Source organism: Castor canadensis, chromosome 9, assembly GCF_047511655.1.
Source record: "Castor canadensis chromosome 9, mCasCan1.hap1v2, whole genome shotgun sequence".
Classification (NCBI taxonomy): Eukaryota; Metazoa; Chordata; class Mammalia; order Rodentia; family Castoridae; genus Castor; species Castor canadensis.
In genome coordinates, this window is record NC_133394.1 from 98065603 (window position 1) to 98323245 (window position 257643).

At 35.5% G+C, this 257643-nt stretch overlaps 4 protein-coding genes, 1 long non-coding RNA gene, 4 other non-coding genes and 2 pseudogenes across 9 annotated transcripts; 4 read left to right on the plus strand and 7 right to left on the minus strand.

The window, feature by feature from the left end:
- The first annotated feature begins 34572 nt into the window (after nucleotides 1–34572).
- On the plus strand, nucleotides 34573–220994 carry LOC141410961 (uncharacterized). The gene is made up of 6 exons (XR_012435789.1): nucleotides 34573–36587; nucleotides 62730–62850; nucleotides 66962–67053; nucleotides 188202–188341; nucleotides 209261–209445; nucleotides 214310–220994. It is a non-coding gene; the product is annotated as an uncharacterized lncRNA (long non-coding RNA).
- Cabs1 (calcium binding protein, spermatid associated 1) lies at nucleotides 59710–60897 on the minus strand. Its single transcript, XM_020152313.1, has one exon. The coding sequence runs from the start codon at nucleotides 60895–60897 to the stop codon at nucleotides 59710–59712; it is 1188 nt and encodes a 395-aa protein (XP_020007902.1).
- Nucleotides 72733–73826, minus strand: LOC141411034 (uncharacterized; annotated as a pseudogene).
- On the minus strand, nucleotides 90464–90593 carry LOC141411232 (small nucleolar RNA SNORA31). Its single transcript, XR_012436047.1, has one exon. It is a non-coding gene; the product is annotated as a small nucleolar RNA SNORA31 (small nucleolar RNA).
- LOC141411222 (small nucleolar RNA SNORA72) lies at nucleotides 94794–94917 on the plus strand. The gene has a single exon (XR_012436038.1). It is a non-coding gene; the product is annotated as a small nucleolar RNA SNORA72 (small nucleolar RNA).
- Nucleotides 98383–98476, plus strand: LOC141411204 (U6 spliceosomal RNA; annotated as a pseudogene).
- Csn3 (casein kappa) lies at nucleotides 124888–130757 on the minus strand. The gene is made up of 5 exons (XM_074042061.1): nucleotides 130577–130757; nucleotides 128129–128190; nucleotides 127656–127685; nucleotides 126510–126542; nucleotides 124888–125395 (listed from the first exon to the last, which is right to left on the minus strand). The coding sequence occupies exons 2-5, from the start codon at nucleotides 128180–128182 to the stop codon at nucleotides 124904–124906; spliced, it is 609 nt and encodes a 202-aa protein (XP_073898162.1). The 5' UTR covers nucleotides 128183–128190; nucleotides 130577–130757; the 3' UTR covers nucleotides 124888–124903.
- On the minus strand, nucleotides 183414–190678 carry Odam (odontogenic, ameloblast associated). Its single transcript, XM_020151673.2, has 11 exons — nucleotides 190629–190678; nucleotides 189851–189916; nucleotides 189726–189767; nucleotides 189146–189193; nucleotides 188241–188474; nucleotides 187776–187823; nucleotides 185833–185937; nucleotides 185124–185171; nucleotides 184273–184341; nucleotides 183690–183851; nucleotides 183414–183464 (listed from the first exon to the last, which is right to left on the minus strand). Exons 2-11 carry the CDS (start codon nucleotides 189899–189901, stop codon nucleotides 183435–183437), a joined length of 837 nt encoding a protein of 278 aa, XP_020007262.1. The 5' UTR covers nucleotides 189902–189916; nucleotides 190629–190678; the 3' UTR covers nucleotides 183414–183434.
- Nucleotides 219769–219871, plus strand: LOC141411163 (U6 spliceosomal RNA). Its single transcript, XR_012436003.1, has one exon. It is a non-coding gene; the product is annotated as a U6 spliceosomal RNA (small nuclear RNA).
- A 4949-nt stretch (nucleotides 220995–225943) lies between the features above and the next one.
- On the minus strand, nucleotides 225944–226099 carry LOC141411070 (U1 spliceosomal RNA). Its single transcript, XR_012435929.1, has one exon. It is a non-coding gene; the product is annotated as a U1 spliceosomal RNA (small nuclear RNA).
- Nucleotides 226100–245282: 19183 nt separating this feature from the next.
- On the minus strand, nucleotides 245283–253533 carry Prr27 (proline rich 27). Its single transcript, XM_074041132.1, has 4 exons — nucleotides 253483–253533; nucleotides 250885–250908; nucleotides 248331–249486; nucleotides 245283–245368 (listed from the first exon to the last, which is right to left on the minus strand). Exons 1-3 carry the CDS (start codon nucleotides 253531–253533, stop codon nucleotides 248335–248337), a joined length of 1227 nt encoding a protein of 408 aa, XP_073897233.1. The 3' UTR covers nucleotides 245283–245368; nucleotides 248331–248334.
- Nucleotides 253534–257643: the final 4110 nt, after the last annotated feature.

Sequence of the window (257643 nt, forward strand, 5' to 3'; positions counted from 1 at the left end):
ACTCTAGTGATAATTACTTTGGAAGGAAATAACTTATTTGTGTATACTGTTGGTATGATTACCTTAAATTTGTTAAACTTATAGATTTCTGCCTGATATTGTCATTGTGACTGGGCTATTGTAAAAAACAAGTTATTTGTATAATTATTGCATTATTATTATTATTGTATAACAATTATCTAAAGGGAAAAGAATTATTCATTGTGTATCTTTTCTTTAGCATCAATCTACTTATGTGGTATTGTTCTGATACGGTTTTATTACAAGTGATTCTCAAAAGCCAATTATTGTCAGTGTGTGAATTAGGAAAAAGAGGTTTTGTCTTTAATTTGGTGCTAATTTTAAACAATATACCAGTTCATAGCAACTGAATTCTGTGAAAGCAAATTTCAACTACATCATGCTGAAAGGGTTGTTTTGTGGTCAATGTTGTGTTTCTTATTTATACTAACACTTAAAAGTGGTATAGGAAAAGAGGTTCACAGAGTCTACATTGTATGTGCACTAGTAAAATTGCTTTTAATAGTATGCAATCTTAAAAGCAAAGTAAAAATAAAAAAGAAATCCAACTCAAGCATGAAAAACTATAAATCTATATTGAAATCTTTAAGACTTTTCTACTCATGACTGACTCTTGAGACCATCAATGTATATCAACAGAAAACTCAATAATTGTGAAATTAGGTGGAGGTAGAAATTAGGCTCTGTGCAATTAGGATAGGCCTTAAACTTTTTTTTCAGAAATAAAAAAAAATGGCAGGCTTTACTGCTAACAACATTTTTTTCCTTAAAATGTACATGGTATTTTTATTTTCTATTAAAAGCCATGAGAATGATGTGCTTGAGAATATGAACAAAATTTAGAATTCTAAAGTCAAAATCCTTATATTTACATTTCTAAGTACTTACCTTGTTAGGAGATTCTCCTTTGGAACAATCAAAGTATTAATCTAACTCTTTCCAGATACTCAGTGTAGCCACAATTCAAAAATTCAAGAAGGAAAAGAGCTTTTATAGAAGAACCTCCTTTCTTAAATACTGCTCTCTCAATTCCTACTGGAGTTAGGAGAAAAATTGAGAAAAGGTAAATATCTATATTGATAATGTTCATTGAAACAGAGATAATAGTTGCAGTTGTCAGTGTGTCAGCTTCCTACACAGGACTGTGATCTAATCAATATCTAGCAAGCCCACTATCATTGGGAAGCATGTAGGCTGCTAGAGTACAGTGATTTCAAACTTGGAAGTACATTATAATTATGTTGGGAAAATTTAAAAATTCCAGTTCTTAAGCTCTGTTCCAGACTAATTTATCAGAAATTATGGCTTGGGAAGTCAGGAAAAAGAACTTTTAGAATCACTCCAAAATGAGACTTTGCTTAAGAACTACTGATATAAAATGGTGTGAATCTCGATTTTCCACATCTAAACGTATGTAGGAAGGGTTGGCTTATTTGGGCAGAAGTTTATTTGGGAAGAAGGATTTTGGGAAGAATTTAAAAAAGAACCAATTGAAATAAATGCTTCATCTCAATTTGGAAATAACAGGACAGATTTAGTCATGGGAGAAGAATTAGGTAACAGACCCCTTCTTGGTTTGTTAATTTAAATTTCTTTCCTAGATGTGTAATTTTATTGAATGGTTCTGTAAACCTGTATTTGGGCCACTTAAAGGATTAAATATATGGGAATTACTTATTTTTTCTGTAGCTAATGAGTAACTATACTATTTAAAGATAATAAAGCATGCCAGTATATATTAGGTTTTGTAAGTATGTGGTGTTAACATCATTATCTGAATAAGATTAATGAATACAACATACACTAGAGAAGATAATAGTTAAGAAAAACTACATGATTTATTTTTAATTTATGGCTAAAATCTATAGTAAATTATACAGTGTTATGTTTAAAACAAATCCAAGTACTAGAGATAAAACCATATGCAATAAAATCTACTGAATTTGGAGAAAATTACCTTTTGTTATATTTATTTTATTTTTCTAATAGCTATAATTTGTTGAGCCCCACCATGTCCTGCACTGTGTGTTAGTAACTTCAGCTAGATTTAGTTCACACAATCCTCACAGCAATCCTTTGCATTTCATATTAGTATTGCCAGACTACTGATTAGATATTGAACCTTAGAGGAATCAAGTAATTTGTTCTAGTTCACATAAATAACTAAGATAGGGATTGATCTTAAATTTGTCATATTTCAGAGCTTGATTTTTTTCCCATTGAGCACCTTTGTCTTCCCAATCCAATTGACATAATAAATATACTTTAAAAACTAATCAATATACTTTTAGAAACAATACTTGGAGCTTATATATAACCCATTAGTAATCTATTAAATCAATTTAGGGAGTAGCAAGTATAACCTAAAGAATGGGTAGAGCAGAATAAAAAACATTAGATTGTATTGTATGTATTTTTTCATGAAATAGCTATGCTTTTATATTGGAGTATATAGAGCTATTATGTAAAATATATGTCTTCTGTGAGTTTTCAGTCAATAAAATGTGAACCAGGAGGCAGAGATCAGGAGGTTCATAGCTCAAAGCAATCCCGGGCAAATAGTTTGTGAGACCCTATCTTGAAAAAACCCTTCATAAAAAGAGCCCATGAGTGGCTGAAGGTGTAGGCCCTGAGTTCAAACACCAATACTGAAAAAAAAGTGTGAATTTTTTGTTATAAGACAATTCAGTCATTGTGTGTCAGATTTAGATCAGATAAACTGAGTTGAAATGCCTTAAGTAGCTGTATTTCATATAGCCAGCACTTAATCACATTGTGTTTCAACATTGTCATCTACAAAATAAGGTGGCAATAGTTCTACATCATAGAATTGTTGTAGTGTTTAAATGAAATAAAATAGAAAAATTTGATCCATGTTATTAGTAAATGTTATCTCTCAATGGAAATTCTTTTCTTCACTTAATTTTTAAAATATGATATGATGAATCTTTAATAAGTAAGGGATAAAACATTTATTTTTTGAGTTATGTATTTATGTATTTATTTATTTATCTTATTGTTGTACTGGGGATACAGAAATTTGCAAAAGTCCTTACAATATATCATAATGAAATTCACCCCTCCCTCATTCTCCTTTGTCTCCACTCCCATTCCTGAGGTGGTTTCAGCAGGTCTCATTTCCCATTTACATACATGAGTACATAACATTTCCACCATATTCACCTCCTGCACTGTTTTCTTATATCCTCTCCCCTCCCACTGGTACCAATCCCCCAGACAGGACCTGTTTTGTTTTCCTGTTCCCAAAGCATATTTGTTTTAAAGGTGACTTAAAAGTTCTTGGTGGTAATGGGGGAACTGAGTTGGAATTGATCTTAAACTGCCAAGCTTTATTTTTTTTGAGACGGAAACTAGTTAGGTATCCCAGGCTGGCCTAGAACTCTTGAACTCTTGATCCTCCTGCCTCCACCTTCCAAATGCTGGGATTAATAGTGTGGGGTCCACCATGCTTGGCCTTAAACTGCCTTTTTTTTTTTTTTGCCTTGTAGTAGCATTGCTAATGACAAGTTGAGAACTAGAACTCATGTATAACTTGTAGTTTGCTGATTATGCTTTGCACAGTTCTGTTGCTGTACTTTTATATGACCCAGAAAAATCTCCTAATACTGGGTATGTCCTGAACTGTTCTTTCTCTAGTAGCATGCTCATTTTGTGAAAAAGATAAATAACTTTTCTTCCTGCTTGGTGCTGAAAATTGTTTTGATGTCCAGATATATTTTTAGCAAGTGACTTATAGTTGTAATGGATCATTGGTTGTGAAGGACTTAAGGATGAACATTGTCAAAATTGAAATAATTTCTGCATGAGTCATAGCTAATAAAAGATTAGAGTGTCAAAAGCAGGCAGAGCAAAATCATTACTCGAGAGACATTTTAATTAAAAGATCTTGACTATTGTGTTCTTACATAAAACTTAAATTGCCTTTTGTTGTGGGAAATTCAAGTTGTTGGTGAAATTTCATTATTATTGTGAATAAGATTATTTAAATAATTGATTTTTCCTAATTCATCTGTGTGTAGCAGTAGGAAAGTCAGTGATTCATGTTTGCTCTGTTGTTTTATAAGCTCTGTCTCTTTTTTCATGTCTGTTTTTCATTATATAATTAGAGGCTGTTTTCAAATAAATTTAAAATTGTTTTATTGTTGAGTTGATCTTTTTATATTATGAAATGTGCCTTGTTATTTCCAGTAACATCTCTCATCTTAAATCTGCTTTGTCTACTGATACTATAGCACACCAGCTTCCTTTTGGATAATGTTTATGTGGTATACTTTTCCTGTTCTTTCTGTCATTCTGTGTATTTGTATTTAAGGTCATTCTCTTGTGGGCAATATGCAGTTTTAAAAAATGAAGTCTGATTATCTATACTTTATTAGCGAATCTAGTCTGTTTACATTAAATATAAGGTACTGATATTTTGTGTTTGATTTATCCTCTTAATTTGTGTTTTATGTGTCTTAACTTACATTATCATTTTTCTTTTTTTTCCTTTTTTAGGATTATTAAGGCAATTTCTTATTATTTCATTTACCTTCTGTTTATCTATTAGCAAAAATTCTTTCATTATTATTATTTTGGTATTATCCTACAGATGAAAACATGCATCCTTGATGTATTAAAATCTTTTTTGTGAAACTGGGGTTTGAACTCAGGGCTTAGTGATTATAAAGCAGGTGCTCATAAATAGGCACTCTACAGCTTGAACCAGACCTTCGGTCCATTTTGCTTTGGTTATTATTTATTTTTTGGCAGTACTGGGGTTTGAACTCATAACCTCATGCTTGCTAGTCTGGCACTGTACCACTTGAGTCACATTAAATGTGACTTCATTATTTTGGAGATGGGATCTCCCAAACTATTTTCCTGAGATGGCCTCTGAATCGTGATCCTCCTACTCTCATCCTCCCAAGTAGGTAGAATTACAGGCATGAGCCACTGCTACCTGGTGGCTAAAATCTGTTTTAAGTTAGTATTTTCATCACTTTCCAGAAAACTCAAGGTCTTGACAATTTAGCTAAGTTTAATCACTTTCAGTTTTATGTTATTATTATAATGAATTCTAATTCTATATATACTAAACTGTACAGGATATTTTTAATATTTAATAAGGAGTATTACTTACTCAGATTTACCCATGTGGTTATATTTTTTGGTTCTTTTCATTTCTTCCTACCTTTCATATTCTTTCTGCTGGATATCTCCCTTTTGTATTTTTCTTATTGTGAGTCATAATAAATTTTCTAAATTTATTTTGTCTGAAAAGATTTTTTTATTTTATTTCATTTTGGGGACATATTATTCCTGGATTTATAACTAGGTTTCCAGTTACTTTTAGAACTTTAAAAATGTCAGTTCATGTTTCTTAGGGCTTTTTGGATTTTGGAGACATATATCTCACAATCAAGTGAGCTTACCCCTGATTTCAATTTCTTGAGTAACACATACAGCTTCCAATTATGAGTGGAGACCTGTGCAAGTTGATGCTCTATAACAAGGCCAGCTTGTAGTATAAACTGCTGTTTAGCTTGGGCTTGTGCATAGCAGATACAATGTTAAAGTATCTATGACAAACATGGGTACTGGATGCATCCTCTGACAGATAGTGATGGAACAATTGTAAGACTAAGAGTCCTGTAGCAAATTCATTCCCTATTCTGCAAATAACCAATGACTTTGGAGAAACATCTCCAAAATATGAAAGAGACTTGCTTGCACTAAATAGACACATCCGCTGGATTTTGCCTTTTTATTCATATGCATCTGCTATTCATGGAATTATAGTATGCTGTATTCACTGCCAGTATTCTATCAAAGCATCTTTCTGATCAACACTCATTGTATGGCAAAAAAAATGTGGCAATGAGCTCATGCACATGGAGTACACTCTTCTTACAACATACCCTACCACCCAGAAGCAATTAGTCTAAATAGAACAGTGGAATGGCCTACTGATGCCAGTTGAGATTTTACATCCTTTAAGATGGGCTTTTGTCTTACAAAATATAATATATGCTTTGAATTAGTGACCAGAATACACACCATCTTTCCCATGACTAGAATCCACAGGTACAGGGAAAAGGTTCTTCATCTATTAGAACTAATAGACTACTTACAGAATTTTTCTTCCTAGCCATGCATCTTTGAGCTTTCTGGCTTGTAGGTCTTAATTCACAAGGGAAGAATGTATCTATTAGGACATTTTGATCTATTCATACTATTGAGCAAAGAGTTAAGGAGGTTACTGCAGAAAAATAGGAAGAGAGAGGACCGTTTCTGGAATCTAGGGGATTCTTTGGGGGCACGACCTAATAGATACTTGTCCAATAGTAAAAGTTAAGGGGAAACAACCAAGACAATACAGGAGCACGAAGACTTAGATACTTTAGGACTAAGGATTTGTGTTAATTTGTTAGGAAAAGAACCCTAGTCAGTATTAAACTTGGTTTCTATATTTTTCCCAGTACCTATAGAAATAGTCTCATTATATCAATCTGAAGAGGCCAGAGTCAGCCTTGTAGCATTCCTCCCCATTGGACCACATCTTGAACGAAAAGGATCCTCTTTCTGTACTCAGAGACTGCAGAATAAGCCAAGGAATTCTCTTTTTTTGGTCTACTGGAGATTGAACTCAGGACCTTACCAAGTGCTGTACCACTTCAGTGGAGTTCTTTTTGCTTTTGCTTTTACACTGTTCTATGAAAGCAGGCAGGCTTGTGTGTGTGTGTGTGTGTGTGTGTGTGTGTGTGTGTGGTACTGAGGTTTGAATTCAGAACCTTGTGCTTTTTAGGCAAGTACTCTACCACTTGAATTATATCCCAAGCCCTTTATGCTTTTCCAGATAGAGTCTCGTACTTTTTTCCTGGAGCTTGTCTTGGACGATGTTCCTCTTACCTTTACTTCTCACATAGCAGGGATTATATGCATGTGCCACATGCCCAGCCTCTAGTTTCTGGGTTCTAATAATTCCAACCTCTTTTTCACTCAGTCATATCTCTCTACAGTTGCTTTCTCCATGATATTTTAGTGTTCTCATCTTTTCAGTTACCCAGTGAATAATTCTTAGTTCATAGCTATTACTATTTGATGTTAAATTATTTTTACTAAATAACTAGCTTTCATGGACAGAAAGACAAATGCTGCATTTTCTTTCTCATGTATGTAAGATTAAAAAGTTAGTTATTTTTTTGACAGTGCTGGGGATTGAATTTAAGGCCCAAACACTCTTGTTACTTGAGTCATACACCCATTTCATTTGGTAAAATTTAGCACATATAAAGTGTAAGGAAGTCAAGGAATTGAAGTCTAGCTGTGTTTTCAAAAAGAAAGAAATTGATTTTCTTTTCACACCCCAGAGTTCATGTTATAATCTGATTTCCTTTGACAATTAAAGTCTTTTTCTCGCTTTAGGGAATTCTCCAAGAGATTTGAGATTCTTTCAAAATTACACTTTAGAATAAATATTTCTATAAGAGAATCTTTGACCTATATTAATGTAGAATTTTTTTGATACTTGGTGATTTCTTAATTCCTTTATCTAATACCATTCCTCAACTGCGGCGTGGGGTCCGTGGCATGTGGGAGATATTCTGAAACTGCCTCCAGCTTGGTATTGCTCCATCCATATTGTTTGTAACTGGGAGTGATGATGACATCACAGTAGACATAACCCTCAGAAGGCTGTCATTATGAAGTGAGCATGACAAAACAGTACTTGCAGCAAATGAAATAGTAGTACCTAATAGCAAACTAGGTGAGATCATTTTTTATAGTTGTGAATAGACTCATCAAGATCCTATATGTAGTTAACTGACATGTGGTAATGGAATAAAAAGAATTGGCATACATGGTGTCTTCCTTATACTATCATTTCATTACAGCTTAGTGTAATTTTATTTTCATCTGCAAGATGACTGAGTATTTAATTTCTATATCTATAACAATAATCTATACTTTTGTAGTAGGGTGGCTCAGCATGAGTGAACAAAACTGGCTTAATTGTGGTAAATGGCAGTAATGTGTAGCCTGTGCAGACAGCATAGCTTTGTGATCTTCCTCAGTAGTGTTTGTTGACTGAGGAGTGAGGGCAGATAAAATAGGTATGGGAATTTCTGATAATGTAAAAATCAATTTGGGAATGCTACCAGTTGTAGGTATTGTATAAAGACTATAGATATCCATTATGGATCTGCCTGAGTTGAAATTCAGGCTACATCTTTAATGAGATGCTTGTTCTTAGCCAAGTTATTTTAGCTCTCTGAATCTCATCTAAAGAAAGATATTAGCGTTTGCATGGTAGAACAGTTGATATATCCATATCTAATATTTACCTTTCTATTCATATTTTTGTATCTATATTTTACATAGCTTCAAGAATAGAAAAGACTTACAGTAGTTGATAGTTCTTATTAAATGATATAGTCAATTTATCCTTTTACTATTACCTAAAAATATTTACTGAGTGTCACCCTTAACTATGTATTTTTAAGCATTTGGGTAAAAGACAGAAAATAGAAGCAAATGAACTCCAAATAGTAATTACAGACTGAAATAGGTGTACTTCAAGATCACAGTGAGGGTGAAGAGGATATTTAATAGAGAAATGGGGAAGGCAATTTAGAATGATAGGAAGATTGACCAGAGAGCAGGGTTTTAGAGTGTCAGTTTTGAAATGAAGGGATTTTATGGAATGTTTATATCTAAAAATACTGGTTTAAATAATGCTGAAGAAGTCATGAAAGGTGATGTGACCACAAACTCTAAAACTAGAAATTAAGGGTGTGAAATATGGGAGCTCACAAGTGGAGGATGTGACTGGAAGAGGCACAGGAATAAGTCAAGGTAGGGCTTAAAATTCACTGAGTTTTTCAGGTTGGTTTGTGACTTCAGTGAGGAAATAGAGGTGATAAGTGACTGCTGAAAGAGGAGGAATTAGCCAGGTGTGGTGACTAAACTCTTTATACTTGTGAGCCTGACACAAGAAGGATTATAGTTTTAGGTTAGCTTGGGCAAAAAGTTTGTGAGATCCCATATTAACCAATGGCTGGGCATGATGGAGTGCACCTGCCATCCCAATTTATGCAGGAGGCTGAGATCAGAAGGATCATATTTCCAGGTGAGCCTGGGCAAAGAAGTTGATGAGACCCCTATCTCAATGAAAAAAAGCTAGGTATGGCGGCTCTTACCTGTCATCCTAGCTTTGGCAGAAAGTGTAAAATAGGATTGTGATGTAGGCAGCCTGGGAAAAACCAACACCCTGTCTTGGCAATAATCATTGCTAAAAGGGCTGGAGGTTTGTCCCAAGTGGTAGAGTGCCTGCTTAGCAAATGTAAGATGAGACCCTGAATTCAAACCCCAGAACCACCACCAAAAAAAAAAAAAAAAAAAAAAAGGAGGAAATAAACAGGAACAATAGAAAAAATGTGCCTGAGGGCAGCAGGCAAAATATCCTAGAGACATCAGTTATAATGAGGGGGAAACATGTTTTCTTCATTGCCCCTTTGTCTCTTTCGATGACTTCAACTTCCCTTTAAATGATTTATATGATGACAGTACCTCTCAATTCCTTGACTTCCTTACTTTCTACATTTAAATTTCAAAATCCAAAGTTATTTTCTTTCATTACAGCCACTCCCATAGTAATCCCTTAGACATTGCCTCCAAGTCTCAATTTGAAATATTAAACTCTTGTCTACTTCATCCTGTATCTTTTATTAACTAACCAGGGGTTAGAAATTTATCATAAAAATTGATAACTGTTTTTGACTAGAGTCAGAGGTGAGGTAGCAGAAGAATTAGGAAGGGGAGATGTATAGGAGAAATGAATGAGTCTCAAAACAGACCTCCAACTACACCTTACAAAAAGGAACCTAGCCCTACCAATGCCGTGATTTCAGCTTGTGAGACTCTTAGCCCCAGAACTAGCTGAGTCAGGCTGTGATAGGGCTTCTGACCTCGGAATTGTGAGATAATAAATTTGTGCTGCAATAAGCTGCTAAATTTGTGAAAATATATTATTCCAGTGATACAAAAGTAACACAGAAGTTAAACAGGGACTTCAGTCTTAATACGTCTAATGCAGAACTTACTGTTTCAAACCCTATACCTTGATTCTTCCCCAGCATTTCCTCTCTTACTAAATGATACCACTGTTTACATAGTTGCGACACCTGGGTCTCAAAAAAAGAAAAGAAAAGAAAAGAAAAGAAAACAAAACAAAAACAGAGGCTGTTTCAAGAGCCCTGAGAGAGACAATGGATTAGTCTGGGATGGGATCAAAGGAGATTGGGAGTAGTGGTCATATAGAATACAACCTTAAAAAAAATCCAAAAGGTCTTAATAAAGTGTTTGACCAGAGGTTTGAAGCAAATGAAAACTTAGAAATAACTCTGAAAATGTTGACCTAAGCAATTCTGTAAATAGTGTTGTCACTTTGTTTTGTATAAAACAACCAATAACCACTATTCAGTATCTTTGTACACCTTATTAGTTTCAAAATATTTCTGGCTTCTTAAGTTTCATTTATGTATATCTACTTTTAATAATATCACACTAGAATGTGAGATCAGTGACCTTGACTGCTTTCATTGTTGCTGTCTGCTCAGCCATTAGAGCAGTCCTTGTATCATGGTAAAAAAAAAAAAACTCAGAAAGTTTTCTGTGTGAAAAAGACAGCAATAAGCCCATATAAAGAAAGAATTGGATATCTTTGAGAAGTTTTAATTGTGTACAGTAAGGTAGGAAGTTAAATGTTATGATGAAAAATGTAGTTTTATATTGTAACAGTCAAAAATAGAGAGATAAAGTTCTTGTTATGTAATGAGCCCACTTGCTAAGTAGTCACAATACTTTTGCTTCATACTTCCACTAGTAGAAGCAATAGAAACTTGGAAAATGTCTCAGCCATTAGCTTTTTATTATTGGTGTCCGAACCTCCCTTTTGTCTTTTCTTTAGCTTGGAAAATATTTGCTTCATATCAAGTTCCACTATATGCCTTATAGCTATAATGAGGGATTGATCTGAGGATCCCCATGGATACTACACTATGTAGGTGCCCTCATCCTTCATATAAAATGATGCAGAAGTTGCATTTAACCTATGCATATTCTTCTGTATACAGTAAGACATTTCTAGATTACTTATAATTCTTATGGCAGTAGAAATGTTGTGTAAATATGTGCTATCCTGGCTATTTAGGGAATAATGGCAGAAAAGGTCTGTATATGTTCATATAGGTGAAATATGTTTTTCTGAATATTTTGATCCAAAATTGATTGAATCCATGCATATTGAGGGTCAAATGTAATGTACTCATGAATTTTCAGGGAGCATTCTGTGTGGAGAGCTAGGATTATTTAGGTTTTTTTGGCACTGGAGTTGAACTCTGGGCTTCACGCTTTCAAAGCAGGAACTCTTATCACTTGAGCCATTCTGCCAGTCCTAGGATTATAGTTAATACCTATTAACATGTTAGTCTGTGCTTTGTAATTGATTGATGGATGACTCTCAAGAGGGCGTGTTGTTGCCTACACTTCTAACTTCATCACCCTAACCTATAGGCCCAGCTATCTCATTATATTTTCTCCCAGTTATCTCTTTGGCCTCATGGTATGAGGCTATGTTTCTGGCATCATTAATTTTCTTTTTTTTTTTTAATTTTTTTTCATTTTTCTTTTATTATTCATATGTGCATACAAGGCTTGGTTCATTTCTCCCCCCTGCCCCCACCCCCTCCCTTACCACCCACTACACCCCCTCCCTCTCCCCCCCCTCAATACCCAGCAGAAACTATTTTGCCCTTATTTCTAATTTTGTTGTAGAGAGAGTATAAGCAATAATAGGAAGGAACAAGGGTTTTTGCTGGTTGAGATAAGGATAGCTATACAGGGCATTGACTCACATTGATTTCCTGTGTGTGGGTGTTACCTTCTAGGTTAATTCTTTTTGATCTAACCTTTTCTCTAGTACCTGTTCCCCTTTTCCTATTGGCCTCAGTTGCTTTAAGGTATCTGCTTTAGTTTCTCTGCATTAAGGGCAACAAATGCTAGCTAGTTTTTTAGGTGTCTTACCTATCCTCACCCCTCCCTTGTGTGCTTTCGCTTTTATCATGTGCTCATAGTCCAATCCCCTTGTTGTGTTTGCCCTTGATCTAATGTCCACATATGAGGGAGAACATATGATTTTTGGTTTTTTGAGCCAGGCTAACCTCACTCAGAATGATGTTCTCCAATTCCATCCATTTACCAGTGAATGATAACATTTCGTTCTTCTTCATGGCTGCATAAAATTCCATTGTGTATAGATACCACATTTTCTTAATCCATTCGTCAGTCCTGGGGCATCTTGGCTGTTTCCATAACTCGGCTATTGTGAATAGTGCTGCAATAAACATGGATGGGCAGGTGCCTCTGGAGTAACAGTCTTTTGGGTATATCCCCAAGAGTGGTATTGCTGGATCAAATGGTAGATCGATGTCCAGCTTTTTAAGTAGCCTCCAAATTTTTTTCCAGAGTGGTTGTACTAGTCTACATTCCCACCAACAGTGTAAGAGGGTTCCTTTTTCCCCGCATCCTCGCCAACACCTGTTGTTGGTGGTGTTGCTGATGATGGCTATTCTAACGGGTGAGGTGGAATCTTAGTGTGGTTTTAATTTGCATTTCCTTTATTGCTAGAGATGGTGAGCATTTTTTCATGTGTTTTCTGGCCATTTGAATTTCTTCTTTTGAGAAAGTTCTGTTTAGTTCACATGCCCATTTCTTTATTGGTTCATTAGTTTTGGGAGAATTTAGTTTTTTAAGTTCCCTGTATATTCTGGTTATCAGTCCTTTGTCTGATGTATAGTTGGCAAATATTTTCTCCCCTCTGTGGGTGTTCTCTTCAGCTTAGAGACCATTTCTTTTGATGAACAGAAGCTTTTTAGTTTTATGAGGTCCCATTTATCTATGCTATCTCTTAGTTGCTGTGCTGCTGGGGTTTCATTGAGAAAGTTCTTACCTATACCTACTAACTCCAGAGTATTTCCTACTCTTTCTTGTATCAACTTAAGAGTTTGGGGTCTGATATTAAGATCCTTGATCCATTTTGAGTTAATCTTGGTATAGGGTGATATACATGGATCTAGTTTCAGTTTTTTGCAGACTGCTAACCAGTTTTCCCAGCAGTTTTTGTTGAAGAGGCTGCTATTTCTCCATCGTATATTTTTAGCTCCTTTGTCAAAGATAAGTTGCTTATAGTTGTGTGGCTTCATATATGGATCCTCTATTCTGTTCCACTGGTCTTCATGTCTGTTTTTGTGCCAGTACCATGCTGTTTTTATTGTTATTGCTTTGTAATATAGTTTGAAGTCAGGTATTGTGATACCTCCTGCATTGTTCTTTTGACTGAGTATTGCCTTGGCTATTCGTGGCCTCTTGTGTTTCCATATAAATTTAACAGTAGATTTTTCAATCTCTTTAATGAATGTCATTGGAATTTTGGTGGCAATTGCATTAAACATGTAGATTACTTTGGGGAGTATCGACATTTTTACTATGTTGATTCTACCAATCCATGAGCATGGGAGATCTCTCCACTTTCTATAGTCTTCCTCAATCTCTTTCTTCAGAAGTGTATAGTTTTCCTTGTGGAGGTCTTTCACATCTTTTGTTAGGTTTTCACCTAGGTTTTTGATTTTGTTTGAGGCTATTGTATATGGAATTGTTTTCATACATTCTTTTTCCATTGGCATCATTAATTTTCGTTTGGATAACACAACCGGAGACAAATTGATGGTTCTCATGACCACAGTGGCGGTTTCATAGTGTTCTTGACTCTTTATTTTCATTTTGTTTGTATAATATTTGTAGGGGTTGTTTCTCAATGTCTTTTAAGGCTATTACTCCAAAACACTCAGAGCTTTTGGAACATCTCATCTTTGTCTCCAAATGGAAATCATTGTGTCCAAAAATCTCCAAGTTGTAGTACTGGACTTTGGATTTTGGCAAGTAGGAGACTGGGGTGGCTATATTGGCACCTGCTGCTGTAGTTGTTTGTATTTGGAGAGCAGGAGTAGGGAGAGGAGGAAAAATTGGAGGATATACGGGAAACAATGGAGGTGCAGGTGCATAAGGTCTTAGTTGGGGAGGTGGATATGGATAACTTGGGCCATAACGGGGAAAGGGAGGATGTTGTGGAATTTTTGCTGATCCATAAGGAAAAGACAGTGGTTGAAGTCCTTTGTGAAAAGGAGAAAGTGGTGATGGAGGAAGCAGATGATATGGTCCCCTGATGCCTCTCTGACTTTCACCAGGCTGTGAGAGAAAGGAAATAAACAATTTTAAATTTGATATTTCAAAGTCAAGCATCAGGGCGTAAACTTTCTGAGGTAGGTAAAATTTTAAGATGGTCTCCAAGATTCCTGAATCATACTGGCACCTGTTTACCTGATCTTGAAAACAAGTTCTATAATGTTAGAGGGAGAAGCAGCCAGAGATTTGAAGTTTCAGCAAATGGTTTATCAGCCTAGAGTCAAGGTACCCTGTACTGGAAAAAAAGAGATGGAAGCAAATGGCAGATGGCCTATAGAAGCTGAGATCAATCTCTGGCTCATGCATGGCCAGCAAGAAAGTAGACCTCCATCCTGCAATCAAGGGACTGAATGCTTCCAACAATCATGAAAACTTAAAGGAAGACCCTGATATGCAGAATGGACAACACTCTGGCGACAGCTTTTCAGCCTCATGAGACCCCTGAGAAGAGAACCCAATGCAGCTAAGCTTAGAGTTATGACCAAAGAAACTATGAGAAAATAAATCAGTCTTTAAAAGATACTGATTTGTAGTAATTTGTTGTTCAGGAATAGAAAACTGTTACAAGTTTCTAAGTCATGAAGTCTGAAAGTCAGTATCAAAGGAAAGTTTCTTTCTTCTTTACAAATATCGAGGCTTTTAAAGAAAGCTGGGATAGTATTGAATGGGAAGAAAATATTTTATGGGTAAAAATCCTGTGCTTATCTTATAGTAGAATCTGTCATTGAAATCAATTTCAAATGGATGTAAATGCCCTTATATGATGGGAAAATGTCTCCTTATGTCTTATTCACGATTTCAGGGTTGCTCCAGGCGTTAAACCCTAATAAGTTGAAAAATACATTATTTGTTGCATACTTTGAGGAATATGTTAATAGAGTCACTGTGAGGGTAAAAATATGCCTTATGTTATTCTACCCTACAGTCTGAGTAGCTATAATACAAAGCAGTACAAATATAATTCAAAGGGATGAGAAATAGTAATTTCTGGAGTTTACATACCAGGGTTTGAGTTCTGCCTCTGCCATGTACTTCCACCATGATGACTTTTCTCCCTTCCCATTGTACTGGCTATGCAACCATAAAGCCATAGATATTTAGGTAGATACCTTTTCTTTACAAGTGTTTTCTCAGGGATTTGGCTCTTCAATTTTTCTTTTACTTTTTGTGCATGCAATGTAACTTCCTATAACTGCCTGTAACTTCCTGTAGCATTTTATTTAGAAAAAACTGTCACTTTTGTTCAATCACCTTTCTCCCCTTCAGCCTTACAGTTTTATACTCTGCTGCCTGAATTATAAGTTTAACCACTTCTCAACTTTCTCCTGCTTCTTCTCTAAGTTTTCTTTTACCTGTATTACTGTAATGACCTTTTGATTTGACATCCTGATTTTATTCTTGCCTCCCATTAAGGAGGATTTTTTTGAAAAGAAAATATCAACTTACATTGTCCCCCTACTTTAAAAAAGTTCACATTGAAATACCCTTACACCGGTTGCTATTACTTTTTTTCTCTTTCTTTTGTAGTAGAGCTCTGTGAAAGGGTAGTCTAGATTTGCAAACTTTGTTTCTCACTTCCCCTTCTCTCTTCAGTCTGGCTCCTGCCCCTAAAATGCTAGTATAATGCATTTATTGGTGTTGCCATTGAAATAAACAAAAAAAAAAAAATGCTGATACTTCTGTGGGACCAGGACTCACATTTGTCCTCTCTAACTTAGTGATAGCTCATTGATTCATTGGATTATGGGGGCTCATTTGACCCAAGAGTTGCCATTTCCAAGACTGGTCATAATATATGAAAATTTCAGGACTTGATTTTTAATGGTCAAGGAAAATCCTTAGCAGAGGGAGACACTTCATATCATTTTCATTGCTGACACAATTAAAGAATTACCCAGAAGTGCCCTTGCCTTCTAAGGACATGCTGATATTGACCTGAATTTTATGTAGTGAAAAATCTTCATAGGAACACTTGTTCTTTTCCTAGTGTCTTAATTACTCACAGTGATTAGCACCTTTTTCACAACTGACCAAAGATAATGAGTTAAAAAATGATGAAAATATTGTGTTAAGAAAAAAACCTGTCCTCTCAAAGGGTATAATTGGAGATAATCTACAGTCTTTGGGAGCAATCAAGCTAAAATGCTGATACTAGGGATTTAAATTTACTTGCACTTTAACATGATTAATGATAGACCCTCTACAAAATGAGCTTTGAGGATTAATGGGATAATGTATATATAGCATTTGGAAAATTACCTATAACAAAGAAAATACTCAAGAGATGATAGGCTGGATACTACTCTGCCTACATACAAATAGCATTCTACCTTAATTTATTTTCAGTAATTAGTTGTCATCATGAATCTCATGTAATTAAATTGTGAAAGGACTCATTTCTACCTATACTCCTTATGTTAAACTGTTTGTTATATTATAGGAAAGTTTTCTTTTTTCAAATTTACTTTGTAAAAATTTTGATTGTTTAGATAATCCAACTTTGATATTTTAAAATAATAAAATAGTTTTCTCTTGTATTTTGAGGAGATAAAAATGTTGGAAATCAGATTTAAGACCAGGTCAGGAAGACCTACTTGAGTACCCACAATTATAAATATCATATAATGGATATTTTACACCTGAGATAGCCCATCATGTGGACCTACTAAATTAAATTAGATTTTAAACTTAAAGTACTAGAACAATGATTCATTAATGATTGAAGGCTATTATATATTAGGAAAGGTAGATAATGTAAAAAGAAATCTCAAGTAAAAGTTAATGGGAAGAATATGTAGCTCTGTGATAGTGATTAATTATACTTACTGAGAAACATTCTACAAAAGCCCAAAGGCCCAAGATCGATGACAATGGTTTCATCCTTATGGTATCCCTGAAAATAAGCACAATGTTATTTTAGTCTCAAATCTGTTTTCCAAAATCAGTGTATGGTACATCAAAGACCAGGGCTGAAAAAAAATGTTGGCCAAGTATTTCTCCTTTCAATTGTTTCAAAATTTAATGTGTTTAAGTGTTGGATAGCCTGAGTTCTGGGAAAGCAACTCTATGTATTGTGCAGATTCATCAATGTTGATAGTCAACACTGGCCATAGGTTGAGTGTGTAGGCTGAACAAGGCAAGCCTTGAAAGAATCTTAGGCATAAAATTTCACTGGATATTTAATTATATGTAAATATACTATTTCTTTAAGCATTATTATTTCCTGAGATCTATTTTTATAAGTTTAAAAAAAAGCAAAACTAATAATAAATACATAGTTTAGAACAATTCTTTCTTTTTGAGTACGTCTAAGAATATTCTATCATTATAAAGTTTAAAGAACTTTAAGGTACATCAGGAGAAAAGTGGATTGTGTACTTGGGTAGACTAATTCTCTCATGTGCTCAAAATGAACACTTTACTCTGACATACAGAATTTTTCAAAATTTAATACACTGTATGACTTACAATTTCATGGAAGACACTTATCCTTTTGGTGCTGAAAAGCAATGTTCTATAAAAAGCACATTAAAATGCTATCTTTAAAAGATGAAAAAAATTTAATATCAAAGTAAAAGTTCTTTGGTTCATATTTCTAAGTACTTACCATTGTGAGAGGATCCTTCTTGGTGCTGATTAATCTGCTGGTCAAAATGACTTTTGTCAGTTACTTTATAAATGATGGCAAATGAAAGTGAGAAAGGATGAGAAATCTCAGTTCTTATGTATGTTGCAATAGATTTCTACTGGCAATAAAAGAAAGGCTAGTTGGAAGAGAAAATAACTTCTGGGTGATGTTTTACAAACAAAGGTCAGAAAGTCACCATTGCCAATTTGACAGCTTTTCTTTTTCCATTTTTGAGGAGAATCAGTCAGTTGGTATTTGGGGTTTTTTGAGGAAACATATACAATGAATCATAATATCCTTTTGTTTCAGGAAAATAAACTGGGACCTGTGGTGCACCATTTCCTCTTTATTTCTTTTAAAGCCACAAATCGTTCTGTTCCAAATAGTTTCAATAGGTTATCTTTTGTTATGTGTTACTCTCATTAAGCTCCTATTATATTTAAAAAGCTACTTTGTGTGAGAGGTAGAAATATTTTTAAATTGAATTCTTATATGATCTGCAGAGCATTGGGGAACAAAAATGAGAATTAAAAATGGAAGTAACTACTAAATGGATGCTGCTAAATACTATTCCTTACGCTAGTACTATGGCCAGGAATATACAGAATACCTAAATTTTTGGCTTGTCCATTTGTATCACTGTGCTGTATCTTCTGTATTTAGTTTTTCTATTTTTTAGTTGAAATAATGAAATTGTATTACCATTTCATACTAGGATGTTTCTACCTATCTGATCCTATGTATTCTCACATTTATATAACATTGGCTTAATTGCAAAAATGTTTTTGAAGGATGAACAACTTGAGTTAAGATTTTGTTGTATGTTTTGGAAATATCATAAAAGATTCTTTAACTGTTTGTGTGTGTGTGTGTGTGTGTGTGATTGTCTTAAGATATTTAGATTATTTAAAAGACCCTCATGTGGGTATATTTTAGGAGTTCCATTTTGTCAGTGAAAAACAGATCAGTTGTGTTCTAAAAAGTTATGTGACATTTGCCATTATTAACTTGAAGAATTTAAACAAAAGTATGACCTGTAAAGCTCTTGGTTGTGGAGGAGTTCTACAGAATAATATTTACTTAATCCTATTGGACAGTCACAGCCTTGTATTTTTGATAAATTTAGGCTTTGAATTTTTTCTGCACTAGATGGTTCCTCTAATCTCTAGCTTTTATAAGTTGTATAATAATACTAGCTATTCTTTATTTAACTTTCACCATATTTGACTTCCATTATCATCTCTGTTTACACATAGATACTTGTTAGTTGAGTGTGACTTGACCCTAAATCTGCTCACTTCAAGTCTGAGTCCTTAATCAGTGTTCCATGTTGCTTCCCAAATGTAAATAATCTCCATTAACTTCACCAACATTGTATGTAGTATCCTACAGCAACCAAATGAATATTTATAGTCAGAATCTCCAGGAGATGGTTAATGTGAGGGGCAATCCCCCTCCATGCCTCGGAAGACATGGGATACTGACGGACTCAGATGGGCTGAGCCGAAGCCTTGATTTCTACCATTACCGGTGCTCGATGTTTCGCCAGCCCCACACCTGTTATTTCTGCCCAAGCCTGGGGGAATGTTTGAATCCAATAAGTCATTTCAGGGGACCACTCAATAGGTTTTGGGGGGGGTCCCGCAAGGAGAACAAGCAATGTTCATCCTCGAGAGACACAGTCAAGACTTGGAGGGGCTGTCCTCATCCATCCATCTCTTTGATTCCATCCGGCTCAAAGTGAATGTGATCCCTCACCTTAGTTAGCAGATCGCGCCCCAGAAGGGCATTCAGGAATGACCAAAAAGGAATGGGTCACCTGATGCCGGCCCAAATCCACCTGACGCTTGCTAGTCCATTGATATGCCTTGGATTCAGTGGCTCCTTGCATGAGACTAATTTTCTGAGACAGTGGCCCAGTAGGTTTATTTAGAACTGAATATTGAGCCCCTGTGTCCACCATGCATCTCATGGGCTTCCCCTCCACATATATGGTTACCCAAGACTCAGGGAGGGGTTCTGAGTCCCGTCCCCTCTAGTCATTGTCCAGTTCAGTTAACAGGACCCGGGTGTCATTGTTGGGCCTGCTATTTGGCCTCAAGCAGTCCTGGAGCTTGGGACATTCTCTCTTCCAGTGTCCATATTCCTTACAATAGGCATACTGTCCCTGGCCTAACTGGGGCTGATCTCTTCGGGGTTGAGGGGGGGCCAGTCCATCCAGAGCCCGGTCCAGCCAAACCTTGGAACCCTGCTAGCAATATTTTAGCCATTTCCTTCTGCTGTTTCTTGTTTTCCTTACTCTGGTGTTCCCTGTCCTCCCTCCGAATCCTTTCTTGTAGTTCCTGATTTTCTTTCCTGATTCTATCCTCTCGCTCTTCCAGGGTTTCTCGGGTGTTAAAAACTTTTTTGGCTACTTTCATCAGATCCCGGATAGTCATTTCCCCAAGTCCTTCCTGCTTATATAGTTTCTTCCTAATATCAGGGGCGGCCTGATTTATGAAGGACATTATCACGGCTGACTGATTCACCTCCGCTAGTGGATCTAGGGGGGTATACTGTCTGTATGCATCGTAAAGGTGCTCAAGGAATGTGGCCAGGCTTTCATTCTCCCTCTGCACTACCATCTTTACCTTAGCCAGATTGCTAGGGTGGCAAGCTGCCGCCCGGAGGCCTGCCATAAGAGTCTGGCGGTAGACCCGGAGATGCTCCCTACCTTCTGTGTTCCCATAGTCCCAATCGGGTCTGTTTAAGGGAAAACAGTGATCAATCAGGTTTGGCAGGGTAGTCGGTCGTCCTTCGTCGCCGGGGACATTCTTTCTGGCTTCAGTGAGAATCCACTCCCGTTCCTCAGTGGTGAATAGAGTCTTAAGGAGCTGCTGACAGTCATCCCATGTAGGACTGTGAGTATGTAAAATGGACTCGAACAGATCGGTCAGGCCTCTAGGATCCTCAGAAAAAGGAGGATTCTGGGCTTTCCAGTTGTACAGGTCACTACTTGAAAAGGGCCAATACTGATAGATGCGTCCCCCATCGGGACCAGCACTGCCCAGAGCTCACACCGGGAGAATGGGGGGTGGTGAAAGTGGAGGAGGGCTCCTCCTCTGGAATTTCTTCTTGCTGCCTACGGGGCCTGAGTCCCCTCGCCGGTCCAGAGTCCGGGGCAGGGGGTGCAGATGGGGAGGCTGATGAATGGGGAGGTTCGGGGGGGCAGCTGCCTGTGGCTGGAGCCGTGCAGCAGCGGCATATGGTGGGTGGCTTGCCTCAAAATCTAAGTCTATCAAGGACGGATGGGAAGTCGGTTCTTCCTGCAGAATAGGCTTCTTAGGGTAATTAACAGGAGTGGGGGTGTTCCCCAACATGGCCAGTATCGTGGGCCAGTCTGTAGGTGCCTCATGGGTAAACGGCCGCAGCCAAGAGGGGGGGTCCTCTACTAAAGTCTGCCACATAAGGATGTAGGGATATTGATCAGGGTGCCCATGAAGACCAGGTTTATTAATGACATTTCAGACCTTCTTAATTGTGTCCAAGGAGAAGGTACCCTGAGGGGGCCAGCCTACATTAAAGGTTGGCCATTCCACTGAGCAAAGGGCATCAAACTTACCTTTCTTAATTTCCATGCCATAATTGTGTCCCTTAGTGTGGATTTCTGAAAAATGACTCAGAAGAAGGGTCTTAGGAGTTACCTGGGCCTGTCCCATGATGATCAGAAGAGATGGACAGATGAAACAACAAAGAAGAAAAGAGGCAATTCCAGCAGACAAACAAATTCACACACGACTCTCCAACATACACAAGTATCGGCTGGTCAACCAGACTACTCTCACAGGCGCACTTCCATTCACACCAGACTCAGGATCCTTACCCAAAGACCGCTCAAACAGCATCCACTGAGGACGCCGGTGTGGTTCCCGACTGTCGGGGATGTCTCCCACAACTTCCAATAGTGAAGCCTCCAGGGCTGTGACCCTTTCCTTCCACTCAATGAGAATTCTCAACCAAATTCAGATGGGGACTCTAAGTCCCTCCAAACGGAGGTGGCCAATCCTCCTTCCACAGTCTTTCCCAATTAAACCTCAGTATCGGAGGCCATTTGTTCCTCTCAGGGAAGGGCCGATCTCGCTGGGGCCTCCAGCTGTTAGGGTACGAGGCCGACCACCTTCTGAGAGGACAAAGGACACTCGAGACAAAGGAAGTCACAAGGCGAGGTTTATTTCTAGCCAGCTAGGGTCCGAGCATCTGCCTGAGCAGCAGGTTTCAACAAGGACCCTGAGAGAAAAATTTAAGCAGGTCTTATACTCTTTAAAGCATCAATCATCATCACATAGGAATTCCTCATGCCCCTGGGGTCACATTTTCCTGATCTTGCCCACATCTTGATCTTGCCCACATCCTGGTGGTGGGGTAATATTATTTATTGGGAACTGGGGAAACACCAGAGGCTTATCAGGTTACAAGGAATGTGTTCTCCCATAAATTAGGGGCTAGTAGTGGAATAGAAACCTAAGGTTTAGATAAGAACAGCAGGGGAGTCCTGCTTTGGAAAGTTTATTTACAAGTGGAGACAAAGAAAGGCAGCAATGGGTGCTTATGTCTGCATGGTGCCTTTCATCTAAGTCCCGAACTTTTGCATGGCTCTAATGAGCAATTCCTCACAGCTCTATCCGAGGTTACAGCTTTTAATTGACAGTTTACCATGGTTTACAACCCTGTTTCAAGGCTATCTTCATCTTCACGAGGTTACCCAAGGGTCATGCCAGTTATAGTTGATTTCTAGGTTAGGTGGGCTGCAAGTTAAAGTACCCCAACATTATGCCAAATATCAGTGAATAATTCTATTTCTGAGTTAACATTGAAAAATTTAAAAAAGCCTTTTCTTCTCTGACAGTAATTTGGTTTGGTGAAATATCAATATTTCTTTCTTGTTTGATGCCAACACATTTATCAGGCAAGTGTTTTAAATGAAGGTGTGATCTAAATTGAAATGGATCATTGGCTCTGAAGGATTTAAAAGGAACACTGGCAAAATACAAGAATGATTTGAGTGGGTTGTGATGAGCCAAGAATTAGAGCCAGACAAGCAAACAGAAGCACATGTCTGTTAAGAAGTAGAAGCAGTCAGTCAAAATAGTCTTTAATTAATTCATAGCTTTAATTCTGGACCTAATATTTTCTAGAAGAATATCTAAAAGAGCAAGTCTCTTGTCACAAGAAATTTAAAGTGATAATACAGTCACATTAAAACTAGTACAGAGATTTTAATGGCAGATGACAAATAATTTATTGATATAATTAGATTTGCAGACTTGAGCCCAGAAATGCAGTAGCACCTTTGAAGTGTGCTTGTGCTTGCCCTGTGGTCTGAGAGTTTTATGTCCTGAAATATAGAATAATAACTGTTACTTTGGACTGGGTTAATATCCTCAAATATTTTTTATGTTGTAGACTTTATGGGCTGCTTTAAAATTATGTAGCAATATTTATTTTATAGGATAAAATCCCATTGGACCTCAATAGAATATTTATTCTATTTGATTGAAGATGTCTGACATAATGAGGTGTGATTAACAGTAGAACTTGAACACTGAAGAAAAGCTATAGCTTCGACTTCAGGAGCATGGATACTGACAAAGACCCACACCACAGAGTTCAAAACTTTTTGGACATTAGCTATAAATTTTTCCCTGAGTTTCCAAGTAGACAAAAGAAAAATGAAATATAGATGTAGATAAAAATTCACGATGATTATAAAACATAATCGTGATAATTGCTTAAGAGAAGTAGCTTTCCTTTTTTCTGAGAGCCACAGAAATTTCCATTTTATTTTCAAGCAGGAATTGTATTATTTTATATAAATGCAAAAGTGGTCCTCAGAGTATAACCTGTATGTCCCTAGCCTATGAATGTAGACAAGTACATAATTGCCCTCTAATCAAAATTTAGCTAGATTGATATTTCTTTTTTTAAAATTTTTATTTTATTCATATGTGCATATAATGTTTGGGTTATTTCTCCCCACTTACCCCCGCCCCTTACCCCCCCAGTGCCTTCCTTACTCCCCCTTACCCGTTTCTACCAGGCAGAAACTATTCTGCCCTTACCTCTAATTTTGTTGAAGAGAGAGTATAAGCAATAATAGGAAGGAACAAGGGTTTTTGGTAGTTGAGATAAGGATAGCTATACAGGGAGTTGACTCGCATTGATTTCCTGTGCATGTGTGTTACCTTCTAGGTTAATTCTTCTTGATCTAACCTTTTCTCTACTTCCTGGTCCCCTTCTCCAGTTGGCCTCAGTTGCTTTAAAGTATCTGCTTTAGCTTGTCTGCATTGAGGGCAACAAATGCTATCTAGTTTTTTGGGTGTCTTATCTATCCTCATACCTTCCTTGTGTGCTCTCGCTTTATCATGTGATCAAAGTCCAGTCCCTTTGTTGTGTTTGCCCTTGATCAAATGTCTGCATATGAGGGAGAACATACGATTTTTGGTCTTTTGGGCCAGGCTAACCTCACTCAGAATGATGTTCTCCAATTCCATTTACCTGCATATGATAACATGTCATTCTTCTTCATGGCTTCATGAAATTCCATTGTGTATAAATACCACATTTTCTTAATCCATTCATCAGTGGTGGGGCATCTTGGCTGTTTCCATAACTTGGCTATTGTGAATAGTGCTGCAATAAACATGGATGTGCAGGTACCTCTAGAGTAACCTGTGTCATTCTTTTCGATATATCCGAAGAGTGGTATTGTTGGATCACATGGTAGATCAATGTTTAGATTTTTAAGTAGCCTCCAAAACTTTTCCAGAGTGGTTGTACTAGTTTACATTCTCACCAGCAGTGTAAGAGGGTTCCTTTTTCCCCCATCCTTGCCAACACCTGTTGTTAGTGATGTTGCTAATAATGGCTATTCTAACAGGGGTGAGGTGGAATCTTAGTGTGGTTTTAATTTGCATTTCCTTTATTGCTAGAGATGGTGAGCATTTTTTCATGTGTTTTTGGCCATTTCAGTTTCTTCTTTTGAGAAAATTCTGTTTAGTTCACTTGCCCATTTCTTTATTGGTTCATTCATTTTGGGAGAATTTAGTTTTTTGAGTTCCCTATATATTCTGGTTATCAGTCCTTTGTCTGATGTGTACCTGGCAAGTATTTTCTCCTACTCTGTGGGTGTTCTCTTCAGTTTAGAGACCATTTCTTTTGCTGAGCAGAAGCTTTTTAGTTTTATGAAGTCCCATTTGTCTATGCTATCTCTTAATTGCTGAGTTGCTGGGGTTCCATTGAGAAAGTTCTTGCCTACACCTATTAATTCCATAGTATTTCCTACTCTTTTCTGTACCAACTTTAGAGTTTGGGGTCTGATATCATAAAATTCTTGATCCATTTTGAGTTGATCTTCGTATAGGGTGATATACATGGATCTAGTTTCAGTTTTTTGCAGACTGCTAACCAGTTTTCCCAGCAGTTTTTGTTGAAGAGGCTGTCTTTTCTCTATCGTGTATTTTTAGCGACTTTGTCAAAGACAAGTTGGTTATAGTTGTGTGGCTTCATATCCAGATCCTCTATTCTGTTCCACTGGTCTTCATGTATGTTTTTGTGCCAATTCCATGCTGTTTTTATTGTTATTGCTTTGTTACACAGTTTGAAGTTGGGTGTCATGATACCTCCAGCATTGTTCTTTTGACTGAGTATTGCGCTGGCTATTCGTGGCCTCTTGAATTTCTATATATTTAATGGGAGATTTTTCAATCTCTTTAATGAATGTCATTGGGATTTTGATGGGAATTGCATTAAACATGTATATTACTTTTGGGAGTATAGACATTTTTACTATATTGATTCTACGAATCCATGAGCATGGGAGATCTCTCCACTTTCTATAGTCTTCTTCAGTCTCTTTCTTCAGAAGTTTATAGTTTTTCTTGGAGAGGACATTCACATCCTTTGTTAAGTTTACACCTATGTATTTTATTTTTTTTGAGGCTATTGTAAATGGAATTGTTTTCATATATTCTTTCTCAGTTTGTTCATTATTAGTGTATAGAAATGCTAATGATTTTTCTATGTTGATTTTATATCCTGGCACTTTGCTATAGGTGTTGATGGTGTCTAGGAACTTTTGAGTAGAGTTTTTTGGGTCTTTAAGGCATAGGATCATATTGTCTGCAAATAGTGATATTTTGACAGTTTCTTTACCTATTTGTATTCCTTTTATTCCTTCTTCTTGCCTAATTGCTCTGGCTAGGAATTCCAGTACTATGTTGAATAGGAGTGGAGATACTGGGCATCCTTGCTGGTTCCTGATTTTAGAGGGAATGGTTTCAGTTTTTCTGTGTTAAGTATAATGCTGGCTATATGTTTGTCATATATGGCTTTTATAATGTTGAGGTACTTTCCTTCTACTCCTACATTTCTTAGAGCTTTTATGAAATTCTGTTGGATTTTATCAAAGGGTTTTTCTGCATCTATTGAGATGATCAAGTTGTTTTTTGTCTTTGCTTCTGTTAATGTGGTTTATTACGTTTATTGATTTTCGTATGTTGAATCACCCCTGCATCCCTGGGATCAAGCCTACTTGGTCGTGGTGAATGATCTTTTTGATGTGTTGTTGAATTCGGTTTGCTGTTATTTTATTGAGGATTTTTGCATCAATGTTCATTAAGGAGATTGGCCTATAGTTCTCCTTTTTGGAGATGTCTTTGCCTGGTTTTGGATAAGTGTAATACTTCATAAAATATGTTAGGCAGTTTTCCTTCCCTTTCTTTTTCATGGAACAGCTTAAGGAGAGTTGGTATCAGTTCTTCTTAAAATATCTGATAGAATTCAACAGAGAATCCATCAGGTCCTGGACTTTTCTTTTTAGGGAGACTCTTAATTGCTCCTTCAATTTTATTTTGTTTTATAGATCTATTCAGGTGATTGATATCCTCTTGGTTCAGTTTTGGATGATCATATGTATCTAGAAATCTGTCCATTTCTTTAAGATTTTCAAGTTTATTTGAATATAGGTTCTCAAAGTAGTCTCTGATGATTTCCTGGACTTCCATGGTGTTTGTTGTTATCTCCCCTTTGCATTCTTGATTTTACTAATTTGGGTTTTTTCTCTCCTCATTTTAGTCAGGTTTGCCAGAGTTTATTGATCTTGTTTATTTTTTCAAAGAACCAACTTTTTGTTTCATTAATTCTTTGTATGGTTTTTTTGGTTTCTAGTTCATTGATTTTAGCTCTTAATTTTATTATTTCTATTCTTCTATTTGTTTTGGGATTTGCTTCTTCTTGGTTTTCTAGGAATTTGAGATGTATCATTAGGTTATTGATTTGGGATCTCTCAGGCTTTTTAATATATGCACTCATGGTATTAGCTTTTCTCTCAGGACTGCCTTTCCTGTGTCCCATAAGTTCCAGAAGGTTGTGTTTCCATTTTCATTGACTTTCAGGAACTTTATAATTTCCTCTTTTATTTCATCAATGACCCATTGTTCCTTTGCAATGAGTTATTCAGTTTCCAGCTGTTTCCATGTTTTTTGTCTTTATTTTTGTTGTTGAGTTCTAGTTTTATTGCATTGTGATCAGATAGAATGCATGCTATAATTTCTATTTTCTTATATTTGCTGAGGCTTGCTTTGTGCCCTAGGATATGATCTATTTTGCAGAAGTTTCCTGGGGCTGCTGAGAAGAATGTATATTGTACAGAAGTTGGTTGAAATGTTATGTTGACATCAACTAGGTCCATTTGATTTATGGTATATTTTAGATCTAGGATTTCTTTAGTGATTTCTTGTTTGGATGACCTATCTATTGATGGTAATGGTTTGTTAAAGTCTCCCACGACCACTGTGTTGTTGTTAATATATACTTTCAGGTCCTTTAGGGTATGTTTGATGAAATTGGGTGCATAGACATTGGGTACATATTGGTTGATAATTGTTATTTTCTTTTGGTCTATTTCCCCTTTTATTACTATGGAATGTCCTTCTTTATCTCATTTGATCAATGTAGGTTTGACGTCTACTTTGTCAGAAATAAGTATTGCTATTCCTGCCTGTTTTTGGGGGACCATTGGCTTGGTAAATCTTCTTCCAGCCTTTCATCCGAAGCCTATGGTTATTTTTGTCAGTGAATTGGGTCTCCTGTAAACAACAAATTGTTGGCTCTTCCTTTTTAATCCAGTTCGTCAAACAGTGACTTGACGCGGGAATTACGTCCATCAACATAAAGTTTTAGTACTGATATGTATGTAGTGATTCCTGTCATTTAGTTGTCTTAGTTGTTTGAAGGTTTGATTTTGTGTACCTAAACTGAGGTTACTCTCTTCTTTTCTGGTTTTCTTTTCTTGTAGTTTGGTGCTGCCTGCCCTTTCATGGTTATGTTGGATTTCACTTTCTGTGTGCAGAGTCCCTTCAGGAATATTTTGTAGTGGTGGCTTTGTGGTCACATATTGTTTTAGTTTCTTTTTATCATGGAAGACTTTTATTGCTCCATCTATTTTGAATGATAGTTTTGCTGGATAGAGTATCCTAGGGTTGAAGTTATTTTCATTCCATGCCCAGAAGATCTCACCCCAAGCTATTCTCGCTTTTAATGTTTCTGTTGAGAAATCTGCTGTGATTTTGATGGGTTTACCTTTGTATGTTATTTGTTTTTTCTCCCTTTCAGACTTCAATATTCTTTCTCACGTCTCTATACTTGTTGTTTTAATGATAATATGCCGTGGAGTAGTTCTATTTTGGTCAGGTCTGCTTGGTGTTCTGGAGGCGTCTTGCATCTGTATTGGAATAGATTTCTCTAGATTTGGGAAATTTTCTGTAATTATTTTGTTTAATGTATTACGCATTCCCTTTGCTTGCTCCTCTTCTCCTTCTTCAGTGCCCATGATTCTCAGGTTTGGTCTTTTGATGGAGTCAGTGAGTTCTTGCATTTTCTTTTCTGAGGTCTTGAGTTGTTTAACTAATAGTTCTTTGGTTTTTCCTTTAATTACCATTTCATCTTCGAGTTCTGAGATTCTGTCTTCTGTTTGTGCTATTCTGCTGGATTGGCCTTTCATTTTGTTTTGCATTTCTATTTCGTTCTTTTTTCTGAGGTTTTCCATATCCTGAGTCTCTTCTTCTTTAATGTTGTGTATTTTCGTCCTGAGTTCATTTATCTCTTTATTAATCGTGTTCTTTGTTTCACTTTGGTGTTTATACAGTGCTTCTATGGTTTCTTTTATTTCTTCTTTTGCTTTTTCAAATTCTGTATTTTTGTTGTCTTGGAATTTCTTGAGTGTCACCTGTACATTTTGATTTATCATATCCAGTATCATCTCTATAAAATTCTCATTGATTACTTACAGGATTTCTTCTTTCAGATTATTCTTTTGGGCTTATTGTGGTTTTTGGCATAGTTTATCTTCGTTTTGTTGAAGTCTGTGTCTGAATATCTGTTTTCTTCATTTCCCTCTGGTTCCTGTACTAATTTATTGCTGGGGAGAAACTGGTTTTCCCGTTTTTTCCATCTTCCCTTCATTGCCCTTGGTATTGTTACTGTCCTTGTACTGTGTGCAATTAAGTATTTTCTAGCTTGTAGTAATAACAATGGTGATATTTAGAATGGAAGGGTGAGCGGAGAGGGAAAGCAAAGAAGACAAAGAAAAAGGGAAAAACAAAGAAACAAACAAAGAACAACAACCAAAATAATAGTGTCAAAGAAATAAACAGGGAGAGATAATGTACTAATGAACAATAAGCTAAGCAGGCATTAGGGAGAGACAAAGTATCACAAGTTCAAATGCAATACAGTTTCAGTAAATCATTCAACATGCAGGTGTAGTTTAGTTGTCTCATCAAAGGAAGAGAAAAAGAAAAATGAGAGGAAAAAAAAAGGGTCTGGAGACAGTTCTGTGAATATCTATCTGAGGCTGTGGCTCACCTGCCCGCTGCTGTCAGTCAGCTGTTGCTGGAGGCTTTATTGATTGCAGATCTCAGGAGTGAGCTTAACATTCACCTAGCCCCACTGGCTTTGATTTTTTAGAGTTCTCCTTGGCATGACCACCACTGATACAGGCTTTCCCCTCTCCAAGTACACTGGGGGAGTTGGAGCTACACCTGGCTTTTCTGGCCAGCTTGTTTATTTACAGTTCATGTGGGAAGTGTCCCTTACCCCCTTTCCAATTGAGTTTTCCTCACACAGCCACTTTTACAAGCTTTCCCACTCCAAGGTTGCTGGGTGGAGGCCACCACTCCTGCCTTCTCCGGCCAGCTTGTTTATTTACAGTTCCATTAAGGATTTCCCCTCCCCCCTTCTTTGGCATGCATCGTGCCCACCCTCTTTGCTACGTGTCTTTTTTTGTTGTTGTTTATTATTCAGTTTTTTTTCTCTTTTTTCCCTGGGTGGGGGTCAGTCTGTCCAGGGGGCTATGCTGATCTGGCCCAGGGTTGTCTGTGGAGTACCGTGTGCTGCTTAGCTCACCTGGTGGTCTTTGTCTCTCAAGCTGGTAGGAAATGGCATCTGGTGGTGCGGGAGCCCTCCTGGTTTCTCCATTTACTATGGGGTGGGGATGGTATGTGCTGGCTGGGGGTGAATTTTAAAATTTAAAAATTTAAAATTTTAAAATTTAAAATTTCAGAATTTTACCTCTTCTCAGTAGTTTTTCCTGTAAGGTGTACCTACAGCGTTTCTCCATGATTTTATTTTAGGAAGCACGCTTTCTTCTTCCTCCCTCTAGTCGCCATCTTGAATCCTCTCTCTGTATGTTTTTTCACAGAATCTAAAGCTATGATGGTGGCAGGGATTGGGTTGGGCTTTACGTGCTTTGTGACTGCCCAGGGTCACTGGTGTAGCAGTAACTGGCCATGGAAACTAAGAAGGCTGCAGGGTACAGAGACAATTTCAGAAGATGGGCGGGTTCAGGTTGTGTCCTTGTTTTCCCTTTCCCAGGTCACTCCCCGCACTTTGGAACACCTAGATTGATATTTGTAATCACATAAACAAACACATTGAGTTCTCCTTTTAAGATTTGGCTTGGGGTATATTTCTGGATTTAACTTAATTTTTAGAATATATTGATTAATTGTAATGATTTAAGATATTTTGAAGGACTATAATCAGCACGTATTTTTGATGGACTGGATAGAAAGGATGAAGGAGAGAGAAATTTTGAGGTGATGTCCATCAGCATAGAGCTCAGGAAAAATTTGGTAATTGAACCATTATGGTTGAATTCTACTGAAGCATGCAGATATACCTCGATAGCAATTTCAGGATGAAATGAGCCAAAAACAGTGCAGTGGAAGATGAACTGTACATAGTCAACATTGAACCCAGAATGGAGGACATAGTATGGTAAATAGCAGAAAACTATAACTTGGGTAAACTGAAGATTGAGAGATTAGAACAGTTAGAATTTCTATGAAAAATGAATAGGAATCATCAGGGATGTTTCAAGTTTTGGTGGATGTGTTTGAGTCTAGAATTCTGTTACATGGGGAATGTTTGTATGTGTGAAACTGGAGAGGGAAACTTAAAAAAAGTTAGAATAGTCATGCAGTTCTCAGAGCCTTGTTTAGATTGGATGTCTTGAATTTTAGTGGTCTTTCTCTAAATGAGTGTGTGCGTTTGTGTGTGTGTATGTGTTTTAGTGGCACTAGGAAGATTTTGTATACACTCAGAGGAAGTACTTATTTCTATTGAACAAAGATTTGGATCTCACCATGTTGATTAGCTATTAGGAAAAAAGAAATTAAGAGTACTGTTAGGGTAGTACTTGAATTGATGAATCATAAAATTCAAGTTGTAGAGAAAAGAATATTAAGGAGAGATCTGGGTAAATAGTAGGTGGTGACGGAACTGGGTATCAATAAGATAAAACTGTTATCGTAAGAATACTGTAGTGATATATCAGGAGTGTGAGAATAATGTTATGTCCTGATATATGACTTTACAGATGGGATATATTTGTGTGATGATAGAAGGTCCAGGTAATTTAAATAAAGGGAAGTAAGATTATTTAAGATAAAGAGATAAAGAGAAGTATAAGGGTTTTTTTTGAACAAAAGAGCAGAGGTTTATTAAACAGTGAGGAAAAGAGCCAATATGGGAGTGGGCCTCAGAAGGACTGAGCCTGAGAAATATAACTTTTAATGGACTATGACATTTTCCAGAATGATGGTGTCACTTGAGACAGATAGTGTCAATAAAAAGTTCTTCTAATAACAATGAAGTGTAAAGGAAGAGTGACCAGCATAGGCTTCATTTAAGTTGGGGCTCTTTTGTAGAAGATTAGAAGAGTAATGGGCCCTGTTTTAGTTGGCTTTGTTGTAGTAACAACAACACAATCTTCAGTGATTTAAAAAACAAACATTTATTCCTCTCATACCATATGTTGATAGAGGTTAGCACATTTCTGTAATTTGATTATGTTTTCTTATTGCAGGTCTCAGTTGAAGTAACTTCCTATTCAGGATGTATAGCTTTTGAGCATAAAAGGAAAATATCAAGAGGATGTAAGTGATAGAATTCCTGCTTTCAACTCACCTACTGTGATTTCAGTGGTTATAGCAAGTCATATTTCCATGGTCAAAGAGAGTCACATCTCTGTGGCTGAAAATGATGTGGGAAAATATATTATGCCTAGAGGATGGGAGGTTCTGTAAGTCATAAAGCAATGAGTATGGCAATGAGAGAAAATGTAAAAAATTTTCTCTTTATAAATAATAAATAATTGGGATCCCTAGTGCCACCTATTGCAGGTGGGACACAGCAGCTAAGGGGAAAATCTATCTTGTTCACTTAGATGAAGGGTTGAGGAAAAGTCAATGGCCTTCACTTAAGAAGGTCTTATTTATTTCTTGGTGGTACTGGAATTTGAACTCAGGGCTTCAAGCTTGTGTGCTTGCTGGGCAGGTGCTCTACTATGTGAGCCATGCTCCCAGCTCAGGTCTTATTTATTTCATATAAAGAAACAATTTTTTGAAACTCTTAATTCTTTCTACTTTCTCTAGGTTACAGTTTAATTTTTATTATCTTTCAAAAATGAATCATTCAATTTCTCATTTTAACTAGATATAATTGCTAATAAAATTAGACTTTTAGCTGGACACAGTGGTGGTGATGCCAGCCTCACCTAAATATTGAGACCCTGTCTCAAAAAAACCCCCAAAAAGTTAGCCTCTTGATTTCAATGCCTTTTGAAGCCATCAATCTGTCTCTTTTGGACCCTTTAATATAAAACATTTTGCTATTCATTGTATTTTTTATAATTTGGACACTTAAGATTTGTTAAATTTTAATTTTTTATTGTTATTCTGGGTTTGGTTACATTGTGGCATTTACAATAGTTCTTACAATGTATCAAATATATGGTACTCGAATTTACCCCCTCCACCAATCTCCTTTGCCTCCCACCACCATTGGTGGAATAATTTCAACAGAGATCATTTTTCCTTCTACATACCTGTGTACACAATATTTGCACATATTTATCCTCCTTCACCATTTCCTCTCCCCCTCCCCCTCCTACTGGTACCAACCCCTTCCTCCCCAGGCAGGATCTGTTCTGCCCTCCCATTCTCTGATTTTGTAGAAGAAGGAGGAGAAGGAGAGTAAGAAGAAAATGATACTTTTGTTGTTTAAGATAGCTACACTGGGAGTTTCCTTGTGGCACTTCCATGTATATATGTTTTATAGCCCAATTTGATTCATCGCCTTGATTTTTTCATCTTTCTACCTTAGGGCCTTTCTTATGGTGGTTTCAACCAGTTTAAAAATTCTATATGCATTCTTGTGTAGGGAGTACATCAACCATATTCACCTTCTTAACTTCCTTCCTTTACCCTCCCCATCTCATGTGACCTCCCTTAGTGTGACTTGTTTTTCTTAGAATTGCTGTATTTATATTAGGTCTATATTCCACATATGAGAGAAAACATGTGACTTTTGGCCTTCTGCACCTGACCGACTTAACTTATGGTGATGCTATCCAGTTCCACCCATTCTGCAAACAAAATTTCATTCTTTTTTTTGTGGCTAAATAAAATTCCATTGTATGTAAATACCACATTTTCTTGATCCATTCATCAGTAGTGGGGCATCTTGGCTGTTTCCAGAGCTTAGCTATTATAAATAATGCTAAAATAAGCATGAGTGTATAGGTGCCTTTCTTGTAACCTGACTTATATTCCTCGGGTATATCCCAGGAGTGGAATTGCTGGACCATATGACAGTCTATTTTTAAGTATTTGAGGAGTTTCCATACTATTTTCCATTGAGGTTGTACTAATTTTCATACCCACTAGCAGTGTATGGGGATTCCTTTTGTCCCCACATCCTTGCCAGCATTTGTTGTTGTTTGTGTTCTTGATGATAGCCTTTCTAACAGGAGTGAGGTGGAATCTTTTTTATTCTTATTATAATTATAATTTTATTTTATTGTTTTTGCATTTACTTACATGTGTATACATTATTTGGGCCACTTCCCCTGCCCCCTGCTTCCCTCCTGCACCCTCTCTCCACCTCTGTACAGAACCTGTTCTGCCCTTTTGTTCTATAATTTTGTAGAAGAAAAAAAATAAAAGATAATAAGAAAAGCATGGATTTTTGCTAGTTTGAGATAAAGGGAGGTTCCTTGTGTTGTTTCCATGCACATGTGTATTACAACCCCAATTGGTTCATCTCTACCAGAAATGAGGTAGAATCTTAATGGTTTTGATTTGCATTCCCTTTATGGCCAGGAATGGTGAGAATTTCTTCATGTGTTTTCAGCCATTTGGACTTCTTCTTTTGCAAAAACTCTGTTCAGTTCTTTTGCCCATTTCTTCATTGGGTCATTGATATTTTAGGAGGTTAGGTTTTTGAGCTCCCTATATATTCTGGTTATCATTCCCTTGTCAGATGTATAGCTAGCAAAGATTTTCTCCCATTCTGTGGCTGTCTCTTCAATTTAAAGACCATTTCTTTTGTTGTGCAGAAGCTTTTTAATTTCATGGAGTCTCATTTGTTAATCCTTTCTCTTAGTTTCTAAAGCTTTTGAGTTTTTTTGAGGAAGTCATTGTCTGGGCCTACTAATTCCAGTGTATTCCCTGCTCTTCCCTATACTAACTTCAAAGTTTTAGGTCTTATATATTAAGGTCCTGGATCCACTTTGAACTGATACTAATACAGGGTGTCAGACATGGATCTAGTTGTCTCAGCAACATTTTTTGAAGAGGCTGTCTTTTCTCCATTGTGTGTTTTTGGTGCCTTAGTCAAAAATCAGATGGGCATAGCTGCATGGATTCATATCTGGGAGTTCTATTCTGTTCTATTGGTTTTCATATCTGTTTTTGTGCCAGTCCACCTCGCTGTTTTCATTGTTATGACTCTGTAGTATAGTTTGAAGTTGTATATTGTGGTACCTCCAGTGTTGCTATTTTTGCTCAGTATTGCCTTGGCTATTTGTGGTCTTCTGTGCTTCCAAATGAACTTTAGAGTTGAATTTTCAATCACTGTGATGAATGTCATTGGAATTTTGATGGAATTGTGTTGAACATGTAGATTGTGTTTGGTAACTAGCCATTTTCACTATGTTGATTCTACCAGTCTATGAACATGAGAGATCTATCCATCTTTTGTAGTTTTCTTCAATTTCTTTCTTCAGTGGTTTGTAGTTTTCCTTGTAGAGGTCTTTCACATCCTTTGTTAAGTTTATTCCTAGGTATTTTTGTTTTTTGAGGCTATTATAAATGGAATTATTTTCCTATATTCTTTCTCAATCTGTTCATTTATAAATAAAATCCTGCTACTTTGCTAAAGCTTTTTATGGTGCCTAGGAGTTTTTTGGTGCAGTCTTTTAGGTCTTTTAGGTATAGGATTATGTCATCTGAAAATAAGGATAGTTTGGCTACTTCCTTTGCAATTTGTATTCCTTTTATTTCTTCTTCCTGTCTTATTGCTCTAAGAATTCCAAGACTATGTTGAATAGAAGTGGAGAGAGTGAGCACTCTTGTCTCATTCCTGAAGTATTAGGATTCTTATTTCCAAACATTTTATCACTCATTTGCTCCTCATAGTTCTTATTTTTCTCCTTACTCTTTTCTTTAAAGAGTTTAGCATTCTTAAACCTAGAGGTTTTTATAAGTTTTAGTTCTCTCACCTCTGAATGCTCCTTTTCTATCTGCTCCCTCTTTCTTCAGGTATAAGCATGAGTTTAACTGTCTCTACCTTTAGCTGTTCTTCCTTTCCTCTTTCTTTCTTTGTATTGAGAGGTGAAAAACAGGGGCTACACCAACCAGGTGCTTATCACCACTATTCACTTACCTGTTGTGTCTTGGGCCTGTTGATTAATCTCTATGTGGTTCAGTTTTCTTATGTCTAGAGTATCAATAATAAAAGGTATTACAGAGTTGTTCTGAGTATTAAATAAATTGTCAAGCTCACAGGACAAAATTTGGCCCAGTACTGCCAAAAAAAAAAAAAAAAAAAAGAAGAGGAAACAAAAAGAGTTTGGTGCATGTAAACAAGGTATATTTTACCTTTATCAATTTTCCTTTTTTAAATAAAATTAAATTCTTATTCTTGTCTTATGATTATAACTCCCCTTTCTGTTCTACAGATGCATTTTTATTGATATGTCTTATATTCATGGTAGACTTCTGTTTCTTGGTATTAGGAGCAACTTGACAGTGTGGTATGTATTTTATATTCCCAGAATTTCAGTTGTGGCATGTTTTGTACACTTAAATGTTTAGAGGGTGCCATGTGTTCTTTTGATTCCATGCATTTGATGTATGTTTACATAGTAGTAGTCCTCCTACTCTTTTTATGCCTGTTGAAATCATTTCCTTATTTTAAAAAATAATTTCCTTAGTAAAATTTCATACTGCATTTTCAGGATTCATTTTTATGACCCTATTAATTTTCATCTTGAAAGTAATAGTTATTTGCATTCTTGACTTTTTCCTCATATTTCACTAGGATTAGATTGTGTCTTATTAGCTATTTGGAGTTGCTTTCAATTTTTCCATACCAAGGTGTTGTGATTATCTCCTTCTCCTGTAATCATCCATGACAGTCTTTACATGAGTGTTTGCTCTCTTTAAAGGGAAATGAATATCTGCCTCCCCTGTTTACTCATTATTGTTTGTCTTTACATGTAACATTTCCTATAAATTCCTTTATGTAGTTATTTAAAATTGTGCCTTGTTTCCATCTATCTTTGCCAATTGAACCTTGTAGGACTAACAAATGATCTATATCCAGATGAATTTTACTAAATCATTTGAATGAATTAATTTTTCAACTACATATTAATCTAATCTATCTTTGGGTGAAATGCTTCATAGAAGCTTTAAGTAATCTCTGGAGAAAATACCACTTTAGATGAAGAAGTAGTGTTTGACATCTTCATAAAGATTATTTATATCTGAGGGAAATCAACACTTTTCTTCCTATGTTTCTTTTTTTTATTTATTCATTTATTCATATGTGCATACATTGTTTGGGCCATTTCTCCCCCCTGCCCTATCCTATGTTTGTTGAATATATGTCTTACTAGACTATGATCTCTTTGAGGGTAGGGTTGCATTTGTACCTCCTTAATAAAGCTTCTGTCATGGTTGTCATACCCTCCACATCTTACAGGTTCTACAATTAGGGGTAATGCAATTGTGTATTGAAAATATTCAGAAAAAATTGTGTCTGTACCGAATGTGTACAGACTTTTCTTGTCATTATCTCCAAACAATACAACAACTATTTACATAGCACTTACATTGTATTAGGTACTATAATTAATCGAGAGATGATTTAAAATATGTGTTCAGGTTATATGTACATACGTTATTTTATTTTTGTGTTTTTAAGGCATGGTTGTGCTACATAACACAACCTGGCAACTCATTCCGTAGTCCAGGTGGGCCTTGAACTCATGATCCTCTTTACCTCATCCTTCTGGGTGCTGGGATTACAGGTGTGTACCACCATGTCCCATAATATGCTACTTTATGTAAGAGATTTGAGTAGCTATGGTTTTTGTATCTGTGGGAGGCACTGGAACCAACACTCCCTGAATACAGAGGGAAAAATGTATGCCTACATATAATTATGATTCATATAATGTTTATATAAAATGCACATATAATTACAATTTACATAAAATTTATGTCATTTATATGAATCATAATTATTTTATATACAACAGAATTATATGAAATTTCATATAAAATATAATTATATATATATATAATTATTTGGTTATGACTAAACACTTTAGTGTTCTATATCAAAAGGAAAGTAATTGAAAAGCTATATAATTTTTTTGGACACAGAGTTTGTGTGTTATAGAACCATCTTATGGGATGAAGATGCTGATAATAGTGCTGTCATTGTATAATAATGAGATCAATACACATGTGATCAAATGCATAAATCAAGTTATCTTTGACAGTTTTTACAGAGTAGCAAGACTAAAGAAGAAATGTTAAGAATCTGCATTCTTATATTTTTGTGCCTCTTCCTATATTTTTCTTTAGATATAGTGGTGAGAGAAGGTGATTTTAAATATATCAATATTCTTTTTTTCAGGATCTGTAAAGACAAAGCAAAACAAAACAAACATCATAAGCCATAATTAAAAGTACAGAAGTTCTTCCCTTTCCAATTGTTTTAAAATAGTTAAATATAGAGTAGGACATTTGGAGTTGGAACATAGGAGATGAATGGATGTGAGTTTGGAGACTGGTATGCCATTTATGATTTCATGATTTTTGGAAAGTCACATAAATTTTAATTGCTTCAGTCTGCTCAACTTGAAAATGTAGTCAATGACACCTGCTTTGCAAGGTTGCTATTATTAAAAAGAGTGCTTAGTGCATCAATAACATCTGCACTATCATCAGTATTCAGCAATAGGCATCTATCATTGTAGTTTTGTATTTTGTAGTTGGGCTAATTCCCATTTACATTCGTAATTAAGAGCCCCTGTACTCAAAAACAGGAATAAGTATTGTCCTGCTTCTCTAACACTCTTTCTGAAGGATCATGTTATAACATGATATGTGTGTTTCAGCAATGGTTTTAGAAAGAAAACTGTTCTATGGGTTGTGATTTTGCTTATATATTTATTCTCAAGAATAACTGAATTATTTTCTAAACTTTTCATCCTTTTTTTTATTGTCTTCTTAAAGTTGTTAAGTGCTAAAAGAGTGAGAAAGACTTCCTCTTATGTAAAATGCATATTTCATTGAATTTAACAAACTTTTAAGTGTAAACTAACTTTTATTTACTAAGGTTCTAATTAAAAGTAAGCTCTTCAGTTATGTTGAAACTCTTCTAGGAATGGGGGGAGGGGAGGATAAAGAAGAGTAATGTATGGGATGAATTCAACTATAATATATTGTAAGAACTTTTGTAAATATCACAATGTACCCCCAGGACAACAAAATATGATTATAAAAAGTAGTAAAAAAAAGTACGCTTTTGAGGAAAATAAAACATTTTAGTATTGGGAACAAAAAGTTGAAACACATATACATTTGGTAAACTTTTTAATAATTCCTTTTGTAAAAATTTATCAGCATTAGATTTGTAGATATGACCTAAACAACTAAGAGAGCCCAAATTACAATCTTAAAATAAAAAAGGAATAAGAGCTTCTAATCCATATGGTAGATTTATAAGTTATTTGTTTATTTTTCTCTTTGTGCCAAGAAAACACTGGTCTTATTTAAATATATCTCAAACTCACTCATCTAGTTAGAAGATATTTTGGAAATTTTTTTTACCTCGATTTGCCTTTGTCTTCTTACAGTTCAGTATGTTTGTAATCTCAGACAGTTGTAGAATTTATTTTGATGACTGGCCAGCAGGGTTAGTGTCAGCCACAGCAGCTTGAGTAGTGTCATTCACAACAGCTGTGATGGTAGTGTCAGCCACAGCATCTGTGGTAGTGTCTGCTGCAGCATCCATGGTCGTATCAGTCACAGCAGCTGGGGTAGTCTCAGCTTCAGCAGCTAGGGCAGTCTCAGCTTCAGCAGCTGGGGTAGTGTCTGGGGTAGTGTCAGCTTCGGCAACTGGGGTAGTGTCAGCTTCAGCAGCTGGGGTAGTCTCAGCTTCAGCAGCTGGGGTAGTGACAGCTTCAGCAGCTGGGGTAGTGCCAGCCACAGTAGCTGGGGTAGTGTCAGCCTCAGCAGCTGAGGTAGTGTCAGCTTCAGTAGCTGGGGTCGTGTCAGCTTCAGCAGCTGGGGTAATGCCAGCCACAGTAGCTGGGGTAGTGTCAGCCTCAGCAGCTGAGGTAGTGTCAGCTTCAGCAGCTGGGGTAGTCTCAGCTTCAGCAGCTGGGGTAGTGACAGCTTCAGCAGCTGGGGTAGTGCCAGCCACAGTAGCTGGGGTAGTGTCAGCCTCAGCAGCTGAGGTAGTGTCAGCTTCAGTAGCTGGGGTCGTGTCAGCTTCAGCAGCTGGGGTAGTGCCAGCCACAGTAGCTGCAGTAGTCTCAGCTGCCACAATATTGGAGGTGGCCTCAGGTTGGAAGGTTCTGGGAGCTGTGGTGTTGGAAGTGGAACTTGTAATGTTGCTGATAGAAACGGTGGAAGTAGTTGTGGTTGCAGCCACAGTTGTAGGAGCAGAAGTGTCTAGTGGTGCTTGAGAACTAGCGTTTACATTCTCAGGGAGTGATGCAGGTCTGGGTGATTTACAATGTGGGTAGTGGGGGTGGTTGGGGTGATGAGGTGGGTGAGGGTGGGATGCATGGCTGGGGACTTTGGGACCATGAAGAAATACAGGATTTGTTAACTGTCCAGATGGTTTGCTGTTTGGTTGTGTCTTTCCAGGATTTCCTGGTTTAGATGGCTTAAAATTCTTTCCAGAATTATGCCTAGACTTCAGAGAAAGAATACAAAAAACATCTGTTTTCACAAGGATGGAATACAGAAACTAGAGTCAGACTTTAAATAAGTATCTATATTAGCATTTAAATTTATGGAATTCTAACTTCATTCTATAGATAAGTTGACAGAGTAATGTGCCCGTTTCATAAATGGTTTTGTATGATATAGGAAGTAAACTATATCTCTGCTGTTCTTAAAGCCTGATAATGTTATTAAAGATTTTCCAAAACTGTGTTCCACAATAAATGCTCTGTTGAAAAGATTTTGGCGGTCAAATAGCTATGGAAAGGTTTTGAATAAAACAAAACATGGCTCTTTATTGCAGGACTTAATTGCTAATGCAATTTGTGAATAAATATTTACTATATCCAAAGCGATATTTCCTAAATTTACGTCACCATGGAAATTTCATATGCACATGCTCTGTGAAAACCTCATTTCAGAAATCCCACAAACTTTTTTATTTAATTGATTTCATTTGCACAGAATTTTGACATGGCATTCTCCTAGGATTTCAAATTAGTCCCTAGTTTCACTTTTATCTTTACCAGCAGATGCTAATCCTTGGGATTCTAAATATGATGTTCCACCTTTCTCTCCACAAGCATTAGTTGTTGTCTGTTTTTTTGTCTTACATCTCCCTCATGGTAATATCTTTCAGACTAGGTTTGGAATATTGGAGGAAGAAACTTTCAATCCTCCGGGTTTGGTCCTCCCATGTCTTGTGAGACTAGCAGTCCTCAGTGTGTCCACAAGATTAGAAGAGGTCCTACTCCAATAAATTTTTACTGGAAAACCCAAGAGTCACTCTCAATATTTAGGATAAGTTTTAATTTTACTAAAGAACTGCTTAAACATTCTAACTATTTTGTTTTCTCTTATCTGGATCCTTTTTAAGATTTTTATTACTTAGTGTATGTGAAATCCCAAATGTATTTCACAATACATTTACCCTTGGGAAAAACAAAAATGTACAATCTTATAAATTGAGATTGGTTCATGGAAAAAAAAGATATAAATTAGTATTCTGCAGCTGCTTGCCTCTCTACTCCCAACCCCAACACTTCCATAGATGTTGCTAGGAAAACTCACTCCAGGGATACAATGGGATGATCATAGTTTGAGACAAATTGAATGTGCATAGATTGATGCAGGTTTTATTGAATGAGGGCTCTTTCTCAGGCTAATGACTTTACTAGAAAGTTATTTACCTTAAGCCATATAATTCATTACTGGCTTAAATTAGTAATCTTTTAAGTCAGGTATCTGACCATTCTTCAGGTGATGGAATTGAAGATATGGAGGAAAAAAATATAGAAGTTGCCAAAATTGTCATAAACTGACAAGATTGGTTTGGAAATGTTTTTCTTCTAAATTGTAGAATATTTTGGGTCATCAAACCTGAAAATACCTTTTCACAGCATTAGAAGCAGGATAACTTTTTTGTTTCTAAGGATTTACTTAGAGCAATTGACTGGGATGGGGGAAACAGAGGGAAAAAAGTGTTAACAGTATGCTATCATAGATATATTTTTAGATAATGCATCCTAATGGGCACCTCACCTCCATGCTGGCCCAGATGACTTCTGTAAGAATTAGAAATGGCAGAGAGTTGACATAGGGATTTGTGATGAAAAATCCAAATGATTTTGAGCTTGCTTTCTTTATTCGTTGAACATCATTGATTTTTAAGAAAAGAAACCAGTGTTTGAATTTTGTAGGGTCATATGAAATGTCCCCTATTTAAAAAGACACTAATATTTTTAAGAAGATTTATACATTGAACAAAGAAATATATAGATTTTGGTGCTGAAGGCTGGGTAAGCTTTGTTTTTCATGTGCTATGATATCGACTCCCATTACAGATAAACACATGTTTGAGAGGCAGGCAACTAGAGGTAAAATTTTGGGTCTTACAGAGCAATTTTGTAAGAATATCTGAACTTTGATATTTATGTGACTCTTTGGCCTTTAATATTTTCTTTGGTTGAAAATAATAAAAATATTTGTACCTTAATAACTTTTGATTATGACTGAAAATATGAAAAGAAAATGAGAAATATAATAAAACTTACATTGAGAATTTTTTTCTTACGTGCATCACCAGACTAAAATGAGATAGAAAACACAAATATAAAATTAGATCCAGAGAATTTTGAGAAAAATATTGATTACAAATCATTTATGAAGGCAAAATGTGATTTGGTTAGATGAATAGAACAGAATATAATCTTGAAGTTTCTGGTGTCATCAAATGAGAGAACTTTTAACAGTTTGAAGAGTAGAGACTGTTCATGAAATAAAGACAATCTGTTTTCTGGGGTCTTTCAAGCAGAAGAGTTCCTATTCTTTCACGTTCACAGAAGTGTGTTGGGCACTTGTCTTCAGTTTCTCGGTAGTACTGGACTTGACTTCCTTTTATTATGACTACCATTCACTCAGGTGCTAGGCCTGGAGATTGTTATAGAACCAACATCTTTATGAAGTTGGTATAAGGAAAAACCAATCTGCCTTTTGTGGGAGAGAAAAATGAGTGGTCCAAAGAAACTCTGGAATAGGATTTTTTCACAGGATAAGAGATACTCTTTGTTGCATTTTTAGCATGGGGCAACATTGAAAGGGGCATTCCTATAGTCAGCAATGCTTATAAGACAGTGGTTGTTCACGAGGTGACATGAGATTGTGTTTGCAACAATAACGCCTAGATGATGTCCCTTTCAACTTTTAGCTAATGTAACGAAGGTACAGGCATTAGATAAACACATCTAAAAGTATTGTAGGATACCAAGTCTTCCTGTTCATGATTGGAAATTCATATCATGCCTAAATTTTCTTAATTTATTTATTTGATTCTTATGAAATTCTTCATGGGTTGCAAGATTATTTTATAGTGTTCCTCATCATCAGTTTTCTGCTTCACACATTTTTCTTTTTGGATAGACTACCAAGTACTAAATTTTAATCTACAAGTGCTACCTCAAAGGTAGAATGTGAATTCTACCTCTAATTTAAATTCTAATTTTAAAATTATGATACTACAATGTCCTATTTATGTAGGTTTGGAATTTTAGAGACTACTAAGGTATTGGGAAAAAGAAAAAAATCAGATTGTATTGCAAAGTCAACAGAAAATCATAAAGAAGTTTAAATTAAGATATTAGGCAGAAATAAAATTAAAACAGGGTTTGTGTAGAAAAACTGCAATGAAATAAAACAATGAATTGAGTATATACTTTGTGATTAAGAACTAAACAAGAAAATAAATATATGTAATATATTTTATGTTTACCGAGAAGCAAGCAATTAAGGTCAAGAAGACAACAAACAAAATCAGAGCCTTCATTTTTTCTTAGGGTCTCCTAGAAAAAAGCAATAAGAGATGCTTTGTTGGTGATGAGATGATAAAAGAAATACAATTTTATTTTGCTGAATATTAACCAGGAGAAAAGCATGTATGCCTATTATGGCATATATGAGATCTATGACATGAAAGAAACCTATCAAATTTATAAGAAAAAATATCAAGAGTCCAAGAGATATGAGAAAAGTTTAAGAGTAGTGGATTCCAACAATAATAAAGATAAAATATAAACAAAAGTTACTGTTCCATTGTCAAAACCACATACAAAAATAAACATTAGAGCTACTGTTTTGCAATTATTGAAGAGTTATTTGGGAAGGCAGGTCCAAACTACGATTGAAAGCATTGTGAAGCTGACCTCCTGTACAAACATTGGTTCTATTAAATTTTTGTGAAAATCTCTATGATAATATAAAAAAAAGATGAAAATGTTCATACCTTAAACCTCAGTCTTGAATATTATCCTTAATAAATTAACCAATAGGAAAAAACTAATAGTTTATTCTAGTGTTGCTTATAATTAAAGACATAGTGATAGTTGTGTAGACTTAGAAATTTGAAAAATGTTTGTTATAAAGAAAAATAAAATGTTTAAATAGCATACTGTTTAAATTATCCAAATACATGAAATGAAAAAGCAAGCAACAGTGAAAGTAGATGTGGTAAGTTGTGTATTTATTTGTGAATTTTCTGTTGCAAATAAATTATACTATTTTGTGGGCTTTGTAATTTAAACACATAAAAGAAACCAAGAAATTCCATTAAAATGATCTTCTGGCTCTGATTTCGACCTGATATGAAAATTAACAGCAAAGTTTAAATGTTCACTTATACCTTGAAATAGAGCATTGGAAATATGAAATATTTATGGGAATTTTTATCATCACTATTGTTTTTATTATCTTCAAGTAGCTCTAAGAAAATATTCATCCCTGCTAGAGTTTTTATTTTCTTTTGCTATGATTTGTGTAAGATCTCTTATCTAAACAAAAAATTATTTTTGTTTTCAGTTTAATTTATTGTGTGCATTTTAAAGTGAAAGTTAAAACATACAAACCACAGAAGCTTCATAGTACTGATAGTATCCAAAGTTTAGAAACCTATAACTCTGTAATTATAGTTCTTTAAAGTCTATTATAAAATATACTTTCTTTTTAAAAAATGTTTATTATCAGTATATAATAGTTATACAGAAGGTTTCATTGTGACATTCTCATGTAACATCTATTATAAACTGGTTTGGTTCATCCCGTCCATTATTCTTCCTCTTCCTCCAACCCCTTCTTAAAATGACTTCCACAGGTTTCAATGTTCCATATTCATACATGTATATGATGTACCTCAACCATGTTTATCCTGCTTTGCCCTCTTTATTTACCCTCCCCCTCCTATTCTTACCCTCCCCTTAACATGACCTGTTTTACATTCTTGTCTTTCATTGTTTAAGTGTCTGCTCATTGTTGGGGGGCAGTTGCCCTGGTGTTTACCTATAAATATATTATACTTTTATTAATCTACCACCTCTAAAAATATACTTTCCTCATAATTTTGTAATCACAAACGATACTTAATGAATCAATTCTGTTGTTCTAACATTTACTTAACTAATTATTTTCCCAAAGAAGGCAATTTTTTTTGTTCTAACATTTACTTAACTAATTATTTTCCCAAAGAAGACAAGTGGCTAAGGGGATATTTAATCTTTAAGTTGATACATTAAAAGTGGGCTGGTAATGTGACTCCAGCGGATAAAGTACTTGTTCAGCAATGCACGAGGCCCTGAGCTTAAACCCCCCCAGTACTACAAAACAAACAAACAAATAAACCACCCCCCAAAAAACCAAAAAATCTCCCAAACAAAAAAGTAATAAACCCCCATAAACCTCCATTTAAAAAACATTAAAGGCATGATAGAAGCAATGTAATTGATGAAGAATGGTTATTATTAACAGTGACTTTATTTTATAGGGTATCTCTGCAACTATAAGGAAAACTAATTGACTAATAGTCACAAAATCTGAGCTGCAAATACTGGTCACATGATGAAACATATAAGAGAATAATTTTTAACATAAAGTTTTTAGGTTTTTTTGGACAAATGGCCAGATTTCAAAGCTCTAAGAATAAGAATAGAAAACCAAATTAATAAAGGCACCTCTATATGTGAAGCAGTCATAATCTCAAATAAGATATTAGGCACATTTCCATGAATTTTTGCCCTTCCCTTTGTATTAGTAAAGAGAAGCAATCAACTAATGCAAAGCAAACCCAGTGAATTCTTGTGTAACTTAGTAAAACTGATTTTTATGCCACTGAGAATGTTTTCATTTTTATAGGTATACAACTAAAATATGTTTTAATATTGGTGAAGGATCATTTTAAAGCTGCCTGGAATCCAAGAGGATAAGCTATTTTAATTTTTACTAAAATTACTACCATTTTACTAAAAAGATGAATAAAACTTCTAGGTTGAGAACTTGTTAAAGCATTCCTGTCTTTTTCTATTGATGGTATTTCCTTTTAGATCCATTGGCTATTAGAACTCAGTAGAAAACAGAGTTTGAGATTTTAACAGACCTTCAACCAATTAGAAACTTTAGAGAAGAAAATTGGTTTTTAAGACTTTGGAATAAAAAAAATGATACCGCAATACAGGGATCCTCTTGTCCAGCAATGTCAGCCCTTCCTCACCTTCTGAAGTCTGAAAGCTCTAAAGAGTACAGGAGATCATACCTTATGAAGGATTTTTTTTCTCTTCTTTATCCCTTCTAGTTTGCTAAGTAAGCAAAATATTATTATTATTATTATTTTAGCCTCAGCTTCTGGGCTAATCCGAACTATTTCCTGAAACATACAAAAGGAGTGGTATAATCTTCAAAAGTTGACATTTGTCCTTTTCATTTTTCTCAAAAACTTCATTGTTAATTATGTGTGCATCAGAAAAAGTGAAGGTTTATTGCTTATAATTTAAATGTGATAGTTTGAGATAATTTCTTCCCTTCATTTGAGATATTTTCTTAACATTTTACTGTGAGATAATATTTATTTCAACTTGACTACAAACATGGGGCTCAATGGATATTTTCATAACTGTTACTTACAATACACTGCTCTAAGGTGGCAGAAGATACTAGCAGTTACTTCTTTTGTGTTCATCTTAAGCTTTTTAAGATAACTACTTCATTTCTGGAAGTTAATTTTTAATAATATAAAATAACAAACATTAGCATTTATGTGGCATTGTGTTATTTTCTTGTTATAAAATGAGAAAAAGATGACTAATGAACCATTTTGACCCTCCTTGCCCTATGCCTTTTTGTCAATAAGTTCATAATCATTCTTTGTTACAGAGGAATTTTATATCATCTTGCTCACAAGAAATGTGCCAGTTGTGAACAATACAAAATGTGAACACTTAGTAGTTTGGCATTTGCTTTGATGTCAGTAAACTTTCCATAAAAATGTTGTTCAAACCAGAAAGATAGGAAAATAATTGTGTTAAGCCTATCAGTGGGTAATCAGATTTGCAATGCTTTTCCTTCACCTTAGATGCTAATAATGGTATATCTGCTTGGCTTTAATTTACACTATGTTGACTTAAAGTACAGATGAAGACATCCAAACTTTTTATCCAAAAGGTGAATTGGAGGGCACTAGAAACAATGTCATCTTGGCTGTTGACTTTTCGATTTATTTGTGTCTTTAAAACTTGTTTGAATCTCTAACTAGAATGAGAGCGACTAAAATGCAATGTAGACTCAGATCTGTGTGCTTTCATATAGATGGTAATTGTGTGTATGAAGAGACTGGGACTTGAGAAACTAAGTGACTTGATCATAGTTTCAAGATCCAGCATTTGAACCCAGGTTTGTTTGTCTTCACAGCTTTTTCTTTCACAAGATATTTTAAGTATGTTTAACTTCTGTTGAGAGAATTTCTGATTAATTATTATAGTGAATAAACTATACACAGAGAGTCTACAACGTTTTTTGTATCTTGAGAAGCTAGTAGGTTTTATTAATTCCAGTGAAATCAGCTCATGACATAGGAGCCACTAGCTATGTGAAATTTTAACTCTAAATTTCTACACATGGTCTGTGTTTAATTTTATTTGTCAAGTTGGCTAGAGTACAGTGCCTCACTGTTTGGTCAAATACTAGTCAAGATGTTATTGGGAAGGTAGCTTTTGTTTTTTAGGTGTGATTAACATGCATAGTCAATTGACTTTAAGAAGATTGCCCTTGGTAATGTAAGTGGGTCTCATCTAATTGGTTGAGGGTATAAGGACAAAGACTAAATTTCCTGGGAAAAAGGAAATTGTGTCCTAGGACTGCAACATATAACTCTGAGTTTTCTTCTTTGCATACCCTGCTGATTTCAGACTCAAAACTGCAGCATCAACTCGATTATTTTTCTGATTTTCTTTATCTTTTTTTGAGACAGGGTCTATGTAGCCCAGGGTGATCTCAAACTCATGATCTTCCTGCTTCAACTTCCCAAGTGCTGGAAATAGAGCCATGTACCATTACACCTGGAGATATTTCATATTTCCTTACACAATTTGACTATCACTAACAATTTTATGTATCTGTTACCATTTTTCCTCATAACCATTGTGACCCAGACTTCCTTCAAAATTATTGAGCATACCTAGTACTTTTTATGTTTCTGGGTGTTTGGTCTTCCCATTCCCTCAGTCTGCATCCTGCAATCCCCTTCTTGCCTGGTAAATTTATATTCGTGCCTATGTGTGTGTGTTTTATCTTTTTATTTTTATTTTTAAAATTTTTATGGTTCTGCTGGGTAGGGGTACATTGTGGCATTTACAAAAGTTCTTACAATATATCAAATTTATCATAGTATGTATATGTTCTTATCATCCTTCCTCTGAGAGCATTTGTAGCATAAACAAAACCTCAGTTTCTGGTTCATTTTATCTATTCACTTAACAGATATTTATTGGGTATCTACTGTGTGCCAAGCTGTCAGCAATAAACAATGAACAAGAAGGATATGATCTCTTTTCTTTTGACTTGGATTATCAGATAGCTCTCTCTATTCTGGTTTATGCCTATTATTTTATTAATAGTGCCTCATTTCAGACTCAAAAGTGTTTTGATTTTGATGATAAGTTGTCAGATCATTCTAATTATCATGGGCATGCTTGTGTGCATCTGTCACCCAACTGTGTGGGAGGCATAAATAGGAAGGCAGTACAGGCTGACTAACTAAAAATATAGGACCCTGTTTTAAAAAATTAAACAAAAAGAGTTGGGGGTGTGAGCCAAGAAGTAGAGCACCTGGCTAGCAAGTGTGAGGCCCTGAGTTCTAATCTCAGTATCACAAAAACAAAACCTAAGCAGGTGTTGTGGACTGAATTCTCTATTTTTCCTCTCCCTGCCTCACCCAGTTATCTAGAGTCCTAACCTCTGGAGCCTGTAAATGTGACACTAGATTTGGAAGTGAAATCTTTTCATAGATAATCAAATAAAGTTGAGGTCATAGAGGATTATGGTTGGCCTAATTAAATGAGTGATATCCTTATAAATGGACACATTTGAATACAGAGACCCAGAGAACATCTGGTTACAGTGAAGTCAGAGATTGGAGTGATACATTTGCAAGCCAAGAAAGACCAGGCAGCCATTGAAACTAAGAATAGTTAAAGATAACCCCAGAGCCTTTGCTGATGTCACAGCCCCGATGAAACCTTGATTTTATATTTATAGCTTCCAGAACTATGAAAGAACTTCTGTTGTTTAAAGCCAATTTGTGGTGCTTTGTTATAGTAGCCTGAGAAGTTAATGTTACAAGAAATTGAAAAACAATAAGAGTATAAATAAAGCAAATATAGTGTACCATGAGCAATATGATAAGAGAACACTGGGGCCTTTTGGATGGAGTGTTCAGGGAAGATATAACTGGGAGAGTAAAATTTACTGAGTTTTAAAGGGTGAGTACCAGAATGCTTTAGGAAGAGCATAGCATATTCAACAATCCTGAGAAAAGATATAGCTAGATATTCTAAAGAAAGCAAAAGGAAATGTACATAGTTGGGATTTTAGAGCAGAAAAATACAGTTCCCTGTTGTGGAGAACCTGGTAAATGTCATGAAGACTTTGGACTCCTAAAAATTTTTTTATTCATTTATTCACATGTGCATACATTGTTTGGGTCATTTTTCCTCCCTGTCCCCCACCCCCACTCTCTCCCTTCCAACCTGTTCTGCCCTTACCTCTAATTTTGTTGAAGAGAAGACATAAGCATAATAAGAAAGACAAAGCATTTTTGCTAGTTGAGATAAGGGTAGCTATACAGAGAGATTCCTAGCATTGCTTCCATGTACAAATGTGTTACAACCCAAGTTGATTCATCTCTAACTGATCTTTACACTAATTCCCGATCCCCTTCTTGTGTTGACCTCTGTTGCTTTAAGGTTACTGTATTAGTTCCTCTGGAGTGGGGACATCAAACACTTTCATGTTTTGGGTTTTCTACCTATCCCCATACCTCCCATATATGCTCTCCCCTTGTCATGTGACCCAAGTCCAACAACATTGCTGCATTTGCCCTAGATCTAAAGTACGCATATGAGGGAAACATACAATTTTTGGTCTTCTGAGTCTGACTAACCTCGCTCAGGATGATGTTCTCCAGTATCATCCATTTACTTGCAAATGATAAGATTTCATTCTTCTTTATGGCTGAGTAAAATTCCATTGTATACAAATACCACACTTTCTTGATCCATTTGTCAGTAGTAGGGCATCTTGGTTGTTTCCATAACTTGGCTATTGTGAATAGTGCTGCAATAAACATGGGTGTGAAGTTGCCTTTGGAGTAACCTGAGTTGCATTCCTTTGGTTATATCCCCAGGAGTGGGATTGCTGGATCATATGGCAGATCTATGTTTAGATTTTTAACTAGCCTCCACATTTTTTTGCTGAGTGGTCACTCTAGCTTACATTCCCACCAGCAGTGTATGAGGTTCCTTCTTCTCCACATCCTCACCAATACCTGTTGTTGCTGGTGTTTTTGACGATGGCTATTCTAATCGGGTGAGGTAGAATCTTAGTGTGGTTTTGATTTACATTTTCTTTATGGCTAGAGATGGTGAGCATTTTTTCATGTGTTTTTTTGGCCATTTGAATTTCTTCTTTTGAGAGAATTCTGTTTAGTTCAATTGCCTATTTCTTAATTGGCTCATTGATTTTGGGAGAGTCTAGTTTCTTAAGTTCCCTGTATATTCTGGTTATCAGAACTTTGATGTATAGCTGGCAAATATTTTCTCCCACTCTGTGGGTGGTCTTTTCAGTTTAGAGACCATTTCTTTTGTTGTGCAGAACCTTTTTAATTTTATGAAGTTACATTTATCCATTCTTTCTATAAGCTGCTGTGCTTCTGGGGTTCTATTGAAGAAGTCCTTGCCTATACCTATTAGTTCTAAAGTGTTTCCTACTCATTCCTGTACTAACTTCAGAGTTTCAGATCTGATATTAAGGTCCTTGATCCATTTTGAGTTGCTAGTTACTAGTACAGGTTGATAAACATCAATCTAGTTTCAGTTTCTTGTAGATGGATAACCACTTTTCCTAGCAACATTTGTTGAAGAGGCTGTCTTTTCTCCATCATATACTTTTTGGTCCTTTTGTCAAAAATAAGGTGAGTAAAGTTGTGTGGATTCATATCTGGGTCCTCTATTCTGTTTCACTGGTCTTCATGTCTGTTTTTTTGCCAGTACCATGCTGTTTTTATTGCTACTGCTTTGTAATATAGTTTGAAGTCGGATATTGTGATACCTCCAGCATTGCTCTTTTTGCTGAGTATTGCCTTGGCTATTTGCAGTCTCTTGTGTTTCCAAATGAACTTTACAGTAGATTTTTGAATCTCTGTGATGAAATTCATTGGGATTTTGTGGAAATTGCATTAAACATGTAGATTGCTTTTGGTAGTATAGCCATTTTTACTATGTTGATTCTACCAATCCATGAGCACGGGAGATCTTTCCATCTTCTGTAGTGTTCCTCGATCTCTTTCTTCAGGGGCTTGTATTTCTCCTTGTAGAGGTCATTTATGTCCTTCATTAAGTTTACTCCTAGGTATTTGATTTTTTTTGAGGCTATTGTGAATGGAATTGTTTCCATATATTCCTTCTCAGTTTGTTCGTTGTTGGTGTATAGAAAAGCTAAAGATTTTTGTAGGTTGATTTTGTGTCTTACCACCTTGCTATAGCTGTTGATGGTGTCTAGGAGCTTATGAGTAGAGTTTTTTGGGTCTTTAAGGTATAGGATCACATCATCTGCAAGTAGGTATATTTTGACAGTTTCTTTACCTATTTGTATTCCTTTTATTTCTTCTTCTTGACTAATTGCTCTGGCTAGGAATTCCAGTACTATGTTGAATAGGAGTGGAGATAGTGGGCATCCTTGTCTGGTTCCTGATTTTAGAGGGAATGGTTTCAGTTTTTCTCCATTAAGTATAATGCTGGCTGTAGGTTTGTCATATATAGCTTTTATAATAATGTTGAGGTACTTTCCTTGTGTACCTAGTTTTCTTAGAGCTTTTCTCATGAAATGGTGTTGGATCTTATCAAAGGCTTTTTCTGCATCTATTGAGATGATCAAGTGTTTTTTGTCTTTTCTTCTGTTAATGTGGTTTATTACATTTATTGATTTTCGTATGTTGAACCACCCCTGCATCCCTGGGATGAAGCCTACTTGGTCGTGGTGAATAATCGTTTTGATGTGTTGTTGAATTTGGTTTGCCATTATTTTATTGAGGATTTTTACACCAATTTTCATTAAGGAGATTGGCGGTACTGTGAAGCTCACCTGGTCTGTGTCTTCCCAAGCCGTCTGGGCGCCAGCGACTGGTGGCCCAGGGGCCCTCCTTGTTTCTCTGTTTAACGTGAAGTGGAGATTCTCTGCACTGGCTGGAGGTGTGGAGGGGTCAAAGTTATGCCTTTTCTCAGTGATTATGCCTGCAAAGTGTGTCTCCGGCGTCTCTCCAAGATTTCACTATAGGAGGCTCGCTTTCTGCTTCCTCCCTCTAGCCGCCATCTTGGAATCCCCCAGAAGTTTTTAATATTCTGGACTTTTCTTTTTTGGGAGACTCTTTATTGCTGCTTCAATTTCATTTTGTGTTACAGATCTATTCACGTGATTCATATCCTCTTGGTTCAATTTTAGATGGTGATAAGTATCTAGAAATCTGTCCATTTCTTCAAGAATTTCAAATTTATTAGATATAAATTCTCAAAGTAGACTTTGATGATTACCTTGATTTCCATGGCAATTATTGTTATCTCCCTTTTGCATTTCTGATTTTACTGATTTGGGTTTTTTTTCTCTTCATTTTAGTCAGGTTTGCCAGGGTTCTGTCAATTTTATTTATTTTTTCAAAGAACCAGGTTTTTGTGTCATTGATTCTTTGTATGTTTTTTTTGTTTGTTTGTTTCTATTTAATTGATATCAGCCCTTACTTTTATTATTTCTCTCCTTCTGCTTGTTTTGGGATTTTCTTGTTCTTTTTTTTTCTAGGAGTTTGAGATTTATAAGTAGGTCATTGATTTGAGATATTTCTGACCTTTTAATATATGCACTCATGGAAATAAACTTTCCTCTTAAGACTGCCTTTGCTGTGTCCCACAGGTTCTGGTAAGTCATGTTTTAATTTTCATTAACTTGTAGGTACTTTTAAATTTCCTCTTTTATTTCATGAATGACCTATTGATCATTGAGCAATGTGTTGTTCAACTTCCCATTGTTTGCATGTTTTTTAACTGTTGTTTTTGTTGTTGAGTTCTAGTTTTATTGCATTGTGATCAGATAGGATGCATGGGATTATTTCCATTTCCTTATATTTGCTGAGGCTTGCTTTGTGCCCTAAGATCTGATCAATTTTGGAGAAGGTTCCATGAGCTGCTGAGAAGAATGTATATTGTGGAGAAGTTAAATGAAATATTCTGTAGACATTGGCTAGGTCCATTTGATCTATGGTGTGATTTAGTCCTAGAATTTCTTTAGTGATTTTTTTGTTTGGATGACCTATCTGTGATAGGTTGGTATTAAAGTGTCCCACTATCACTGTGTTGGAGTCTGTATATGTTTTTAGATCCCTCAGAGTATGTTTGATGAAACTGGGTGCATTGACGTCGGGTATATATAGGTTGATAATTGCTATTTCTTTTTGGTGTATTTCCTCTTTTATTAGTATGGAGTATCCTTCTTTATCTCATTTGATCAATGTAAGTTTGAAGGCTATTTTGTCTGAGATAAGTATTGCTACCCCTGTCTGTTTTCAGGAGCCATTGTCTTGGGAAATCTTCTTCCAGCCTTTCACCCTCAGCCATTGCTTGTTTCTATTGATGAGGTTGTTCTCCTGTAGGCAGCAGATTCTTGGATGTTCCTTTTTAATCAAGTTTACTAATCTGTGTTTTTTGATGGAGGAATTAAGTCTGTTAACATTTAGTGTTAGTATTCATAGGTATGTGGTGATTCCTGTCATTTAGCTGTCTTTGTTGTTTAAGGGTTTGATTGTGTGCAGCTGAATCATTGTCACTCTCTACTCTTGCCTTTTCTTCTCCTGTGGTTTGGTGCTGCCTGTCCTTTCATGGTTTTGTTTGCTTTCACTTTCTGTGTGCAGAATTCCTTGAAGAATCTTTTGTAGTGGTGGCTTGGTGGTCATATATTTTTTCAGTTTCTGCTTATCGAGGAAGGCTTTTATTGCTCCATCTATTTTGAATGATAGTTTTGCTGGGCAGAGTATCCTAGGGTCAAAGTTATTTTCATTCAGTGCTCGGAATACTTCACTCCATGCCCTTCTTGCTTTTATGGTTTCCATTGAGAAGTCTGCTGTGAGTTTGATGGGTTTACCTTTGTATGTTATTTGTTTTTTCTCTCTTACAGCCTTCAATATTCTTTCTCTATTCTCTGTGCTTGTTGTTTAATGATAATATGTCATGGGGTAGTTCTATTTTGGACAAGTCTGTTTGGTGTTCTGGAGGCTTCCTGTACCTGTATGGGAGTAGTTTTCTCTAGATTTGGAAAATTTTCTGTTATTATTTTGTTGACTATATTACAAATTCCTTTTGCTTGCACCTCTTCTCCTTCTTCAATGCCCATGATTCTCAGGTTTGGCCTTCTGATGAAGCCGGTGAGTTCTTGCATATTCCTTTCATAGGTCTTGAGTTGTCTAATAGTTATTCAGTTTTTCCTATAATTACCATTTCATCTTCACATTCTGAGATTATGTCTTCTGCTTTTTCTAGTCTGCTGGAGTAGCCTTCCATTTTATTTTGTATTTCTGTTTCTTTTTCCTGTGGTTTTCCATTTCATGGGTCACTTCCTCTTTAATATTGTCAATTTTCATCCTTAATTTGTCTCTCTATTTATGGTGTTCTCTGTTTCACTTTGGTGTTTATTTAGGGCTTATATAATTTAATTTACTTGTTTTTGTGTGTTTTCATATTCTTTATTTTTTTGTCTTGGAATTTCTTGAGTGCCTCTTGCATGTTTTGGTTGACCATATCTTGTAACATCTCTATGAAATTCTCATTGATTACTTGCAGAATTTCTTCTTTCAGAGTGTTCTTGTGGACTTTGTTGGGTCCCTTGGTATAGTTTATCTTTGTTTTGTTAGAGTCTGGATCTGTGTATCCGTTTTCTTCATTTCTGTCTGAATCCTGTACTAATTTATTTTGGGGGGTAGAATGGTTTCCATCCCTTTTTTGTCTTCCCATCTTTCCACTTGGTACTGTTTCTGTCCCTGGTCTATGTGTAATTTAGTATTAGCTAACTTACAATAGTAAAACTAGCAAAACTAAGAGAGGGAGAAAAAAGAAAAAGAAAAAGTAAGAGAAAAAAATGGAGAACCAAAGAAATCAACAGGTATAGATGGTGGACAATCAAACAACAAACAAGACAAACAAACAGTGAAAGAACGAGAAAAAAAATAGAACAAAGAGAAAAAAAATCCCCAGTTCAGGAACATTAGGATTTCAGTCTTAGTAGTTCTGGTGTTACTCCTTTAGCATCCAGTCCTGTTTATCTGCATCTCCTAGGCAGGTGTGGAGCCAGAGTCTGGTGGTGCTGGAGCCCTTTTGCGGCAGGCAGTGTCCTGGTGGGCCTGCATGGTGGTGACCAGTGTGCCGATGGGCCAGCCGGCGGGTGGCAGCCTGGCAGTGGCAGCTTGGGGGTGGTGGCCTGCCTATTCTTTCAGTGTACTGTGATGTAGAGAAGCCTTCCATGGGCTAGGGGTTCAGGGCATCAAAGTTTCAGCTCTCCCTGGTTCTTTACCTCAACCAAGTGTGTCTCCAGCATCTCAGCAAGGTCCCTGATTCCCGGAGATCACATAATCTGCGTCTGTGTCTCAATCACCATTTTGGGTCCTCCTGGACTTATTTTAAAAATAAATGTGAAGTCCATTTATTAACATGGAAATGGAAGTGATATAATCAATTTGTGATATAAAATATTACTCTTGTTTGGTAGAGCTTGGGATAAAGAAATGGCTGTAGGAATTGAGGCAAATAAATTCCTGTGATATTTAGAACACAGAGATATTTAGTGTAGCAAAAAGAGACATTGCATTTTCTGGGTATGGGGAGTATGAGAAAGAAAAAGGAGAGAGCTTGAGAGAGGAAGAGAGAGAGAGAGAGAGAGAGAGAGAGAGAGAGAGAGAGATATTTGGTTTGGACATGTCTGTATATGATTCTTTTACTGCAATGGAAAATACTAGAAGAGGAGAAGTTTGAGGGAATGACAATTTCAATTTTGACTTGTTATGTATGAGTTGCATGTGAGAAAGCCTAAGGACATACAAGTAGTGTAAAAAAAGAGTGCAGACACAAAATTTAATTCATATATCCTTTATTTCCTCCTAATCTGCAACAGGTAGATTTGGGGGAAGCACATATACCACAAATATACTGGCCCTAATTCCCAGTCTTCTTAGCACCTTGATATCACAAATATACTTTAATTCATCTTCATAAAGATCTTGTTTAGCACTTTAAACAGGTGCAGAGGAAATCTCTCTAGGACAACTTTCTTCTTTGTGGTCAGGAATTCCTTATGACATAGAAGAGAGTTTTATGTCACAAGGTAAATTTATCTGTGGGGAAAGGATGAATGTGGATATGAACAGGGGTTGCATTTTTAGAGAGGAAGTTTGGACAGAGATAACGTCTGTCAGAGGGAATTGTAACTAGGATTATCTTATGACACAGTTGTATATTTTATCAAATAAACACTATAGATGTTCCTCACCTTACAATGGGCTTATATCTCAATAAGCCAATCATAAATTAAGATACTATAAGTCAATAACTTATTTAACACATTTAATCTACCTAATTTAGCAGTACTCACAGTTTAGCAACACAGAGTACTATTAAGGATCAGTTGTTTACTCTCGTGAGTATGTGTACTTGTGGGAGCTGTGGCACACTACCACTGTCCATCAGTGCAAGAGAGTATCATCCTGAATATATCACAATTCTTTTAATTTTCTACCAAAATTCAAAATGTGTGGTGTGGCTTCTACTGAATGCATTGTGTTTCCAAACAATTGTAAAGTTGAGAAAGCATACATAGAATCATCATTAAAGTGGGGACTATCTGCAAAGTAATATAGGTGGTGTAATTGAAGAACATATATAGTGGGATAAAAATAGATCATCATGTTTAGAGGTGAGTATTGAAGAAAGGGATTTTATCACCTGAGAGGATTCTAGGGATATGGAGCATGAGAAACAGAGTTACATATATTGCCAAACTGCCTTTTAACCTTACAGAAAGGTTGGAGAAATTTGGAAGGTTTGAAAATTAGCCTATACTGAATATTTTAAATGGTAATTGTTAATTATCAAATATCTAAAATGGCATAGATTTATTTCTTTGAATATGACTATACAATATTTTTCATGTGTCTGTTGATAACTTATACTCCATGAATTGTTTATTTCAACTGCCCACTTAAGATGGTTCCCCTGTAGGAACTATTTGAAGAGGAAGGATCTTTTCTGTACTGTACATCATGCAAGTTTATCCGAATTTTGTTTTTTGCTTTTTGTTTATTTTTAGACCTAGTTTTAACTATTCATGGTGTCAAATCTATGAATTGTTTTTTGCCTTTTCTTGTATGCTTAGATAGATTTATTAGCCCCACTGGGATAGATATACAGATATGTTTCTTTCTAAGCTTTTGTAAAGTTTTATTCTTTGCATTAAAGTCTTTACATGAAGAATATATAGAATGGTCTTAAGCAGTATTCTAACTCAACTTTTCCCAAACACTTCATTATTTGAGCAAGAGTAACTATGCTATCCCATGGTTTTGAAGTCTACTTTATCTTAATACTAAAGGTTTTGTGTTGTAAAGTGTTTCTGCATTTTAACATACTACCATAATTATTCTAGCCCACAGTCTGTTGAATGTTGCAAATCCCTATGTTTCCTTATACATAATGTTACTATTTTCTCAGGGATTTTTTTTTTTTGTAGTATTGGGGTTTGATCAATCAGTGTCTTGACTGTGTTTTATTTCTTTTTTAATAGATTAAAACTCTGAGTCTATGAAATAATTCTGTCTCTGATTAAAGTTATTCTTTAAACAGTGGTTTGTAATTTTACTTATATCTTTCTTAAAAGTTATGTGCCACTAGAATATCGAACACACTCACACACAGCAGATCAGCTGCTGTCAAAAGATTTATTCAAGAAAAATCAGCAAAGTGAAAACAGACCCATTTTAAAAGTCTGTGTCAGAAAAGAGTGAAGATGTATGTCCTTGAATTACTAACCAAGAGCCTAAGAAGAGTGCGATATTTAGCGTCTTAAGACCTGAAAAAAAATGACAAAAATTCAGGATACAAATCTTAACAGAAAGAAAATTAAATTGATTTATATATTTATGTACAGCATTTTCAAACAAGTGAACGTATTTATAAAATAAAATTTTTTAAGTTAGCATCCAATATAAAAGAAGAATACCTTATTTCTTATCTTTCATGTGGGTCTAAACAATGATAGAATAGCTTTAATTCCTACATCAGTGAGGGTTTCAAATATATTTTTTAATAGAAGAGAATCACTGGTGGGATACTAACAAAGAAAACTTTACCATAAGCATTTCAGAAGACCTACAGTTACTTTTATATGTTAATTTGATTCTCTTCATATTCTTAATTCTCACTAAAATATAATATTGAAGATTATAAAATGGCAAACATCATTGAATGTTGCAGCAGCTATACTTCTTCATTGTTCTCTTTATATTTCAGAAGGCTGGCATGGAATATTTTACATTGTGATAAGTAATTGTTAGGTAACTCAAACTTTGTGATACTGTGGAAACCCTGATAATACTGTTTTGAAATTTTTCCATAAACATAATCTGCTGCATGACCTCTCCTCATAAGCATCTTTATTTTCTAAGTTTAATACTTGCCTTAAATGTCCACATTCTTTCATTTTCTTAAGATTTTTGCTTGCTGATAAACTTCTTAAATGTTAAGACTTGCTAAGTGATTGCACAATTCTACATTAACATTCCTTTTGCTGCTTTTAAATCATGAAATCATCTGGATCTTCTTTCAGTAGTTTAAAGATACCCGTTTCAGCTGCAGAGGTGTCTTCCTTGGAGTTAGGGGTATCCAATACAGGAGTGCTTTCAGGAAATGGCTCAATGATCTCGGTTACAGTTCCCATTCTATTATTTTCAGACAAATATTCTGTTGTGTTAATAGCTGATTCTCCTGTGAAGTTTACAGCTGCTGTTGGAGGGACAATGAAGTCATATCTGGATTCAACAGCAGTAAGCAAAATGGAATGAGACTCTGCTTCATTTGCAGTATCTCTCTCCACCCAAACATTGACACCATCGGTAGATTCTTCATCAGTTAGAGTATCTTCTGGGTTATCTTTGTCTTTTTCAGTGGAGGTAGTGAGTTCAAACACAGTGATAAACTTTTCCTCATCAGAATCAGTTAATTCAGTCACAGTTTTGAGGTCATCCTCTGAAACAATGAGGTCAGTTTCAGTTATGTTCTCTTCTGCAAGGGCAGTTATGTCTGGAAGGGTGGTGAAGTTCTTTTCAGTAGAGGGAGAGATTTCAGCTTCAGAAGTAAAGGAGTCAGTGACCTGGGCATCCCCATCAGCAGGAACATTGGATTTGATCGAAGAATTATAATTGTTAACATCAGCTTCATCTGTTTTAGCTGGAAGGGCAGGGGTGTCGGCAACATGGGTAGTGCTGTCTTCTAGTTTGCCAGAGACTTCAGTAGTCAATGAGATATCTTCATTGCCTGTGTCAATGGTAGCCAAGAGTATATCTTCTTTTGCCACATTAGTGGGAAAGTCTATTAAAGAAACAGTGCCAACCGGGGATGAAATATTCCCAATTTTCACTGGAATGAAATTTTCAGTAATTGATTCCTTAGCTACAGTGTTTGGAGTGCTGGTCAGAGAAGTAATTTCTTTCTCCAGATGAGTTGTTGACTTAATATGGGTCTCAACATCATCTTCTGATTTAAGTCTTTCTTTTGTAGGGGGAAGCTTGTTGCCAGTAGTTGAAAAATCACTTTCTAGTGAAAAGTCATTTACAGAAGTAACGTGATCTCCTTCAGAAGTAATAGTTGTTTCTGATCTAGGAATAGTGTTGTCAGCCCCAAAGAACATGGTTGCTTCAGTTGGTGTTTTGCTGCTTTCTCTTGGAGGATGAGAATACATTTTAGGCAAACCGTCTTCAGCCATGGGGTGAAGTGGCACTAAGCACTCTCACAGGTCTTTCTTCTGGGCTTAGTGGCATCCCTAGGCAGGAGAGTAATGTTTATGACAGCAATTCAAGCATTGGTCATCATGGTGATTGTTGCATCAACAACAGGGGCAATGTCACTGGCTGACCTTGGAGGCTGTTTCTTTGCTGTAATTGGACCTCTACTTGCAAAAGTATTGATATTAGATGAAAAGACAATGGGGTTCTCTCTGATTATAAAATAAAAACTCACACCAAAATATTTTCATTACAGGGAACTTAGGGTTTACCATGTTTCCTGGTATGGAGCTAGTGTCACTTGAAACAGACATAGCGAAGCCTGATGAGTATTTTGTAGGTTTAGTGGTCACTAATAGAAACCCTAAAATCCACAAGATTATCAGCATCAGTTTAGAGTCACCTATCTTCTAAGTAAGTGACTGTGCCTTTTTTGAGGTAAAGCCATCTTTCCTTGAGATTCATGGTATTTAAATGTTTAAAAAGTTAATGGCAGTTTTGGCAGTGAGTGTAGCTGAAGAAGGTAATTAGGTTGCTTTTCGTCAGAGAGGGAAGTCTTACTTTTTCAGTAGGAATTATAAAAAAAACAAGTCATTGGTCTGTCCTAACAGACCGGGTTAGGGTTAGAATTCAGTTAATTTTTAAGAAACTGTGAATGTATCAAGTTTTGTAGGTTTAGTGTTATAGGAATGTTTTTCTGAAGACAGCATTGTTTTAGCCCTGAAAGACATTTCTGATGGAGAATTGGTATTATGTGTCAAAATTTACCTAGTAGCAAGAATTGGTATGAAGCTGACCAGTGGCTCAGGCCTATAATCCTAGCTATTCAAGAGGTAGAGATAAGGAGGATGGTATTTCGAAGCCAGCTTGGGAAATAGTCCACAAGACCCTGTCTCAAAAATACCCAACACTAAAAAAGGCTGGCGGAATAGTTCAATTGGTAGAACACCTGCATAGCAATGGTGAGTCCAAGTTCATACCCCTGTACCACCAAAAAAGAAAAGAATCAGGGTGTGAAATAGCTATTAGATCTAGGGATTATATTTGCAACTTCAGAGGGAGTTTGTCTTTTATAGTTATGTCAGTTATATTAGGCATTATCATTGTGCTATCAACTTTAAGATTTAGGTAATTAGGTGAAAGGGGAATTAAGTCTAGTGTTAGTTAATGCTTTAAAGCTGATTTTTTTCCAATGCTGTTAGAAAAATTCCCAATGGAATTTTAAGAATCAGGCACAACTAAATGTGAGAAAGGTCAGCAGCATTAGCTGGAGTAGTAGTTTCTATCTTAAGGACAAAAACATTTCTTAATTAGATTTGAATGCATCCTAAAGCTTATGGCTTCCTCTCATAGCTGACTGGCCTGGCATAGATACATTATCATTCTCTGTAGCAATATCAGAGTAAATTATAAGATGGACGCTTTTGATTTTAAAGATAGGAGTAGCTTTTCTAGAAATGTTTTTGCTTCAAAAAGATTCACTGTTGAAGGTTCCATGTCTTTTTTATTTTTTTGAAACAGGGTCTTGTTTTATAGCTCAGGTTGGTCTTGACTCTGGATCCTTCTTCCTTAGTCTCCTGAGAACAGAGTACAGGCTGATGCCCCTGCATTCACCTCCAGTGTCTTTTGTGATATAGGGAATGCTGTCAGCATCAAGGACAGGGAAGGATGTCTCAAGTGAGAAAAAGCATAAGTTCTTTGTTTCTAAATATACTGTCAGTTCCAGGAGCAGTAGAAGTCACAGGGTAAAGTCATCCTCTGAATTAGCTAATGTAATGGGAAGATTCTTTTAACCTGTTGTTTTTTTTTTTAGAGGATTAATGTTTGTGGAGCTTGATTCAGTATAAGAAGCAAAAGACATGCATTGCACAGAAGATTTGATGTCCTTTTTGGAAAAATTTCCTTGTATAAAGAAAGGAAAAATGGATGAAGAGGTAAGCTGTATGGTTGCTGAAAGCAATCTGCAGGACCTGATATTTGTGATGTTGAGCAGAATTAAAATCATGTGCAAAAACATTCAATTTTATGAGCATGTAATTTCCAGTTAGCTGTGTTGGATGAAATGATTGTATTATCTTCATTGATACTAATTTGTCAAGCAGTCTTTAATTTTAAGGATTCCTTTGGTAGTCATACCAACTCTGCACTTACCAGTGTCACTGTGGAGCGGAATTACATTGATTGCAGTATAATAGTGCAATCAGAAATGTTATACCATTATCTGTGTTTTCTAAATCATTGACCTTAAGGATACTTCAGGTTGAGTGTTTGTCATCCATCAAAGGATGAAAAGAATATGATGGAAATTCTGGTTGGATTGCATGAATTTTAACAGTTTTGAGGTTGAAATTGGAGTGATTTGCTTCAGGGAACATAGTACAATCCTTTGACCTATAGATCATTGTTATCAAAGATATAAAGATGGAGATTAAAGACAGAGAATTGGATTCCATAGATAAACTTTATTATATTTGAATAGATGTTTCTTCCATTGTTGGAGTGTCTATCACACTAATCAGCACATTTTGTCTTTTCTCAGGAAGGTATTAAAATTATATCTATTGATATATCCTAGAGTACACGTCTCTTACGTGCTATAAATTTTGAGGCTTTTGGCTCAGTGATTATGCTTTCTTAATTTTAAGCAATAACTTCTTCAGACTCATGATAAAAAAGCTTTTTGCTCTCATAAGGTGAAAAAGTAGAATCTGCTAGCAAAAATGGAAATATTCTCAATAAGTTCCCAGGAATGCACATTTATAGTTTTCAAGCATATCTGATTAAAAAAATACATCATCAGAAACAAACTTTTAAAAATATTGACATCATAATGATATATATTGAGACTTTGTGTGGAGTTATACATTGATATTCATCAGAAGAAATGTTATGGGCAATTTTAAAAGAAATCAACTTCCAGACAAGTATCTCTCCCATGGACACTACGATTTCTGTTTTGAAAGAGCATATATACCTTCAGCATTTATAAATTTATTAGAGAAAATAGTTATTAATTGAAGTGATTATAATTATTTAGAATCACCATTGAAGCTTTATTCTCATTATCTTCATTCACAAAGTTATTCCTATCTTCAGAAAGTGAGAGAAGCAGTCATATTTTGAGAATTGTTTATGTCAATATCCACATTTTTGTCTTCTTTTCCTTCAGTTATTGGAATACTGGATGCTTGACTATGATGTTCTGTGGGGTCACTATTCCTTTGTTTCCAAGAAAGATAGTATTTATAGTAGAGTCAGTCATGACATTCATATCTACTTTGTCATTTATAGATATCCTCAAGGATATCTTTTGAGATAATTGCCTTTATCTGGAACTGAGGGATATCAGCCGTAAAAAATTTGTTTTCTTTAACTTCCTTGTTAATTTGTGATACAAAAGAAATTTCTTGAAAGCTAGGTAATATTTTTCTCTCAACAATGGGCTCATGAATAACATTCCTACTTTCTGAATCTTGAAGTTCAGTGTTTGTTGCTCTGAGATTGGCTATATTCACTGTCACTGAGAATTTTCTTCTGCCAGGGAAATAATCTCTGGGTATGGTAAAGATTTTTCATTAGGAGGGACAATGGAAATTAATTCTGTGGGGAAATTTGTGTCTCCAGTTGTGTTATTGGTTTCAGGAGGAAGAGAGCTAGCTGAGAGAGAATCTTTGGTCTTGGGAAAGTTTGAATATGTTGCTTTAGAGATGTTGTTATCATTCTTATTGACTGACTTATCACCAGCAATCAGATTTTTATTCATGAGATGTGGGTTTAAGTCAGCATGTTGTAGAGGGTTTGTTTCCATTTGGATAGCTGTATCATTTCCTATTATATTTACATCTGTAAGGTTATTCACTTCAAATTCAGTAGCTGTGACTTTTGCTGCAGAACTTTTAGTTATTTCTTTTGTGTAATAGAAATTTGAATCACTACAGTCACTAGGGAAAAAAGTAGAAAACTTGGTAATTGTTTCCTTGAAAATGCCACCTACCTTTTCTGTAATGTTTTCTACAAAATCAGTTATTTCATCTTCAGTAGCTATCTCTCTCTCTATATAAAATCTTTGTGCCCAAATATATTCCCTTTTGAAGTGCTTGCTATGTTTTCCTCAGAGCTAATGGTGCCAAGAAAAATGCCAACTTGATCAGATGGAATAATTTCTTCCTTAGATAGAATGTTATAATCAAGTATTCTTGTGGAACCTTTTGCCATAGTAGAAACAAGAAGTTCAGAATGTTTGGGAGAACCTATGGATGTGAAATCAGAAGGAGGAAGAAATGACCACTTTTGTAGGATATATGATCCAGTTGGAATATTTTTGCCAAATCCCCCAATATTAGCAACTTTATCATGAGAGGCAGAGCTTTGATAATTAGGTATAGATAATTCTGGAAGAGTTAATACAGAATCAGCCGGAAAAATTACTCTCAAATTGGGAGGTGCTTGAGATTCAAAAGAAATAGTATCAAACTTAACAGTAAAAGAATCACTCACTGTATAGCAATCCTTATCTCAACTAGCAAAAACCCTTGGTCCTTCCTATTATTGCTGATACTCTCTCTTCAACAAAATTAGAGATAAGGGCAAAATAGTTTCTGCCTGGGTAGCGAGGGTGTGGGGAGGGGGAGAAGGAGGGGGCAGGGTAGGTAAGGGAGAAGGTGGAGTGGAAGAGGGGAGAAATGACCCAAACATTGTATGCTCATATGAATAAAAGAAAAAAAAAAGAATCATCATTCAATGGACTCGTGTCTTCTGGAAATAAATTTATTTCAGAAATACAGAATTCCTCATTGATATTTTCATGGTTGGAGAGTGGATTGGGCTTAGTTGATGAAAAAACAGTTTTGTCCATAGCTGGAATGAGAACTTTTGCATTTTTATGTGGCCTAGTTCAAGTTTAGCCACTGGATCTCCTTGATCAGAAAGATTAACTATTTTCTTAATCTTGTAAACATTATCTTGAGACTTTTCTATAGGAGATAAGGCTTTTATCATTGCTCTTTGAGATTAGTAATATGTTTTGTCCATCTCAGTCTTATAATTGTCAGGGGTATTTGTATTTAGAGAGAAAAATAAATCAACTTCACCGTCTGCGGAAGCATCAAAAAGAGTGGATATTATTGGAAAAGATTCCAAGCTAAGGGATAGCAATGAATGTCAGCTTGAGTTATTATAACTTGCCTCTCTGGATCATTACCTCCATTAATGGCACCAACATATTCAGTTACTCTGTCAAACACTTCTGATCTAGTTACTGAAGATTTAGAAAATGAGTTATTTCTCTTTAGGCTAGAGGTTTCAGAATTTTCAGCTAAGGAATTAGGAATAGACACTGCAGATATAAGTAGAGATTGGAGTCCTCTAAATTTAATATTGTCTTCTGCAGGTAACATAGGCTCACATTCAGTGGAAAGAATAATAGCAGCTGCCACAGGAATAGTTACCTTATTTACAGATGATGAAAAGATTGAAGCACCATTTGCCTCTTTGGTATCTTTACTAATTAAGGGAAGACCATGATCAGGAATGACATTGCACTCAGGCAAAGGAGTAACGTGGTTGTGTAAATAGGGTATATCTGCCAAGTTTGGTTTTTGTTCATTGGCGTCAAATCTGGTTGATATGGTGGCTTTTGCCATACTTGGGGAAACATTATTATAAAAAGGAGATGAAATATTTTTCTTTAGCTGGTCTATGTATTCTATAGGGATGGTGATCATAGCAGGATCAGTGGAATCTTCTGTGAACATCTTGCTTTCTTCTACTGTTGAGATCAGTTCAGAACAAGTGGGGATTCCATTCTTTTACTTTTAGGGAGGAGGAGGAGGATGTTTTCTCTGATTAGAGGAACATTCTCCATAATTGTTTTTATGAAACTCAGGTAAAAAAAAAAAAACAATTTTGATCAGTTAGAGAATAACTCATGACCCTGGGAGCCTTTTTATTTAAATTACTGGTAGAACTTTGGAGAACAATAGCATCATTTTCTGTATTAGGATTGATTTTTCTCTTTGAGGACCAGCCTTTGTTGTTTTTTCCTAGTATTTATATCAGTTGGAGCTCTGTGAGATTGATGTTCAGAGACTGCAGAACTGGCATGGGATACATGGAACTAAAATATATTGGAGTCACTGGTGAGTGTGTTTTTTTCCATAAAAGGGCCATTTCCTTCCTCTACTAGTGTAAATACATAGTTATCTGCAACATATTCAAAGTCACGGTCAACAGGCATAATAGTTACTATATACTGTTTGGATTATTTTCACCTGAATTACTTCAGTGGCTATATCTTTGTTTATAAAAGTTCTATCCCTAAATGTACAATTATAAGTAATGTTTTTCATGTCTTTTGTTGGAATAACAGTAATAATGACTTTGTCAGGTACAGTATTTCTTTCTCTGGCATAATATTATGCTAACTTCCATGTCTTTTTTCATTTTATTGACTGGATCAAGTTCAGAATATTTAGATGGACTCATGAATGCTGTAAATTCAGAAGGAAGAAGGGTTGATTTCCATTGTAGGCCATGTGTTACAGTGGATATTCTTGTGATGGTCCCTTCAATTGTAGTGACTTCAGGAGAAGTGCTTTGATCATTAGACCTAGTTGCTTCTTGGAGAGTTAATGTGGAATCAGCTGAAGAGATTCCTTTTAAATAGGAAAGTTCCTCAGGTATAGTAGAAGAGGCACCAAATTTAATAGCTAAAGAATTACTTTTTAATGTACTTGTATCTTTGGGAAAATTTTTTTCTTCAAAAATATGGTCTTCCTTTTCCACCTGATTGCCATTCCTGGACAAAGTATTAAGATCAGTTACTGAGGGGATGATTTCCTCTATAGCTAGACTGAGAACTGTTGCATTTGTAATGTAACATAAATAAAATTCAGTAACTGGATCATCTTGATCATGAATATTAGTTTTCTTTCTTCAAAGATCTCCTTTTGAGAGATTTTTATAGGAGAAAATGACTTTGTGATCATTATCTGAGGTTTAGAATATATTTGATCTGTCTCAGTTTTAGAAATGTCAGTTGTTTCTATGTTTATAGAGTGCACTGAATCAAATTAATTATTTTATGGCATTGTCTGAAAAAGCAATAAAACAGAAGGGAAAATTGGTTGAGTTTGAGGAATAGGACTTCATATCATTTTTATTTTTCATGGAGACATCACCACCATTAACAGAATTAGTGTATTCAATCATCATCTCAAATGTGTCTGACCATGCAATTGGAGAATAATTTAAGAAGTTGTCAGTGGGCCACAGATTTCAGGATTTTCAATTGAGACATTTGAAATGAGATGGGATTTTCAGGGATTTATAGAGCTAGAGATCCTTTATATCTAGTATTATCTTTTCCAGGCACCATAGAACCATCACCTTCATAACTAATCTCAGTAGAGAGAACGATATCTTCCACAGTACAGATTGCATTCATAGATGAGAATGAGATAGAAACCATATTGTTTAAAACTTCAGTATCTTCATTGATAATGGAAAGTTCATCATCAGAGATGACATTGAACTCAGCTAAAGGAGTAATGCTGTCCCATGAGTGTGACATCTCTTCCATATTAATTTCCCCTTTAGTATGGTTTATTCTTAGTGATAAAATATTTTCTGCTTTATTTTGGATTTCAGGGTTATAAGGGGCAGATGAAGTTACTTTATTGTAGTCTTAGCTTTTATTTTTACATGGAGAGTTGATCATAATAGGATCAGTGGTTTTATCTGAGAACATCCTTCTCTCTACTATAGTCAATATTATTTCTGGATATGAAACAAGGGTGTCTTCCATCCTTTTGTCTTTAGGGAGAATGAGGATGGTATAATCATCTCTTACAATGTCCCTTTCCAGAGTTGTTTTATCCAGAGGCTTGTGAATATTCTTACTGGTGTGAATTAGGGATCTCAGGGTCTTAGAACTTAAATTGTTAATGGAACTTTGGGGAACAATAGCATCAAGGTCAGAATTGGTGTGTTCCTCTCCAAATATCAAATCTTGCAGTATTTCTTTAGTTTTGATTTTAGTTGGGGCTCCTTGAGATACATATTCAGAGGCATCAGTTCTGGAGTAGAATGGTTGAGGTCCAACTATTTTGGAATCATAGGTTAAAGCAGTTTTTTTAATATGAGGGTTATATTTTTTGTGCTGTGGCTCAAGAACATACTCCTTTATGATATACTCAAGAACTTTGTCATTAAGCACAGTGCCAATTATATTCTCATTATTTGGAATATTTTCACCTTCTAGAGTAATGTTTGAAATGATTTCTGTAAAGGGAGCTACCTCATATTCAGTGATAATATCTTTCTCTGCAAAGTTTTTATGGACAAAATTTTTACTAAAAATACTGTTCAACATGCCTTTTGTTGAAGTGTTGATGTGAGGTGAAATGATAACCTTGTGAAGAGGAATGATTTCTTTCCTCAAATTGAATATTATTAATCTTTGTTATAGCTTCTTTTTTCATTTTGGCTGGTGGATAGAGTTCATAATATTTCAATGCACTCACAAGTGTTGTAAAATCAGGAGAGTGAATTGATTTCCATATCAGGTCATGTGATCCAGATGGAAAGTTATAAAGCAGACTTCTGTGCTTATGTCGTCTTCTGAGGGAATACAGTTGTTATCTTTAGGTTTGGAATCCACTGTAAAGATTTGTTTTAAATTGGGAAGAGTTTGAAGTCCAGTAGAAATACTAAATTTATCAGTGAAAGAATTGTGTTTCAAAGTACTTGACTCTCTTAAAACAAAATTGCCTACTTCAGAAATATTGTCTTCCTCTTCCTCATTCCCTTCACGTTCTTGGGGGAAAAGTCACTGATATCATCCATCCTGTAAGTTGTCTTCATAGGTGAGGAAGAGGTGAATGCTTTAGGGTTTTAATTTCAAAATCTTCATAAGCAAAGGGAAATTTATTGTCAAGTTTGACATTTATGGCAGCTGAAGGAACAATGATATTTTGTGAATTATAATCCTCTGATTAGAAAGCTTTGTTTTCATTATACTATGACTGGGTGACATGGTAGCTTTGGCTTCCCTCGGGACATTAAAAATGGTGGATGAGATGCCTTTTCTATAGAGCTGTTCTCTGTTTATTATGGGAGTTGAGCTCATCGTGAGATCAGTGATTTTATCTGGTGATGTCCTGCTTTCTCTCATGGATACCATTGATTCTGGAACAGGAGCATGGATATGCTCAGTCCATTTGCCTTCAGGAAATGGACTGAGCAAAAGGAACTTATTGACTGTTCCTTTCCAGAGTTAACTCATTTGAAAACTTGGGAGAAAAATTTTCATGTCCAGTTGTTAGGGAGTGAGTAGTCATGCTTCTGGGTGACTTACTATAGAAGTTGGCAGGATGATCTTGGAGGAAAGGATTATTATTGTCAGAATCAGGGTTTCTTTCTTTTGAGATCAGCACTTGGTAGTTTTGTTTAGATTTGGGATTTATAGGATTTTCTTTCAATGGATTTTCAGAGTCATGTGCAGTGGAGAAGATAATAGGAGATCTAAATCCTCCATAGATTTCACCTTGAATGAAAGTAAGATTTTTTGGTGTAGGGCTCATTCCTTCTTCTCCAGCAAAAAAGGTATTTTCCCTCTACATAGTCAAGAATACTGTCATTAAGACCAATGTTTGTTAGATCCATATTATTTGTATTGTTCTCCCCTGCCAGAAAAACTATGTCTGACTCTGCTAAGAAGTACTTTATAAAAGAAACTACTTCATACTGAATTGCATGATCCTTTTCTGCAGAAGCTATATATCCTTTCCCATTTATAATGTTACTTATGTCTTCATTAAAGATAATATTATCAGGAAATGATTTTATTGTCAGGTAGTACAATTATACCATTAGATATAACAGAGTCATCAGTCATTTCCATTTTTCCCTTTTCTATAAGGAGTGCTGGATTAAGTTCGGAGGTACTGTTTATAATAAAATGAGGAGGAATAGTAGATTCAGGGGTAGAAGATATAAAGTACTATAAATGTTTGTGAAAGACTGCTGCTCTAAGTTACCAATTGAAAATGAATCCTTAGCCCCAACTTTTGTCACCTTTGTTGTGCCTATTGTGGACTCAGTGTAAAATGTTTCTTTTGAATTTTCAGGGGCTTTCTGTTCAGGCTTAAAAATGAAAGGAGTAGCTTTTGTTATATCTATCTCCCTTAAATTCACTAGAATACTGGCTTTAGAAGTGTAGGATTCCTCTTCTAACATATCCTTATCTTTACTGAAGAATGTATTAGTCTCAGTTCCTGAGGTAGCAGTTTCCTTTGCAGATGGAATGACAACTGTTTGTTTTACATGGGTGACTTACATCAGAGTCAAAGGGATCTCTTTTTTTGTGGATTACAGGTTGAAGTACTATATTAGGCAATAAAGTCATAATGTCAGTTTTATCACCAGTGCCTCTATTTTCAGCTGTGTATGTGTCAGTAACTATATTTATGGGTTTATCTGAGAAATTAGCAGAATCTGCCAGAGGAACAGTTAAGACCTTGGAGAGGGGCTGAATGGCACTTTGCTCATTAATTATTTTCCAGTTTTGTTCAATGATAGTAGAGTGTTCACTCATTGGCTCTGATATCTCTAATACTACTGCTGAATCAGATAAAATAATCATCATTTGTAGTTAACAGGAACTTTTGTTCTCAGTATATTTTGATTGGGAATTAATAGAGATTTTAATTTTATGACTAGTACATCATCTATGGTAGTATCACTATTTTCATTGCTTTCCTTGAGTTCAAAGGAAGAGGCATTAGGTGAAATGATGGTGGCATTTGGTGTCATTTTTGTGGTATTAACCAGATTAAGAGAAACTATTACATTTGTTTATAACAAATCCTTGGTAACTTTCCCAGGATTTTTATTGTCTTTCATTGGAATACTAAAATCTGATGCTGTAAAGGTAGTTTCTCTTTTAGGGGAAAAGATATATCCTTTTGGGACATTTTCTTTCATCATTGCATAAAGAATATCATCACCAAAGCATTCATCATTATCAGAAACAATATTGCTATTTCTTTGAACATTAGGATTAAATTTTCCAAGCAGAGATTTTGAGACTTCAGCTTCAAGATTTTCAAGTTCAAGTTGGTCTGTCTTGGCTTTGGTTATCCTTCTGAATCTCATGGTGTTGTGTGCATCAGAACTAGTAGAATATCCTTTAGCTACCAAATTGTTTCCTTTAGTAGCATTGTCTCTTCCAATAGGTATAGCATAAATGTAATCCCTGACATTTTCTTGAAGTACATCTTCCTCCTCTTCTATAAAACTCCTCTTTTTGGAGCTCTGCTTCATAACTCAAAGTTATATCTTCCTTCAAAGAGTTTTCTGATTCATATTTTGAGATATAAGACATGGTTGCAACATCTCCTTATGGAGCAATGGTCACAACTACTTTCAAAGCTTGTGGGGTAGCCTTATTCGGATAAGTTTAGATATTATGATATTAGCCAAGGATGATTTTTTTAACAGGGTTTGTTGCTTGAGAATGATTGAAAGGTTCAACAGTCTTCATAAAAGTAGAGGCAGTCAATACAGTGTAATCATCTCTAGATGATTACTAGATGGAAGATCTCTAGATACACTGAGATCTTCCATGGAAATGGTAAGCCATCTCCCAGTTTATTAGGTTTATTGTTAAGAGTACTAACTTCAGTCATGGTGACAAGGTCTTTCTTTATTGGTAAGATGGCAGCTATTGAAGTCAAGTCTGTTATAACTTCAGTGTTTTTGTCCTCGTAGAAAACACTACCTGCTCCAATAGTAATGCCAAGAAGGATATTTGTTATTCAGTTCCCACCTGTTTTTCCTTTATTGGCCAGTCTGTTACCATTGCTTGAAGTGATGTCAGTAGGTGTTTGACAGCCATCTCTGTAATCAATAAGGTCTCCATTGTCCATTGGGGAGGGTGACAGTTTATTTTTGATAGTGTTCCAGGCAATATTTGGGTTCTTCTCAGGGAGAGCAAGTGAATTATCAGCAATAACATTGTAGTATACGTTAGGAAATGTAGAGTAATCACTTTTTCAGTTTGGGAGATAGAATTTCCAGGTGGAGGGAACACAATGCCACTTGCTGTTTCTACATTCTGTTTCACATCTGTACTCTCATCCAAACTATTAACAATTGTTTTGGTGGTCATTAGATTAAAATGTATTTATAATTTGTAGGATTAGTGGCATCATATAGAGCATCAATATTTTCTTTACCAGGAATTGTAAGCTTTCTGTCATTTATTGTTAATTTAGCAGTAGGTATAATACTAAATTGGAAAAGAGAATTTGTGGTATCACAAACCCATTCCTTTCCAAGTCATTATGTCCTAATTTAAAGTACTTGAAATTATGTGCAGGTAGAATCCTTCTTTTATCTGAAAAACAATGTCTTCCTCCACTAAAAACTCTGCTTCCATGTGAGGAGTTGATTCTTCTTTACTAGCCATTTCTTTATTAAATAAACTTTTAAACTGATTTCTTAGACTAAGAATACCAGCTATTACTGCAGGCAAGGAGGTAATGGCTGCAGTGGGTCTTCTTTCTGGCATGGTGGCCTCATTAATCATTAGTTCAGAGCTGTCCATTATACTCATGGTTCCTATACCTCCACTGGCAATGGTATTGTGTTCATCAATGGGAGAGGTGAAATCAGCAGTAAGAAAAGCACACTCCAGTGAAATGTTCAGAGGGTCTACTAATACTTGATTGTATATAATGGAATCATTAGTGAGATGAGGAATTTCATCTACAGAATCTGACATCTTCATCCAAGCACCAGTCAAAGAGTCATCCTTAATTAACAAAGAAGTTTGAGCTTCATTATTTTGAGTATTGGGTATTTGTTTAGACCATTCAGCTTCTGATGGAAGACTGTGTCCTTTCTTCATAGGAGAATCTATTTCAGAGTTAGAACCTGCAACACTATCAGCATTGTTGTCAATAGTAGAGATTAATGACTTCATTCACAAAGTCAGTAGATTGACTCGAAGAGGGAGTACTAAACTTTGAAGCTGAGGCCATGCCAGATATATTGTTTTTACTAACATGAACAGACCCAACAGTAGCAGGGTGAGTGATAGAATCTTTAGAGGTGATATTGTTTTGGAAACTGTCTGCTTTAACCACAGTGGTGCTAGGTTTTTCAAAGTTCATTTTGGTTTTACAATTATTTGAAGCAATTATACTGGGAGTTCTATGGTCATCTCTGTTGCTAGTGAGGATTTTGTGGTCCCTTGTAAAGGGCTTTATTTTATATTTGAATAGATTGACTATGGAGCTGTCTGAAGGGAGAGAGATTTTATTTTCTACTGTTTGGGCAAAGTTGGCACCAGGATTAAGAGAATATGCTTTTCTTCTAGTTTCTGCTGTGGATGTGTCCAAACAAATGAAGATAACTTCATTGTCTTGGTCCATAGTTGTAATTTCTTCAACCATTGGAGTAATATTCTGCATTCCATCGGTGCTAACAGATTTTAAATTGTCCCTTTCAGTCTGGAGATTTATATTGGCAGGGATATTAGAATAATTGTTAATTATTGACTCATCTACATTATATCCAGTTGGTTCAGCAGTGTTTTTATGATTAGACACAAAGTTTTCCACTTGAACAGTATGTCTTCCTTCTGTTATTGTATCTTTCTTTGGAGGCCAAAGCATTTTAAAGTTAATTTTAGTATTTGTAATTGGCTCTATATGAGTATGGCTAACATAACGGTTTGTAGAAGTGGTTCCATTTGTTTTGGAAATAATTAAGTCCCTTAAACGTATTTTACTTTCAGCTCCATCTATCATTGTTTCTCCATCAGTAGAATTATACAAAACATTATTGCTTTTATTGCACAGTCCATCATTAAGAAAATAATTTGTAGAATTAATGAGATGAATACTAGAAATATCTTTACCAGTTTCAGTGGCAATCATAATAGATTTTTTATCTGCCCTATCATAAATATTCAGAATATGAGTAAATTTAAAGCCATTGCTGTTTTTTGCAGTGAAAATGGTAGGTATTTGAACACTAACCATAGTTCTACCATCATTCTTTATGTCTATGGCACCAGTTACAAAAAGAGTTATCTTTCTTTGTAAGGTGAGGCTCATTACTCACAGTTTTGCTATATATTTCTAGGTAAGCAGAATCAATAACAGTTATGTTTTCATCTTCTAGATCAGGCAAATCAAACAGAGTTATATAATCTTCTTCTAGAGTGTCCATGATACCAATTTTTGCTGTATTGCCTTTCTGCCATAAGGGCTGTGGTGTCAATAAAGAATGTGCTCTCTGGTCTTGCTTCCTCATAAGCAGTAGTACCAGTTACAAGAAGGTTGACTGTATTTGATATGGCAGTGGTACCATCATCTGGCAAGGCAGTGAACTCCTCCATAGCATTTTGTATATATGTAGCAGGATTAGAGGCAAAGAATGATTTCAATATGCCAGTGGACAGGAAAAAGTGTTCAGGATTCTGAGCTGTTTCACTCTGTCTGATAGTGAGGAATAGCAGTGGAATCAGACTTGTACCAGTAGTTTGTTATGGATACAGGTGCTGAGATGATACTTTCCCTAGAAATAGTCATCCTTTTCCATATTATTTGGGAATTGGATAAAAAGCTGGAAATTCTTATATTAACAGGAGGTATATCCTTCATTTTATCAGAAAAATAAGAAGCTTTGCTTTTTGGAGGCTCTGCCTCAGTAAAATTGTCTTTTATCCCCTCAACATAAGCAAAGCCTGCTGAAGTCTGTTTAGATGATAAGTTACTTGCTGCATCATTCCTAAGTGGGGGAAAATTATATGAGCTACCTTGAACAGCCTCTGAGTTGTTCCTCTCTGAAAGAGACCCAGAGATCTTTGTTACTCCATCTATAGACCCAGAATAGCTATATGAATCTTTTGTAAGTGAAGTTTTTTCTGCTCTGAGGATGGATGAGCATTGATTTGCTGTATGACTGGATAAAGGTGGATTTGCAGAAAAATGTAGATTTGTCTAAGTGTGTATTTCCTGACTCCCAGTGTACTAAATGGAAAGAAGTACAACATTTTTGTGAGATTCTCCTTGCAGATATTTTACTAAAAATCTCAAGTAAATACTCAGAATTAAATTGATCAAATATAGCAACACTCTGCATGTCTCTGCTCTCTTCTTATTCTTGCTTATTGAATTAATTAAGAATTCTACAATATCACTGTGAAAAAGAAAACTGATATGTTAAGGTTAAGTGCCCCCTGTGAATACAAATTTGAGTGTCCCATGGCAAACTTTAGTAAGAAATCTCTTACCATGTAAAAAAGTATGGAAAGATCCTTTCAAATTCCTTACTACCCTGCATTGTATCCTCTGTTATTTTTAGTTTTTAAATATATGGTTAATTTTAAAAGAAGGAAAATTATATAAAGAAATAGAATATAAAAAATACAATTATGCTTCATTTAGAAAACTGTTCTTTCTTGCATTAAATATAAACCAATAATCTACATTCATTTTTGCCTCTGTCTAATTTTTAGTTCCTTAAGAATACCGTTATCAAGAATACTGAAATTTATTGGGATATAAATCACAAAATTCACAATGGTCACAGTTAGGACTAGACCCTGCATCTTGTCTTGCTATTAATTCCCCGCAAATAAGGTAGATTGTTTTGTATTACATTAACCCAATGAGCAACTATAAATGACAGTTTAAAAAATATCAAATAATTTATATGTTACCATTACTGATGTTATCTAAGATTCCAACTTAATAGATAAAATAGAAAATACCCAGGCATTTCTAGTGCATTTTTAGAAATGACAATATGTGGATGGAGCACTGTTTCCTCAGGCTAATTGCATTTTGATCAGTGAGAATAAGAATAATTCTGGCTGTTTCTGTTGCTTAAAGAGTATCAAGCAGTAAACAATATAACTTGCAATAAATATCAATGCATTCTAGACAAAGTACTTCAGTGAGGACTTTAATCATATAAACTCACCCTTATTTTTATGTTAATAATTATTACCAATTTGCTGAATTTTCCTAGAGACCATTTGTACAAAGTCAATGAATCTATATTCAGTCATAGTTCAAATTTCACCCTATGCAAGAGGGTTGTAAGAAAAAGTGTTGTAGGTGTTTGAAAAAAGAATGCCTCCAAATATTCTGAATTATTCAGTCTTCACCTTGTAATAAAGGGCCTTTCCTTCTAGCTGCCTTGTAGTTTTAATTCTTCATCAAATCAGACTTATTCAGAAATGTATGAAGATGAAATCCAGGCTAGAGAAATCCTAAATATAACTCAGAAACACGGGGTCCTTGATCTTCCACTTTTATGATAGTGAGTAAGAGAAAAAAGCTTCACGTTTAAGGAATCGTTTCTGGGTTAATCCCAAAACAAAAGAAAGGAGGAATGTGTATTGTCTTTTGGGCATGCATCTTTCAGGCACAGAGCGAACCTATTAGCTTATCTTCAAATTGTAAGAGGCAAGGCTCATATTTTAAATATGAAGCTTTAAAAAATTAACTCTCTGGCTTCTAGTGCTATTTTCCTTTAAAAAATTCCCTTCTTTTTCAGTAGCATTTTATCTTGTATTGTCATTTACTAGTTTATGCAAGGCACAATGATGTTTTGTTGAGTATCTGAAAAATATGTTTATAGTATAGGAGAAGAAATTTAAAAAAAAATCCCATGACCTATAACAATATATTTTTTTCCTACAAGGTTTATATAAACACTCTGCCCATCTCTGAAGGCATTCTCTTCCATCAGTAAACTTGATACTGGTCGATACAGCTATTATTCCCAGTTTCTGTAGCTAATTATCTATTTACATGAAATTAACCAAAATACATCACCTCTAATGTGTCACTTGTTGGAGATATTCATTAGTATATACTCCAAAACCCATAAAAATTTGAACTTATTATTGACTTTCAGCTGTTTTTAGTTAAGGCACAGCGCAATGACACTTTTATTAAACAATATAGAGGCTCAGTCTGAAGTTCATTTGGCTTGCTATTCCTTCCCACCCCCAAGTACCCCCAAATTTACTTACTGGTAATTACAACTTTTTAAAACCCATTATTTCTTTCACATAATTTAACCTAAGATTCAATAATTTTGAAGCATGGGACTTACTAGATATAAAGACAAATAAAGTAAAACTTCTTGTCATTAATTTTTTTTCAGGCTTCCTCAATTTTTCCCATCCCCTGTCTTATCTTAATACTTTTCTGTAGCTGACATTCTTTTATTACACATTGGAACAAATATCAAATCTCCACAGTTATGTCCAACACTATCCCTAAAGTGTTCTTTCAGAGTATTGATGTACAAAGCGTCTGTGTACATAATAATTACCTTTAGATCAAAAGCAGTATGTCATGAGTTGAACAATTATAATGTTATCACTTTACGAGCTTGGAAATACCTTTCCTATGACATTAAATATTGCTCTTCAAGGGAATTGAAGTAATTGTTTGGAAAGCTAATGCAGTACAATATACTTAAGGATGGAAAACTCATTCAATAAGAGATGATATGTGTAGGTCTTTTTGTTTTAAGTAAGCTGCCACCCTCAGATGCAGAATCCCTTGATGGTACTGGTTCATCTTTACAAGAGCTAAGATAGCTAAGATTTCTGCTTTATGATTTTCAAAGTTGAATCTGGCACAATAAAATCTTTGTGTGTTAAGAAACTTCATCTTGAAATTCTTTAAAAAAAAAATCCAAGAAGTTTTAAATCATTGTTTCCTTTCATTGAGGTGAATAGTTCATTTATTTTTTCACAGGCTTTTCAGTTTATGGTATACTCACTATTTCCAGAAATTGTCTTTAATGCTCATGTAGTCTAAAGCCAGTACATTTTCATATACTAAAGTAATCATGTTGCAGGAGGAGCTATAAATTAGGAAACAGGTTATAGTGTCTCTATCTAGCTGTAATTCTTACAAGTTCACAGGCGTAACCCTAATTGATTTTCATGGAATGTTTGTTTTCTTTTATTAAATTTCTAAGCTTATCAGTATCATCTAGCTAATGGGTAAGAATGCCTATAAATTCAACAATATTAATTGAGTCTCTGTCAAAGGCACTTGTGGAAATAGAGAATTAGAAGATACAACATTCATCCTCAAAGCATTTACAATTTATTCTAGGAGCAAAGGAGTGCACATGATCACCACATTCACTTATTCATTCAAGTATCAATTGAGTGCCTACTAACTTTAAGGTTTAGCTCCAGGACCTGAGTAACATGACTGGGAACAAGCTAAACAAAACATGACCAACAAATTACATAATCAAAAGACTATATTTTTTTGGCTTCCAAAAGAGGGGAAATAATGATAATAATTGGGAATATTCTTGGCTTTGAAATTTGAGTAAGTTTAGAGAGCTGAAGTTAGGTTAGGCAGAACTAGCTGAGTATAATAAAAATCACGAACAATTGCACAGAAATAGGAATTTTTAGGACTGATTGAGTAAAGAGGAGGGAATGTCTGATTCTGCAGTCAAGAATAAGACTAGCAGAGATCCCTTTTCTGCCCCAATGCTAATAATTTAAAAAATTATTTATTTTTACTGATTTTGTACTAAGTTTTTAATCTTACAAGGACCTAATATCCATCCATTCTACTAACTTTTCTTTCTTCCTTACTCTGTGTGTCTTTACTTTCTTCTTTACCCAGCTTACATTGCTTTTGCTTTATTGTACTTGTTTGAGAAAACATCAATGTAGACTAAATGTAACTCTCCATCCTCTGTGCTTCTGCATTCAGAGAAAATCATACTTGGTCATAATTTCAATGTGCCTGTTATTGCTGACTGGTAATTATAATAAAGTTCTTTAACTTACTCAATTTCTTGGTGTTCTTATAATAGCTTATCTCCATTCAAGTTTCCAAGACCTCTTGCTCATCCTCCCTGTCAGCTGGTGACCTGGTCTTTTATTTTATGAAAAAATAAATAGACAAAACCAAGAGAGAATACTCACAAGCTCTGCCAACATATTTCCATGTCTCTATATAATTAGAATGTATACTTTATTTCTTGCTTCTAATTACTACATAAGAATTCTCCAAATTTTGGCCTAAAAATAATTCCTCCCCTTTAGACTACTCCTTTGCATATTCAGAGCCTTTTTTTCCAGTAACCCTAATTCTTCTGCATGATTAATACTGTTTATTGGCTTATTATCAACACACAGGTATACTTCTCATAAACCTGAAAGCAAAACATAAAAATGAGCTTCATTTCTGTTAACTTCATTTTCCCCTCTAGTTACTGTCCCATGTTTTTCTGTTTTTATAATAAAATCACTCAAAAAATTGTCTTCAGTTCCTCCTTACTCTTTTCAGCCTACCTCAAAAGACTTTTTCCTCTACCACTCTATCTAAACTGCTCTAGTTGTTTACTTCTTTGAATTGTGTAAGCCTTCATGTTGCAGAACCAAACTGTCCAAATGATCTTATTATTTATCAGTGCATTTGATACAGTTGATCACACCTTTTTAATAAAAACATTTTATTAGCATATATTAGTTATATAGTTGTAGGGATTTCATCATGACATTTCCATACATGCTTACAATATACCTTCACTAAATTCACTCCCTCCATCATTCTCCCTCATCTCCTTTTCTTAAAACAATTTCAACCAGTTTCATTGTTCTATTTTCATACATGTATATAAAGTACATAGACAATATTCACCTTCCTTTGCCATCTCCATTTATCCTCCCCCTCCCACTGGTACCCATTCTTGAACAGGACCTTGTTTACATTCCTGTCCTTAATTTTTAATAAATATATATTCATTGTTCAAAGGGGTTTTGCCATGGTATTTCCCACATGCCTATATTGTACTTTAATCAGATTAACCTCTCTATCACTCTCTCTTTCTCTATCCTTCTTACTCCCTGTTATTCAATATCCCATCTTCATATACAGATGAAATGTATTTTGATGTTATTCATTCTCTATCATTCTTTTTTCCTCTCTTTCCTCCCCCCTCATCCCCTCATACAATCCCATTATTACAAACATGTTCCATATGTATACACGTGTGTATATGACTATGCACATATTTATGTCTACATTTATCTTTTGGGTTTAGTGTCCACATATGAGGGAAAACATGCAACCTTTGTCCTGAACCTGGAATACTTAATTTAACATAATGATCTCTAGTTGCATCCATTTACCTGCAAACAACATCATTTCATTTTTCTCTATGGCTGCATATATAATACATTTTGTTCATTTAGCAATTGTAGGACATGTGGGCTACATCCACAGGATGGCTATTGTGAATAATTTTATAATAGATATGAGTGTGCAAGTGTCTCTGTCGTGTCCTGACTTACATTCCTTTGGATATATGCCTGGGAGTGGTATCTCTGGATCATACAGTAGTTCTGTTTTTAGTTTTTGGGGAACTACCATACTGCTTTCCATAGTAATTGCACTAATTTACACTTCCACCAACAGTGGAGTAAATAAAGGCTCCTTTGCCTCTGCTTCCTTGTCAGCATTTAATTTTTGTGTTTTTGATGATAGCTCTTCTGATTAGAGTGAAGTAAAATCTCAGTGTTGTTTTTATTTGCATTTTGTTTATGGCCAGGGATGTTGAGCATTTCTTCATGTACTTATTGGCCATTTGTACTTCTTTTGAGAATTGTCTCTTTAGTTCATTTGCCCATTTAGTCATTGTGTGGTTGATTCTTTGAGAGGTTAGTTTTATGAGTTCCCTGTATGTTCTGGTTATTAATCCCTTGTCAGATGTATAGCTGGTAAAGATTTTCTCCCATTTTGAAGGCTGTCTCTCCCATCTGGTTATAATTTACTTTGCTATGCAGACGTGCTTGCTTGGAAAGAATGAAGGTCTGAGTTCAAACCCCAGACTCACCAAAAGAAAAAAAATTAAAAAAAAAAAAAGAAGGGCAGAGAAAGGATTTATTACAGAACCTGGGACTCACTATGGGAAGAGGCAAAGTAAATACTCAGCTCACCTTCAGCTATCTTTAGAGTGCAGATGATACCAGCTTATCTTTACATAGACAAAGAATTAGGGCAGGGGACAAAAAAAGTCATAGGTGTGTTCCACTGGACTAGTGGGGCCTGGTGACCATTATCTCAGACCTGGTTCTTTGAGGGTTCCAGAGAAGTTGTTATTGTCATTTAAGGGAAGCAGTCTGTTTCCCAAGATCCTGCTCCAAGGTGTAGCTTCATCATTATAGGTAATTGTCATCATTTAGAGGGCTGGTCAGTCTTGCAAGGTTCTGCTGTTCCTTAGGGGAGGTTTTAGTCCCTTGTCATGAAGATGTTATCAATCATTCCTATACTTCCTTGATTCCAAGGTGCTCAGAGCAAAGGACAACATGTACAAAATGGTGAAAGAGATGCCAAGCTTTTCTTCTGTTTTTAGTTAATTTGTGGTCCCAAATAAGGAGTCAGTACTTTTCAGCAAAACAGTTTAAGCACCTCTTGCACTCCCATTAAACCACATTCCTTGCATACAGTGTCCCTTTTGCATTCAAATCCCATTGTTACTGTTATTTTTTTTTTATCATTTGAGACCTAGATTCCACATGAGTGAAAACATGTGATATTTGGCTTTTGAGTTTTGGCTTATTGTCATTCAAGATGATAACCTCTAGTTCTATAGAAAATGGAAATTCTAGGTAAAAATTTTCTGATGCTATTCTTTTTTTGAAATATTTTTCAGATGTTTGGTAAGATGGACATATCCAGTATCCAGCATAATTTTCTGTACCAGCTTTTCATGGCTTACATATTAAAAATACCTTAGTTTATATTCTCATTCTTTCAGAGGCTTCTTTCCAACTTCTTCACATGTTCTTAGACAACTTTTTCATGACTAAAATGTTACCTGCATTTAAATTAATTTTATTAACTCTACCTATTTCACATTAATTCAATTTCAGTTTTACAAATGCTAGAACCACCTACTTCTTAGCTTTTTGATCTTGAGCAAAATATTTTGTTACTGTCTAGGGGTATGGGTTAAGAGGGCAGAACAGGTTCTGCCTGGTAGTGGGGGGGTGGTGTTGAGGGAGGACGTGGCACAAACAATGTATACACATGTAAGTAAATGTAAAAACTATAAAATAAAAGGTGAAAAGAAAAAAAGGAATTAGAAAGCAAGAAAGTGGGGAGAGGAGTAAAGTTTATTGAAAGCAAAATTATAGACTTCTCAGATTGAGAAGTGGACCTGGAAACAGGTAGTCCATGGAGACATCCTTGTGTTTCATTTTTTAATCCCTGGGATGCTCCCTCCCTTCTAGGGAAGTAGTTGGGGTGTCCCTTGCTGGGATAAGCTCCACTTTGACTCGTACTCTTGGCCCAGAGTTTTCATCAGGCTATGTCATCCCCCACCCCCATCCTATACATGATGTCAACTTGATTGGCTCTTCTGCCTTGGACCATGGCAATAGGAGTCCACTGTGCAGGTCCTGCATGAGCTGTTCAGGAGCATGGAAGTCTCTTATACAGGCTCAATGAGTCCCACCAGAAATTGGAAAAGAGAAGCGGGAAGGAGACAAAAATTTCTTGCCACCTCTGCCTTCACTATCTTGCCCTGTCTGCCTGTGCCCCACTACCTGTCCTTCATTCCCCTCTCTCAGATGGTGTCCTAATGGTCATTAGGGTAGAGGAGTGATGACCACTCTTGCTTCTTCCTGCAGATCAGGGTTGCTGTAGGGGTGCAGTCAGGGCACATCCTTGAAGGGGGGTGCTGGCCAGTCCAGGAGACTGCAGTAGACTTGAGGCCATGATGATTTCATTTCCATGATCATTTGGAGTTTGACTCTAAATAAGAAGACACAAATTTTACTTAAAGATTGAAGATGCAGGGTCCAAAAATGAGGAACAGGAGAAAGGCTAATAACGACCCCAGAAAAGGGAGAAACCAGGTAACACATGGCAACCATGTCTTGATCTGATTCCATACCTGGGACTGTTCCTTAAGCCATTTTGCTTGTCAAAGTATTTTGTCTGCCCTTTCCTGTCATCCCTGCAGCAGGAGGTGTTAGCAACAGCACATAGCCATCCCTGTTCAGCCAGGAGGAAGTCAAGGGCCAAATGATGGTCAAAGATGATTTCTGTTAGAGAATTGAGGGATTTCTGGAGGTCCTTAAAGGTCAGTCCTGTATCCTCTGCTACGAACTCCATTTTGATTAAGTTTTTGGAGGTAAGATAGTTATTGATTACTTCATAGGAAGTACCAGCCAACACTGCTCTGAAGACCACTATCCCAACCATGATCAAGGTGATAGGTTCCCTCTTTTCTCTATGGCTATTGGGTAGCTCAATGACTGACAAACTCCATGGACTGGATCTTGGAATTATTCCAGAAAGTTACATAGTTTGGATTCAGGACCACTTGAGTGATGGCCAATAAACCTTGAGTGTCACTAGGACTTAAGCACTGGAGGCCCCAGACCTCAGTACAGTTTAGAGAGTGTCCCATGAATGGAATCTATTTTCAAGACAGAGAACTTGAGATCGACAGGAACCATTTGTAGGGCTTGGTGAGGTTGGAATTTGTCCTGGAAAGGCTGAAAAACTAGCATGTAAATTACTTTCTAGACAAGCTTTGGCACAGTTGTTCCTATTCCAATCTGGAAACCATCCTTGATGCTGTTTTAAAGCTGCCTCAGTATGATTGAGGCTACAAGTAGAGATAATAGTTAGGGTGCAGTTTATGCTCCTTGGTCCAGCATTGAAGATAGAGGTTGTGTTCTAGGACCAGGGGAAGATGGCGTGCGAGGAGAAAACCCAAGAGGGTTGGGGACCAGTGGATTTGGAGGCACTACCATCCTGGCAGCTAGTAATGTTAATGACCAAGCTGTTGTTAAAGAGACAAGTCCCTGTGCTCCCAGTAGAGCAGAAGAACCAAGTCCTGTTTTCTGAAAATGTCTAGGTCCCCTCAGGGAGGGGACAGTTAGGATCATAAGAATTATTTGAAAATGTTAAGATCTTGGTATACCAGATGTAGTAGTCCCATCCAGTAGCCTTCAGAGGTGGAGTTATGCAGGGCACCCCTGTTAGGGCAACCAGAGAATAAGGGGCTCTGGGATCCCTAAAGCATAATCAGGGATCCTGGTGGGTAAAATTAAGATGAAGCCATGTGGGTAGGAGGGCTGTGGTTGGCTTCTTGAACCAAACCCAGCAGTCTGAGAATGGGGAATTTGGGAATGCAAGGGCTTGAGTGAGGTTAGGGGAAGAATTTGAGTCCCAGAACTAGGTTTCCCTGCCCATCAGAGGCAAGGAGAAGAGAAGGAAACAGGTCCACATCACTTACTAGAGGGGTCAGAGCTTGCTCCTCAAGGGTTAAATGGAGAGGAGATGCCAAAATAGAGCCTCCACTTGTTGGGCCTCTTCCTGCCCCAAAGGTAGGAGTGTTACAGGGGCTAGAGCATTCAATCAGGAGCCCCTGTTCTTTAAGTCCCTTGATAATGGGAATCAGGTCCTCTCTGACCTTCAGTCTCAGTATGTACTATTTTTGGTGAGGAAATTGGGTGGAATGGCCATCCAGGCTCTCCCCACTGTCTGATCATCAGTCCCTATGGCTGGATCCACCTGAGATTCTATTAAGGGAAGGCAATAATATTCTCCAAGAGGCAAAAGAAACTGGACCCTTAAGTGAGATAATAGATCTCCCCCCAAAAGTGGGGTGGGTGTCTTGGGAACTATCAAAAAGAAGTAACAGAAGTAGAGCTCTCCCCCTAAATAAACAAGAGGTTGAATAAAAATTGCACTCACTCAAGAGGCTGTCCTAATATGCCCTTAATGGTTACTTTATTTTGGAACCTGGGTCTGGGGCAGAAGGCTATAACCAGAAATCTGGCTCCTATGTCCAGTAGGATGCTGATCTTTCACTGTTCAACCATGAGCACGACCTGGAGCTTCTCTATTTTAACCACAGTTACAGGAGCCTTAACAGGAGTCCCCGGGACCTATCATTATTCCCTGGAAGGCAGTGAACCTGATCCCATTTGGTGTGAGGGGCATCAAGCCTTCCAGTAGTTCCCCTTGTAGATGGGGCAGGGTTCTGTAGGTGGCCTTTGGGAACACTTCCCTCTAAAATGGCCTTTGCCTGCACAGGAATCATGTCCTTGGGTTAGGGCCTGCTCCTGAAGGAGTCGCTCGCATGGTCATGCCTCCTGGTGTTTATCTTTTCTCCTCTCCTTCTCCAGGTTCCTGTTATAGAATACAGTCGTAGATGCGTGCACCAACTGATCCAATGACTTGCATCACTCAGCCACCAGGTTTTGGAGTTTTCTAAGAATATCCAGGGCTGACCATATCAAGAATTTATCTTTTAGGATAATCTCTATCTCCTGTGTTCCTGGCTCTATATTAGATTGCTTCTGGAGAGTGTCCTTTAACCATTGAAGGAATACTACTAGGGCTCAGAATCCCTCTGGTGGACAGCAGCCAGCTGGGAGTAATTGAGTGCCTTTACCTTAGCTCTCTGTAACCCTTACAAAATATGATATATGAAGTGGTTTCTTTCCCATTTATCACATTCATCATCATAGTCCTATTTGAGGTCCTTCAATGGGACCACCTGGTCCTATCTGGGAACCGGCCATCACTGCCTCTGAGTGTGAACAAAGGAAAGGTAATAATTGTTCCCAGCCATTACCACCTGTTCCAAAACTCTGTTTTTCCAGGAAGGTGAGAGTCTATTCTAATAATAACATGATATCCTTCCATGCCATATCATACAACTGGGTTAATTGTTGGAAGGTCTGGACATACTAATTTGGGTTATCAGTGTAGCTTCCCAGGTCCAGCTTAATTTCCTTGAGTTCACTTTGGGAAAAGGGGGTATGGACAAACTCAGGACTGAACTCTCCTCCTGGCACCACCTGTATGGGGGAACATTCCTGAATGGAACCTTGGATTCTTCTTCTTTGAGGCACCTCCCTCTTCTGGGTATGGGGGACAAGAGGGGTGGGACTTGGGGTTCTTCTTATGTCACTTAGATTGGGATAGATACCCCGTCTGGGTGGATGAGGCTGACAGAGGGTTCAAAAGGGGGGAGGGTCATCCTGTTTTAAGTTAGGCTGGGGAGGGGAGGGATCCAACTCTCTTGGAGTTTTCAGTGGTACCCTACAGAAACCATGGCAAGACTGTGTGTATCTAGCTTACATTCTTCCAACCATTTAGTATGGTCTCTCAAGCAAAGGGAGAAATGGGCAAAGGGAACCTCAATTTATTTTCCCTGTTTTCTACAGAATACGTCCAATTGGAGAATGGTATTATAGTTAATACTGTCATGCTTGGGCCAGGTTTCATCATTCCCCAGTGGATTCTTTGGCTATTTTATTTTAATAAAATAGAAATATTAGGGCCTTTTTCTTTAAACTCTGAGGATCTAAGTCCCTCCAGTGTTTCAACAGGCAGGTGAAGGGAGATTCCCTGAGGGATTTTGGAAGAGTTCATGCCCATCTGTGGACAAGAGAAAGGGACTCATGAGTCAAGGCCCTCAATCAGATGTCTCTAACTATGTCCTGACCTCTTATATCAGAATGTCTTCCCCTCTGACATCACCCTGTCTCTGCAACCAAGAGGCAGGATCTCTCTGGGACCTGTCCAGATTTGGGTCACCATTCCTGGTGTGGTCCTGCCTGGGTTCCTGCTTTCCTTTCCTCCTCTTATATCCCTGATACTTTTGCATTGTCCAATTGTCAAAGGAGGCCAATTCAAAATGCTCTGACTGGGTAAAAGGGCTCAGGATGCCTCCCAAAGCCAACAGGCCCAAAGGAGGATCCTCCCTGGATCCCAGGAGGTCTCAGAGTAGGCTCACAGCCCAGAAGAAGGGGCAAGCATTAGGTGGAAACCAGAGTCTGATGGTGCCCTCTACGTACTGAAGAAACCACCCAAACACAATGAGGGTATGCTTTTCTTGCCCATCATTTCCCTCTCCTGAATGTCCTTCCTGCTCAGGGGTGAGACAATGGGGATGTAGGAGGTAATGTGCCTAATGAAAGCACAGAATCCAAAATCTGAAAGGAGGAAGGATGCAAACTAATCAAAGGGCTGCAAAAGGAGCAGGAGACCTGCTGCTGGGAAAGCAGATGGGAAAGTCAGAGGGGAGTGATTGTTCCCAAATATCTTTAAAAAGGAAGCCCACCACTCTTGGGGGCAGTGGGGCCAGCCACTCATGATGAAAAGGAGAAGGAAGACCAGCTGGGAGTTTCAGTCTTACTAGTTGTGGCTGGGGGGACTCCCCAAGGAGGTTGAGCCACAGAGACGCTGGACACTCAATGGTTGTTTTTATGAGTTCCTTCAAAAAAAAATTCCCTCAAAAATATTCTGGTTTTTAATCCTTTGTCAGATGTGTAACTGGCAGAATTTTTCTCCCATTCTGTGGGCTGTATCTCCAATCTGATGACCATTTCTTTTGTTGTGCAGAAGCTTTTTAATGTCATATAGTCCCATTTGTCTATCATTGCTCGTAGTTACTGAAGCTTTTGAGTTCGATTTAAAAAGTTATTGCTTATGCCTATTAATTCTAGTGTATTTCCTGCTCTTTCCTGCAGTAGCTTCAAAGTTTCAGGTTTTATATTAGGGTCCTTAATCCACTTTGAGTTGATGCTTGCACAGGATGAAAGACAGACTTGGATCTAGTTTCAGTTTTTGTCATGCAAATGTCCAGTTTTCCCAGCAACATTTATTGAGGAGGCTGTCTTTTCTCCATCTAATTCAGGTTATAATACATATGTACATGGAAAAGTCACAATGAAATACCCTGTAAAGCCATATTAAACAAACAAAATTCCATTAAAAAAAATAAAAACAGAATAGGAAGGCAAAACAGGTTCTGTCTGGGGAGTAGGTTCCAGTGGGAGGGGGGAGGATAGAAGGAAAGGGGGTTGGAGATTGATTGGAGAGTGAATCCATGTGCACATGTATGTAAATGGAAAAATGTGACCTGCTGAAACTATTCCAGGAATGGATGAAGGGGGATAAAGGAGAATGATGGAGGGGGTGCATTTAATTATGATAAATTGTAAGAAATTTGATAAATGTCACAATGTACCCCCAGTACAACAACCATAAAAATAAAGTATATATATAAAAAAACCCATAAATTTGAGGCTAGCCTGGGCAACATAGCAAGACTCTGTCTCAAAAAGTCAAATAACAGGTTATTTGAATAAATAAATAAATGAAAAAAGGTAGAAACACATAAAAATTGTAAATATTATGTTTTATTTTCCTATGATGAGGTCAAACCTAAGATCTTGCACATGTTAGGCAAGTACTGTACCACTAAACTATATCCCCAGCCCATTATGAATGTTTAATTATTTCCAGTTGTGCATGAGACTGATAAAATACATATATGGAACAAATATGTTTTTAAATGATTTATTGAACAAAAATCTGAGGAAGTGAATATGAATGTATTTTGAAAAGTGGGAGAGCAAAAGGACAATTTCTAGAATGGTTTCATTCTGAAGAGGGATGATAGGTACATTCTTGAGGCCATATTGGCAAAAGTTAAGATGAAGTTTAATATTGAGAAATATTAAGACCTAGAAAAATGTGGAAGAGATATAATAAAATTAATTCATAGTCCTACAAATATCTAGGTGTTTCAAAATTGCTATTTTTTATATAACTCTTTCTATGTAGGCCCTAGTACCCTTAACTTTCCTGACAGTCCTTTATTCTCCTTTGCAGTATTTAGTTACATATTTTATGTTTAGAGGAAGCATATATAGTTAGCTATATTGAAGGCTTGTCCATCGTTACTATTATCTTGAATACTTTCATCTACTTTTCAACGACAGCAACAAAAACTTAAAAAATTTAAAAACGTGTTTTGGTAATACTTTCTCTGAAATAGTCCTGGCTCTGCTCCTTTAATCTTAAGAGGTTTCTTTTTTTGCTTTTTTTGTAATGCTGGGGTTGAACCCAAGGTCTTGTGCTTGCTAGGCAAGTGCCCTAACACTAAACTATATTAGTAGCACTATCTTAGAATTTTAGATTGTGGTTTTATAATTACCTCTTCATTATATTGTATTTTGATCATACAGAAGTTTTTAAATTCTATTTCCTTCTCCATAGATATTAATAATAAAATTTTGTCCTCATTTCCATCTGAACTTAACTGAAGTTTAACTGTTGCTGTTGTTGTCAAGAACAACTGCTTATAATTTCTTGACTGTGACTCACTCATTCTTGCATTTGAGCTTTTCTTTGACCAATCCTCTAACTGAAGTGACTTTTGGGCTGGTGTTTTCACACTTTTTTACTTCCTCAATCACCACCCACTTGCACGCCCCCCAAGAGATCTTTATAAAAATATAGTTTCCTAGGAGTGGTAGGGCCTAAGTAATCATTTTGAAAAAGAAGCCAAGTGATTATGATTCACGTACCTATTAAACTATCTTCTGGCATCACCCTTCTAGAATTCTGAGTTTTCTGAGAATTGGAGTAAGTATTAAGCTTGTTGAATTCTAGTCTTGGTTTTCTACCACATGTGCTCTCAATATTTTTTTTCCATCTTTGTGTTCCTCTGCTCAATCTTGGCTGCCACAATCAGACAGATGGAAAGCACAAGGACGATTTTTTTCATCTTTAGTGTAAACCTTAGCAGCAGATAGCAACTACTCCAGGTCTGTCAATAAATGCATTGTGTTCTGAATTTGAGCACATCCTATGTTTCTGTATTCTTATATGTGAAATTATAGAGTACCTGCCCTCTGACATAGAATTGCAATATCAAAATTTAGTCAGATTTGGAGTAAATGACTTTTATTCAAGGTGTTTGGGCAAATGTAGAACACTACTGAATTGTTTCATCTGATTCCTTTTCATGCATTAATTTATCTGTTTACTGAGATGCTTGAGATGAACCTTTGCATTGCCTTCACTATGAAAAAGTAGTATGAATGCCAGTTGTAGGATTATTGGCTGTCCTTGTAATAGCAAGTGGTGGTAGTGTGCTGCCAAAAGTGGCAGAGATGGCTCCAGCTGAGATTGTGTTTGTTGTGACTGCAGTCATGTTCCCAGTCTCTTCCATTAGAGTTGTGGTTTCAGCAGTTGAAGAACCAGGTTCAGCAGTGGAGGCAGGAGTAACTGGGATTGTGGTGGCTGTAACCAGTACACTGGTACTGGCTGTAGTTATGGCACCTGAGGCTAATAGTGTGTTCTCACTGCTAGTGGAGGCTGTAGCTGTTGGCATTGGTGGCTGCTATAGGAATTGTGGTTGTAACCAAAGCAACTGTAGCCGTAGCTGTAGCCATAGATGTGGTGCCTGCATCTAAGGTTGTGGAGTCCGCTGAAGTAGTTGTTGTATCAGTGGGTGAATTTGTGGCATCTCTTGCTGGAGTTGTGGAAACTTCAGTGATTGTGTTATCTGTTGTTTCAGTAGGAGCCTCCCCTGCTGGAGTTGTAGTTTCAGAAGCTTGGGTGGTGTTTTCACCCAGAGTGGATGGGCAGTAGAAGAAGTCACAGAGGCCAATGTGGTGCACCTTGGTCAGTATTTTAGCAGTGCCTGCTACAACTGTGCTGGAAGCAGCAGTTTTATCACTTATGATTGGGGTTATAGCCACACTACTGGTAGTTGTATTTGTTCCTGAAATCATGGCAATTGTTTCCATAGGTGTTGTGGTTGAGGATCCAGCAATTATGATATTAACAGTGGATGTGAAGTCTGTTTCAGTCATACCTGTTGTGACCTCAGCAAGTGGTGTTATGGTGGAAGCTTCAGGAGCTGTGTCACCTGCTGACTTAGGTTCTTCATCTCCTGGAGTAGTAGCTTCAGTTCTTGTGCCATCTGCCATTTGAATGATAGCTGCATCCACTGGTATGCTGGTAGCTCTTGATGCAGTTGTGGTTGTAGTGCCAGGTTCACTAGTAGTTGTGGAACTTAGTGCAACTGTTGTGACACCTGACACAGAACCTGAGGAAGCAGAAGTAGAAACTCCAGGCATTTCTGTGAAGTAGAAGCAAGAAGTCTGACTGAACTGGATGACAGTAAGGTAGCACTACTGATGGTGGCACCAGTCCCTAGGGTAGTGGTGGTTCCAATGAATATGGAGGTTGTGGCAGTGGTAGGGTATGTGATATTTATGTCTATTAAAGTTGTAGAGGCAGCTGGGGTAGTAGAATCATCTAAGGCTGGGAGGGTGGTGTCATCTGCTATGTTTGGCTTCAACTTCTAAGTCTTCTGTGGTAAAATCAGATGCAGTAGTGGAGGCAGAGGCTGAGAGGGCTGTGGAGCTGGCCTCTGTGGTTTTGGTGCTGGAAGAAGCAGCCCCTTGGTATGTGGATCCCGCTACAGGTGCTGCTGAGGCTGGCACAGATGCTTAGGTGGTTGTGGTCGAGGCAGTCTCTGTGGATGTGGTAACTGTTTCTGAGTTAGTGGCTGATGGCATTAAGGTGGTGGTGGGAGACATTGAGGATAGAGTTTCAGGTGTTCTGGTAGCGATATTGGCACTAGTTGAGGCAACTGACATAGATGTTTTGCTATTGGATATAGTGCTAGTGACAGTAGTTTTAGGTACAGCAGTGATTGTCTTGGTTGAAATATTTCAGTCATTTGGCTGGGTAGTTTATGAATGAGATCGGTGATGATAATGGTCATGAGAATAGACATGTGGGGCATTTGAACATGGTCTTGATGGAAGTAGGCTTACATGATGAACCTTTGATGGGTACTTATATGGTTCATTTGGTTGTGAACAGGAAGTTTAATTTTTTTGATGAAATTGATATTTGGCAAGTAGGCATGAAGGAGATTTAGATGTATCAGAGACATAAGAATGTGACAGTAATGGTTTTGTGACTTCCTGGAAAGGTTTTCTTTTCTTTGGTGAATACTTTTACTGTGCAGCTTGAACAAATTTTGATCCTTCTGTTTTAGATGAATTTAACCATTTTTTGGCCAGTGATTTCCTTTTTTTAGATTGCTTTACAATTTTGTCTGCAAAAAGAAATGGTCTTTTTATTCCTTGAACGGATTTAAGCTGATTTTTATCCTTCTTATAAGATTTAGATAGTTTCTTTTTGGTCTTGATTATTATATGCTATTAGAGATGTGGTCTGTCTTTTTTTTTAGGTGTTTCTATAGATTTAGTCTTTGCAAGATATGTTTTTATACCTGTGGTAGGCCATTTCTGTTGCTTTAGTCCTTTCTTTTTGGACTTAGTTGGCTGCTTTTTGGATGATGTAGACAAGGCTTTTCTCAAAGTCTCTAGAGATTTCTTCTTGGGTAAAGATATTTTAGTAGTTGCTCTAATTGTAAGTTGTTTTAACTGTTTCTTATCAGGTATAGGCTGCATTTTCTTAAAATTTTTTACTTATTTTCATAGATTAAGATGGTTTTAGTGCTGCTAAAGCCTGTTTCAACTGCTTCATGGAAATAGTTTGTTGACTAATTTTTGGCTGTTTCAGAGTTTTATTTGCCCTCAGTGGGGTGTTTGGTCTTCTTAGACCACATGAATAGTGGATCAGCCCTTTCTTGGTAGTCAATGTATCTTTCTTAGGGCTGGCTTGTAGATTTTGTAATGGCTGATCAAATTTTTTATTTTTACTTCATGTTCTAAAATTTGACAATAACTGGCTAGCTCCTTTGTTAGTTAGCATGGGCAGAGATACAGCCCTAGGAGGTAGAGACTTTGAATTTTGTGTATTGAAGGGTGATGATGAAGCCCTTTTGGGGGATCTGTGGATAGTTTGATCTGAGTGGGCTTGAGGTTTCCTAAGAAGCTGGGTAGATAAGGATCTGCCTCATGACATCCTGGCAGGAAAACTTTGGACTGGTTGCCTATTGATTGCTTTTCTACTGCACATTGGCATGATTTCTGACCCTTGGTGGACTGTAGACAGAGAAACTAGAAGCTATTACCAAGTTAGTCAATGAATCAATTATTATTTTGTATTTTTACTTTAGTTTCAGGAACTGGTCTGCTCTTTATAATAGGAGATATTTTGGTTTTGAGCATATTTTAATTTAGAATAAACTTAAAATAGAGCAAGATGGTAAAATAGGAAATCTTAGGTTTTACAACATGCTCCTGCCAACTACCCATAAACTGAAACATTTTTATGAAATTCCCAAAACAAGCCTGACACTCAAGTGGTCCACAAAAAATGAATGCAAACTGAATTTGGAAGACTACAATAATAGTCTCACTGTGGACATGCTACCCTAGTCCTTTCCATAAGTCAACATGATACCACACAGAAAGGAATTCTCTGGGCCCATAGTTTCTACAGGGAAAAAAGAACTTGAAGTGTTCACTCACTTCTTTAGCATTCCCTGACGCTTCTCAGGAAGACTGATTCCATCTCACTTCACAGAGAACACTGGGAATCATGGCATAGCTAAATCACCTTGGGTCTCATAGCAACAAAGAAATGATATGGAACTCACAGCAACCAGCACATGTTGGTGGTACCTCTTGTTTTCCTGTCAGCTTTGGCATCTAATCAGATACCATCCAACTATATCACAGGCCTAAAAAGCTAAGCTGGTTGCTTTCAGAAACATGGTGAGAAATTCAACTTGGCTTGAGTCCTTAGACCATTAGTTTCCACATTCAAACTCAGACCAAGGACCCACCTATATAGGGAGATGGCTGTCATCATGCATTTTAGAAAATATAAAGGCTTAAATTAAGCCCAAAGTTAGCATAAGGAAAGAAATATTAAATATTGGAGCAGAAATGAATGAAATAGACTGGAAAACTACAAAAATCAGCAAAATGAAGTATTTGATTTTTAAAAGATAAACAAGATTCACAAAACTTTATCTGAAAACAAATCAATAATGAGTAAGGAAATTTTGAGTCAATAATAAAATATCTTCTATCAAAGATAAGCATAGGCTGCAAATATTCTCTGTGTTCTGATTTTGCAGTAATCAGAGTAGGCTAACACCATTTTAAGACCATGCATGTATAGTTAAACCTGGTTCTTTCTGATCTGGTTTTATAAATGTTAGTGATGAACCAGGTCTGCAAGGAAGAAAACTAACCCCAAAGCTTTTCAAAATTTTCCAAAAATCAAAGAGGAAATTCTTATAAACTCTTTCTTAGGAGGCTAGAATTAACCTGATACCAAAGCCAGACAAGGACATTAGAAGAAAATGTATTTACAGTGCAATATTCTTGATGAACAAAAAGGAACAATCAACCAGCAGGTATTCTGAATTCAATAATACATTAAAATGAACATTCATCATGATCAAGTTTAATTTACCCCCCTGAGAAGTAAAATGTTTCAATGTGTACAAACCAATAATCTTGATATACCACTTTAAAAAAGAAATAAACCATATAATCATCTCACTATATATAGAAAAAACATCTGATAAAATGTAGCATTCTTGCATTCTAAAAACTCTCATCAAATTTGTTATATAAGGAATTACTACATAATAAATGCCATACAGCATAAGCCCACAGTTTACATTACGCATAACAGGGAAAAATTGAACGATCTGGAATAACAGATCATTGCCACTTTTATTAAACACAGTATAAGAAGTCCTTGCACCAGTTAGGTAGGAGAAAGAAAAGGTATCCACATAGGAAGGGAAGAAGTAGAATTGTCACTGTTTACTGATAAATAGTCATATATTTAAAACTCCTAAAGACACCTAAAAAACTCTTGAACTAAGAAATGAATACAGTAAGGTTACAGAATACAACATTGACACACAAAAATCAGTAGTATTTTAATACTACTGATTTTTAATACAGTTGAAAAGAAATCAAAGAATGGTGGCTCATGCCTGTATTCCTAGCTACTCAGAAGGCAGAGATAAGATGGATCCTATCTCAAACAACTCAATAGCAAGAAAACAACCTAACTAAAAAATGGGCAAGAAGCATGTTTTCTCTCATATATGGAAGATAGATCCAAAATATAAACATATACACAAAAACAAACATGATCATATACAAATGTATACGTAGAACATGTTTGTAATAGTAGAAGGACACTATGGAATTCAGGGAAGGAGTGAAAGGAAAAGGAAATGATAGAGCTCAACAATATCATAATATTAACATCTGAAAAGGTAGAGGATATAAGGATATGTACTGAAAGCTGTTGAAAAATAAAGGTTGGAAAGTAGGGGTAAGGGGAGAGCAATGGAAGGGGTTGAAGGGACAAAAGTAAAGTATACTCATAGCAGGGATACATTGAGAAATCTCTTTGAACATTGACTTATATGTTAATAGCAAAAGACAGGACTGTAAAATAGGTACAGTGTGTGTGGGTACTTATGAGAAGGGGGAGATAAGGAAGGAGATTAAGGTGAGGGACTATGGTTGATGGACTTCATATACTCATATGAAATAGAATAAGGAAACCTCTTGTAGTTGCTTGAAGTGGGACAGGGAGATGATCGAGGGGGAGAGACAGTAGGGGTGATCCAATCAATGTATAATATAAGCCTATTTGGAATTGTCACAATAAATCCCCCCTGTACAAAAAATATATCCCAATAAAAAATTAATTAATAAAATGGACAAGGGACCTGGGCAGGCATTTTCAAGAAGATATAACATGGCCAGCAGATATATGAAAAATGTTTGATGCTTCTAATAATTAGGGAAATGCAAATTAAAACCATAATAAATATCATCTCACATGTATCAGAATGGCTGTTATAAAAAAGATGAAAAATAAGTATTGGGCAGGATATGGAGAAAACAGAATCTTTGTACACTGTGGTAGGAATGAAAATTAGTACAGTCACTATGGAAAACTATATGGAGGTTCCTCGAAAAACTAAACATAGAGACAATCAAAAATGGCAACTGGGACACACAAATAGCCTGGGTGAGCTCCATGAATCAGGGACCTTGCTGAGATACTGGAGACACCCTTGGCTGAGGTAAAGTACAAGGGAGAGCTGAAACATTAGCACCCTGAACCCTTAGCCCAGGAAGGCTTCTCCATGCCAAGATACAATGAAAGAACAGGCAGGCCACCACCCCCACGCTGCCACCTCACGCACCCACAAGCCTGTTGGGCCGCTGCCGCCCACCCACCAGCCCACAGGCCTGCCAGGCTGCCGCTCCACCAGGCTAGTTCAAACACTCTGGAAAAAAATTTGGAAGCTTCTTAAAAATCTAAACATAGACCTGCCATATGATCCAGCAATCCCACTCCTGAGGATATACCCAAAGGAATGTGACACAGGTTATTCCAGAGGCACCGGTACACCCATGTTTATTGAAGCACTATTCACAATAGCCAAGTTATGGAAACAACCAAGATGCCCCACTACTGATGAATGGATCAAGAAAATGTGGTGTTTATACACAATGGAATTTTACTCAGCCATGAAGATAAATGAAATCTTATCACTCATAAGTAAAGGAATGGAACTGGAGAGCATCATTCTGAGTGAGGTCAGCCAGGCTCAGAAGACCAAAAATCATACGTTCTCCCTTATTTGCGGACTTTAGATCTAGGGCAAATACAGCAATGTTGTTGGACTTGGGTCACATGACAAGGGGAGAGCACATACGGGAGGTGTTGGGATAGGTAAGAAACCTGAAACATGAAAGCGTTTGATTTCCCCACTCCAGAAGAACTAATACAGAAACCTTAAAGCGACAGAGGTCAGCAATAGAAGGGGATCAGGAACCAGTGTGAAGATCAGTTAGAGATGAATCAACTGGGTTGTAACACATTTGTATATGGAAGCAATGCTAAGAATCTCTCTGTATAGCTGTCCTTATCTCAACTGGCAAAAATGACTTGTCTTTCTTATTATGCTTATGTCTTCCCTTCAACAAAATTAGAGACAAGGGCAGAACAGATTCTGCCTGGAAGCAAGGGGTGGTGAGGGGGATAGGTGGGGGTGGGGGTGGGGGGCAGGGGGAAGAAATAACCCAAACAATGTATGCACATGTGAACAAATGAATAAATTTTTTTTGAAAAAGAAAGGTTATGTATTAAAGAACTGGTTGAATTTTCATATTCTGGATTTTGTGGTTTAAATACTACCTTGGTAAACTGAATTAATTGCCAACTTGTAAAATACTTTTCAAAATAGTAGAACTTACATATTAAAAACCCAGATTTTCCTCCAAAACATGAAAATTTAGCTGTGGAAATAGTGATCTGAAACCTGGCTGCTTTCACTTCACTTCACTATGAGTGAAGGACATAAACTGATTTTGTCATTATACACAAATACACTGTTTATTTCAGCTTCCTTTAAAGTTATTGATTAATTTATTCATTTTTTCATTTGATAACAAGACTGTCTTCACAAAAGAAACACGTTCTTCACTGACTTTGGAATTAAAAATCAAATACAGGACTGTAAAATAGGTCTTGTGACAGGGTGAGTATGTGTGGGAGGGGGAGGGGGAATGGAGGGGATAAAGGAGGGTGATGTAAAATATATAATGTTTAGTAAAATATACTAATTAAAAATAACTGGTGCCCACTACAACATCGTATTTATTAAAATTGGAATGATACAGAGAAGATTAGCATTGTTCCTGCATGTGAAGCATTCCTTATTGAAAAAGAAACTGGAACTAGCTCTGTCAAATGAGTAAAAAGTGATACTTAGAATGTGTGTACTTTTAAGTGTTATTCCACTTACTATGACAAAAAGTATGTTAACCAGGAGCAGCTTAGAAGGTCTTGTTCAAATAAGTAAAAACAAATTATTAAAGCTAAACTAGACCAGTTATACCACATAATTTATCTTAACTATAGCCACAGCTTTCCTTGGAAACATGTTACAAAGCTGGTAACCACAATAAATCATATTTTGTTCCAACGGAAAAGTTAAGCTAGAGTGGCTGCACCAGCTTGCATTCCCACCATCAGTGTATGGGGGTTCATTTTTCTCCACATCCTCACCAACACCTGTTGTTGGTGGTGTTTGTGATGATGGCTATTCTAACAGGAGTGAGGTGGAATCTTAATGTGGTTTTGACTTGCATTTCCATTATGGCCAGAGATGATGAGCATTTTTTCATGTGTTTTTTGGCCATTGGAATTTCTTCCTTTGAAAAAGCTCTGTTTAGCTCAGTTGCCCATTTCTTTATTGGTTCATTAATTTTGGGAGAGTTTAGTTTCTTAAATTCCCTATATATTCTGGTTATCAGTCCCTTGTCTGATGTGTAGCTGGCAAACATATTCTCCCACTCTGTGGGTTGTCTCTTCAGTTTAGAGACCATTTCTTTTGTTGTGCAGAAGCTTTGTAATTTTATGAAGTCACATTTATCCATTCTTTGTATAAACTGCTGAGCTGCTGGGGTTCTATTGAGGAAGTCCTTGCCTATACCTATTAGTTCCAGAGTGTTTCCTGCTCCTTCCTATACTAACTTCAGAGTTTTGGGTCTGGTATTAAGGTCCTCAATCCATTTTGAGTTGATACTAGTACAGGGTGATAAACATATCTAGTTTCAGTTTCTTGCAGGTGGATGAACATTTTTCCCAGCAACATTTGTTGAAGAGGCTGTCTTTTCTCCATCTCATGTTTTTGGCACCTTTGTCAAAAGTAAGATGTGCATAGTTGTGTGGATTCATATCTGGCCTTCTATTCTGTTCCACTGGTCTTCATGTCTGTTTTTGTGCCAGTACCATGCTGTTTTTATTGCTATGCCTCTACAATATAGTTTAAAGTCAGGTATTGTGATACCTCCAGCATGCTCTTTTTGCTGAGTATTGCCTTTGCTATTCATGGTCTCTTGTGTTTCCAAATAAACTTTAGAGTAGATTTTTCAATCTCTGTGATAAAAGTCCTTGGGATTTTGATGGGAATTGCATTAAAATGTAGATTGCTTTTGGTAGGATAGCCATTTTTACTGTTGATTCTATCAATCCATGAGCACGGGAGATCTTTCCATTATCTGTATTCTTCCTCAACTTTTTCTTCCGGTGTTTGTAGTTCTCCTTATAGAGGTCATTCACATCCTTTGTTAAGATTACTGCTAGGTATTTGATTGTTTTTGAGGCTACTATAAATGGAATTGTTTCCATATATTCCTTCACAGTTTGTTTGTTTTGGTGTATAGAAAAGCTAATGATTTTTGTAAGTTGATTTTGTATCCTGACTCCTTGCTGTAGCTGTTTCTGGTGTCTAGCAGTTTTTGAGTAGAGTTTTTTGGGTCTTTAAGGTATAGGATCATATCATCTGCAAATAGAGATATTTTAAAAGTTTTCTTTACTCATTTGTATTCCTTTTATTTCTTCTTCTTGCCTAATGGCTTTGGCTAGGAATGCCAGTACTATGTTGAATAGGAGTGGGGAGAGTGAGCACCCTTGTCTCGTTCCTGATTTTAGGGAAAATGGTTTCAGTTTTTCACTGTTAATTATGGTGTTGCCTGTAAGTTTGTCATATATAGCCTTTATAATGTTGAGGTACATTCCTTCTTTTTCTAGTTTTCTTAGAAAACTAGAGTGAGTGGTGTTGGATCTTGTCAAAGGCTTTTTCTGCATCTATTGAGATGATCAAGTGGTTTTTGTCTTTACTTCTATTAATGTGCTGTATTACATTTATAGATTTGTGTTGTTGAAACACCCCTGCATCCCTGGGATGAAGCTGAGTTGTTCATGGTGGATGATCTTTCTGATGTGTTGTTGGATTTGGTTTGCCTTTATGTTATTGATGATTTTTGCATTGATATTCATTAAGGAAATTGGCATATAGTTCTCTTTTTTGGAGGTGTCTTTGTCTGATTTTATGATAATAATATAATATTATAATTATAATAATAATAAGACAATAATATTGGCTTCATAAAATGAGTTAGGCAGTGTTCCTTCCTTTTATATTTCATTGAACATTTTAAGGAGGATTGGTATTAGTTCTTCTTTAAACATCTGATAGAATTCAGCAGACAATCTATCAGGTCCTAGACTTTTTTTTTTGGGAGACTCTTTATTGCTGCTTCAATTTCATTTTGTGTTATAGATCTATTCAGGTGATTAATATCCTCTTGGTTTAGTTTGGATGGTCATAAGTATCTAGAAATCTGTCCATTTCTTCAAGATTTTCAAATTTATTAGAGTACAGGTTCTTAAAGTAGTCTCTGATGATTTCCTGAATTTCCATTATATTTGTTTTTATCTCTTCTTTTGCATTTCTGATTTTACTGATTTGGGTTTTTTTTTTCTCTACTCAGTTTAGTCAGGTTTGCCAGGGGTTTGTCAATCTTATTTATTTTTTCCAACAACCAGCTTTTTGTTTCATTGATTCTTTGTGTGGTTTTTTTGTTTGTTTGTTTCTATTTCCTTGATTTCAGCTCTTATTTTTTATTATTTCTCTCCTTCTGCTTGTTTTGTTATTTGCTTGTTCTTGTTTTTCTTGTAGTTTGTGATGTAGCATTAGGTCATTAATTTGAGAACTTCCTGATCTTTTAGTATATGCACTCATGGCTATAAACTTTCCTGTTAGGAGTGCCTTTGCTGTGTCCCATAGGTTCCAGTAGCTCGTGTTTTCATTTTGATTAACTTCCAGGAACCTTTTACTTTCCTCTTTTATTTCATCAATGACCCATTGATCATTGAAAAATGTGTTGTTCAGCTTCCAATTGTTTGCATGTTTTTTAACTGTTGTTTTTGCTGTTGATTTCCAGTTTTAATGCATTGTGGTTAGATAGAATGCATGGTATTATTTCTATTTTCTTATATTTGCTGAGGTTTGCTTTGTGCTACAAGAGATGATCAATTTTGGAGAAGGTTCCATGAGCTGCTGAGAAGAATGTATATTGTGCAGAAGTTGGATGAAATATTCTGTAGATATCAGCTAGGTATATTTGATCTATGGTGTTCTAGAATTTCTTGATTGAGTTTTTGTTTGGATGACCTATCTATTGGTGATAGGGGGATGTTAAAGTCTCCCACTACCACTGTGTTGTAGTCTATATATGTTCTTTTAGGTCCATCAGAGTATGTTTGATGAAATTGGGTGCATTGACATTGGGTGCATATAGGTTGATAATTGTTATTTCCTTTTGATGTATTTCCCCTTTTATTAGTATAGAGTGTCCTTCTTTATCTCGTTAGATCAATGTAAGTTTAAAGTCTACTTTGTCTGAGATAAGTATTGCTATCCCTGCCTGTTTTGGGGGGCCACTGACTTGGTAAATCTTCTTCCAGCCTTTCACCCTCAACCAGTGCTTGTTTCTGTCAATGAGATGGGTCTCCTGTAGGCAGCAGATTGTTGGATCTTAATTTTTAATCAAATTTCCCAATCTGTGTCTTTTTAAGGGGGGGAATTAAGTTTGTTAACATTCAGTGTTAGTATTGATAAGTATGTGATGATGACTGACATTTAGCTGTCTTTGTTGTTTAAGGGTTTGATTGTGTGCAGCTGAATCAATGTTAATCTCAACTTTCTTACCTCTTCTTCTCCTGTGGTTTAGTTTTGCCTGTCCTTTCATGGTTTTGTTTGCTTTCATTTCTGTGTGCAGAATTCCTTGAAGAATCTTTTATAGTGGTAGCTTGGTGATCATATATTGTTTTAATTTCTGCTTATCATGGAAGACTTTTATTGCTCCATCTATTTTGAATGATAGTTTTGCTGGGTAGAGTATCCTAGGGTTGAAGTTATTTTCATTCAGTGCCCGGAAGTCTTCACTCCATGCCCTTCTTGCTTTTAATGTTTCCGTTGAGAAATTTGCTGTCATTTTGATGAGTTTATCTTTGTATGTTACTTGTTTTTTCTCTCTTACAGCCTTCAATATTCTTTCTCTATTCTCTGTGCTTGTTGTTTTAATGATAATATGTCATGGGGTAGTTCTGTTTTGGTCAATTATGTTTGGTGTCCTGGAGGCTTCCTATACCTGATTGGGCATAACTTTCTCTAGATTTAGGTAATTTTCTGTTATTATTTTATTGACTATTTTACAAATCCTTTTGCTTGGACCTCTTCTTCTTCAATGCTTATGATTCTTAGGTTTGGTCTTTTGATGAAGTTGTTGAGTTCTTGCATATTCCTTTCATAGGTCTTGAGTTGTCTAATAGTAGTTCAACTTTTCTTTTAATTACCATTTCTTCTTTGAGTTCTGAGATTCTGTCTCCTGCTCATTCTAGTCTGCTGGGGTGGCCTTCCATTTTGTTTTATATTTCTGTTTCATTCTTTTTTGTGAGGTTTTCCATATCATGGGTCACTTCCTCTTTAATATTGTCAATTTTCACCATTAATTCATTTATCTCTCTATGGTGTTCTATGTTTCATTTTGGTGGCTATGTAGGGCTCCTATGAGTTCATTTATTTGTTTTTGTGTTTTCTCATATTCTTTACTTTTGTTGTCTTGGAATTTCTTGAGTGTCTTCTGTATGTTTTGGTTGACCATGTCTAGTATCATCTCTATGAAATTGTCACTGATTATTTGCAGGATTTCTTCTTTCTGAGCTTCTTTTGGGCTTTGTTGGGTTCCTTGGTATAGTTTATCTTTGTTTTGTTGGAGTCTGGATCTGTGTTTTCATTTTCTTCATTTCTGTCTGCATCCTGTACTAATCGATTTTTGGGGGAGAACGGTTTCCATCACTTTTTTGTCTTCCCATCATTCCGCTTGGTACTCTTTCTGTCCCTGGTCTATTTTTAATTTAGTATTGGCTAACTTATAATAGTACAACTAACAAAACCAAGAAAGAAGGAGAAATAAGAAAAAGAAAAAGAATGAAAGAAAAGAAAAAAAATCCCCAGTTATGAGCAGTAGAATTTCAGTCTTAGTACTTCTGGTGTTACTCCTTTAGCATCCAGTTCTGTTTGTCAGTGTCTCCTATGCAGGTTTGGAACTGGCGTCTGGTGGTGTTGGAGCCCTCATGTGGCAGGCAGCAGCTGGTGTGCCGGTGGGCCAGTGGGCAGTGATCTGGTGGGCCTGCGGGGCGGCAGCCTGGTGGAGGTGGCCCCACTGGCGTGTGGGAGGCCTGGTTGGCCAGCAAGTGGCAAGTTAGCCTGCACACAGTGTAGAGGCCCTGTTGTCCAGTGGGTGTGGGTGTTGCAGCCCGCCTGTTCTTTCAGTGTATTGTGGAGTACAGAAGCCTTCCACAGGCTAGGGGTTTAGGGTGCCCACATTTCAGCTCTCCCTTGTGCTTTACCTCAGTCAAGCATGTCTCCAGTGTCTCAGCAAGGTCCATGGTTCACAGAGCTCATGCAGTCTGCATCTGTGTCCCAGTCAGCATTTTGGATCCTCCCCTGAATTTTCCATAACCTTTCTTATAACATTTTTTTTTCTCCTTGGAACACTGCCCTGTCCTGTTAGTCTACTTTGAATTGGGCCATCATTAGTTACATATGTCTGGCTTGTTTCCTCCTTTTCTGAGAGCTCTATTAGACCACAATAATTTTCAGGGTCTCTTTGTATTGTAAGCAATTAGCATAGGGACTCCCAAATTATTTGTTTACATGAACTTGTTACCTTGTATATCCAGTTGTCTGACACTAAAAAAATTACACAATAAAGAGCCTTGAACAATATTTTATGTGTATAATTTGAAATGTATAAGAATAAGCAATTCATATGGAAGACATTTATTAGATGTGGACACTGGTGCAGATGAAAATTTATGGCCATGCTTAGCAAATCCTTATATTTCTCACCTGTGGTTAAAATATCCTCAAAAGTTGTAAATGTTTTGTCTACTAATTGGATTGGGTTTATAATATGAATCGATATTATGAAGGTGTACCAAGTATCATGAGTACATTGACTTTAAAAGCTTTTGTGAGACAGTCTTAAGAATGAATAATTTAATATAAAAATTGATAAATGTGTGGCCTGGGGGGGAAATAATCTTTGTTTTTAATTTTCCTTTTTAATAATTGATTACTGTTGACTATACACTGTAGAAGGAAAGAAGAAATCTGTAATGTGCAACAGAAATAATACAGCTCTTCTGGTGAGCTTGGATTGAGAACTGTGTCTCTTTGTCTCTGGCTCTCTCTCTTTCACACACACACACACACACACACACACACACACAGAGAGAGAGACAGAGAGAGAGAGAGACCCTATAATGCTAGACCAGGCAGCCTACTTATTTTTCAGAGGATATAGAGTTTTTCAGATATGATGATGGTCCTAGAAAGAAGGACTAGTTGCAGGATTCTTTATTTCAGTTAACTTTGAGACCTGTCCAATGAGTGTGTGTTTATTGTAGAGGTAGGTGGAGGAGGGTCCCAAAGCTCTAACTGGTATTGTCCATGCAAGACAGGGTGTTGGTGGATTGGAGAAGCTCATGTCTTGCTCTTCCAGTGCTTCAGAACTAAGGGATATTTTAAAAATTCTTTTATAAATGAGATATTTATAGATGTCAGTGACCTTCTTGGGCCAAATTTTCATTTAAGTGAAGGAGGTATGTTCAGTTCCCAGATTCTCTGAATAAATAGCTTGGTCTTGAGTTTTCCAGCATCAGTAATCTCATGTCTTACAATAAAGGATTCCTATTATTCTATAGGTAACACCTTTAAAAGTTTATTTACTTCCATATGAATAAAAATCACCAAGTTAATTATTCCTTTAAAATATAGGAGAAATTTTTGTTGGGTAATTTATACAAAGTCAGTGAATGAGAAATTTCAGTGCTTAAGAAAGGGGAATTAAGAAGAGTTTGGGAGTGTTGCTTTTACCAATTCAAGGATCTTTCTTAGTGGGATGTGAATACAGGCTAAATTCTCCTTCTTTGTCAGGGATTGAGACCTGTGAACTTTTTCTATCTGTTTTAAAAATAGACAGGGAGAATTGTCATAGTGATGTGATGTGAAATGTTTGCAGATAAAGAACAAAGACTAAGAACTACATTATACTATTCTTACAGAATAACAATATATTCCCTACATCAATTTTTGTTTATTATTGGGGTATCCAATCAATATTCCATGGCTATATGTAGTAGCTATCACCTATGGACTTTAAATACTGTTACCTGTTGTAGGTTCTAGGGCATTTTGTTCAGGGGTAGTGGCCCTGGAGGTGAAGAAGTAGTAAGGCCTATGGCATCCAATCCTGGAGTTGCAGTGGAATTTTCTCAAATTCTATGTCATATTCATATTCAGAGGCTGAACTATAATCTTTAGTGTCATCTGTGTACTTTTCAGGGCTGGTGACATTATTTTCAGGCTCAGTGTCAACAAGTGTGTTGGTGGCAGTGGTGACATCATTCAGACCAATGATGGCATTAGAGTAGCAGAAATATTATTTGTTCTAGGTGGAGAAGTGTCAAGGTTAGAAGTGGCCCTCCCAGAGAAGCTGTTACAGTTTCTAGAACATCTTTGTGGTTTCAGGGTCAGTTGCATTAATGACAACTGCAGTGGGGGTAGTAGCAGAAGCAGTTACAGTGTTCTCTTCAGTGGTTATGTCAGTTTCAGCGGTTGTGGTTACAACTGCAGAAGAAGTGGTTTCACCTACTGAACCAGCAGGAGTACCTGTTACAGTAATAGTTGTGCCACCTTCAAAGGCAGTGAGTAGCCTGAAGGTAGCAGTATTAGCATACTGGATAATGATTTGAGATGCAAACACAGTTGTATTAGCTAAAGGGTAAAAGGAAGGACCTTCATGGTAAATATATTTTGAGCTATGTTATTAGTGACATTAGTAGCTGCCAACATGATCTGTGCAAGCAGTAGTTGTGTTATGCCATAGCTGCTTTTACAGAATTCTTAGAGGGATACTTCTTTGGTTGCTGTGGACAAGGTGTGAGCATATGAGGTCTAGATGTATGAATTTGCACTTGGAATAGATGATATTTTATGGGACAAGATGTGGTAGATGAGGTTTGTACACATGGCATTTGGGCACATTAAGTAAAGCTGCATAATTTGGAGACTGGTTAACAGAAAGTGAAGGTTTCATTTTCCATGTTTTGTATTTGATAGAAGATGGCTTTCAGACTTGCATCTTTGACGCTTTGGATACAGACTTAGGGACTCTTTGAAGAGACCCTATGTGGAGCATGGAAATTGTTTGGTTGAGACTTCTTAAAAACAACTCTTTCTGTTTTCTTTTTTAATTTTTATTTTTTATTATTCATATGTGCATACAATGCTTGGGTCATTTCTGCCCCCTGCCCCCACCCCCTCCCTTAGTACCCACACCACCCCCTCCCTCTCCCCTCTACCCCCATGATACCCGGCAGAAACTATATTGCCCTTAGCTCTAATTTTGTTGAAGAGAGAGTATAAGCAATAATAGGAAGGAATAGGGTTTTTGCTAGTTGAGATAAGGATAGCTATACAGGGAGGTGACTCACTTTGATTTCCTGTGCATGTGTGTTACCTTCTAGGTTAATTATTTTGATCTAACCTTTTCTCTAGTTCCTGGTCCCCTTCTCCTATTGGCCTCAGTTGCTTTTAAGGTATCTGCTTTAGTTTTTCTGAAAGAACATTTCGTTCTTCTTCATGTCTGCATAAAATTCCATTGTGTATAGATACCACATTTTCTTGATCCATTCATCAGTAGTGGGGCATCTTGGCTGTTTCCATAACTTGGCTATTGTGAATAGTGCCACAATAAACATGGGTGTGCAGGTGCCTCTGGAGTAACCTGTGTCACAGTCTTTTGGGTATATCCGCAAGAGTGGTATTGCTGGATCAAATGGTAGAACATTTAGCTTTTTAAGTAGCCTCCAAATTTTTTTCCAGAGTGGTTGTACTAGTTTACATTCCCATGAACAGTGTAAGAGGGTTCCTTTTTCCCTGCATCCTCACCAACACCTGTTGGTGGTGGTGTTGCTGATGATGGCTATTCTAACAGGGGTGAGGTGGAATCTTAGTGTGGTTTTAATTTGCATTTCCTTTATTGCTAGAGATGGTGAGCATTTTTTCATATGTTTTTTGGCCATTTGCATTTCTTCTTTTGAGAAAGTTCTATTTAGTTCACTTGCCCATTTCTTTATTGGTTCATTAGTTCTGGGAGAATTTAGTTTTTTAAGTTCCCTATATATTCTGGTTATCAGTCCTTTGCCTGATGTGTAGCTGGCAAATATTTTCTCCCACTCTGTGGGTGTTCTCTTCAGTTTAGAGACCATTTCTTTTGTTGAGCAGAAGCTTTTTAGTTTTATGAGGTCCCATTTATCTATGCTATCTCTTAGTTGCTGTGCTGCTGGGGTTTCGTTGAGAAAGTTCTATCCTATACCTCCTAACTCCAGAGTATTTCCTACTCTTTCCTGTATCAACTTTAGAGTTTGTGGTCTGATATTAAGATCCTTGATCCATTTTGAGTTAATGTAGGTATAGGGTGATATACATGGATCTAGTTTCAGTTTTTTGCAGACTGCCAACCAGTTTTCCCAGCAGTTTTTGTTAAAGAGGCTGCTTTTTCTCCATCGTATATTTTCAGTGCCTTTGTGTCAAAGACAAGTTGGTTATAGTTGTGTGGCTTCATATCTGGGTCCTCTATTCTGTTCCACTGTTCTTCATGTCTGTTTTTGTGCCAATGCCATGCTTTTTTTATTGTTATTGCTTTGTAATATAGTTTGAAGTCAGGTATAGTGATACCTACTGCATTGTTCTTTTGACTGAGTATTGCCTTGGCTCTTCGTGACCTCTTGTGTTTCCATATAAATTTAACGGTAGATTTTTCAATCTCTTTAATGAATGTCACTGGAATTTTTTGATGGGAATTGCATTAAACATGTAGATTACTTTTGGGAGTATAGACATTTTTACTATGTTGATTCTACCAATCCATGCGCATGGGAAATCTCTCCACTTACTATTGTCTTCCTCAATCTCTTTCTTCAGAAGTTTATAATTTTCCTTGTAGAGGTCATTCACATCTTTTGTTAGGTTTACACGTAGGTATTTGATTTTTTTGAGGCTATTATAAATGGAATTGTTTTCATATATTCTTTCTCAGTTTGTTCATTATTAGTGTATAGAAATGCTAATGATTTTTCTATGTTGATTTTATATCCTGCTACCTTGCTATAGCTGTTGATGGTGTCTAGGAGCTTTTAGGTAGAATTTTTTGGGTCTTTAAGGTATAGGATCATATTGTCTGCAAATAGGGATATTTTGACAGTTTCTTTACCTATTTGTATTCCTTTTATTCCTTCTTGCCTGATTGCTCTGACTAGGAATTCCAGTACTATGTTGAATAGGAGTGGCAATAGTGGGCATCTTTGTCTAGTTCCTGATTTTAGAGGGAATGGTTTCAGTTTTTCTGTGTTAAGCATAATGCTGGCTGTAGGTTTGTCATATATAGCTTTTATAATGTTGAGGTACTTTCCTTCTATTCCTAGTTTTCTTAGAGCTTTTATCATGAAATGGTGTGGATTCTTATCGAAGGCTTTTTCTGCATCTATTGAGATGATCAAGTGGTTTTTTTTGTTAGTTCTGTTAATGTGGTTTATTATGTTTATTGATTTTCGTATGTTGAACTACCTCTGCATCCCTGGGATGAAGCCTACTTGGTCGTGGTGAATAATCTTTTTGATGTGTTGTTGAATTTGGTTTGCCATTATTTTGCTGAGGATTTTTGCATCAATGTTCATTAAGGAGATTGGCCTATAGTTCTCCTTTTTGGAGGTGTCTTTGCCTGGTTTTGTATTAAGTGTAATACTGGCTTCATAAAATGTATTAGGTAGTTTTTCTTCACTTTCTATTTCGTGGAACAGTTTAAGGAGTGTTGGTGTCAGTTCTTCTTTAAAGTCTGATAGAATTCAGCAGAGAATCCATCAGGTTCTGGACTTTTCTGTTTGGGGAGACTCTTGATTGCTGCTTCAATTTCATTTTGTGTTATAGATCTATTCCGGTGATTAATTTCCTCTTGGTTCAGTTTTGGATGCTCATATGTATCTAGAAATCTGTCCATTTCTTTAATATTTTCAAATTTATTTGAATATAGGTTCTCAAAGTAGTCTCTGATGATTTCTTGGACTTCCATGGTGTTTGTTGTTATCTTCCCTTTTGCATTCCTGATTCTACTAATTTGGGTTTTTTTCTCTCATCATTTTAGTCTGGTTTGCCAGGGGTTTGTTGGTCTTGTTTATTTTTTCGAAGAACCAACTTTTTGTTTCATTAATTCTTTGTATGGTTTTTTTTGGTTTCTATTTCGTTGATTTCAGCTCTTATTTTTATTATTTCTCTCCTATTTGTTTTAGGATTTGCTTGTTCTTGTTTTTCTGAGTTTGAGATGTATCATTAGGTCATTGATTTGGGATCTTTCAGTCTTTTTAATATATGCACTCATGGCTATAAACTTTCCTCTCAGGACTGCCTTTGCTGTGTCCCATAGGTTCCAGTAGGTTGTGTTTTCATTTTGATTGACGTCCAGGATAATTTCTTCTTTTATTTCATCAATGACCCATTGTTCATTAAGTAATGAGTTATTCAGTTTCCAGCTGTTTGCATGTTTTTTGTCTTCATTTTTGTTGTTGAATTCTAGTTTTATTGCATTGTGATCAGATAGAATGCATGGTATAATTTCTATTTTCTTATGTTTGCTGAAGCTTGCTTTGTGCCCTAGGATATGATCTATTTTGGAGAAGGTTCCATGGGCTATTTTTGTCCTGAGTTCATTTATCTCTTTATTAATCATGTTCTCTGTTTCACATTGGTGTTTATACAGTGCTTCTATGGTTTCCTTTATTTCTTCTTTTGCTTTTTCAAATTCTCTATTTTTGTTGTCTTGCAATTTCTTGAGTGTCTCCTGTACATTTTGGTTGACCATATCCAGTATCATGTCTATAAAATTCTCCTTGAGTACCTGTAGTATGTCTTCTTTTAAATTATTCTTGTGGGTTTTATTGGGTTCTTTGGCATAGTTTGTCTTCATTTTGTTGGAGTCTGGATCTGAGTATCTGTTTTCTTCATTTCCCTCTGGTTCCTGTACTAATTTTTTGCTGTGGGGAAACTTATTTTCCTTTTTTTTCTGTCTTTCTGTCATTACCCTTGGTGTTGTTAATGTCCCTGTTATGTGTGCAATTAAGTATTTTCTGGCTGTAATAATAGCACTAGTGATATTTAGAATGGAAGGGTGAGAGTGGATGGAAAGCATAGAAGTTAAAGGAAAAGGGAAAAACAAATAATCAAGTAGAAAAAAACCCAAAAAACAAAACAAAGAATCAAACAAAAAAGTTTCAAAGATATAAACAGGGAGAGACAGTGTACTAGTCAACAGTAAGCTTAAAAGGCATTAGAGAGACAGATAGATGATTGAAAATAAGAAATAAAAAGAATAAAGATAAGAATAAAAGTAAAAATAAGTAAATGAGAGAAAAAAATATAAATAAAATAAAAAATAAAAAATAAATGAAATTAAAAAAAAAAACCTTCAAGTTCAAATGCAATGAAGTTTCAGTCTTAATAATTTTAGTGTTGTCCCTCAGCCTCCAATCCTGGAGTTGGTGCCTCAGATGTTGTTGTGTAGTTGTCTTATCAAAGGGGTAACATAAAAAAAAAAAAACTCACAAAGTGTCCCAAGTTCAAATGTTATTCTGTTTCACTAAGTTTTTCAGCATGCCGGTGTAGTTTGGTTGTTTTGTCATCAAAGGTAGGGAAAGAGAAAAAAAAAAAAAGAGTCTGGAGACAGGTCTGTGAATGGCTATCTGCGGCTGGGGCTTGCCTGCCTGCTGCTGTCATCCTGCTGTTGCTGGAGGCTTTACTTATGCTGATCTCAGGGGTGAGCTTAGCACTCACCTGGCCCTGCAGGCTTTGTTTACTGAGAGTCCTGTGCACGAGCCACTGCTACAAGCTTTCCCCTTTCCAAGCACACTGGGGGAGATGACACTGCACCCTCTTTCTCAGGCTTGTGTGTTTATTTACAGTTCATGTGGGAAGTGGGTCTTCCCCCCTCTCCTGTGGAGTTTTCCTCCCACTGCTGTGTTTACAAGCTTTCCCGCTCCTGGTTGCTGGGTGATGTGCTGCTGCTCCTGCCAGCTGGCATGTTTGTTTACAGCTCACATGGGAGGTGGGTCTTCCCCCCTCTCCTGTGGAGTTTTCCTCCCTCCACCACTCTCACAAGCCATCCTGCTCTTGGTTGCTGGGCGTGCCCCCGTTTCCGCTGGAGCCTCTCCAGCCAGGCCTGGCTTGTTTATTTACAGTTCTGGGAAGGATTCCCCTCTCCCCCTCTTCAGAGCTCAGGGTTCCCCACCCTCTTTGCCACGTGTCTTTGTTGTTCTTATTGCTTATTACTCAGTTTCTCTTTTTTCCCCGAGTGGGGATTGGTCTTTCCAGGTGGCTATGCTGATCTGGCCCAGGGATGTCTGTGGAAGTACTGCGTACCACTTAGCTCACCTTGTCTGCATCTTCCCAAGCCATCTGAGTGCAGGCGACTGGCAGCCCAGGGGCCCTCCTGGTTTCTCTGTTCAACGTGAAGTGGAGATGCTCTGCGCATGGTGGAGGTGTGGAGGGGTCAAAGTTTTGCCTCTTCTCAGTGGCCTTGCCTGCAAGGTGTGTTTCCAGCATCTCTCCAAGATTTCACTTTAGGAGACACGCTTTCTGCTTCCTCCCTCTAGCTGCCATCTTGGAAAAACCTTTTTCTGTTTTCTTATAGAAACCTTAGACTTTAGAAACCAAACTGTTCCTTCCTGTCCCTTGGGAAAATGAAGTCTGCCTAAGAGAAGCATTGGCAGTTGATGCTTTCATTTTTGTGACCATCACAACTGATTTTTCTTATAACATTGGGAACTGAAGATTTTTTCTGTTTTGAGAGAAGTTGGTGTCCTCTTGGGTACAGTCTTCACAGTTTTTGACTGTTTTAGGTTAACAGTTTTCTTTTTTCTAAATAGCAGACTTGGGAGAAAATGTCTGGCTGGACATAGATTTGTCAGTTATGCTATTTATGTGGAGACTTCTTTTAAATGTTTTTGGTTGAGGTTGGTTTAGTGAAATCATTGTAGTTAGAAGTTATTTTTTAGTAGAGCTAGACCTCTTTGTTGGATCTTAAAGATAATGAGTATTTGGATGTAGACTTGGATGTTGAAGATTTTTTAAAATTTAGAAATAGAGATTGTTTAGCCAACTGATATAGGTTGAATCCTGATAAGTGAAACATGGCTTTATGACTGCTTTGTCTGAAATTAAAAAAAAACAAAAAACCCTTGAAGATATAGATGTAGATAATGCTTTTCAGAATAGAACCTCAGTTGCTCAGAAAATAGGAAAAAGAATTGAAAAATGGAGTTATATCAAATTAAAATGCTTCTGCATAGCAAAGGAAAAAGCTCCAGAATCAAAAGAATACCTACAGAATGGGAAGAAATCTTTGCAAGTCATTCATTGGATAAATATCCAGCATATATAAAGAGATCAAAAAACTAATTATTAAAAGAACAAATAATCCATTTAATGAATGGTAAAATGAGCAATTTTGTGAAGAAATACAAATTGCTAATAAATACATGAAGAAATGTTCAACACCCTTATTATAAAGGAAATGCAAATCAAAACATCACTGAGAGATTCCATTAACCCAGTCAGAATGGCTATCATTAAGAAAACCAAAACCAACAAATGTTGGTTAATATGCAGGGAGTTGGAAGGGTGTGGGTAGGAATGTAAATTAGTGCAACCACTATGGAAATCAGTGTGATGTTTCCTTAAAAAACTAAAGATAGAACCACCATATGATCCTGCTATACCATGCCTGGGCAAATATCCAAAGGAAGGTAAATCAACATACAGTGAAGATACCTGTATACCCATGTTTATAGTAGCACTATTCACAATAGCCATAATATGGAATCAGTCTTGGTGCCCCCAAACCAATGAATGGATAAAGAAAATGTGATATATATACACAATGGAGTATTACTCAACCATAAAGAAAAATGAAATCATGTCATTTGCAGGAAAATAGATGGAACTAGAGATCACCATGTTAAGCAAAATAAGCCAGACTGAGAAAGATAAATACTACATGTTATCTCTTTATTTTCTCAAGGCATTTTTATTAGCATACATTAGTTGTATAGGGGTGATTCATTGTTACATTTCTGAATTCACCTACATTGTATGCTGATTAGGTTTGCCCCTACCATTTTTCTGCCCTCCCTCATTACTTAAAATGATTGCAGAAGGTTTCATTGTTTTATTTTATATGTATATAGAGTACAATGACCATATTCACCATTAACCCTCCTGTATTCCCTTCCATTCACCATCTCCCCTCCTACAAGTACCCCCCCAGTGGAATCTAATCTTTAAAAATCCTATTTACAGTTGAAGTTCTTTATGCCATATATGAAAATAGAGCTGTGAAACCTGTTGTAATTGTTTTGATTGAGGTATATTATATGCATGTGTGAAAATATCACAATGAAACCCCTTTGTATACACACTCGAATTCACCCGCTCCATTATTCTCCTTTATTGCTCCTTCCCCTGTTCCTTGAATAGTTTCAACAGGTCTTATTTTTCCATTTTCATACATATGTACACAGTGTTTGCCCTGTATTCATCAATCTACACCCTTTCCCCACATCCTCCCTCTGCCCACTGGTACCCCCTGCCACCAGATAGGATCTGTTCACCTGATCTCTGATTTTGTAAAAGAAAAAACTGACATTTTGTTTGTTTAAAATAACTATACAGGGAGTTTCCTTGTGACATCTCCATGTATACACGTATTATAACCCAAATTGGTTCATGGTAAGGATGTAAAGTAGTTCACTATAGAAAATAGTATGGAGGCTCGTCAAAAAACTAAAATTGGAACTACCATATAATTCAGCAATACCACTCCTAGGGATATACCCAAAGGAATGTAAGTCAGGTTACAACAAAGTCTCCTGCATACCCATGTTTATTGCAGGATTATTATTGATAGCTAAGCTATGGAAAAAGCCAAGATGCCCCACTACTGATGAAAATGTGGTATTTCCTTACATTGGAATTTTATGCAGCCACAAAGAAGAATGAAATTTTGTCATTTGCATGTAAGTGGATGGAACTAAAAAATCGTTTTCTTTGCAGTAATGAATTAATGAAAAGATTTAATAACTTGGATAGCCAACTGGTATACACTTAAATGGAGCCGGGCACTGGTGGCTCACACCTATAATCCTAGCTATCGAGATTCAAAGCCAGCCTGGGCAAATAGTTGGAGAAACCCTATCTAAGAAAAACCTACCACAAAAAAAGGGCTGGTAGATTAATTTAATATGTAGTCCCTGAGTTCAAACCCCAGTACCACAAAAAAAAAAAAATGGACAAAGAAAATGAATTAAGAACTTTGCATAGAAGACTAGTGGTATAACTCTGTGGTAGAAGGCTTGCTCAGCATTTGAGAGGTCTTGGATAATCCCTAGCATCAAAATCAAAACAAACAAAAAACTCTGTGCTAAATGGAGAGTCAAACCTAAATTTTGTATCACCTAGTTTCTTACAGAAAATCAAATCGCTGGAGTCTTTTTAATGCTTACCTTTGCTATTTAAAACTAAGTCTTAAGACTTATTCAGTTTTAAGACAAATATGAGCATGGAGCCACTTACACATGCTTATTTTCAGTGGTCACATGCAATGATACTCTCATTTAGGTTAGTCACATATATGCTGATATTTTACCACAATGGTAAAAGAAAGAATGAAAATAGTTTCAGAAGACTGAATCCACAAAGAGGCTAAAAATTAATCTATTGAACACAGACAATGATGGCAGTCTACCCATGTTAATTACAGAAAATAGTCTTTAGGATTGCAATAAAATAAATGGAGTACAATAAATTTTTTCCTAAAGTATACAGTTCATTTTTATAACAGTATATGTTTGTAAATTATTCATGTACTTTCATATGAGCTTTATTATTAATCTTTATGATTTTCTGCTATTTTTAAAGACGTGGGTTTTCTTTTTTAAAAGTTTTATAATATTTTAAAATTTACATATATTAATAATATGAGGTAGTTTCATTGTGATAATTCCATACATGCATACAGTGTACTTTGAATAAATCCATCCTCCTTTCATTATATTCCCATTTTTCCACACTCTCTTTCCCCCATTTTCAAAGTGTTTGGTGGGTTTCATTATACTATCTTTACATATATTTGGTACAGCTTCATTTGTCTATTCTTGCCTTTATTTCCTAGGCAATTGAGTTCTATTCAGAAAATAATTACCTATGCCTATGAAATGTAGAAGGAAGGAACACTGCTGAACTCATTTTATGAAGCCAATGTTATTTTCATCCCAAAATCAGACAGACACCTCCAAAGAGGAGAAGTATAGGCCAATTTCCTTAATGAACATTGATGCAAAATCCTCAATAAAATAATGGCAAACCAAATCCAACAACATGTCAGAAACATCATTCACCATGACCAAATAGGCTTCATCCCAGGACACAGGGGTGTTTCAACATATGCAAATCTATAAATGTAATACAGCACATTAATAGAAGTAAAGACAAAAACCACTTGATTATCTCAATAGATGCAGAAAAAGCCTTTGACAAAATCCAACACCACTTCATGATAAAAGCTCTAAGAAAACTAGGAATAGAAGGAATGTACCTCAACATTGTAAAGGTTATATATGACAAATCTACAGCCAACATCATAATTAATGGTGAAAAACTGAAACCATTTCCTCTAAAATCAGGAATGAGACAAGGGTGCCCATTCTCCCTACTCCTATTCAACATAGTACTGGAATTCCTAGCCAGAGCCATTAGGCAAGAAGAAGAAATAAAAGGAATACAAATAAGTAAAGAAAACTGTCAAAATATCTCTATTTGCAGATGATATGATCCTATACCTTCAAGACCCAAAAAACTCTACACAAAAAGTCCTAGACACCAGAAACAGCTATAGCAAAGTGGCAGGATACAAAATCAACTTACAAAAATCATTAGCTTCTTGTACACCAACAAGGAACTAATTGAGAAAGAATATGGAAACAATTCCATTTACAATAGCCTGAAAAAAATCAGATACCTAGGAGTAAACTTAACAAAGGATGTGACTGACCTCTACAAGGAGAACTACAACCCCTGAAGAAAGAGCTTGAAGAACACTACAGAAGGTGGAAAGATCTCCCATGCTCATGGTTTGATAGGATCAACAGAGTACAAATGTCTACATTACCAAAAGCAATCTACATGTTCAATGCAATTCCCATCAAAATCCCAATGACATTAATCATAGAGATTGAAAAATCTACCTTAAAGTTTATGTGGAAACACAAGAGACTGTGAATAGCCAAGGCAATACTCAGAAAAAAGGGCAATGCTGGAGGTATGACAATACCCGACTTCAAAACTATATTACAAAGCAATAGCAATAACAGCTATTGGTACTGGCACAAAAACAGATATGAAGACCAGTGGAACAGAATAGAGGACCCGGATATAAATTTATTTTTGACAAAGTTGTCAAAAACATACAATGGAGAAAAGGCAGCCTCTTCAACAAATGTTGCTGGGAAAAGTGGTTCTCTGCCTCAAGAATAATGAAACTAGATCCATGTTTGTCACCCTGTACTAGTATCAACTCAACATGAGTTGAGGACCTTAATATCAGACCTGAAACTCTGAAGTTAGTACAGGAAAGATCAGGGAATACTCTGGAAGCAATAGGTATAGCCAAGGACTTCCTCAATAGAACCCCAGCAGCTTAGCATCTATGAGAAAGGATGGACAAATGGAACTACATAAAATTAAAAAGTTTCTGCACAACAAAAGAAATGGTTCTAAATTGAAGAGAACACCCACAGAGTGGGAGAAATACTTGCTAGCTATACATCAAAGGACCAATAACCAGAATATACAGGGAGCTCAAAAAACTAAACTCTCTACAGATCAATGAACCAATAAAGAAATGGGCAACTGAACTAAACAAAGCTTTTTCAAAAGAAGAAATTCCAATGGCCAAAAAACACATGAAAAAATGCTCACCATCTCTGGCCATAAAGGAAATGCAATCAAAACCACACTAAGATTCCACCTCACCTCTGTTAGAATAGCTATCATCAAAAACACTAACAACAACAAATGTTGGTGAGGATGTGGGGAAAATAGAACCCTCATACACTGCTGGTTTGAATGCAAGCTAGTGCAACCACTGTGGAAAACAATATGGAGGCTTCTTAAAAAAACTAAACATACATCGGCCATATGATGCCGCAATCCCAACTCTTAGTGATATATCCAAAGGAATGCAACTCAGGTTACTCCAGAGGCACCTGCACACCCATGTTTATTGCAGAGCTATTCACAATAGCCAAGTTATGGGAACAGCCAAGATGCCCCACTACTGATGAATGGATTAAGAAAATGTGGAATTTTACTCAGCAATGAAGAAGAATGAAATCTTATCATTTGCAAATAAATGGATGGAACTGGAGAATATCATCTTAAACAAAGTTAGCCAGGCTCAGAAAGCCCAAAATTGTATGTTCTCCCTCATATGGGGACTTTAGATCTGAAACAAATGCATTAATATTGTTAGACATGTGTCACAAGCTAAAGGAACGACACAGACAGGAGAAATAGGGAAAGGTAAGAAACCCAAAACTTGAAAGTGTTTGATGTCCCCACTGCAGAGGAGCTAATACAGTAATCTTAAAATGACAGAGGTCAATATGGGCAGGTGACTGGGAAATCGTGAAGAGGTCAGGTAGAGATGAATCAATTTGGGTTGAAATACACTTGTGCATGGAAGCAATACTAGAAATCTTTCTGTATAGCTATCCTTATCTCAACTAGCAAAAACGCTATGTCTGTCTTATTATTGCTTATGTCTATTCTTCAACAGAATTGGAGAAAAGGGCAGAACAGGTTCTGCCTGGAATCAAGGTGGGTAGGGGAGAGATACAGAAGATGTGGTAGGGGAGGGAAATGGCCCAAACCATGTATGCACATATGAATAAATGAATAAAGAAAAAAAGTTTGTTCAAAGAAATCAATTATGTCAATTCTTACAGAAATATTATCCAGTGTTACATCTATACTTAGAAAAACATTATTTGTACTTTTACTTTAAATGATAAATTTTAAACATCATTTTAATGACATGAGGTCTATCAAGGGTTTATTTTTTAACGTCTTATCTTGCTGACCCCAATAATGACTATAGTTGTTTTGTGATAAATGATTTTAAATAATTTTTTAAATATAGGAAATAAGCAAATTAATAAAAAGCATTTATTTTATAGGCATATTTAAGCATTTAATCTTGCCTTCAAGATTACTTCTTAGTATATGCTGTGGGAAACTCAGGACCCCCAAAGCCTCTTGGAAAGGAGCAGAGTCACTGTAGCATTTGTGCAACAGCCCTAAGAGAGATTGCAACAGTACAAGAGGACAGTTGCTGAACTCCCCTGTTCTCTCTCTGTGTGGAACCCGGAAGACCCAGTTCCAAGAACATGATGTTCTGCACTTGGGCTCATAACCATAGCAATGTGACAGCCAATCCTAGTACAGAGGTCAAGAGAGACCTGGGGACTGCCATGTACTCCTTCCTGCTTTTCTGTACTGCTTAAATACTCTCTTCAGAAAATAAACTGCACATTGCTACCTGGCACAATCCTGAGTTCATGTCATTATTTGCTGCTCGAGCCCCCCAGACCAGAGTCAGAGCCCCCGCTGCAGCTGGAGTGCAGCAACATGCCACATGAACACATGAAAAGAAGGCACCTTATTATATTAAAGAATGATTTGTTCATCAGTCTTGACTATTAGATTTATCTTTATTTCAATATTCTGGAAAATATTGTAACATCACATTAGGAAGATTAGGGAAAGGACAAGCCATCATCTCCATCATCTCCATCTTCTAAATACTGTACCAGAGTTAAGATAATGTATAAAATTGATATAACAATTTGGTTATCATTCTGTTGACATTTACATTTCTTTCCTTGAAAACTGAGAATATGTTATAAAAATTGTTTCTTTACACTTTACTGTTTTTGTGATTGGTAATATGATTTGCAGTAATTTTCTTAGAATTTCATATTGGCTCAATAATGCATCATTGCCTTTAGTAGCTTTGATTCATTAACACTAGTTGACTGTTATGTTCAACATCATTTTTCTTTCTGGATTTTGGTAACAAAAACCTATGCTACTTAATCCAATCACATTGGTATTTATACTTCAGCCACTAATAATCCATTTATCCATTCACTTACTCACTTGATTAACAGATATTTATTTTCCACACAATTTCTCTATTCATTCAACCCTTGATGAGCTTAGTTTGTTTATATATCTTAGCTACAGTGAATAATGCTGTGATGAACAAGTATATTTACAACTTGACGATTTCATTTCCTTTGGGCGTATGTGAAGATGAGGACTTTTTTTGCATAATATGGGAGTTCTATTTTTAATTTTTTAAGGAACATCCACTACGCTTCCCACAATGGCTGCACCTACCAAGAGTACAAATGGCTGATAAATGTTCAATATCTTTAACCATAACAGATACACAAGACAAAATAACACTGAAAATCCATCTCACCTGAGTCAGAATGGCTGATCATAAAGCAAACAACAAATGCTAGTGACGATGAAGGGGAAAGAAAGAACCTTCATAATTTGATGATGAAAATGTGAATTAGTGCAGCCAGTATGGAGGTTCCTCAAGAAACATAAAATAGAACTATCGTATGATCCTCTATACCACTTTTGGGCATATGTCTGAAAGAAGGTAAATCAACATACAGTTGAGATACCTGCACACCCATGTGTATAGTAGCACTATTTATAATAACCAAGATATGGAGCCAGCCTAGATAACCAAAAATTAATGATTGGATGAAGAAAATGTGATATGTATATACAATCGAGTATTATTTAGTTATAAAGAATAAAATCATGTCATTTTCATAAAAAGAGATGAAACTGGAGGTCATTATGTCAAGCAAGATCAGCCAAGCTTATCTTATATAAGTGGTACTGTTTGGGGGAATGAGGGAACCAGCTAGTGGGAGGAGTGGGGAAAGGAGAGTGTCAAAGGGTGACTATTATAGAAGTGCATTATATGTGTGTGTGTGGGTACATAACACAGTGAAGTCCACCAAAAGCTGTTTAAAAGCAGGAGCAGGCAGGAGGGTGTTAAGAAAGAATAATATAGATCAGGTGAATCTGATCAAAGTTCATTATATGCATATTGTAAATATCACAATAACCCCCTGTGCACAATTCATTTGTGGTAATAAATTTTTTTGAAAAGACTTTGAGTTTTTATCTCAGCTCTAGTTGGGGAAAATTATTTCTTTTCTTTTTCGTTTATACCACCACCACTACCACCAATAATATGCAGCCCATGAGTACATTATAAATAAGTGAATAAATATAATAAATAGTTTTACCTTCATGTAGTATGCACTACATAACTGTCAATTGATTATTATTGAACTTTGTTATTATTTGTATCTCCACAAAAATTTATAATACCTTGCATGTAGTAAGGGACATGTTTTTTAATAAATGAAATACATTTTATCACTTCCCCATATTACTTGTTTAAGAAATTAATGATGCAGCCATGTCACATTCCTAACTGTGCCTGTCCCAGACTCCAGCAATTGAGTGAGAGGGTAGGTAAAAGACTAAATCAGTATCATATGATATTTCTCATATGTGGAATCTGGATCTAAAAATATGACATCAATGTAAAAGGAGGGCCATTTGGGAAGGAATCAGCAGGAGGGAGGAAGGGGAAAGGTGAGGGTGATGTGTGGGTGAAGATGATCAAAGTATGTTATATGTATGTATGGAAGTAGCGTAATGAAACCTACTGACAAATATAAAAAGAAGGGGTCAGTGGGAGTGGGAATAAGAAAAAGTAATAAAGTGGTGAACTTATTAAAGTTACTTTATATACATGTGGAAATATCACAGTGAAACAAATTATTGTATAATTAATATATGCTAATACAAAAGATTATAAATCATTCCTACTCATAGCACATCTGTTGAAGTTGTAACAACAGATGAGATGGGTAAACAGTAAGACCTTTGTAAGGGCTGGGTGATTTATATTTTCCTGGCACATGGACCAAACACAAAAGAGAGCTGATAATTTTCCTCACAATATTTGTTTAAAGGCAAAACTATCCTTAGATTTTGAATGTTCACCACAATTTTTAGCCTGAAGAACTCAAATGAAGCTTCCAGGTGTACAGGGACTCTCTCTCTCTCTCTCTCTCTCTCTCTCTCTCTCTCTCTCTCTCTGTGTGTGTGTGTGTGTGTGTGTGTGTGTGTGTGTGAGATTTCTATTTAGACAAAAACTGTGTTTGGACACATTGCATGTGAGACTAGTTTTCAACATGAAGGAAACTGATAAACTGGTCATGCATGTTTAGAGTCTACATCAACTCCCATAATTTTGCAACAGGTATGTTGTATATTACCTGTGCCCAGAAGCCCAGAATTTGCTGTTGGAAATGTGCCAGACTTTTATTTCAGCACTTAGATTTAATATTCTCAAGAGTCATTTGTGGCCCTCTGGATTGGAACATCATGGGATAATTTTTCTCTGGCTACAGTGATTTTGTCAATTTACATGTCACTGTGTTACTCTAGAAAGTCAGGTTTTAATCAACGTCAGATCATGTACCACTTAAGGAAACAGATGACACTATGATCTCTGCCCATAGGTTAAACTGTGAACTCACTTTAGTGTGAATTTACACTGAATTTGCTTGGAATGTCAAGGTTTCAAGTATCCTGGAGGTATCTTCACGCACTCAAGAGATTCTGTTGCTTTCCATGACTTTATTGTGCAAGAATCAAAAAATTAAATGTGACATGGGTGTAAAATGTAAGAGGAGACAGGAGCTGAATTTGTGCAAATCACATTTTCTCTTGAATGAAGGCAGAAAAATGGTGGAAGGAGAGTCTGAAGTAATAATTTGAGTTCAGCAAGACCTGCAACAAATAATGTCAGTTTAAGAATTTAGTTCACAGTATATTAATAGTTCTCACATGTAAACTTTAATTTAGATCACATTTTTATGTCTGTATCCAAGGATTTTATTCAATTAAATGTTTTATTTCAGATACTTAATACTGTCATAAAACAAGCAGAAAATAGTAGACTTCACCTAATATTTACACAAAGACATTGCCTTTTCCTTGCTTCTTTATAAGAGCTATATAGTAGTTGTAATCTAGGAATGTAGACTCATGAGCTTTGAACAAACATATTATTGAATAATGCTCTATTAAAACAATCACATAATAATAATTTTGGATAAATATGTAAGTACATATGAAATTTGTTTTCATTTACTATCTTATTTTCTAATAATTTTTATGTCAACTATTTATCTAGATCATTATCCAATTCTTAACAGATATGCTACTAAATAACAACTAAACAATTAATATGTATGGCAGTCAAGTAAATCTTCATTTTTCAGCAAATCAGTCCACATGGAAATAGATCACACAGTAAACTAGTTCCATTATCTGAAATTAAACACATTTGGTTTGGCTCCCATTTTGTACTTTCTACCTGTGATAGTTTACTTAACATCCTTAGTCCTGTGATTTTTTTTTCATTCTTAAATTTGAGGTAAAAATAAAGTCTGCCCCATATTGTTGTGATAAGTACCAACCAACATAATTATGAAATCTTATTATTATTTAGTACAGACTCAGAGAATTGGTTAAAAACACATTTTAGTATTAACTTTACTGACATGTTGTATTTTGCAGATTGATTAGATTCTAAAATTCTTCTATATATGCATTCCTATTTGAGGCCAATAGTAACCAAAATTATAAAAAAATGAAAGTTCAGAGAGTGATGACAAGCCTAAGGTTATTAGACAAAAATATATAAGAGGCTGGGTACAGTGACCTATAGCTGTAATCCCAGCTACTCAGGAGGTGGATATTGAGGCCAGGCCAGGCAAAAAGTTGCAGAGACCCCCCCCAACCTCAACCAATAAAATAGTGGACATGGTGGCACGTGCCTGTCATTCCAGCTATACTGGAGGTGTAAATAGGAGGATCAGGACCAGGCTGGCCCAGGCATAACTTGAGGCCCTACTTGAAAAATAGCTAAAGCAGAAAGGGCATGGCTCAAGTGTAGAGTGCCAGTCTAGCAAGTTCAAGGCCCTGAGCTCAAACCCCAGTAGAGAAAAAAAAAATAGGAAGAAAGAATAAAGAAGGTGGATGAGGAAGCCTTCTGTGGTCTATGCTAGTCCCGTAAGATCACAGACTGTATGTGGTATTTTAGATCATAATACATGTAGCCAATTTGATGGATTATAAGAAACACAAATTTTGTAACTTTCTCTGCAAAGTATTTCAGGTTCTTTGTGAAAATTTCTAATTTCTTAAGTTTTCTCTTTAAATTTTAGGGAGTTAATTACCTTCCCCAAAGTTTCAGATTATTTTAGGCCCTACCACTATCCTATTGATTAAAATAATAAATAGTGACATTTTGCATTACGTTTAATATTCTGAAAATATCCTTTTAACATTTATGCTTTTTTTTTTAAGTCAGGCATTATAAGTCTTCCATGGGTTTATCTTAGGAGAAATTTGTGATGCTTGATTTCATGAGTCCTTCCAGGAATGATGTCTGAAATAAAAGAATGCATGGGGAATATATCATTTCCTTTCACCCTGTTCATACCAAAATTAGAGTACAAGAACATTGTTATAGAATTAAAATGTATATACACTCATATTGTGTATTCATCTAAGAAATTCATTTTTGAGATAGAACCATCATGAGAGTGTTATCTACTATCTTACTTTACCATTATACTTTATGCATGAATAGGGATGAAGTAAAAATAACAGATACTAGGAGTTTTCCAACTGTCAGAGAAAAGTTTGATAAAATTCCCAATTTTCTTCACTTTGTAAAATAGGATTATTTTTCATTTCTTTTTGAAAAGGAATCTAATTGATCAGTATATGGTTATTCCAAATTAAAATTATGAGTCAATTTTTGCCTGTTTCCATAACATATCCATTTGTACTATTTTAGAATTTATGATTGTATTGATTAGCCCCCGGTTCTTGTCTGGATTGTTCATTTTTATCTTTTGTTCATTTACCTCTACTGTCTTCTTTGATGTTTCCTTAGTATTTTTATACCACAGTTGGAGTAACTGGGACTGTGGTAGTCTCAGGGGCGTTGGCGAACTGCGAGGAAGCTTCTGGAATGATGACGGTGCTCACTGCTGGCACAGTGGTCGGAACTGGTGTAGGCTCAACAGTAGCAATGGTATTGATGATAGGAATGTCAGTCTCATTTTGAATTTTCTTTGGAGGAGTGGCAATAAATGATGGGCGTGGATATGGGCGATGTATCATGGCAGACTGGGGGATATTTGGCAGTATTTGCCATTTGGAGATTTGGGCATGTGGGCCAAATACCAGTAGCCTTGAATAATATGGGTATGACATATATGGATTGCTAATTACATAATAGGGGTAAGGCATATATGGATTGTTAATTGATACAGGTTGTCTATGTTGATAGTAATTGGGTTGATAAAGAGGATTGTTATTCAGCACATAATGAATTGGGATTTGTTGGGTTCTTTTCTGATCAGATAATCTTTCATCATTTTTATGGCACTGCAAAAGAGTAAATTATGTAGAAAGGTATTATTATAGACCAATTTGCAAAGACACCTTGAATTAGTAATTTTTGAAATAATATAGTATTTGATTTTGAGTAAATACAATATTATTCTACAAGATATGGACACATATTTCCCTTTCAATTTATGATTCATATTAGGAAACTATATTTTCAATAATATTAAATATTTGTTTCAAAGAAATTAGATGAGGTTATCCATAATATAAAACACATTGACTAGACCTTGGCATATATGGAAAGTATTAAGTATATGCTGGATGTTATAAGCACAACACAGAAACATTTCATACCAAATTATGACATATGATATGAAAACACACACAACACACACATACATATGGACATATTCTCATCGCATATATGTAATTGCTCACAAGTTTTATTTATCTAGAGATTGACCTGAGGGATGGCAAGTTTTATTTTCTCTGAACTAATTATGGAGAATAGTCAAATGTGGAAGGATTTCTGAATTTAGACTTTGATTTTGTAAGTTTAATTTTCTCCACAAAAAAACAGGAAAGGAAATTTCTATTTTTATTTGCCTCTGTGCTACCAATTATGTGAATCCATAAAAATAATAACAATAGACCCTTCCGTATCAATACAAAAGAATCAGCAAACATTTCTCATGAAAGGAAACATATTTAAATGTACTCATTCAAACATATTTTGGAGCCATAAATATAAGTATATGAGAGCTATTAAATGATGGGTCAGAGAAAGGGTTTTCCCAAACCAATACTTAAAACATATATAGGAGAGAATATTAGACTTTACTTTTGTTCCCTTTCCCCCAATATAAAATACTAAGAGAGCTCTCTCATATTGCTAAATATACATGAAAACCAGACACAACAGAGCTTGGCTATACAAGGAAATGACTTTGATTGTAGAATCAACAATGAGGTTGATTCTATTACCTGTTGCTGAAATGATAGTTATTATTTTTAAATATTATTAGATTATTTCATGGAGATCAAATATCTATTTAGTTTTTAGATAGAAATCATGTTAATATTATTGCTTTTGACAGATTGTTATATTTGGAGTTCATGTTTCCAAGAGAAATAATTAAAATAAACTTACTGATAGTTGTGCCTGATTTTGCACCTCTGGTGTCTGAGGAGTTACAGAAAAGGAAATAATGAGAATTCAGAAGTCAAATAAAAAAGCAAAGCAGTACTTTAAATTTTAAATTAAATTAATTCATCATTTTTCATTTTCTGGCTTGGCTTGAAAATTATTTTATATTAAAGACATTAAATATTATATTCAGTATGTATATTTTGGGGAAGGGGATGTAACACATAAAAGATCATGTTGCAATGGTGACACATCTTACACAAAATTAATCTGTGTAATTTTGACAGTTTATAGGATTAAATAGTAAAATCTATAAACTTTAACTTTTCTTTTGAATTATTCATTCATGTCCCTGTGTCTTGAAGCCTTTGTGAAAATGGGAAGGAGAATTTGGGCATAAAGTAGGCTTAGATAGCTCAAGAAGAAGGTCACTATAGCGGGGACTCATGACTTTTTATGGTTTAAACTTGAACGCTTACTTCTCAAAGAGAAAACCCAAGTTCTTAACATGCAGGTGGCCATGGTAAAATCTAATTTCAAAAAATAAATGAAAGAAAAGAAATGCAAAAGTCATAGTAATTTTTAAGAGGAATTTTAACTTTAAGAATTTACCTAATAGATTTAAACCATGTCTAAATTTTAAAATAAGTGAAACATGAGTTACTGCTCTCTGATATTTTACAATCTGAGCAGGAAGACATATGCTATTATCTATGCTTGTTTCTTGTTCTTGCTGTTGGCAAATACAGTTCCTGGAATCCCTGAATGAACCCAACAGTAGCCAAACAGCAATGAAAACAAGTAAAAGAAAGAAAGAAAGAAAGCACAATTAAAAGCAAAAAACCAGAACCTTTTTCTTGGACCACCTTTAACATAGCATGTAATTCCAGACAGTGCCTACTAGTCTTAGAAGTATTCATGGACTTGGATTGGTGAAAAGGAGTCAGCTAGTGACATAATGAGGAAGAGTGTAACAAAGGACAATGTAATGATTAGACTACGAATGACAGAATTTGAAGGTCTTCAAAATAGGTTGAAAATATCAATTATTTAGTTTTCAGATAGGAGGAGGCATTTTAATATGATTGGCCTTTGTAGACATTACACTTTGGAGTTCTTATCTAACAAAGATAATTAATATAAACTTACTGTTGGTTCCTGGTATTGTACATCTGCAGCCTGGGGAGTTACAGAAAAAGAAGTGATGAGAAATAAGAAATTGAATCTTTAAAGAGATTGGAATATGAGAGAGATTGGAATTTAATTAAAGAATTTCTGATCCTGGAGTGTGATTTCTTCATTTATTATTCATGAATTATATTTAAAGCATTTTATAACTTCAAAACATTTAAAATATTATTTTCCCCAGAATGTATTTTTTCTGTATCATAGGAATTTGAAATATTTTCTGTAATAATGAAGTGTGATTTCTTACTTATGTTAATTAAATGAATATTGAGAAGACTATTATTTTAATTTTAAATAGAAATGGAATACAAAATTAGTATGCAGCTATTTTGTTCTATGAAGTATAACTGTAACTAGAAATTTCCATAATTGGAGCTCTTAAATAAAATTTTATTAAAGTCTTACTACCAATTGGTTATATGAAATTAACTCACCAAAAAAGTCAGGGTTAATGCTAAAATATTCACAACTAGAAGAAATCTCTTCATTATTGCACCTATAAAATAAATTTTAAAAAATTAAAAACATCTGTTACTAACAATTTAGGAGTGATTTGGGCATAACATTTACTTTGCATTAAGAAAACATTTATACAATGGACAATCTATTTTATCAAAAGTAGTGGAAACACCAAACTTAGAGTAAAATGTTTTTGAGTTTAATTTTTGACAATATTAGTGAAAGAGACTCATTACAAGTTTAATCATCTCTTCATTTAGTATACACCAAGAACCTATTAGGAATGAAATACTGTGCCAAATGTTGAGATTATGAAGGTGAATCTGATACAGGTCTTGCCAACAAATAACATCAACTTTACAGATGAGAGTTACAACATCCACCAATCAGTGAAAGAGGAAGGAAATCAGAAAAAGCTACAAAAGTGGTTTTCTACTAATAGAAAGTTTCAGTTAAAATCAGCAAAGTCTTCACGTAGAACAAGACATACAGGCAAGACCTGCCTCTGTAGAGTTTAATAGGGAGAGAAGCTTTTCAAGTAAAGGAGAAAATCTTGAGAGTGTCCACGGGCATTTCGATAGAAGAGTTGTATAAGAAGAGAAAGATAAAGTTAGAAACAAGATTTAGAAAAAAAAGGTAGCAATCAAATGCTGAGTTAAAGAGTGAGGTATGTCTTTGCAAACAATAGAAAAATGTGGCTCTGTACTAAAGACTGATGGGAGTATACATTCCTTCGGAGGACTGCGTTCTAATTCAGGCTTTGTCATAACTTGTGCATGGGCAGTTACTTTCCCTTCCACATGACTCACATTTCTGACCTGTAAAATAAGAGTTTGAACTAAGCCATTTCTAAAATTAGGTGATCCATGCTCAATCTAACAGCAATATTTAGGATGGAACAGAAAGTGGAGGGTTGTGAAACTGCATTTGGAATAATCTAAATCTACTCTAGTAATCATAAGTGATTCAATTAACTTTGTTTTAATGAGAAGTTTGGGAAATTCAGTGGCTTTGACCAAATTATTAAAAATAAATTAGACTTATTTTTCTAAACAGATACAGTGTTACATCTGCTTATTTGATTTTAATAAATTGTCTTTTTAATACTTAGGTACATTTTGTATTTGTGAAGGAAATACTATGTCTTACTGCAGTGTTATAATTACCCTACTTGTACCAACTTGAGTCACTGCAACTGAAATTTACAAAAGAGTTATAGACTCCATTTGCCTCTCCTTCTCAGGCGATTAAGAAGGCTGTACACTAAACAGACTTTGGAACTACCTCTAAAGCAATCACATTTGAACAACTTAAGCAAATACATGTGTCTTTGAGTGCATGGAGTTCCATATTAATTCTCTATTTGACAGTTACCTTTTAAGAATCATTGACTTGAGCTGAGTGTGGTGGCTCACACCTGTAATCCCAGCTCTTCACTAGGTGGAGAGCCTGGTCCCATGCCAGTCTCGGCTAAAATTAATTGGACTCCCATCTCAACAAGAAAACCCAATTTCCTGTCACCCCAGCTTTGCAGAAAGTACAAAAAGAAAGATTGCCATCCAGGTTGGGAGGGGGAAGGGAAATGAAAACAACAACAACAACAAAATACCCCCAAAACCAAAGAAAATTTTTTAAAAATTGAGAATTTACCTGAAAAAAACCCTAAAGGATAAATGGCTGGGGGTGTGACAAAAGTGGTAGAGCACCTGCCTAGCGAATTTGAGGGCTTAATTTCAAAACTTTAGAACAAAAATAATCATCGACTGAAAAATATCTTTTTATAGTGAATCACAGCCTCCTTTTCAATTTGCATTAAATGATGCATGCGCCCCCCCCCCCCAAATTCCTGAAAATGACAGCGGCTCCTCTCTTGTTAGCATAAACAGAAATCAGAGAGAAGACCAGGCTCTACATATCAGCTACTTAAATCAGGGAGTACTTGTATTTGCCCTGATCATTTGGTAAGGAGATATAGTTTGTGGTATTATAGAACTATTCATCTTTATGAAAGCATAATACTGTAACAAATAAAATTATGACTTTTAGATAGAAATAAAACTTGAAGGTAATTATGGTTCAATTTGGATTATAATTACAGTCCAGTTTCCCAAGAAGTTGACTCTCCACATTTGTCTTCAGGGGTTGGCTTATTATCTTAAGCACCAGCTTAGTTAAAACTCACGATGTCTAATGTAGCCAGTATCAAATACTGACTTTAAGTCAAAGTAACGGTAAAAATAAATTAGATTAAAACACCATCCAAAATACAAGTTTGAGTTACAAAGTAATATTAAAGTGGTGCTTGGATGTATTCAAGCATCACAAGAAAGGCTAAAAGAAAGAAAATGTGATTCTAAAATAACCTTGGTGATGTCCAACTAACTACTATGGAAGAGACTTGCTCTGGGCAGTCAGACCATTACCTTCACTTGTACCTGGGCAGGTCTTGTTTGGCAGTAGATCTTCTTTAGGCCTCTTAACTGAAGAGAAGATGCAAGATGAATAATTGAAGACTAAATATAGGGTATTATTACCTTGAGTCACCTATTTCCTTCCTACTTTTTACCCAATAAGATGTAGACAAAAGGAAAGATTTGAGGATAGCAAGGTTATCTTTGGGTCAATCTTAGGTAATGAAATGCAGATGGGGAAATATAGTTGCTAGTCCCAAGGCTTGAAAGAAGACTATTCATATATTCTTAAAGAATGAATCTTTTGTGCTTCATAAAAATGTAGAATTTTAAAAACTATTGCTTATTTTAATCCATTAATCTCACCTAAATGAACATAAATCTATTATTAAAATTAAAATATAGCTAGCCACAATATTTACATATTTTAAATGTTTCTTTTTAGTTTAACCTGAATTTCAAGTGACTTTACTCCTAAGATGGGCTGTGATTGGTTTTTTCTTTCCAGAATTCTGTCTATCTTATCTATCATCTATCTATCTATCCATCTATCATCATTATCTATCTATCATCTATTTATTAGTGTTGGGGATTAAACCCAGGGCCTTGCTCATGTTAGGCCGTTGCTCTACCACTGAGATACAAAAATTAGAAAACTGACCATCAGTTACACACCTAAGAATTCCTTTTTTAACAAAATAATTATATAAATTAATTACATAAATATAAATTTGGGAGATCATTTGCATTTCAGCTATAGCATATATTCAATATTTTCAGGGTATAAGCACTGAATTCATACTTATGGATTGTTTAACCTCATGAACAAACTGGAGTTTTAGATTTTTATATTTCAATAATGTAGGTGAACTATTTTATAGGTACAATATTAAATCATTGATTTGGGAATAATTGGTCTATTTTAAAACAGCTCCTTATTACTTAGAGTGTATATCATAAAACCATCAGTATGGTGAATACTTTATTAAAATGTAGCTGAACAAATAGTTTTCCTAGATAATTCAGGAAAGGGTCTTTTCTTTTACTTGCATTTCTCTGGGAGTAATGTTAATAGTGACTTCACTTTGGCTCTGAGGAGTGACCAGACTGAGGTATTCACAGGAATCAATATAGAACTTACAGAAAACAAACAAAAAACAGTACTGCCATTATAGATGTTTGTGCATTCCATCTGTTTCTCAGAACTATTGCATGTCTTAGAAAAGAACATTGTTCTGAACCCTAGAATACACATTTGACTTCTGTGTTGTACGATGAGACTATTTCTTAGAACAGTTGGTTTCTGCTGTTCAAGGAGAGATGGCAGAATTTCAAAATCTCTAAAACAAGCTGCAGAAGTGGTAAGAACAGACAGTTGGTCTGAGCTGTTTAGCACCCTGTTTTCATTTGGTTGTCGGGGTCTTGCAATAATTGGACGATTATAGTCTGGTCGATGTTCAAGTTGTCAAGGTGTTCTATTTCAGATGATAATTTCTTAGACATTGATTTAAGAGTAATACGATTTTCATCTGAGCATTTACTTAATTACAAGTACCTGAGTCTCAGAACATTATTTAAAAGTTAAAAAAAATTGGTTTAATAGGAAAATATAATACAAGAATGCCTGGAAATGATAGAAATTCTTTCCACTGCCCAACCCCCAATTAAGAGAGAAGCATTTCTGGAATGGGGCTAGTCATCGCTTCAACCATTAATATGGCTTTTATAGGGGATTTGCAAAACTGGACTTTATTCTCCAAGCACATACATTTTTTCAGGCATTTAGGGATAAATCAACAACCAAAGTAGGCAAACATTCCTGCTCTTGTGGAGCTCATAGTCTAACATTTACTTAACTACTACTGACATTGGACATACTTTGTACATACTGATCTAAGGAAATCTAGGAGAGCTAAAGAGTTTTGAGTGACTGAAGCTGAGTTTTTGAGTTGAACTAAGTAAACTCAAATGGAGCTATCCAAATATATAGTGTTTTTCAAAGAAAAGCAAAAGGAAAATCAGAACTCCTACACTCTTACATCTCCAGGAAAATGAGATCCTGCTGAACAAGGCCCCAAAGCATGGATTTTTCATAATCTAAAACAAATTCACCAGCCTTGGTCTGTAAACCTGCTTCTAAACATCCTTAAACTATGAAAAGAGTACTAGCAAGTCTTCCCAGGCAAACTGCAGCTTCTGCTTGTCCTGGTGTTGATAATTAATGTGTATTGATACAACTGTCCACACAGTGGGACTGGGTAAGGAAGCTACTGTGAGTTCAGAAGTTTATATTTAAAGTCTTGTGCATAAAAACATTTTGTAATAAGTGAAGTGGTGATTATTGACTCATACATTCTTTTACTGTTAACAACTTTTTGTTATTCTGCTAGCTGTTCTTACATCTGATTGGAACATTATTTTCTCTTTGTTGTGGTGTACAGATGCATGCAGTTTTATTTCATGCTCCATTTTACTTCTCAGCCCTCTCATTAGCATCAGGCTAATCTCAGTACTTTACTGTGTTTTTAAAGTACAATGTTTCTGGCAGCAGTTGTAATGTAAATGACTAACATACTGTTCTATATGTTTATTAAAGTATCAGAAAACTGGCATTTTAGTGAGGACATTTTTATGCTTCAGAAATCTTTGGTATATGTGAAAATCATGGAAAAATAGTGTAAGTTACTCTTAAAACTATCATCATTATAGCAAAATGGAATATTAAGGTTTTTCTCTCCTACATTTAATTCACTTGCATCAACAACAATCACACATATACAATTTTCATTATGGAAAAGCACTTTTGGGAGTATAATAGGCAGCCACAATCTCTATTTGCAGAGAACATTTAAAGAGAGGGTGCTTTCTCTCAAACACTTAGCAAGACTGTTTTGAGACTGTGAAGAGATATTTGATGTCAGCTGGACCCAAGAATGAATATCATTATGACTTCAGCATTAATACACACCTAAATTAATGCTTTAGTAGTGTTTAAGGGCTTAAGATTTCTGAGGTCACAATAAGGACATAGGTAAAAGAAGATATAACGATATAACCAAGAAAAATTTCAATTTATATGAAGTATTAGCTCTCCAATATGATCCTAAGGCCTTCTGTGAGCCTGTCTTATATTTGTAATAATAGGCCTTTCATTCCTTTAACATCACTTAACATAAACAGCCTTGTCAATGACAAACATCACACAACAAAAATCATGTAGCCAAATCTAGAGTTAATGATTAGATCTTTCTCAATTTTTTTTTTCTTTTGGCAGTACTAGAGTTTGAACTCAGGGACTTGTACTTGCTAGTAAAGCAATCTAACACTTGCTCCATCCTCCAACTCTTTTTTCTTCAGTTTGTTTTTCAGTTAAGGTGTTGTGTTTTTACCAGGGTCTGGCCTTAGACCATGATCTCCCTGGCTCTATTTTCTTAGTTGCTAGGATTACAGACATGAGCCACTATGCCTGGCCTTTTAAAACAATTTTGTAGTAGCCTTTGGCATTCTGATTTGTCTTTCTGGCTTGTAATTCTTTTGTTTTTTCTTCTCAAATCACTGGCTGTTCTTAATTTCTCTTATTTTCCTCCAACTCTAAGACAAAGTCTTTCAAGACTCAGGGACTCTTCCTGAGTGCACCATACCTCTATCTTTGTGTGTGTGTGTTTGTGTGTGTGTGTGTGTGTGTGTGTGTGTGTGTTTTGGAGATCTTGGCTTTTTTCTTTTTTCTTTCTTAAAATTTTAATTTTATTCATATGTGCATACAATGTTTGGGTCATTTCTCCCCCCCTTACTCCCACCCCCCCTTACCCCCCCCGCTCCCTCCCTTACTCCCTCTTACCCCTCGCTACCAGGCAGAAACTATTTTGCCCTTATCTCTAATTTTGTTGAAGAGAGAGTATAAGCAATAATAGGAAGGAACAAGGGTTTTTGCTATTTGAGATAATGATAGCTATACAGGGAGTTGACTTGCATTGATTTCCTGTGCATGTGTATTACCTTCTAAGTTAATTCTTCTTGAACTAACCTTTCTCTAGTTCCTGGTTCCCTTCTTCTATTGGCCTCAGTTGCTTTAAAGTAATTTCTCTGTGTTGAGGGCAACAAATGCTATCTAGTTTTTTAGGTGTCTTACCTATCCTCATACCTCCCTTGGGTGCTCTCGCTTTATCAAGTGATCAAAGTCCAGTCCCCTTATTGTGTTTGCCCTTGATCAAATGTCCACATATGAGAGAGAACAAATGATTTTTGGTCTTTTGGGCCAGGCTAACCTCACTCAGAATGATGTTCTCCAACTCCATCCATTTACCTGCGAATGATAACATTTCATTCTTCTTCATGGCTGCATAAAATTCCATTGTGTATAAATACCACATTTTCTTAGTCCATTCGAGAGTGGTGGGGCATCTTGGCTGTTTCCATAACTTGGCTATTGTGAAAAGTGCCGCAATAAACATGGGTGTGCAGGTGCCTCTGGAGTAACCTGTGTCACAGTCTTTTGGGTATATTCCAAGAGTGGTATTGCTGGATCATATGGTAGATCAATGTTTACATTTTTAAGTATCCTCCAAATTTTTTTCCAGAGTGGTTGTACTAGTTTACATTCCCACCAACAGTGTAAGAGGGTTCCTTTTTCCCCGCATCCTTGCCAACACCTGTTGTTGGTGGTGTTGCTGATGATGGCTATTCTAACAGGGGTGAGGTGGAATCTTAGTGTGGTTTTAATTTGCATTTCCTTTATTGCTAGAGATGGTGAGCATTTTTTCATGTGTTTTTTGGCCATTTGAATTTCTTCTTTTGAGAAAGTTCTGTTTGGTTCACTTGCCCATTTCTTTATTGGTTCATTAGTTTTGGGAGAATTTAGTTTTTTAAGTTCCCTATATATTCTGGTTATCAGTCCTTTGATGTGTAGCTGGCAAATATTTTCTCCCACTCTGTGGGTGTTCTCTTCAGTTTAGAGACCATTTCTTTTGCTGAGCAGAAGCTTTTTAGTTTTATGAGGTCCCATTTGTCTATGCTATCTCTTAGTTGCTGAGCTGCTGGGGTTCCATTGAGAAAGTTCTTACCTATACCTACTAACTCCAGAGTATTTCCTACTCTTTCCTGTACCAACTTTAGAGTTTGTGGTCTGATATTAAGATCCTTGATCCATTTTGAGTTAATCTTGGTATAGGGTGATATACATGGATCTAGTTTCAGTTTTTTGCAGACTGCTAACCAGTTTTCCCAGCAGTTTTTGTTGAAGAGACTGCTATTTCTCCATCGTATATTTTTAGCGCCTTTGTCAAAGACAAGTTGGTTATAGTTATGTGGCTTCATATCCAGGTCCTCCATTCTGTTCCACTGGTCTTCATGTCTGTTTTTGTGCCAGTACCATGCTGTTTTTATTGTTATTGCTTTGTAATATAGTTTGAAGTCAGGTATTGTGATACCTCTGGCGTTGTTCTTTTGACTGAGTATTGCCTTGGCTATTCTTGGCCTCTTGTGTTTCCATATAAATTTAACAGTAGATTTTTCAATCTCTTTAATAAATGTCATTGGGATTTTGATGGGAATTGCATTAAACATGTAGATTGCTTTTGGGAGTATAGACATTTTTACTATATTGATTCTACCAATCCATGAGCATGGGAGAGCTGTCCACTTTCTATAGTCTTCTTCAATCTCTTTCTTCAGAAGTTTATAGTTTTCCTTGTAGAGGTCATTCACATCCTTTGTTAAGTTTACACCTAGGTATTTGATTTTTTTTTTGAGGCTTTTGTAAATGGAATTGTTTTCATATATTCTGATGATTTTTCTATGTTGATTTTATATCCTGTTACCTAGCTATAGCTATTGATGGTGTCTAGGAACTTTTAAGTAGAGTTTTTTGGGTTTTTAAGGTATAGGATCATATCGTCTGTAATAGGGATATTTTGATACTTTCTTTACCTATTTATATTCCTTTTATTCCTTCTTCTTGCCTAATTGCTCTGACTAGGAATTCCAGTACTATGTTGAATAGGAGTGGCAATAGTGGGCATCTTTGTCTAGTTCCTGATTTTAGAGGGAATGGTTTCAGTTTTTCTGTGTTAAGCATAATGCTGGCTGTAGGTTTGTCATATATAGCTTTTATAATGTTGAGGAACTTTCCTTCTATTCCTAGTTTTCTTAGAGCTTTTATTGTGAAATGGTGTTAAATTTTATTAAGGGCTTTTTCTTCATCTATTGAGATTATCAAATGGTTTTTGTCTTTGCTTCTGTTAATGTGGTTTATTATGTTTATTGATTTTTGTATGTTGAGCCACCCCTGCATTCCTGGGATGAAGCCTGCTTGGTTGTGGTGAGTAATCTTTTAGATGTGTTGTTGAATTTGGTTTGCCATTATTTTATTGAGGATTTTACACCAATTTTCATTAAGGAGATTGGCCTATAGTTCTCCTTTTTGGAGGTGTCTTTGCCTGGTTTTGGGATAAGTGTAATACTGGCTTCATAAAATGTGTTAGGCAGTTTTCCTTCCCTTTCTATTTAGTGGAACAGCTTAAGGAGGGTTGGTATTATTTCTTCTTTAAAGGTCTGATAGAATTCAGCAGAGAATCCATCACGTCCTGGACTTTTCTTTTTGGGGAGACTCTTGATTGCTGCTTCAATTTCCTTTTGTGTTATAGATCTATTCAGGTGATTAATTTCCTCTTGGTTCAGTTTTGGATGATCATATGTATCTAGATATCTGTCCATTTCTTTAAGATTTTCAAATTTATTTGAATATAGGTTCTCAAAGTAGTCTCTGATGATTTCCTGGACTTCCATGGTGTTTGTTGTTATCTCCCCTTTTGCATTCCTGATTCTACTAATTTGGGTTTTTTCTCTCCTCATTTTAGTCTGGTTTGCCAGGGGTGTGTCGGTCTTGTTTATTTTTTCAAAGAAACAACATTTTGTTTCATTAATTCTTTGTGTGGTTTTTTGGTTTCTATTTCATTGATTTCAGCTCTTATTTTTATTATTTCTCTCCTATTTGTTTTGGGATTTGCTTGTTGTTTTTCTAGGAGTTGAGATGTATCATTAGGTCATTGATTTGGGATCTTTCAGTGTTTTTAATATATGCACTCATGGCTACAAACTTTCCTCTCAGGACTGCCTTTGCCGTGTCCCATAGGTTTCTGTAGGTTGTGTTTTCATTTTCATTGACTTCCAGGAACTTTTTATTTTCTCTTTTATTTCATCAATGACCCATTGTTCATTAAGGAATGTGTTATTCAGTTTCCAGCTGTTTGCATGTTTTTGTTTTTATTTTTGTTGTTGAGTTCTAGTTTTATTGCATTGTGATCAGATAGAATGCATGGTATAATTTCTATTTTCTTATATTTGCTGAGGCTTGCTTTGTGCCCTAGGATATGATCTATTTTGGAGAATGTTCCATGGGCTGCTGAGAAAAATGTATATTGTGTAGAAGTTGGATGAAGTGTTCTGTAGACATCAAGTAGGTCTATTTGATCTATGGTATATTTTAGATCTAGGATTTCTTTATTGATTTTTTGTTTGGATGACCTATCTATTGAAGATAATGGTTTGTTAACGTCTCCCACGACCACTGTGTTGGAGTTGTTATATGCTTTTAGGTCTTTCAGGGTATGTTTGATGAAATTGAGTGCATTGACACTGGGTACATATAGGTTGATAATTGTTATTTCCTTTTGGTCTATTTCCCCTTTTATTAGTATGAAATGTCCTTCTTTATCTCGTTTGATCAATGTAGGTTTGAAGTCTCCTTTGTCAGAGATAAGTATTGCTACTCCTGCCTGTTTTTGGGGGCCATTGGCTTGGTAAATCTTCTTCCAGCCTTTCATCCTAAGCTTATGCTTATTTCTGTCGGTGAGATGGGTGTCCTGTAAGCAACAAATTGTTGGATCTTCCTTTTTAATCCAGTTCGTCAAATGGTGCCTTTTGATGGGGGAATTAAGACCATTTACATTAAGTGTTAGTACTGATAGGTATGTGGTGATTCCTGTCATTTAGTTGTCTTAGTTGTTTGAAAGGTTGATTGTGTGTACCTAAGTTGAGGTTACTCTCTACTTTCTTGCTTTTTCTTTTCTTGTAGTTTGGTGCTGCCTGCCCTTTCATGGTTATGTTGGGCTTCACTTTCTGTGTACAGAATCCCTTGAAGAATCTTTTGTAGTGGTGGCTTTGTGGTCACATATTATTTTCGTTTCTGCTCATCACGGAAGACTTTTATTGCTCCATCTATTTTGAATGATAGTTTTGCTGGGTAGAGTAGCCTAGGGTTGAAGTTATTTTCATTCTGTGCCCAGAAGATCTCACCCCAAGCTCTTCTTGCTTTTAATGTTTCTGTTGAGAAGTCTGCTGTGATTTTGATGGGTTTACCTTTGTATGTTATTTGTTTTTTCTCTTTTACAGCCTTCAAGATTCTTTTTCAGGTCTTTGAACTTGCTGTTTTAAGAATATGCCATGCAGTAGTTCTATTTTGGACTGGTGTTTTTGGTGTTCTGGAGGCCTCTTGCATCTGTATGGTAATAGATTTCTCTAGATTTGGGAAATTTTCTGTTTTTATTGTTGAATCTATTATGCATTCCCTTTGCTTGCACCTCTTCTCCTTCTTCAATGCCCATGATTCTCAGGTTTGGTCTTTTGATAGAGTCGGTGAGTTCTTGCATTTTCCTTTCACATGTCTTGAGTTGTTTAATGAATAGTTCTTCAGTTTTTCCTTTAATTACCATTTCATCTTTGAGTTCTGAGATTCTGTCTTCTGTTTGTTCTGTTTTGCTGGTTTGGCCTTCCATTTTGTTTTGCAATTCTGTTTCGTTCTTCATTCTGAGATTTTCCATATCCTGAGTCTTTTCCTCTTTAATGTTGTCTGTTTTCATCCTGAGTTCATTTATCTCTTTATTAATTGTGTTCTTTGTTTCATTTTGGTGTTTATACAGTGCTTCTATGGTTTCTTTTATTTCTTCTTGTGCTTTCTTCAAATTCTCTATTTTTTGTTGTCTTGGAATTTCTTGAGTGTCTCCTGTACATTTTGGTTGACCATATCCAGTATCATCTCTATAAAATTTTCATTTATTACCTGTAGGATTTATTCTTTCAGATTATTTTAGTGGGCTTCATTGGGTTCTTTGGCATAGTTTATCTTCATTTTGTTGGAGTCTGGATCTGAGTTTCTGTTTTCTTCATTCCCCTCTGGTTTCTGTACTATTTTTTTGCTGTGGGGAAACTGGTTTCCCTGTTTTTTCTGTCTTCCCATCATTGCCCTTGGTATTGTTATTGTCCCTGTACTGTGTGTAATTAAGTATTTTCTAGCTTGTAATAATAACAATGGTGATATTTAGAATTGAAGAGTGAGAGGAGAGGGAAAGCAAATAAGGTAAAGAAAAAGGGAAAAACAATAATGAAGTAAAAACACAAACAAACAAACAAAAAGTTTCAAAGAAATAAACAGGGAGAGCTAAGCATACTAATCAACAGTAAGCTAAACAGGCATTAGAGAGACAGAGAGAGAACTGAAAAATAAAATTAAAAAAAGTCTCCAAGTTCAAATGCAATAAAGTTTCAGTCTTAATAATTTTGGTGTTAGTCCCTCAACCTCCAATCCTGGAGATGGTGTCTCAGTATTAGTTTTGTCATTGTCTCATCAAAGGGGAAAAAACCCAAAAAAACCAAAATAACAACAAAAAAATACCACAAAGTGTCCCAAGTTCAAATGCAATACAGTTTCAGTAAGTTTTTCAGCATGCAGGTGTAGTTTGGTTGTTGTCTCATCAAAGGAAGAGAAAAAAAAAAGAGTCTGGAGATGGCTTTGTGAATGTCTATCTGAGGTTGTGGCTCACCTGCCCGCTGCTTGTCAGCCTGCTATTGCTGGAGGCTTTATTTATGCAGATGTTAGGAGTGACCTTAACACTCACCAAGCCCCTCAGGCTTTGTTTATTTAGAGTTCTCCTGGGCATGACCACCACTGTTACAGGCTTTTCCCTTTCCAAGCACACTGGGGGAGGTGATGCTACAGCTTCTTTTCAGGCCGGCTTGGTTATTTACTGTTCACATGGGAAGTGGGCCTTCCTCCCTCTCCTGTGGAGTTTTCCTCCCACTGCCACCATTACAAGCTTTCCTGTTCCTGCTTGCTGGGTGTGTGCCGCCACTCCTGCCTTCTCCAGCCAGCTTGTTTATTTACAGTTCTGTTTGGGATTGCCCCTCTCCCCCTCTTTGGCTCTCAGGCACCCTATTCTTTTTGCTATGTGTGTTTATTATTCAGTTTTTTTTTCCCTGGGTGGGGGTTGGTCTGTCCAGGGGGCTATGCTGATCTGGCCCAGGGTTGTCTGTGGCAGTACTGTGTGCCTCTTAGCTCACCTTGTGGTCTGCATCTTTCCAAGCAGTCTTGGAGCTGGCGTTGGCGGCGCAGGAGCCCTCCTTGTTTCTCCATTTAACGTGGAGTGGGGATGCTATGCGTGGGCTGGGGGTGTGGAGGAGTCAAAGTTTTGCCTCTTCTCGGTGGTTTTTTCCTGTAAGATGTATCTCCAGCATCTCTCCCAGAGTTTACTTTAGGAAGCACGCTTTCTGCTTCCTCTCTCTAGTCACCATCTTGGAATCCTCCCCCTCTATCTTTTTTGTTTTTCTTTATAATTAGTATCATTCTAGTTAACTTACTCCATTCCTGTTGACTTAAATACTGTCAACATGCTGTTGACATCATTGAAATCCAGGTCTAGGTATGCAGCAGCTTTTTAACAGCTCCACCAGTATGTGTAATAGACACTCCAAACTTGTAAACAAAGCAAAATATTTATTCTCTAAATACATCTTTTTTTAAAACTAGTTTTCTACCAGCCTTTTTTTCTTAAATAGTGCTATGGATTTCCAGTGACTCAAGAGAAAATCCTAAGGCTCAGCTTTTGACTTTTTCCCCTAATAACCCATGAGAAGAATTATAAGCCTTATCTTAACAATATACACAGAATTTGTCACTATGTTGTAATCTTACCTATGTTACCCTAGTCCCAACAAATGCATTTCACATCTGAACCATACCAGTGGTTGTATTTTTGGTCTCTTTACATTCATTTATCATACAATCATTCTTCACACATTTATAAAAAATTTACTTTTTTGAATATATATATATATGATATACTTACTCTTCTGTTTAAAAAAGTTCCCTATGGCATTTAGAACACGTTCCAAACTCCTTACCAAGGCCCATAGATTTTTCTGTGATTTTATCTTGCTCTCTCTTATCTTATGTTGTACCACTTTTTCCTCTTACTATAGGCCAGCTTTGATGACGTTTCTGTTCCTAGAAGGTGTGAAATTCTTTCCTGAATCAGGAGCTTTCCCTTTCTATTTATAATCCCTGGAATGTTCTTATCTAACTTCTTCTTGTCAGTGTCTCCTTTTCATTATTTAGGTTTCAACTCAACTTTCTCCTTTTCGGAGAATATTTCCTTGGCACCCTTTCTAAAGAGTTACTTCTTTATCACTCTTATTTTTTATTTTCTTCATGATATATCACAATATGATTTTCCTTTTACTTATATGTGTTCTTTTACTATTATGTGTTCTTCCACTAGAAAATCTCCCACTCTATGAACCTATATCTGGCACATATTAGACACTAAAATATTTGTTTAGCAAATAATTTATTATTTAGATTATTTGTTTAAGTTGTGAATTCTGGTCTGAATCAGAATTTTTAGGGGAGGAATGTCCTTGGAAATATGCATAGTTAATAAGTACCTCAGTAATTTTATACAAGATGAAAGTTTGGGAATCACTGGTTTCTTTAGGATGAGGTAAGAACCTCCTTTAGGATGAAGGGCAGGCATATTAGCTACTTTCAACTGAAATTCTAATTTACTTCATAGAAGAGCTATATATGTGGATAAGACCTGGATTTTTCTCAGATTGGTTCTTCTGTGAAAGCAATAGGACTAATCTCCCTCTGTCAGAAAAGAGGGTTTTTAGGTGGGCTCTCATCTAGAATGACTGCAGCAAGGACTTAGTGTTGCCTTTTGCTTTCTTTCATTCTGACACTAATATCTTGCATACTTGGGGAAAGCTAGAAACTAGAAACTTTCTTAAGCTGTTGGAGGAAACATGCTTCAGTTGTCAATGCTTTTTACCTTGTTCTATTGCTGTTAGCTGCCTTTAGTTATCTTAGTTTAACCCAATGTGTTTGGCCAGAAGTTTCAATTTGGCATTTTTGAATTGACCTAGAGAAATACTACCTTTTGAATATATTATTTGTTGATATAAAAAAATCATTCAAGTGATATTTTATCTCCATCTGTATTAAAAGCTAATAGAAATGTTATTTTCTGAACAAGAATATCAAGATCTTAACACCTTCCATTTTGCTTCTCAGAAGCAAAATTAAGAGAACTTTATATATTTATTAGAAATCAGTTCTAAAATATTTTATTCCCATTTTTTTCTCTTTTTTACTTTACCAAATATAGATGAACATATTAAATATATCTATTGAGGGCTGGGGATGTGGCTCAGTGGTGGTCGAGTGCTTGCCTAGCTTTCTGGAGATGTTGAGTTTAATCCCATGCTTTAGGAAACTAAAAAACAAAATAATAGTGAGTATAAGTTTACTTGTTTATTAAAATTTATTTAGCATTTAATATGTGCTTATCTACCTCTCAACAACTTATTTTTCCAGTAAGGTTCAGCTCAAAGTCACCTTTGGGACCTTTCCTAATTTTAGTAGATAGAACTAATTTCCCCTGTGAGCTCTCTTGCCCCCTTTTAAACTGTGATTGATTTGTTGGGATGCTTTATTACACTTGTTGAAGTTGTATAGATGTTTATCTCCCTCTAGTAGACTGTAAGATCATTAAAGGTGAAAAATAAAACTTTTTGTCCAAATTCCCAAGGTTTAGCACAAAAATTGTCACAAAACAGTTATGTGGCTCTCCATATTCCTAGTTCAACATTTATGAACTCAACCAACTGAAAATTCAAACTACTTGGAAAGTACAAACCTTGCCTCATTGTGAGCACTATGCTGAGTCCATTGGGCTTATGATGGTTGCATCTGTACTGAAATGAACATGTACACATTTTTCCGTTATCACTATTACCTAAATAATATAGTATAACAGTTATTTATCTTGCATTTCCATTGTACTAAGTATTATAGACAATACAGAGATGCTTTAATGTATATGAGAAGATGTATATACACTAGTCCATTTTATTTAAGGATCTGAGCATCTGTGTATTTTGGTAATCTCTTGGAGTGGTTTGGGGGCTTGTCTTATAACCAGCTGCTGTAGATACTGCAAGATAGTTATACTCAGTTCTTAAACGAATAAATGAAATCTGAAGATTATTTGTGGGGCTTGCAGATCCTTCCTTAGGGAATGATATACCATAACTTTACTTTTCCTTCCCACGAAAGCCTCTTTGAATAATTAATTTACATATTCTGGTTACATTTTAAAATAGCATAGTTCAAGAATATGTTAGTTTTATTAGCTGTTTTAGATTGGTGTGGGAATTGTTCTATGGTAATTTACTTTGGGAAACTTACTTTTTTAATTGATGTTTTCCAGAATGTTACTATATGTATATATACTGAAAATATCCAAGAGAGGTACTTTGATGAATATTTATTTTTGCCATCATTTAGTGAGATAAATGCTTCTAGAAACACACTTTGGAAACAGTGCTTCAATGTATCCTGAAGTTATAAGTCAGCATTAGATTACAGAAGAAAAATGGAAGTTTCATTCATAGGTTTACTGGGGGGCTGATGGAGTGGCTCAAGTGGTAGAGTGCCTGCCCAGCAGGCATGAGCCCCTAAGTTCAAACCCCCCAGTACTACCAAAAAAAAGAAAAGGGCTAGGTCATAGGTTTACTGGGAAACTATCCTGCTAATGTAATAATCAAAGTGTTCAAAGATGAAAGATGTTGCTCAGTTCACTGAGGAACTAACTAATTAATTTTAATATTATTATTTATGAATATTATTAATTATCAATAATTAATGAAATATACTTGCTTTATAAATTTTGTAGTAGTTAAAAGTAAATGATAGGGTTCCCCCTGCAGAAAGTTGCAATTACATAATATGATGTGGATAAACTAGAGGTTCTAATGTGAGAGTTAAGGACATGTATTAAAGGTTTTAAAAAACAAAACAAAGTAGAAGACAGATAGTAAATTACTTGCAAACTGGTCCTCTCATAGTGCAGAGCAGCCAACATTAGTCTCTGGTCCTCTTAAGGCCCTGATTACCAATGTCTGGGCTCTCCATTTTATTTTCTTATGCCTGCATTTCTCCAGTTCTACAGTGACCTCCAACCTGTCAACAGTAGAGTTGGGAAATAATCCTTGTAAAACTGATTTATCACATATGTTAAGGACTGTTGGGTCCTCTTGCTATCCCTCCCACAGTTTTACCTGAGATCACTGACTTTAATATCAAGGAATCATTACTCAAATTAAGGAGGCTGTACTCCCTGAAATGAACAAGGGGGACAAGCAGTTTCCATGCTCAAGTCATGCCAAGTGGCTCATTAGACTGGTCTTGATTTTTAGCCAGTTTATGCATGAATGATGTAAAATTTCCATCATTGTTGCTAAGAGCCTTACCTGTGAACAATTTGACCTTGGGGCAGAGACACATGATCTTTGTTCAAAGAGAATGTTTCTAATTTCCTGATAATTAACTTGTGGAGACAAAACCAGCCATTGTGACACAATGAAAGACTTATTGTATAAGGAGGATCTTGTTGAATGCCTTTTGTCATTTAGTGCAGGACAGTGTATTTTTGTCACCTCTTGCTACCTTTTACTTCTTTAGGAGTTTGTTTTTCAAGTGTTCATGGGATTTATGGGAACTGATGATCAGGACAAATTGTTCTTCTGTAAAGTTCACAAGATTTTGCTATGTGTATTTATACTGGAAAGAATAAGTACTTAATAAAAACTTCCAAACTTGGCTTCCTCATAGCTGATAAAATGATAAATTCTTTAAGATACACACACACATATTGTGTGATGTTGGAACAAAAATTTTATTCATGAGTTGATATTTTTAGGGCCCTAACAATTTCTATAACAGAGTATGAGTAGCTAAGAAATTACTCAATTGATTTTTCTAGCAAGGTTGAGTAAAAGAGAACCGTTAACATTTTTTTTATTCATTTATTATATGTGTACACATTATTTGGGCCGTTTCTTCCCACTACAACTGTTAACATTTAAATACTGATTTGAAGAAGATTTTTTTCCTTGCAAGAATGAATCTTTTACACACTTACGTGTTTATGAAGTCCAGAGATGCCAAAAAATTCTTTTTTGAAAATTAGGAATTTAAATCTTATTGATGTATGTCATCAAGCATTCACTGAATACCTTCGGTTCTGCTTACTACTGGGAAATTATTATATTGTTGTGATATTCTGGGAGCTTACATACAATACAGAAAGGCAAATGAATTATTTTACTAGAAGGTAAAGTGTAATATGATTCATAAAAAGTAAAAATAAAATACTGGAAGAGAGGGTTTAAGTGGTGAGTGATTCATTCCATTTGAGAGATAAGAGAGTTTTTCATGAAGGTAGTAATGTCTAACTTGAGCCTTGAAAGACATACTGAATTTTAACAATAACACAGAGCGGACTGAACACTTTATCAGGAAGAAGCACCATACACAAAGGCACAACAATGTGAGGTGAAGGTCAGTTCTAGGGAATGGCAATGACCTGCAGCGTCTGAACTGGGGATGTGTGGGGCGCTGGGATGGTGGCAGAGGAACTTGAAAGGAAGGTCAGCTTTAGTATGTGGAAGGCCTTGGATGTCATGTGGAGGAAAATTGATCTTACTTTGTAAGTAATAAGAAGTCTTCTAGGGCAACTGAGCACATCAGAAATAAAGTTCAACTTATTATTTGAAAGATATCTTAGGTGACAGTGTAGAAGCTAGTTTACCAGAGGAGGTAGGGGTTATCCTTGTAAGTAAGGATTTGATTTTTTTTCTCCGAAGTAAAGTAAAAAGAAACAAATGTAACTAGACTTTGAAATGGCCATCTTGGATTCCTGCTCTCAGGGTTTATTTTTGTAGATAAGCTGCTGAAACCAAGGCAGAGGAGTTGGTTAGATTTGTTTTTGTATTTTTCTAACATGTGCTAGGTCTATGACCATGTAAAGTCCACAGGACTTTCATAATCTTCAATTTCCCTACATAAGACTTTCAAAAGCTTATAGGAAAACTTGATAGTGCACTGATTTGAAATGGCATTTTGCAACCCATAGCATAATATATAAATGCTATTTTAAGGATCTGACCCATTTTCAGTTTCTTGAAGTTAGAGACAGTACTCCTTTGCTTAATACCCTATTATACATAAAATATACACATCAAGCTTAATACCTTACTATACATAAAATATATACTTAATTATAAAAATGCATTTTTAATTAAGTTAAACCTCTGGCTCATGTTAATACAGTTAATGGATCTATATAACATAAGGTGCTCAGTCGTCTTTCACTCAGGGTATTTCCAGGGCTGGTTGATTTGGTTACTTCCACCTCACATGCTTTCCCTAGAATGTTTGGTGGTCAAGAAGTATATATTAAAATATGTTAATTTTTTGTATTTAATATAATTTAAAATTAATGAAGATTTAGAAATTATGGAACAAAGATACTCCTTTTTGTGTTTATTAAAGAAGATCTCTAAAGATATTTACTAAAGAGAAGTATGTGCCTTCAATTGCATTTGTTTTGGGGTTGTAACAGGAATACTGATTTTTCAAAGAGGTGACTCACATTCAATTTTACAGTAACCTGATAAAGTGACAGGCATATGATTATTAATCCCAATAGACCATGATTTTTGCATTTTAATTGCAAACACTGGCATAAAAGTGTGTCTAGTTCAAGGATTGGGAAACTTTCTGCTCAGGAAGACTGAGCAGGTTCAGGAAAGAGGGAATTGCCTTTATTAATAGGTATTAGCTTAAAGTTTTTTGGTTTTCTAAAACAATCCTATGGGTTCTATAGATGAAGTGTGGAGCCATTAGAATTTCAGTATAATATCACACTCCATTAGAGTTTTAGCGTTAGGGAAAAAAAAATCACATGATTTTCTAGGGACTAGAATGAAGACTACGTTAGACTCTAGGTCCACAAAGTTAAAGTTTTGCTTTTCTTAGCTCTTTGATTCAGTACAAATGCACAGTTGTTGATAATAGTAAAAATATTTAGAATATTTTGTAAAAATATTTTAATAAGAAAGGGCTTGTTTCTATTAAACAAGTTAAATGAGGTTATTTAACTGCCATGCTTTGGGATCTTAGAGAGACACATATATGTACCTCTGGGTGAGGGAACAGCAGTTCCTACCAGAGAAAAATACTGAAATAAATTGGAGATTAATGGGGCTAAATGGTTGTATTATGTACACTTACCACTTATTTCACCTTGAATTTTTCTTTCTAGTTTACTCTCCATTCAGGAGCCTAGGTGTAGAGTGAACCACAGGTATTGGGATAGGAAAAAAATGATATCTAAATCACAGATATCTTTGATTTAGGGATGGTGGATATAGGCCAGGTGGATATTGGTAAGATGGCATGTAAATCAAGAAACAGACTTGTTTTACCTTTACAAAGACAATAGATGATAAAATAGCTCATTTTTAAAATAATTTTTTTTATTGTGTTGGGTAGGGGTACATTGTGGCATTTACAAAAGTTCTTACAATATATCAAATATATCATACTTGAATTCATCCCTCCACCATTCTCCTTTTTCCCTCCCTCCCCCATGCCTTGAATAGTTTCAACAGGTATCATTTTTCCATTTACATACATGTATACACAGTATTTGCATCATATTTACCATCCTTCACTATTCCATCCCTACCATTATGTGGACCTTCATTTTTAAGGAATAACCTTAAAAGGTCTAAAATAATTTTCCCTTTCTATATATGCCAAAAGCAATGAGTTGATTAATTTGCCTCATTTTAGAAAATTATTTAAAGATAATCATGATCCTGCATCTTATTATTCAAAGTAGTTTTCTGATAATCCTGTCTATAGCTATGAGGTCATGATGTAGTGTATTAAGATGACATAGTAGTTCTCTCTCTGCCTTCTTCCAAGTATTTACCCAAACCATGTGTCAAAAGAATTTCTCTTTTTGTGTATCACTTTTTTCTCCACTGCCTCCATTATCTATCCATATCTCTGTTGATTTCTATATACTTAACACTCTGTTAATAGTTTTGGCTTCAAAACTATGCTTTTCAGGTAACATTCCAGAAATATAAACAAATCTCTAAAACAAGATTTGTCTTTCTTCAAAATTCCTTTTCTTTTTCTTAAACTTTTTTTTTCTTCATCAACTGTTCAGACCAAAATAATCTTTCAGTGAATTTGCCCCAAGTAAGATCATCAAAGCTGCTCTGCTACTATAACTGAAACCTGGAATATTCTCCAAAGGCCCTTGTGTTAAAGACTTTAAATCCTCAGCTTATGCTACTGTAAGGTGGTGAAAACAAATAAGATGTGGGGCCTGGAAGTTTGAGATTAAGAGGATATGCCCTTGAAGGGGATGGTGGGACACTGGTCTTTTCGATCTGGCCACCATGAGGTGAAAGAGTTTCTTCTGCCACATGCTCCCACATAAGATATTGTGTTATCACAGACCTACAGCAATGGGGACAATTGTCTATGGACTGACATCTCTATAACTGTCAGCCAAAGTAAACCTGTCCTTTTTTTTTCTTTGTGGGACTGAGGTTTAAACTCAGGGCTTCATGCTTTCAAAGCAGGACCTCTACTGCTTGAACCCCAACTCCAGTCCATTTTTCTCTGGTTATTTTGGAGATGGGGTCTCATGAACTATTTACCTGGGCTTGGCCTTGAACAGTAATCCTCCTGATCTCAGCCTCCCAAGTAGCTAGGAATACTGGTGTGAAGCCACCAGATCCTGTCATTACTTCCTCATTTTAAGTTGATTTTCTCAGGTATTTGTTAATAGTAATGTAAAACTAACACACCTACGTCCCCTAATTCTCAAGTTTTAATTTTCTTTATCTCCTCTAGAATGGGCATGGTAGGTCTAAAATACAGTGGAAGCATGAGGATTTATGTGCCTTTATTGGAGTAAATAACTGGTAAAAATACTGTAACCCAGTTATCAAAATGGTGATTTATGTTTTAATCTGGCTATCACTGCAAAGATATTTATAAATGTTATAGCTTGAATATGCAACATTCCCCACAGGATCATGTGTTGAATGAATGCTTGGTTCCCAGCTGGAGGCACTATTTTGGGAGGTGTTGGAAACTTTAGGAGGTGGGGTCTAGCTGAGGAAGCAGGTCACTAAGGGCAATGTATGTAATTGAAGACTTTTTCTTGTTCTGTTCCCCTTTTGCTTGCCCTCTCTCTACTTCCTGGCTACCATAATGTAAACTGTTCTGGTCTTCCATGCCTTCCCCACCATGATGGACTGAAGTGAAAGCTCTGAAACAGTTTGTTAAAATAAATATTCTTCCCTATAAGTTGTTCTGTCAGGTATTTTAATCATGACTACAAAAGAGTGACTAATACACACAGCAGAACTTAAATCTCTGAAATCTAAACCTCTGTTCTAGTACCAGTGCCCAGAACTCTTTAAGAATCTCTGCAGAGTTTGGGAAGCTTGGATAAGAGAATTATTTTTAACGACATTATGAACATTTCCTATAAAAAGTTGTGTGAAAAGAAGAGGGAAAGTAACTTACACTTTGTTTTTCTCATTCTTGGCTTTGAGAACTCATACAGATGAAAAGGCAAAAATACTATTTAATAGTATTTTATAATTTCTGTTTCATTGGCCAAAAATTTTGTAGAAACTTTTTTCCTGAAGTATGCAAAGACATATTTTAAATGACTAATTCACCACTACACCAAAGCTACATTGGAGTTGAATTATGCACTGAACAGTATATGATTGATAATATTTTATGGAGTACATGCTAAAGGGACAGGATTTAGGATTTAGGTATTCTTGTATGTGGAGAGAAGAAAACTACCCCCAAGATTCATGAATTAGATTGTAAGTCCATAAATATTCTAGAACATGGGTGTAAGTACTTACAGGGAGACTAGCAGTTACTGCCATGATGGTAGTGATCAGAAGAAGAGGTTTCATCTTATTCAGAAACATCCTAGAATTCAGTAGAAAGATTAAATGTTACCATTAATTCAGGGGATGTAGTTCTAGTACAGGATATGTATCTCATATCTCTTTGACCCTGGGCAGTCATTTGCAATGATAGGGCATCAATCGATTAATGGATAATTTGGTTTTTAAAGGTAAACTCAAAGGTGACTTGTAATTTTGCAACTATGTTACATTAATTCTTTTAAATATAAACATTCACATATTATTTAAGAATAGCACTTCTGTTTTATTGGGAATGAATGTTCTGGAATGAAACACCATATCAGTTTATTCAAAGGATGTTACTGTGGCAGCAAGTAATTACGTTAATGATCTTAGAAAGTTCGAAACAACATTACATATAATATATATCCATAATTTAATTTAGGTGACAGAATTATTTACATTGATTTCAGGCAAAGTCCTGTGGCCCCTCACCCCAAAACCAATGCTATTTAGAAGGATCTGTTTTAGACATTTGGGAAAAGATATCTCCAAAGCATTTAGCCCTATTTTGGCTTTCATTGTGGATTATTTCTTTTATTGTATACATTATATAATCTATCAGCTATAGTAGTGATAATAAGTATTTGAGAAAACTGAGCTAAAGATTTCATCAATGATCATAACATATAACAGAGAATAAAACATAAAACCTTTTAAATTTTAAATATTTTGTCACTAATAAAATACACATTTGTCTAGTATTTGATTTCAAACATTAATAGGCAATTTTCTCTATGATATGGTACCATTAGTTATTACTTCTCTTGTTTGTCATGATTTGTGTACAGAAGATGCTAGAAAATATACAGGGAGCTTGGGAAAGGCAATCAAATTAGAAAAGTGGGCTGAATAGAGGATTTTCTTGTAGTTGGTCTTTTATTTACTTATAGAACATTTCTTGATAAACTATTGTCAGATAGTATTATAGATTTGGGTATTTAAGGCAGTTGAGAATTTCCCTTTTTATAGACCTTAGTCAATAAATTGTTTCTGGTCAATACATTATAAAGTTTTCTGAAGAATATCTTATATTTTTTGTTGAGGAAAATGTTCATTTCTCATGTTGTTATCATCATTTTAGAGTGGCTTTGAGATCATTAATGGGGATTCTGGGGAAATATCATCACTTCTTGACATTTCCTATGTATCTGTGAGTGAGAAGGAAAATAAAAAAGAAAAAGACTGGCAACAAGGTGAACTCGATTTTTTATTTCTGATCATATTGATCAAAATTCAAATTAGAATTTAAAAAAAGATGATAATTGATGATTTTGAAGATAAGAACTTAAAATTCCTGTCAAATTTAGCATTCTAAAGGCAGATTGGCAGTATAAAAAAAATCAGTAGTAAAATTTACACATACACACAGCCTGCTTCCTATGTGCAAAACATTGTACTAATTACTTTCAAGAATGTAATGATAAAGCATGATTTCTTTCATATGAAGTCTAGTTAGGGAGACAGTTATAAATGCTTTTATAATGAAAAGCAAAATGTGATATATGTAGACATTACAAAATATTGATAGCGTATAGAATGAGAAACAGATCAAGGAAATAGTTTTGGAGAGAATGAAATTCAAGTGGGACTTGTACAATGGGATGATTTTCAACTGGTTTCAAGGGCTATTCAAAACCACATTAAGCAAAGAAGCAAATAAACTACATCATAGACCCTTTCAGTCCATGTCTTACAATCAAGACATAGCCTAATTACCAAGTATCTTTTTTAGTTTTTTACTTCACAAATCATAGTAGCTTATTGCTTTGTGAGGGACAATAAGTGATTGGATAAATCGTATGCATTTTCTTGGATTATCAGTTTCATTCAATGATTAACAGGAAGAATTTAAGTAACTTGTACATGAAAATTAGCATGATACAGAATGGAATATACTACTACATACATACATTTAAAATAAAAAGAGGAGACTGCAAATAAATTGATTCATGCTTAGAGAATTCATGTTCCCTCTCTTTGCTGACTAAGGTCCATAAAATTAAAAAATGATGAGCCTCGGGCTCTGTGAGCCTCAACATGCCCTCCTTCAGAATCTACCCCTATAAAAATTCATTTGTGGTCACTCTTAAAATGTGAATTTGCTGTAACATAATGGTGATTTTAAGAAAAAGTTTGAAAACACAAATACCAAAATGACTAATTTCTAAGTTTACAAATTCAAGAAAGTATTATGTGATAGTCTCAATAATTTCAAGATTTTGAGTTTATAAAATGTGTATATATCTATAGAAGAGATATATAATCTTAGTTTATAATGATATTTAAGAACTTTCATACCTCAAACTTTCCACTTAGCTACTTCTCTCTGATGCTGTTATGAAGATGGTCGGTGATTGACAGTTGGATAGTGTAGCTATTTTATACACTCAGAAATGGGATGGAAAAGTCTGTGGCTTAAAGGCTACTCCCTTGGGATTAGTTACTACTCATTTGAATCAGCAGCTATCACTATATGTTGAAATTGGGGAATAACTGACATTTGGAAACTTTGGCTGAGTAATATCAAATACTTTCTTTTGTGGCTTTCTTTACAAATTTTGTGTATCTTATAGCTTATCACAGCAAAATATTAAGTGTTTTATACATATTACATCACTTAATCTTGAAAACAACCAAACCTATGAGGAAAGCATGACTATCACATTCCATTGTAGAGATCAAAGGACTGAAAACAGAGAATATTAGCAATAAGGTATTATGATTAGTACTCTGATAGTAATTTGATCCCCAAACCCACATTCTTAATTAATGTTTTATAATGTCACTATAGCAGAAGGTTAGAACACTCAGTACGGACCCAGAGAGACACCAAAATTTATTTACCTAACTTAACATTTAACCTTGTCTCACTGACTTAAAGAGAGCTACTTGCATCAGAAATCTAATTTATTCAATTTATTGTGTTATTGTATGTATGTTGGTTTTCATTTTGCCTAATCTGGGGTCAGAGTAGATTTCTTTAGGGTTAGGGATGATAGATGTATATGTGTGGGTATAACATACAATATATCATTTTCTAAACCCATGTTTCAGTTATTCCTACTGATCTAAAATTAACAAAAATTGCTAATTACCACTTAAATCTGAAAACTCTAAATGCTCTTCTGTCCTCATGTTATTTTGTATTTTTTGATATTTAGTGCCAGTGACTATTTCTATCCTAGATGCCCATTTTTCTCTTTCTTAGTTTCTTAAGGACACTTTCTTCTGTTATTTTTCTTCTAATAGCAACCTTATGTCTTATTTGATGACTCTTTTCCCTCAATTTACTGTACTTGATCTCTTATCTTCTTAGTCTTCACTTGCACTGAATAGTATCTATTTCTTACTCCCTAAGCTTTGCCTTTAGCTAAAACTCTCTGCCACTACCCAGAGTCTTTTATTTAACTATGTAATTTGTTTAGATATCTGATGGGTATGTCAAACCCTGCCAAATCCAAATAAGCTTATTGTTATTTTTCTTTTATAACATACATCTGAGACAAGGGTTTTATAAAACAATTCTTACTTTGGTACATGAGGAACATACTGAAATGTCCTATTCCATTCTATTTTCGCTATGCTCTATTGTGTTCTAGTTTCTCCTTTTCTATTCTGATCTATTTATTTACCATAAATTCTAGCAATGGCTCACAGCTTATTTCACAATGGAAAGATAAAAACTTAAAAATTGGCATAGTACTAACAATTGCTTAATGTAGGTGAAATGTAATTATTTGGTTATTTGAAGGCTTAAAAAGTTTCAAAATAAAATATTGGGAAAATTATTTTCTGGAAAATTTTCTCCATTAGGGAAAGGATATAGAGAAAAGGTGACACATTTCAGTATCGTTGGCCTCAGAAAAATGTATGGAAATGCTCTTTTTCAAGTTATGTTTTAAAAATAGTTGCATTTTTCAGTAATTAAGCCTCATCTATGTGCAAATGTGGTAGCAAACTGGGTTGGTTGTTTTCACACCTTTGGCATGTAACCATTTCCAAATTCTTTTACATACTTAGTTTTAATTTATTGACTCTACAATATTTAATGCTGTGTTATAAATATTTTTGGTGGTGAACAATTACTAGAAGAATTGAAGAATGTTTCTTAGCTATGTATTTACCTTTTTAAAAAAGAATCCTTGCTAAATATTTAAGGGAAAAAATCTCCCTTTACTGATTTTTAAAAGTGAATCTGAAGCTATGTAAGTGAAGAAGAGAAGAAAAATTCTCACTGAAAAAATTCTCTAGTTGTTATACATTTGTTTTGTAACTCACGGTGTTGTTCTTGTGACAAATGCTCTACCACTTGAGTCACTCCTCTAAGTGCCTCTACTACTTTTCACTTTTAGTTTACATATCAGATAGTCTTGTTTTGTGCATGAGCTGGTTTGGGGCCACAATCCTCCTTACAGCCTCCAGCATGGCTGGGATTATATGTGTGAACCATCATAGCCAGCTTGTTTATTGAGATGAGGTCTCACTAAGTTTATGCTGGGGCTGACTTCCTGATCTATAGTTCCCTTGTGCCTGGGATTATAGGCACAAGGGAACCACCATGCGTGCCCCCCTAGTTATTACTTATACTTGAAGTTCCCTTTGTGGTTCATCCTCAAGGCAAAGCTGTCAGCTCTGAGTTTGTATTCTTTTCTTCAGAAACATAACTTGATAGAAAAATCCAACATAAGCTATAAATTTATAATATTGGCATGACTTTCCCATATCAAGCTGCATTCTAAAATAAGCACATTTTGCTTTCTTGATGTTTGACTTCCATTTTTGCTAGTCCACAGTGAGTCCTGGCAAAGTTGCCAGGTTATGTAAAGCTATGACCATCCTGTTATTGAAATTTTAGCTACCATGAGACAATAGGAACAGTAAAATCATCCATGGATTTATTCAAGATAAATGAGGTAAGAAGAGCTATAGAATTAACGATCTGTATTTATCAGTAGTATGGAGACAAATCAGATTATCTTAACCCCAATTTCTCATCTGTTAAGAGCACCTTAGACTTGAAATTGAAATGACATGTACAGACTTTAAAAAATTATGGTTTCAGCAGCACCAAAGCCATCAGAGCAGGACACCATTTGAGTACAGCCTTAAGTATATTAAACTTTTTCCTGCCACACATCCTCAGGGATCCTCAGATAATTAGGTGCATTAACTGATATCATAAAACTATCTGAAGTCTGGAGTATATCTCAGTGGTAGAGCACTTGCCCAGCATGCATAAGGCCCTGGCTTCAGTCCTCAGCAGCACATATGCACAATGAAATTATGCATAATTATGCATAAATCTTAAATGGTGATTGAAATCAATATGGGCTCAATATGTAAGTTGTATGTTAAGTTGAATATAAATATAAATAGAGGGCTTTTGAAGCCAAACTCTCATATGGAATAATTATTCTTTCTGGCTGATGATCTGATTGTGTCACTTCCACACAACTGCCAATTATTTATTACATAATAAATTGTAAGTCTGGCTGGATTTATGCTGTAGATGCTGCTGTTGCTTTTTGTGTTAATCTTTATTCAAATGGATAAAATCTAACAAGTGGAAAATACCCTTGCATAAATAGTACAAAAATTCAAACTTCAAAAACTCCCCTCTGCTGTCTTCAGCACACGGTTGTTTTTGAAAGGGAAAGTGTAGTCTATGGAAGGGCAATTTGGGTGTTTTGCCTGAAAAGAGAGGAGAGGGTTTAGGTGGCTTGAAACAGAAGAGGTTGGACAGAGTGTCATAGGAAATAGGTCATAGCTTAGTTTTTGGGATTTAGATGGCAGAGGTAAAAATTAATATGTTAAGATATTAAAATATTCTATAAGAAAAACATTTTTAAGGATTAAAACCCCCCCATCTCCGCAGATATTTAGAGAGCAGCTGGGTGATCACAGGCCAAAGTGCAGCACAGGGGACTTTTGCGTAGTCAATGGAATTGCTGAATTACTTTTCTGAACCCTTTCAACCATAGTACTCTTAGACTGAGTGTTACAAGAAGGAGAATACCTACTGAAACAGTTTAGCAACTAAGTGAAAAAGCCCTGTTATCATTAAGGATTAGGATTGGTGGTAGGGAAAAAATTAATTTTTAAACCACACTGTGGTAAGCCTTAGCAGCGGTTAACTTACTCATTTCAAAGAGAGCAGAAATAAATTATACATCTGTAGCCAAAGAATTTGTAGAAATTCAATACATAAATATTTTAAGACAATTACCAGTCTCTTCTGTGAACTGGAAACCACAATCTGACCCTGCGTATATGTCAACATTAAGGAGAAGGTTTTCTTAATTTAAAAAAATCTGTGATATTTTCTTCTAGAAAAATAGATGCAGACAAATTAATCTGTGAATTCTTTTCAAAGCCTCTCCAAACATTATATTTTCACTTACAAGTGAATTTACTAGCTGTCAAATCCTGCAAAAGAATTAGAACCTGTGAGTCAGTGTTGTATAATCTGAGTCAATTCTTCAATTTTTTTTGGCTATTTGTCCTCCAGCTATTAAACATGGAAGGGGTTGCAGAGTTTCTGTGCACAGATTTAGTATCAGCAAGTACCTGAGCCATTGCCAGACAATCCCATGTCCACCCCACTACTCAGTGGAATGGGCCCAGCTTACACTGGCACTAAGTTTGTGCTTAATGAATACTTACTGTATGCATGAATTAAGCCGTTCTGGATCTGCTTTGGCTATTGCTGCTGCTCTTTGTCAGTTATACCATAGTTTGAAGCCCAAAAGCCAACAGCTGAGAAACTGCATTTACTTACTGTTCCCCACACTCATGAAATAATATTTTATCAGTATAATGTGAATTAATTATAAACTTTATTAATAATTTGAATTTTTTCACATGGCTTTAGTGATAAAAATTGCCATATTTGACATGAGGTACAAATAACTTATATATTCTATTCTGAAACTTCCCTTTTCCTCTGGAAAAAATGTACAAATATAACATATGTACATATCATATATTTAACATTTCTCTAGTTTAGAGACTTCGTTCTATGGACTATCATATATTTTTTTCTAAAATGTTTCAAGAGAACCTAAATAGTTTTAAATGAAACATGGCTTACAGTGCTGGCACCATAGCTGTGTTGCACAGAACTCTGTATTCAGTCTTCTGGTGACTTCTCCTGATGGACATTTCCCTGCCCTCTGATGCACTCTCCTTCGTGGTTTAGGAAAAGGCTCACAGAGTCATGCATCCTGGTTTGAACCCTGCCCTTCTCTTACCAAGTAATTTAACTTGGACAAGTTTCTTCACCTTTCATAACCTCTAAATTGTTCAGTATTAAAATACAATAAATCTTTTGTCCTATATACCATGTGACAAAAAATTTCAACAATAATTATACTTTTTATATGGCAGTATACTGACATCAAAAGTTTTGTACCTAAATTGGTGGTCCCCTTCAAGTATACATTTGCTATTCTCCATGTTCATGGCATAGAATTTTAAGTTTTTCCTCCTTTTTTAAACTTTAATCAAAATACAAGACAATTTCAGCATTTACCAAAATTTTAATTATACTAAATCTTATTGTATTTTTATAATTAGAAAGTGATATGTTTGCTTTATATTCATTAAGGTTATCAAAATGTTTATGTATTAAATGCTGACAAATTCTTTACGTGAACTACTATACATACATAGTAGTGCTATGCACATACAAACACTACACTTATTCATAACAGCACCTCAGGATAAACTGCAAAATTATCCCTATTTTACTTGTGATGAAGATGGGATTAGAGAATTAAGTATCTGAGATTATAAATCTAGTAACTGTGTAACTGGAATTCAGAATTAGTCACTTCTTAACCACAATGCAAGGAACATAAAATGAATTAGGGAATTATCCACCTAGTGATTCAGCACAGTTGCAGAAATTTTAAATTTTATAATCTGTCATTTAAAAATTTTTTCTATATAAAAGAGATTACATTCATACTTATTTGAACAAAAGACTAGTATATAATATGGATAGCCTTTCAATTTTAGATGATTTAAAAAATTTTAAAGTATTTAAAAATATGATAAATTTTGATTGAGACAAGAAACGTTTTGAAACCAGTCATAATTTTTAAAAATAATAATGGAACACCTTGGGAAAAAATTAACTTTTTTTCTGTTTTTAGGATATAACAAATTTACAAAATCCTTAGTAGGATTTGTTGTAATATACAAAGTATATTGGTAGTATTTTCATGTCATTATTTGGGAGAATTAGTAAATAGAGCTGCTTAGTTCTTGACCTTTTCCTTTTAAGTCATAAAGTTCTTGATGTTAAAAATCAGTTTATTTCCAAATTAGGAACATTCAGCAATTCATTAACCATTGACTGGGTTTTAGTTATATACCAGACACTATGCAAGGCATACATAACAAGTAATCAGGGAAGACATTGTCCATGTCCATGTTTTCCTTAAGCTTACATGTTCTTAGACACATTAAATAAATGTAGCAATACACTTTATATGTGAAATGATTGAGGAAGTACTAGTAGTAAGGAGATGCATGAAAGTAAAGACATAAAAGTTGGTAAGGCATTAGCAAAATGAAGAGGATTAGGTACAGTATTTAGACAGGTGGAACAGAGAATGAAATTTCAGAGGTAGATGGCATATTCCACAGATAATAAAAGAGTAATTACTTTGGCTGGAGTGCAAAGGTCAAGGGGGTTTATGGCAAGGGTATCACGCAGGCCATGTGATTATTGATTTTTAAGCCAAGTAAAACTTTGAAGTTTAAATAGAGACAATTTGGAAGCTATTGAATGGTTTATAGCATGGGTGGATCATAAGCAGGCTTCCATTTTTGAGTGATCACTCTGTTAGCAGATCAAATTTGGTGGGTCCCCTAAGAGGTGAGGCTGACATTCAGGAAAGTAGTGAAGATAAAGAAAAGAGATGTAAGAAAAAGAGACACAGAGATACTTTAAAAACCTTCAGAATATAGACTTGTATCCTCTGATAGTTGTAAAGAGGCTTGCACTAAGCTTTCTGCTGGTAATAATCATTAACTCTGGCAAAATATTGTTTTCTTATTTATATATTTCACTCTTGAAAAACAATGTTTTAAAGACATTGGGCAATGTTCAAATGTAGGCACAAACTCCAGAAAATTAGACCCCTATAAGAAAGTCAAGATCCATATTTGTTTGACTTTTCCTTTGTAGGAATTTACCATCTGCAAGGTGTGGGAGACTTCAGTAAGGGAGTCACAGTCATAGTTATTGAGACATCAGTGGTGGGAATTTGGAGATAGCATGGGGGAAAGGCTCCATAAAGGAGGGACGTTATGAGGTGAGAGCCTTGAAGTTTTGTATACACTTCTCCAAAATTCTTGACCCTACATGAAATATGCATGCATAAGGCAAGATATTAAGAAGTCCAGAGGAAAACAACAGATGGAAAATTGAAAAAACCTAGTAGAGATTTCTGCAGAGACAGTAGTTAGGGTCCTACTAACTTAGTGACCTTGATAAACACACCAGGCTTTCTATGGAAACACCAGACAGGCAACTCACAGATATAAAGACCATGTTTCACTTGTTAAGAAAACCAGTGAAATATACATATAAATAAGTAAACAGCAACAGCAAAGACAAAACAAAAACAAGTCTCTATAGAGAAATGTAAAGGGACACACTTCAGAGGAGGATGACAGAATTCAGTGTCTATTTTGTCACTTACAAAGTCAGCATATAGTTAAAAACAACCACCCTCCAGCCAAAGTAAACCAACCAACTTCCTCCTTAATAGATATGTGAAAGAACAAGGAATGTACCTCTTCAGGGTACATTCTACATGAGATTTGCAATTGAAAAGAGCTCTGTGACTGCCACTAGGAAAGATCACATGGTACCTGAGTCCCAAAAACTTTTTCCCTATGTTAGTTTGCCTCAATAGGAATATGATTAATATATTGAATGAAGAGTTTGGAAGGTTTAGGAGAGATGAAAAACTGTGAAAGAATCACATGGAAATCATATAATTAAAAAAATTAAAAATAAGGAACAAAAACTTATTGGATGGCATTAATAGCAGAAGCAGCTTTGATATAATAGAAGAACAATTAGTGATTTTGATGATCAATAGAAAATTTCCAAATTGAGACACTCAGAAAAAAGATTGACAAAATCTCAATGATCTGAGGAAGTGTACCAAGTAATCTACTATACATTTAATGGGAGTTCTAGAATGGAGTAGAGAGAAAAATGGAATAAAAAATAGTAAAATAACTACTCAGAAAACTTTTCCAAATTGATCACCACAGATTCAGTAATTTCAGTGCATACTAAATAGGATTCAGACAGGGATAACCACACCTAAGTCTATTGGAGTCAAATTTCTGAACACCAAAGATAGAAAGTTTAAAAAGCAACTCAAGAAAAAAGACATTCTGCATATAGGGAAACATTAACATAAAAAAATGGACTTGTTATCCAAACCAATGAAGTCCAGAAGATATTTATTGACATCTTTAAAGTATGGAAAGTAAAACATCTGCTGACTTAGAATTCTATGTCCAGAAAAAGAATTAACAAAATGTGTGCATGATAAAGACATTTTAAAAATAAAAACTGAAGAATTCACAGCCATAAGACAAAGCCTAAATAATTTTAAGGAATTCCTTCAGATTAAAGAGAAAGTAGGGGAGAGATCCAAGATGGCAGTTAGGGTAGGGAATCAAAAATCCTAAACTCCATGACTCCAGAAACCACTCGAGAGGTGGGTAATTCTGATTGCTGCTACCCAAAATAACTGCCAACATATTAGGTGCGCATAAAATTCAAGGACTAACCCTTACAACAGGTTTTAATTGCACCTCATAGCCAGAAAAATCCCACTACAGCATTGCCAATGGCATGTCTGCCCAGGAAGAAAAAGCCCCCTGGCCATTTCTCTTTTTCTTTTTCTCTCTCAATAAGCAAAAGATAGAGCATTAATCAGAATCAAACTCTGCAACATCCTGGAACCCTAACCCTTGGCGTGCCAGGCTGAACCCAGTCCCAGTAAGCATCTACCTTGAGAAAGTGGCATGACATTTCTCTCCACTGGCCAGTTTCAGAGCTGCCTGCATAAACCTGGAGACCAAACAGATAAGCAACACACACCACACAAAACCTCCCCTACACACTCCCCAGGGACATAATCCAGTGAAGCCCCTGGGCTGATTGAATAATTACCCCCGCCCCCTGCAACAAATCTGAAAAGCAAAAACAGCAAATTGTAATCTAACACTGACATCAGGGGTGGGATGGAGCACAGAACCTGCCCCAAAATGGAAGGTGGGCAAAAGGAGCTGAACTTTCAATGAAGGAAGGCAGGAAAAGCAACAAAGGCTGAGAGTGGGTGGGGTGACAAGCTGACCTCCCAAAGCGGCCAATGGTGGATCCCTGAGTTGGTCTAGTGGAACTGAGGGCATTACTCAAAATTGAATTGCCCCATCTTGCTAGGGGATGAGCCAGCCAGCCAGTTTCAGCTGTAGGGCAATGCAGCCATTGCCTAGACACAACAGCTCTGACCACCTTGCATGAACTGCCAATGCCTTATCTCAGGGCCCAATGGCAACCTGCCCTCTGGACAGAAGGAACCAAATACTGCTCACAAGCCAGTCACCTCTACTCCTAGCTGTCCAACAAGAGGGGCAGCACTTTTCCCCACAAAGCCCAGAATACCAAGCACCACTACCAGAATTGTACACCAAAGGAATAACTCCAGAACTTTTACCAAGCAGACTGAACTTTTTGTTGTTGCTGTACCTGTTTTTTTTTTTTAATTTTTTATTATTTGTATTATTCACTTTAACATCACTATTTTCTTATTCCTATTCTTACCCCTTTCACTTTCCCTCCTTTTGTTGTGCTACAATCCATTGTTCTCCCTCCCAATTACTCTTTCTGCCCCTTCTCATCCACGCTTTTCCCCTGTCTTTGTCCCATCATCCTTCTTCAACCTGTTACCACACTATCCCTCCCTCCTACACAATCACCACCCACTGACTAGCTTACTGTTCACACCACCAGCCCCCTGCAATCCTTGACACAAGTACCCTTCACAACAACAGTGGAAATATACCCTAATACATACAAGGGCCACAAAAAGCCAGCAACCCCCATACATTTTCACACCCTCCCTTTCCACTGCCCCTTTTAATGCCATCTTTACCAATTACCCAAGTTTCTATCTCTAGCCAAATAACCATTACCCTCCCCCCAACTCCCACTGTTTATAGGTGTTATTACCAAGGGGTTTTCTATATAATATGTAAATAACTTGTCTGGCATTGAACCTATGAATTTGTTATTGCTAATTTATACCTCCAGGCCAGGGACAGAAATAGCACATCAACCTAGCTAGTGACCAAGTCAACCACAACACAAAAATTAAATCAAGGGACAGAAAACAGGCAATTAAAACCACCAACTAGCCTATCACACTAAACATAGATATGCCATATGATCTAGCAATACCACTCCTAGGCATATACCTGAAGGATTGGACTTGGGTTATTACAAAAGCACTTGCACACCCATGTTTATTGCCGCACTATTCACAACAGCCAAGCTAAGGAAATAGCCAAGATGCCCCACTACCAATGAATGGATTAAGAAAATATGGTGCTTATACAGAGTGAAATTTTTTCATCCACAAAGAAGAATGAAATGTTGTCATTCGCAAGTAAATGGATGGAACTGGAGAACATCATCTTAAGCGAAGTTAGGCTCACAAGGCCAAAAACCACATGTACTTAAATGTGGATTGTAGACCTAAAACAAATGCAGTAATATTATTGGATATGGGTCACACACTAAGGGAAGAATATGTACAGGAGGAATAGGGAAAGGGAAAGAAACCAAAACTTGAATGTAGTTGATGTACTCTCTGTATAGGAGCAAATACAGTAATCTTAAACTGGCAGAGGCCACTGTGGGAAGGTGACTGGGAAGTAGTGAAGAGGTCTGGTAGAGATGAGCCAATGTGGGTTGAAATACACAAGTGCATGGAAGCAACACAAGGAATCTCTCTGTATAGCTATCTCTATCTCAAACTATCAAAAATGCTTTGCTTCTCTTTCTTTAATGTTTTCAACAAAATCAGCAAATGAGAGTGAAACAGGTTCAGCACAGAGGCAGGCAGGGGGAGAGGGGAGGTGGCCCAAATAATGTATATACATGTAGGTAAATGTAAAAATAATAAAATAAAATTTAAAAAAAGCGAAATTAGGGCCAGTTGTGATGGTTCATGTCAATAATCCTATGTACTCGTGAGGTGGACATTGGAGGTAGACCAAAGAAACCCAATCTCAATAATTAAGGCATGGTGGCTCATGCCTATAAATCTCAGCTATGTGAGGAGCATAGGTAGGAGGATTGCTTTCTGTGGCTAACCCTGTCTGAAAAATAACTAAGGCAAAAAGTGTTGGGGGCATGGCTTATGTGGTAGCATGTTTGCCTAGCAAGCACAAAGCCCAGTTTAAACCCCAGTACAGGCAAAAAGAAAAAGAAATTATAAAATTCTATCAGATGGAGAGTCAGAAAAGAGAATTGAAATATATGGAAGTAGAAATCTTCACAAAAAAAAGAGGCTATACAAATGGCCAGCAAGCATTGAAAAATATAGCATAATCAGGCAAATGAAAATTATAAACTGTTAGATGGAGGGAAGATGGTAGACTAGTCCCACACACCCACTGCTAGCCTCTCTCAGGAATAAATGGAGAACAGGCAGACAGCAGTTACCCTCCAAGGTGGGTGATGGCAGGGAGATAGCAGGGAGGCAGTGAAATATCAGTAGTGGACAGACAGAACCATATTTTTAAAAACTGAAAAAAATTTGAAAGTGGAACAGAGGGAGAGAAAGACTGCTTCAGTGGGCAGAGTACCTAGCTCAGAGCCTACAGCTCATGCAGCTGCAGAGGACGGGGATTGAAGTGAAAGAAATGAAGAATGAGAGCCTTAGAAAATTCACCCTGTAGTTTCAGTTATGAACAGACAGAATCTTATTTACAAAACTCAGAAGATTAAGAGAATGTAATGTAGAAAGAGAGAGCACCTCAGCTACTGGACTGTGCAGACTTGGCACAGGTGAAGGAGAGAGGAGAGGGAAGAAATAAAACAAAGAAAGAATAAGAAACTCAGAAAATGCAATTAACACTGAACTCAATTCTGAGCAGATTTTCAGTCTGATCTGACAGGAGTATTGAAGTCTGCATAGCATACAGGCACTGGGAAAATTCTCTCTTCTTTTTGGCATTTGGTAGTGACACAGTTGCAGGAAACTATTTTGGAAGGATCCTGTCTGAGATTGTGGCTTTAGGAAACCCACGCCAAGTGTCAAGTACCTTTATTCTGAGCACTGGCTACAGAGTTGATTTAGCTATAGGAGAAAGACTTTGACTCAGATCTTTAGAGAGCCTCATGCAGTGGGAAACTGGTCTGAGTCATAGAGGTGAGTGGAAGTCACTTCCCCCTGGGGTGGTCAAGTAGAAAAGCTAGCTCTAGGAGGGGGAAGAGCAGCAGCAAATGACAGTGGGCAGGAATTAAGTTTCTGAAAATCAGAGACCTGGAGGGAAGAGCAAACCCTATGAGTTTTGCTGTGACACTGGTCACGACATCCCAAAATTATGGCTTCTGTGCCACAGGGCCAGAAAATTGAAGGCACTAGGGACTTAGGGACTAGGACCTGCCAGCAGAAATCTTATGGTCTGCTCCATCCAGCCTAAGAAGAATAAAGACAGCCAAGGTAGTTACTCCAGGCTCTGCCCACTATCAACCCTTTCTGGTTGCTAGGCAAACAACACAAAGGAAAATAGAGGAAGCCAAATTACACAGGGACTCTTCTCTCACTGAGTGGCATGCAGCTAAAGTGGTCAGAAAAAGAAAAGCAGGTCAGCATAGATCCAGAATTTGCACTGCCTCTCATGTTATTGACATCTGTAGACAACAGGAAGCCTATTTTTTTAAAACAAAAATTATTTTATTTTCTCCCCCTTTTCCTTTTCTTTGATTATTTGCTTTTCTATAGAGACTTTTAAATCAGACTAATCAGTTTAAATATGTACATAAACTTTTAAAAATTCTGTTTCCTTATTCAATTTATTTTTCTTTTTTCTTTGTGTTTATACTTCCATTGTATTACTTCCCCATGTAATACCTAATTTCTTTGACCTGCTTTGTCATGACCTTTTTTTTTATGGACTGTCACCATATGGTAGAGACCAGCATAAGTCTCCTTGCCTTAGCCTACCTGGCTGGAATTGTAGCTTTTTTTTTTTTCATTTTTCTTTTATTATTCATATGCGCATACAAGGATTGGTTCATTTCTCCCCACTGCCCCCACCCCCTCCCTTACCACCCACTCCGCCCCCTCCCTCTCCCCCCCCTCAATACCCAGCAGAAACTATTTTGCCCTTATTTCTAATTTTGTTGTAGAGAGAGTATAAGCAATAATAGGAAGGAACAAGGGTTTTTGCTGGTTTAGATAAGGATAGCTATACAGGGAGTTGACTCATTAATTTCCTGTGCGTGGGTGTTACCTTCTAGGTTAATTCTTTTTGATCTAACCTTTTCTCTAGTACCTGTTCCCCTTTTCCTATTGGCCTCAGTTGCTTTAAGGTATCTGCTTTAGTTTCTCTTCGTTAAGGGCAACAAATGCTAGCTAGTTTTTTAGGTGTCTTACCTATCCTCACCCCTCCCTTGTGTGCTCTCGCTTTTATCATGTGCTCATAGTCCAATCCCCTTGTTGTGTTTGCCCTTGATCTAATGTCCACATATGAGGGAGAACATATGATTAGTGGTCTTTTGGGCCAGGTTAACCTCACTCAGAATGATGTTCTCCAATTCCATCCATTTACCAGCGAATGATAACATTTCATTCTTCTTCATGGCTGCATAAAATTCCATTGTGTATAGATACCACATTTTCTTAATCCATTCGTCAGTGGTGGGACATCTTGGCTGTTTCCATAACTTGGCTATTATGAATAGTGCCGCAATAAACATGGATGTGCAGGTGCCTCTGGAGTAACAGTCTTTTGGGTATATCCCCAAGAGTGGTATTGCTGGATCAAATGGTAGATCGATGTCCAGCTTTTTAAGTAGCCTCCAAATTTTTTTCCAGAGTGGTTGTACTAGTCTACATTCCCACCAACAGTGTAAGAGGGTTCCTTTTTCCCCCGCATCCTCGCCAACACCTGTTGTTGGTGGTGTTGCTGATAATGGCTATTCTAACAGGGGTGAGGTGGAATCTTAGTGTGGTTTTAATTTGCATTTCCTTTATTGCTAGAGATGGTGAGCATTTTTTCATGTGTTTTCTGGCCATTTGAATTTCTTCTTTCGAGAAAGCTCTGTTTAGTTCACATGCCCATTTCTTTATTGGTTCATTAGTTTTGGGAGAATTTAGTTTTTTAAGTTCCCTATATATTCTGGTTATCAGTCCTTTGTCTGATGTATAGTTGGCAAATATTTTCTCCCACTCTGTGGGTGTTCTCTTCAGTTTAGAGACCATTTCTTTTGATGAACAGAAGCTTTTTAGTCTTATGAGGTCCCATTTATCTATGCTATTTCTTAGTTGCTGTGCTGCTGGGGTTTCATTGAGAAAGTTCTTACCTATACCTACTAACTCCAGAGTATTTCCTACTCTTTCCTGTATCAACTTAAGAGTTTGGGGTCTGATATTAAGATCCTTGATCCATTTTGAGTTAATCTTGGTATAGGGTGATATACATGGATCTAGTTTCAGTTTTTTGCAGACTGCTAACCAGTTTTCCCAGCAGTTTTTGTTGAAGAGGCTGCTATTTCTCCATTGTATATTTTTAGCTCCTTTGTCAAAGATAAGTTGCTTATAGTTGTGTGGCTTCATATCTGGATCTTCTATTCTGTTCCACTGGTCTTCATGTCTGTTTTTGTGCCAGTACCATGCTGTTTTTATTGTTATTGCTTTGTAATATAGTTTGAAGTCAGGTATTGTGATACCTCCTGCATTGTTCTTTTGACTGAGTATTGCCTTGGCTATTTGTGGCCTCTTGTGTTTCCATATAAATTTAACAGTAGATTTTTCAATCTCTTTAATGAATGTCATTGGAATTTTGGTGGGAATTGCATTAAACATGTAGATTACTTTGGGGAGTATCGACATTTTTACTATGTTGATTCTACCAATCCATGAGCATGGGAGATCTCTCCACTTTCTATAGTCTTCCTCAATCTCTTTCTTCAGAAGTGTATAGTTTTCCTTGTAGAGGTCTTTCACATCTTTTGTTAGGTTTACATCTAGGTATTTGATTTTTTTTTGAGGCTATTGTAAATGGAATTGTTTTCATATATTCTTTTTCAGTTTGTTCATTATTAGTGTATAGAAATGCTAATGATTTTTCTATGTTGATTTTATATCCTGCTACCTTGCTATAGCTATTGATGATGTCTAGAAGCTTCTGAGTAGAGTTTTTTGGGTCTTTAAGGTATAGGATCATGTCGTCTGCAAATAGGGATATTTTGACAGTTTCTTTACCTATTTGTATTCCTTTTATTCCTTCTTCTTGCCTAATTGCTCTGGCTAGGAATTCCAGTACTATGTTGGATAGGAGTGGAGATAGTGGGCATCCTTGTCTGGTTCCTGATTTTAGAAGGAATGGTTTTAATTTTTCTCCATTAAGTATAATGCTGGCTGTAGGTTTGTCATATATAGCTTTTATAATGTTGAGGAACTTTCCTTCGATTCCTAGTTTTCTTAGAGCTTTTATCATGAAATGATGTTGGATCTTATCAGAGGCTTTTTCTGCATCTATTGAGATGATCAAGTGGTTTTTGTCTTTGCTTCTGTTAATGTGGTTTATTACGTTTATTGATTTTCGCATGTTGAACCACCCCTGCATCCCTGGGATGAAGCCTACTTGGTCGCGGTGAATAATCTTTTTGATGTGTTGCTGAATTCGGTTTGCCATTATTTTGTTGAGGATTTTTGCATCAATGTTTATTAAGGAGATTGGCCTATAGTTCTCCTTTTTGGAGGTGTCTTTGCCTGGTTTTGGGATAAGTGTAATACTGGCTTCATAAAATGTGTTTGGCAGTTTTCCTTCCCTTTCTATTTCATGGAACAGTTTAAGGAGGGTTGGTATCAGTTCTTCTTTAAAGGTCTGATAGAATTCAGCAGAGAATCCATCAGGTCCTGGACTTTTCTTTTTGGGGAGACTCTTGATTGCTGCTTCAATTTCATTTTGTGTTATAGGTCTATTCAGGTGATTAATTTCCTCTTGGTTCAGTTTTGGATGATCATATGTATCTAGAAATCTGTCCATTTCTTTAAGATTTTCAAATTTATTTGAATATAGGTTCTCAAAGTAGTCTCTGATGATTTCCTGGACTTCCATGGTGTTTGTTGTTATCTCCCCTTTTGCATTTCTGATTCTACTAATTTGTGTTTTTTCTCTCCTCATTTTAGTCAGGTTTGCCAGGGGTCTATCGATCTTGTTTATTTTTTCAAAGAACCAACTTTTTGTTTCATTAATTCTTTGTATGGTTTTTTTGGTTTCTATTTTGTTGATTTCAGCTCTTATTTTTATTATTTCTCTCCTTCTATTTGTTTTGGGATTTGCTTGTTCTTGTTTTTCTAGGAGTTTGAGATGTATCATTAGGTCATTGATTTGGGATCTTTCAATCTTTTTAATATATGCACTCATGGCTATAAACTTTCCTCTCAAGACTGCTTTAGCTGTGTCCCATAGGTTCCGGTAGGTTGTGTTTTCATTTTCATTGACTTCCAGGAACTTTTTAATTTCCTCTTTTATTGCATCGATGATCCACTCTTCATTAAGTAATGAGTTATTTAGTTTCCAGCTGTTTGCATGTTTTTTGTCTTTACTTTTGTTGTTGAGTTCTACTTTTACTGCATTGTGGTCAGATAGTATGCACGGTATTATTTCTATTTTCTTATATTTGCTGAGGCTTGCTTTGTGCCCTAGGTTATGATCTATTTTGGAGAAGGTTTCATGGGCTGCTGAGAAGAATGTATATTGTGTAGAGGTTGGATGAAATGTTCTGCAGACATCTACTAGGTCCAGTTGATCTATTGCATATTTTAGATCTTGGATTTCTTTATTGAGTTTTTGTTTCGATGACCTATCTATTGATGATAATGGAGTGTTAAAGTCTCCCACAACCACTGTGTTGGCATTTATATATGCTTTTAGGTCTTTCAGGGTATGTTTGATGAAATTGGGTGCGTTGACATTGGGTGCGTACAGATTGATGATTATTATTTCCTTTTGGTCTATTTCCCCTTTTATTAGTATGGAATGTCCTTCTTTATCTCATTTGATCAATGTAGGTTTGAAGTCTACTTTGTCAGAGATAAGTATTGCTACTCCTGCTTGTTTTCGGGGGCCATTGGCTTGGTAAATCTTCTTCCAGCCTTTCATCCTAAGCATATGCTTATTTCTGTTGGTGAGATGAGTCTCCTGTAAGCAACAAATTGTTGGATCTTCTTTTTTAATCCATTTTGTCAAACGGTGTCTTTTGATGGGTGAATTAAGTCCATTAACATTAAGTGTTAGTACTGATAGGTATGTGGTGATTCCTGCCATTTAGTTGTCTTAGTTATTTGAAGGTTTGATTGTGTGTACCTAACTTGATGTTACTCTCTAGTGTCTTGCTTTTTCTTATCCTGTGGTTTGGTGCTGCCTGCCTTTTCATGGTTAAGTTGGGTGTCACTTTCTGTGTGCAGGATCCCTTGCAGAATCTTTTGTAATGGTGGCTTTGTGGTCACATATTGTTTTAGTTTCTGCTTATCATGGAAGACTTTTATTGCTCCATCTATTTTGAATGATAGCTTTGCTGGGTAGAGTATCCTGGGGTTGAAGTTATTTTCATTCAGTGCCCGGAAGATCTCACCCCACACTCTTCTTGCTTTTAATGTTTCTGTTGAGAAGTCTGCTGTGATTTTGATGGGTTTACCTTTGTATGTTACTTGTTTTTTCTCTCTTACAGCCTTCAATATTCTTTCTTTAGTTTCTGAACTTGTTGTTTTAATGATGATATGTCGTGGAGTAGTTCTATTTTGATCTGGTCTGTTTGGTGTCCTGGAGGCCTCTTGCATTTGTATGGGAATATCTTTCTCTAGATTTGGGAAATTTTCCGTTATTATTTTGTTGAATATATTATGCATTCCCTTTGCTTGCACCTCTTCTCCTTCTTCGATGCCCATGATTCTGAAGTTTGGTCTTTTGATGGAGTCAGTGAGTTCTTGCATTTTCTTTTCACAGGTCTTGAGTTGTTTAATTAATAGTTTTTCGGTTTTTCTTTAATTACCATTTCATCTTCAAGTTCTGAGATTCTGTCTTCTGTTTGTTCTATTCTGCTGGATTGGCCTTCCATTTTGTTTTGCAGTTCTGTTTCGTTCTTTTTTCTGAGGTTTTCCATATCCTGGCAGTTTTCTTCTTTATTGTTGTCTATTTTTGTCCTGAGTTCATTTATCCATTTATTCATTGTGTTCTCTCTTTCACTTTGGTGTTTATACAGTGCTTCTATGGTTTCCTTTATTTCTTCTTTTGCTTTTTCAAATTCTCTATTTTTATTGTCTTGGAATTTCTTGAGTGTCTCCTGTTCATTTTGGTTGACCCTATCCAGTATCATCTTTATAAAATTCTCATTGAGTACCTGTAGTATGTCTTCTTTTAAATTATTCTCGTGGGCTTCATTGGGTCCTTTGGCATAGTTTATCTTCATTTTGTTGGAGTCTGGATCTGAGTTTCTGTTTTCTTCATTCCCCTCTGTTTCCTGTACTGATTTTTTGCTGTGGGGAAACTGGTTTCCCTTTTTTTCTGTCTTCCCGTCATTGTCCTTGGTGTTGTTAGTGTCCCTGTACTGTGTGTAATTAAGTATTTTCTAGCTTGTAATAATAACAATGGTAATATTTAGAATGGAAGAGTGAGCTGAGATGGAAAGCAAGAAGTTAAAGAAAAGGGGAAAACAAATATACAGACAAGAGGGAGAAAGCAGAACAAGGTATCAGACAAGAGAGTTTCAAAGGTATAAAGAGGGAGTGTTAGTGTACTAATCGACAGTAAGCTGAACAGACATTAGAGAGACAGAGAGAGGATTGAAAATCAAAGATAAAAAAAATAAAAAATAAGTAAATGAAAGTAATTTCTATATATAAAAATGAATTAAAATAAAATGGAAAATAGAAAATTAAAAAAAAAAAAACTTCCAAGTTTATATGCAATGCAGTTTCAGTCTTAATAATTTGGGTGTCTGTCTCAATCTGCAGTCCTGGAGTTGTTGCCTCAGATGTTGTTCTGTAGTTGTCTCATCAAAGGGTATGCATAAAGTAGAACAAAACTACACACTCACACACACAGACACACACACACACAAAAAGCCCCACCAAGTGTCCCCAGTTCAAATGCAATACAGTTTCAGTAAGTTTTTCAGCTTGCAGGTGTAATTCTGTTGTTCTCTCATCAAAGGTAGGGAGAAAAAGAAAAAAAAAGCGTCTGGAGACAGTTCTGAGGGTGGTATCTGCAACTGTGGCTTGCCTGCCTGCTGCTCTCAGCCTGTAGCTGGAGGCGTTATTTATGCAGATCTCTGGGGTGAGCTTAGCACTCACCTGGCCCCACAGGCTTTGTTTATTCAGAGTTCTCCTGTACGGGAGCCTCTGCTACAGGCTTTCCCCTTTCCAAGCACTGGGAAAGGTGACTCTGCCCCTGCGTTGTCAGGCCTGTGTGTTTATTTACAGTTCATGTGGGAGGTGGGTCTTCCCCCCTCTCCTCTGAAATTTTCCTCCCACTGCCACTTTCAGAAGCTTTCCTGCTCCTGCTTACTGGTCGGTGCTGCTGCTCCTGCTGGCTGCCATGTTTGTTTACAGTTCATGTGGGAAGTGGGTCTTCCCTCCTCCACTCTCACAAGCTTCCCCGCTTCTGGTTGCTGGGCGCGCGCCCTGCTCCTGCCAGAGGCTCTCCGGCCCACCCGGCTTGTTTATTTACAGTCCCGGGAAGAGTTCCCTTCCCCCAATCTTCAGCGCTCAGGGCGCCCCACCCTCTTTCCAGCGTGTCTTAACTGTTCTTATTGCTTATTACTCAGTTTCTCTTTTTTCCCCGGGTGGAGGTCGGTCTGTCCAGGGGGCTATGCTGCTCTGGCCCAGGCTTGTCTGTGGGGCTACCGCGATACCGCGAAGCTCACCTGGTCCGCGTCTTCCCAGGCCGTATGGGCGCCGGCCACTGGTGGCCCCGGGGCCCCTCCTCGTTTCTCCGTTTAACATGAAGTGGAGATTCTCTGCGCTGGCTGGAGATGTGGAGGGGTCAAAGTTATGCCTTTTCTCAGTGATTATGCCTGCAAAGTGTGTCTCCAGCGTCTCTCCAGGATTTCACTATAGGAGGGTCGCTTTCTGCTTCCTACCTCTAGCCGCCATCTTGGAATCTCTGGAATTGTAGCTTTTAATACTTAATTTTTAATCCTCTATCTCCTCTCTCCTCCCACATTTAAAAAAAATCTCTGTTTTTAATTAGATCAGTTTTTAAAATCCCTCTTCTTTCTTCTTTCTCATCTTTTGCCCTTCTACAATTCTTTATCTTCATTCTTTTTGTTTGTTTTCATTCTCACTTCAGTTTTAGCTGGATCTGCCCTATTGCCTCCATTGTTATTTCTTATTCTCGCCTTCTATTTACTTTTCCATCTTCTATTTTGCTAATACTATTTGATGGTCTTATTCCTTTTATTTTCTTTCTATTAATAACCTTATTAACTAGTAAGTTTTTACTATACACAGTATTATCTTTGGTCCCTTTTTTCTCTTAAGTCATTGGAGTTGTGGTGGTGATTATTTTTAATTAGTTTTTACTGTATTTTTGTACTGAATTTGTCTATCAGTTGTGGTTTGATTTTGTAGTTAGTTTTTTCCTCATGACTGGTGCAGGGAATTTGGCACAGAGTCTTGAGCATGTTGAGTGAGAGTTTGGCTACTGAGCTAAACCACCAGTCCAGTGGTAAGAAAATACACCTCTATATTGCTATTGACTAGTCCCACTTCAACGTTGGGAATACTTCAACTGAAAGGCTGTTGGTGATTAAAATATCCAATAAATAACTTGGCCCTAGGTGGGCAAGTCCCAATGCAAAAACACAAGAAATATGAGTAAAAGAGTAACATAATGCCTTCAAAAGTGGACAATTCCAGTCACAGACTGAATTCAAAGAGAATACAAATAAACAGCTGAATGAAATAAGGAAGATAATGCAGGATGTGAAAGAGGAGTTCAGTAAATAACCAGATTGAAAATTTGGAAATGAAAAGCTTAATAAGTCAAAAACTCACTTGAAGCCCTAACCAATAGGATAGATTGGAATCAAGTGGAAGATAGAATACCAGGGCTCAAAAAAAGGTAGAGTGATTGGAATATTCAGACAATAATAAAGATAAAATTTAAAAATATGAGCTGAACATTCAAGGCTTCTGGGATAACATTAAAATACCAAACTTAATGATTTATGGGCACAGAAAAAGAAGAAAAAACCAGGTAAAGACAGAAAGTGTATTCAATAAAATAATTGCAGAAAATTCCCCAAACCATGAGAAAGTGATCATTATCTATGTACAACAGGATTTTAGGACATCAAACAGACAGGATTAGAAGAGAACCTCTCCATGGCATATTATAGTTAATATCTCAAATATACAGTATAAAGAAAGAATACTGAAAGCTTCAAGAGAGAAGTGTCAAGTCATATATAAAGACAAACTCATGAGAATAACAGCAGATTTCTTACTACAAACTCTTGTAACCAGGAGAGCATGGAATGATGTACCTCAAGCACTGAAAGAAAATAACTGCCAATCCAGATTACTGTTCCAGAAAGACTATCCTTCATAATTAAAGGAGAAATTTTAAATCTTCCAGATAAAAAGTTAAGAAAGGACTTAATAGACATCTGCAGAATGGTTCACGATATACCTACAGAATACATATTCTTCTTAGCAACCCATTGACATTTCTCCAAAATATATCATATATTAGGACATAAAACAAGTCTTAAGAAATACAACAAAATTGAAATAACTTCTTGTATTTTATCAGATTACAATGGAATAAAGCTAAAAATCAGCAGCAAGAGAAGCTAAAGAAAATATATAAACACATAGATTAACCAATACACTTTTAAATGATCAGTAGATTATTGAAAAAATTAGGGTAGAAATTAAAAACATTCATAGAATCAAATGAAAATACAATATACCAGAACCTCTGGGAAATAATGTAAATGGTATTAAGAGGGAAGTTTATAGCTATAAGTGTCTACATTAAAAAAATCTGAGAGATCTTAAATAAATAACCTAACAACGAACTTCAATGTCTACAAAACAATAACAAAACAAATCCCAAATTACTAGAAGGAAAGCAATAATAGATATCAGTGCTATAATTATGCAATGGAAGTTAAAAGAATAATACAAAGGATGAATAAGTACAGATGGTTCTTGAAAGAATAGACAAAATTGACAAACTCTTAGCCAAACTAACAAAAAAGATAGAGAAAACACAAATTAATAAAATTAGTGTTGATATTGTAGCACATATCCTCCAAATCCAGAGTATCATTTAGGCAACATTTTGAAAATTTATACCTTAATAAATTGGAAGAGCAGGAGAAATGTATAAATTTCTAGACAAATATGACCTAACAAAATTGAGCCAATAAGATAAAAATCTAAACAAATCATAATGGGCAGTAAGACTTAAAAAGTAATGTAAAAAAATCCCAAAAAAGTAAAGCCCCTGACCAAACAGATTCACTGCTGAATTCTAGAAGACCTTTAAAGAATAACTAACATCAGTGCTCCTCAAACTATTCCACAAAATGGAAGCACATCTAAATTCAATCTGTAAAGCCACTATTACCATGATATCAAAACTAGTTAAAGTAACATCAACAACAAAGAGAAAATTATAAGCCATTTTTCTTGATTAACATACATGCAAAATTCCTCATTAAAATACTTGCAAACTGAATTTAACACCCCATTAGAAAGGTCATCCATCATGATTAACTTGGTTTCATCTCAGGAATGCAATGATGTTTCAACTTATGCAAATTGATAAGGGTAATGCAAAATATGAACAGAATCAAAGACAGTATCTCAATAGATGCAGAAAGTCTTTGACAAAATCCAACATCCTTTCATGATAAAAGCCCTGATAAAGCTAGGAATGGAAGGTTCATACCTCAACATAATAAAGGCTATATATGACAAATGTATAGACAATATTATAGAGAATGGAAAAAAAACATTTCCTTTGAAATCACAAATGAAAAAAAGTTGTCTGTTTTCTCCACTGTTATTCAATATAGTTCTCTAATTCTTTCTTAGAGCAATAAGGCAAGAGAAAGAAATAAAAGGGATGCAAACAGAAAAGGAAGAAGTCAAATTAACCCTGTTTGCAGATGATAATAAGATTATACCTAAAAGACCCTAAAAACTCTACCAGTAGCCTTTGATAAACACTTTCAGTAAAGTAGCGGTATCCAAATCAACGAATTCCAGTAGGCTTTCTATAGAAAAACAATCAATTCACTAAAAAAGAAGTCATGAAAAACAATCCCATTTACCATAGCCTCAAGAAAAAAATACCTAGATATAAACATTACCAAAGATTTTAAAGACCTCCACAATTAAAAGTATAAATCACTGAAGAAAGAAATTGTAGAAGACAGAAAATTAAAAGACCTACCACACTCATAAATTTGTAGAATAACTATTGTGAAAATGGTCACATTACCAAAACTGAAATGCAAATGCAATGCATTCCCATCAAAACTCCAATGACACACTTCACAGAAATAGTAAAAACAATCATAAAATTCATACGGAAACCCAAAAAATCCTAAATAACCAAATAATTGCTAAGCAAAGAAAAAAAAAAGCAATGCTAGAGGTATTACAATACCTGGCTTCAAACTATCCTACAGAGTTATAGTAACAAAAACAGCATGGTACTAGCACAAAAACAGAGATGGAGATCAATGGAATAGAACGTACAGAAATAAGCCAAATCAGGACACACATCTAATTCTTGACAAAGGTGCCAGAAACATGTGTTGGAATAAAAGCCAGCCTCTTGAACAAGTGGTGCTGGGAAAACTAGATATCAACATGTAGAAGACTCAAACTAGATCCCTATCTCTCACCCTGTAAAAATAATCAACTCAAAATGGATCAAAGACCTTAATGTCTGACCTGCAACTTTGAAACTACTACAGGAAACATGGGGAAAACACTTCCATATATAGGCATAGAGAATGCCTTTCTGAATAGGATCCTAAAAAGCTCAGGAAATAAGAGCAAAAATTGATAAACAATGGAATTGCTCCAAGTAAAAAGCTTCTACACAGCAAAAGAAACATCAACAGAATGAAGAGATGTCCCACAGAATGGGAGAAAAATCTTTGCCAAATATCCATCTGGATAGGAGATTAATATTTAGAATATATAAAGAGCTCAAAGTATTAAATAGCAAAAGGGAAAATAATTCAAACAAAAAATGGGCAGTGGAACTGAGCAGATCCTTTTCAAATGAAGAAGTATAAATGATCAATAAATACATCTAAAAATCTTGAACTTCCTTAGCTACCAGGGAAATGTAAATCAGAACTACATTAGATTCCATCTTATCCCAGTCAGAATGACTATCATCAAGAAAACAACAGCATAAACTAATGAGGTTGTATAAGGGTAAAAGGAATCCTATTCACTGCAGGTAACAATGTAAATTAGTCCACCCACTATGGAAAACAGTATGGAAATTCCTTAAAAGTCAAAAATAGCCAGGCAGTGGTAGCTCGTGCCTGGAATCCTAGCTACCCAGAAGTCAGAGATCAGGAAGGTTGTGTTTCTAAGCCAGCTCGGGCAAATAGTTCATGAGACCCTATCTGAAAAAAACTCATCACAAAAAAATGGGCTGGTGGAGTGGCTCAGGGTGTAGGCCCTGAGTTCAGACTCCAGTGCCACATTAAAAAAAAAAAGTTAAACACAGAACTTCCGTATAATCCAGCCATATTACTTCTGGGTCCCCAGAAGTGCTTTGGGTACAGAAGAAGTACTTTGGGTACAAAAGGATCAGTCAGATTATTATACCTATTCCTGCATACCTATGTTTATCATGACACTATTCACAATAGCCAGACTATGGAATCAGCCTAGGTGCACATTAAGAGAGAAATGGATAAAGAAAATGTGATATATACATAATTGAGTATTATTCATCCATAAAGAAGAATGAAATAGTGTCCTTTGTAAGAAAATGAACAGAAATGGAGATCATAATGTTAAGTGAAATAAACCAGACTCAGAAAGACAACTATCACATATTTTCTTTAATATGTGGAAGCTAGGGAAAGAAGACATGAATGTCAAAGTGGAACTACTAAGGATGTAGAAGGGGAAAGGGAAAGAAGGGAGTATAAAAAGAGTAACAGAGGGCTGAATGTGATCAAAGCATATTACATACATGTATAGAAATGTAATAACAAAATCCACTACTTTGTACAGTTAATATATGTTACTTAAAAAGAGGTTAGGGAAAGTCAGAAGTTATTTCAATTGAATAAAGTTAATATATCTTGAAGCTCTATAACAAACAACTGTGTTGAAAATATTAAAACACATTTTAAAACAAAATCCATTGGTTTCCTCCTTGTCATACTCATTAAAATATCTCAAATTAAAAAGAATTCTGAATTACCATTTTAACATATTAGACTACACCTATTCTGAGATATAGATTTGGGAGTCAGTGATTAATTATGAATGACTTTAAGTTCACAATGGAAATGCCAGGCAGTGATCTTTGTGAGAGAGAAGAAAAGAGAACTTAAATCAGAATCTGTGAAAGGTAACATTTAAGGGATGTGTGGCAAAAGACGAACGCAGGAAAATTTTTAATAAAATCAGAATTTTCTAAATGTTCGCTAGATGGTGAAGGAACTGTAATTCTATACATGACTGATCAGAGCATAAAATGATATAGTCATATAAAAAACTTATAACACCTATTGATCCTGTGATTTTACTCTGTTATATATGTTTTTACTCTATAGATTTGAAAGTTCATGTTTATAAAAAGAAGTGTGCTGGTGATGTTCAGAGCAGCTTTATCCTTCATGGACAATAGTTGGAAACAACTCAGATATTCCAGAATAGGAGCATGGATTATTCATATAATAATACAGCATTTAAGGAATAACGTAAGTGACTCACCAAAGCATTATGTTGAATAAAAGAAGCCAAGCACAAAGAAGTACATAGTATATAAACTAGTTGACATAAATAACAAAATAGGCAAAATTAATATATATTGAAAGAAATAAGAAATTGCTAACAGCAAAAGATAGACTAGATTGACTAGAGAAAGATCAGGGAAGAGCTTTGTGGGGTGTTGGAAATGTTCTGTCTCTTAATGGGGCAGTGAGTATCAAGACTCATGAAAATATACTCAAAATTTATGCATTGAAAGTTTTATTAGACTATGTTGAAAGACTGGATATTGATGTGTTAAAAAGGTAAACTGAAGCACAATAAAATCAGAGTTATTTTAGTGAAAAATGATTCATGAGGGGGGCAGCTCCAAGCAACAAGGGATTCTGAAAGTTCACTGAGGGAACACAATGGGGAGGTTCTTTTCAGATGGCACACAGTGAAAGCAAAGAAACACTGGTTCTAGTTATACAGCTGCCTTACTTGGTTTATTCTGTTTTAGAGTCCCTAGTTAGATAAATTTATTGGCTGCTTCTGTTTGTAGATCTAAAGTTCCTCTTTTCTTTAATACAGGGTGTTTACCAGAGATAGGCCAAATAAGTTTTGTTTATGCTTATAAAGCAGGCAAGGTTTAGGTCACTTATGAGGCCCAACTGGCTTTGCCTTCTCAGGAAATCTTCGCAGTTTGTCTCCATTCTAACTCACTTAACAGATGTAATGTTGGGGGTGAGGTCATGCATGGATTCCATATCTCAGTCTAGAATTAATGCTGTTATATTTCATAGGAAGCACTTAGTTGGGGAAGGATTAGTAGGGAAAGTTTTGATGCTATATTGTGGATTGCCAACACTGGTTTTAGAGAAATTATTCTACACAGAACTTCTAGATAAACTTGTTCAAAATATAACTGCTTCTGCTTAGTCTTTCACTGGTCTGGAAGGGAAGATTGGGTGCCAGGGTTAAAAGAAACTGAACCATACTGCTTTGTATATATTCTAATGCTATTTCCATAACCTTCAGATTCTTGTCTGCCTAACTTTGTTTACCCAAATGATAAAATTCATAAAACATTTTGAAAAAAAGAGATATATCATTGACAGTGATTATAGCATTCAGGTACTGAAGCAGATGAATACCTAAATAAAATGCAACACCTTTATATAACAGATTGGGTACTAGACAAAGGTTAAGTAATTTATTTCCAAGCCTCAAATCATTTAACTGAAGCAGTTAAAATTATCCAGGATAATAATTCCTTATTAACATAGTCTAGAGTAAAGAAATAAATCAATGTGCTTATTTTGATAATAACATTTTGAACAAAATATTTTTCTTAATTAACTTTTTATTATTTTTATGCAGTGCTTTTCTACTTTTGTACTTCTATATTTAGTATTGCCTTTGTATAATCACCATATGTATAAAACAAATATTCTCTAGAGAAATAAAGCTATTCCATACATAGATATTGTAAGGGATTGGCTCATATTATTAGATAAGCTAAGACCCACATTTGTCCTCTGCAAGTGGGAGGCACAGAAAAACTGGTTGGGTAGTTCTAGTCCAAACCCCAAATAAGTTCTGGTCCCAGTGTGTAAGCTTGAGAATGAAGTGCTCCAAAGACTAAAGGTAGGGGTGGATGGATATGCTAGCTCAAGTAGAGACCAAATATGCCCTTTCTCCACTTTTTGTTGTTTTTGTTCTATTTAGGCCCTCAAATGGGTAATGCCTGTTTACACTGGTGAGGTGAACTTCACTCACTCCACTGATTCAAATGATAGTATCTTCCAAAAAGATCCTCATGGAAACACCCAGAAATAATCTTGTATGACCATCTGGTTATTCCTTAATCCAGTCAAGTTGACACATGAAATTAACCGTCACACCCTATTTCTCAAAGTGCTCATTATTATGTCACTTAATATTGCTGAGTTCTTGAGTTAGTTATTGCTTGATACTTGATTTTGCTATTTTCCCTGAGTTCTCCAATGTGCCGTCTTGATTGGAAAAGCTATGATGATGTACTCATTGTTCCTCGATAGTCTGTGATCACATACTATGTTACAAGATGTATTCTAAGCACTTTATCTGAATAACTTCATGTAAGTTTTAAATGATTCTTTGAACTGTTGGAATTTTGGGACATAACATTCATAACTGATGAATACCTGAGTCCTATCAGATATTTTGGTGTTTATCATGTTTAATAATGAATTCAGAATTAAAATCATTCAGCACATCAACTAGGGAAAAAGCTGCAGAATAAAATGAAGGTAATTACTGGGCTACTCTTTCATAGGGGCAAATAGTAGATTCAAGGGTAATAACACCACTAAAGTCTGGAATGGTAAGATTCTAGGAATTGTGATCAACTACAAAACCTAGAATATTCACCAAATTTGTCAAAATCATCTAATACATATTCATTCACTCACTCATTCTTTTTTTTCCTTTCATGGACACATATCTACAGCAACACCCATCTACAAATAAATATGTAAAGTATATTGAATGCCAATTTTCCTGTCAGAATCTCAGCTGAAGGTCCAGAGCTAACAAAACATGTTAAAAGTGCTTTCATATTCACACATGAAAAAAAAATTGACATTTTCTGAGTACTTTGTATGAGCCCAGTATCTTATATGTGTTATTTCAAGTAGTTCTTTCAGAAATTCTAAAAGTTAAATATTGTTACCTGAAATTTATACATAAGAAAATGGAGATTCTGGATTAACTGACTTCTTCAAAGTCAAATCTGATGAAATTCAAAATCTATAGAATGCTGCTTCCTCAAATAAGCATATATCTTCCTAGGGATTTATCTTTTTGAATAAGGATAGCTATCCATGTATCTGTGTACTGAGAGCAACTACTTCACAATTTCAGTCTAATTTGATTTTCATAGGGAATGTATCATGAGGAAGCTTATAGACTGCACCTAGAAAAATAATGAGATGATGACATGTGAAAGTTGGTACATTTATATCTTAGTTCGTCGGTCTCAATTACTACACTAACCATAAACCCATAAACCCATTGGCAGCATATCTTTATTTTCAGGGCTGACACAGTTTTGTAGAGGCATCCTTTATTAATATATTTATCCTCTCTCTTTTTTTTTGCAGTACTGGGTTTGAACTCAGGGCCTCATACTTGCCACACAGGTGCTCTACCCCTTGAGCCAATCTGCCAGCTCATAATTATCTTCTTGACTTAATGATTTTAGTTTTGTGTCCAGTGTTGTTATATTCCAGACTGTGCAATGACAGAATCTTTGAAAGAAAATATAAATGTGTAACGGCAGGATTTATTGCATGATTATATTAGTTTTCTATTACATATTTAAAGAGTATATTATCATTTATAAGTAAAGACAAATTCAGGAAAGAGTGATGATATTTTATATATTTTTAAAAACATATATTAATATTGATGAAGCATAACCTGAAAGATATCCTAGGAACCACCACATCTTTTTCTCTGAAAAATAAAATGGAAGAGCATTTTAGTTCCATTAGATGGTTTTGTGTAAAATTTTCTAGATATTTTATAAATTGCTTACTGAAAGCTTTATTTTGACTGGTATTGATTTCCCATTGAGCAAAGGTTCCACTGTACTGAAATCCCTGCAATATTTCTGATTTAAAAAGCTTGAGTTGACTTTTGTTGTACAAAATAACACATTAGTGAGGATACTTTTCCAAAGAGGTGTTGGTACTATTCAATCTTGGTTTTTTTTTTTTTTTTTGTCTTCACTATGCAGCACAGGATGGCCTGGAAGTCATGATCCTCCTGCATCAGTTCTCCAAATGTTGAGATTATAGACATGAACTACTAAATCCAGATCTCCTGGCTGTATTTTTGTACACTGCTGCTGTTGTCTTCTGAAAAATGCTGAGTATTTTTTTTTTCATAGACAGGATCAGAAGAAACTCATATACATCAGAATGGAGATTTGAAACCTTTATTTTTAGTTTGTCCTTCAGGTCAAATTGTTTGCTTTTGTGTGTGCATTTTTACTTTTTAGTGTCATTCTTGACCTGCCTTTCTACCAAACTCCCACTGTAGCCTCAACAGGCAAACAAGCTCATTGTGGAATTTATTAGTTTGAGATTTTAATTTTTTTCAATATTAGCATTCTTACAATGTTTAGCTTGCAAAGTGAAATGATGATTTGGGAGAACTGATCTGCAGAGAGAGTAGAATGCATTTTAGATGGACCTAGGTATTCTGTATTTGTGTTGTCTGGGCTGGCACCACACCAGGCTTGTGATTCTGAAATTTTTATTTTCATTTTTAAGAACTTGTTTCTTCATAATCATTTTGGTAAGAATTCTTCATTAGCTCTTCTGAAAAGTTTGTTCTTTTAAGAATTGCCATGGCACTTAATGTATGACTTTGGTAAATACCTACCAAAATTTCTGAATGATTAGAACAACATCTTATGGTTCTTTTAGGCTATCAGTCTTGGCCTAGTGAGAAAAGGACATTCATAAGAAGTTCATCTTAAATTAAAATTAATATCCATTCTAATGAATTGATTACCAAAAATAATTTGGGGTCACTTTATCGAGGATTATAATCTACTATATTGTTCATTGCACTCTTACGTTTATGACTGAGTTCTATAAATTACGTGCTAACTTTATATTTTCCAATAGACAATAATAAATTACATAAAATGAATCTTTGATTACCTTCTCTTCTGGAAGCACTAGGGCAATAGTGGGATTTACAGCAGAAGTGAAAAAATTTGTCGTGCTAGGTTTTGGTGAAGTTGAAGGCATAAAAACTCCTGCACCGCCATGCCTAAAGTTTATCACTTCTTTTTGTGAATGTAGTATCATTCCTTCTTCTGGCTACAGAGAATGAGAATGAAAACGAAGTGGTTATAGGTTCAAGTAGGAGGTCAAAATTGATAAGAATATAAAATAACAGGATTAAGATTCAAACCAAACGTTATGTTCAAGAAACATATTAGCTTTGTAGATCATAAGCTATTTTTAGAATGGTTATGAATATATTTCACAAATTTAGTTGTCTTTTAATACCTGCTTTTAAACAAGGATACATAGAAGAGTTACTGGTAAGAATTCCTCAAAAAATATTTGAGGAAGTGAATGGCTTTAATCTTGGCTAGTGAAAGATTACAGGAGGAAGAAACAGTAATTATTGATGAAATTATTAAAAATTTACATTAAAATAAACATTAGCAAAGGAACCTATATGTTATCAGTTTTTGATCTTCAGTTGCTAGCCAAGTGTTATAAGGAATCTTACCACACCAGTCTCAGGAGCTGTGCCTACGGGGGTGTCAAAAGCTAATTGCTGCTGTCCTCCTGTTATACCCTGAAAAAATAGAAAATTTTAAAAAGTCTGAATTAGACTTTCCAAGACCAGTAAACATGTTTTTTTTGTCACCCAAATAAACTAAACATGCCTTGGTTTCTTAAATTATTTTCTTACAAGCAGAAATAACAGTTTATACTTGAGAAAGGGAAAAGCAATTCCTTATATGAGAGAGCTGGCTAGACAGTTCTGCTTCATTTCTGGAATCTTTGTTTCCTAATATTTCCTGCTAATATTTCCTTCAGCATAAACAAACCTTCAGAACACTAACATTGGGGAAAGTTGTCCTTGCATATGATGAAGTTAGAAAAACAACATAACTTCATAATCCTGTCTAAAACAAAGTCACTGCGTACATCACAAAATTACCAAGTGTCCTCACATCCTTGCTAATAGTGGTGACTCTTCCTTCTTTACCAATTATAGCCTTTGTCTGGCTTCATTATCTTGTGTATCTGTAAGAATCCTTAAGATACTAGATCAAAAAACTATCCCTGCTTATGAGAAATCACACTGCAAAGTGAACCATCACTGTCCTGAACTCTCTCCAAAATGACCTAATGGGAACCCACATGCTGTGAGAACTCATTCTAAATCTTCCTATTAAGGCCCCCATGCATTCCCTGTGTGCATTCTCACAGACATGTGTGGATAAATGCAATTTTGTTCAATGATAGGGGTACTTTGGTGGTTTTTGACTAACGACATTTATGTATTTAATAAATAATTAAGCAAGTAGTTTCAGAGGATTTTTTAAAAATGAAAAATTTGCATTTACTCACAGGTTCAACTTGGTGAGGAATGTATCCAAATTGAGTATAGAATGGTATCTGTCAGATTTTTGAAAAATACATTAGATTTATCCTGGTGAGTTTTGTTAGAAGTTTGTGATAAATGATTACTTAAAACTATATATCTTTTTAAGTTAATTAAATACTTTTATAGAGTTCATGTTTCATTTGGTAAAACTTATCATTAAATTGCCAAGAATCCTTTTAGTACCATTTCATGAGTCACCCAAATTTACATTAAAATTCTAAAAATTTACTGCAGATTCACAAAACTCAGCACATTGGTATCTAGCTATATCTCGAGATCAAGTGATGAAAGGTATCTTTTATTAAGATATCTACTATTCTTTTCTTTTTAGTAATTTTAATAATAATCACATGCATATATGTATATATAAAGATTGATGCTGATAGATTTTGAATGTGAGAAAACTTCACATGCAGAAGTGATTCAGCTTTGGTCTCTGATCTCCTTTTACTAGCGTCCATTCACTAGCTTAATTCACTTAAAATCCAGACTTGGAACATTACCAAATGCTCCTAGACTTAGGAGAGAGCAATATTTCCTCTTATGTCTAACAGGTCAGGCTGTTGAGTATTTGCACTAAACATACTCAGTTATTTTTTTCTCTAGGAATTTGCCTTATTCTCTCTGCCCTCAGGTGGAACTAGTCAGATTAAAATAAAACCCTCATAGTACCTGCTCCTCAAATTGCTGCTGTCCTGTTTGTTGGGGTGGCTGTGTGACAGTTTGTTGACCTTGTTCCCAGGGCAGGAGCATGTAAACTGGGTAGTATTGAAATGTCTATTTGTAGACAGAGAAGTACACAAGAAGTTCTATTAGAAAACCATAGGTCAGACCTTTTTCTTCTAACATCAATATTATTTTAAAGCCCTTTTATAAATATTATTTTCACATTATTAAATACGAATAGAAGAATGGGTAAAGCAGCCCTTCTTGAACTTTAGAAAATAACTTGCATTTCACATTTTTAAGGTACTTGTTCAAACTTATATATAAATTAATAATGAACTTTATATATAAACTTCATATTAATTAATAAATGCCTAAAAGGAGGATAACCTATATTGGATATTCCCTATGCTTTTGAGAATCTTCCTTGTACAGGGCATGATATTAGAAGTTGTAGCATAATAAATGAAAAAAGACATTAATTATTCTTTAAGTTATTAAAAGAATCCATTTACATTTCAGAATATTGGGAAAATCCAGAAATAGATAAATAGCAAAATCATTACCACCCACATTATCATGTATTGGTTTCCCCTTATCTGTCTGTAAATATTTATATATGTGTGTCTGTAGAAGGTGAGGATCATATTGTATCTATATCTATATGTAAATACATATATATGTGTATATGTACATATAATTTTGAATACTGTTTTATTTATTCACCTCATTAAGTGTCTATATTAGACATGATATTTTTTAAAAAACAACTATTTTTCTGGAAGGAAAAATCAAAATCATCTGTTGAGCTTTTTAAAAGGTAGTCATATTTGTCATCTAATTGTGAGGTTGTAATTTACTAGACCTAGGGTAGGGTTCAGACATTTGTAATTTTCAAAATTACCACCAGAAATTCTGATGTATAGCCAGGGTGGAGAGCTACTGGCTTAGTGGTTAAAGAAAAGGTGGAGAATTTTATTGTAACTCAGCTATTTACTTCATTGGGATTAGGAATTTAATCTCATTAAGAAAACCAAGTTGTTTGCTCCTTAACATGAATCAATTATATTTGCCACATATCTAACTCTATAAATGATTATGGTATAGAATGAGATAATGTCTAGAAGTAAGTTTTGTTTTGTAATGGCAGTGTGGGTGAGATAAAATTACTTAACTACATAATTATAGAATAGCTAAGTGGTATTTTTATAAAAAATTTAACAGTCTGTTGGTGAATAATACAATCTATCTGTAGCCCTGTTTCTCCAAACCCAGGATATTGTAGAATTGATTATACTAACATTGATAAGGTTTTCTATGTTGATATAATGATCCTACTAGTTTACATTCATTTAAAAAATTCTCTTATTTATTGGAAATCATCACCATTTAATTATAATATGGAGTCAAACTGGATATTGCATACGAAAGACTAGAAATGCTTTCAATATAATATTATAACTGCCAAATAATGTGGGCAAGTGTTTCTTATCTCTACATCAAATCATATATTAACAGTTTAATGGGTGTAGGTTTTTATAACCCCATGATAGGAGAGCTAAAAATTATAAATGTATCACTTTTTGAAACAAAATTCAGGATTGTACAAAGTCAGCCCATGGTGTTTCTCGTGAGTTGTTTTCCAATGCCAACACTCAAGCTGCAGAGAGGACATGACCTGGGACTTAGTGAGCTCTTTACTTCCAGTATAGCAACGCCCTGAAACTCAGGGATTCTAGAGACTCTACTTAGCTGCCTATTTTTAAGGAGCTAAGTGAGCTAGCACAATATTAACAGACTGATGCTAGCCCAGCAATGGTGGCATCTAGATAGTGATGGGTGTTGTATGGATGTCGATAGCTATTGGAGAGCTAGGAGAATAAAAAGCAACACTGTGGAACATGGAAGTAGCCACCCGTTTCTATTAGCAGGATACTCTTTTCATTTACCTGTGTGTGTTCTTGAGGCATTTTGAGTGAAACTACATAGGGTAGCATCTGCCAAAAGAAAATCATGTAAGAATTTTATACTTGACTTTGTAAACTAAAATTTCTGAGCTGCTTTTCACAGAGCTAGCCATATAACATTATCATATGCATTAGTGGGCTAATACAACACAAGAGCATCTATTATATGAGCTATCATTAGCGTGAATTGTAGTTTTTAGATGAAATTTCTCTAATTAACTTGTCCAAAACTTGTTTTAACTCTTTTGGTTCTGTAGTAGATGACTGAATGGTACTTTTCATGTTAAAAATCAGAAAATAAACCGAAGTGCTTTTAGTGATGGTAGAAACATGAGAAAAAAATTCTTGAATATGACTCCTGTCTTATTTTGAAGCTAATTGATATTCATTTTTATATTCAATGTGCAGCTCTTTTCAAGACCACAAGATCGAAGAGACCTGACTTACGTGATTAGGACCCTGTTGAGTCCGCGGTGGTGTCTGAGGCTGTGAGGGGCCCAGCTGGCCAGTCTGGGCTCCCTGGGCAAAACCGACTTGTCTTGGGAAAGGTATCTGATTTGGGAACAGTTCAGCAAACCCATCTAGAGTTGACAATGGGAATTGGGGGTGTCCTGCAATTTGAGCCTGCTGTTGCTGTTGTAGAATGCCAGAGAAGGGAGGAATCCATGGATTAAATGGGCCCTGGGAGGATACAAATGAAAGAAGGGAGGTATTTCTTTTCATGATAAAAAAAGAATTTAAATGAGTCCTGAAGAAGAAAGAAATACGACCTAAACAATTTGTACATGTTCAGTGCTGCATTATAAAAAATGACATACTCTTGATTTTGAGCCACACAAAGAGTGCTAAATTCTTAACAGTCAAGAGAAATATGAGGCAGAATGAGGTTGATGTGCAGAACACAGTTTCTGCAGTTGCTAGACTGCTTTCGAATCTTGTTTTTGTCCCCATTGGGTGGTTGAATATGATTTTGTGTAAAACAGTTAATTTAGCTATCTCATAGTTGTGGGAAGTACTACCTAGTAAAACCAAGTTCTTAGAGCCTCTTGCTCCCACCTCCATCTTGTTAGAGGGTGTTCCTCTCTCCCTTGCTATTTCCTTCTGCTTTGCCCCTCCCTACTAAATAAATCCTTGCTAAGTTTAAAAAAAGTTCTTGAAAATAAGTGTTAACTAGATTCTATTTTTACATTTAATCTTCAAATAAATGGTCATGAGAATATATAAGGCAAACTTATAACAAAAAATTGAGATGTCAGAAATAGAATCAGGATACATTTTGTTATCACAAAATACCATAAGAAATGAGCAGTAGAAAAATGTTCTCCTTAATCTAATTATTTAAGTAGAGATACCTGAAACTGCAGTGGCAAAAGTTGACCATTATTAAGGTTCAGAAGTAACTAGAAAAGGAAATATTACATGAAAATAAGATTACTACGCATGCTAAAATGATTAAGCAATGTTTACTACAGAGACAGCATAAGTCAGAGCTGGTTGATTGATTTTCTGTTAGAAGTGAGCCATTTCCCCCCCTAAGTTTTATTAAATTATGGTAATTAGAGGTTAGAGTTAAAGCAGCTTGGGATTTAATCAGTCACCCACATTATGTATGAGATTGTACAATTTGAACCCATTCCAGTGGTTTAGTAATTTTATTCTTTTATACACCTATATTAGGTGCTATTAGAATAAAATATTCAGAAGACCTTGCTTCTCTTTGGAGAACTTACAATCAAATAAGGAGGTAGGGGTAAAATAAAATTTTAGAAGCTATTTGGTATGCATGGAAAACATAAAGCTTGGAATTACTTTGGATCTGCGTAAGAGCTAGTGAATAGGATACTAGCTAGATCAGGGAAGGCTTTTATCCCTTCCCACTGCGTTCTCAAATACAAAAAAATGGAGTTGATAGTTTTAATTATTCACACTAACCTCATGGCTGTTGCTGGCAGACATAAGGTGTTGTGGGATAAGCTAGGAAGAAAAAAAGAAAGAAACGGTGAAAGGGATTTTTACAGCTTTACATGATGCAATCAGTGTACCATGAAAACACTTACCGGGGCTGATAGTGTAGCTCCCAGGAGACCAAGAAGAATTAAAAATTTCATTTTCAGATGATATGCCTAGAAAATTAATTGCAATGCTTAGCTTTGAAAGAGCCTGTACTTAAAAAAAATCACTACAAAAATAAAGATATGACAAAATAATCAGAGAAGCAATTGAGTAAATACTTCAGCATTTACTTATATTTCAGGATTTAAAATAAAAAATTTATAAATCATTATAACAAAACACTTTCTTGTTTCTCAGAGTGGCTCTTTATAGAAACCAAAATTGTTTTTTTGGCCAAAATATTCATTTGGAGGGATATGATATCATTGAAAAGATTAGTGAACAAGATGGTCATCTTTTTACTGCTCTGTACTGGAGGGAATGTGTCCTGGGGACCATGGAAGGCCCATTACTGGGGTCAACTAACTGGGTCCTTATTATTAAAATTATTTTAATGTCTGCATTGAAAAAGCACTAAAATAAAGATCTAACAATAGCAGTCCAATACAAGACAATTTCCTTTAAAAATCAAATGATATTAATATATATTAAATGTAGCAACTAAGGCAATGTTTTTCTAATTTAGGGAAATGGATAATAAAGCAAAACTGTAATACCATGATTTATAGTGTACCCAATGATGTATATTATCTCTTGTCCCCTGGATGTAAAAGTTCCTGCCATATTTCAAATCAATGATGTTATTGCACATTTAGGATAACTCCTGCAGAGTATACCAATTTTGTTTCTTAAAATTATGAAAGCAAAGATTTGATATCTTACCTTATTCCTAGGTGTAAGAAATCTAGAACCATGAAAGATCTGTGTGCTTTTTTTCTCTCAGCTCTTGCTACTCAGAACATCTCTTAAAATTTAAAACCCATTCTTAGAAAAAAAAGGACCAATCATTTTTCAAAGGAACCAGTGATTCAGTGGGCTTCAGACAATGGCTTAGCTAATAATCCCTTTCCTAATCATCTGGGTGGTTTGGATTCCCACATTTTTGGTAATGTTATTATCATTGCATTACCTCTTGAGAAATGTTTTCCTGTGATCACTCCTGGCTTCTCCTTGGCTATGACTAACTCTTCTAGAATAATTTTAGTCTACTACTTTTGTGATCTTTAAAATGGATACCCTGAGTTACTGTAAAAAAACTTTATTAAATTCAAGGATAAATGAATGATCATTTTTATTCTTATATGACAGAAGTCATAGGCCTAAAAAACAAAAATTCAAAGCCTACTAAGTGGCAATGAAGATTCTTTAGTGCTTCAACACAAGGTTGAGTGTTTGATCTTGAAAACACCAGTAGATCTTCCTCTACCTGTTAAGAAACTCCTAAAAAGTTGCTAACTTTCTATATGAATGTGAAATGAATGTCCCTATGTGATCCTATTGCTTGGAATAAATATATATGAGGCACGATGGCCTATATTTTAAAAATAGTGGTAAATTAAGATTTTGTATATCAACTTTAACATTCACATTATTAGTAAGCATTACTGTCTGTATATCATCACTATTTAAATTTCCTTCTTAAATAGAGAATAGTATTTGTTTTGAGTTTTTGTTGTTTATATTGACTTGACTCTAGTAGACAATCCAGAATTATGATACATATTATTAATTAGTTTCCCTCTAAAGAGTTATTTAGCCATTGATCTAGAACAATTAATGGTAGCCTTATCATGTAGGTTGGAAAATGCAGCAAATTGATTGAGTGAGCTAGGTAGAAGGCTTTGTATTACCTAATGCTAGATATATATTTATAATTAATGACCTTGATTTATTTAGGATATTGTCAAATTTTTAAGTAAGTTCTCAGTTTTATCAAATTTTTATTGCATTCTATTGTGTTACAGGCAGCTAACTCCATTATCAAGCCAGAAAGTTTTCAGAACTTAACACTGAATATATCAGAAACTGTGTTACACAGCCAAAACATAATCAGTTTAACTATTATTCTAACAATTAATAGTTTCATCTAGCTATATTAATGAAATCTTAAGTTAATTGGGAGACTTCTATGATTTTCTTTTTTTAATTTTCCACTATTTGAATATATTAAATAAAAGCAGTTGAAAATCCGTTTATACAACAGTTGAAATGGAAAAGAACAGACTATGCTTTAGTATTTGATAGCTTCCAAAAGACTATTTCATTTGAGATAAAGTTATATTTGGGTAGGAGAGGAAATAGCAAGGAGCACTTGTTTAATTCTCATCACATTGTAGTATGGTTATTACATATGTTTGTTTCTTTCATTCAACTCTGTGGAATGTACTCATTTTTCTATCCTTGCATCAATTACCTACTAGACTTCATTGAGTTTTGTTAAACAAATTGTTTACTTCATTCAGAGGATGGAAAAAAGTTAGAGCAGATCCAGAATTATGTCATTTTATATGGATTAAGGTGTAGAGACACAAAATGAGGAAATCCTGGACCAGAGACTGTCACTATAACTCCATTATTTTGTTTTAGTTCAATTACCAGAATTAGATAAATTTTCATTCAAATAAAAGTGCAAAAACATATTTCAATGCCAGGCGCATATAGTTGTTGAATTATAAACCAGTAAAATTATTCATATTTGTGCTCTGTTCCAATAACATAAATGATGAAGAGTAAACAACAATGGCTTTTGCTAGCCCTCTCAAAATGTTACCTTTGCTTTTTTCCCTTCAACTATCCTGACAAATCAATCAATAAGCCTAGAGAGCACCATTGTGAAGTAGACCATATTCTGTGGATCATAAAAATTGAGTTGGAATTTCAATACTCCTTATAATAAGAATCATTTCCTTGAATATGAACTATAATTGCTAGGAACTTCTAATGACATATCAATGTAGACAAGGTCCATATATCACCTCCATTTCAAAGAGAAAGCTGAAGTACAAAACGTTCAGTGACTTCATTAATTTATTTATTCATGTAAGAAATAGTTATCGTGCAGCTTCTACAGATCAATGCTAGTTATTGAAAACTTGGTGTCAGTTCCAGTCTTCAAAGAAATTAGTTTGTCCACTGTCAAAAAGGATCAGAATTGTGGCTAGAATTCAGGTCTTTTGATCCTTAATCAAGTAGTCTATCCAAGGCAAATAGATTTTTTTATGTGTTTTTTGGCCATTTGAATTTCTTCTTTTGAAAAAGTTCTGTTTAGTTCAGTTGCCCATTTCTTTATTGGTTCATAGATTTTGCGAGAGTTTCGTTTTTTGAGCTCCCTGTATATTCTAGTTATCAGTTCTTTATCTGATGTATAGCTGGCAAATGTTTTCTCCCAGTTGGTCTCTTCAGTTTAGAGAGCATTTCTTTTGTTGTGCAGAAGCTTTTTAATTTTATGTAGTCCCATTTGTCCATTCTTTCTCTTAGTTGCTGAGCTGCTGGGGTTCTATTGAGGAAGTCCTTGCCTATATCTATTGCTTCAAGAGTATTCCCTGCTCTTTCCTGTACTAACTTCAGAGTTTCAGGTCTGATATTAAGGTCCTTGATCCATTTTGAGTTGATACTAATACAGGGTGATAAACATGGATCTAGTTTTAGTTTTTTGCAGGCAGATATATGGTTAACTTCTATGAGACTTTTCTAAATTATCCTTTTCTGTTTGATATATGCAAACTGAACACATTAATCATCAAATGATATGATATATTAGAAGAGATTCTATCTTAATGGCTTTATCTTTATTATATGAGTCTAATTTTATTCTAGTTAAAATTTGTAGTTATGTGCATGAAAATTATGACTTAAAAGTGTAATTTCTAGGGGTGTTTAGCAATAAGGATGATAGGAAAAATAACACAATGTACTTTTTTACAAAAGGGTCCATGAGTGTCAGAATAGTTGAAAGAGGCTAGCACTGCTTGTGCATCCCTGAACAATGACAAGTAGGACATTTAATGGGAGGCATGTCCTTTCAACATTTGCCCATCCTGGCCTGGGCATAAATCAATTCTACCTTCTCTGAAAAGTACTTCTTTCATCCCCTGGACTTAAATGATTTCTTTCTCTACTAAACCTCCATAGTATTTATTTTATGTCTTTTGTTTTATGGTTACAGACCTGCCATTTTAATGACACCTGCATGTTTTTTTTTTTGGGCCCATAATCAGTTTGGTCTCAATCCAGTTTCTGTATTAATAAAAATCCAGAAAAACAAAATAAAACTATAGAAACTTAATTTCAAACAGAATTGTATTGTTTTAATAATTCAAATTTAAGATTGGAAGTACACACATTTGGCCAATTTCTAGCATTCTTCTTCCCATCAGACATCCAGATACATCCATGCTGTGGTCAAAGAATGTTCTTGAGAAGGTCTCAGTCAAGTGGAGAATGACCTCTGTACCCATTTGCCTCAGTTCTCCTTCAGAATTCTGAAGATTTTGATCCATTTTGTTACATTACAAATTTATCTCCTTAACAAGATGCTATGTCTTCAGATAGCAATGGCATTTTTTGCTATTGCTAAAATAAAATTTGCCATCTTGTCTTTCGCTTTTTCCCCCACCTATCTCTTTCCCTCCTTCCATTTACTCTTCTTCCTCCTTCACCCCCCCACTCTTTTTCTTCCTTTATTTTCTTGTCCATTTATTTTCCTCTCTGTCCTAACTTGATTTACAAGGCCCCCAATAATCTGGCTCTGGCTTTATCCTCCCACTTTTCTTCTTCTCACTTCTCTCCTTGTTTACTTCCTTCAACCACATTAGTTTTCTTTTTGAGTTTGAAGATGTTGAATTTATTGCTGCTGTAAGGACTTTTCACTTGCTGCTCCCTATGCCTGGAATGGTCTCTCTCCGTTATGTAGGGACTGGCATCATCATGTCATTTGGGTAATATTTTAGGTATCACCCCACAAAAGACATTTCCCAGATTACCAACTCTAAAGTAGCCACCTCCATCATGTTACCCCACTTTAATTCTCTGCAAAGCATGTGCCACTGATTTACTAATTTTTTAAAAAATATTTTTGTATATTACTTTATTTATGTAGATATATGGCTTATAGTTGAATTCTTTTTTTTTATTATTAATATGTTCATACAATGCTTGGGTCATTTCTCCCCCCTGCCCCCACCCCCTCCCTTACCACCCACTCCACCCCCTCCCTCTCCCCCCCACCCCCTCAATACCCAGCAGAAACTATTTTGCCCTTATCTCTAATTTTGTTAAAGAGAGAGTATAAGCAATAATAGGAAAGAACAAGGGTTTTTGCTAGTTGAGATAAGGATAGGTCTACAGGGAGTTGACTCGCATTGATTTCCTATGCATGTGTGTTACCTTCTAGGTTAATTCTTTTTGATCTAACCTTTTCTCTACTTCCTGGTCCCCTTTTCCTATTGGCCTCAGTTGCTTTTAAGGTATCTGCTTTAGTTTCTCTGCATTAAGGGCAACAAATGCTAGCTAGTTTTTTAGGTGTCTTACCTATCCTCACCCCTCCCTTGTGTGCTCTCGCTTTTATCATGTGCTCATAGTCCAATCCCCTTGTTGTGTTTGCCCTTGATCTAATGTCCACATATGAGGGAGAACATATGATTTTTGGTCTTTTGGGCCAGGCTAACCTCACTCAGAATGATGTTCTCCAATTCCATCCATTTACCAGAGAATGATAACATTTCATTCTTCTTCATGTCTGCATAAAATTCTATTGTGTATAGACACCACATTTTCTCAATCCATTCTTCAGTGGTGGGGCATCTTGGCTGTTTCCATAACTTGGCTATTGTGAAAAGTGCCGCAATAAACATGGGTATGCAGGTGCCTCTGGAGTAACCTGTGTCACATTCTTTTGGGTATATCCCCAAGAGTGGTATTGCTGGATCAAATGGTAGATCAATGTTTAGCTTTTTAGGTAGCCTCCAAATATTTTTCCAGAGTGGTTGTACTAGTTTGCATTCCCACCAGCAGTGTAAGAGGGTTCCTTTTTCCCCGTATCCTTGCTGTGCCACTGATTTATAACTGACCTATTTATTTGCTTATCATCCTGGTTCCAGAATTACCCATGGAATTGATTGAACTCTTTGTTGGTTACAACAACTTCACATCTCCTATTTGCCTATTCTTGTTTGCTTCTCTTCTCTTCAGTGGGAATTGATTCCAAGGGCAATTAATAAATTTTCGGTTTATTAGTCTTCACTTCAATCTGATTCTTGGGAATCTCAACCTGAGACTTGATCACAGTTCATCAAGTGTTAATTATTTCCTAGTGTTATCTAGCTCTGAATTGCTATAAAGAACAAGTTATTTTTGAGAAATAGCCTCCACTTCATTCATTTATTGAGTGTTGAATCAAGAATACAATCCCTGTGCCTTAGACCATAATGTAATATAGAAACCTAAACTCATTGGCTTGTTACTATTATATATGTTAGGAATTAGATATGATGTGAATAAGATTCAACATTTTCAGATAGGAGGGGTATAAAATGGTTAAGCAGAAAATCTTAAGGCCTTACATATACAGTCCATAGTGGCACACTTTTGATGCTTTTTATAAAGTGTCTTATACAACTTGCCCCTATCATACCATTGAAAAGAATTTCTGACATAGAAGCCTCATCTTCAGACACAAAATACATTTCTCCTAGTGAGGAGTACCTGGCAGTTTTGTAAAGGGTTTCCCAGAAAGTTTAGTCGTGTATATTTGTGGAGTAGAAAATTAGGACCAGTATAAACCTTTACAAACCTCATAGTTTACTTTATTTTTATCTAATTTTTACTTGCCCCCAATTTGAAGAGGGGCTGTATAAAGTCAAGGTTAGACATGTGGTTTCTGGAGTCACTGAGCCTGGCACAAACTCATAGTTGTAAGCTCTTGAATTATGAGCAAGTTTAAAAAAATAATACTCTACTACTCAGTTTCCTTTACTGTAAAACAGGGTAACTTTGTAGAGTTATTGATATTAATGTTCTGGGCATATCATAAGCACTATATGTTAAGTGTGTTAGATATTAGGCCACAAACACCTTGAGCATCCCCATGCCATAGCACTAGGTAGGCATTGACTATTTATTTTTCTTGAATGAATAAATGAAGCATAATATACAGATTTACCTATTCTTACAAAGACTGGCATGGTAAACTGATTGGCATTTGGTGAAGAGAAAAAAAATGAAAGCCAACAGCCAATGTGATATTACAAACACAAGACCCACAGTCTTTGTGGTAGAGGTAAGCCTCTGCCCAAATTTAAGTAAGCTTTAGTAATTGTGTTAAAATATTTAAAAATCTAAAATATTAATTTCATAGTATTATTATAGAAAATCCACTTTCTCTCATCAACCACTTTCCTTTAAATTCTATCCTTTTGTTTAGGCAGTAGTGTGCTGATAAGTCTCTGACAAAAAAAAAAACAACCAAAACCCAAGCAACTCCTCCCCCACAAAAAAAATACCCCCAAACAAAAATCAAAGCAAAGCAGAGCCAAAAAGGTAAAAGTCAACCAAGCAAACAAAAAAACCAAAATGGTCCCTGATGTGAAGCATCACCCAATTTCCATAATGTCAATATTCTTACCAAGGCCAATTTTAATCTATTGTTTAACAATTGGGATTTAAGAAATTCTTCAGCATTTGACTATGGAATCTTAAAAGTCTGCAGGAGCCAACTTCAGCAAATCACCTGATGTATAATGTTTGACTCACCCAAATAACATAGCCTTGTTGCCCTGGTCCTAACTCTTTTTCATGGTGTAACTTATAATAATAATACTGCCATAATTTGTGCTGAGGATGTAGGGTTCTTAGAGATATGTGAACCTAACACTTGTTTAGTGTCAGGTATCAGATTTTTGACTGTTTTATAAATTCATTTTCTCAGTTGATCCTCATAAGTATCTATAAAGTATAATTATTGTCATTATATTAATAAGAAAACTTAAAGAGGTTAATTATTCTGCCAAAGGTGGCATAGTTCTTTAGCAGTAGAGTACAGAATTGAATATAGTCTGTTTCCAAAATAAATACTTGCCTCAATACTATATTCTGTGTGTTTGCATGTGACCAATATATTGGATAATTTTTCCATGAATTTTTGAGCTACATTAAATAAAGTTCATGGTTCTCTTGATTAAAATGTCTTATCTTTTGTTGAAGATGCCCTAGATAGCTTGAATAATATAATCCTTGATATATTTCTGTTTTGATCAGTATCTCCCAGTTTGTGGATTTTCTGAGGCTCAACTTAGATTGTTAGGGAATTTTCTAAGATATCAATACTAAGCTAGAAAATTATTTCTGCTTCTTCATGAGTCTCAATAAACTCAGTCTTTTGTAAGGAAATAAATCCAGGATTGTTCCAATCAATAGTTTAAATGTGCTCAGCTGAAAACACCAAGCCTGAAGGTCACCTAATAATAATGCCTATTGTTCACGTCACATTTTAATGAAGGAGGTTTGATTTTATCTATTCCTGTTCCAAGAAGCTTTTCTACCTGCAAAAAAAAAAATAAATAAATACTTACAGAAACCAAGAACCAATGAACAAGTGCCACAGACAACTTTCTTCATTATGACTGCATTTACAAATGTAGAAAACATTTGTGAAAACACTGGCATTATATTTTCATAACTTTTACAATGGATATTTCAGCTTCAGTAGACAGATTCAGTTTTAGATTGTGAATCAATTTCTGTTTTTATTACATAAGAATTTTCTGAAATTTCTGATAAATGATGTTACTTGCAAAGAGTCCTACTTTTTGACATCAAATTTATGAGTACTTTGGAGGCATCATCCAAAATATAAATTTATGTACCATTTTCTTGCAGAACATATTTTTGGTCTCACACTTTCTATTCTTCCATATCTAGCTATGTATCCCAGATGTGCAATTTTCTTGAACACTCTTGTAAAACAGCACACATAACACCTTTTTCTGAATGATGATGCTAATTAGAACAGAAATAATACATTGATCAATACATGTGGGTTATGCCAAGTATAAACATCTCATTTGTATAAATCAGTCCCATTGTATTAATCCTCATCACAACCTTGAGATTTAGATATTTATATTCTTATTTTATAGATGAGGAGTATATATCTCTTTAAGACTAAAAAGTCTTCCCAAAGTTATAAGCTTAATGAGGTCCAGTGTCAGAATCTAAACTGAAGCTAACTCAAAATACCTCTTTTTGACCAACATAAAACCACATAATTTTAAAGTTTGACTCCATAACCCTAATCTTTGTATTTTCAAATGTATGCACATTAAAAAAATTTTACTTAGTGAGTTAGATGATTTTCTGGTATAAATCTGGTGAATATGAACCTGTTTCTATAACTGTGTTTTTCTTTTCTTTATATCCATACATATGAGTTGAAAATATTCAAACCTTTTGAGAAGTTATTAAAATATCTCTATTATAATGCCTATTCTGTAATATCTTGAAATGATCATTTTTTTGCTGTTATTCACAAAATACTTAAAAACTAATGTCTTAGAGATCAATCAATTAAAAGTGCTATTAAATAGGCTGTAATCCAGAAGGTATAAATGAATGAAAAAATATTACAAATTAAAAGAGGGTATGAATAGATGAAAAAGTATTACCAATTAAGATTCACTAAATTTGCAACTAATGTCATAAAGGAGACTAAAGAAGACCATGAATAAACATTATGTAATGACTTGAAATATGTCTGAGGGTAGGTTAGCTGTCTGAGTCAGACTTTGAATAAATGTTAGGTTGGGTTGAAATAATTTTCTTAAAAACCAAGGTTAATGAAATGACTTGTGGGAAATAATCCCCACAAGGCTGCATGATTGGTCTGTTTGGTTGCAAGGACAACAGGAGCAGGCTGACTACTTGAATACTCTTCCATCAATAATTACTCATCTTGAGTTCTATGGACCACAAAATCCACCGAGTAGTAATGTCAATTATTTCTCCAGTAAAGCATGCTCATTGTCTTTTTAAAATAGCAACTTGTACTTGCTTCACACAAATTCAAAGCCAAAGATATCCCTAAAAATTAAAATGAGTAAACTCTTCAAGTAAAAATTGTGAAGACACTTTTAGTACCTCCTTATAAAATGTCTCTGACTGTAGAATTGAATAATAGGAATAAAATTCCCATTGCATATTTCATAAGTATTTCAGAGAATCGATTCAAAGATTAGATGAGCCTTCAGATACAAATTCTTTTGGTACACATGGATACTGTTTGAGTCCAGAATTCACAGAAATAATTGTGAAGACCTGGTCTGGAGCTAATTGTGTGCATTTAGGAGGATGGACTTGAGAAATCTCTGGCAGCTCCCTTGTAATGGTAAATTCTTGGTGGGAGAAGTTACTAGAAACCAAATGTACTGATTTTTTTCCTTTAAATAATAAAAACATTACAAAATCAAAAGGCATATTCTAACCAATGATGTGTGCAGGTCTGGGAGCATGAAGTGGTCATGAGATTTCTGGATGTATAATCACAATGCAGCACCAGGATTGAGATAGGCCCTACAATGGCAAAAATGGAAGCTACTTAGGAAGTATGATTTCAGCAAAAATTGTTTGTTCCACACCCTTACCTGCATAAGCAGTAAAGCTTGGCGTTTATACTGTATAAATGCAGTTTGGATAAAAATATTGTTAGGAGAAGTCTCCTGATGAAATACGGGGTAGGGTGATTCAATAGTGTAGCAATTCCCCTCAATACATGAACATGATAAAGTTTTACATCTAACTTATTGTGTAGATGGCATGTTGATAGTATGGGTTCACCTTCAAAAAGTCTCACATTTGAATCTCATTTCAACTATTTACTAGCTATGTAACTCTGGGTAAGTTCTAACTAACTTCTCTCTGCATCTGTTCCTGTCTATGTAAAGTGGGACAAATTATATACTGAAGAGTGTGTATCTAGAAACTAAATCCCACTAAATAAGAAAATGCATTGATCAGCATAGTAATGATTCTCATTAAGTCATTTTGGGAAAAACATGACACATCTTGGTCTTCCAGGGAAAATTCTACATAGAATAGAGTCTGAAAAAAACCCTCCAAACTATTCATATGTTTGAGACACTCAACTCCAATTTAAAATTACCAGGCGGGAGTTTTTTTAAAGTTACTTCTAAAAATGTTAGCTTTAGTAGTACAGAAAAGAAAGCTAATTCTTTCCATGTGCCAATCCTGCTATCACACATTTTTTTCAAACCTCCCTGATTTATTGATAGTATTCATTCTACTAAATCCTGGTATCCTCTATTAAAAAGCAGGTACTTTTTTTTTCAACCAAAAATATTTATTATTAGCAGTGGTCCAGAAATTCAGCACTCAGAGGACTTGTAATCTAATAAATGAGAATCATGTATGAGCAGGTATGAGTGATATCCTTAGTTGAGAATAGAAGACAGATAAGGTCATGGTGCTTGGATAAGGGCTGGAATGATCTATTAAAACCTGAGCTGGGCCCTGAAAGAAAAAGAAAGGATTTTAATAGGCAGACATAGGTAGAAATAAAATTCCAAGAAAGTGTACATCATGTGCAAAAGCAAGGGCATGACGTGGCTTGATAATTAGGGGGATAATCACTAATTCAAGATAATTGAAATAAAGGATCCCTGTGGTAAATTTTCAGGAGATGAGGTAAACTAGGTTGTTAGAGACCACATCACAAAGGGTTTTCTTAGACAAACAAATATGATTGAATTTTATCCTTTGGCAGCTGATGGCTCTTAATTAAGCGAGGAAATGAATGCATCACATATTAGTAATGTCTTCCAAATATTTCCATTCCTCCTCCTTGATACATGTAAAGGTCTGGTTTCTAACTTGGTGACTTGCTTTGATCAGTTAGATATGAGCAAGAAATAGTATGTGTCATTTCTGGCCAGATGCTTTGACATAATGCCCCCACTTTCTTTTTGCTGTGGCCACTGGCAGTGTTCCGGATGATAGCTTTTCATCAAGTTCTGTTTTTTGGTTCCCAGTGAGAAAATGTGGAGTCTATCTACAGAGAAAGTATAGTATAAGGGAGAAATAGATCTTGTAGATTCAAGTCACTGAAATTTTAGGATTATCTGTTATTGCATATTGAGTTTGTCTTTATTATTGGGTCAGATATGTATTTTTGCAAGATCATGCTGGTAGTTGTGTTACAGACAGACTTGAGATTGAATAAGGCAAGCATGAGGGAGGAATACTATTTCAACATATGATGTGTCAAGAGCATAGAACAGAACTGTGTTCTTTTTCTGACTTTACCATTTATACCTCTAAAATCCAGAAGTCAGTTGACACCTTTAAGGAAATTACTGATTTTATAGGATAGGGATTTACCACTAATGAATACAGAGTATACATATTGTCTCAATAATTTTAGTTTTAGATGAAACATCTTTGGGTTAATGAACTCTGCATAGTGCCAGACAAGTTTACAAATTATAAGCATGTATATAACTTATTTATAGTTGCTTGATGGGGTGATGACAGAGTAAAACTCTTGATAACAGTGAGCTATAGGTAAGAGGTCAAGTGATTCCCTGAATGAAATGATGTACATATGAGTATTAGCCATGCATATGTGTGTGTTAGAAAGAAAGACAATATATTGTTGGTACTATGCTAAAATAGCAGGATTTTTCTTCCTATCTGTTTTTGACAATCAAGTCTTCCATATAGAAATATCAAAATTTAAGAAAATAACTGAGTTGAATATGAAATCAGAAACTTGTACATGAGTCTTACTAGTTCTTGCTAAATCTGATTATCTTTGAGTATTTTGCCTGTATATTTTTGTGGCTAATTAAAGGAACTAAATTTTTTTCCTAAGTGTCTGTCACAACTGATTGTATACAGCTACTTTGACTGTTGTACTGAGATTTATGTTAAGGCTAAGTCAACTTTAATGACTGTATTGGTTATAGCATTGGCCCTATGACTTTATAAAAGGGTTAACCAAGAAGTATGCCAACACACACAAACTCCTCTTAGTGCACCACATGAGGGCACTCTCTCCCACCAGATACACATATTGGTGTTTTGCTTTCTTCCTTTTTTCCTTATAGAAGCCACAAACTACAATTTATCATGCAACATTCTTAAATTTTATAGATATAGAACCATGCCATAGAAAAAAACACATGAAAATAACTGTAATAATTCTAATTTAATCTTAGTCACCTGAATATGTTAAAAAATCTGAAAGGCTAAAAAGATTCTACGGCTAAGGGACACATTAGCTGGAAGGATTTGTGGTTCTGGTGCTCATTGATAATCATAAATGTGGGTACATATCTAGTAGTTTTTCTCTAAGTAAAGAATGGAGATGTAAAAATCAGAGAATATTTAAACTACTTCTGTCTCACAATTGAAATCTAGTTACGAAATCTAATATGCAATGGATGGGGGCCATTTGTTTGATTTTTACTATCTATTAAGTAATGCAAATGCATAACGACATATAAGGCAACATAGCAATCTGATTTTCAGTGCCATTCAGTTAAAATCTAGGCATAATTTTTCCAATTTTTTAGAACATTAAATGTCAGAAGAAATTCAGTGCCAACTGTGAAGCTTACGAAGAAGTCCCTTAAGCCCCATGAAAGCCTTAGGAGGTGTATCAGCTTCCTAGGATTTCCACTGAAAAAGGGCATGGACTAATAAGTCATTTGTGACAACAAAGGACAAATTCATTAACGACATATACCAGGGATTATGTTTAGTACAAGGAAAATAGGTGTGACAACAGAAATCAATAAGACATTCACAAACAAGAAAAGGTACACCCTGTTTGCCAACCAGAGAAAAGCCAAAAGAAATAAAGCCAGGAGGAAAAGCCAGATTCTATGGCAAATCCTCAAACTATCTCATAGACAATGGCATTATTAGTATGCCAGGGCTTAAAAAGACAAATCAGAGGCTAGACTCCTGTGTACATACCCAAAAGCAAAATGGAATAGTGTGGTATTTTTGCCAATTGTTTAGGTGGCTTGGCAATTTCACAGACCAGATCAATTTTTTTCCATTTATCTGTTCTGATTATCACCTCAGTGATGCCAGACTTTTCTGCAAGAGTATGATTTCATTTTTATTAGATCTTTTGATTTCTGAAGTCTTTTGATATTAGCACTTGGAGCCTGATTGTTATCTTTCTTCAAAAAAGGAATGTTTAAACATCTGCTTAAATGAATAAATGTTAAGGATTATGATATCAAGGGGTTCGAGGTGGAAGTGCAAGCTATACCCAGAAAATAAGTGCTTTGCAAAAGGTTATTCATGTTGTTAAGCTAACTTTGAGACACCAGGTTTAGAGAGGACAAGGATAAGACTGTGAGCATGTATTGGGCTAAAGGAATAAGTTAGTAAGCCTGGGAATATTGAAGACAGCTTTCAACCACTTATAGTAATTTCTGTAACTGATATTATTGACAGTTGTCCTTTGTGTATGGTTATTTTCCTGTTCTGTTTAATTTTGGAATTAACAAATTTCCTGAAATAAGAGAAATATTATTCTAAATTATGCAAATGAGACCAAATATTTAGACTACCATGTCTAGATCTGTAACTTGATGTGTGTGGAGGATTTATGGAAATCTCAAGGATATAATTAAGATGATCAAATGTCTTAGAAACTGATTTCTGCATGTAGGTTAATGGATTGAGATCTTTGGTCTGAGTAAGGTAGGACTCCAAGTGCCATGAATATTTGAATTTACCAAGTTAAAATTGTGGCTAATATTTTCACCATGTCATCCTCTGACAGCATTGAAGCTTCTTGAGATATTTCTGGAACTATTGCTCCATTCTTTGTTTCCTTTCTTTAGGAGAAATTGATAATTGAAATAAAGCCTCCAAAGAAGTTGAAGGAATTGATCTTAAGCAATACAAAGTGTTGAAGGAGGAACTGCAAAGGGTCCCAAAAGGTGATAATTGGCCAAGAAGACACTTATCCCTCCCAGGAAACTTATGTTTACACCTGAGAGACATCTCCACCCTCAGGCAATAAAAAAAAGCTATAAAAACCCAATTTCCAACTTGACCCATGGGACCACTGGTTTCCAGATTCTGCTGCATGCCCCCATGCAGCCCTTCTCTTCTCTACAAATAAATCTTTCTGATGTCTGCTGCTCAAATCCACCTCTGCTTTCATTCTTAGAGTGGACCCAAGGAACCTCAACAACTGAAAATTCCTGCATGTCTTCTGTGCATCATATCTGGTGACCTATGAAGGGACATTTGTTCATCTGAGGTCAGAGCAGGTTGCACCAAACTGGAGGGGACTGCCTAGGAAGTGGCCCTGATTGTCCAGCACTCCAATGGAGTCTGTCCTCCAGGAGAGTCCCCCCCACTCCCCCACCACACACACCACAGCTTAGCTATGGTGGATCTCTCAGGTCACCTTTTTATCTCTTGGTTTTGCTAGGAACACTTTTTCCCTTGGGAACCTGGGGAAAAAGCTCTGAGCCCACTACAGCTGTTAAAGCAGGTAACAGGAGAAATCAGGGGCCAGCAAGGGGCTTATACCAGACTGCCGATGCTACATGAGCAAAGCTAAACTTCAGTGCACTGAGGCTTTTTCTCCTCTGAACTCTCGGCTCCCTCCCTCCTTAAACTCCCTCTCCTTTTCAGATCTGACCCACTTAGGAGGAGGTCCAAAAACCGCCAGTGGAAAGGAAAGTTTCTCTTCAAGCTATAAGGGTGCTCTGGCCAGGGCAACAACCCAGTGAGACCTGAAGGCCTAAGATGCAACTCCCTGACCCGCCCCAAGTCTCCAAAGGTGGCTAAGTATTGGACCACTCCAGCCATGTCTGTGGCAAAAAGACAATCAGATTTCTACACTTTCTTCGTGGTTCCTGTGGTCTGAGAGTGGAGGTCATCCCCTCCTTCCAATGCTCCAGTACTGCCTCTGGCAGGATCGATCTGGATAGCAGTGATGACTAATAATCCCCCATGCATTGAGCCTAGGAACTCTTTTTCCCCCAATCCTCGTTCTCCTTCCTCTTTCCCAAGTAAATCAGAGTGAGTGGCCTCCCCTCTTTGTTCTAACCAGCAGTGGGCTTCCTTCTTCAGCCAAATCTGGGAGAGATCCTACAACCTCCATGGCAGACACCAGAAAGTACTCCTCTCTAACTTGGGCTTAACTGTTTTTGTCAGGCATCTGGTTGATCTGGTTAAGCAGGTTCCTGTAGTCTGCCCTCAGGGGAGAAAAGAGTTAAGGTGTTAGAGACCTCAAAAGTCTCTGTTTTTATCCCTTACTGCAGCAGAAAACAAAACTACCATCAGACACTTCCTCTCTTCTTATAGAAAATATATATAGCTCATATAGAGGGGGGATAAAAGTGTACCTCATCAGGAGTCCCTATCCACACCTCTGCAAGGGTCCTCACTCTGGCCAGGCAAGCCCTCTTGGTTACTTTGATAGAGTTGTTTTATTTATTTATTTATTTATTTTTAATTTTTTTATTATTCATATGTGCATACAATGCTTGGGTCATTTCTCCCCCCTGCCCCCACCCCCTCCCTTACCATCAACTCCGTCCCCTCCCAAGTCACGGCTGTAGAGCACGGACCCTTAGAAACTCCAGTAGCTTTCATACAGAGACTTAAGGATGCTTTACAGAAGCATACCCAAGTACCAGAGTCACAGGAGGAGGAGATCATCCTAAAAGATAAATTTCTAACACAGTCAGCCCTAGATATCCATAGAAAGCTTCAAAAACTAGTGGCTGAAGGGAGCACAGATGTAGACCAATTGGTCTGTGTAGCCACATCTGTATACTATAATAGGGACTTAGAAAAAGAAAAGAAGGACCTGGAGAGGGAAAAGAGAAAGGATAACTGGCAGGAGGCCCTGACTGCAGCACTCAGAGAGGTTCCCCTGGGGCAGAGTCCAAACCCAAAGACATGTTTACAATGTGGACAAGCAGACCATTTTAGGAGGGAGTGCCCCTAGGGGAAGCCACCTCCAGGACTCTGCCCCATTTGCCAGGGAAATCATTGGAAGGCACACTATCCTCAGTTTCCAACAGAACCAAGGCCAGAGCCTCCCACCCATTGATGGGTCCTGGGGCTTCCCATCCAGGCTCTTGTAACCACTGTAAAAGCAGAGGAGACCTGGCTGATACTTGCTATTAAAAAGCACAAGGTAAGCCTCCTTATCAATACTGGAGCCAACATTTCAGCTATTCCTTTTTCTCTCAGACCCAGGTCCTCCAAGAAAATTATTGTTCAGGGCACAGCAGTCTTTAGCCTGCTCCTGGGGAAATTTCCACTTCTGTCTTTTTAAAAGGCAAAAGATTTATACGATCTGAAGAGAAACCAGAGTATTCCACTTCTGTCTTTTTAATTTCCACTTTTTTATTGTCCCCAAAACCCCTATGCCTCTGCTAGGGCAAGACCTTCTATCTGAATTGGGGCTACAACTCCTTTTACCCCCAGGAGAGTACTTTTGCTTGCCCCTGATAGAGAAATAAGTAGATCCCACGGTGTGGATGGATGGACATACCATGGGACTTAACAATGGGTTTTTCTTATACTCAAGGACCTCCACCTAGCCTTAGATTTTCTTTTGACTAAACAAGGAGGGGTATGTGCCATCACCAATATTTCCTGTTGCACATATGTAAACAGTTCAGGCATTGTAGAGGAACATGCAGTCTACATTCTCCAACAGGCTAAGTGGCTCTGGAAACAGTCCCTCAAAACTCAGGTTTCTACACAGGTATGGGACCAAATAAAATTCTGGCTCCCCCAGGATATGGTTCCTACCCTTTCTGGGGCCTATAGTTGCCATTATTCTCTTGCTTGTGTTTAGGCCTTGCATTTTAAACTTACTTGTCAAATTTGTTTCCTCTCACCTAGAATCCATCAAACCATAGAAGCCCTTGGTGGAGATGAAAAGGACCTACTATCATGGTCCCTTCAATAGCTCCTCTGGTGGTCAGCCCTGATGCTGTGGGCCCCTTCATCACCCCCTATCAGCAGGAAGCAGTCACTGAATAGGCTTCATTGTCCCTATCCCTAATAGCAGTTAGTGTGATCATTGAGAGGGACGACTTGGAGGGTGGACTGCAAGAGGTCCCAAAAGGTGATAATTGGCCAAAGAGACATTTCTCCTTCCAAGAAAACGTCTGTTTGCACCTGAGAGACATCTCCACCCTTGGGCAATAAAGAAAGGGCTATAAATACCCAATTTCCAACTTGACCCATGTGACCACCAGTTTCCAGGTCCTGCTGCATGCCCTCATGCAGCCTTTCTCTTCTCTTCTCTACAAATAAAGTCCTTCTGGCCTCTGCTGCCTGAGTCCACCTCTACTTTCACTCTCAGAGCAAACCTAAGGACCCTCAACACCTGAAAATTCCTGTGTGTCTTCTGGGCATCAGTTTTTTTCATATACTTTATTTCTTTGCACCTCTAACACTTTAGTGACATGTTTAAAGGGAGGCAAAGGGTTTTCAGACATTTCATTTGATTCTCCTTCTTCATATGTATTGTCCTCTTTTCCAATTTCTCTTGTCATAGTGGACCAACTTCTCTTTTATATAATTATTTGATGATATTTTAGTCACATTAAAATCTACTCAGCAAAGCCTTTCCTGTCTGCTTTGCTCTCAGGAACCACCCAGTTCTTTGCTTAGACTGTGTTCACTTAATTTTACTGCAATTTCAAAAGTTATCATGATAAAACTTCCACAGGAAATATGATCTTTCACAATAATTTCAGACATTAATTCTTATTTCAACAAAGCCATTTTGATTCTTTGTGAAGAAAGTTGTACAATCAAGAACTTTAATGGTATCAAAAATAGGGGTAATTGTTGAAGAAAAGATAGTCATGCATGCATGAGAGAGAGAGAGAGAGAGAGAGAGAGAGAGAACTAGCAAAATCATGTATAAGTCTTTTCTTATGGTTCTGTAAGAAAAGTAATGGTTCTGTAAGCAATTCTGCCTTACCTGGATTCAGAGATAAGGACAGTGATACCACATAAAACTGTCTACTCTGTTTAAGTAATTAATGGATTATCTTAGCAAGAAAAGATATAGAGGCTAGTTTTTTTTCCTTCTTCCCTAATGGTTTTAGCCAACTTCAGAAAAACTAATAATTTTTTGGTAAAAGTATATCACAAATATTGTATGGATCCTCCTCTTCTTAAAAATTTATTGTTTATTTGAAATTAAAACTTAATCTTGTTTTTTTTGTTGTTGTTTTTTATTTTTTGCTAAACTTGGTGACCCCACATATGAACAAACACCTATAGGAGGTTAGGATTCAAACAATGTAGAAAATGAGCATCCCAGGTACAGGAAACAGCAGGTGCAAAATCCTCAAATTGGAGGAAAGTCCAGTGTATTCAAAGGAGGCTCATGTAATTGAGTAGAAGGAGTAAGGGACACCATGAGGAGACATAACCAAAGGGTTGAGAAGCCAGCATTTATAGGGTCTTTCATTTTTGTTTTGATGTAGGTATCTCCTGGAAGGTTTTGAGCAGAACATGACAAAATATGTCTACTACTCTGAAAAGAGCACTTTTTTTTTTACATGTTGAGAACAGAGTCAAAATAAGAAGGATGGAAGCAAGAAGCTCAATTTGGAGACTTCTCTAAAACTCAGATGAGAAATGATAGTAGTGTGAGCAAGGAACTTCCAGGGTAAGTGATGACAACTGGCTAATTTTGGATACATTTTGAAGATAGTGCTTTTATGGTTTGCTCATGCTCACTTGCGTAGTATGTGACAAAGAAAGGAGAAGGGATGGGACTAATGTTTTTGGTCTGAGAAATTAGAGTAAGTTTATTTACTGAGATACAAAAACAGTGCATAAAGCAGCTTTGTAGTGGTGAGCCATTTAGATTTTATTCAAGAATAAAATAAATTCTTTGTAATATTTCTTTGAACTGCAAAATCAGAAGTTTTAAACTTTTGTATAGATGTGACAACTCAATACAATATTAAGAATGAACAAACAGAACCAAAATAGTAATAAAGAAACCTTAAGGGCTAAAATAGTCAAAAGATACAAGGTCTACAAATAAGATCCCAGAGCTTACCAAATATCTAACAATGAAGTGAGAATGCTTATAAATTTGGAACAGAATTGAATGAAAGTCCAAAAGGAGTAGTACATGTTTTCAATATTCCAGTTTATGTCTTGAGGTCAGGATAGCAGCAAATGGAATGTTGCAGGGGATGGAAACATGCATCTAAATGAGAGGGACAAGTCATACAAGATGAGGTAGCAGGAATAGGTCAGAAAGACCTGAAGCATGAAGAACAGACCATATTTGCTCAGTAGTGATACAAAGGAAGAAGAGAAAATGAAATCTAGCTCTTGGACAACTGTCAAAATGGTCCTGCCCTTCCATGCTGTGTGAAATGTAGATTGGCAGAGGAGAGTGTAGAGTCACCATCGAAGACTTCATCCTCTCCTGCTGCTTCCTATGCTGTGTCAGAAGAAAGACCATTTTATATAGATTTTAATATCTCCATCAGTATCTGTAAAAAAAGAATCCAATTAAATTAAAGTTCATATTTATAGAATGCAAAAAATCTCATAAAAACAAAATGAAATCCCTGGAATGAAGCCGATTTGGTTATGTTGAATGATCTTTCTGATGTGTTGTTGGATTTGTTTTGCCATTATTTTATTAAGTATTTTTCTATCAATGTTCATTAAGGAGATTGCCTTATAGTTCACCATTTTGGAGGTGTCTTTTTCTGGTTTTGTAATGAGTGTCATACTGGCTTCATAAAATGAGTTAGGCAGTTTTCCTTCCCTTTCTATTTTGTAGAACAGTTTAAGGAGGGTTTGTATTAGTTCTTTAAAGGTCTGATAGAATTCAGCAGAGAATCCATCAGGTCCTGGTCTTTTCTTTTTTGGGAGACTCTTTATTGCTGCTTCAATTTCATTTTGTGTTATAGATCTATTCAGGTGATTAATATTCTCTTGGTTCGTTTTTGGGTGGTCAAAAGTGTCTAGAAAACTGTCCATTTCTTCAAAAATTTCAAATTTACTAGAATATATAGGTTCTTAAAGTAGTCTCTGATGATTTCCGGGATTTCCATGGTGTTTGTTTTATCTCCTCTTTTGCATTTCTGATTTTACTGATTTGGGTTTTTTTCTCATCATTCAGTCAGGTTTGCCTGGAGGCTGTCAATCTTAGTTATTTTTTCAAAGAACCAGCTTTTTGTTTCATTTATTCTTTGTATTTTTGTTTGTTTGTTTGTTTCTATTTCATTGATTTCAGCCCTTATCTTTATTATTTCTCTGCTTCTGCTTGTTTTGGGATTTTCTTTTTCTTGTTTTTCTAGGAGTTTGAGATGTAGCATTAGGACATTGATTTGAGATCTTTCTGTCCTTTTAATATATGCACTCATGGCTTTAAACTTTCCTCTTAGGACTACCTTTGCTGTATTCCATAGGTACCGGTAGGTCGTGTTTTCATTTTCATTAACTTCCAGGAACCTTTCAATTTCCTCTTTTATTTCATCAGTGACCCATTATTGATCATTGACCCATGTGTTGTTGAGCTTCCAACTGTTTGCATGCTCTTTACTCTTGTTTTGTTGTTGAGTTCTAGTTTTAGTGCATTGTGGTCAGATAGAATGCATGGTATAATTTCTATTTTCTTCTATTTGCTGAGGTTTGCTTTGTGCCCTAAGAAATGATCAATTTTGGAGAATGTTCTATTCTCCAAATACATTGAATGTATTCTCAATACATTCTATTGAGAAGAATGTATATTGTGCAGAAGTTGGATGAAATATTCTGTAGACATCAGCTAGGTCCATTTGATCTATGGTGTGATTTAGATCTAGGATTTCTTTATTGATTTTTTGTTTGGATGACCTATCTATTGGTGATAGGGTGTATTAAAGTCTCCTACTACCACTGTGTTGGAGTTTATATATGTTTTTAGGTCCTTCAGAGTATGTTTGATGGAATTAAGTGTATTGACATTGGGTGCATATTGGTTGATAATTGTTATTTCCTTTTAGTGTATTTCCCCTTTTATTAGTATGGAGTGCCATTCTTTATCTCATTTGATCAATGTAGATTTGAAGTTTACTTTGTCCAAGGTAAGTATTGCTACTCCTGCCTGTTTTTACAGACCATTGACTTGGTAAATCTTCTTCCATCCTTTCACCTTAAGCCAGTGCTTATTTCTGTCAATGAGATGGGTCTCCTGTAGGCAACAAATTGTGGGATCTTCCTTTTTAATCCAGTTTGCCAAGCAGTGTCTTTTGATGGGGGAATTAAGTCTGTTAACATTCAGTGTTAGTATTGATAGGTATGTGGTGATTCCTGTGAATTAGTTTTCTTTGTTGTTTAAGGGTGTGATTGTGTGCTGCTGAGTCAGTGTTGCTCTCTACTTTCTTGCCTTTTCTTCTCCTGTGGTTTGGTACTGCCTGTCTTTTCATGGTTTTGTTTGCTTTCATTTCTGTGTGCAGAATTCCTTGAAGAATCTTTTGTATCGTGGCTTGGTGGTCATATATTATTTTAGTTTCTGCTTATCATGGAAGACTTTTATTGCTCCATCTATTTTGAATAATAGTTTTGGTAGGTAGAGTATCCTAGGTTTGAAGTTCTTTTCATTTAGTGCCCAGAAGACCTCACTCCATGTTGTTCTTGCTTTTAAGGTTTCCATTGAGAGATCTGTGAGTTTTTTGGGTTTACCTTTGTATGTTATTTGCTTTTTTCTATCTTACAGCTTTCAATATTCTTCCTCTAGTCTCTGTACTTGTTGTTTTAGTGATAATATGTGTGGGATAGTTCTTTTTTGGTCATGTCTGTTTGGTGTTCTGGAGGCTTCCTGTACCTGAATGAGTATAGTTTTCTCTAGATTTGGGAATTTTCTGTTATTATTTTGTTGAATATATTATGAATTCATTTTGCTTGCACCTTTACTCTTTCTTCAAAAATGCCCATGATTCTCAGGTTTGTTCTTTGATGGAGTTGGTGAGTTCTTCCATATTCTTTTCACAGGTTTTGAGTTGTTTGAATAATAGTTCTTCAGTTTTTCCTTTAATTCCAATTTCATCTTCAAGTTCTGAGATTTTTTTTCTGCTTATTTTAGTCTGCTGCAGTGGGTTTCCATCTAATTTTGTATTTCTGTTTCATTTTTTTCTGATATTTTCCATATCATGGGTCACTTCCTCTTTAATATTGTCAATTTTCATCCTTAATTCAATTATCTCTCTATTTATGGCGTTCTCTGTATCACTTTAGTATTTATTTAGGGCTACTATGAGTTCACTTATTTGTTTTTTTGTCTTCTCATATTCTTTATTTTTCTTGTCTTGGAATTTCTTGAGTGTCTCCTGCATGTTTTAGTTGACCTTGTCTAGTATCATCTCCATGAAATTCACAGTGATTTTTTTGCCAGATTTCTTCTTTCAGGATGTTCTTGTGGGCTTTGTTGGGTTCCTTGGGATAGTCTATCTTTGTTTTGTTAGAGTCTGGAACTGGGTATCTGTTTTCCTCATTTCCCTCTGAATCCTGTGCTAATTTTTTGTGGGGGAGAGAATGGTTTCTGTCCCCTTTTTGGCTTCCCGTAATTCTGCTTGGTGCTGTTTCTGTCCCTGGTCTGTGTGTAATTTAGTATTGACTAACTTATGATAGTAAAGCTAATGAGACCAAGAAAGAAAAAGAAAAAAGAGAAAGAAAAAAATAGAGAACCATAGAAATCTTCAGGGAGAGATGGTGGACAAACAGTGAACAAGACAAGCCCTTAAAGAGAACAAGAAAAAAATATCTGGTACAGGAACAATATAGTTTCAGTCTTAGTAATTCTGGTGTTACTCCTTCAGCATATAGTCCTGGTATTGGTATTTACATAGTAGCTCTGTCATAGTCTTGCCAGGTGTTTGGGTCAGGAGATGAGCTTTGTGGACCTCTCTCTGCCCTATTTCAGGCAGCAGCTCATCCTCCGCCTATTGTTGTCCCATCTGCCTTTCCAGGTTTTGGTTACTAAAAGTTTGTGCAGAGTTCAACTCCTTGCTCCTCCCCCATTCTCCAGGGCAGCTGCTTGTTTGGCCATCTACTTTTCCAGGCTTTGTTTACTGAAAGTTCACATGGATGTTCCTTGGCCCTCCATCCTTCTCCAGTGCACTCAGTGCCCCCTGCCTCTTCTGCTGCGTGTCCTTTTCAGTTCCTTGTTTATCATCCAGAGTTTTTTTTTTTTTTTTTTTTTTTTTTTTGTGGGGCAGGGAGTCAGTCTGTCCAGGGAGCTATGCTCATTTATCCCAAGGATGTCTGTGGGAATACCATGTGCTACTTTTTGCTCACCTTTTGTTCTGCATCTCCCAACCAGGTTTGGAGCTGGCATCTGGTGGCACGGGAGCCCTCCTGTTTTCTCAGTTTAATGTGGTGTGGAGAAGCTTTGCATGGGCTGGGGGTTCAGGGTGTCAGAATTTTGATTCTTCTTGGTGGGTTTTTTTCTGCCAAGTATGGATCCAGCATCTCAGCAAGATTTTTGATTAATGGAGTTCACTCTGTCTGCTTCCTCCCTCTAGTCACCATCTTGGATCCCTGTTTTTAATTCTGAATCCTCAAGTGCATTTTATATTTACTTCCCTGGAGTGTTGATACCTGAACTCTCTGTTATGAAGGCTGAAGGTTTTCCATCAAAAAACTACTTTTTGGTCAAAGGACTTTACAGATTTGTCATGGTAATGAAAAAAAGGACAAAACCCCCCACCTTGAATTGCTGCAGAAGTGCACTGTTAAGAAAGACCATGGGTAAAGAACTTTACAATAAGGAGAAGCAGCCTACTAGGAGGTCTTCTGATATTTCCAACTCCAACTGCAACATTTTTTATGATGTTGGATAGGTCATCTGTTATTAGCCTGGTGTGTTTACAAAAATCTCAGAATATATGATTTTCTTTATGAGATGAAGACATTTATGAATCATTCTTGAAAACAAAACTCAGAGTTCCCAAAGATATGCTTTGAAAACCATTTCTAACCCTATTGCACCTTTTTTGCTACTTTGGTAATTCCATATTCTTATCTAAGCTTTTTGTATAATTTTAGTTAAACTGTTAATATTGTGTGTATATGTGTCTGTGTGTGGGATTACATTGCCTTGTCTGGGTTGGGTAAACTATAATAAATAAAAGTAGTCAATGCATGTATAAAATATTAAATGCAACATTGAATGTTAATGAAATATTTATAGAACAGTTCCGAGAGAAATGTTTTTCATAGTCAGAAAAATTAGATAACTGGAGATAACATCACAATTTAATTACTATAAGTAGATCATTAAATTTCCAATTAGTTTTATTTTCATTCCTTTTCCAAAAACATTAAATTTCCTGGCTTTAATTGTGTCATGCAAACATAAAGTGATTTTTATATAACCATTGAAACCAAGTGGATGGCATTAATTCACATATATATTTAAATACTACTTGCTTGAGAATAACTTTCATTTTATTTATAAGTGGTGGCTTATATCCTGTTAAATGGTTTAATAACAATTCTAATAAAAAGAAACAATTTTTATTTCACTATATAAATTTTAAAAAATATTTTTTCACTAATTCTATTCCTAAATTTGTTAGACTATAGTAGGCTATATCTTCTTTTTTTAACATGAGAAATTTGAGGCTGAAAGGAACTAAATGCATAGAGTATTAGGAATTGGTAAGGTTAGGATTTTTACATGTTTGGAAAAAGTGTACAACTTCTAGCAGCCACATTTGTCATTGCAAATTCATTTAGTCTCCTTGCATTTGGATTAAGGCTATTTAATTTTACACTCCTGCCCCTTTGAGGATAGAGGTTATTTTCTCATAAATTTTATGTCATGCTTCTTTGTATATCTAAAAAAAACTATTAAATCACACTTTAGTTTTTAACACAGCCTGCAAAAATGTTTAAAACCCTAATCATTTCTTAGACATCTCCCTTAAATAAGCTTTGTTTTATCATTTTATTTTCTTTCAAGATCAGTACAGTTTTCCTGCATATTTTGATTCTTAGATGCATGTTTTTAATATGCAAGTATCTCAAATCAAGATTTATTTTATAATGCATCACTTCTTACTGTGTTAAGTTGAATTGACATTTTGATAGTTAATTCCTTATCAATTGAAATTTACATGTGTTTGAAGAGAGTAGGTAAGATTTTTCATTAAAGCAAAAATAATGTGCAAACAGAAAGGCACAGGAATAGAGTGGTAAGATGCAATTTTGATATCAGTGAGACCTGTGTGTATCTAAGAAATAAGAGCAATGCTGTATTATCCTACAATGGAAAAAATTAATTCCCATGAATAAAAGATGATGCATTATTAGTACAGAAAAGTTTTGTTGAACATGGAAAATAAATAATTAAAAGTCAAGTAGTTATAAAATATTTTGGAAAAAAGAGAGATTTCAGGCATTGAGATGAGAGACCTAATCCTAAGTGACACAGGACTATTAGTAAGACCTGTGACATTAAGTAATTTGGGAGATTTTTTTCTTCCTTAATGCTATCTAAAACAATGTCATTAAGATTAAATGGAAATGGCTAATTTATACACACAAGGGTATGTGGGTAATTTATATCCACAAAGCTTTAAATCTTTACCCTCTCAACTTTTAGAAGGAACTTCAAGATTATTTTTGTTTCTCTATTTGTCTACAGCAACCATTCTAACCATCTAAAAGACGGGTCAATATGTGGAATATTTTATTTATTTATTTATTTTTGTTGCTGTGTTGGGGATACACTGTGGCATTTACAAAAGTTCTTACAGTATATCAAGCATATCATACTTCAATTCTCCCCCAATGTCATTCTCCTTTTTCTTCCTCCTCTCTCCATTCCTAGATTAGTTTCAACAGGTCTCATTTTTGCTACATGGAATATTTTAAATTAAAGCCTGCTTGCAAAGATGATGAAATAAATACTCAAATTAGGGCTAAAGTAGTACATCAGGGAGAAATTAATTGTTCTCTTAATTTAAATTAAGTTAATTATTGTAAGAACTAATCTTAATGTGGAAAATTAATATTTCTATTAGTTTTGCATATTTAAGGAGTGCATTGTGACATTTTTGATTCAAGTACACATTTTAAAATAATCAGGTCAGGGTAATTAATATCAATCTTCTCAAACAATTAGTATTTCTTTATGGAAAGAATATTTAAAATCTTCTCTTTGAGCTATTTTGAGATATACAGTATTTTACTGTTAGCTGTAGTCATCCTACAGTGCAATAGAATATCTGAACTTGTTCTTTCTTACAGTGCTGAGGTTTAGACCCAGAGTCTGGTGCATGCTTATTCTTCCTAATTGTCCAATCTTTCTCCATCCTTCTCTCTTCTCTCCCCTCCTCAGTCTTTAATAATATTTTATCCATTTTATCAAAATGACCTATGAATATATATAAAAGCTATTATGACAGCTTGAAAGAAAAGCAAAGAAAATATTCATTATATTAATTATATTGATTCAACCAATACATTTTTACTGTATTCCTTTATGTCAAATACTATCTTAAACATTATTATGAATATGAATATTAGCAATATATTGACATAATAATCTTGACACTTCTTTCAGGCATTTGAACTTGAAATTATTCTTTGTAATTAAATCTTAGGTAATATTTTATATTTGACTTGCCATACATAGTACCTATGCTAGGCATGACTTCTATAACTCCTTCACTTGCCCCCACTTCACAAGCTTTTATGTTAATTCAGTATCCACTTAAGATGTAATTAGTTTAACTTTTCACAATGAATTTTCTTGCCATTCTTTGAATAATGCATAAATTTTCTTCTCCTTTAGTCATATCTAAAGAGAACAGAGAAAGTTCCTACTGCCAAAAGTAACTTATTTCAAAAATTGAAAGCAGGCAAGGAATTCTTCTGAAAGGATTCAGTGCCTACCTTACACCTATATAAATCCTTTTTAAAATTCAGGGCCAGTTGTCTTCAATCTTATCAATCTTTTCATCTCAGCATCACCAGAAATTTGTAAGGTTAGTCAAAGATTTAATGGTTTCCATACCATTTACCAGACTTAAGAGATTTTAAATTTCCTATATTATGAGTAGGAATTCCAGAATGACCCTGTATCACCCCAAGAAAAATTCAGTCTTCTCTATTATGTGGAGGAACCATGGCATGACAAATTTGAACTGTGCTTATAGATGTCTTCTTTATCTCTTTATCTAATTTTAAAAAGAGATGTTTTGGGCTGCCAAAAGGCAGTACTTTGTCAGTATAAATAAATTGGAAATTTTAATCTGTAGAATAGTAGAATTGTTTATCATTTTCCTGGAAAAATGGATATTAAACGTGTGGTTCATTTATTTAGATCCTTTATTGATTGTCAAATTTTGGCATGAGGTACAGTGATTCTCTTGCAGAATTTCAGAGGGACATATGCACGTGATTCCTTTGTTTATTGTGTATTAAATGCCCTAGGGGGATGGGAAATGCATATGTGAGGAGAGAAGTTATGAGGTCATTCCAGTCATCCATGAGAAAGACTGTGGTTTGGATATTGTCATGTCAGGTGTGGTGTAATGATCAAAATTTGGGTTTAAGATATGTTTGGAAGTTGACACTTTCAAAATATATGGTCAGATTGGATGTGGGTTTTAGAGAAGAGTTATAGTTAAGGAAGATGTCAAGTGTTCTGGTTGCATAGTTGAAGGATTAAAGCTATGAATGATTGAGAGAAAGATGGCAATAGGCGAGATCTGGTATGGATATTATATATTTATTGGATAAACACCTCAAGTGGAAAAAGTGCAGACATAGAAATAATTCTAGGTTAACATTTCTTCAAAATGACATGACAAAACTTTTTTTTTTTTTGTGGTACTGGGGTTTGAACTCGGGCCTTCACCTTGAGCCACTCTACCAGCCCTGTTTTTGTGAAGGATTTTTGGAGGTAGGGTATCTCAAACTATTTGCCTGGGCTGGCTTCGAACCAGGATCCTCCTAAGTAGCTAGGATTACAAGACTGAGCCACTGGTGCCTGGCACAAACCTGTTTTTTTAAAGTGATTCTAGAATTATGTATTACTATTAGCAATGTAAAAGAATTCTGTTTTCTCTGTATCCTTGTGAACAATTGTTATCTAACTTTTTAATTGTAGTCATATTAGCAGATACAAAGTGTTATCTTTCCATTTCCTTAATGACTAATGTTGAATTTTTTTTCTTGTTTAGAGAAATGCTTATTGGAATCTTTTACCGATTTTAAAATGTGCTAATCTGCCTTCATTGTGGATTTGTTAAGAGTTTTTAAAATAAATATATATTCTGGATATAACTATTATCAGATATATGACTTTTAAATTGTTTTGTTCTGTGTATATCATCTTTTCATTTTATTGATGGTGATCTTTGATCAGACTTAAATTTTGATGAAGCCCGATTTATTTTTTTCTTTTGTCACCTGTCCTTTTAGTGTTATATTTACAAATCACTACCTAATTAATGGTCAATAGGATTTTATCCTATGATTTGTTTTAAGAATTGTTTAACTTTCACTTTTACATTCAGGAATATAGCCCATTTTCAGACAATGTTTATATGTAGTGTAAGGTTGGGATTCAACTTACTTATTTTAAATATAGATATCCAATTGTTCTAACCCTACCTTTCGAAAAGATTATTTTTCCCCACTGAATTTTCTGGATATGCCTATGTAACAATCAATTGATTGCAAAGGGAAGGATTACTTCTGGGCTTTAAATTGTAGTCCAATATTCTATGTATTTATCCCAGTACCACAGTGTCTTGATTACTGCAGCTTCTAGTAAGCTTGAAATTTAGAAGTTTAAGTTCTTTCCAAGTTTGTTCTTCTTCCACAGACTATTTTAATTATTCTGTATTTCTTGAATATATATATATATATATATATATATTCCATTTCCATTTTTCCATCAAGAACATCTCCATTGCTTGCTTAGGCTTTTCCATTTCCATTTTTCCATCAAGAACATCTCCATTGCTTGCTTAGGCAGCACATATGCTAAAATTGGAATGATACCTGGAAGATTAACATGGCCCCTGCCCAAGGATGACATGCAAATTCTTGAGGCATTTCAAAAAAAAAAAAGAACGTCTCCAAATGAGCTATGAGTTATAAGAGTTATGAGTGCTTTCATTATACTTGGGTATTGTAAATAGTTATCAAAATAGGAATGGTTAAATATGTGCTATTTTTATATATTAATCATACTTCAAATAACTGTTTTAACAAAAGAAAAATGAAGTGAAATTTTAGCTTTTAAACTGAGTGGTCAGGCTTCCAGATGTAAGACTTTGGAAGTATATGAGATTATCTAGGTTGCTAACAGATCTAAGAGTGGAATGGAGAGAGATGGAAATAATATGCTTTGTTTTGATGCTCATATCTGGTCTTTACCTTTACCACACACAGGGCCAAACTCCAGCCAAGTGGGAGATGACACCCTCTCCTTTTCAGTTAAGTCTGGAAATCCTAGTACATTCTTAGGTCCAGAGTAGTGAACTGAGAGCTCCGGCAGAGAACTTTCCTGTACATTTTTGTGAATGATAAACTTTATTTTTCTCCCCTTTATTTTGTCATTTTTACATTTACTTGAATGATAAACTTTAAACTGGATATTGACCTGACAGAGCTATAGAGAAGCCTCATATTTACATTGGCAGAAAGGAATATGGAGAAGTATCTAAATTTTCTTCTGCATATACCATTTCTAGCCTGGGAGAAAGGCACAAAAATTATGTTATATAGAGTGCTGGTGGACTCAGAGAGGGCTCTTTTTTAAGAAAAAAGTTGATTTGGCACCAAAAAATATGACATGGTACTAAATACTCAATTCCCTTTGGCAGGAATTAGATGAAGGTGTGCTCCTCTCAGGTAACCACAATTAAATGAAATGACTGGACCTGTGGGCTGGTTGAGAACAATTCCACATCAATAGAAGCCAATACTACATGCAGTGACTCTGACCAAAATATGTGCACTTTCCCAAAGGCATGTCATTGCATCACTATCCAGTGTAAACAGATGAAACTCTGGGAGAAGAGAAGAGAAAAACCTTAATGACTTGAATTTTAAAACTGATGTTAATGAGATATTCCCCAGATTGACTAACTTTGCTTGGAAGTAACTACAGGAAGCTCAAAAAAGAAAGTGAATGCAGATATAGAAAATAGAATGTTCGATTTTTACACCTGTGTAGAATTTATAGTCTTTATTCCAGAATCAAATGTACATGGGTGGCCAAGGCATTGAGATTCCCTGGAGAGCTGTCATCAGGAGGAAGAAGATTGAGGATTTATCACAAAGAAGTCTCTAGTGACCTCGAAAAGGCAGTTTCAGGAGCACAGAAAAGGTAAGAGACTGTAGGGGTTGAGGAGTGAATTTAATATTAAAAAATAAATGCTGCTAGTTCCCTTTGATTAAGTTTGACTATGAGGTCAAAATAAAGAAAATATATTAATGAAGAGAATAAGGCATGTCAAGGCCGTTGGCCTTTTTTGCATTTTAAATTTCACTTGAGAATATAACATATTCAAGTAATAAAAGGGAGAATATAGTAGAGATCAAAAGTTGGAGAGAAGAGATAATATTTGGTGCTCAAAAAGAAAGGCTTATCTTAAATAAAGAGAATGATGTGTGTGAACTATTCAGTGGTTTGGTGCTGGAATGCTTTCTTATTTTAAATCATATGTCTGTAAAGAAAGAGACTAGGTTTGAGGATTTGAAAAGAGTCACAAAGGGTGTGGGGGGGGAGGGAAGCTGGTGGAGGGCAGGAGGGAGAAATGACCCAAGCAAAGTATGCACATATGAATAAAGAGAAAAAAATGTAGAGAAATTGGAAACCCTTTTCCTCAGAATATACCACATTCAATAGCTGCAAAATTAGCTCTTCAGCTACAGGTGCTACTCTTAAGCTACTTCACTAGAGCCCTCTCCCCTTCCTCCTTGGGGAGTATGCTTTTCTGCTTTCACTTTTATAAAACTTTGCTGCTGCTTTGCAAGACAATAGGTACAAAATTGTCTTCATTATAATCTTTCATTATAATATGCAATGCCAACATCCAAAAGTATATATATATATATTTTTTTTTCTTTTATTATTCATATGTGCATACAAGGCTTGGGTCATTTCTCCCCCCTGCCCCCACCCCCTCCCTTACCACCCACTCCGCCCCCTCCTTCTCCCCCCCACCCCCTCAATACCTAGCAGAAACTATTTTGCACTTATTTCTAATTTTGTTGTAGAGAGAGTATAAGCTATAATAGGAAGGAACAAGGGTTTTTGCTGGTTGAGATAAGGATAGCTATACAGGGCATTGACTCACATTGATTTCCTGTGCGTGGGTGTTACCTTCTAGGTTAATTCTTTTTGATCTAACCTTTTCTCTAGGTCCTGGTCCCCTTCTGCTATTGGCCTCAGTTGCTTTTATGGTATCTGCTTTAGTTTCTCTGCGTTAAGGTCAACAAATGCTAGCTAGTTTTTTAGGTGTCTTACCTATCCTCACCCCTCCCTTGTGTGCTCTCGCTTTTATCTTGTGCTCAAAGTCCAATCCCATTGTTGTGTTTGCCCTTGATCTAATGTTCACATATGAGGGAGAACATATGATTTTTGGTCTTTTGGGCCAGGCTGACCTCACTCAGAATGATGTTCTCCAATTCCATCCATTTACCAGCAAATGATAACATTTTGTTCTTCTTCATGGCTGCATAATATTCCATTGTGTATAGATACCACATTTTCCTAATCCATTCATCAGTGGTGGGGCATCTTGGCTGTTTCCATAACTTGGCTATTGTGAATAGTGCTGCAATAAACATAGGTGTGCAGGTGCCTCTGGAGTAACCTGTGTCACAGTCTTTTGGATATATCCCCAAGAGTGGTATTGCTGGATCAAATGGTAGATCAACGTCTAGCTTTTTAAGTAGCCTCCAAATTTTTTTTCCAGAGTGGTTGTACTAGTTAACATTCCCACCAACAGTGTAAGAGGGTTCCTTTTTCCCCACAGCCTCGCCAACACCTGTTGTTGGTGGTGTTGCTGATGATGGCTATTCTAACAGGGGTGAGGTGGAATCTTAGTGTGATTTTAATCTGCATTTCCTTTATTGCTAGAGATGGTGAGCATTTTTTCATGTGTTTTTTGGCCATTTGAATTTCTTCTTTTGAGAAAGTTCTGTTTAGTTCACTTGCCCATTTCTCCAACAGTATATTAAATGTAGGTTTAAACCACAATGAGCCATAAGCCATCACTTTATTAAACCATAGCACATTGTCAACACTTAAGTTATTTGCATATATCTTTATTATCTCACACTCTCCATTATCCATTTTCTTTTTGTAGTTTATCTCTTCTGTTTTATGCCTAATGAGCGTATTTTAGTTTGCTTGTTTCATAAATTATATAAATGAAGTTATAATGGTATGTATTCATTTTATGTCTTGCTTCTCTTGATGAGTATTAAGATATTAAACTTTATCCATTAATTATGTGCAATTTATTCATAGAAGCTACATACTCAAACATATACATATCCCAATGCATACATGTTTGTGTTCATCAGCATGAGAACTTTATTGCTTATTTGTGGCTTGTCCCTCCGGGCTTCATGCTTGCTGGGCAGGTGGGTTCTCTAGCACTCGAGCCACTCTGCTGGCTAGTGCAGTTCAAAACTCTCTTTTTGTGTTGGACTCAGCTCCTTGTGCTTCCTAGGCAGGTGCTGTGCCACTTGAGGCATGCCTCTAACCCTGTGGCTTGTCTTTCATTGTCTTTATGGAGCTATTGATGAATAGTCTTAATTTTAATATAGTCAAGCTCATTAAGAATTTACTCCATGTTAAAGTTTTTCTCCTACTTAAAGTTTATAAAGATATTTTAAAATATTATATTCTAAAGATTGTAGCTTTATATTTCACATTTTGGTGTATAACAAATAGAGTGAAATTCCATTTCGCTGATGTTGAGTTGGAATCCAATTTTATTTTTTTCATATTTATAGCCAGTTCAAAGTATCACTTTTGAAAAAAATTACAGTGCCAGCTCTTTGGTAAATCATGTTTATCTGCATCACAATGTATTTATGTTCTTTTTTTTTCTGTTCCATTGGTCTTTTGATTTTTTTATGAATATCATGCTGATTTTTATTAGTTGTAACTTTATAATTACTGGATATCTGATAGAATAGTCCCTTCAAATGTCCATTTCTATAAAGGCCTCTTGATTTTTCCAGAGTTCAAATTGTTTATTTGCAATAAAACTCTTTTGATTATTGTTTTTGATGGCTTTTCAATATGCACTTGCATCTACATTAATATGTATTTTCATCTAATTATGGCCAAGATATAAAAATTCTTCCTTTCCAGAAAAAGCATCAAGGGTTTTCTTAAGTAATTATATGATACATATCCCTCTACTTCCCATCCCAGTTAGTGTACAACTTTACCAGCACATGGTACCATGAGATTTTTTTTCTCATTTTAGGAGTAAATAAAGTAATTCATTGTGGTTTTAATATTCATTTTTTGGTATGTAAATTAACTTTTAATAAGTTTATCAGCCATTTAGTATGCTCTTTTGAAAATGGAAGTTCACATATTCTGCCTTTTTGTTGGGCTGCTTGCAATTTTCTTATTGATTTCTAAGACTATATGTTCATATATTAAAATGAGTTTTTAAAATTAATGTAGATATATAAATTATAACTATATAAATTTATACTTATATTTATGTACTTGTACATATATATTTATATTCATATATTTTTCTTCCTAGACTATGGTTTACTGTTCCATGTTTTTAGTAGTGATGTTTGATGAAAAGGCTTTATTTATTTGCCTTTTAAATGGTGTCCAAAATAAATAAATAAATAAATAACTGGTGTCCAGTGTGTCAATTTTTCTTTTTTGGTCTGTACTTTATGTACTTTTTAACATCTTCCCCTTGGATGTTGACTGTGATTACATTGAAAAGTAAAGTTCAGTTTAGAGAGAATTTGATTCCCTCCTTAGAGAGATCACCTCAGCAATGGGGAGAGTAGCTTGGAAAGTGAAACTATTCTAAAGAGATTGATTGAGAATATGTGGGTGGGAAAGGACAAAGAGAGGAGAGAGCCTCTAAGTTTCCTTTCAAATGAGAGGGCCGTAGTAAGCGGGATCAATGGGGTAGGAGGAGAAGAGGGGGAGAAGGAAGGCACAGGGCAGCTGCATATGTGGCCTATAGAATAGACAGGACTTGGTTGTCTATGTTATCTATTACTTTCTACCAATCTCAATCATAACTGGGAAATTTTGGTTTAGGTTGGAAAGTTTCTTATAGAAATAAAAGAAATATAATATAATGTTGGTATTGAAACTTAGAAAACAGTAGATTGATTTGAATTCTAGAGACATGTTCCTTGTTTCTTTTTATTAGTAACCAAAACAAAGAGTTCACTAGTAGGTAGTTTGAGCAGCACTGACCTAGATCCAGTGCCTAAGATACACTTTAACTCGATCAACACTCATCTTTGTCCTTCCCTAAGAACCTTACTCAAATCCAGCTACGTACTCTGCATATCTACTTGGATGTCTATTAGCATCATGAATTTCACATGATCAAAATAGATTAATTGCCCTGCTTTCCCTTCTACTTCAAACCTAATCCATTAGCTAAACTATACTCTGCTTTCTCCTTTCCGCCATCTCCATTTTTGACCTTAACCCTGCTACCATCCTAAGCCAAGACTTCTAGAATGCTGCTGACATCTTAGAACTTTTCTTTGTTCTACCTTTGTTCTCCTGATTGAGGATCTAATAGCCACTCAGCAGCCAGAGTAATTTTTAAAGTGAAAATAAAATCACGATACTTCACTAAATAAACCATTCTGATGTCTTCCCATTGTAAACCAGAATAAAATGCAAAAGTCCTTATTAAGAATGCAGTAACTCCATACCATTTTGTCCTTATCTTTTATCGCTCTCACTGTTGCACACCCACTCTGGCCACACTGGTCTTCCCTGTGCTTTGGTGGCTCTTTCCTATTTGAGAGCATTTGTACTTTCAGTTCTCCCTTTCTGGATTGTTTTTCTTTTACAGTCCCTCCCTCCCTTTTAGCTCTCTGACCAACTTTGAGCAGTTGCTCAGGGAAACCTTTTATCACTCAATCTTTTTGTTTTTTCTTTGTAGAGGAGAGAGCGAATGGAGTCCCTCACTACCACAAATTATGCAGTCCAGTTTCTCGCATATGAGGAAATTGCAGGGGTCAGCACATCTGGAGTGCAATGGATAAGCCTCACCCTGCGAAAACCACCTTTGTGATCTCCCCTGCCTGGTAAATATTGATAATTCAATCTTTTATAGCCTCTTCTTGCTGTCACTCTGCCAAACTTATTTGCCTTATGTTCTTCTTCACACTGTTTTTTCCTTTGTGGTGATAAGACTCAAACCCAGGGCTTTGCACTCCTAAGCAAGCACTCTATCACTGAGCTATACCCTCAGCCCCATATTGCTTTTAATATCTGGATTTTTTTAGTATGTTACTTGTTTGTTACCTATAGAATATAAGGTGCTGGAAGAGAGGAACTTCATCTTATTACCAAAAGTACTTACCTCCAGCATCATTATTATATGCTTAATATAATATACACTCAAAAATCTTAATTAAAGGAATGAAATGAGGAACAAAGTGAAGATGTGTCCTGGTCATTGAATAATAATCATTGAGGCTTTCTGAACAACTTTTATACTTTAGGAATTTTCTATTTATATGCATCATAAGGGAGAAAAAGAAATCTGAAGATTCTCTATCATCAAATAAAAGCCTTCTCTTTAATTCATTATGATGAGCCAGCAAATGTGCTTCCCCACTAAAGTATATTATTGGATTATTAAAGATGCTTCAACCTGTGTCAATGTCTATTACAGCACTGTATTGATCTTTTTCACACCTATTTTATCTCATCTTGATTTTTCTTGTTCTTATTTTCTGTGTAACTCTACTAAATGCAATTTTAATAAGCTTGTTATTTTCTATGCCAATGTTTTCAGCATGTAGAATGGTTCCTGGAACTCAGGAAACCTAAAAACTAATTGTCAAATGAACACCTTTGAAATAGAGCCCAAGGAATAATAAAGTGAGATCTTATTTTAGATTTGTTCCTTAGCCAGCCTATAGTTTGCTATTTTGGGACTTTTATTTTGGAGAAAAAAATGAGCAGCTTGTAGATGAGTGGTAAAATGGTGTGATACTTATGTGATACACATGTTGCAAAAACAAAGGGAGATGTAAAATCAGACAAGCCAAACAAAATATCATGATTTTTGTTGCTATAGATAAAGCCTAGGTAAATTAAATAAAAAGTAGCAATAAATTTTATGCTTGCAAGAGATTTATTAGCAAAAGTTAAGAAATTCAAACTCCATCATCATAATTATTATATATTTCCATTAGTGTAATAATATTATCCACAGTAGTAGAAGCAAACCCATAAGATTTAGAGTTGTTAGAAGACATATATAAATCAATGTTCTAGGAGGCAGATGTTTCAGAGAGTGATGCCTGAAAATTTAAAGATGATATATTAGTGACTCCAAATGCAAATAAAAAGCTTCATTAATTCCATATGTTTACACTCCAAATTTTCTCCCCCTTCCCTGACCACATACCCACAATTATTTCTATTAGGCATAGTGCTATTATTTGCTGCAGAAAGAAAAAGTGCCCAGCTTTCTACATTGTATTTCCCAGGCTTCCTTGAAGGTAGGGTAGAGGCTAGTTCTGACCAATGGATTGCAGGAGATAATGTGTGACATTTTCTGGCCATGGCAGTTACCAATTGGTGTTCTCTTTCAGTCTCTTACCCTGATATGGGACTTTGAAAGCAATGTGTTCTACAGGTAGCACATGAAATTCACGTATTATACCTACATTAGTGTGAGGTGATGTGAGGAAGAAATAACCTTCGATTGTGTAAGACTTTACTATTTGGGGGATTACTTGATACCATTGCATGATGAGTCTATCATGAATAATATAGTGAGTATTGATTTATATCCAAATAAAAGATCAGTCAACACACATATTAAAATGTAATACCAAGATGAACAGCCATGTCATTCCTGATCCGTGTATTTTTGATACACTTTTATTCTAGTTCCCAAGCACTTTCATGAACTAGACAACTATTTATTTATTTATTGCCAATATAATATCTCCATTGTCACTCCACAATTTTAGTGACACAAAGAGGAGACTTATTCTTCAGGAAGAACAATCAGAGATTGCAAGAGGTTTGTATGAGTTTACCATCTCATCTACTAACAATATGATTTCAGGTAAATCTGGGTCTTAGTTTCTTCATTGATAAAAATTACACAGACAAGTCTAATGATTGTTGTAAAAAGGATATTAATAATTGCTTTGGAGAAATTATTTCTTCTGGAAGAAAAACAATTTTGTGCTTACATGTATCTTTTAAGTGTGCTAACTCTGGAATCTGGCCTTTATTTGTGCATTAAAGAACTAGGACAAAAATGATTATTCCATACTTAATTATATTTATTAGGTGATAAAGTGATTCATTTCTGAAGAAACACTCTTAAAAACTTTGGAACTATTATAATTATATTTACCTCTTGTTTATTAGGTATTATTTCATCTCTATGATACTCAAAACTCTATTATCATATGGTACTGTGGTTTTTACTAGTCTTCTCTCCACTTTACAGATGAGGAAATGATGGTACTCCAAAAATCAGTAATTATCTTAGGTTATTCTGTTACTAACTGTTGATCTTGGTCCGACTCCAGAATCCCTTATTTTGTGTTCACAAAGTCACAAAATAATCACAGTAATCTTTTCTGGGTTTTATAATTTTGTTAGAAAATCATTTCAGAGGTGATTAGTTGCATTCACAAATAAATTTTACCTTTCGTTGCAGGGATGCAGAAAAAGTTCTTTTGTATTCTAGATGATCAGGAGAATTGTCTTCTGGAGACTGGTATTGGAAATATTAACATAAAATCAATGGTCATGTAAATGCTAAGGATAAAATAAAAAGTGAGAAATAAAAAGTCTGTGTTGGTGTTGAGAATAGTATTTTGACTTCAACCTTGCTGATTTCAGTTCTGGAACAAGTTTTTCCAGATATTCTTTCAGTGCTCACCACTGTTGCTACTAGTTCTTTCTGACATGAAGACATGCTAAAGTTTTTTTTTTTTTTTTTTTTGAATAATAGTCTTGCTATGTAGCCCAGGCTGGCCTTGAACTTGCCTCAGCCTCCTGAGTGCTGGGATTACAGGTGTGCACCACCATGCTTGACTTAAAATTCTTTATATAACCTTACCTGCCATTACATATTCCATGGTGCAATGGTCGGCAGGATAAAAACTCCCATTCTGTGCTTTCCCAGAAGGGATAGTAGATGAAGATACTAGATGAAGAAGGAATCCCTCTGGAGGGGTATCTTCTTCCCTATTGGAGAATATTTTAACTTCTCTGATACCTTCCTGGAATATTCCTTGACATTAAATAGTCATATTATGTCATAATAATATGATTATAAAAATACCCTGAATATAGAAATTGGCTCCTTAATTGAGGAAATTCACTGGTGAACTCTTCAACTAAAATGTAGAGTGCCCTTACACTTGCTTCGAAAAGCTTGTCTATGCTTCTTTTTGCGTTTGTTCTATTTTTATAATAAAATCCATTTTTGGTTAAGTAATTCATTTTGTGGAGGAATATATTTTCCTAATTCAGGTTTGAGCAAAGATGATATGATGGAAGACATCCTCAAAGTGGGTCACAGCAGGAGTGACATTCAGCCATTTAAAATATCAGTGGAATATTTCCAAGTTACATGTACTGCTGGTCCAGTACCTATTATGAAACTAGATAGATTAATATTTCAATCAAGGATAAGCATGAAAATGAACAGGTAAGATTTAGCATTTATTTTACCCTCTTATACATTATTTAAATTACAGTATTTTACATAGGTATAGCTCAATCAAAAATGGAGAACTCCAGCCAAGTGTGGTGGAGCAACACCTGTAATTCTAGCACTAGGCTATCCTGGGCTGCATAGTGAGACTTAATTTAAAGAAAAAAAACAAAAGAACTCTATTTTCTGATATTATATTAAGATTTTTAAAGTTAACTAAGATACTTTTAATATTAAATTAACAAAAAACTTTGACAGTGACCATAATAATTATACCAATTTCTGTAAGTGATTTTTGATAGTTAAGAAATGTGTTGCAAATTTGACAATAAAAACATAGAACATTAAAGTCCTTACTAAAATATTAAACTATTAAAGTTCTACCTCTTTTTTTCTTGGATTCCAATTGCTTTGAACATTTGCCCACTAAAATCAATGAAAAAAAAAGTGGTTTGGTTAATTTCTTTAATGAGTTTTTAAAAGAATATTTGTTATTAGAATCAATGGTTCATGTACAAAATGATTGCAGAACAATGCTGTCTGAATTTTATAAATGTGTAGACATTAAAGGAGACTATCCCTTGTGATACAAGTAGGAAACAATATTTTCTCATATGCTTTATAATTTCTATTTTGGGTTAAGAGTTTTTGCATATACACACGTGGACCTAAATATGCATATAAACATACACATACATACATGTTTATTGTATTTTTATTGAGCATTCAATATTTTTAAATTATAGTAAAAATGTTTTCAGGTTGCTTTACAAAGCCTTGAATAAGGTCTATGACTACATTAAATTATTCTATCAACTCTATAGAACCATATAAGAAGTATAACTTATTTTTATACTTCATATATACTCATGTATGTGTTATATATTTGATCTTTCACGATGAAGATCAATTAAAGTGAAAGTATTGATCAATTTACCAGTATGACTAAGTCTTGAAAAAAAATGTTGAGTGAAAATAGGATACACAATATATTATATGCTTTGCTTTAATTATGTAAAATTTTAAATCCTCAAAACCCTACTATATATTGTAAATGCCATATACATGCATACTTAAATTGTGGCAACAGCAATGAAGGAAACACACAAACTTCAGAATGGTTTGCATTTTGAGTGGGGTGAAGGGGAATCAGTTTTCTGAGGGAAATTTCAGCAAGGTCGATTAATAGTAGTCTCTTCTACTACAAAGAAGTAAAGTCAATATGGCAAGTTGTCTACATTTGTAAAATACAAATGTTGGGTAAATGGACCTTTCCAGAAATTCTTTATATTTAAATATTCAAGACAATGCATTATTTTGTTAATTATTGAACTTATACCTTTCTTTGTATTTTTTTTTTTTTTAGCAGTATTAGGGGTTGAACTCAGAACTTCATGCACTCTACCCCGCTTGAGGTGTGCCTCCAGGCCCTTTTGATCGTGTGATTTTTGGAGATGGGGACTTGGTTTTTGCCCAGGCCAGCCTGGACCAATCCTTTTATTTTATGCTTTCTGCTTTAGCTGGGATTATAGATGGGCACCATCATGCCAGCTTTTCCCATTGAGATAAGGCCTCATAAACTTTTTTTGCCCAGGCTAGCCTAGAACCATGATTCTCCTGATATCGGCCTCCTAGGTAACTAGGATTCCATTTTTGAATTTATGACTCAATACATAGTCTAAACATATTACTATTTTTAAGTAGAAACTTTGTACAAATGCAACTGGGAACGGCACCCCAGATTCCTTTATTTACTTAATGTTCCCTCTACAACCAAACTCAAAATACACATTAAAACCAGGAATTTCATTGTGGATTTCGGTGGAGAAAAATATTAACATATTTACTTCAGTAAAATACCATGAATGAGGCAAAATTTAAAAAGGAAAAAAATGCCTTATTTGTACAAGATATTTTATGTAGATTTCTTCAAAATATTTTATTATCTTCCTAAATAAGAGAAAAGTAGCTAAACTAACTTGGGCAATATCAAATTATTATAAAGTGACTTTCCCCAACCTGAACTCTAGCTCTGTGGAATTGTCACTACCTCACCCCAGTCTGACCTTCCTGTGATTTAGAGTAACTGCTCCTCCCTATGGAGAATGCTCATGAGGCTCATGTGGGGCTCATTAGCTGTTTCAGGGCAAAATCTCTACAACATGCCAGCTTTTGTGTGCTGCTACCACTCATTGCTGTCTACCCCATTTCATTCACACAGACACATATTTGAGATCACACAACATCCACTTCTCTATCTAAAAGGTAAAGTCTTCTTGTTCTTGATGATTAGGCATCATTTCTCTACCCAAAAAGAAAGGAGGGGTTTAATCTTAATATTATTCCTCCCTTGACACTCAGAATATGCCTTCAAGTCATTGCTGATTTTTGCCCTTAGAATCTGGCTCTGAAAGTGATGCATGTTCTCATGAGCTAAGGACCATGTCACACGCACACACACTTGTGTCTCTACAAACTAGCACAGGACCTTAACCATAGCATACCTTCAATAAGTGTTTAGGAATACATAAATTGTCTAGTGTTAGTTTCAGTAAGAATAGATATCTTCATCTAATAGATTATAAAATTCTTAAGGAAAATAACACATAACTTCCAATTAATAGACTTTATCTAGTAGTTTCTATATCTATGGTATCTCTTCTGTTTGAAATAAGGATATTTAAACCCATTTCCTCTTCCTGTGTACTTTCATCCTGTGTCACTTGAGACTATTTGTATTCCTAATGAAAATTAAATAAAACCTCATTAATTCATGCTGCTATTAAATAGGTTTAAACCCCATAATTCTTCAGGCACTGTCTTTACTTAGTCTTCTTTAACTTTTTTCCCTTATGGAATTAATTCAATAATAGTCAAATATAATTAATTCTTTGATGCACATTTTCTCCAATGTTAGTATCGCTAATATTTAAAAATGTCTTTATCCTATTATTTGGTATTGAAAAGTGATGGTTTTTTTTGCACAAGAAAGCACAGAAACAGATAAAAAGTATTTCACAGTGTAGGATAATTATTAAGATCTTGTAACTTCACTTATCTTGCTGCTTATCTATCTATCTATCATTTATTTATCTATCTCTGTCATCCACCAATAACTCATCTATTTATCTATCCAAGTGGTATTTAAAATGATAGTGTGTTTTAGGTGAAATGTGTAAACATTATGTCATAATTATTCTTATTTACCCATGAATATCTAAACTGTCAACCATAAAATTTGATAGGATAAGTGAAGTGTTTTCTTAAACAAGTCACCTACAATTGTCAACAACAGCTATTTTTATTCCACAAGAAAACTGAAAGAATGTCTTAAAACAAGTCCTATTAATATGTAGATGAAATCAATTCTAGTGACAATTGACAAAACAATTAAGCTTTGGATTGGCAACTAGGAGAATTTAGCTTCACATGAATAAATAATACCTGATCAATAAAAATAAGTTTAAGCCAAGTGATTATATGAGTATACATAGTAGTTATCATGACATTTTGAAACAAGTGTACAGAAAAGCATAACAAGTTTTGTGGTCCAATCATTAAACAGTTATTGGCTACCTTATTATACCAAACAAAATGCTATATACTGTGGTAAATATGAAAACAAAAGAATGTTATCAAAGTAATGTTTATGTTCTTTTTAGGTTTTGGAGTCTCAACTTTTACCTTGAAATGAAATAATCTCAGTTATAGTTAACATTCAAGAAGAATATTTACTAAAATCCCATAGGGAGCTTATCTTCTGATTTCAACATTTTCTTCATCTATTTGCCAGTTTCTAAAGTAATTCTACATTAAACAATTCCTGATCCATTTACAGTAAAATAAATATAATGTTCTGCAAGCATCTTAGTTTTCATTCTTGGTATAATAATACAAATTTCTCTTATAGAAAATATCTAAAAGAGAATAGATACAGTGAATCATTTTTAATAGTATTACCTTATTTCTCTGTTTAGTGATAGGCAAAAAGTTTTCTATTTAAACTCTTTCTGTATTTAAGTCGCCCATGTTATCTAATTAATGTCAATCTTTTCATTTAAACATCACAAAAGCTTTGTACATTTATTCAAATGATTAGCAATTTTCATGACCTTTATCTTTAAAAACTTTTTTTATTCATTTATTCACATGTGCATACATTGTTTGGGCCATTCCTCCCCCCTGCGCCCTGCCCTCTTCCTCTCCCCTCTACCCCTCCCCCCTGATTCCAGGCAGAACCTGTTCTGCCCTTATCTCTCATTTTGTTGAAGAGAAGACACAAGCAATAATAAGAAAGACAAAGCGTTTTTGCTGGTTGAGATAAGGATAGCTATACAGAGAGATTCCTAACATTGCTTCCATGTACAAATGTAGGAAACTGTAATCCTTTCTACTATGATGTGGGATCATCCAAAATCTAAACTGAAATGTCCATTCATACTATTTTTTAGATAGGTATTTCCAAGGCTAAGCCAATGTTTTCTTTATTCCAATGAAGTGAAATACAGCCTTAGTAAAATATTGGAGATGCTTATTCTCATTGGAAAGAAGACTTTTATTAGTGTTCAATTTCTGTTGTTTTAATTCCTTATATTTGACATGATTTGAACAAGGATTAGGTGGTATACTAACAGTATCTTAAACTAATGAAATCTGATGAATATATTTGCAAAATATTAGAATAGGGTGAGTCATGTACAATGATAGAAGCAGGGAAACCAGTTAGGAAGTTGTTGCAAAAATCGAGAAATAAGATATCAGTCATGTTGGTATTAATACTGTAACATGCTTACATATGACTAAATTTTGGATAATTTAAAGTTTCAGCTCATTGAATTTATTGAAAGATGAGATGAGGAATTTTATATAAGGAAGAATAAAGGAAAACATCAAGTGTTTAGACTTCAGCAATTGAAAAAACAGGGTTGACATTTACTGGAAAAAAGGATAGAAGGAACAGGTTGCATGTTGGAAAGACAGGGAGATTAGCATTTGACAGGCACACTATTTTAAATGCTTATGGGACACCTAAATGGAAAAGTCAATTAGGCAACTGGATATGTGAGTCCTGAATTCAGAGAATACATTGTCGTTATAAAAAATATGAGAATTATCAACATAGAAACAGTATTTAAAACATGTGATGGGATAGACTAGCCAGGAAATAAATGTTGAGAGAGAAGAGTGAATCTAAACACTGATCCCCAGAATATTTGCAGTATCAGGACATTGGGGAGATGAAAAGGAATTAGCAAATGTGACTGAACCTGAGGACTTAAGAAGAGAAGAGGAAATCCATGAATGTTAATGTGTTATCCTGGAGGCTTGTATTTTGAGGAAGTGCAGTAGGAATGAACAAGTGAGTCAAATGCTATAAATAAGTCAAGAAGTTGAAGACTAAGGGCTGATCACCGAATGTCATTGGTGACTTAGTCCAGAAAGTTTCCATGACCTTGAGTGGAAAAAAAAAAAACATGAGTGGAGCATGCTTAAGGCAGATTTGGAAGAGAAAAATGTAGGAAATACTTTAAAATACATAATTACTGAAAATAGGTATCACTCAGGGTTTCACCAGAGTAGAAAGCATAGTTATTTTAACAGAAAAGAACATAGAATAACTATATACATTAACCCAGTATGACAGAACGGTATGGCAAAAAAAAAAAAAAACCAACTATAGGAAGCAGCCCTCTGTTTCTAATGCTGGGAGAACTAAGAGAAGAGGATCTATTTTGAAGAGCTTATGTACAGTTTTGGAGTTAGGGCTTGTGTAGCTGGTACCCAGTCTTCTGATGATGGGGCACTTGTTGTCTCTGGGCAGTAATAATGGGGTTGATACTGAATGTATTGGGAAAGCTGCAGAGACAAATCAGCTGTTGCTACTGATATGATATGTTGTTGTTGGAATGAAGATATATTGCCAGGAAAAGCTGATCAGAATAGGAAGAAATAAAGAGTGCTCTTGTCTCTTCTTTTTGGACTTTTTCTGGGAAAAGTTTAATAGGAAGCTGGCAGAAGAGGAATGAAATGAGGTTTGCAGATTTTCAGCCTTACTGTCATGAAAAAGAGTACAAAATGATGGCTTTGAGTTGGCATAGCAGCTTAATGACAGATATAGTCCACCTCTTGGATTACACAGTATGTAATACCTCCTTGTATGTTTATTTCAGTTTCCATTCAAGTGATTTTCCTGCTTCTATTTAAGATGTAATTCTTCTTTATATAAAGGAAAGCACTACTTCTTTTATGGTTATTTTGCTTCCCACAGAAACTTCAAGTGATAGGGCTCTTTACCTGGGTTGGGGAGTGACCCAAACTTGCATTTCTGTCAGAATCCTTACTGGTGTTTCTCTCTTTCTCTCTTCCTCTTTCTCATAACATAGTTTTCTACTTGCTTCTCCTGTTGGACAGAGAAGCACTATCAAACTCCATGGATTTTGGCTTATCTTGATACCACTGTTTAGGTACAACCTGATTTTTTTTTTTTGCCTATTTGTTCAATGGCTGGAGGAGCCCAATGGCCTGAAGCCACCTCAATTTCCAATTCAACTGGAATCTTTTTGACCACGGATATTTTCTTTGGTCATAAGTATAGTACTCTCTTATTTTCCTGTAGGATGAGTTCCCAGAAGTTAATCAGTACTGAGCGAACATTTTTATGGGAAATTAGGCATTTTGTAAGACCACAATGCATGATGGTATTGGCAAAATATTGTGAAAGGGAAAGGAAGTCTGCATCTGTCATATAAGCTCATTTCTGTGTGGACAAAATGCTAATCTTCCTATAATAAAAGCAGTCTTAATATTATCAAACTACTGCTAGGTATGCTGGTTCATCTGATTAGGGAATTGTGCTATATTAAGAACTCAGCTTTGGTCTCTACTGATGGTTGTTGAGAAGTGGCTGAGTGAGGTTAGACTGCGCAAGGGAAAGTACATGTTTTTAAGTCCATGTCTGGTTTCTATCTTTGCCATCATGGCCACTTGACACAGGACTCTCTTGAACAAATTGTGATTGATAGGAACAAAGGAAGACAGACATTCACAGAACATATCATGACCATTTGATTATTGAGAACTGAAGTCCTTGGCAACCATTCATGTGGGGCACAGATGTTTTCTGCTTTTGGTACTGATCACAAAAAGTCTGTCAATATATCTCAAATCCCTGACAATAAAGGTGTGGTCACAATAAAGAAAAGATATAAAGTGTACTATCTGTCAACCATTGGTAGATAATAGTATTTCTTGCATTTGATACCAGTACAGAGACGTGAATATTTCTTGAACACCAATAATACTAATTACATGACTATAGAAGCTAGCTCTGTGCAAGAACCAGGCAATTTCCATAAACAATGGTATTATGTCATTCTCCTATGGCTAAATGGAGTATTATACAGTAAAGAACGTTATAAGATGGAGACATACATTTATAAATCCTGCAAATGTATCTTTACATTGTTTAAAAAAAAACAAAACTGGAAATACATACACACATATGGATTAGTTTTTATTTATAAAAAGGTGCAAGAATAGGCAAAACCAAACAATATTATTTTAGGGAATGCATTAAACTTGATAAAGTATAAAGAAAAATAGAATTGTAACCTTAAATCACTAGATAATTTTAAGTCTACAAATAAGGAAGAAAGTAGATTAATAAAAGGTTACAAAACAGTATTTGAGGTGATAGAATTGTTTTATAAGAACATGAGCTTTCAAGATGGTGGTAGTTATGTGTGTGCTTACTTATTTATGATGAAACAGTTATACAGACTTTTAAAAAGTGCTATAGACCTAACCAATAAAAGAGACTTCAAAGTATAATTAAGATTTTTTTGACAAACTGAATGAAATAAGTGAAAAAAGTAATTGAGGAAGTTTCCACTTTTCTGGTTTTAGATGAATTTTTCTCTCAAATCCGAGGCCCATTTTTTCACCTTTAGCAGTTTGTTTTTCGCAGTGGAAATGAGATCAATTCAATCAGTTAATATTTACCTTTCACTCAGTTTAACCCCTCTAAGTGCAGCCAAGAACATGATTCTAAGAAGCCAAATATTATTTTAATTATAGACTTTACTCAAATTTCATATTATCATGACTGAGGTACCAGAACATTTTACACTACTTCCTAATAAAAGCAAGAAATGTAAATCTTCATGTGTGATAAAATGCCATGTTTATTTAAAAATGTCAAAATTTCTTGTATTAAATCTTTCCTTTAACCCAATGAAAAGCCTAATAAAATTCTATGTTCTAAAAGTGATTTTATCATACAACATAATGTCACCTTAACAAGTAAGACTTGACAAGGCTTCAGAACCTTTTGATATTTATATTTTGGTTCCTCTTCATCTTTCTTGTCTCTTATTAACATAATTTATAAAATATTCCATAAAGTTTCAATTTATGCCAAAGAAATAGTCTGAATCTTGCAATACAATCATTAAAATGACAATATGTGGTTGCATATTTATCATAAAACATTTAAAAGTGAATATTGAATATATATGAAAGGAAGATACTATTACTGGTCTCTGTTCAGATTATTGGCTAAGTCAAAAAATTAGTTCCTATTTGAAGGATGGAAGCAAACTTTCCTCAAGTCAACAATTTTACTATCTAAGATAGTTTCTCATCTTTTGGTTTTATGCCATCATTTCATCATGGATACATATAACAATAATATTTTGGTACAAAATAGGCTAGGGAAAAACATATGTAAGAGATATTCCCAAGATATTGTTTCAAACTAAAAATATGATGAATGTTTATAAAATTCTTTTTTCATTCCCGAAGTCCTTTATTTATTCCATCCTTCCTTCCTCCTATCCTTCCAAAAATATTTACTGATCACCAAATATGTCTCAGTCACTATTATGGGCCCTCCTGATGAAGTGGCAAATATAAACAGAAATTCCTGCCTTTGTGGAACTTATGTTTTTGTGAATATTGGATGAGGGTAACAATAAAGACAAATATACAAATAAATAAAATCTTTTTAAAAAGAGACAAAATAGCTGCTATGAAAGGAAGAAGCCAGTAATAGAACAGAAAGCAAATGGACTGGGAAGGAAAGACCTATTTAGGCAGAGCATTCAGGGAAGCCAGCTATGCAGTCAGATATTTATGGGAAAACCAGACCTACAGCATGTAGTAAGATGGAGAGTGTGATGGGAAAAGAAGTCAGGAAAGTCATTAGATAGGCCAGGTATGTCTTGTCCATATTCAGATTATATTCTGTGTTATAAGAAAAAGCATTAAAGGCTTTTAAAGACAGTTGTGATTTAAATAATATTTGACTTAGCACCTGACTGCCATTTCTCACTGGACAATGTCTGTGTGTCAGTGCCTAGGTAGGGAAAGGGTGGAAGCAGGTAGAGAAGATAAGAGGTTATTTGACTATTCTTATGAAAGATGACAACTGTGGAAGTTGGGATTTAAGCAGTAAAGAAGGTCAGAAGCATTAGGACTTAGGGGTATATTTTGAAGGTAAATCAAACTTGATTTGTTGATGGATTAATTATATGCTAGGAGTAAAAACAACCACTAAAATCCTATGGATTTCACATCTGAACTACCCTTTAAGTCATGTTGTGTTTGTTATAAACACAGTCAAAAGTTCTTTGCTTTGTGGCAAAAAGATACTTGACTAAAAATTATGCTTGTTTAGTAATAATCCATTATATTAAACCCAACACTAAAATTACCCTAAAGCAGTATAATCAGACTCCAGACTAGAGAGGAGGATCATTATTTCATCTTCTCTGACCATAGTTTTCATTCAGGAAATCACATAGCTTGTCTGAATTATTCTGAGTGTTTCCTGTTGGCCTATTAAATAGTATATTTTTTTCTCTCCAAACTTTCTCCAACAATTCTTCCAGTTATATAGGTTACATTGCCAGTGCATATGATCAAGTGACTTTTCTGCTCATCAAATTATGCTATGATGGTCTATATTTCTCTAAAGGTAGACAGTAAACTCTTAAAGGGGATTGTCTTTGTTTTTTGAATAGCATATATTAGATGGGTAGTAGACTGCAATCACCATCTGATGAATAATTGAAAATTGTCTTATTACATAAAATGACAATTGGAACAGTAATTCATATTGTTTTTCAAATCTTCTAGACTTTATTTCTATTAATTCAGGTGTTGCTTTCATAGGAGGTGCTCAAAATATATTGAATGAAAACCTTCAATTCTTTATCTCTAGTTGTCAATCCTCCCATGAGGTTTTATTCTATTTCATGTTGTACCTGGCATTTCAATTAGATGTTCTTTTGTCTGTTACTTTTGTCATTTAAAAATCAACATAACCAAACTTTCTTCCTTACTTTAACCTCTAAAAAACAAAATAGAGAAAATTCCACATGAAAATAATATCTTTTATAAGTTGCCCATTCTCTTTCCACTTTCATTGGTTAAACCAGGTGCAGGAACTCTGGATTCTTCTTTTCTTCTTATCCATCTTGTCTTATCTAATAAATAATTCCATGCTTAAGAGTGGTATGTGTGTGAATAAAGATATGGATGTTGAAGTTGACTTAGGATATCTTGTATTTCCTTGAACAAGGAAATACTCCTTGTATTTCTCCTGGCAGAGCCAGGAGACAGTTACTGAGTCCTTTCAGGATATTCGCTGCAATTATTTACAAATTACTGCTATTAATACTTGAAAGTTAGTAGCTTTCTGACTATATATAGTCTTCAGAATTAAATTTTAGAAGGCTACTAATTATTTTCCAGTGAAATCTTGGCCAGAACCACAATGTATACAACAGTGTATGAAATACTGGTATTTATTATTTTCTGGTGAATATTTTATTGTGTTAATAATTCATGAATCAACCACATTTAATTTATCCAACTGTTTAGGTGTGGATTGAATTTTCTGTACATTACCTTTCTTCTGTGTTTGAAAAATGCCAGGGATGAGGATTTTACCTCCTCCAAGTCAGATCACTTCATTCTAAGAGTGTTCTAATTCTTAAACTCTTCTCATACATTGTGCAACATATTTTGGTTGACCTATTACATAAATATGGTACATTTTCCTACTAAATTGTAGACAATTTTCATATTTTTAAAAATTAACATACATTAATAGTGCAAGGGGGTTTCATTGTCATATGGTAGTGCCATGGATGAATATAGTGCACTTAGAACAAGTTTACCCCTCTATTACAGCCCCTTAACTTGCCTCCATCCTTTCTCCTTTTCATATATTTTTAAACCAGCTATCATGTTTCTTTAGAAATAATTTGCTTTTTCAAGTTAAGTCTCTGACTTCTTATATCCACTTTCCTATGTTATAATTTTCAGTCTCAAATTCCAGGTTGTTTTCTTATAACTTCAACTGTTTTATTGAACAATACATTTTAATCTTTCCCAACCATTTTGCATCTTCATATTTCATGTTTCATTTCACAATGGAAATATTTTTGCCAAAATGCAAGGAAACAAAGCAAGGATTCTCATTTCTTTGTTTATCCTGATTCAGGAAGAGAATCTAGAGTTTCAGTTAACCACAGAGCAAAGAGGATTAATTAAGAGCTATATAACTTTCTTCTCTGCTTCCTTCTCTTGTAATATATATCTGCAGGGGTGTGTGTGGGTGTGTGTGTATGTGTGTTTCTGAATACTTTAAAACAATCTAATAAGAAGTATAAATGAATAATAAATATATGAAAAACGTTCATATTTTTCTTATGAACATTTCTTAGCCATCAAAGAAATGAAAATCAAAATGACATTGAGATTCCATCTTGCTCCAGTCAGAATGAGTATCATCAAGAAAAGAAATAACAAATGTTGATAAGAGTTCAGGTAAAAAAAGGACCTTTTTATACTTTTCGTGGGAAAGTAAATTAGTCCAGTCACTATAGAAATCAATGTGAACATTCCTCAAAGAATTAAAAAGTAGAACTACCATATGATCCAGCCATGCCATTCCTGGCTATATACCCAAAAGAATCAAAGTAAGTACACAATTGAGATTCCTCTATTTATCATGGCATTATTCACAACAACCAAGTTATAGAATCAGTTTAGGTATCCACTAGCAGATGAATAGATAAAGAAAATGCACATACGCACAATGGAGTATAATTCAACCATAAAGAAGAATGTAATAATGTCATTTACAGGAAAATGGATGCAACTGGAGATCATCATGTTAAACAAAATAAGCCAGACTCAGAAAGACAAATACTACCTTTCCTCTCATATGTGAATCTAGATTTTAAATAGGACATGAGAGTAAAAGGGGAACTATTTGGGAAGAAAAAAAGGATGGGGGTTAAGAAAAGGTAGTGGGGCTACCAACTAATGGATTAAGAGAATATGGTATTTATACACAATGGAATTTTACTCAGCCACAAAGAAGAATGAAATTTTGTCATTTGATAGTAAATGGATGGAACTGGAGAACATCATCTTAAGCGAAGTTAGCCAGGCTCAGAAGGTCAAAACTCGTATGTTCTCCCTTATATATGGACTTTAGACCTAAAACAAATGCAATAATATTATAGGACATGGGTCACACACTAAGGGGAGAACGCATACAGGAACAATAGGGAAAGGGAAGGAAACTTAAAACTTGAAAGTGTTTGATGTGCCCACTGTAGAGGAGCAAATAAAGTAATCTTAAACTGACAGAAGCCACTATGGGAAGGGGGCTAGGAAGTAGTGAAGAGGTCTGGTAGAGATGAATCAATTTGGGCTGCAATACACATGTGCATGAAGGTAATGTAAAGAATCTCTTTGTATAGCTATCTTTATCTCAAGCTAGCAAAAGTATTGTCTTTCTTATTACCTTCTATGTCTTCTCTTCAACAAAATTGGAGAAGAGGGCAGAACAGGTTTTGCCTGGAAACCAGGCAGGTAGGGGAAAGAGTGGGGGTAGTGGGGAAAGAGGAGGTTGTGGGGGATGAATATGACTAAAGTATGTTATGTGCATTTAAGAAAATGTTTCAATGAAGTCCAATACAATTAATATATGTAAGTTGTAAGTGTATAAGTGGATCTGTCTTACTTTATTGTAGGAGTAAGAAAGTGATTATAGTATTGGGTGAGTTCATGCAGGTTAGGAATTTTAATAAAGTACCTAAGGAAATTTTTTACCAATAATTTTAATAAAGCTGAAAATAAAAAGTAATTGGTTCTTGAATTTAGTGGAGCCTGGTTGTTATGCCTAATTCATTATGAGCTTAAGCAAATTTTGAAAAATGGACAAATCTTTGTAAATAAAGATACAGAATCCAATAAGAACTTTTCTGTAAGCAGTAGTGGCTAGACTATGAAAGTAATGTTGCCTGATTTGATTTTTGAAGTAACATAGGTGGCAAACCATATCTATTATCGGGTAAAACAGCCAATCTTGGGAAGTAATTTTAAAATACAGCATCATTATTTGTGTTAGCTGATACTAGTTGCATAAAGTGAAATATCACTAGAAGAAAATGAATTTAGAAAAGAACCAATTGGTTTACAAGTAGACCTTAAAGTAAATAGAGTTATTGCAGAGTTGTGGGATTTCATAGGGTTGGAAAGCTGACTTCTTATTCACCCTAGCCATAAGTAAAATGACCAAAAAGTCTGAGCAACAAAGGCCAAATCAATATTTTTAGTGGAATAAAGTGACTCAGAAAAAAGATCTGGTTAAAGATAAATCTATTTTTCCTAAAAATTTCATTGAAGTCACCAATGAAGTAAGAGAGTGACAGAAAATTATTTTTAGAAAAAGGATATCCAGTGCTATTGCTGGCACGTGAAACTGACTGGAAGCAAGTGGATCAGAATCCTGAACAATTTTTACTGCACTAGGCTGTCAAAGAAATTTTGAGACCAAACCCAAAAAAGCTCTTTTGACTCTTTTGAGACTTATAACAACAAATTATTTACTTTATTGATAATATATATTTAATTGTATTGTACTTATTGTTTGATTAGGCTACAATTTCTTGTATTTTTTTCTCTCTAGTTTTTGAGGTATAATTGACAAAAATTGTCAAGGTGTATATGTGATAGTTTGATGTACATACACACACACACACACATTTCTATGGAATGATTACCACAGGGAAGCTGATTGACATATATAGTTGCATGGGGGGATGACTATATTTAAAATATCCTCTCTCAGCAAATTTCAAGTATAAAATATATTTTTAACTGTAAATTTTAGGTCTCTAGAACTTCTGCATCTTATAACTGCAAGTTTGTACTCTCAATACTCTTTATTCTCCCTGAATACTCCCTGGGTTCCCTATTTTGGCCACAGATAGCTATCATTCTGGTTTTTATAAAGCACGTAATCTTCAGGCTCTAGCCTTTCAGAGCAGAAGGTAGACTTTGAGAGATCAAAGATAGAAAATACATTTCAATAAAACTGAGGAAAACTATGGATCTTGAACTTATTTCTATATTAAAAATTCATGGAACTTTCTCTGCTTAATCTTTAATATATCTATTCAGTAAGATTTTTAGAATTGCTGTGCATGGTCATGACTCTCTAAATGGGAGTGTTTATTTCAGTTATCCTGTTGGAGTTTTATCTGTGTATAGTGAATTTAGGGGGCAAATAACTTGTTTCAGCTCAATGTTCAGGAATATGAAAAGTTCAATTCTGAGGTGATGGATAGTAAGAATCCTGAATTTTGTTTTACTTGGCAAGAAATTGATAGTGTTATGTGCTTGAGAGGAAGTGTATAATGGACGTATTTTAACTAGCAAGGTGAGATGTGGACATACCGGCTGGACTCCTTCTCAGCTACCTTTCTTTTTATGTCTATTAAATAAGGGAAGGTGGGCAGAAGCCAAGATATGCTAACAGATCCCCAATGCCATCAAGGGGGCACAACTCTGCCAAAACATTGGTTTCAGCCCAGTAAAACTGACTTTGAACTTCTGGCTTCCACAATGTGAAAGAATAAGTTTCTGTTGTTTAAAGCTGCTAATTTTGTGGTGATTTGTTGTAGTAGCCCAAAGAAACTAATATAATCATCATATTCTTTATTCAACAATGTTCAAACTTCTCATTTTCTTGGTATGGTTTCTCAGCTTGCCCCTGACATTTTCTAGCTGTGCAATAACTGGGAAAACTTTTGTATTTAAAATGAAAATAACAACAGTTTATATAATAAGGTGTAACAATATTACCTGCCTTATAAGTTTATTATAAGGGCTTAAGGAGTTAGTATTTGTAAGGAGATTAGAATAGCTCCTCACATTAACAAGTGCTATATAAATTGATATTAAATACATTTTCCAAAACAGCTGATGGTGCATCTTGGGACCAAGGGACTGGGGAGAGACTCAGGATGAAGGTTGTCCTCAACTAATTTCTGTCTACATGCAGGAGAAAAAATTTGGAACCGTCAGATAAAAGTCTATTTGTATTGCATAGACAGTGTTCAAAAGAAAGTCACTTATTATCATTTGTTTAAGTTTCTATTATTTTTTTCATATTAAAAAGTAGACTTTTTACATTTTGAATTGGAAGTAAAGTATACCTTCAATATTATTTCAGAATAAATCCCACTTAAAAAAAATCAGAAACCAATCAATGTGACAGACTGATAGTTTTAATATAACAGAATGAAGTAGTCTTTGGAAAAAGCAACTCTGAAAATTCATTGATTTCTGCGCCAGTATCTGAAAAAGGAAAAGAACATATTAGTCTTAAATAATTGATTATCAAATTACATGCACTTTAAAGTAATTTTATTTTTTCTGCTTTATGATTCTAAAGTTATTTTAATAGACTATCTAGAATAGTCACCTAAAAATTCATGCCACATTTTCTTCTGTCTTCTGTAGATATTGCATTCTTGCACCAATTATACATGCTTGAAATAATTAACATTCGGCATTCTTGTAAGAATTCATTTTAAATGAAATGTTAATTCAATTTCATGATTAATTTGCATGCACATACATGTATTACACAGAATGTTTTTGTGTGGGTATTCATTTCTAATCAACATTTTCTCCTGATACTGAATAATTTGGAGAGTTCCTTCTCTATGTTAATAGGGAGAATTTTTCAAAAAGCAGTTTTCCTTTACCTGTTGTGAAACAGGTAATTTTTGTTAAATAATTGACTTGTACGAGACCACATACAAATGTCCACTAAAAATATGAAATTATTATCTGATAGTCACCAACTAATCTCACATCGTAGCAAAATAAATGAGAATCAAAATAATAAAGCAATAGTGTTAAGGGTTTAAATAAAAATTAAAACCTTGTAATGCTTTTGAAAATGACTTGTTAAAAGACATCTGTAACAGTAGTAAGTTACATTATGTTTACTTTCCAACTCTACTTAGCTACTGCTGTCACTCAGGAGAAATTTTGATATGGCTTACAGTCAAATAGTCTTGCTATTTAACTGTCCAATATTTGCAATAGTAAAATGGTACCAGCCTTGGGAAAGAATGAAGGAATGAGGAGCTGGAATTAGGGTAACCAAATTTCTTGCTTAGTTCCTGGTTAGATAACTAAGACAGAATGAGTGCATTGAGCTTTCAGCCAAAATTTTCCTTCCCAGAAAAGTGTGAATTATGGAGTAGGGTGAGGTATAGAGGGTGGAAGATGGGCATAGGGAAACTTCTGGTCTAAATTGGTGAGGTAAAAATTGTGGCTGAATAGATAGCATACAGAATGGCCTGTGGGAACAAACAATTCCTCTTCTCTACAGTTCAATCCCTAAACTGACTGCTATTATTTCAGAATATTCAAGTCATAATCAAATTGGATCAATTTAAGGAATAGTCTTCTAGTTGTTCCAAAGTAGCCTGAGTTCCTGACACTGGGCATGTGTTCATAACTTTTTAATGTATTGGGGCACAGACTGCCAGCACTTCATACCACACTTTCTCACTTTCAGGTGGAAGATTATATTTGAAGACAGGTTCAGATAATGAGATTTGGTCTATTTAATCTGTAATATCTGAATTTCATTATTATGTATGACTCACAGAAACAAGTACATGAGATTCTCTAGAAAATTTCACTTCTTTATGTTAAAAAGAAAAAAGGTAGATATTTTTATATATGACAAAATGCACATCACTTCATAGTATTGGGCCTATCTTTTCTGAACATTTTTTTGTCTCTGAGAAGTTGTGTCCTGCTGATCTCAGAACTCATATTTGAAATACTTTAGAGTGCAAGAACAAGTCAGTTCACTCTTTCCAATAAGAGTCTTTGACTTCCTTTGGTTATAGGATGAAGACCAGGAATTTAGCAGTGTGTTCAAGGATCCCTCTGACTAGGTTCTGTTTCTTTTTATCTTGTCTTCCTTACCTGTCCCTTCCACTCTCATGTGAACAATGAACTACAGGTAGATACCAAGAGATAGAAAGTGCTTATGTCAAAGAAATCTATCAAACAAACATGCTAATATGTAATGCAATGGAGAATAAGTCTAACTCTTTATAGTTCTCTGGAGTAGTTGAGAACATTTAACTTGACCTTTTAATGATTATCTTAAATGAAGAAAACTGCATCTTCTTCTAGGAAACAAATACTCTAGTACCCAAGTAATGTTGATTGTGCCAAGTAGTGTTAATTGTCACTTATGGATTTAAACTCCCACTTGTTTTCAGTCTGCTGGGGGTCAGAATACCTTCCGTGCAGTTTGAAATACCATTTGCCTTTTACAAAATAGCCCAACTGTGTGGGCCATATCCAATAAAACTTATGGACTAAGTATTTCTTAAATATATTTTTTAGATGAGTGTTTTCAAAAAAGTTTAGAAAATTTTGCTCTACGTCAAGATGAATAATAGGAACTGGATTATCTTTCTTGCCTGAAACAAACAAAAAACTGTATAAAGGAGGTGAGGAGGAAGTTTTTGCAAGATATAAACACTAAGTTATGGACTGTGATTACTAAGACACAGGAAGCAGGGAAGAACCAATGATTGTCTTAGCATACTGTCTGGAGAGGATTTCCAGGGCTTAGACATTTATTGCATGTTATGTTGTATATGTACATGTGTATGTGCTTGTGTGTGTGTATAAACCTTAATGCTTTCCTTTAATATCTGGAATAGGGCAAGGATGTTCATCTACTTTTATTTAACATTGTACTGAGTATTTAAGCCAGTACAGTTTTAAATAAATAAATGACATTCAATTTAGAAGCTAAAATATTCATCAATAAACAAATGAGTACAAATTTTACTGTATATCTATATGATGGAATACTACTCTGGAAAAAATGAAATATTGGTAGATAGAACATCACAAATAAATGTCTAAAAGTAGAGTCAGACATTAAACAGTTTCATAGTGTGTGATTACACATCTATCAAATTCTAGAAAATGCCAAATAACTTGTAGTGGCAAAAATAGATCAGGGATATAAGAAAGGAGAAGCTGGGAAGTAATCTGAGGATGTGGTGGGACTATGTTCATTACCCTGGTGATTCTTTTGAGGGTGTATACATATGTCAGAAGATACCAAAATTTATACTTCCAATACCTGTAGTTTGATACATTTCAATAAAACAGTCCAAAATGTTTAAGGTGATGTATGTTTACTTATAGAGAGGTTGTTTCTCTTCTGTCCTACAGATTTTACAGAGGGCAGGTGCAGCTAACCTACCTGGCTAAGAGAGAATGCTGATGTTCTGGGGCAGCAGGCTGGGCTGCAGCTGGGTCAGCAGGCTGGGCTGCAACTGAGGCAGCAGGCTGGGCTGCAGCAGGCTGGGCTGCAGCAGGCTGGGCTGGAGCATACTAAGTTGAAGCAGGCTGGGCTGCAGCAGCTTTCGGTTCAACAGCCTCTGCTTCAGCAGGTTGGGTTCAGCAGGATCTGCCGCAGCAGGTTTGGCTCCAGCAGGCTCTGCCGCAGCAGCTTTGATTTCAGCAGGCTCTGCCGCAGCAGCTTTGACTTCAGCAGGCTCTGCCGCAGCAGCTTTGACTTCAGCAGGCTCTGCCGCAGCAGCTTTGACTTCAGCAGGCTCTGCCGCAGCAGCTTTGACTTCAGCAGGCTCTGCCGCAGCAGCTTTGACTTCAGCAGGCTCTGCCGCAGCAGCTTTGACTTCAGCAGGCTCTGCCGCAGCAGCTTTGACTTCAGCAGGCTCTGCCGCAGCAGCTTTGACTTCAGCAGGCTCTGCCGCAGCAGCTTTGGCTTCAGCAGGCTTGGCTGTAGCAGGTTTCAGTTCAGGAAGCTCTGCTGCAATAGGTTTGGCTGCTGGTAACTGACCTGAAATAGGTTTGGCTGCAACAGGTTCAGCTGCAGGAAGTTTGAATTCAATAGGTTCAGCGGCAGCAGGTTTGGGTCCAACAGGCTCAACTGCAGCATATTGGACCGCAACATGTTCAACTGCAGAAGATGGGGCTCCAGCAGGCTCTGCTGCAGGGTATTCAGGTGCAGCAGGCTCAGCTACAGAGGGTGCAGATGGGGCAGCAGGTGCTGCAGGAATATTTGAAGGTGGGACAAAGGGGTATGCCTTAGAAGGAGAGGGAGGAGGAAGAGGAGGAACAGGACCTGCAGTGGCCGCAGGAGGTGCAGGAGGTAGGGGAGCAGCAGGAATAGTCAGTGAAGCATCTGGGGGATAACTAGGGTCTTGGTACAAGTAAGAATCGCTAGAAGTGAGAAACCAGGGATACGAAGGCTTCCGTGTTTCAGCGTTGGGTGTCCCAGGGTTACTGGTGATGCTATTGCCTTGGGGATAGTAAAGAGGTGGCAAATTATCATTCCATAAGTCATATGGAACTTTCAGAGATGGATTAAGTGGGTAGCGATAGCCATTATAATCCTAGAGGAGAAGCAAAGAAGTCAGTTGTAGTTGACTATTTATGTCCTATCTATATATTACTCATGTTATGACTTTAATGTTATGTAAATAATAATTTTGAAAAAAAGAATTCTGAATTTAGTTTTTCTTAAGGCTGCTGTGCACCCATAACTTTTTAAACAGAAGGTAATAATTTCTTAAGAAAATTGAATAAACCCCAATTTGAGGAGTACTTTGTACATAGCCAAATGAAAGTGTTAAAGACTACAGAATATGTCTTCCCCACAATCCTCCCCAAGTCCGAAGAAGTGCATACACTTTATAGGATTAGTACCAGGATTGGTGCTTACAGGCCTCCTTTTCTGCACCAGACCCCTTTCCCTGTGCCCAGTGCTCTGAGTGTCCTCCAGGTCTGTAATGTGCCCCACTAAAGCCTTCACTTTGGTGTCTCTGTTCCAGGGACAGGGATCCTTCTTCCATGTCCCAGTTTTGTCCTGAATTCCTCTCTGCTTATCAAAGCCTCTGTCTTTCAAGGCCATGTATTGGATATAAAATTGTTATCAAGAGCCTAAGCAGAGGATGTGGATGACAGGGTACTGGCTTTTCATGTTTAATTTTGTATTATTTGTGTTTTAAATGAGTACTATATTAACATCACTCACGAATTGAACAAATATCAAATGATTTCTTTTGATAGGACCTCCATCTGTTTCTCTGGTTGTTCTAGATTTGCCTGTCAGGGAGCTCCAAGGTTACAAAATTATGTAACAATTTTTAGAAAATTATGATGTGTTTTGGTAATCACTGAACTTTTATTTCCTATTATAAATTTGTCAAGTTTTCATGTGCAGGCCACCTTGGTTTCTTGGAATCTTTGCTGTGTTGCATAACTCAATTTTTATTCAATAAATTTTGAGTTTTGATAAATATCATCTTAAAGATACTGAAACTACACTTAATATTTCTTATATTAATGTTAATCAGTTGATAGGGTTATTTTCTTTGCATGTGTTTCAAGTTAATTTGCTAAGAATGGGCCCCATTAAGGAACATAGATTTAGTTTTTGTATTTGTTGGAAAATATTGCTTTCTTTGTCAACAATACTTCCTATTAAGTAAAATTTGATAGAATTAAATTCTATTTTAAAATACTTAACCTAATAAGCAAGCACCAAAAACCAGGCAGGGTATCAGCATGGATAAAAGGTTATGGGATGTATCAATATATATTTATGCCTTTATTAGCATATTTAAGTAGGCCCATCAGAAGAAGAAAAGTGAACACACTCCTCAAAGAATTCATTAGTTTTTCAAGGACAAACATAATACTACTTAATTAGTTAACATTGTATGATAGAAAAGCTACTCAAAACACCAATATTAATATCTTCATTTATCAGCAAATGAATATATTTTTACCTCTTCACTGGATGAGGAAGATTTCTAAAACAACAAAGAAAAAAAAGTTTGTTTTAAATTTGACACCACCAAAAGATACACCTCTTTAGATTTCTACATACATGCAGAATGAGACTGTAACCAATAAAACTGTGAATAGCTTGGAATTGTTTCTTAAAGACTGCAGTTTTTGACTCGTTCTCAGTCTTCCTGTGACCATGTACCTCAGGTCTGTTATCATAATATACATTTCTCACAAGTGGACATGCAGCTCTGATGTTTACACATTATCATTTACATTTCTTTTTTGAATCTTTTAAAATTTCTTATTCACATCTATTTATAAATTTCTGGGTACTAGGAACAAAATGTTTTGATTCAATCTTATGTCTGGTTGTTTATTTATACCAGATACTTGGTCATTTGTGTTTATCACAAAATCCCCAGTGACTAAATGGGGCTTTCAGTATAACTTCTTACTAAATGTAGATTGTTCCTCAAGGCTTGTATGATTTATTTAAAATATATAAAAGAAATGTCTGCTTTGTGTTGTCCCTATGCTAGGTGTTAGAATTGAAGATGCTATAAAATTCAAGTGTCTGGGATACTCCATCCCCAAGACAGTTATACTTATTAATTAAAATTTCATATTTCTTTCTAATTTTAGGTTTCTTTGTGAATAACTGAGTTAAAATTTTTCTCCTGGATCATTTTTCTAGAACCCTGAGGTATGGCATGTGGTGCACAAGCACCGTGTGTTTCAGGGTGTTCAGAGAAGCAAATGTAAACTATTTGTATTGTAAATCACAGAGCTCTAGAATCAGATTATGAAAGGATCAACTGTTACAGAGTTCAAAATAATATCTCATATTGTTTCAGTTTTTAAAAATGATTTTCAAAAGATTCCATCTCCTTTGCCATAAGTTTAATAGGTTTTGGTCAAAAGTACATCTCAGATGATATTTCTTGGCTTTTATTTGCTAGATTTTCATATTTATGTACTGCATACTTGTAGGTAGGTGCAATTATAATTTTTAGTACACTTCTGTCATCAGAATTTGAGGGAAAAATGACAAAAGATCTGAAAAAAATCCAGTATTGGTTAATACTTATCTCCCATGTGGGATTATTTATGAGTCATCCAACTAAATGCACTCCTCCTGCTTGTAATTTCTAGCATCAAGACACACTTGAATGTATGGCTGCCCACTCTCAAGCTTTCTTCTGCTCTAACCTCTATGCAAAAGCAAAGCCTCACTGAATATATCACTTAGTTTGGTCACGTACACTGTGATAAATATTATAGAAGCATGAGGGAGAATCTGGACATAGCAAAAATTTTATTACCACATTAAGGGGCACTTACTTAATGCTTCCAGTAATTGAAAAGAAATAAAGACCTATTGATAAATATGCTTAGCACAGGTGTGTTTATATTCCATAAATATTTCCCACAAATCAGAAGAGATTAATAAAACTAACATTTAATAGCAACAACAATCATTAAGTTATATTGAGAAGAAATTAAGAGAATTTTTAAATGTAAAATATAGTTTAAGGTAAAAATATACATTTGTATACAAATAAAAAAAATTACCTCACGAGTGAAGAGATAATGCTTCTAAAACAAAGAAAAAAATATGATTATTTATTTGAAAATGCCCATACTGAGATTTATATATTACCGAAGAATTTGCAAAGCCTTATAATTGTTCTAACTTACTTTTGAAATATGACTTATCAGTTTCAATTATTCATCATCAGCAACATTACTTTTTGATCAGGAAGTTTTACTTTGGTTGGATGGATTTTACTTTCTAATATGGTGAATACACATATCAAAGATAAATTCTTTTCTTATTCATATATCTGGCTGGCTTTGCTGTCCCATTTTACCTCCCAGGTTTAGTCTGGGGGCTCTTTTTGTGTGTTTATGGTCGGTTACCACCTTTTATAATACCAAAAGGATCATATATACCCTTCTTGTCCAGTGAAATGTCAATATGTGTTATGAATTCACAGCAGATTACACACTATAGGATAAGAGAAAAATTAGCAGTAATTCAAGTAATTTTTTTATCAGATAAAGATTTTTGGCCAAGATGATAATGGTAATAATTAAAATATCAAGCAGCCACACTCATTGGCTAGGATTAAGAATTTGTCCTCAGCTATTTCTTCCTCTAGAGTGTCATTAAACACTGAAAGTCATTATGTCCATTCATTTCTAGTATTCCTTGCGACTCTTCATAAATACCACCAGCAATGGGACTTTACTGTCAGAGGAGGCCCAATCTGGCATTCTAACATGAACTCTGTTAAGATTATCTACACAGAAACTGGTTCCCTGTAATATCTTTCTCTTCCTGCTCCCTGTGTTTTTGAACTTACCTCTTTTCCTTGCTGTTGATTCATGTTTGTGACTTTATCATTTTTATTTTTAAATTTCCTTTGAAGAATTTGACACAACAAACCCCATGCCTGTCAATTCGTTTCTTTGCTGCATTTTTATAAACGTAATAAATTTATGGTAATAAATTTTCCTTTAGCATGAATCTCTGCCAGCATTTGTTTGATTGTTATACCCATTACTATGACTTTAAAAGTCCATTTACTTACCCTTTTTGCAAAAGCAACACACAGGATGCAGACCCAAAGAAGCAGCTTCATTTTGATTGACCCTATGAATATAAGTAGTATAAATCAATATATTTCTTAATGATTTCTCTTCTAGAGAGAAACAAAAGAATACATGAGTTTACTAGACTGACTAGGAAGACCATCAACAGAAAATTTGCTCCTGCTATTTAACAGCTGACAGCACAATCTAACAGGAATGACAGAAAAGCCAAGTTTTTTTTGGTAGATATCCTTCAATGATTAATAAACTATGAACTAAATCATCTTTAAGTGGAAGTCAACTCTCTTAGTTACCTAAAGACACATTTTGCAGTTAGTTTGTCTTGGAGGTCTTATGAGGAAGCAAAGTTGCTTAAAAGTAACTATTCTATGGGTGCTTAATTGGGATTTTGTTTTTATGGATTCAATAGGAGATTCGTATCACCTACTTGGAAAAATTTCTAGTCGTAAACTTTTTGCCAACATGCCCTGTGGCATAAATCTTTAAGTGTTTAATTTCCAAAACTTTTTCTGTCTCCAATATGTAGAGGGGCATTCATATACTTAGGTGTGTGTCTTAGGCGCAAGTTTCTTCAGGGAACAGAAAACCAATCTCTGGTTGATTGGTTATTAAAGTTTATAGCTTCTCCCATCTTCAAAAGCATAAAACATCTCAATTCTTATAAAAAATGTATGTACAAAGACACTTGTGGCATTATTTAGAACAAAGGTAAAAGTAGAAGTACTCAATAAGAAATACTTTATTAAGGATAATAGTATCAGGTTCATGATCTATTGCTGAATGAATATTTAAATGTTAAATAATAACATTTATTATTAATGTTATTAAATACTAACATCTAATTAATTAATAATTGTTAATACATAATAAATATTATAAAATTATTATCTTTAAAGATAGGGGTATTCTAGCATGAAAAAGGAGGATACCTCTTTTCTAGGGTAGAAACCAATGGTCAGAGGTCCTGGTCTTGATTTGGACAATATCCCTTGCTCCCTTTTTTCCAGGGATATTTATAAGAAGTTCGTCAATGTTTATTTTTTAGTTTTAAAATAAATCAGTGTCAAATCTGAAAAAAAAACCAAAAATATCAATTTGGCTGTGAATTACTGTCATTATTTTAGAGAACCATAAAAGTAAGGAACTTATCTTACACTATGACAGTAAAAGACAAGTAGGAAGTACTTAAGTAGGTACTTGAAGTATTTAAAGTACAAGTAGGAAGTAGCTTAAGCTTAATTCCTGAGCACACTTTCCAAATATTTATTCCTTGACCATATTTTGACATTAGTTAGAAAGGAAGAAAAAGGAACTTTATGCTTTATTTTATCATATGTTAAGCATTTAATATCATAGAATAATAAATATTTTTTAAAATGACAATGTGATATTTCTTCCTATATTCATGTTACAAATGTGACTTATCTATTGTGAATAAACACTAAACAGCTGAAAAAGCCCTACCATCCTGTGAATTTATTATTGACAACCTAATCTCTCTCATAAAATATTAATCAGAAATGATGATGTCTTATATTAAAGAAATATGAAGTGACTTTGTTTGATACTCTCTTGGATCCTACCAATGGCTGTAGTGTTTATCAGGGATGAGAGAGCCCTCTCTTCCAACTATATGATTTCCAATCTTGATGATTAGAATAACGTAACTTCCCACATTATAGTCCTCACAGAAAGAAAAGCATAAATATATACATTATATGCATGCATGGGAATGTTATAATGAAGCCCCTTATTTTGTGCAATTAAAATGCACTAATTTGAAAAAAGAAAAGAAACCAATCATCAGCACCAGAGTTTCTTGTTGATACAGATGTTGAAATTCTGAAGAACAGTATTTAAAGTAAAATAAAATTTGATTAATGTATTAAAGACTGATGATAAAAGTAGAGAAGAGGAAAGATCACAGAGGTAGTGTCAGTACAGAAGTAGAAACTACTAGAAAGAAGTAAATAGAAATGCTGGAAATAAAAAGTTCACTAAGAGAATAAAAGAATGCATTTTATTGGCTCATCAGTAGACACAATACAGCCCAGAAATGAATCAGAAAGCTTAAAGATATCTCAAAGAAATTACCAACTTGATGCATAAATTAAAAGAGAAAATGTTCTAACATGTGTAATTGTAGACATCGGAGAAAAAAGATAACACACTGGAATAAATATTCAAAGAAATGAAATAATGGCCAAGAATTTTCCAAAATTATTGATAAGTATCAAAAGCACAGATGCAAATATCCAGAGAATATCAAAGAGGTTAAATCCTACATACACACATATATGTATACTTACATGAACACACTCAACTTTTAAAAACCTGCTAGAAACCTAAACAAGGAAAAAACAAGAGAGAGAGAGAAGCACGGATAAATATCCTATCAAACTTGTTAGAATTCATTCAAGCAAGAAGATAAATGGAGGATATACCAAGAAGAAAGAAAGTAGAGTATTATCAAAATGTAATTTATGTCCAGGAAAAAGAAAACTAAGAAGAAATATTTTGTCAATGAAAACTGAGAGAGTAAATTTGTAAAAATGATTTGAACAATACTCTCAACCAACTTAATGTAATCACCAGTCATAGATCACTCCACCAAACTGCAGCAGAACACAGTCTTCTTATGGTCTCATGAAAGATACTCCAAAAGAGACCATATTTACAATTATAAAACAAACCTAAATACATTTAAAATGGTAGAAATAATTTAAAAAGTATGTTGCATTCCAATACAACTAAGCTAGATATCATTACCAAAAAAATTAAAAATTTCCAAATATTTGTAAGTTAAATATCACACTTTTACGTAAACTACAAGTCAAAGAGACTGTCTGAAAGTAAATTAGTAAATAATTTTTTCTTTTGGCTTTAATCTTATAGCATTCCAGTCAAGACTGTTTTTCACAGTTTCTTAGGTTGACTCTCCCACCCACTTCAGTGAAGATATTCCACACATTTGTAACACTTGGATTCATTCATTTATCTGCTTTCCATCTTAGGTTTCCATGAATCTTTGGTTATTAATTTTTTTCAATATGTGATTAGTATTATTTAATTTTTATTTATTTTATTTTATTTACTTAATTTTTGTTCTGAGGGGTACATTGTGGCATTTCCAAAAATTCTTAAAATATTTCAAATATATCACACTTGAATTCACTCCCTTCCATCATTCTCCTTTATCCCCTCTTCCCCTCATTCCTGGAATAGTTTAGTCTTAATGGTTTAGTCTATTAGTCTTAATAGTTTAGTCTATTTTATTTATTTATATGCTTTTTCATATAGCCACAACCACCTCACTGTACATAAAAGCTCTGTCACCCTAAAATATCCCTTGTGTGATCCCTCTGTAACAAATATTTTCCCTTCTTCCCAACATCTAGAAACCACACTGTAGTGTTCTAATCCCATAGTTTTTCCTGCTCTTCCTTTTCTTCTCTTTCTTCAGTTTTTCTTCCTTCTTATCACTTTCCCCCTGGTCTTCCTCCTTCTCTATCTTCTTCCCTCCATTTCTCCCTTCCTCCCCTTCCTTTGTCTTTTCCTTATGCCCTCTCAGTCCTCCTTCCCTCCCTCCTTCCCTCCTTCCCTTTGTCTTTTCCTCACTCCCTCCTCCCTCTCCTTCCCTCCCTCCCTTCGTCTCTTCCTCACTCCCTCCCCCTCTTCCTCACTCCCTCCCCCTCCTCTTTCCCTCCCTCCCTTCTTTTGTGTCTTCCTCACTCCCTCCTCCTCCTCCCCTTCATTTTTTTCCATCCCTCCCACCTTCCCTCCCTCCTTTTAGCCATTCAAACAATGGGACTGAATACTATTATAAACCTGGAAATCTATGAAAAATGCAATCCAAAGAATAAAAGAAATCTATAATTAATACAGGACATTTGAAATTTAAAGTTACAAGTATTACTTTCTTGTAAATGAGTAAGTTGAAAAGCTCTATTTAAACTTAATTGACCCCTTATTCCAGAATAGAACACTAAACAATGGGTAATATTATTTTGAGATTCAACAAGATAGGAAATCTGTGGATTATGCTTGACAGCTGGAAAAAAGAACCAACTGAGTACCTTCTTTTGTTAGGTGTAATATGATTTCATACTCCATGAACAATAGATTTTAGAAGACTGATG

Excerpts from the sequence above, each read along its gene's own strand:
- Odam (XM_020151673.2), bottom strand. The coding sequence starts at position 189,901 with ATGAAATTTTTAATTCTTCTTGGTCTCCTGGGAGCTACACTATCAGCC. Across the intron at positions 188,475-189,145 it reads TTTTGCCACTGCAGTTTCAG|GGCCCATTTAATCCATGGAT; the intron begins GTATCTCTACTT and ends GTATCCTCCCAG. Across the intron at positions 185,938-187,775 it reads TGCCTCAAGAACACACACAG|ACATTTCAATACTACCCAGT; the intron begins GTAAATGAAAAG and ends GTCTACAAATAG.
- Cabs1 (XM_020152313.1), bottom strand. The coding sequence starts at position 60,897 with ATGGCTGAAGACGGTTTGCCTAAAATGTATTCTCATCCTCCAAGAGAA.
- Csn3 (XM_074042061.1), bottom strand. The coding sequence starts at position 128,182 with ATGAAGAGATTTCTTCTAGTTGTGAATATTTTAGCATTAACCCTGACT. Across the intron at positions 127,686-128,128 it reads CATTAACCCTGACTTTTTTG|GCTGCAGATGTACAATACCA; the intron begins GTGAGTTAATTT and ends GTAACTCCCCAG. Across the intron at positions 125,396-126,509 it reads AAAATCAGGCACAACTATCA|TGCCATAAAAATGATGAAAG; the intron begins GTAAGTTTATTT and ends ACTCTTTTGCAG.
- Prr27 (XM_074041132.1), bottom strand. The coding sequence starts at position 253,533 with ATGAAGCTGCTTCTTTGGGTCTGCATCCTGTGTGTTGCTTTTGCAAAA. Across the intron at positions 250,909-253,482 it reads GTGTTGCTTTTGCAAAAAGG|AAATCTTCCTCATCCAGTGA; the intron begins GTAAGTAAATGG and ends TTGTTGTTTTAG. Across the intron at positions 249,487-250,884 it reads CTTCCTCATCCAGTGAAGAG|GATTATAATGGCTATCGCTA; the intron begins GTAAAAATATAT and ends CTTCTCCTCTAG.